This window comes from Coregonus clupeaformis, chromosome 11, assembly GCF_020615455.1.
Source record: "Coregonus clupeaformis isolate EN_2021a chromosome 11, ASM2061545v1, whole genome shotgun sequence".
In the NCBI taxonomy this organism is placed as follows: Eukaryota; Metazoa; Chordata; class Actinopteri; order Salmoniformes; family Salmonidae; genus Coregonus; species Coregonus clupeaformis.
In genome coordinates this window covers 11,248,181-11,536,538 of record NC_059202.1, presented here as the reverse complement: position 1 = coordinate 11,536,538, position 288,358 = coordinate 11,248,181, and the positions used below count along the sequence as shown (strand labels likewise).

Genomic DNA, 288,358 nt, shown 5'->3' with positions numbered 1-288,358 from the left:
GCGTCTGGCTCGCCACCAGGAACCCTCTGCTCCGCCTGCCCTGCCGGAAGCTGAGCCCCCAGTTGGTGGGGCCCTTTAAAGTCAACGAGGTAACATATTGTTTACAGCTCCCCACCAACTACCGAATCTCACCCTCTTTTCATGCTTCCCTCCTCAGGCCGGTGGTTCCTGGTCCCCTGGTTGATGCCGTCCCCCCGACACCTATTCGCCTCCCCTGGACATCGATGGGGACCCTGCCTATGCTGTCAGGTCCCTACTGGACTCCCTACATCGTGAGGGTCGGCTTTAGTACCTTGTGGACTGGGAGGGGTACGGTCCAGAGGAGCGCTGTTGTGTTCCGGTGGCCGCCATCCTGGACCCCAACATCATCTGGGATTTCCATCTCCGCCGCCCAGACTGGCCCGCTCCTCACCCTCGGGGCCGTACTCCTGGCCAGCGTTACGCACACCTGGACCTCATCATCACCTTGATTAATCTCCCTTTATTTAGCCGTCAGTAGCCTCAGTCATCAGGCACTATTGGTTTTGTCTCGTTCAGTACACTTCTCCTGTTTTGTTTATCTGCCTTTTATTAGTCTTAAACTCACCTTCTGCACCTGCTTCCTGACTCCTAGCGCAATAATTACAATTGTCAACTAATGATGTTGGAGTTATAATATATTATTAAAAACAAAAAACTATGTTTTAAGTGAGAAGTAGGCATTTGTAGCCGAAAAAGCAAGGAGATTCACGAGCACCAAAACGCATACTCCACCGATGCTCTACCAAGGTTTTCCAGCACACAGCTTTGACCTACTGCAGTAGCTATGTTGGTCTATTGCAGTTCAAACAATGTGTATGCAGGTTGTTTAGGATTCAAACCTTCTCAACCTTCTTAAAGGAGGTGCTCCCACAATAATGTGATTTGTACCATTTACAAGTTAAAGTATTGGATTTTTCACACACCACACTAATCCCATTTCACTACCTTTTCAAGCTTTTTAAATAATATGAAAGCAAGCTTTGCTTTTATACTTACTAGACCATCATGCTTGATTGAGCGAGCTGTTTTATCTTGTAGTACTGTGGTGCCTGCCTGTATTTCCTTAAACCTGTATATATAATAACTACATTTTTTGTCAGTAGGTGCCCAACATAACAACAGGTGGTGGTGTGTTGGACACAGTCACTCATATATAAAGTTCTATAGAGCCTGTCTCCATTCCTGATTTCCGTAACCGTTATCTTACCCATGTAATATTGACATAAGCTCGGAAACACTATGGTCAATATGGTCCTGTTTTATCAATTGCTGTGCTAATCAATGGGCAGTTCATTACCTCTGTCAAATAAATGTAGCTTAAAGTTGTGTGTATTTGTACAATAACGCTACAATAATGCACATTTACAATAGGCTTATATCAAAAAACATATACAGCCTAATGATATACACTGAGTGTACAAAACATTAAGAACACCTGCTCTTTCCATGACATAGACTGACCAGGTGAATCCAGGTGAAAGATATGATCCCTTATTGATGTCACTTGTTAAATCCACTTCAATCAGTGTAGATGAAGGGGAGGAGAGAGGATAAAGAAGGATTTTTAAGCCTTGAGACAATTGAGATGAATAAGTCAAACACAAAACATTTCACGAAGTCGCCTTTTTCCCCTGTTGCCCTGCACCTGTACAGACACTGAAAAATATACATTGACTGATATGTGGGCATTGAATCGATTTGAGATTGCACAAATGAATCATTGCTTATCTAATAATGAAACAACACCTCTGCTGATGCTGTGTGCATTGACTAAGCACTCTATCATCTCTCCTACAGGTCACTTAGCCTTTGAGGGTCTCTGCATCTATTATTTATGCTATCTAAATAATGCAAGTCTATGGAGCAGGAATGGTAGAATGGAGGGAGAGCAGAACACATGAGAGAGAGCATGCGATGTCTAGAAGATGAATAGAGCTGGGACTGCGCACTGAGTAGCAGAATCTAGGCTAAAGAAACATCCATGTCAACATGGGTACAACTGTTTAACTAAGTGCAGTCATGTCGATCTGGTTCTCTGAAAATAGATGTATCTTTGAATGTGTCATTACTGTTAGTCCTTATTTGTATGATGGGTCATAGCAATTGTCTAACATTATGCAATCTGTTTCGATAAACATTGGTCATGTATTGGTTGACATTGATTAAGACACTGCTGCTTATCTATTTGCATTCTTATTTAATACCTTGCTTTTATCCACTATCAACCACTTGGTCAATTGGTCTCAACAGTAATCAACCTGTTTGATTGCACACTGCTTTTTATTTTCCAAATCCCCCAAAATACTTATGTAGATTGTCATGCAATCCCCTAAAGGTGCTTACAAATTGATTGTGGAATGGTTGTGCCACTTGATTAGTGCATTAGCCCTCAGGTTTACATCATTTACTTTCTCTAAAACAGCTTAAATATTGTTTCTCAAAAGCACCTCATTAATTAAGTCTAATCCTCAAGTGTATGTTATTTACATTGTTCTCCCCTGAGGAGCAGGAGGAGTGGTTTTTACTCTCTGAAGACTCCAACTGCAGCTTGGAATGAGAAAAGTGCAGTAAATGAATAACAGATACCTAGGGACCTGATCAAAGCAGACAAACAGTGTGCTTGGTCTAATAAAGCTAATGAATAGGTGTTATGATCACAGTGTTTGGTCCTCTCGTACCTGCCCTCAACCCTGAGATACTGTAGTGCATGGAATTAAATACAAATGTGTGCTAAAAGACCATTGCTTTAGGACACATCTACACTAACATCTATAATATTCAACTAGTAATTATAATGTATGTTGCAGAACACATACCATTGCTTCATCTTTAACCTTAAAAATTAAGAATGACACTTTGTACTTACACATTGCCCTGTTGAATCTTGAACATACTCTTATGCTTACACTTTTTGAACATTAATATTCTTTGGTATTGTGGTTCTTACTTTCTTTCTACCAATGCACTTTAAGGAGGTTAGAAAGGTTATACTCACTATCACCAAGCTAAGTGGTTGGTTTACCTTCTTTGTGTGAACAGATTTACAGTAAAGAGGGTCTGTTAATTCAACAAGAAAAAAGTTGTTAAAAAACATGTGAGATTATTTTCCACTAACATTTAAGCATACTTGTAATTGTGATTGACATCATAGTTACATATTGATCTTGGATTTTTGCCTTAATGGCTTGAACCTGGAAATGGGTATAATGTATTTTCCAGATAAGTAATGGACACGCTTCTACAACAATAATGTCAATCTAACGACAGCGACAACAACCTGAGTTGTAAACAAAATTAGAGTAAATAAACACTCATATTACTAAGTGACATAAATCTTGGCCATGCTTCCCATATCCCCAGCGTGGGCTTGATTATTCCTGTATTTATCTCATTTCACCCTGCCACCTGTATTGACAGACATGTTTGGGCTGGCCACGCGTCCTTGTGTCCATCTCAACTAATCAACTGAAACCCTGTCGCTCAAAATGTCAATGGATGTAATCCTTTCCAAAGGTGATTAGGGTTATTCATTGATGTTTGGGCCGTTTCCGTAATCTAATACCCTTGGAGTGCTTTTTACAACAAATACACACACACACACACACATACTGTGGAGGAGGGTGTTGGGAGTGTCGACGGGATGGGGTGTTGGGGGGTTGGTATTGAACAAAACCGTCTGGGTTCTCAGATGGGATTGCCTGCCCTCTGAATTGATGACCTCAGCAGCGCTGGCTGGTTTCACTCAGAGTAGAGGTGGAGGGCGTTTAGTTTCACTAGTGACTTTTGTGGAGCTGTGCTTCCTTTTGATCAATTGCAATCTAAGGTAGATGAAAGACAGGGCTACTCTACCTCATAAGTGGACACTCTGATGTACCCTGAGTGTACAAAACACTTTCCATGACATAGACTGACCAGGTGAATCCAGGTGAAAGCTATGGTCCCTTATTGATGTCACCTGTTACATCCACTTCAATCAAAGTAGATGAAGGTGTGTGCCATTCAGAGGGTGAATGGGCAAGACAAAATATTAATGTGCCTTTGAACAGGGAATGGTAGTAGGTGACAGGCGCAATGGTTTGAGTGTGTTAAGAACTGTGTGACAACTAACTTTAAGCGTCAGTTGTCAGAGCAGCTTACCGATCACTGCACCTGTACACAGCCATTCTGAAATTAGCCCACCCAACTACCTCATCCCCATATTGTTATTTATTTTGCTAATTTGCACCCCAGTATCTCTATTTGCACATAATCTTTTGCACATCTATCATTCCAGTGTTAATATGAATTTGTAACTATTTTGCACTATGGCCTATTTATTGCCTTACCTCCATAACTTACTACATTCGCACACACTGTATATATATTTTCTGTTTGTATTTTTTACTTTATGTTTTGTTTACCCCATATGTAACCCTGTGTTGTTGTTTTTATCGCACTGCTTTGCTTTATCTTGGCCAGGTCGCAGTTGTAAATGAGAACTTGTTCTCAACTGGCTTACCTGGTTAAATAAAGGTGAAATTAAAAATAAAAATAAACACTGCTGGGTTTTTTATGTTCAACAGTTTCCCGTGTCTCAAGAATGGTCCACCACCTAAAGGACATCGAGCGAACTTGAAACAACTGTGGGAACCATTGGAATTAACATGGGCCAGCATCCCTGTGGAATGCTTTCGAAACCTTGTAGAGTCAATGCCCCGACGAATTGAGGCTGTTCTGAGGGCAAAATGGGGTGCAACTCAATATTAGGAAGGTGTTCCTAAAGTTTGTACACTCATTTTATCTTTCCATGATATCTTTCCTTTTGTTTCTATGTTACATTTAATGCCTCTTGCTACCTTTATAAACATAGTCAACATAATTTAGCATGGAAAATGGCTAATTTAGTCTTATCACTGGCACTGATTTACTCAGCGCAGAATGAAGCAATCAGAGCCCAGTTTGATACCTGATGTCCTGACATTTAAAACATATAAAACATTTGCAGGCCCTCTGATACCAACTTAATATGCCTGAAATTAGAAAGTGTCTGAAACTTTCCTGGCAACATTGATATTTATGCTCTCAAACAAATTGTTCACCAATCACACACATTTCAATGTATGGGGATAATTTGCTGTAATACACCCTCCTTTGGCCATTAGCTTAGAGTAGAAGACCTGCTCTTAATTATAGAAAATGAAGTCCACCATTAATGTCAGTCACCACAATGTCATTTATGCCACAAAGCCTATTAGCATTTTTGGGAAAATTAGCCTTAACAATTGAACCATTGTAAATTGAATTAAGATATAGCCTCTCTGTCACTAAGCCGATCACCACTTACAGAATACCGTAGCTAATTTACTGCTTAAATGGATATCTGTCGAAACTATAGTTTATATGGTCATCGAAAAGATGCAACCCCCCCCCACTTCTTAACAGCCACATCTAGTCAAATGGTGCATTTTAGTCATGGTAGCAGCTGTCAACACCACGTGCCCAATATGTGAGATTGACATGCAATTGGCTCATCAACTAGTCTTGACAGCACCACTGTATGATTGCCAGTCATGAGCTCGGTGGACAGATTGAGAGTTAAAGTCTTTGATTGTGTGTTGTGTTGTGTGCATGTGTGTGTGTGTAATTTGGGTGTTATTAGAGTAGTACCACGGATTATGGAGCCTTATCATGATAAGCATGTGGCAAATTAGATACACGGAGGAAGGGAAAATAATTACCCCCACATTGACAGACTGGATTTAAAATGTATGTGTAGGAGGGATGTACACTTTTTTTCTATTGCATTTTTCATCACAATGAAAGAGAATGGAGTATCAGGTGGGTAAACTGTGTCTGAGCATGTGTTTGTGAGTGTTTGTGTGTGTGTGTGTGTGTGTGTGCATGTACTGTATGTCAAATCAAATCAAATCAAATGTTATTTGCCTTATGCGCTGAATACAACAGGTGTATTCAGCGTACAACACCTTACAATTAAATGCTTACTTACAAGCCCTTAACCAACAATTCAGTAAAAAATAGATAAGTAAAAAATAAAAACAGCAAATAATTAAAGAGCAGCAGTAAAATAAAATAACAGTAGGGAGGCTATATACAGGGGGTACCAGTACAGAGTCAATGTGCGGGGGCACTGGTTAGTTGAGGTAATTGGGGTAATACGTACATGTGGTTAGAGTTAAAGTGACTATGCATAGATAATAAACAGAGTAGCAGCAGCGTAAAAGAGGGGGTGGGGTGGGGTGGGGGGGACAATGCAAATAGTCTGGGTAGCCATGATTAGCTGTTCAGGAGTCTTATGGCTTCGGGGTAGAATCTGTTAAGAAGCCTTTTGGACCTAGACTTGGCGCTCCGGTACCGCTTGCTGTGCGGTAGCAGAAAAAACAGTCCATGACTAAGGTGGCTAGAGTCTTTGAGAATTTTTAGGGCCTTCCTCTGACACCGCCTGGTATAGAGGTCCTGGATGGCAAGAAGCTTGGCCCCTGTGATGTACTGGGCCGTACGCACTACCCTCTGTAGCGCCTTGCGGTCGGAGGCCGAGCAGTTGCCATACCATGTATAACATTTTGAGGATCTGAGGACCCATGCCAAATATTTTCAGTCTCCTGAGGGGGAATAGGCTTTGTCGTGCCCTCTTCACGACTGTCTTGGTGTATGGACCATGATAGTTTGTTGGTGATGTGGACACCAAGGAACTTGAAGCTCTCAACCTGTTCCACTACAGCCACGTTAATGAGAATGGGGGCGTGCTCAGTCCTCTTTTTTTTGCTGTAGTCCACAATCATCTCCTTTGTCTTGATCACGTTGAGGGAGAGTTTGTTATCCTGGACCAAACGGCCAGGTCTCTGACCTCCTCCTTATAGGCTGTCTCATCGTTGTCAGTGATCAGGCCTACCACTGTTGTGTCGTCGCCAAACTTAATGATGGTGTTGAAGTCGTGCCTGGGCATGCAGTCATGGGTGAACAGGGAGTACAGGAAGGGACCCCCGTGTTGAGGATTAGCGTGGCAGATGTGTTGTTACCTATCCTTACCACCTGGGGGCGGCCCGTCAGGAAGTCCAGGATCCAGTTGCAGAGGGAGGTGTTTAGTCCCAGAGTCCTTAGCTTAGTGATGAGCTTTGAGGGCACTATGGTGTTGAACACTGAGCTGTAGTCAATGAATAGCATTCTGACGTAGGTGTTCCTCTTGTCTAGGTGGGAAAGGGCAGTGTGGAGTGCAATATATATTGGATCATCTGTGTATCTGTTGGGGCGGTATGCAAATTGGAGTGGGTCTAGGGTTTCTGGGATAATTGTGTTGATGTGAGCCATGACCAGCCTTTCAAAGCACTTCATGGCTACAGATGTGAGTGCTACGGGTCGGTAGTCATTTCGGCAGGGTATCTTAGTGTTCTTGGGCACAGGGACAATGGTGGTCGGCTTGAAACATGTTGGTATTACAGACTCAGTCAGGGACATGTTGAAAATTTCAATGAAGACACTTGCCAGTTCGAGTACACGTCCTGGTAATCCGTCTGGCCCTGCGGCCTTGTGAATGTTGACCTGCTTAAAAGTCTTACTCGCTTCGGCTACGGAGAGCGTGATCACATAGTCATCTGGAACAGCTGATGCTCTCATGCATGCTTCAGTGTTGCTTGCCTCGAAGCGAGCATAGAAGTGATTTAGCTCGACTGGTAGGATTGTGTCACTGGGCAGCTCGCGGCTGTGCTTCCCTTTGTATTCTGTAATAGTTTGCAAGCCCTGCCACATCCGACGAGCGTCGGAGCTGGTGTAGTCCGATAAAATTTTAGTCCTGTGTTTACTCTTTGCCTGTTTGATGGTTCGTTGGAGGGCATAGCGGGATTTCTTATAACCGTCTGGGTTAGAGTCCAGCTCCTTGAAAGCGGCAGCTCTACCCTTTAGCTCAGTGTGGATTTTGCGTGCAAGCCATGGCTTCTGGTTGGGGTATGTACGTATGGTAACTGTGGGGATGACATAATCGATGCACTTATTGATGAAGCCAGTGACTGATGTGGTGTACTCCTCAATGCTATCGGAAGAATCAAGGAACATATTCCAGTCTATGCTAGCAAAAAAGTCCTGTAGCTTAGCATCTGCGTCATCTGACCACTTCCTTATTAACCGAGTCACTGGTGCTTCCTGCTTTAGTTTTTGCCTATAAGCAGGAATCAGGAGGATAGAGTTATGTTCAGATTTGCCAAATGGAGGGCAAGGGAGAGCTTTGTACACGTCTCTGTGTGTGTAATAAAGGTGGTCTAGAGTTTTTTTTTTTCCCTCTGGTTGCACATTTAACATGCTGGTAGAAATTAGGTAGAACGGATTTCATTTTCCTGCATTAAAGTCCCCGGCCACTAGGAGCGCTGCCTCTGGATGTGTGTTTTCCTATTTGCTTATGTCCTTATATAGCTCATTGAGTGCAATCTTAGTGCCAGCATCGGTTTGTGGTGGTAAATAGACGGCTACGAAAAATATAGATGAAAACTCTCTTTGTAAATAGTGTGGTCTACAGCTTATCATGAGATGCTCTACATCAGGTGAGTGAAACCTTGAGACTTCCTTAGTATAACATTTTATGCACCAGCTGTTGTTTACAAATATACACAGACCGCCACCCCTTTTCTTACCGGAGTCAGCCGTTCTATCCTGCCGATGTAGCGTATATCGCGCCAGCTGTATGTTATCCATGTCGTCGTTCATTCACGACTCGGTGAAACATAAGATATTACAGTTTTTAATGTCCCGTTGGTAGGATAAACTTGATCTTAGTTCGTCCAATTTATTTTCAAATGATTGAACGTTGGCTAATAGGATTGATGGAAGAGGCAGCTTACTCGCTCGCTGTCGGATCCTTACAAGGCAGCCCGACCTACGTCCACGATATCTCCGTCTCTTTCTCATGTGTATGACAAGGATTTGGGCCTTGTCTGGTGTCTGTAGAATACCATTCATGTCCGACTCGTTGAAGAAGAAATCTTCGTCCAATACGAGGTGAGTAATCGCTGTCCTGATATCCAGAAGCTCTTTTTGGTCATGAGAGACGGTGGCAGAAACATTATGTACAGAATAAATTACAAATAACGTGAAAAAAACTCACATAATAATACAATTGGTTAGAGGGACGTAAAACGGCAGCCTTCTCCTCCGGCACCATCTTGTGTGACTGTAACCAGGTTTCCATCCAACCTATTTATGCGAGTAAATGTCACAACAGGTAGCCTAGAGGTTAAAGCATTGGGCCAGAATCCGAAAGTTTGCTTGTTTGAATCCCCAAGCCGACAAGGTGAAAAATCTGTCTATCTGCCCTTGAGCAAGGCACTTAACCCTAATTGCTCCAGGGTTGCTGTCAATAATGGCTGATCCCTGGCCATGACCCCACTCTCTGAGGGCGTCTCAGGGAGTTGGGATATTTTTTTCATTTCACACTTGTACAGGTTACTTATTTGTACATGCAGTGAAACAAGACAAATATGAGCACCCCTCCTCATGAAAACAGCAAATTTGTCGGTAAACTTTCAAAATTTAGCAAAATGTGTCTGTAAAATGAATTATGCGACAAATGCCGTATTTTGTATATTTACATTTTAGTCATTTAGCAGACGCTCTTATCCAGAGCGACTTACAGTTAGTGAGTGCGTACATGTTTGTTTTTTTCGTACTGGCCCCCCGTGGGAATCGAACCACAACCCTGGCGTTGCAAACGCTATGCTCTACCAACTGAGCTACACGGGTCTGTAATGCAACACTGTATATAACTAAACATTTTTTGTGACAAAACCATCAGTAGAGTTGCAAATGTGATGGAAACGCAAAATTATTTTTATGTGCACTACGTCATCACGCACTGCCTTTTATCCGCAACAAGTCAATTTGTTGGAAACACATCTTTGGTGGGGAAATCTGCATATTGTTTTTATGCGGATTTTAGAATATTCACATTGAAAATCTGTCGCCAACTGGATGGAAACCTAGCTTATGTGTGTGACTGTGGATATGTGCAAGCTTGCTAATGTCTGAGGGAAAGAAGGAGGTACAAGAAGAAGGGGGAGCAGATGCAATCAACCCACTGGGCACACACTGGTTGAATTAACGTTGTTTCCACGTTGAACCAATGTGGAATAGACGTTGAATTGATGTCTGTGCCCAGTGGGAACCCACTCCCACTCAACTTGCTCCAACAGTTTTGTGAAGTGGATGTTCTTTTGCATATGTCTGCATCTGTCACCTAAAAATATTAATAGTGGGGATAATTCAGTCACAGTCCTGCATGGAGAAATGAAGTGTGGTAATTACTCCAAATACAGATAATTTCACATTGATTTCAAGTGACTCCTGAGTGGCGCAGTGGTCTAAGGCACTGCATCGCAGTGCTAACTGTGCCACTAGAGATCCTGGTTCAAATCCAGGCTCTGTCGCAGCCGGCCGTGACCGGGAGACCCATGGGCGGCGCACAATTGGCCCAGCGTCGTCCAGGGTAGGGGATGGAATGGCCGGCAGGGATGTAGCTCAGTTGATAGAGCATGGCGTTTGCAACGCCAGGGTTGTGGGTTCGATTCCCACAGGGGGCCAGTATAAAAAAAAATATTTATTCACTAACTGTAAGTCGCTCTGGATAAGAGCGTCTGCTAAATGACATAAATGTAAGTGATCAGGTGAATGCATTTTCTCACATCGCATGCACATCAGTGCAGACAATGTGGGCCCGCTGTGTGGTAAGGGTAGCCTGCCACAGTGAGGGCATGACAAAAATGGAGAGGAGGCGTTTAAGATGAGAACGGAGGTTTAGGTGTTGAGATCACCGTGATCTTTGCCTCTGATCCAAGGCAACAGAGAATACTCATAAGTGGTGAGCGATTAGTGCTTTTTGATATCAGTTCTGTAAAAAAAAAAAAAAAAGGTTTTCGACTTCTGTCTCTGTCCCACATTAACCTAACATAGCAGATTTAAAAGAAACAAACAGACCGGACAAGTAGGCGCACAATGGATTATGGTCATTGTAGTAATATTACCATGTTTTCTGTGCTATGTAGAATATTGGCCTGTTGGAAACTACAACAGTTCAGGCTTGATCTGATTTATCTCTCGAGAAACTGCTCAATGTGCGCATTGAGCTCACAGAAAGAAGAAACAAATTAAATGGAATTCAAATAATTAAACCGATGTTGGTCAATTAGTTGTTTAAAAAACAAAAAAATAACCGTCATTTCAGTTACCTCTACAGTCGTGGTCAAAGGTTTTGAGAATGACACAAGTATTGGTCTTCACAAAGTTTGCTGCTTCAGTGTTTTTAGATATTTTTGTTAGATGTTACTATGGTATACTGAAGTATAATTACAAGCATTCCATAAGTGTCAAAGGCTTTTATTGACAATTACATTAAGTTTATGCAAAGAGTCAATATTTGACCCTTCTTTTTCAAGACCTCTGCAATCCGCCCTGGCATGTTGTCAATTAACTTCTGGGCCAAATCCTGACTGATGGCAGTCCATTCTTGCATAATCAATGCTTGGAGTTTGTCAGAATTTGTGGGTTTTTGTTTGTCCACCCGCCTCTTGAGGATTGACCACAAGTTCTCAATGGGATTAAGGTCTGGGGAGTTTCCTGGCCATGGACCCAAAATTTGATGTTTTGTTCCCAGAGCCACTTAGTTATCACTTTTGCCTTATGGCAAGGTGCTCCATCATGCTGGAAAAGGCATTGTTCGTCACCAAAACGTTCTTGAATGGTTGGGAGAAGTTGCTCTCGGAGGATGTGTTGGTACCATTCTTTATTCATGGCTGTGTTCTTAGGCAAAATTGTGAGTGAGCCCACTCACTTGGCTGAGAAGCGACCCCACACATGAATGGTCTCAGGTTGCTTTACTGTTGGCATGACACAGGACTGATGGTAGCGCTCACCTTGTCTTCTCCAGACAAGCTTTTTTCCAGATGCCCCAAACAATCGGAAAGGGGATTCATCAGAGAAAATGACAGTCCTCAGCAGTCCAATCCCTGTACCTCTTGCAAAATATCAGTCTGTCCCTGATGTTTTTCCTGGAGAGAAGTGGCTTCCTCGCTGATCTTCTTGACACCAGGCCATCCTCCAAATGTCTTCACCTCACTGTGCGTGCAGATGCACTTACACCTGCCTGCTGCCATTCTTGAGCAAGCTCTGCACTGGTGGTGCCCCGATCCCGCATCTGAATCAACTTTAGGAGACGGTCCTGGCACTTGCTGGACTTTCTTGGGCGCCCTGACGCCTTCTTCACAACAATTGAACCTCTATTCTTGAAGTTCTTGATGATCCGATAAATGGATGATTTAGGTGCAATCTTACTAGCAGCAATATCCTTGCCTGTGAAGCCCTTTTTGTGCAAAGCAATGATGACGGCACGTGTTTCCTTGCAGGTAACCATGGTTAACTGAGGAAGATCAATGATTTCAAGCACCACCCTCCTTTTAAAGCTTCCAGTCTGTTATTCTAACTCAATCAGCATGACAGAGTGATCTCCAGCCTTGTCCTCGTCAACACTCTCACCTGTGTTAACGAGAGAATCACTGACATGTTGTCAGCTGGTTCTTTTGTGGCAGGGCTAAAATGCAGTGGAAATGTTTTTGGGATTAAGTTAATTTTCATGGCAAAGAGGGACTTTGCAATTAATTGCAATTCATCTGTTCACTCTTCATAACATTCTGGAGTATATGCAAATTGCCATCATAAAAACTGAGGCAGCAGACTTTGTGAAAATTAATATTTGTGTCATTCTCAAAACTTTTGACCACGACTGTAGGCTGCTATACATACGCTGAACAAAACAATTTACGGAACATGCAACAATTTAAAAGATTTTACTGAGTTACAGTTCATGTAAGGAAATCAGCCAACTGAATTAAAATCATTAGTCCCTAGTCTATGGATTTCACATGCATCTGTTGGTCACAAATACTGTGCATTCGGAAGGTATTCAGACACCTTGACTTTTACCAAATTTTGTTACGGTACAGCCTTATTCTAAAATGGATTAACATCTACGGGATCGGTGTCCCGTATATGGCACGGTTGAGCTAATGTGTGCTGACTGTTGTAAGTAACAGCAAACTTTACAGGACATAGACATATCTTATATGGGCAGAAAGCTTAAATTATCGTTAATCTAACTGCACTGTCCAATTTACAGTAGCTATTACAGTGAAAAAATACCATGCTATTGTTTGAGGAGAGTGCACAACAACAAAAAAATTATGGCGGCAGCTGGTTTGATACATTCATCTTTGAAGGTAAATATTCAGTAATCTTGCTCTGATTTGTCATCTTGAGGGTCCCAGAGATAAATTGTAGCATAGTTTTGTTTGATAAAATCAATGTTTATATTCAAATGTAGGAACTGGGTTCTACAGTTTGAACCCATGCTGTCTCTGGCTCCACACCCACCCCGCCCGGCCATCTAGATGTGTGAAAGTTAGTGTATAAGCTAATGATCCATCCTGTATGACATTCCTGGGAGTGTGTATACTTACATTTTGTATGACCATATCATTTTTGTATGTTCTCTATAGTTATGTACTTGAAAATGTGTCAATTGACCAATTCGGCACATTTGGGCAGACTTAATACAAAATAGTCCAGTATTGCAATGCTTCACTGGATCAATCTGAAACTTTGCATACACACTGCTTCCATCTAGTGGCCAAAATCTAAATTGCACCTAAACTGCAATATTATATTGTGGCCTTTCTCTTGCTTTTCAAAGATGATGGAACAAAAAAAAGAAAACACATGATTTTTGGTTTATATCATCTTTTACAGATTGAATGTGTTATATTCTCCTACATTAATTTCACATTTCCACAAACTACAAAGTGTTTCATTTCAAATGTTATCAAGAATGTGCATATCCTTGCTTCAGGTCCTGAGCTACAGGCAGTTAGAATTTGGGTATCATTTTAGGCGAAAATTGAAAGAAAGGGTCCGATCCTTAAGAGGTTAAATTGTTCCCCCCACATCAATCTATACACAATACCCCATAATGTTTTTAGAAATGTTTGCAAATTTCTTTAAAAAATACAACTGAAATATCACATTTACATCAGTATTCAGACCCTTTACTCAGTACTTTGTTGAAGCACCTTTGGCAGCGATTACAGCCTCAAATCTTCTTGGGTATGGCGCTACAAGTTTGGCAAACCTGTATTTGGGGAGTTTCTCACATTCTTTTCTGAAGATCCTTTCAAGCGCTGTCAGGTTGTATGGGGAGCATCGCTGCTCAGATATTTTCAGGTCTCTCCAGAGATGTTCGATTGGGTTCATGTCCTGGCTCAGGCTGGGCCACTCCAGGACTTTCAGAGACTTGTCCCGAAGCCACTCCTGCGTTGTCTTGGCTGTGTCCTGTTGGAAGGTGAAACTTCACCCCCAGTCTGAGGTCCCGAGTGCTCTGGGCAGGTTTTCATCAAAGATCTCTCTGTACTTTGCTCCGTTCATCTTTCCCTTGATCCTGACTAGTCTCCCAGTCCCTGCTGCTGAAAAACATCCCCACAGCATGATGCTGCCACCACCACGCTTCACCATAGGGATGGTGCCAGGTTTCCTTCAATGTGACACTTGCATTCAGGCCAAAAAGTTTAGTCTTGGTTTCATCAGACCAGATAATCTTGTTTCTCATGGTCTGAGAGACCTTTAGGTGCCTTTTGGCAATCTCCAAGTGGGCTGTCATGTGCCATTTACTGAGGAGTGGCTTCCGTCTGGCCACTCTACCATAAAGGCCTGATTGGTGGAGTGCTGCAGAGATGGTTGTCCTTCTGAAAGGTTCTCACATCTCCACAGAGGAACTCTGGAGCTCTGTCAGAGTGACCATCGGGTTCTTGGTCACCACCCTGACCAAGGCCCTTCTTCCCCGATTGCTCAGTTTTGCTGGGCGGCCAGCTCTAGGAAGAGTCTTGGTGGTTCCAAACTTCTTCCATTTAAGAATGATGGAGACCACTGTGTTCTTTGGGACCTTCAATGCTGCAGACATATTTTGTTACCCTACCCCAGATCTGTGCCTCGACACAATCCTGTCTCGGAGCTCTACAGACAATTCCTTCGACCTCATGTTTTGGTTTTTGCTCTGACATGCACTGTAAACTCTGAGACCTTGTATAGACAAGTATGTGCCTTTCCAAATCATGTCCAATCAATTGAATTTAACATACACTACCGTTCAAAAGTTTGGGGTCACTTAGAAATGACCTTGTTTTCCATGAAAACATACATGAAATGTGTTTGAAATGTGTTTGAATAATATTTTATTTTAATTGGCCAGTCTGAGATATGGCTTTTTCTTTGCAACTCTGCCTAGAAGGTCAGCATCCCGGAGTCGACTCTTCACTGTTGACGTTGAGACTGGTGTTTTGCAGGTACTATTTAATGAAGCTGCCAGTTGAGGACCTGTGAGGCGTCTGTTTCTCAAACTAGACACTCTAATGTATTTGTCCTCTTGGTCAGTTGTGCACCTGGGCTCCCGCTCCTCTTTCTATTCTGGTTAGAGCCAGTTTGCGCTGTTCTGTGAAGGGAGTAGTACACAGCGTTGTACGAGATTTTCAGTTTCTTGGCAATTTCTCGCATGGAATAGAAACTCCCCAGACCTTCATTTCTCAGAACAAGAATAGACTGACGAGTTTCAGAAGAAAGTTATTTGTTTCTGGCCATTTTGATTCTGTAATCGAATCCACAATTGCTGATGCTCCAGATACTCAACTAGTCTCAAGAAGGCCAGTTTTATTGCTTTCTTAATCAGCACAACCATTTTTAGCTGTGCTAACATAATTGCAAAAGGGTTTTCTAATGATCCATTAGCCTTTTAAAATGATAAACTTGGATTAGCAAACACAACGTGCCATTGGAACACAGGACTGATGATTGCTGATAATGGGCCTCTGTACGCCTATGTAGATATCCCATTTAAAAAAATCTGCTGTTTCCAGCTACAATAGCCATTTACAACATTAACAATGTCTACACTGCATTTCAAATCAAATAAAATCAAATTTTATTGGTCACATGCGCCGAATACAACAGGTGAAGACATTACAGTGAAATGCTTACTTACAGCCCTTAACCAACAGTGCATTTATTTTTTACAAAAAAATTATAAAAATAAAACAACAACAAAAAAAGTGTTGAGAGAAAAAAGAGCAGAAGTAAAATAAAGTGACAGTAGGGAGGCTATATATACAGGGGGGTACCGTTGCAGAGTCAATGTGCGGGGGCACCGGCTAGTTGAGGTAGTTGAGGTAATATGTACATGTGGGTAGAGTTAAAGTGATTATGCATAAATAATTAACAGAGTAGCAGCAGCGTAAAAAGGATGGGGTGGGGGGGCTGTGCAAATAGTCCGGGTAGCCATGATTAGCTGTTCAGGAGTCTTATGGCTTGGGGGTAGAAGCTGTTGAGAAGTCTTTTGGACCTAGACTTGGCACTCCGGTACCGCTTGCCGTGCGGTAGCAGAGAGAACAGTCTATGACTAGGGTGGCTGGAGTCTTTGACAATTTTGAGGGCCTTCCTCTGACACCGCCTGGTATAGAGGTCCTGGATGGCAGGAAGCTTGGCCCCAGTGATGTACTGGGCCGTACGCACTACCCTCTGTAGTGCCTTGCGGTCGGAGGCCAAGCAGTTGCCATACCAGGCGGTGATGCAACCAGTCAGGATGCTCTCGATGGTGCAGCTGTAGAATTTTTTGAGGATCTGAGGACCCATGCCAAATCTTTTCAGTCTCCTGAGGAGACTTTCTGATCAATTTGATGTTATTTTAATGGACAAAAATGTATATATTATTTAGAAAACAAGGACAGTTCTAAGTGACCCCAATCTTTTGAATGGTAGTGTAGGTGGAATCCAATCAAGTTGTAGAAACATCTCAAGGATGATCAATGAAACAGGATGCACCTGAGCTCAATTTTGAGTCTCCTAGCAAAGGATCTGAATACATATGTGAATATGGTTTTTCTGTTTCTTATTTTTAATACATTTCTAAACATTTCTAAAAACCTGTTTTTGCTTTGTCATTATGGGGTATTGTGTGTAGATTGATGCATATATCTGTGCATTCAAATGGCCATCGATAAAAAAGCAATGGTGTTTGTTGTCCGTAGGTTATGCCTGCCCATACCATAACACCACCACCATCATGGGGCACTCTGTTCACAACGTTGATAACAGCAAACCACTCGCCCACACAGACACCATCTGCCTCGTATAGTTGATACCGGGATCCATCCGTGAAGTGCAAACTTCTCCAGCGTGCCAGTGGCCATCAATGGTGAGCATTTGCCCTCTGAAGTCAGTTACGAAACGGAACTGCAGTCAGGTCAAGACCCTGGTGAGGACAACGAGCATGCATATGAGCTTCCCTGATATGGTTTCTGACAGTTTTTGCCAAAATTATTCGGTTGTGCAAACCCACAGTTTCATCAGTTGTCCGGGTGGCTGGTCTGAGACAATTCCGCAGCTGAAGAAGCCAGATGTGGAGGTCCTGGGTTGGTGTGGTTACACGTGGTCTGCGGTTGTGAGGCCGGTTGGACGTAATGACAAATTCTCTAAAATGACATTGGAGGTGGGTTATGGTAGAGAAATGATCTTTCAATTATCTGGCAACAGCTCTGGTGGACATATTAAAATATATGGAATTGTATTAAAAAGGTCACACCAAAGATCATTTTGCTATTTGATTTTGAATTTTAAGACCCATTGAAGTATAAAAAAATAAATAAATACGATGACAAATTGTGTTTGGCCTTACTGCTATTAGCCCACACAAACACATTGAATAACAAATTCAATAAATGGAAGAACAGATACTGAGAGATATATATATATTTTTTTACATGTATTTAACCCCTTATTTTTGGCACTAAACAGTCTCCACATATATTGTACTTCCAATCAGTGTTTTACAACTGGTACCAGGGAACTTTCAGACGAGTCTTCTGAAGCCTGTGGGCGTCCTAGAGCAAAACAACATGTACGTGTTCATGAGAATCTCACCTTTGCACAGAGGGGTCATATTAATGTCTAGCCCAAACAGTTTGGACGGTACAGACAGAAGTTGGCAGATCGGCTGTGATGTCTTCGGATGCATCCCAAGACGCTTGTGGGGGTTGTAGCAAAACGGAGCAAAACGGAGAACACCATCGGGTGTCATAATACAGTGAGGGAGAAAAATAATTGATCCCCTGCTGATTTTGTAAGTTTGCCCACTGACAAAGAAATGATCAGTCTATAATTTTTATGGTAGGTTTATTTGAACAACGATAGACAGAATAACAACAAAAAAATCCAGAAATACGCATGTCAAAAATGTTATAAATTGATTTGCATTTTAATTGGTGAAGGAAAACTGTGATAAATAAAAAAGTATATCAGTTTCATTTAAGAACCAAAGGATTGACAGCCGTCCCATATAGATTGCAAAATAGTTGGGAAGAGATTTTTGACGTACCGATCCCATGGCATAGTGTTTATGAACTGATACGCAAAACGACACCGGATTCAAAAATTGGAATCTTTCAATTTAAATTATTATATAAAATTCTTGCTACCAATAGAATGTTATTTATATGGGGGATACAATCTTCCCAGCTCTGCAGATTTTGCTGCGAAGAGACAGAATCATTAGAACATTTGTTTTGGTACTGTCCATTTGTAGCTTGTTTTTGGACACAGGTCCAGGAATGGCTAAAGGATTGCAATATTTACCTGGAGCTAACCTTGCAGATAGCATTACTGGGTGATCTGAAAAGTCTTGTCAATCGATCAATAATTTAATAATACTTTTAGCAAAAATGTTTATTTTTAATTCACAATCTGTAGAAACAATGAGAATAGAAAGGTTCAGAATTTTTGTAAAACACCACAGTACAGTTGAAATATATATGGTAAATAGAAATCCTATATGGATGGTGTTAAGAGATAGATGGGAGGTATTGAATGGAGCTGAAGGATGGGACTAATAACAACTAACAACAAAATAATAACAAGATAACTAATAATGTAAGCATACTGTGTCCATAATAAGTATGTAGGTTGTATGTTGGGAGCTTTTGGGAAAGAGCACAGTTAGAAAGATATGGCATATAGAAGCAAACCGGATGGATATCATGAAAATGATCGGAGAGGTTGAGAGTAGAAGTAGTTCAGGAGAATTTTTTTTTTTTATATAATTATTGTAAAATTGACTGTGTTCATAAAATGTAGATAGTAAGTATAAGCTGGAAGTAGAGGCCTAAGCATTGTTGTTCACTAGTTTACCCCAAGTAGGGAAAGGGTGGCGGGGTTGGAAAGTAATAAAGGGGAATATACAGTGGGGAGAACAAGTATTTGATACACTGCCGATTTTGCAGGTTTTCCTACTTACAAAGCATGTAGAGGTCTGTAATTTTTATCATAGGTACACTTCAACTGTGAGAGACGGAATCTAAAACAAAAATCCAGAAAATCACATTGTATGATTTTTAAGTAATTCATTTGCATTTTATTGCATGACATAAGTATTTGATACATCAGAAAAGCAGAACTTAATATTTGGTACAGAAACCTTTGTTTGCAATTACAGAGATCATACGTTCCTGAAGGTCTTCACCAGGTTTGCACACACTGCAAATCCTTCAGGTTTCGGGGCTGTCACTGGGCAATACGGACTTTCAGCTCCCTCCAAATATTTTCTATTGGGTTCAGGTCTGGAGACTGGCTAGACCACTCCAGGACCTTGAGATGCTTCTTACACTGCCACTCCTTAGTTGCCCTGGCTGTGTGTTTCGGGTCGTTGTTATGCTGGAAGACCCAGCCACGACCCATCTTCAATGCTCTTACTGAGGGAAGGAGGTTGTTGGCCAAGATCTCGCGATACATGGCCCCATCCATCCTCCCCTCAATACGGTGCAGTCGTCCTGTCCCCTTTGCAGAAAAGCATCCCCAAAGAATGATGTTTCCACCTCCATGCTTCACAGTTGGGATGGTGTTCTTGGGGTTGTACTCATCCTTCTTCTTCCTCCAAACACGGCGAGTGGAGTTTAGACCAAAAAGCTATATTTTTGTCTCATCAGACCACATGACCTTCTCCCATTCCTCCTTTGGATCATCCAGATGGTCATTGGCAAACTTCAGACGGGCCTGGACATGCGCTGGCTTGAGCTGGGGAACCTTGCGTGCGCTGCAGGATTTTAATCCATGACGGCGTAGTGTTTTACTAATGGTTTTCTTTGAGACTGTGGTCCAAGCTCTCTTCAGGTCATTGACCAGGTCCTGCCGTGTAGTTCTGGGCTGACCCCTCACCTTCCTCATGATCATTGATGCCCCACGAGGTGAGATCTTGCATGGAGCACCAGACCGAGGGTGATTGACCGTCATCTTGAACTTCTTCCATTTTCTAATAATTGCGCCAACAGTTGTTGCCTTCTCACCAAGCTGCTTGCCTATTGTCCTGTAGCCCATCCCAGCCTTGTGCAGGTCTACAATTTTATCCCTGATGTCCTTACACAGCTCTCTGGTCTTGGCCATTGTGGAGAGGTTGGAGTCTGTTTGATTGAGTGTGTGGACAGGTGTCTTTTATACAGGTAACGAGTTCAAACAGGTGCAGTTAATACAGGTAGTGAGTGGAGAACAGGAGGGCTTCTTAAAGAAAAACTAACAGGTCTGTGAGAGCCGGAATTCTTACTGGTTGGTAGGTGATCAAATACTTATGTCATGCAATAAAATGCAAATTAATTACTTAAAAATCATACAATGTGATTTTCTGGATTTTCGTTTTAGATTCCGTCTCTCACAGTTGAAGTGTACCTTTGATAAAAATTACAGACCTCTACATGCTTAGTAAGTAGGAAAACCTGCAAAATTGGCAGTGTATCAAATACTTGTTCTCCCCACTGTATATATTTAAAAAAACATGGGGGATTGGAAGTGATGCAGACAATTACATTGATGGAAGTTACAATCTATCTGCAATATTAAGCTAAATTTTTTTTTTTTATATATAATAAAAGTGACTAGTGTTGTATTTCTTAAAGTGGCCAGTGATTTCAATAGGCAGCAGCAGCCTCTAGTGTGCTAGTGATGGCTATTTAACAGCCTGATGGCCTTGCGATAGAAGCTGTTTTTCATTCTCTCAGTCCCAGCTTTGATGCACCTGTACTGACCTCACCTTCTGGATGATAGCGGGGTGAACAGGCAGTGGCTGTGGTGGTTGATGTCCTTGATTATCTTTTTGGCCTTCCTGTGACATCGGGTGCTGTAGGTGTCCTGGAGGGCGGGTAGTTTGCCCCTGGTAATGCGTTCGGCAGACCGCACCACCCTCTGGAGAGCCCTGCGGTTGCGGGCGTTGCAGTTTCAATACCAGGCAGTGATCTGTAAAAGTTTGTGAGGGTTTTAGGTGCCAAGCCAAATTTCTTCAGCGTGGGTGGACCATTTAAGTTTGTTAGTGATGTGTACGCCAAGGAACTTGAAGCTTTCCACATTCTCCACTGCGATCCCGTCGATGTGGATAGGGGGGTGCACCCTCTGCTGTTTCCTGAAGTCCACGATCATCTCTTTTGTTTTGTTGACATTGAGTGAGAGGTTATTTTCCTGGCACCACACTCCCAGAGCCCTCACCTCCTCCCTGTAGGCTGTCTCATCATTGTTGGTAATCAAGCCTGCTAATGTTGTGTCGTCTGCAAACTTGAAGCATGGATTCCGATTGGTCAGACCAGCGTTGAATAGTTCTTAGCACGGGTACTTCCTGTTTCAGTTTCTGCCTATAGGAAGGGAGGAGCAAAATGGAGTTGTTGGTCAGATTTGCCTAAAGGAGGGCGGGGGAGGGCCTTATATCCATCCCGGAAGTTCGAATAGCAAAGGTTGAGGATTTTAGCAGCCTGAGTACAATAGTCGATATGTTGATAGAACTTCGGCAGCCTAGTCCTCAAATTAGATTTTTTTAAATCCCCGGCTACAATAAATGCAGCCTCAGGATATGTGGTTTCCAGATTGCATAAAGTCCAGTGAAGTTCTTTGAGGGCCGTTGTGGTATCGGCTTGAGGGGGGATATACACGGCCATGACTATAACCTAATAAAATTATCTTGGGAGATAATATGGTCGGCATTTGATTGTGAGGTATTCTAGGTTGGGTGAACAAAAGGACTTGAGTTCCTGTATGTTACTACAATTACACCATGAGTCATTAATCATGAAACACACACCTCCGCCCTTCTGCTTCCCGGAGAGATACTTATTTCTGTCTGCACGATGAACTGAGAACCCATCTGGCGGGACCGATTTCAACAGAATATCCCCAGAGAGCCATGTTTCCGTGAAACAAAGTATGTTACAGGCCTTGATGTCTCTCTGGAAACAAATCCTTGCCCTGAGCTCGTCAACCTTGTTTCCAAAAACGAAACATTAGTGAGTAATATACTTGGAAGAGGTGGGTGGTGTGCGCGCCTCCTAAGTCGAACCAGCAGGCCACTCCGAGTGCCTCTCCTCCACCGGCGATGTTTTGGGTCAGCCGCTGGAATCAGTTCAATTGCCCTGGGGAGAGCAAATAAAGGACCTGCTTCGGGTAAGTCGTATTCCTGGTCGTAATGCTGGTGAGTTACCGCCGCTCTGATATCCAATAGTTTTTCCCGGCTGTATGTAATGATACAAAACCCTTTCTGAGCTAATAATGTAAAAAATTATACATAAAAAAACAAAATACCTAAGAGCTAGTCGCGAGGCTACCATCTTCGTCGGCACCAGGTACAGTTATGACTCTACAAATTTGTTGGATGCATTTGCTGTTTGTTTTGGTTGTGTCTTAGATTATTTTGTGCCCAATAGAAATGAATGGTAAATAATGTATTGTGTCATTTTGGAGTCCTTTTTTTGTAAATAAGAATATAATTTGTCCAAATACAAGTGAATTTGTCCCAATACTTTTGGTCCCTTAAAATGGGGTGACTATGAACAAAAAGTGCGGGAATTTCTAAATGGTTCACCCGTGATGTTTGAAAATACCCTCAAATTAAAGCTGACAGTTTGCACTTTAACCTCATAGTTATTGTATCATGTCAAATCCAAAGTGCTGGACTACAGAGCCAAAATAACAACAAATGTGTCACTGTCCCAATGCTTTTGGAGCTCACTGTAGAAGGTAGATTATTTGTTCTGCCAGATATCATCTAACTTTTCAGATACAGTTGTATGTTATTTCAGGCCAGCTGTTATTGCTTCGTACAAGTAGATGCTGTATATATATCTATTCATTGCATATTTACTTAGTCTGCTCAAGACTTTTAGTGATGGCAGCAAACTATGCTATACAAATATCTAATATGTCAGTGATTCTTCTTCGTTTTATTTATCTACTTCATAAATGGATTGAAATGAGTGAGTGCATGCTTTTTACTGAAATGCCATGCCTAGTGAAATTGGGTAAAATTGAATTAAAGTAAATGTAATCTCCTTCAGAAGGGGAATTTTGGATTGATTGGCAGATTGCTCTATGAGGTCAGAGGAAGGACATGGACAATATTAAACAGTGAAAGAGGAAGAACTTTTGTGACACTTACTCCAATGGCAGTAAAATAAAGAGCAGCATACAGCATTTTTTTATTTAACCTTTATTTACAGTGGGGGAAAAAAGTATTTAGTCAGCCACCAATTGTGCAAGTTCTCCCACTTAAAAAGATGAGAGAGACCTGTAATTTTCATCATAGGTACACGTCAACTATGACAAACAAAATGAGAAAAAAAATCCAGAAAATCACATTGTAGGATTTTTAATGAATTTATTTGCAAATTATGGTGGAAAATAAGTATTTGGTCAATAACAAAAGTTTCTCAATACTTTGTTATATACCCTTTGTTGGCAATGACACAGGTCAAACATTTTCTGTAAGTCTTCACAAGGTTTTCACACACTGTTGCTGGTATTTTGGCCCATTCCTCCTTGCAGATCTCCTCTAGAGCAGTGATGTTTTGGGGCTGTCGCTGGGCAACACGGACATTCAACTCCCTCCAAAGATTCTTTATGGGGTTGAGATCTGGAGACTGGCTAGGCCACTCCAGGACCTTGAAATGCTTCTTACGAAGCCACTCCTTCGTTGCCCGGGCGGTGTGTTTGGGATCATTGTCATGCTGAAAGACCCAGCCACGTTTCATCTTCAATGCCCTTGCTGATGGATGGAGGTTTTCACTCAAAATCTCACGATACATGGCCCCATTCATTCTTTCCTTTACACGGATCAGTCGTCCTGGTCCCTTTGCAGAAAAACAGCCCCAAAGCATGATGTTTCCACCCCCATGCTTCACAGTAGGTATGGTGTTCTTTGGATGCAACTCAGCATTCTTTGTCCTCCAAACACGACGAGTTGAGTTTTTACCAAAAAGTTATATTTTGGTTTCATATGACATTCTCCCAATCCTCTTCTGGATCATCCAAATACACTCTAGCAAACTTCAGAAGGGCCTGGACATGTACTGGCTTAAGCAGGGGGACACGTCTGGCACTGCAGGATTTGAGTCCCTGGCGGCGCAGTGTGTTACTGATGGTAGGCTTTGTTACTTTGGTCCCAGCTCTCTGCAGGTCATTCACTAGGTCCCTCCGTGTGGTTCTGGGATTTTTGCTCACCGTTCTTGTGATCATTTTGACCCCACGGGGTGAGATCTTGCGTGGAGCCCCAGATCGAGGGAGATTATCAGTGGTCTTGTTGTCTTCCATTTCCTAATAATTGCTCCCACAGTTGATTTCTTCAAACCAAGCTGCTTACCTATTGCAGATTCAGTCTTCCCAGCCTGGTGCAGGTCTACAATTTTGTTTCTGGTGTACTTTGACAGCTCTTTGGTCTTGGCCATAGTGGAGTTTGGAGTGTGACTGTTTGAGGTTGTGGACAGGTGTCTTTTATACTGATAACAAGTTCAAACAGGTGCCATTAATACAGGTAATGAGTGGAGGACAGAGGAGCCTCTTAAATAAGAAGTTACAGGTCTGTGAGAGCCAGAAATCTTGCTTGTTTGTAGGTGACCAAATACTTATTTTCCACCATAATTAGCAAATAAATTCATAAAAAATCCTACAATGTGATTTTCTGGATTTTTTTTCCTCCATTTGTCTGTCATAGTTGACGTGTACCTATGATGAAAATTACAGGCCTCTCTCATCTTTTTAAGTGGGAGAACATGCACAATTGGTGGCTGACTAAATACTTTTTTTCCCCACTGTAACTAGGCAAGTCAGTTAAGAACAAATTCTTATTTACAATGACGGCCTACACCGGCCAAACCCAGACGACGCTGTGCGCCACCCTATGGGTCTCCCAATCACGGCCGATTGTGATACAGCCTGGAATCTAACCAGGGGGTCTGTAGTAACGCCTCAAGCACTGAGATGCAGTGCCTTAGACCGCTGCGCCACTCGGGAGCCTCCAGAATTGTTTGGGGCAATATTAAACTCAACAGATTGAGTACAGCAAATATTATATTTCACTCTCCTTAGTTCAAATCATATCAACGATCCAATGTGAACCAACATTACTTTAGGATCAGAGTGATATAAGCTAATGATAAAAACGACTAAAATAATACCTATTCATAGATTATTTCACTATTTTGTCAAACATATTGTTTATTCCCATTATATAACAAATTGCAGTAAATACAGATAAACATTTGTATTTATTATGTGGAAATGGATACAGATAAGAGCACCATAAATTGTGTGTGAATAATGGAGGAGCTTTGCCTACTGGGTTGGATACCTCTCTGAGGAGACTCATACTGCTGGTGAATGCTGCTTCTGTACATCCTCTTTCATCTCCGCCACTGTCTCACTGTCTTAAAACAATTACTCTGCTCGCCCCAAGAGGATCAACCAAATGCTGCGAAGTGGAGGGAGAGCAAATATGGATGAAATAGCGCAGGTCGGACACATTTTCAGGCCTTTCCAGCTAAAGCACTGATCTCATCTCTAAGAAGTTCATCTGTTTTGGGCTTAATTGCCATGTATCTTCATGTCCTCGTTTTCCTCATTGGGCCCAGAAGTTGCTTCTGTCTTTATCACTATGCAATGATAAACTCTGACCCCCTTATATTATATTATATTATAATGTATAATATACAAAGGAATCATTTCAAAGGTTTTTAATGTCCTTGAGAATGTAATGACATGCTAATAATAGAGAACCTACTTTTTATTCTCTGCATTCATGCAGGCACAGTTTCCTTTAGATGAAGAATGGGCATATAGTGGAATTGGGCAGTACATCATGGGGGAGATACAGTATGTGTGTAGCTTCTTAGATGCTAGAGAAACATTTACTGGGAATAAAATACACTTGACAGAACCATTATCAATCTCACTGTATAATGACTCTCAACCACTCTTCCTATTATGCCATTGGTGGCTATTGAAGCACACTGAAAATAAACATTTAAGATTAACCCTCCAACACCCAACCACCCACCCCCACACACAGTAGTACCCCTCCAAAACACATGCACACACAAGCTCTGGAGGACTCACCTTCAGTCGGGACAAAGAGAGGGTACTACAAAGTCACCCAGCTTCTATTTTCAATTATAATTACATAACTTTCTTGCTTTTCTCTCCCTCTCTCTCACATTTTTTTTTTCTCTCTACATATTCTCTCTCTCCCGACAAAAATAGATGGTTAAATATGTTCCCCAGTGTAATCTAGCATGGTGACAAGGTGTCACCAATCAGGACAGGTTTAAAACTTTAAAGCGTCATGTACTGTATGCATAGCACATGGGGATGTGTGAAACTTACTGCTCAGCCTGAGTGTGTATTTGTATTTATTATTTATTTATTAGGTCCCGTATTGCTCAGTTGGTAGAGCATGGCGCTTGCAACGCCAGGGTTGTGGGTTCGATTCCCACAGGGGGCCAGTATGAAAATGTACGCACTCACTAACTGTAAGTTGCTCTGGATAAGAGCGTCTGCTAAATGAAAATGAAAATGTAAAAATGTAAAATTATGGATCCCCATTAGCTGCTGCCAAGGCAGCAGCTACTCTTCCTGGGGTCCAGCAAAATTGAGGCAGTTATACATTCTAAAAACTTGACTTGGGGACTGTGAAGAGACCTCTGGTGGCATGTCTTGTGGGGTATGCATGGGTGTCCGAGCTGTGTGCCAGTAGTTCAAACAGACAGCTCGGTGCATTCAACATGTCAATACAAGTAGTGATGAAGTCAATCTCTCCTCCACTTTGAGCCAGGAGAGATTGACATTCATATTATTAATGTTAGCTCTCTGTGTACATCCAAGGGCCAGCAGTGCTGCCCTGTTCTTAGCCAATTGCAATTTTCCTAAGTCCCTCTTTGTGGCACCTGACCACACGATTGAACAGTAGTCCAGGTGCGTCAAAACTAGGGCCTGTAGGACCTGCCTTGTTGATAGTGCTGTTAAGAGTGCAGAGCAGCGCTTTATTATATGAGAATGGAGAACACATTGGGAGGGCTCTTAGACCATTCCTCCATACAGAATAATTCCAGATCCTTGGATGGCACCCCAGATCAGTGCCATTTTCCTCGCAAGGTGAAGTATTAAAAGGTACTGAAAACAGGGGTGCTAATCATTTTGACATCTATCTTTTTTAGATTTTATTTTATTACTTAACATTTGATACAGTCTGTTTTGCTCATCTTTATCAAGGGTGCCAATAATTTTTGACCTGACTGTATGTTACCAGGGTTCAACATGCTGTAAGGCTCGGCAGAATGGTGCCTTGGAGCCATGGAGAATGCATAACTTACTGTGAACTGGCAAACTTGCTCTGAATTTAGATCAATAATTTTGTAAGGATGAAGCAGTTTTTGGGAAAGAGCAATATAAGAGGCATATTTTGGGTTTGCAAAATGAGCACATCTATCAATGTCATCAACTTTCTGCCAGTTTAATTTCACCACAACTTAATATGGATTACTTTGCTAAAATTTATCTTGCTGACATAAACAATTAATCAAAACAGCCATATTGTGTTTGTAGACAGTCAAGCGGCACTGTCTGGAGAAAAAGCATGAATAACATTTCAGTAAGATGGATATACACTGAGTATACAAAACATTAAGAACACCTGCTCTTTCCTTGACGTAGACTGACCAGGTGAATCCAAATGAAAGCTATGATCCCTTATTATTATGATCCCTTATTGATTGATAGTTTGAATACTTTGTTACAGGTTTAGACCTCATAATTAGATATTTTGCTTGCTTGCCAATCTTTCTCCTCATAGTTAGCATGATGTTATCCCTCTCATTTACCAGAAATACATCTACAAGCGAAGCATACTGGGGTATGCAACTCCTGAGTTCTATGCAGCTGGAAATTTATATGACCCAGGTTTGAGAGGAGACCTGTGATTTGCAAACCAATGCTATCAGCACTACAGCATACAATCTACATCAAATGAATTACTATACAGTGTATTGTATGTTATCTTTTTTAAATTCTCAAAATAGGGCTCTCTAGTTAGCGTGTGTACTCAGAGGTCATAGAGAGAACTAGATATTCCCAGCAGCTATCTGCAGACTGGCATTATTAACTTCATTCTTAATGTACACCTGTTTATTTCCTCTATGAGATGGTCTGCTGGACATACAGATGACATGTCAGGATGAGGATTTTTGATTGACAGACAAGATGGGGGGGTGTACTAAGCTAACATTTGGATTTGTTTTAAGATGGTCATAAGATGGATCATTAAGCTATTTGAATTTGAATTTTAGGACCCCTTAGGTATCAAAAATATATTTAAAAAATGATTTGATAAAATATTGAATTTGGCCTTTACTATTATAGCCCATAGAAACGCATTGAATAACACATTCATAAATGGCAAAACATACAGTCCAGAAATATCTCATAAGGAATAAGGTTTTGAAGTGTCTGTCGTATATTTAGGAGATACAAGAAAGCTCAGGAAATAGATATTATTTTATTTTACACATATTTAACCCCTATTTTTGTTGCCACAAAACTACCTTCATACTTCCAATCGTTTGTATGGTTCGTAGAGCAAAACGGAGGACACCATTGTGTTCGTGAGAGGGTCATATTAGTTTGTAGCTCAAACGGTTCGGACACCACAGACAGAAGTGTGCACATCAGCGTTACTGACTTCAGATGAGACACGTGACACTTGTGGGGGTCGTAGAGCAAAACGGGGAACACCATCGTGTTCGTGAGAGTCATAATAGTTTGGACGCTACAGACGTTTTTGTGAGAAGACCAATTTTTGGGATGTCTCATGGTCTGACAAACACTGCTGTAACTCAACCACCTTCCACCGCTGATGCGAACGATCGACATAGGCGGATGCGGTGGATTGAGACACAGCCCATGCAAACTGATATCTCTAGCTTAAACTGACAGATTTTAATGTTTTCTTTTATTATTTTGTTACTTAGATTGATGCACGGGTGCGTCAATAGACTCTTAAGGATTAAATGTCAAGCACTCTACAATGCATGATCTGATTTCTTCTGGGGGATAATCTGTTTTGGATGTGAAAGGGTTTGGCACAACTTGAGACTGACCAGGTACATACCAACTGAGGTAAAGCCTAGGGCACTAGCTCTGGGAGTGAAGACGTCTTCAGGTGTAAGGCAAGGTTATTCATCAGCACGTGAATTTATTTCACTTTGGCACCTCCACTGCAAGCTCACCATTCTCCCAGAAGCTTTAATATGTCAAATCAAATCAAAACCTAATTGTATTTGTCACATGCGCCGAATACCACAGGTGTAGACTTTACCGTGAAATGCTTACTTACAAGCCCTTAACCAACAATGCAGTGCAAGTAATAGACTTAAGAAAATATTTACTAAATTAAATAAAGTAAAAAATTAAATGAAATAAAAAGTAACACAATAAAATAACAATAACGAGGCTATATACAGGGCGTACCGGTACCGAGTCAATGTGCGGAGGTACAGGTTAGGGAAGGTAATTTGTACATGTACACTACCGGTCAAAAGTTTTAGAACACCTACTCATTCAAGGGTTTTTCTTTATTTCTACTATTTTCTACATTGTAGAATAATAGTGAAGACATCAAAACTATGAAATAACACAAATGAAATCATGTAGTAACCAAAAAAGTATTTAACAAATCAAAATATATTTGAGATTTGAGATTCTTCAAATAGCCACCCTTTGCCTTGATGACAGCTTTGCACACTCTTGGCATTCTCTCAACCAGCTTCATGAGGTAGTCACCTGGAATGCATTTCAATTAACAGTTGTTCTTTCTTAAAAGTTAATTTGTGCAATTTCTTTCCTTCTTAATGCGTTTGAGCCAATCAGTTCTGTTGTGAAAGGGTAGGGGGGTAAACAGAAGATAATCCTATTTGGTAAAAGACCAAGTCCATATTATGGCAATAACATCTCAAATAAGCAAAGAGAAACGAAAGTCCATCATTACTTTAAGACATGAAGGTCAGTCAATAAGGACAATTTCAAGAACTTTTAAAGTTTATTCAAGTGCAGTCGCAAAAACCATCATGCGCTGGCACTAAGACCGCACTCAATGAACTGTATATGGCCATAAGCAAACAGGAAAACGCTCATCCAGAGGCGGCACACCTAGTGGCCGGGGACTTTAATGAAGGGAAACTTAAATCCGTTTTACTTAATTTCTACCAGCATCTTAAATGTGCAACCAGAGGGAAAAAACTCTAGACCACCTTTACTCCACACACAGAGACGCGTACAAAGCTCTCCCTCGCCTTCCATTTGGAAAATCGGACGATAATTCTATCCCCCTGATTCCTGCTTACAAGCAAAAACTAAAGCAGGAAGCAAAAGTGACTCGGTCAATAAAAAAGTGATCAGATGAAGCAGATGCTAAGCTACAGGACTGTTTTGCTAGCACAGACTGGATTTTGTTCCGGGATTCTTCCGATGGCATGGATGAGTACACCACATCAGTCACTGGCTTCATCAATAAGTGCATTGATGACGTTGTCCCCACAGTGACTGTACGTACATACCCCAACCAGAAGCCATGGATTACAGGCAACATCCACACTGAGCTAAAGGGTAGAGCTGCCGCTTTCAAGGAGCGGGACTCTAACCCGGAATCTTATAAGAAATCCCGCTATGCCCTCCGACAAACCATCAAACAGGCAAAGCCTCAATACAGGACTAAGATCGAATCGTACTACACTGGCTCCGATGCTCCTCAGATGTCGCAGGGCTTGCAAACAATTACAGACTACAAAAGGGGAGCACAGCCGGGAGCTGCCCAGTGACATGAGCCTAACAGACGAGCTAAATTACTTCTATGCTCGCTTCGAGGCAAATAACACTGAAACATGCATGAGCGCATCAGCTGTTCCGGATAACTGTGTGATCACGCTCTCTGTATCCGATGTGATTAAGACCTTTAAACAGGTCAACATTCACAAGGCTGTAGCTGTAGCCATGAAGTGCTTTGAAAAAATGGTCATGGCTCACATCAACACCATTATCCCAGAAACCCTAGACCCACTCCAGTTTGCATATCGCCCCAACAGATCCACAGATGATGCAATCTCTATTGCGCTCCACACTGCCCTTTCACACCTAGACAAAAGGAACACCTATATGAGAATGCTATTCATTGACTACAGCTCAGCGTTCAACACCATAGTGCTCTCAAAGCACATCACTAAGCTAAGGACCCTGGGAGTAAACACCTCCTGGACTTCCTGACGGGCCGCCCCCAGGTGGAAAGGGTAGGTAACAACACATCCGCCACGCTGATCCTCAACACGGGGGACCCTCAGGTGTGCATGCTCAGTCCCCTCCTTTACTCCCTGTTCACTCATGACTGCATGGCCAGGCATGACTCCAAAACCATCATTAAGTTTGCAGATGACACAACAGTCGTAGGCCTGATCATCGACAACGATGAAACAGCCTATAGGGAGGAGGTCAGAGACCTGGCCGTGTGGTGCCAGGACAACAACCTCTCCCTCAACGTGATCAAGACAAAGGAGATGATTGTGGACTACAGGAAAAAGAAGAGGACTGAGCACGCCCCCATTCTCATCGACGGGGCTGTAGTGGAGCAGGTTGAGAGCTTCAAGTTCCTTGATGTCCACATCACCAACAAACTAACATGGTCCAAGCACACCAATACAGTTATGAAGAGGGAACGACGAAACCTATTCCCCCTAAGGTGACTGAAAATATTTGGCATGGGTCCTCAGATCTTCAAAAGGTTCTACATCTGCACCATCGAGAGCATCTTGACTGGTTGCATCACTGCCTGGTTTGGCAACTGCTCGGCCTCCGACTGCAAGGCACTACAGAGGGTAGTGCATGCGGCCCAGTACATCACTGGGGCCAAGCTTCCTGCCATCCAGGACCTCTATACCAGGCGGTGTCAGAGGAAGGCCCTAAAAATTGTAAAAGACTCCAGCCACCCTACTTATAGACTGTTCTCTCTGCTACCTCATGGCAAGCGGTACCGGAGCGCCAAGTCTAGGTCCAAAAGGCTTCTAAACAGCTTCTACCCCTAAGCTATAAGACACCTGAACATCTAATCAATTGGCTACCCAGACTATTTGCATTGCCCCCCCACCCCTCTTTTCTGCTGCTGCTACTCTCTGTTTATTAGCTATGCATAGTCACTTTAATAACAAAACCTACATGTACATATTACCCCAATTACCTCGACTAACCGGTGCCCCCACACATTGACTTGGTACCGGTACCCCCTGTCTATATCCTCACTATTGTCATTTTTACTGCTGCTCTTTAATTATTTGTTACTTTTATTTCATATTATTTTATATAGTATTTTTTATTTTTTATTTTTTTAACTGCATTGTTGGTTAAGGGCTTGTAAGTAAGCATTTCACTGTAAGGTCTACACCTGTTGCGCAAGTGACAATTACAATTTTATTTTATTTGATGAAACTGGCTCACACGAGGACCGCCACAGGAATGGAAGACCCAGAGTTACCTCTGCTGCAGAGGATAAGTCCATTAGAGTTCAAGTAACAGACACATCTCAACATCAACTGTTCAGAGGAGACTGTGTGAATCAGGCCTTCATGGTCGAATGTCTGCAAAGAAACCACTACTAAAGGACACCAATAAGAAGAAGAGACTTGCTTGGGCCAAGAAACATGAGCAACGGACATTAGACCAGTGGAAATCTGTCCTTTGGTCTGGAGTCCAAATAGGAGATTTTTGGTTCCAACCGCAGTGTCTTTGTGAGACATGGTGTGGGTGAACGGATGATCTCTGCATGTGTATTTCCCAGTGTAAAGCATGGAGGAGGAGGTGTTACTTTGTGGGCATGCTTTGCTGGTGACACTGTCATTTAATTATGGAGAGTGATGGAGTGCTGCATCAGATGACCTGGCCTCCACAATCACCTAACCTCAACCAAATTGAGATGGCTTGGGATGAGTTAGACCGCAGAGTGAAGGAAAAACAGCCAAAAACTGCTCAGCATATGTGGGAACTCATTCAAGACTGTTGGAAAATCATTACAGGTGAAGGTGGTTGAGAGAATGCCAAGAGTGTGCAAAGCTGTCATCAAGGCAAATGGTGGCTATTTGAAGAATCTCAAATCTCAAATAAACTTTGATTTGTTTAACACTTTTTTGGTTACTACATGATTGCATATGTGTTATTTTATCGTTTTGATGTCTTCACTATTATTCTACAATGTAGAAAATTGTAAAAAAGAAAAAAAAAAAAAGCCTTGATGACTAGGTGTGTCCAAACTTTTGACTGGTAGTGTAGGTAGGGGTAATGTGAATATTCATAGATAATAAACAGCGAGTAGCAGCAGTGTAAAATCAAACAGGGGGCGAGGGGGTGTCAATGTAAATAGTCCGGGTGGCCATTTTATTCATTATTCTGCAGTCTTATGGCTTGGGGGTAGAAGCTGTTAAGGAGCCTTTTGGACCTAGACTCTTTGACAATTTCTTGGGCCTTCCTCTCATTCTCTCATTCTCTATTCTATCTCCAAGGTCTCCAGCTGTACACCTAAGGACTCGTACTGTACATTCTGTTAATCCTCAGCATGGTCCACATACACAGCTAACAAATGGCCTATGGAGGAGTAATGTAATAATAAGCCACACAATTGATGGCAAGATTAATTGGAGGACAATATATTACTAGCCTACCAATTACATGCATGTTTATATATATATATATATATATATATATATATATATATATATATATATATATATATATATATATATTTGTAGCTCAGCGCTTCCTCCCCCGAATGTCAAAAAAGAAATGTTGTTGTGGAGAGTACGTCATTAATCTCTCATAACAAATGGGCCTTGTGACCTCCGTTATTTGTAAGTGTTCACCAACGCTTAGTCATTCCTTTCCCTCAGACTTTTTGCTGCTTTTCTCATTAATCTGTCCCTGTCTGGTTGTTTGACTGTGAAAGCAGCACGTCCAAACGCCTGCGATAGAGCTGTGTTTGAAGACTATGGTCATTTCCACAGTTTGGTCACCTGATACTGTCCTCCCTTCCACTGACACACTGTTATGTTCAGCTGATAACTGTTTAAGTTCTCTTTCTCTCTCTAGACAACACCTCATTCTCTCTCTTCCTCTCTCTCTGTCTCTCGCCAACTAATGTCACCCCTCTGGCTCTTACTGACACCTACCCATGAGCCCCCTCTCTTTCCATTTACTGAAACCAGAATCCTCACCCACTGAGCACCGACCAACACCGGACGTCCGTGGACATATAAAAGTAGTTGAAATTTGGTCAGTCAGCCCTGGCCTTGATTTCAACAGCCCAAACATAGATGTCCATGATTGTTTCAGATTTGGTCCAGTCTGGACCGAATCTGAACCAATCATAGACATTCTGTTTCATAGGTTTGGACAGCACAGCACAGTAGAGCACAGTAGAGTACAGTACACTAAAGAAAAGTATTCACCCCCCTTGGCATTTTTCCAATTTTTTTGCCTTACACCTGGAATTAAAATTGATTTTTGGGGCCTTTGTATAATTTGATTTACACAACATGACTACCACTTTGAAGACGCAAAATATTTTTTATTGTGAAACAAAGAAGAAATAAGACAAAAAAACAGAAAACTTGAGCGTGAATAACTATTCACCCCCACAAAGTCAATACTTTGTAGAGCCACCTTCTGCAGCAATTACAGCTGCAAGTTTCTATAAGCTTGGCACATCTAGCCACTGGGTTTTTTGCCCATTCTTCAAGGCAAAACTGCTCCAGCTCCTTCAAGTTGGATGGGTTCCACTGGTGAACAGGAATCTTTAAGTCATACCACAGATTCTCAATTGGATTGAGGTCTGGTCTTTGACTAGGTCATTCCAAGACGTTTAAATCTTTCTCCTTAAACCACTCGAGTGTTGCTTTAGCAGTATGCTTAGGGTCATTGTCCTACTGGAAGGTGAACCTCCGTCCCAGTCTCAAATCTCTTGAAGACTGAAACTGGTTTCCCTCAAGAATTTCCCTGTATTTACCGCCATCCATCATTCCTTCAATTCCGACTAGTTTCCCAGTCCCTGCCGATAAAAAACATCCCCACAGCATGATGCTGCCACCACCATGCTTCACTGTGGGGACGGTGTTCTCGGGGTGATGAGAGGTGTTGGGTTTGCGGAAGACATAGCGTTTTCCTTGATGGCCAAAAAGCTAAATTTTTGTCTCATCTGACCAGAGTTTGGGGAGTCTCCCACATGCCTTTTAGCGAACACCATACGTGTTTGCTTATTTTTTTCTTTAAGCAATGGCTTTTTCAGGCCACTCTTCCGTAAAGCCCAGCTCTGTGGAGTGTACGGCTTAAAGTGGTCTTATGGACAGATACTCCAATCTCTGCTGTGGAGCTTAGCAGCTCCTTCAGGGTTATCTTTGGTCTCTTTGTTGCCTCTCTGATTAATACCCTCCTTGCCTGGTCTGTGAGTTTTGGTGGGCGGACCTCACTTGGCATGTTTGTTGCGGTGCCATATTCTTTCCATTTATATATAATGGACTTAATGATGCTCTGTGGGATGTTCAAAGTTTCTGATATGTTTTTATAACCCAACCCTGATCTGTACTTCTCCTACAACTTTGTCCCTGACCTGTTTGGAGAGCTGCTTGGTCTTCATGGTGCCGCTTGGTTGGTGGTGCCCCTTGCTTAGTGGTGTTGCAGACTCTGAGGCCTTTCAGAACAGGTGTATATATACTGAGATCATGTGACACTGAGATTGCACACAGGTGGACTGTATTTAACTAATTATGTGACTTCTGAAGGTAATTGGTTGCACCAGATCTTATTTAGGGGCTTCATAGCAAAGGGGGTGAATACATATGCATGCACCACTTTTCCGTTATTTATTTTGTATAATTATTTTAAACGTACTTTTTTTCATTTCACTTCACCAATTTGGACTATTTTGTGTATGTCCATTACATGAAATCCAAATAAAAATCCATTTAAATTACAGGTTGTAATGCAACAAAATAGGAAAAACACCAAGGGGGAGGAATACTTTTGCAAGGAACTGAAAACGTTATTAAAGTGACCAATGTTCTATGTCTGTGTTAATAGGTTAGCAGCCTCTAAGGAGCAGGGTTGAGTAACCGGGTGGTAGCCGGCTAGTGACAGTGATTAAGTTCAGAGCAGGGTACTAGGTGGAGGCCGGCTAGTGATGGCTATTTGTGACTCGTTTCAGGAAATAATGCGTATGTCGCGCTTCACTACTTCACAGTAGAGGCTTTTATATATATTTTTTTTATCAAAATGGATAAAAACATGGAACATGTGAACTTTCATGAGCTTTAATAAAAAACTTGTATGCCATCTGTAAATACGAATACAATTGTTAAATTAAGTGCATAGTTTGTTTAGCCACGGAAAAAGACTGGGCTGGACATTCTGAGAGATTAGTTCGGATTGGTCTGCCATGTAGCACGCCTCTGTCTATAACATGAGCTGGTCAGTATGTGTAGGTGATCCTTTCTAACACAGCTTCTTCAGTTTTTTAAAAAGATATCACGTAGTAGAACTGCAAAAGTGTTGCTCTCCACATTCTGGAGGACCAAGTTTTGAAATCAATCGAATGGAATTAGAGGGAGTCGAAAAGAGAACACACAGAAGGCTGTTTTATAAAACACTTGTCTCCGGATTACATATTCAAACTAATGGCAACCATGGCATCCATGACAGAGAGGGAGAAGCATCCATCCATGTATATGGGTAAGATAGTCTAGCTTGCTACATTTTCAGATATTATATGATTTCTAATTTTGTCATAGTCGTTTTCATTTCAAGTTAAAGTGTACTGTTAGCTAGCTAGCTAATTTTAGCTGGCTGGCTCGCTAGCTAACATTACATGTATGATCTGTGTAGTAATATTGTTTGTATCTCAGATCCATTTGCATTGCTAGTTATTGCCTAATGTTAGCTAGCTAGCTAAAATTGAACCTGGTTGGTTAGCTACCTGCAGGATAGTAATGTTATGAGTTGGGATTATGGTTAATTGTTTAGCTAGCTAGCTAGCTATATGTCTAAACAAAAGACTCCACTATGCAAGTAACCATTTCACTACACCTTCTGTATCCTGTATACATTTGATTTTATATAGTATGTGTTTACCAGAGATGGTAATGTGAAGAACATTACCTTCACCAAAGTCAAATTAGGATATAATGTTAGGCCAACGAGACAGTGTCCAAGTTCTAAAATTCCCCAGTAGAATGCCCTGCTTTTATTTCGTCACACTCAGAACCGTAAGCTGTTTTCTGTAATTTGCTCGCCATTAACTTGTCAATAATGATCTTGTTGTGAGTTTATTTTCCTGTAATAATGAAGACAAATGAGCTAAAGTGAAGACGCTGGGAGCTATATGATATGGTCATTATTTGAACTGGCTAGCTAGCTAACAAGCTAGAAACAAACCAAAACATTGTTTAGAAAGTTGCTTTTAGTTGCCTGGTTTGCTAGATTGACATATACTAAATTCATTTTTAAACAGGTGGGTTGGTTGGTGTTAAAATACACTAGTTATGCTATTTTGGACCACCTGGCTGCTGATGTCAAGCAGCCTGTAGTTTGTGTGTTCATACTTTTTCATAACGACAATGACAATTTTGATGTCGGACAACAATAGAATGTTCATGATGTCACTGCGACAACTGTCGATAGACGTAGTATAAACCAGCCTTTAACCTTTAATGTTTTGGTTGTTTAGTATATGGCCTCACATGTAAATCCTTAAAGAGATGGGTGGGGCTAAGGCTTAAGAGGGTGTGAACGATGCTGAATGGATGTAGACAAAGAAGAGCTCTCCAGTAGGTTTACCAAAACATTCAAGGGCCATTTTTTCAAAAGTGAGGTTACAAGTCTATCAACTTTCAAAGCAGAATTACTTTCCCATTGTTCCTCAACTTTAGTGTAAGATATACAAGATATACAGTCTCTACTTTTATCCAATGTAAAAAAACACAATTTAAAATGTTGCTACATAAGACCAAATCGAGCCGGTCGGTCACATTTAACAGTCTGATGGCCTTGAGATGGAAGCTGTTTTTCAGTCTCTTGGTCCCAGCTTTGATGCTCCTGTACTTCTGGACTATAGCGGGGTGAACAGGCCATGGCTCGGGTGGCTGAGGTCCTTGATGATGTTCTTGGTCTTCCTGTGACACCGGGTGCTGTAGATGTCCTGGAGGGATGGCAGTGTGCCCCAGTGATGTGTTGGGCAGGCCGCACCACACTCTTGAGAGCCCTGCAATTGCTGTACCAGGCGGTGATACAGCCCGACAGGATGCTCTCAATGGTGCATCTGTTAAAGATTGTGAGGGTCTTAGGGGCTGTTGCACCGTTTTCACAACGTCTGTGTGGGTGGACCATTTCAGATTGTCAGTGATGTGTAGGCCAAGGAACTTGAAGCTTTTCACCTTCTCCACTGCGGCCCCATCGATGTGTGCGTAGAGCCTGTAGGGTGGACTAGTACGTTGTGGTTAATTGGCTGATTGATTAATTGATAAACATATATGACAAAGAGGATATAGGCACTCTGAAGGGGGAGGGGGTGATTTTGTGATATCATTATTATACGAATCACCAGGATATGAAAGGAAAAGCAGTGAGTGACAGTGTCCAAACCTGTGCATACCAGACATCCATTCTGAAGGGTGCTCTGACGAGGACTAGAAAACCTGTACGGTTTCACTGACATCAGTCATTTATTTTCCTTAAAAAGTAGAAAGTAAGAGGCTGTAAGAGGAACACTACAACAAAGCTACACATAGATAAAACATCACTAAGAGTGGTTCCAAAGAGACAGGGCATACAGGAGGAACATGAGTGGCACACGAGGGCCTAGCATTGATGAGCTGCTAATTTACCCAGGCTGCCTCAGGAGAGGGCTAAGGAGAGGAATGAGGAGTTTAATGGTGTATTAGGGAGAAGCCGGTGGAACTGTAGACCATGGGCCCTGGGCTGTGTGTTTAAATAGACTGACTTAATGAATACTAACCATGGCACATCCTCAACCTTGATCAAAGGTAAAAGTGCTTGGCTTCGTAATGCATTGTTCCTTCAAGAACAGCGGGAGCCTGGGCTTGTTGTTAGTGCAACTTGCACATTGCTCTGAGCAGAAAAGAACATTCGACGTGAAAAATGGTGTCATGATTTGTGGATCCCAAAAATTATTTTGGTAATTGAAATAGTATTAATTTAAAAGAATTAAAGAAAGCATTCTAAAAAGAGCATTAAAGCTAAATCGTACCCATTGGCAGTCAATCATGCTAGAGCTGAAAAAGGATTCAGCACTGCCCACTCTTTCACCCAAACACCTGCTGGAACCAAAGAAGCCAGTCACCCCAACCCGTCCCTAAAACACACACACACACACACAGCCCAGCGAACAGTAGCAGTAAGCCAGCCAAAGAGAAAATCAATACCTGCTGGTCAAGGCACAGGGACACATTGCAGTAAAATTGAGGTGGATGGCTAACGATATGGGACAAGTCACAGAAACCCTCCAAAAAAGTCTGATTGATCCTGGCATATTACCAGTGTGGACTTTATATGGGAGGACCAGGGGGTAGGCTAAATGAAGGATATCAAAACCACTGAAATGTACACAATAGGCCTATGTCTTACTGTAAATGTTATAGATCTAATAGAGCACATGAATAGCACATTGTCACAGGGGCGATTCAACACCAGGTTAGGACGAAAATATTAAAGGTATCTTAGATTGTTCTGGCAATTATCACATAGAAACTTCATTGGGAGGAAAGACATTTGACATGATTTTTACATTTGTATCACAAAAAAATGTAAATGATGAAAGTGGCCATTTTAAGTCCATTCGGAAAGTATTCAGACCCCTTGACTTTTTCCACATTTTGTTTCGTTACAGCCTTACTCTAAAATGTATTAAACTAATTTTTTTCCTCATCAATCTACACACAATACCCCATAATGACAAAGTGAAAAGAGGTTTTTATAATTTTTAGCAAATTTATTAAAAAAATAAATAAAAAAAACGTATTTACATAAGTATTCAGACCCTTCGTAATGAGACTCGAAATTGAGCTCAGGTGCATCCTGTTTCCATTGATCATCCTTGATCAATGGAACAACTTGGAGTCTATATAATGTCCCACAGTTGACAGTGCATGTCAGAGCAAAAACCAAGCCAAGAGGTTGAAGGAATTGTCCGTAGAGCTCTGAGACCGGATCGTGTCGAGGCACAGATGTGGGGAAGGGTACCAAAAAATGGCTGCAGCATTGAAGGTCCCTAAGAACACAGTGGCCTCCATCATTCATTCTTAAATGGAAGAAGTTTGGAACCACCAAGACTCCTCCTAGAGCTGGTCGCTTGGCCAAACTGAGCCACCGGGGGATAAGGGCCTTGGTCAGGGAGGTGACCAAGAACCCGATGGCCACTCTGAAAGAGCTCCAGAGTCCCTGTGTGGAGATGGGAGAACCTTCCAGAAGGACAACCATCTCTGCAGCACTCCACCAATCAGGCCTTTACGGTAGAGTGGCCAGACGGAAGCCACTCCTCAGTAAAAGGCACATGACAGCCTGCTTGGAGTTTTCCAAAAGGCACCTAAAGACTCTCAGACCATGAGAAACAAGATTCTCTGGACTGATGAAACCAAGATTGAACTCTTTCGCCTGAATGCCAAGCATCATGTCTGGAGGAAACCTGGCATCATCCCTACGGTGAAGCATGGTGGCGGCAGGATCATGCTGTGGGGATGTTTTTCAGCGGAAGTTACTGGGAGACTAGTCAGGATCGAGGGAAAGATGAACGGAGCAAAGTACAGAGATCCTTGATGAAAACCTGCTGCAGAGCACTCAGGACCTCAGACTGGGGCGACGGTTCACCTTCCAACAGGACAACGACCCTAAGCACACAGCGAAGACAACGCAGGAGTGGCTTCGGGGCAAGTCTTGAGTGGCCCAGCCAGAGCACCGACGAACCCTATCGAACATCTCTGGAGAGACCGTCGCAGTGCTTGAGGCGTCACTACAGTCCCGGGTACGGTCCCGGGCTGTGTCGCAGCCGGCCTCGACCTGGAGACCCATGAGGTGGCGCACAATTGGCACCGCGTCGTCCAGGTTAGGGGAGGGTTTGGCCGGCCGGGATGTCTTTGTCCCATTGCGCTCTAGCTACTCCTGTGGCGGGACAGGTGCATGCACACTGACACGATCGGCAGTTGTATGGTGTTTCCTCCAACACGTTGGTGCGGCTGGCTTCCTTGTTAAGCAAGCAGTGAGTCAAGAAGCATTGTGGCTTGGCAGGGTTGTGTTTCAGAGGACGCATGGCTCTCGACTTTCGCCTCTCCCGTGTCCGTACGGGAGTTACAGCGATAGGACAAGGCTGTAACTACCAATTGGATATCACGAAAAATATAAAACAATATCATATACAGGTAAAAGTCAGTAAATTAGAATATTTTGAAAAACTTGATTTATTTCAGTAATTGCATTCAAAAGGTGTAACTTGTACATTATATTTATTCATTGCACACAGACTGATGCATTCAAATGTTTATTTCATTTAATTTTGATGATTTGAAGTGGCAACAAATGAAAATCCAAAATTCCGTGTGTCACAAAATTAGAATATTGTGTAAGGGTTACATTTTGAAGACACCTGGTGCCACAAACTAATCAGCTGATTAACTCAAAACACCTGCAAAGGGCTTTAAATGGTCTCTCAGTCCAGTTCTGAAGCCTACACAAACATGGGGAAGACTTCAGATTTGACAGCTGTCCAAAAGGCGACCATCGACACATTGCACAAGGAGGGAAAGACACAAAGGTTATTGCAGAAGAGGCTGGCTGTTCTCAGAGCTCTGTGTCCAAACACATTAATAGAGAGGCAAAGGGAAGGAAAAACTGTGGTCAGAAAAAGTGTACAAGCGATAGGGATCACCGCGCCCTAGTCAAGATTGTGAAAAAAAACCCATTCAAAAATGTGGGGGAGATTCACAAGGAGTGGACAGCTGCTGGAGTCAGGGCTTCAAGATCCACCACCAAGAGACGCTTGAAAGACATGGGTTTCAACTGCCGCATACCTCGTGTCAAGCCACTGTTGACCAAGAAACAGCGCGAAAAGCGTCTCACCTGGGCTAAGGAAAAAAAGAGCTGGACTGCTGCTGAGTGGTCTAAAGTCATGTTTTCTGACGAAAGCAAATTTTGCATTTCCTTTGGAAATCGAGGTCCCAGAGTCTGGAGGAAGACAGGAGAGGCACAGGATCCACGTTGCCTGAAGTCTAGTGTAAAGTTTCCACCATCAGTGATGGTTTGGGGTGCCATGTCATCTGCTGGTGTCGGTCCACTCTGTTTCCTGAGATCCAGGGTCAACGCAGCCGTCTACCAGCAAGTTTTAGAGCACTTCATGCTTCCTGCTGCTGACCTGCTCTATGGAGATGGAGATTTCAGGTTCCAACAGGACTTGGCGCCTGCACACAGCGCAAAATCTACCCGTGCCTGGTTTACGGACCATGGTATTTCTGTTCTAAATTGGCCAGCCAACTCCCCTGACCTTAGCCCCATAGAAAATCTGTGGGGTATTGTGAAAAGGAAGATGCAGAATGCCAGACCCAACAACGCAGAAGAGTTGAAGGCCACTATCAGAGCAACCTGGGCTCTCATAACACCTGAGCAGTGCCAGAAACTCATCGACTCCATGCCACGCCGCATTAATGCAGTAATTGAGGCAAAAGGAGCTCCAACCAAGTATTGAGTATTGTACATGCTCATATTTTTCATTTTCATACTTTTCAGTTGGCCAACATTTCTAAAAAATCCCTTTTTTGTATTAGCCTTAAGTAATATTCTAATTTTGTGACACACGGAATTTTGGATTTTCATTTGTTGCCACTTCAAATCATCAAAATTAAATGAAATAAACATTTGAATGCATCAGTCTGTGTGCAATGAATAAATATAATGTACAAGTTACACCTTTTGAATGCAATTACTGAAATAAATCAAGTTTTTCAAAATATTCTAATTCACTGACTTTTACCTGTATATCAATATCTCAAAAGTATCTTTATTATTTTATGTTGTTTGGAACAATAAACTCTTCAAAACACGTACAAATTCCAGAGTGGGCTCTCTTGTACTTCTGAAGATATGAACCATTTTATAAATAGAAAATTACATGTATAGGTAATTAACCAATCACAGCCTTCCTTTGTGATTGCAGATTCAGAAAATCACCAGCAGAGTTCCATTTGAATCCATTTTCTCATTCACTGCGTTGGTGGTGCTCATAAAATGTATCTTAACTTCAAAATTAGCAGAGAGCCCACTCTGTTTAATAAATGAATGTACAAAAAATATTTCAGAATCTAGACATACTCCATATGTTAGAGCAAATTACAAATTACGAACACCAAGATGTCTCTATCATGTCTATCATATCATTCACAGATTATAGGGTCTTACTGGAGGCATGTCTATGTCTAAAGAGGGCCTAAAATGGTTGCCAGATTGTTCTGGAAAGTCTCACATAGAAACTTCATTGGGAGAAAATATGTTTGACAGCTTTTTACATTTGTATCACAAAATGTATGATTGTTTTGAAAATCATTATGAAAGTGGGCAAAATATTTTTTGCCTATCCTGGCGTGGAATTGCTCTTGTTTGACAGATAGGGCAAATCAAATTCAGTGAGTAAGGCAAATACCCTTTCTCAGGTGTTGGGTGAGAAGGAAATACACTTAATACAGCTGACAATAGATAACTCATCCCACTGGGCACAAACAGGTTGAATCAATCTTTCAATGTATTTTGTCAACATATTGTGACTTGGAATCTACATGGAAAATATATTGGATTAGAAAAAAGTAAATGTAAACTGTTGTTTTGAGGGTGAGATTTCAACCACAGGATTATGTAATCAGTGTAACCAATTCTCAACATAGTGTAACGGTCTTGACTTGAGGTTATTATGGGTGCCAGGTAGGTGAGTCATCTCTGGTCTGTCAAGTCTATACAAAAAGTCAGAAATGGAAAATAAACTTTTCATGAACCCTTAACATTAGAAATAACTTCAAAACAATGGTTTATTTAGCAATAATTGTATTATTCCAGATGAATGATGCCACAAATATAATAGTATCAAAATAATAATATCTGAGGTTCCTCAGTAAAAGTCCCATACCTCAGGCCTAAAAGAGTCCAGCCCGGTAAGTCAGCAGAGTGAACCCAAATGACCTCAGTCAACAATTGTCCGTTCACAAAGTGTACCGTAAATCAGTCTCAATCAGAATCTCAAAAACAATATTACCACACAACAATAAAAGTATTCAGAACTCCCAGTAGTCTTCACCAACAACTGAACACAAACCAACATGGTGTAAATCACAAAGGCAGTTAATCCAATCCGCCAAGAACAGAAAGGCCACAGCGGAGTCCAACAGAGATGGGTAGTCCAACAATAGACATTAGTAGATCTGATTCTTAATGATCTTGCGACACGGCTACAATACACACTTTTAAATACAACAAAACAAAAACGGAGTCAAGGAGCTTCGGAAATGAGGGTTAAACACTTCCTCATTCGCACCACTGTCACCCCTCTTTGCGCAGCTGATCCTGGCTATTTCATAGGGAATTAAAGGGGAAGCGCCCCATCGGGAGGAGAAGCACTGAGACGTTTCAGACAAATTCAGGGCCGTCACAATAGACAAACCATGTATAAAATATGTTGGATTTGTACCTTTGAAACAATGTCAGATCTTCAACGTCATAACCACTATCAGAAAAAAAACAATAGTCTGGGCAGCACCTTCTAATGGAGTGTTGATCTATCCACAGCTGGTCATTTGGTCTTCCATCCAAGGTTTTAACCAAGCCCATCCTTGCTTAGCTTCGATATTTGTCACTGACTACTACCAATGTGCTATCATGAGTTTGATTATTGAGATTTCTCTTAATAACAAAATATATCCACTGTTGAAATCAAAGTAATTCCAAAAGGTAAGTTAAACAGAGAAAATTAATTGTAAGGAAACTAGTCACACCAGTGACTTTGTAGAATCACCTTTGGCAGTGATTACAGCTGTGAGTCTTTCTGGGTAAGTCCCTAAAATATTTCCACACATGGATTGTGCAACATTTGCCCGTTTATTATTTTCGTAATTCTTCAAGCTCTGTCAAATTGGTTGTTGATCATTGCTAGACAACCATTTTCAGGTCTTGACATAGATTTTCAAGTAGATTTAAGTCAAAACTGTAACTCGGCTACTCAGGAACATTCACTCTCTTCTTGGTAAGCAACTCCAGTGTAGATTTGGCCTTGTTTTTTAGGTTATTGTCCTGCTGAAAGGTGAATTCATCTCCCAGTGTCTGGTGGAAAGCAGACTGAATCAGGTTTTCCTCTAGGATTTTGCCTGTGCTTAGCCCCATTCTGTTTCTTTATTATCCTGAAAAACTCCCGAGTCCATAAAGATTACAAGCATACCCATAGCATGATGCAGCCACCACTATGCTTGAAAATATGTAGAGTGGTACTCCTTGAATTGGATTTGCCCCAAACATTTTGTATTCAGGACAAAAAGTTAATTGCTTTCCCATGCTTTAGCAGTATTACTTTAGTGCCTTGTTGCAAACAGGATAAATGTTTTGGAATATTTGTATTCTGTACTGGCTTCCTTTTCACTCTGTCAATAAGGTTGGTATTGGAGTAAATATTATGTTGTTGATCCATCATCAGTTTTCTCCTATCACAGTCATTAAGCTCTTTATCTGTTTTAAAGTCACCATTGGCCTCATGGTGAAATCCCTGAGCGGTTTCCTTCCTCTCCGGGAAGTGAGGATGGATGTCTGTATCTTTGTAGTGACTGGGTGCATTGATAGACCATCCAAAGTGTAATGAATAACTTTGTCATGCTCAAAGGGATATTCAATGTCTGTTTTTTTTCCTTCTACCCATCTACCAATAGGTGCCCTTCTTTGTGAGGCATTGGAAAACCTCCCTGGTCCTTTTGGTGAATCCATGTTTGAAATTCACTGTTCGACTAAGAGACCTTACAGATAATTGTATGTGTGGGGTACAGAGATGAGGTAGTCATTCAAAAATCAACACTCTTAAACACTATTATTGCACACAGAGTTAGTCCATGCAACTTATTGTGTTACTTGTTAAGCACATTTTTACTCCTGAACTTATTTAGGCTTTCCATAACAAAGGTATTTGGTATTTTATTAGGATCCCCATTAGCTGTTGCAAAAGCAGCAGCTACTCTTCCTGGGGTCCACAAAAAAACATAAAAAATGACATAATACAGAACATTAATAGACAAGAACAGCTCAAGGACAGATCTGCATCAATTTTTTTTAAAGGCACACACAGCCTACATATCACTACATACACACAAACTATAAAGGTTTGAATACTTATTGACTGAAGATATTTCAGCTTTTCAGTTGTAATTAATTTGATTTTTTTTAAATCATAATTCCACTGACATTATGGGGTATTATTGTGTGTATTATTTTGTGTAGGCCAGAAAAAAAAAATCATAATATAATCCATTTAAAATTCAGTCTGTAACACAACAAAATGTGGAAAAAGTCAAGGGGTGTGAATACTTTCAGAAGGCACTGTATATAATCAATGATACTATTTAGGGCTATATAGGATTTGCAAAGTCATCAACAGCTTTTGTTTCAATTAAACCCAGGGTTCAACTAAAAATAGACAACACATATACTGTAGGCCTAGGTTTTCAAGCTTTGGATGATTTTAAATGTAATCTTCAAGTGAATCATTAACTGCCGCTGCTAAAGAATGTTCTTGTCTGTCAATTTACAGATGTAGTATCTTAATTTGATCACCCTGTTGCATGAAATGTAAAACTTGTAGTGTATTTGAGGTTTAAAAAGGCTTCTGAAGTTTATAAATTTCACTTAGAAAAATTTCCAGCACGAAAAATGTATCAAGCCCTAAAATGTCTTACATTGATTATATGACACACAATAATTCACATTTCCTGTTGCTGCAGGATTATTTTCCTGCTGTAGCAAATTGGCTCAAATTAAGATCCTAAAACTGTAGTTGTGAATGCATTGGCAGACAACACTGTAACCTTGTGATGCCCAATAAACCTTTTTATTGAATCTAAACGGGAGATTCAGACTCAGGAGAGTTTCCTGGTGAGCATGTAGGCTAAAGTTATTTTGTTAGATTTTTTTTATTGCCTGATCAAAATCCTGTTTGATGAAACAATACTAAACAACAAAACTACCAGAATTAGTTTGGTCCGAGTTGGTAGCCCTATGTGTACTGATATGTTTGGAAATATTGAGCTGCTAATATAGAATGAACAAAAATATAAACGCAACATGTATAGTGTTGGTTCCATGTTTCATGAGCTGAAATAAAAGATCCCAGAAATGTTCCATATGCACAAAAAGCTTATTTCTCTAAACATTTGTGCACACATTTGTTTACATCCCAGTTAGTGAGCATTTCTCCATTGCCAAGATAATCCATCCACATGACATGTGTGGCATATGAAGAAGCTGATTAAACAACATGATCATTACACAGGTGCACCTTGTGCTGGGGATAATAAAAGGCCACTCTAAAATGTGCAACTTTGTCACACAACACAATGCCAGAGATGTCTCAAGTTTTGAGGGAGCAAGCAATTGGAATGCTGACTGCAGGAATGTCCACCAGACCTGTTGCCAGAGAACTGAATGTTAATTTCTCTACCGTAAGCTGCCTCCAATGTCGTTTTAGAGAATTTGGCAGTACGTTCAACCGGCCTCACAACCGCAGACCACGTGTAACTACGCAAGACCAGGACCTCCACATCCGGCTTCTTCACTTGCGGGATCTTCTGAGACTAGCCACCTGGACAGCTGATGAAACTGTGGGTTTGCACAACCAAATAATTTCTGCACAAACTGTCAGAAACCGTCTCCGGAAAGCTCATTTGCGTGCTCATCAACCTCACCAGGGTCTTGACCTGACTGCAGTTCGGCGTCGTAACCGACTTCAGTGGGCAAATGCTCACCTTCGATAGAACCTGGCACACTGGAGAAGTGTGCTCTTCACAGATGAATCCCAGTTTCAACTGTACCAGTTAGATGGCATCGTGTGGGCGAGAGGTTTGCTGATGTCAACGTTGCGAACAGCGTGCCCCTTGATAGCGGAGGGGTTATGGTATGGGCAGGCATAAGCTACGGACAACAAACAAAATTGAATTTTATCGATGGCAATTTGAATGCACAGAGACACCGTAATGAGATCCTGAGGCCCATTGTCCTGCCATTCATCTGCCGCCATCACCTCATGTTTCAGCATGATAATGCACGGTCCCATGTCGGAAGGATCTGTACACCGTTCCTGGAAGCTGAAAATGTCCCAGTTCTTCCATGTCCTGCATACTCACTAGACATGTCACCCATTGAGCATGTTTGTGATGCTCTGGATCGACGTGTACAACAGTGTGTTCCAGTTCCCGCCAATATCCAGCATCTTCGCACAGCCATTGAACAGGAGTGGGACGACATTCCACAGGCCACAATTAACAGCCTGATCAGCTGTATACAAAGAAGATGTTGGGCTGCATGAGGCAAATGGTGGTCAACAGATGCACATCTGTGACCAACAGATGAATATCTATATTCCCAGTCATGTGAAATCCATAAATAAGGGCCTAATTAATTTATTTCAATTGACTGATTTCCTTACATGAACTGTAACTCAGTAAAACCTTTGTAATTGTTGCATGTTGCGTTTATATTTTTGTTCATTGTATTTCAATTGACTGATTTCCTTACATGAACTGTAACTCTGTAAAATCGTTGAAATTGTTGAATGTTGCGTGTATATTTTTCTTCAGTATACAATGCTTATTGCAGGTACTCTGTTGCTATGCATCTCCGAAAAACTGAAAGTAGGTGCGCTAAGCGCCACTAATGCTGTTGCCTCTATTACGCCTACTGTCTCCCTGTATGTCACACAACACATTTACCTCAGATGCTGTATGACAATGTGACTATGTACTACAGTCCTACAGGTTAATGTGAGGTAGACTATAAACGGCATCTTTACTAGAGGCCACGACCTTTAAACGTATATTTCACCCTTGAAACAAACTTTGTCAAACATGTTCTTACCTTCTGAGTGTCCTAACATTGAGCTGTGTCCAAAACATAACATGTATTCCATATATCCATAAAAACCTATGTAGTCTTGATTCCCAGAGGGAATAGAAAAAGTGCACACCAGGGGTGTAATCATTAGTCCAAACTGTAGCAAACATTTGCAAATGGAAGACATTTTACAATGAAAACGAGTTTCTGTTGGACAAATTCAGGGATGTTTTCATTTAGACGAAGACCGTAGCAAAGGTTGTAAAATGTTTTGCAACAGAAACCATTTACTCCAAATGGAAAATGTTTTGCAACAAAATGGACAAATTCAGGTAAGTCCCTCCCAGTTTCATTCCGTTTGCTTCCGTTTGGTTTTGTTTGGTTCTTAGTGAATACAACCCAGGTAATTCCTCACAATTGTTCCAAAAAAACTACTTCAAATTTGCCCCAAAATAATGTTTTTATGATATGTTGAAAAGTGAGCTCCTAAGCTAAATGTATGGTTGGTTCAATGACTGTATATGAATGTACAAAGCCATCGATCACAACACCATTCATTCCTATGTATAGACTCAATAACGCATTGATGCCATATTAAGTCGGTTAAATTGGCAACTCATGGATACATAACATGCACAGTTAGAGCAACTCCAGGAAGTGAAGTTGCAGGCTAGCTCAGTGCTGCCCCTTATCATTGAGTAACTCCAGTTGAAGGCCGACTGGTGTATTGCAGGCTGCCATTAGCAACTAAATTATCATTATAACTTATTCGGTGTGCGATTTTAAAATATTCGGTTCAAGGACATACATCTGGTGTATTAGAAGCAACTATTGTTACCATGATTGTCTTCTAATAGTTTTTTTACATGAAAGTTGAATACAAATATTGCAATTTTCCCATTCCCTATAATGGGTGATCCTGTTTTCTGAAAACAATGCCTGCAGCACCACGGTTGGCATTGAACTACCGTGGCTTCAATGAGAGGGGGCAGTCATTTTCCCCTGGGTTTGCTCTCCTTACTTGAATTCATATATCCATTAACATTTAGCATTGGTAATTTTCTAGGTTGCTAAACCAGGGTTGCGTTCAGTACAACAAAGGATTGCAACGTTGAATTCAATGGAAACAGTACTGTACTGAACAACCAGTTGAAAAACGTGATTATGGTGTCCTAGAGTGAAATTATCGTATGGTGTGCTGCACAAGTTTTATATTTAAGATGGTCACATCCATATTGATGAGACCACACCTTGCCACACCCACCAAATGGGAGCAAATGTACCTCAAAGGCTGTTGAAGAACGGTGCACACCGTTTTGGGGAAACGTGTCATTCAGTACAAAGCGTCACACAACATAGCAAATGTCAAAGCGAACTGAACGCACCCCAGATTGAAATGTATTCTTCTTTGTGTGGCTTACCAGCAAAACAGACGCTTTCTGCCGTATTGTGCCTTTCACAGGTTGTAGTGGGAATTACACATTAAAACAAACTAATATGAAAAATGTATGCACTCACTAACTGTAAGTCGCTCTGGATAAGAGCGTCTGCTAAATGACTAAAATGTAAAATGTATCCAAGTCTCCCACCCATAGGTGCATGCCAATGGCATAAAGCAATCTCGCACTGTACCCAAGAGAGTTTCCGGTGACAAGGTGGCTTCACCCAACTCGGCAGGATCACAGTCAAAACAGGAAGCACATTTTAATATGTTGTTTACAAACCTTGCTAATAATAAATGCAGTGGGAAATGGACAGAGTTCGAATTTAGGACACTCTCAAGGAATGAAAATGTTTGACAGTTTGTTTCAAGGGTGAAATATCATTTTATTCTCGTCATAATTTACATTTATCCATCATTATACTAGACCACTAGGGCCCAGAGTTTTCTTGATCAGGAGATGTGGTATGGAAACTCAGGACCCTATCCCTATCCATCATGAATCCTTTCATTGCCCTCACCTTGGCATACTGTAACTCTCCAAATACTGTACATGTATGTGTTTGTTTGTCAGGCTGACTCCAGCTTGGGAAAGATCACTCTCCAAATGCACAGCAGGCGGATGATGGCTGTCTGTCAGTCCCCTGGGAAAGAGATGGCTTCTTCTGGTGATTCTCCTGCTGATTCTCTGTCCACCTTCAACCCACCGCCCACCCAATGTTGAAGCATATTCAACACAGAATTCCAGTTAAATATGGGTTCTCCTAATTAGAAGCAGGAATGGGTTCTAACTATATGAGTTATTATTTACATTACATTATGCATATCCTCTGGGTTGTTGATTCATTGTTGAATTCTGGTGACTGCTTTGATCAATGTAAGGAACAGTAATTGGGCTTTCAAGTGGTTGTTGTCGATTTAAATAGAATTAATAGGATTATGGGAATACAGTACAATAGAGAGTACCTTGCTGTTTGCAGCTGACTTCTGCCCAGCATGGTCTCAGAGGCGGGTTGGGTTTTTAAGTGCAAGGCTCACTAAGCAGTCCTTCAGCTCAATAATTAGCTGGATATGCTTGGGCAGTAGTGAACTCAGCTCCACCATGGATCAGCACTGTTACTGTATACCAACACTGGAGGAGAGAGGAAAACAAGAAGAGGGAAACAGAGCTTTGGAAGACATGCAGAGCAATCACAGAAATAAAGATCCACAGGTACATACATATGCAGATCTTTGTAAACAGTAGTTCATACTGCAGATTGTACTTAAAGACTGCACTGTTACTTTAAGCTGCTTTGTTATGTCATCATATCCCCACTCATCAATAGCAAAGCAAAATTATGAATATCTGATGACTTCATGCTGTTTTGAGAGCTCAAACATGAGAGTAAAATGGTTGGGTACATTTAAACATTTCTAACAGCACATTAGCCTGCTGTGTTGTAAGACAGTAGCTCACGCAGTGCTTACTGATGCACTGGTTGTCACGCCCTGACTCAAGGGACGTTTATTTGTTGAGTCAGGATGTGTATATTCCGTGTTGTGTTTGTTCATTGTTATAGTATCTATGATGTGTAGATCTATGTTGGCCGGGGTGGTTCCCAATCAGAGGCAGCTGTAGCTCGTTGTCTCTGTTTGGGGGCATACTTAGGCAGCCTTTTGGCACGAGTTAGTTGTGGGATCTTGTTCCGTGTGAGGTATGTTATTTGTCTACCTTGGACGTCCCGTTTCGTTTGTTGTTTTGGTTGTGCATTTATTCGTGAAATAAATATGAATGCATATCACGCTGCGCCTTGGTCCTTCTCGTTCATGAACGATCGTGACACTGGTCTCACATTCAACGATGCCTACAGGATGTAGTCAAGGTATAACATTACAAAATCTTGTCACAGGCCGGTAGGCATTTTTGTCTAAAAAGCATGCATCCAAAGTCATCTAAAGATTTACATTACTTTACACACCAGATAACTTTGAGTCTCTCAGATACCTAGATACGAACTGGGGAAATGCTTATGACAATGGAGCGCATTATTTCATGCATATTACATTTTTCTTGATTCTGAAAACAAACATATTTTGAAGGAGCTCAAAATATGTTTGCACTGAGAGGGCAACTTGGTTATAATAACTGTGGCTTGTATGAACACCCTGTTGTACACCAGTGGCGGTCTGTGCCGTTTAAGATGAGGGAGGATAATATATAATTTTTATGAACATGGCCTTAATTCTATTACAGCATATTGGATGACTGTCATTCATATTCCATTCACCCAGCTCAATGTAACATTGATACAGTTGAAGTCAGAAGTTTACATACACTTAGGTTGGAGACATTAAAACTTGTTTTTCAACCACTCCACAAATGTCTTGTTAACAAACTATAGTTTTGGTAAGTCGGTTAGGACATCTACTTTGTGCATGACACAAGCAATTTTCCAACAATTGTTTACAGACAGATTATTTCACTTAGAATTCACTGTATCACAATTCCAGTGGGTCAGAAGTTTACATACACAAAGTTGACTGTGCCCGTTTGGAAAATTCCAGAAAATGATGTCATGGCTTTAGAAGCTTCTGACAGTGTCACGGTTTCGGCCGAGGCTGCTCCTCCTCCTGGTTCGGGCAGGCTTCGGCGGTCGTCGTCCCCGGAGTACTAGCTGCCACCGATCTATGTTTCATGTTCGTTTGGTTTTGTCTTGATGTTGTACACCTGTGTCTTGTTAGTCCTCGTTAGTGTCCTATTTAGTTCTCGTTGTGTGTGTTTGTCTTTGTGTGTGATTGCTCTTCTGTTTCGTGTTGGAGCTACGTATTTCCCTCCAGTGTTTTGGAGAGGTTTTTCGCACATGTTAGTGCGCTCGTTTGATTGACGCCTGTGTGCGCCGTTATTTCGCCTTCGGGCTTATTGTGCTTATTTTCTACGTGAATATTGCACTAAAGTCTTTGGACTGAGCTTCTGCGTCCTGCGCTTGATTCATGCACCACACCCACCTTCAGCACCCCCTTGACAGAATCACACACCAAAATGGAATCAGCAGGATCTGCAGTTACACCTGAGTCGCTCGAGGAGCATGTTCGCGGCCAAGATGACCAGATACGACAACTGGGGACCGCTCTACAGGACGTCATCAACACCCTGCACCGATGGGAGGCCAGCGGGGTACCCACACCTCCACCTACCCTGCCAATCCCATCGGCCGGTCCACCAGTCCCAGGTCCGGAACCCAGGGGGATTCGGCTCTCGCTCCCGAGGGCGTATGATGGAACAGCTGCCGGGTGTCAGGGGTTCCTCCTGCAGGTGGAGCTCTACCTGGCCACTGTACACCCGGTGCCCTCGGGACACGAGCGTTTCCGCCCTCATCTCCTGTCTCACGGGCAAGGCGTTGGAGTGGGCTAACGCCGAGTGGAGGAAGATGGACGCCAACACCATCTCCTACGCCGAGTTCTCCCGCCGCTTCAAGGCAGTGTTCGACCATCCACCTGAGGGCAAAGCGGCGGGGGAGCGTCTAGTCCACCTGAGACAGGGGAGGAGGAGCGCACAGGCGTTTGCTCTAGAGTTCCGGACTCTAGCGGCGGACGCAGGGTGGAATGAACGGGCCCTCATCGACCATTTTCGATGTAGCCTACGGGAGGACGTTCAACGTGAGTTGGCCTGCAGGGATACCCATCTCACCTTCGACCAGTTGGTCGATATGTCCATCCGTCTGGACACCCTGCTGGCCACCCGTGGACGTCCCGAGGGGGTCCGTCCATTCCGCCCTCCGGCACCTCCGAGCCGAGCCCTATGGAGCTCGGGGGTGCCGCGCTAGAGAAAGGAGGAGGAGGAGCCCGAGGGGGCCTGTCTCCTGCACCAAGTGCGGTCGTGGAGGGCACACTGCGGCCAGGTGCTGGGGAGGGTTCTCCGGGGAGAAGACAACAGGCCACACACTGGGGGGGACTCCCAGGTGAGTAGACGTCCCACTTACCCAGAGCTTTCTGTTGCGCACTTTTGTATACCTGTGTGTTTTCCACAGGTTGCACCTCATTCCCAGCATAAGGCGCTAGTAGATTCAGGCGCAGCTGGGAATTTTGTTGATCGGAAGTTTTGTTTAGATTTAGGGATCCCTCTCCTACCTGTTGACAAACCTTTTCCCGTTCATGCCTTAGATAGCCGCCCGTTGGGGTCGGGGTTGATTAGGGAGATCACAGCACCACTTAGGATGTGTGCGCAGGGGGGTCATGAAGAGACTATACAGCTGTATCTGATCGACTCTCCTGCGTACCCAGTGGTGCTGGGAATTCCCTGGTTAAGCACCCATAACCCTGTTATTTCGTGACAACAGAGGGCTCTCGATGGGTGGTCTGCTCAGTGCGAGGGGCGATGTCTGTCTGGGTGTTTCCGTGGGGGCGACTTCGGTGGAAAGTCCAAACCAAGTGCCCGCACTGCACATTCCGCCTGAATATGGGGATTTAGCTCTCGTTGTTTAGTAAAACTAGGGCGACGCAGTTGCCTCCTCATAGACAGGGGGATTGTGCGATTGATCTCCAGGTAGGAGCAGCGCTCCCACGGAGCCACGTGTATCCTTTGTCTCAAGAGGAGAGAAAAGCTATGGAGACTTACATAGCCGAATCTTTGAGACAGGGATACATTCGGCCCTCCACTTCTCCCGCCTCCTCGAGTTTCTTTTTGTGAAGAAGAAAGATGGAGGGTTGCGCCCGTGCATTGATTACCGTGGTCTCAATCAGATTACTGTGAAATACAGTTATCCACTCCCTCTGATTGCGACCATGACAGAGTCATTGCATGGAGCGCGGTTTTTCACAAAATTGGATCTCAGGAGCGCGTATAACTTGGTGCGCATTAGGGAGGGCGACGAATGGAAGACAGCGTTTAGTACCACGTCAGGTCATTTCGAATATCTCGTCATGCCATATGGGTTGATGAATGCTCCATAGGTCTTCCAATCCTTCGTAGATGACATTTTCCGGGATATGCAGGGACAAGGGGTGGTCGTGTACATTGATGACATTCTGGTGTACTCGTCTACCCGAGCCGAGCATATAACCCTGGTGCGTCGTGTATTGAGGAGGCTGTTGGAGCACAACCTATATGTCAAGGCAGAGAAATGTCTGTTTTTCCAGGAGTTGGTCTCCTTTTTGGGTTATCGGTTGTCCGCGTCAGGGGTGAGAATGGAGGTGGATCGTGTGTCCGCTGTGCGTAATTGGCAAACTCCAACCACTGTAAAAGAGGTGCAGCAGTTATTGGGCTTTGCGAATTACTACCGGAGGTTTATCCGGGGTTTTGGACAGGTGGCAGCTCCCATCACGTCCCTTCTGAAAGGGGGTCCGGTGCACCTGCAGTGGTCAGCTGATGCGGACAGGGCCTTTAGGAGACTGAAGGACCTGTTTACGTCGGCTCCGGTGCTGGCGCATCCGGATCCCGCATTACCCTTTCAGGTTGAGGTAGACGCGTCTGAGGCTGATATAGGGGCCGTTCTCTCTCAACGGTCCGGCACGCCACCTAAACTCCGCCCCTGTGCTTTTTACTCAAAAAAGCTCAGCCCGGCGGAGCGTAACTATGACGTTGGGGACAGGGAGCTGTTAGCTGTAGTTCAAGCCCTTAAGGTGTGGAGGCATTGGCTTGAGGGGGCTCAACACCCTTTCCTCATTTTGACTGACCATCGGAACCTGGAGTACATCCGGGCAGCGAGGAGACTGAATCCTCGCCAGGCTCGATGGAGTATGTTTCTCACCAGGTTCGTATTTAAAATCACGTACATACCTGGGTCCCAGAATGGTAAGGCAGATGCGCTGTCCCGGCGGTATGACACGGAGGAGAGGTCCGTTGAGCCTACTCCCATACTACCGGAGTCTTGCCTTGTGGCACCGGTGGTGTGGGAGGTCGTTGCCGAAATCGAGCGAGCGTTGCGTACCGACCCCAGCCCTCCACAGTGTCCTGAGGGTCGGAAGTACGTTCCGCTCGAGATTCGGGATCGACTCATTTACTGGGCTCACACGTCACCCTCCTCTGGACATCCGGGTATTGGCCGGACAGTGCATTGCCTTAGCACTAAATACTGGTGGCCCACTTTGGCTAGGGATGTGAGGATTTATGTCTCCTCCTGCTCGGTGTGCGCCCAGTGTAAGGCGCCCCGACATCTGCCCAGGGGTAAGTTACAACCCCTGCCCGTTCCACAACGACCATGGTCCCACCTCTCTGTGGATTTTGGGACAGACCTTCCCCTCTCTCAGGGGAATACCACCATCCTGGTCGTTGTGGACCGGTTCTCTAAGGCCTGTCGTCTTCTCCCTATGTCGGGTCTTCCTACTGCCCTACAGACCGCTGAGGCCCTATTTACCCACGTCTTCCGGCATTACGGGGTACCCGAGGATATAGTGTCTGATCGAGGCCCCCAGTTTACCTCCCGTGTTTGGAGAGTGTTCATGGAGCGTTTGGGGGTCTCGGTTAGCCTTACCTCAGGGTACCACCCGGAGAGTAACGGGCAGGTAGAACGTGTCAACCAGGATGTGGGTAGGTTTCTGAGGTCGTATTGCCAGGGCCGGCCGGAGGTGTGGGCACGGTACATTCCCTGGGCCGAGATGGCCCAGAACTCTCTCCGCCACACCTCTACCAACCTAACCCCCTTCCAATGTGTGTTAGGTTACCAGCCGGTTCTGGCACCTTGGCAGCAGAGCCAGATCGAGGCCCCTGCGGTGGATGATTGGATGAGGCGCTCGGAAGAGACGTGGAACGCTGCCCACGTCCACCTGCAGCGGGCCGTCCTTCGTCACAAGGCGAGCGCCGATCTCCACCGCAGTGAGGGGCCGGTGTACGCACCCGGAGATCGAGTCTGGCTCTCTACCAGAAACCTACCCCTCCGCCTGCCCTGCCGGAAGCTGGGTCGGCGGTTTGTGGGGCCCTTTAAAGTCCTGAGAAGATTGAGCGAGGTGTGTTATAGGTTACATCTACCTGTTGAGTATAAGAATATTAACCCCTCGTTCCATGTGTCTCTTCTCAGGCCGGTGGTAGCTGGTCCACTCCAGGACAATGAGATAGGGGAGACTCCTCCGCCCCCACTGGACATCGAGGGGGCTCCGGCGTACACCGTTCGGTCCATCTTGGACTCAAGACGCCGGATGGGGGGTCTCCAGTATCTCGTGGAGTGGGAAAGGTACGGCCCGGAGGAGCGGTGCTGGGTGCCGCGGAGGGACATCCTAGACCCATCTCTCCTGTCGGAGTTCCACCGGGACCATCCCGCGCGCCCTGCTCCGCGTCCTCCTGGTCGTCGCCGGGGTCGGCGCACGGCTGGAGCCGCGCGTCAAGGGGGGGGGTACTGTCACGGTTTCGGCCGAGGCTGCTCCTCCTCCTGGTTCGGGCAGGCTTCGGCGGTCGTCGTCCCCGGAGTACTAGCTGCCACCGATCTATGTTTCATGTTCGTTTGGTTTTGTCTTGATGTTGTACACCTGTGTCTTGTTAGTCCTCGTTAGTGTCCTATTTAGTTCTCGTTGTGTGTGTTTGTCTTTGTGTGTGATTGCTCTTCTGTTTCGTGTTGGAGCTACGTATTTCCCTCCAGTGTTTTGGAGAGGTTTTTCGCACATGTTAGTGCGCCGTTTGATTGACGCCTGTGTGCGCCGTTATTTCGCCTTCGGGCTTATTGTGCTTATTTTCTACGTGAATATTGCCATAAAGTCTTTTGGACTGAGCTTCTGCGTCCTGCGCTTGATTCATGCACCACACCCACCTTCAGCACCCCTTGACAGACAGGCTAATTGACATCATTTCAGTCAATTGGAGGTGTACCTGTGGATGTATTTCAAGGCCTACCTTCAAACTTTTTGCTTGACATCATGGGGAAATCCAAATAAATCAGCCAAGACCTCAGAAAAACAATTGTAGACCTCCACAAGTCTGGTTCATCCTTGGGAGCAATTTCCAAACGCCTGAAGGTACCACGTTCATCTGTACAAACAATAGTACTCAAGTATAAACACCATGGGACCACGCAGCCGTCATACCGCTCAGGAAGGAGACGTGTTCTGTCTCCTAGAGATTAATGTACTTTGGTGCGAAAAGTGCAAATCAATCCAAGAACAACAGCAAAGGACCTTGTGAAGATGCTTGAGGAAACAGGTACAAAAGTATCTATATCCTTAGTAAAACGAGTCCTATATCGACATAACCTGAAAGGCTGCTTAGCAAGGAAGAAGCCCCTGCTCCAAAACCGCCATAAAAAAGCCAGACTACGGTTTGCAACTGCACATGGAGACAAAGATCATACTTTTTGGAGAAATGTCGTCTGGTCTGATGAATCAAAAATAGAACTGTTTGGCCATAATGACCATCGTTATGTTTGGAGGAAAAAGGGTGTGCTTGCAAGCCGAAGAACACCATCCCAACCACGAAGCACGGGGGTGGCAGCATCATGGTTTGGGGGTGCTTTGCTGCAGGAGGGACTGTTGCACTTCACAAAATAGATGGCATTATGAGGAAGGAAAATTATGTGGATATATTGAAGCAACATCTCAAGACATCAGTCAGGAAGTTAAAGCTTGGTCGCAAATGGGTCTTCCAAATGGACAATGACCCCAAGCATACTTCAAAAGTTGTGGCAAAATGGCTTAAGGACAACAACATCAAGGTATTGGAGTGGCCATCACAAAGCCCTGACCTCAATCCTATAGAAAATGTGTGGGCAGAACTGAAAAAGCGTGTGCGAGCAAGGAGGCCTACAAACCTGACTCAGTTACACCAGCTCTGTCAGGAGGAATGGGCCAAAATTCACCCAACTTATTGTGGGAAGCTTGTGGAAGGCTACCCGAAACGTTTGACCCAAGTTAAACAATTTGAAGGCAACGCTACCAAATACTAATTGAGTGTATGTAAACTTCTGATCCACTGGGAATGTGATGAAAAAAATAAAAGCTGAAATAAATCATTCTCTCTACTATTATTCTGACATTTCACATTCTTAAAATAAAGTGGTGATCCTAACTGACCTAGACAGGGAATTTTTACTAGGATTAAATGTCCAGAATTGTGAAAAACTGACTTTAAATGTATTTGGCTAAGGTGTATGTAAACTTCCGACTTCAACTGTAGGTTTAGGCTACTACATGATAATCACATTTTCCCTTAACCATCATGAGGTTGCTAGCCTATACATTGGGGAAAAAAAGTATATAGTCAGCCACCAATTGTGCAAGTTCTCCCACTTAAAAAGATGAGAGAGGCCTGTAATTTTCATCATAGGTACACGTCAACTATGACAGACAAATTGAGAAAAAAAATCCAGAAAATCACATTGTAGGATTTTTAATGAATTTATTTGCAAATTATGGTGGAAAATAAGTATTTGGTCACCTACAAACAAGCAAGATTTCTGGCTCTCACAGACCTGTAACTTCTTCTTTAAGAGGCTCCTCTGTCCTCCACTCGTTACCTGTATTAATGGCACCTGTTTGAACTTGTTATCAGTATAAAAGACACCTGTCCACAACCTCAAACAGTCACACTCCAAACTCCACTGTGGCCAAGACCAAAGAGCTGTCAAAGGACACCAGAAACAAAATTGTAGACCTGCACCAGGCTGGGAAGACTGAGTCTGCAATAGGTAAGCAGCTTGGTTTGAAGAAATCAACTGTGGGAGCAATTATTAGGAAATGGAAGACATACAAGTCCACTGATAATCTCCCTCGATCTGGGGCTCCACGCAAGATCTCACCCCGTGGGGTCAAAATGATCACAAGAACGGTGAGCAAAAATCCCAGAACCACACGGGGGGACCTAGTGAATGACCTGCAGAGAGCTGGGACCAAAGTAACAAAGCCTACCATCAGTAACACACTACGCCGCCAGGGGACTCAAATCCTGCACTGCCAGACGTGTCCCCCTGCTTAAGCCAGTACATGTCCAGGCCCGTCTGAAGTTTGCTAGAGTGCATTTGGATGATCCAGAAGAGGATTGAGAGAATGTCATATGGTCAGATGAAACCAAAATAGAACTTTTTGGTAAAAACTCAACTCGTCGTGTTTGGAGGACAAAGAATGCTGAGTTGCATCCAAAGAACACCATACCTACTGTGAAGCATGGGGGTGGAAACATCATGCTTTGGGGCTGTTTTTCTGCAAAGGGACCAGGACGACTGATCCGTGTAAAGGAAAGAATGAATGGGGCCATGTATCGTGAGATTTTGAGTGAAAACCTCCTTCCATCAGCAAGGGCATTGAAGATGAAACGTGGCTGGTTCTTTCAGCATGACAATGATCCCAAACACACCGCCCGGGCAACGAAGGAGTTGCTTCGTAAGAAGCATTTCAAGGTCCTGGAGTGGCCTAGCCAGTCTCCAGATCTCAACCCCATAGAAAATCTTTGGAGGGAGTTGAAAGTCCGTGTTGCCCAGCGACAGCCCCAAAACATCACTGCTCTAGAGGAGATCTGCATGGAGGAATGGGCCAAAATACCAGCAACAGTGTGTGAAAACTTTGTGAAGACTTACAGAAAACGTTTGACCTGTGTCATTGCCAACAAAGGGTATATAACAAAGTATTGAGAAACTTTTGTTATTGACCAAATACATATTTTCCACCATAATTTGCAAATAAATTCATTAAAAATCCAACAATGTGATTTTCTGGATTTTTTTTTCTCATTTTGTCTGTCATAGTTGACGTGTACAAATGATGAAAATTACAGGCGTCTCTCATCTTTTTAAGTGGGAGAACTTGCACAATTGGTGGCTGACTAAATCCTTTTTTTCCCCACTGTAAATGAAAGTTTACAACATACAGTGGGGAGAACAAGTATTTGATACACTGCCGATTTTGCAGGTTTTCCTACTTACAAAGCATGTAGAGGTCTGTAATTTTTGTCATAGGTACACTTCAACTTTGAGAGACGGAATCTAAAACAAAAATCCAGAAAATCACATTGTATGATTTTTAAGTAATTAATTTGTCTGTTTGATTGAGTGTGTGTACAGGTGTCTATTATACAGGTAACAAGTTCAAACAGGTGCAGTTAATACAGGTAACGAGTGGAGAACAGGAGGGCTTCTTAAAGAAAAACTAAACAGGTCTGTGAGAGACGGAATTCTTACTGGTTGGTAGGTAATCAAATACTTATGTCATGCAATAAAATGCAAATGAATTATTAAAAAATCATACAATGTGATTTTCTGGATTTTTGTTTTAGATTCCGTCTCTCAAAGTTGAAGTGTACCTATGACAAAAATTACAGACCTCTACATGCTTTGTAAGTAGGAAAACCTGCAAAATCGGCAGAGTATCAAATACTTGTTCTCCCCACTGTAGGTGCACAGGTCAAGAGAATTTTGAGTAATCAAGGTGACAGACAGTGATACATTCAATACTGCTTTGCACACTCTTGACTGCATCTAGCTGATCTAGGGTGTAATCATTAGTCCAACAGTTTTAAACGAGAGTTTCTATTGGACAAAGTCAGGTATGTTTATCCCCGTTCCGTTTGCTTCCGTTTAAGAATTTTTTTTCAACAGAATCGGCGCAAACACAGTTCACTTTCATATCACCCACATACAAACAGCTTGTTGTATATAAATCTACACAGAACAAAAAGTATAAACGTAACATGTAACGTGTTGGTCCCATGTTTCATGAGCTGAAATAAAAGGTCACAGAAATGTTCCATACGTACAAGAAGATAATTTCTCTAAGATGTTGTGCACAAATTTGTTTACATCCCTGTTCGTGAGCATTTCTCCTTTGCCAAGATAATCCATCCACATGACAGGTGTGGCATATCAAGAAGCTGATTAAACAGCATGCTCGTTACACAGGTGCACCTTGTGCTGGGGACAATAAAAGGCCACTCTAACATGTGCAGTTTTGTCACAAAACACAATGCCACAGATTTCTCAAGTTTTGAGGGAGCGTGCAATTGGCATGCTGACTGCAGGAATGTCCACCAGAGCAGTTGCCAGATAATTGAATGTAAATTTTTCTACCATAAGCCACCTAAAACGTTGTTTTATAGTATTTGGCAGTATGTCCAACCGGACTCACAACCGCAGACCACGTGTATGGCGTTTTGTGGGCGAGCGGTTTGTTGATGTCAACATTGTGAACAGAGTGCCCCATTGTGGCCGTGGGGTTATGGGCAGGCATAAGCTACACACAACTAACACAGTTGCATTTTATCGATGGCAATTTGAATGCACAAAAATACAGTGACGAGGTCCTGAGGCACAATGTGAGGCCCATTTTTTAAAAGGTGTCTGTGACCAACAGATGCTTATCTGTATTCCCAGTCATGTGAAATCCATAGTTTAGGGCCTAATTCATTTATTTAAATTGACTGATTTCCACATATGAACTGTAACTCAGTAAAATCAATGAAATTGTTGCATGTTGAGTTTATATTTTTGTTCAGTATATACAGTGCATTCGGAAAGTATTCAGACCACTTCCGCTTTTCCATATTTTGTTACGTTACAGCCTTATTCTAAAATGGATTAAATAAATAAAAATCCTCATCAATCTACACATAATACCCCATAATGGCAAAACAAAACAGGTTTTTAGAAATGTTTGCAAATGCATAAGAAATTAAAAAACAGAAATACCTTATTTACATAAGTATTCAGACCACATGTTATGAGACTCGAAATTGAGCTGCTTACATTTATCATCCTTCAGATGTTTCTACAACTTGATTGGAGACTTCCTGTGGTAAATTCAACTGATTGGACATTATATGGAAAGGCACACACCTGTCTACATAAGGTCCCACAGTTGATAGTGCATGTCAGAGGAAATACCAAGCCATGAGGTCGAAGGAATTGTCTGTAGAGCTCTGAGACAGGATTGTATCGAGGCACAGCTCTGGGGAAGGGTACCAAAAAATGTCTGCAGCATTGAAGGTCCCCAAGAACACAGTGGTCTCCAACATTCTTAAATGGAAGAAGTTTGGAACCACCAAGACTCTTCCTAGAGCTGGCCGCTCAGCAAAACTGAGCAATCGCGGAAGAAGGGCCTTGGTCAGGGTGGTGACCAAGAACCCGATGGTCACTCTGACAGAGCTCCAGAGTTCCTCTGTGGAGATGGGAGAACCTTCCAGAAGGACATCCATCTCTGCAGCACTCCACCAATCAGGCCTTTATGGTAGAGTGGGCAGACGGAAGCCACTCCTCAGTAAAAGGCACATGACAGCCCGCTTGGAGTTTGCCAAAAGGCACCTAAAGTCTCTCAGACCATGAGAAACAAGATTCTCTGGTCTGATAAAACCAAGATTGAACTCTTTGGCCTGAATGCCAAGCGTCACATCAGGAAGAAACCTGGCACCATCCCTACGGTGAAGTATGGTTGCGGCAGCATCATGCTGTGGGGATGTTTTTCAGCGGCAAAGACTGGGAGACTAGTCAGGATCGAGGAAAAAATGAACGGAGCAAAGTACAGAGAGATACTTCATGAAAACCTGCTCCAGAGCGCTCAGGACCTCAGACTGGGGAGAAGGTTCACCTTCCAACAGGACAACGACCCTAAGCACACATCCAAGACAATGCAGGTGTGGCTTCGGGACAAGTCTCTGAATGTCCTTGAGTAGCCCAGCCAGAGCCCAGACTTGAACCCAGTCGAACATCTCTGGAGAGACCTGAAAATAGCTGTGCAGAGACGCTCACCATCCAACCTGACAGAGCTTGAGAGGATCTACAGAGAAAAATGGGAGAAACTCCCTAAATACACGTGTGCCATACTTGTAGCGTCATACCCAAGAAGACTTGAGGCTGTAATCGCTGCCAAAGGTGCTTCAACAAAGTACTGAGTAAAGCATCTGAATACCTTTTATTTTGAATACATTTGCAAAAAAATCTAAAAACCTGTTTTTGCTTTGTCATTATAGGGTATTGTGTGTAGATTTATGAGGGTGAAAAAAACAACAATTTAATCCATTTTAGAATAAGGCTGTAACGTAACAAAATATGGAAAATCTCAAGGTGTCTGAATACATTCTGGATGCACTGTAATTCCTTCTCACATCTATCTATTACGCGTTCTCCTCCTCTCACCTTTTCCCTTCGCTTGTGGACTTCAGTGTGCAACACATCAGCTGTCTGTGACCAGCTATCCACTACACACAGCCTACATCGTTGTCACATCGTAGTCAACGTAGCTACTAGAACCAACGCGTTAGTAAACCTGCTCCAATCATGCAGTACATTGTACAGTCAGCAAGCGGTATAGCAGTTACACCAGTGGGCCCCGTTGGCAATAAATTAATAAAACCAAAAGCTTACCTTGACTTGGAAGAGCTCCAGTGTTGGATAGCCATAGCCAGCTAGCTAACATAGCATCCCTCTATGTTTGATCTGGGTGTGTGAGTAGGCTAAACTAGCTAGCTTTATTCGATGGTAGCTAAGTAAGTGAAAGTGAACCAAAATATACTACAAATATATAGCTCTCTCTCTCTTGCTTCTCCTTAATTTTGGAATAAATTAATTTCTTAAAAACTATTGTTTTTCTCTCTCTTTGAGTCAACTACTCACCACATGTTATGCACTGCAGTGCTATCTAGCTGTAGCTTTCAGTACTAGATTAATATTCTGATCCTTTGATTGGGTGGACAACATGTAATTTCATGCTGCAAGAGCTCTGATAGGTTGGAGGACATCCTCCGGAAGTTGTCATAATTATTATGCAAGTCTATGGAAGGGGGTGAGAACCATGAGCCTCCTAGGTTTTCATTTGAAGTCAATGTACCCAGAGGAGGACAGAAGCTAGCTGTCCTCCAGCTACATCATGGTGCTACCCTACAGAGTGCTGCTGAGGCTACTGTAGACCTTCATTGCCAAACAGTGTGTTTTAATCAATTCTTTGTTAAAATGTGAATATATTTAGTTTAGTTTTATCTAAAAAAGTATAACTTTTTTAATGTTTCAGTATTTTTATTTTTAGGAAATTCACTGAGGAGGACGGTCCTCTCCTTCCTCCTCTGAGGAGCCTCCACTGTTGTACACCCTGTTATTACAGAAACAAACACACACACAAAAATCCATCCAAGTTGCAGAACATTTTGAAATACATTGACTTTCATTGCTAATGCTTCTTCTCCTCCCCCGAAGCATCTGAATCCCCAGTTATGTAACGTGCTAAAATTACTCGTCTAGATTATCTGGAATTACAATCAGATTTTGAGATTAATTTAATCCTAATCTCATAAACCTTGGTGTGAAAAAGTCAAGAGCGGTTGGAAATCCAGACCTTCTCTCCTCTCAGGAGGGTAGTGTAAGGACATGTGCTCACTAGCTGCTGATGGTGTGGGGTTTTAGGGGGATGGTAACAATGTTTTCAATGATGGTTGCTAAATAAGAGTTAATTATTAAAGTAACAAGTCTTTCATTTGAGAGGCATTTTGTTAGCACCTTGTATCTTTTTTACCTTGTTACATTTTCCTGTTCCTCATCAGATTGTACAACGATTCAACCATCAAGGACAAGAGCTTGTGGTAATTTGATCATCTTTCCCACTGTAGATAATCAACCATTTACAAGAACATTAGTCATTGTTGTAACCTGCTGGCAATCTCCTTAATTATAGGCTGAGACTGTGATCCTATATGCAATGAATAGTAGGAGGAAAGGCAATTATCCCTCCGTACCCAGCTGTCAGATTCACTTCCTTATAGTGTAACATCAACGGATGACCTTCCTTGCACAGAAAACACTTTTGGGTGGTATGTGTTGTGTTTCGTCACTACTATGAAGAAAAAACTATGGAAAAAAACAACAATACTACTATAGAGAAAAAAACGATGGAAAAAAAACTAAAATGCTAGTATGGAAAAAAGGTTGTAAATAAGAACCAGACCATACAAAAAAAACAACAATACTTTATTTGTAACTTATTTTTGTGTATGAACTCCAAACTCCTGGTTTCTATAATCGATCTTCATATATTTTTTTAAGGTCATGAAAGGATGATTACATGAAAATCAATGTCTTATTATCTTACAGCATGTTTCTATTTTTCACTTTAATAAACAGGTTGTTGGCACATGTAAAAGTTAAATTTAAAACGTTTTTTTGGGGGGTTGTTTTTAAAAAAAATGTATTTTTATAGAAATCTACCACTAGAACAGCATTCCCTCTCAGATAAAATAATGTGGAAATAAAAGCATCTTGTCCCTTCTACCCAAAATATTGAGATACAGTACATAAGGATGAGATGGATTGACTAAATTGCAATAAATGCAACATAAAAGTCTCCAAATGATTTACCAACCAATGGAAAGAGAAAGGATGATTGACAAACTCTCTTACTTCAAATTTTTTTGATCCAGACCCCACCATGATCACCGCAAACACATAGTCAATGACTAACACAACAGAGATGGTTTACGACTGTGCTAAACTCCATGTAAACATATTTCACCATGACTAGATATTGTATTGGCAGGGATGCCACACTGATGAACATGTTTGCTTCATGTTGACTAAAACTGGGTTGAAGAAGCTCATGTGAGATGGAGATTCCTGAATTATTAATTAGGTCATTAAATGCCACATGACATTAAAATAAGTTATTCATTAATCTTTGAGGATTTAGTCTTTCTGTCCAAGTATACTGAAGAAGTGACTTTTAATACTGATTGCCGCACTTGTCTATTCTCCGATTCTGCATCCTTTACTGTCAGGGTTTAAGTGGAAAAGTAACAGGGGTGTCGCTACATATCATTATAATCTGTGACAATCTCCATACCCTACTGTTTAATACTAAACACTGGTCAAGTGCAAGGGGATGAAATGCTACTACATCACTGTAAGAATATTGTTTCATAGTTGAGGTGCATTTCCATTAACTCTATCCATGGACATTCCATTTTCATTTGACTCTGAATAATGTTAAAGCATCTAGCTAGGCAATTGGAACTCTGTTAGCGCATGCCTTTCTGCTTAAGGTCATGGTTTCCATGGTGACTGAATAAGCCCACTACTGTATTTGACATCATATCCTTAATAGTGCTTCCTCCCAGAAAATAACTTGATGACATCTGGATGGGGAACAATGAGAAGAGTGTACCCTCATTCATCTGGAGAATTTCAAATAGAACACAATCATTTATTTCTCAGAAACAAAATGGACCTGAAAAGGAAAAAGGGCTGTTGCATAACCTTTCTTAGATGTTTGACATTATGGAGGGAGTGGAGAACAAAAAGGAAAAGCAGAAGAAAAAAAAAAACAGTTCACATAATTAATGGCCGAGGCAGAGGGATGCAGGTGTGACCTGAACATCTGCTCAGAGCAACATACCTCATCCCTAAAGTCTCTCTCTCTCTGCATAAACCCTAGCACTCTGTACTCTGGGCCTCTGGGCATGGTGTGAATCTGGGCCTGTGTGCCCAATGTGGGAACAGACAACAGACGACATGCAATGTGCTGGGACAGCTGGGTTCGGTGTCCTTAGCCCCCGTTCCCACTCACCAGTCTGTCCTTGCTGCACTGGTTGAAGTCAGGGGTCATAGAGAGTTCATACAGGAGTGTCATCAGTATCCTTGGTGGTGTACCAGGGCTCTTTTTTTGCAATCAAGTAACACAAATTGGTATATCTCTTAACACCTGGGAAAGTGATTAATGTGTCAGGAACCACGTTAATATCATATAGCAATTTTTGGAGATTTGCAATGAGACTGCAGATAAGATGATCTGGGACAGCACCCATATCTGTGATGATATGGTACACCATCATAACAGCTGGTGTGGGATGGGGAAAGGGGGTATGACATTCGGGGAGCTCTCATATGCCTGACTGTATTTGCCAATGCGATTTCCATTACTCACAAAGTTATGATGTATCAGAGCAAGTGGAATAGAGAAGGAATCACAAATGGTATGAATACACAACGTGTAAATGAGACAAACACTGTGTGAAACGTGTGATTTTCTGGCGTAATAAACACGGTGAGACAACTATGATTCGCCTGTTGGCTGTGGTTTAGTTTGGAACACACTTCCCTCGTTTAACGTCCCCAATCTATCGATGGCAGAGCCAAGTGTACATCTGTGTCTAATACATTTCAGTGGCAGATTTAAAGAAATATTGTGTTATTATCAGATTCCTTTGCTGACAGTCCCAGCATTCACCCTCAGATAACGACCAAGCTTTTAATCCATCTAAATTAACAGATGGTCACAAAATATTTAATCAATTAATTTGTTGCAGGAAGAAATCTCTGACGTGATCTAGAAATTATCTAAGTATGTGGGGTAAAAAGAGGTTGCCATCACTTACAGATTTGGGGAAACCAGAACATGTATGGTTAGCATGAGATTCACATAGAGTTTGTAAGCATATTAGTAAACCACCCTCCTTCAAGTGAAGAAAAACTAAACTTCTGATGAAATAAGTTCTGAAAAAAGAATTGCAGAATGCAGTTTTTTCTTGATTTAGCCACAATAGATTTTTTCTTAAATAAATAACTTCTGTTTTGTAAAGACACTTTTTGAAACAGTAGACATACCCTAGTTCCCAATGTCATTGAATGAACATCATCAACCAATGATTCGCTGGTCCTCCACTTCCCATCCATAGTCCTCATAACTAATATCCATTAATGTCCCTTTTTATAATTTCATCAGTTCGTCTCATTATGATTTTTTATTTATTTATTTTTTAGATCTGGGTCTCTTGTACATTGTCTTTCGAACTGGCCCGGATTAACAAAGGTTCGTGCACTGAGCTGTGTATGGAGTTGATGGTGGAGACGTGGTTGTACGCAGACTTATAGGCATTGTAATGGTTGAGGTGCTCATGCTCCAGCGGGGGCAGAGTCATGTGGCCCTCCATGGCCGGCCCGCCCGTCACACAGTCCTCGTCTACGTTGATTATCTCGATGGTGCGCTGTGGCGCATGGTGGTTCTGCTGGTGGTGCTGCTTCCTCATCTTGTAGAAAATGATGAGCATGACGGCGGCCATGAGGGTGATGGCCACGAAGCAGCCGATGATGATCTTGGTGGTCTTCATTACCTCATCCAGGCCGGTCATGGAGCTGTCGTTCAGGTCCGTGACAGGGATGGTAAAGGTCTTCTCTGTGGCCCGGGTGGAGAGGGGCGTCCGGGCCGTTGTGGTGGTGGTGGAGGTGGACGTCACAGTCTCCCAGGAGCCGGCGGAGGTGGTGGGGCCCACCTTCTGCCACACGGTGGAGCGCCCCTCGTCGTGCACGGGCTCGATGGTCTCCACTGTTACTGTGGTAAAGTAGCTGAGGACATTCTCTGTGGACGACACGTTGAGAGTGGCAGATGCTGTGGTATTGCCCGCTGAGTTGCTCACCATGCAGGTGTAGGTGCCCGTGTCCTGCATGGTAACGTTGGTGAAGTTTAGCGTGCCGTCGTTGAGCACAGAAATGCGGATCTTGTACGCACCGTGGGTCATGATGGAGCCATTGGGCGTAATCCAACTGACTGAGGTCAGAGAGCTGGCCCTGCACTTCAGCTCTGCTGCCATGCCCTCTGTCACGTTCAGGTCCACTGGCGGCTCCACAATCACCGGTGCGTAACAGTGGAAATAGTTCTGGTCCAGCTCACCTATGTAGCGTCCCTTGTGGCTGGCTGGGGAACTGCAGCGTGCGCAGCAGCTGGTGTTGGCCGGCACCATCTCTTTGAGCCACCAGCTGAGCCACAGGATGTCACAGTTGCAGTTCCAGGGGTTGTGATGGATGTGGACTCTCTCCAGGTGGTGCAGGGGGGTGAAGAGGTCGTGGGGCAGCAGGGTCAGGTTGTTGTGGGCCAAGTTGAGCTCCACCAGCGACTGCAGGTCGTCAAAGGAGTTCCTCTCAATGGTCTGGATCTGGGCATGCATCATCCACAGCTTCTGCAAGTGGATCAGCCCTTTGAAGGAGCCAGGTCTGATGACCGTCAGCTGGTTCCCTGACATCTCCAGCTCGTCCAGCTTGACCAGCGAGATGAGGTTGGGGATCTCCTTCAGATTGCACATGCCCAGGTTCAGGTAGCGCAAGTTGCCGAGGCCTTCAAAAGCCCCGTCGGAAATATACGAGAGGCGTTTGAGTTCCCCTAAATCCAACCTCCGTAGCGAGGGCACCCTGTTGAACGCATACGAGGGAATGCTCTCGATGGGGTTGTTCCTCAGCCATAGCTCCTTGAGCTTCGAGAGGTACTCGAAGGCCCCATTGGGGATTGTGGTGAGGCGGTTGTCAAACAGCTCCAGGGTGTTGAGACTGGCCAGGCCGTTGAAGGCCCCAATCTCAATGTTTCGGATGTGGTTCTTGCTGAGCTGCAGGATCTCCAGGTGCCGCAGGTGCTTGAAGCTGTCCACCTTGATCACCTGGATGAGGTTCTCCTGCAGGTTCAGGTAGCGTGTGTTGGTGGAGATTCCGTCGGGGACCTCACGGAGACCCCGCCGGGTGCAGATCACCTTGCTGAATTGGTTGCTGCAGGAGCAGACAGAGGGGCAGGTCTGAGCACGCACCAGGCCCGCCACCGCCAGGAGCTGGAGGGCCAGGAGCAGCACGAACAAAGGGTCGGACAGGGCCCGGTTCCACCTAGGACCTCTCATCGTCTGCTGCTGCCGAGAAGAGGTCATCTTGTTCAACATTCATAATTCATTGGCTGGGTCATCCACTCTTTGGGAAGAGGCGGTGTTGGGGCAGGCTGAAACGAGAAAAGAACAGAGAGTGGAAGGATTGTTTAGAAGGGAGGAATGTAAATGCAAGCCCATCATGTATTGCATTATGATATAAACATGACATGTGTACATTGGTTTTTAAGTGATGACATTGCACTGTAGCCTGTTAATGTGTTTTTTGTGCAAGGACACATTGCAAGGATGAACCGTGCATAATCTGTCTGAAAAAAGGCTGCAGAAATCAATAGATAAACACACACACACACACACCCCTCCAACACACTCACTCATTCACACCCACTGTGTGCCACAACATGAATAAGCAATGACCTTGGCAGTGTGTTTTATATCCATTTCTGTTTCTGAGTGTGTCCCCCCTGCACTCTCAATCTCAGTCACATAAAACAAAATCCCAATATTGCCTCCAACTTCTGTGCTGTATCTCTCCAGTGGAGGGGAGGAGTGGAGGCAGGCAGAGTCATGTCTGAGGCTGTGGTGTGACTTATATTTCAGACTGGGGGGACATAAATAACAGGAAGCTTGCCACCCACCAGTCCTTCAATCAAGCCGCCATATCAGGAAAGTTCTGATTACATCTCGTGGTGATGCTCAGAGGTACGTATGTGGCTGGACTGTGAAAAGGCAGAGGCACAAAGATATCAGGGAATGATGATATGTCTGTATCATATGTCATGCTGTTAGGAGATGTGTGCACTGTACTATGCTGTACTACCCTTTGAATAACAATTTTTTGGATCCAGGTAGAACCTATTTGGTTCCAAGTAGAATCCTTTTTGGTTCCATGTAGAACCCTTTCCACTGAGGATAGTACATGGAACCAAAAAGGGTTCTCATATGGGGACAGCCGAAGAACCATTCTGGAACACTTTTTTCTAAGAGTGACAGTTGACTTCAGTGGTGCAGCCTACAGCATGTATGAGGGAGCCACAATAGTGCACTTGAAGAATCAAATCAAATCAAATTGTATTGTATTTGTCACATGCGCCGAATACAACAGGTGCAGACCTTACTCTGAAATGCTTACAAACAAGCCCTTAACCAACAATGCAGTTCAAGAAATAGAGTCAAGAAAATATTTGTATGTAAATAGTCCGTCTGGCCATTTTATTAATTGTTCAACAGTCTTATTGTGACGATCTCGGCTGTCTGAGTCGGGTCCTGTCTGGTGACTAGTGTTCCTGCTCGTATTCTCCAGTTTCCCGAGGGTTCGGGAACGCTCCGGGGAGCGCTCTGGTTTTCCGCACCTGCATCCCATCAGCAATCTGCACACCTGGTCCTGATCATCACCCTTCTTAGGCTCTGGCCCAACATCCAGTTCCTGCCGGATCGTTAGCCATGAACAGTATGTTTGTCAGCGTATCAGTCTCTGAGCCAGTAGTGTTAGTTTTGTTGTTTTGCACCTTTTTGACTTGCTGTGTACTGACCTCCGTTTTGTTCTGTCTGCAGTCTCTCACCCGGAACCTTCACCCAACCTCTGCCTGATGGTCGGCGGCCGCCGAGCCAGTACCGGACCAACCACTGCACCCTCAACAACCCATCCACGCCACCCGCTCTGTTCCCTGGATTATTCAGCTTCACTCGGACTCTATTAATAAACACTCACCTTTGTCTCACGTACCTTGTCCTGGTCTGCTTCTGGGTTCTGGCTTAGTTAACCGTGACAGAACGATCCGGCCAGTAATGAACCCAGCGGACCTGGACTCTGTTCGCCATGCTATTACCCAGCAGGAGAAGATGTTGGGCCATCATAGCACGGTACTACAGGAGATCGCGTTGTCAGTTCGGAACCTTTCTACCGGTCTGACGGAGGTCCAGAACCAACGCAAGTGTCCGGTGGAGGATCCACTACCGGTTTCACCCATCTCGCCTGCCGCTTCTGAAGCTGTGTCCATCCGTGAGCCCAAGGTTCCGGCGCGGATAAGTATGAGGGAGAGCTGGGAAGATGCCGTTCCTTCCTTATGCAGTGTGGACTAGTGTTCGATCTACAGCCCTACTCTTATGCCACAGACAAGGCTAGGATAGCCTTTGTGATTGAGTTGCTGCGTGGTCGAGCGCTGGAGTGGGCTTCAGCCGTTTGGGAACGACAGGATCCCTGCATGGCTTCATACCAGGGGTTCACGGCCGAGATGAGGAAGCTCTTCGACCATTCCGTCCGAGGGAGGGACGCAGCTAGGCGCCTGTTTTCGCTTCGCCAAGGAACTGCAGCGTGGCCGACTTCGTGATCGAGTTCAAGACGTTGGCTGTGGAGAGTGGGTGGAACGAGGAGTCTCTGCAAGCGGCCTTTTACCAGGGTCTGTCGGAGCAGCTCAAGGATGAGTTGATCTCCTATCCGGAGCCTAGTGACCTGGACAGCTTGGTAGCTTTGTCTATTCGGGTGGATAATCGAGTCCGAGAGCGAAGGAGGGAGAAGCAATGGGTTCCGTCCAACCGATCAGCTTCTCAGGTTCCAGTCGGGTCGTCAAACTGCGCGGCTCGCTAAAGTTGGGAGGACTTTTAGCGAGCCAGTTTCGACCTCTCAATACCTCTGTCAGACCCCGTTTCCCGGCTACCCTTATGAACAGGAATCAGAGCTTAGCGATTAACGCGTTTATCGATTCAGGTGCCGATGGAAGCTTTCTAGATGCCGAGTTGGTGGAACAGCTGGGGCTTTCCAAGGAGCAATTGCCGGAAGCCATTGAAGCTACCACTCTGAACGGCAGTAGTCTGGCACGTATCACGATGAGGACTGAACCGGTTAAGATGCGGTTGTCGGGGAATCATTCTGAGATGATTTCATTCTTCATTCTGCCGTCTTCCCATGTTCCTCTGGTCCTTGGATACCCCTGGCTGAAGGAACACAATCCCACGTTCGATTGGGTGACGGGCAAGGTAACGAGTTGGAGCCTTGATTGTCATGCTAACTGTCTCAAGACTGCCTGCCCCCATTCGGTTCCCAGTCAGGTGATTGAGGCTAAACCCCCAGATTTGTCCCTGGTTCCCGAGACATATCACGATTTGGGGGAAGTTTTCAGTAAGCAGAAGGCTCTGTCACTCCCTCCCCACCGACCATATGATTGTGCCATCAACCTGGTCCCTGGAGCTGTCTACCCCAAGGGAAGGTTATACAGTATCTCCCGACCTGAACGTGAGGCGTTGGAGACCTACATCAAGGAGTCCCTAGCTGCTGGTCTCGTTCGTCCCTCGTCATCACCCCTGGGGGGCAGGATTCTTCTTTGTGGGTAAGAAGGATGGCTCTCTTCGACCGTGTATTGATTATCGGGGGTTGAATGACATCACGGTCAAGAACAAGTATCCCCTGCCCTTGATGAGTTCTGCCTTCGACTCCTTACAGGGTGCTACGGTGTTCACCAAGCTAGACCTACGCAATGCGTATCACCTGGTCCGGATCAGAGAGGGGGACGAGTGGTTGACGGGTTTCAATACACCGATGGGTCACTTCGAGTATCAGGTGATGCCGTTTGGACTGACCAATGCTCCAGCGGTATTCCAGAGTATGGTGAACGACGTCCTGAGAGATATGATCGGTCTCTTTGTGTTTGTTTACCTGGATGACATTCTGATCTTCTCGAAGGAACCTTCCGACCACGTCCAGCATGTCCGGCAGGTTCTGCAGCGATTGTTGGAGAATCGCCTGTTTGTGAAGGGCCGAGAAGTGCGAGTTTCACGCCCACACGACATCCTTTCTCGGGTACATCATCTCCAGGGGAGAGATTAGGATGGACCAGGAGAAGGTTAGAGCGGTTCTGGAATGGGCCCAGCCCGGTACGAGATTGCAGCTCCAGAGATTTTTGGGGTTTGCGAATTTCTACCGCAGATTCATCCGGGATTACAGCCGTGTGGCCGCTCCGTTAACTGCCTTGACTTCCAGCATCAGGACCTTCAAGTGGAATCCGGAGGCGGATCGAGCGTTTCTGGATTTGAAGAGGCGATTCACCAACGCACCGATTCTCTCTCAACCGGACACGGCCCGTCAGTTCTCGTTGAAGTGGACGCGTCTGATGTGGGAGTTGGCGCCATCCTGTCGCAGCGATGCTCCACGGACAGTAAACTCCATCCCTGCGCCTACTACTCTCGTCGCCTTTCGCCTGCGGAGAGGAATTACGATGTGGGTAACCGGGAGCTTCTCGCGGTGAAACTTGCCTTGGAGGAGTGGCGCCACTGGTTGGAGGGGGCGGAGCAACCGTTTATTGTCTGGACTGACCACAAGAATCTTGCTTACGTGCAATCGGCTAAACGTCTCAACTCCCGTCAGGCCAGGTGGGCGTTGTTTTTCGGACGATTCAAGTTTGCCCTGACGTTCCGACCTGGATCTAAGAACGGCAAGGCGGACGCCTTGTCCCGGATGTTCTCCAAGACGGAGGAGAGTGGGTCCAAGACCGAGACAATCCTCCCCCGGAACTGCGTCGTGGGAGCAGTTATGTGGAAGATTGAGGAGGAGGTGCTGGCGGCCCTTCGGACTCAGCCCGGTCCCGGTAACGGTCCACCCGGTCGGTTGTTTGTGCCTGAGTCGGTTCGTCCTGCGGTCCTCAAATGGTCCCACGCCAGCAAGATGGCTTGTCACCCTGGCGTGGCTCGGACTATGGCGTTTCTTCGCAGACGTTTTTGGTGGCCTGCCATGGCCGAGGATACTCGGGGTTTTGTTGCTGCCTGTCCAGTGTGTGCGCAGAATAAGAGTACCAATCGGCCCAGCTCTGGACTACTTCACCCCCTTCCTATTCCCCGGCGACCATGGTCGCATCTGGCCCTGGACTTCGTCACGGGGTTGCCCGCTTCTGAGGGGAACACGGTCGTTCTGACTATCGTGGACAGATTCAGCAAGTTCGCCCACTTTGTGCCAATTGCCAAGCTTCCCTCTGCCTCGGAGACGTCCGAGATCCTGGTTAGGGAGGTTTTCAGGGTCCACGGTTTGCCCAGTGATATCGTTTCCGACCGTGGCCCTCAGTTTACCTCTGCTGTCTGGAAGTCCTTCTGTTTGGCCATTGGAGCTACTGTCAGTCTCACATCTGGTTTTCACCCCCAATCCAATGGTCAGGCGGAGAGAGCCAACCAGAAGATGGAATCAACGCTACGCTGTCTGGTCTCTTCCAACCCCACCTCCTGGGTCTCTCAGTTGCCTTGGGTTGAGTATGCCCACAATACTCTTCCTACATCTGCCACTGGGATGTCTCCCTTCCAGTGCCTGTATGGCTACCAACCTCCCCTGTTTCCTTCTCAGGAGAAGGAGCTCTCAGTGCCTTCTGTTCAGGCCCATATTCGGCGTTGCCACCGGACCTGGCATCGGGCCAGAAAGGCACTCCTTAGAGTTTCGGACCGGTATCAGCTCCAGGCGAATCGTCGCCGGATTCCCGCTCCCACCTATACCATCGGAGATAGGGTTTGGTTGGCCACACGGGATCTTCCGTTACGGACTGAGTCTAGGAAGTTGTTACCGAAGTTCATTGGTCCGTTTGTGGTGGAGAAGGTGATCAATCCAGTGGCAGTTCGACTCAAACTACCGAGGACGCTCAGAGTCCATCCCACCTTTCATGTCTCCTGCCTCAAGCCTGTCTTCCTCAGTCCTCTGTTGCCTCCTCCGCCTCCTCCTCCTCCTCCTCGGATGATCGGAGGTGGTCCTGCCTACACGGTGCGTCGCATCATGGATTCCAGACGGCGGGGCCGGGGTTTCCAGTATCTCGTGGACTGGGAGGGGTATGGCCCTGAAGAGAGGAGTTGGATTCCGCGGCGACAGGTCCTAGACGCAGACCTCATCAGTGACTTCTACCGCCTCCATCCTGGCGCTCCGGGAGTCCGCCCGGTGGCGTTCGTCGGAGGGGGGTACTGTGACGATCTCGGCTGTCTGAGTCGGGTCCTGTCTGGTGACTAGTGTTCCTGCTCGTATTCTCCAGTTTCCCGAGGGTTCGGGAACGCTCCGGGAGCGCTCTGGTTTTCCGCACCTGCATCCCATCAGCAATCTGCACACCTGGTCCTGATCATCACCCTTCTTAGGCTCTGGCCCAACATCCAGTTCCTGCCGGATCGTTAGCCATGAACAGTATGTTTGTCAGCGTATCAGTCTCTGAGCCAGTAGTGTTAGTTTTGTTGTTTTGCACCTTTTTGACTTGCTGTGTACTGACCTCCGTTTTGTTCTGTCTGCAGTCTCTCACCCGGAACCTTCACCCAACCTCTGCCTGATGGTCGGCGGCTGCCGAGCCAGTACCGGACCAACCACTGCACCCTCAACAACCCATCCACGCCACCCGCTCTGTTCCCTGGATTATTCAGCTTCACTCGGACTCTATTAATAAACACTCACCTTTGTCTCACGTACCTTGTCCTGGTCTGCTTCTGGGTTCTGGCTTAGTTAACCGTGACACTTATGGCTTGGGGGTAGGAGCTGTTAAGGAGCCTTTTGGACCTAGATTTGGCACTCTGGTACCGCTTGCCATGCGGTAGCAGAGAAAACAGTCTATGACTTGGGTGACTGGAGTCTTTGACAATTATTTGGGCCTTCCTCTGACACCGCCTAGTATATAGGTCCTGGATGGCAGGAAGCTTGGCCTCAGTGATGTACTGGGCCATACGCACTACCCTCTGTAGCGCCTTATAGTCAGATGCCGAGTGGTTGCCATACCAGGCGGTGATGTAACCGGTCAGGATGCTCTCGATGGTGTAGCTGTAGACCTTTTTGAGTATCTGGGGACCCATGCCAAATCTTTTCAGTCTCCTGAGGGGGAAAGGTGTTGTCGTGCCCTCTTCATGACTGTCTTGGTGTGTTTGGACCATGATAGTTTGTTGGTGATGTGGACACCAAGGAACTTGAAACTCTCGACCCGCTCCACTACAGCGCCGTCGATGTTAATGGGGGCCTGTTCGGCCCTCCTTTTCCTGTAGTCCACGATCAGCTCCTTTGTCTTGCTCACATTGAGGGAGAGGTTGTTGTCCTGGCACCACACTGCCAGGTCTCTGACCTCCTCCCTATAGGCTGTCTCATCGTTCTTAGCTACAGCGCATTCTCCACTGTGTGCGTGCAGCCATAGTGCCAGTTCTGTAACAAAATACTTCCCATTTTTGCTGGAAGATGGGCAGGCTATTACTGTAACTACCGATTAATTGCATGATTACCAAGGCCATTAATTATTTAATTACCAAACCCCAATTCTGATCAGCCCAAAGCCTGAGGGTGGACATAGTGGTGTTTCTGTGCAGGAGACCAGGCAAATGTGACAGGGTACACACATAAGTCTCAAAATCACATTCCATTAAAGCTCCTCTAATTTGTTAGAATTAATGCCCAGCAGAAAATAATTGACCATGGGTAGAATTTAGGGCACAGTGTGACTTTATTTTGGCTCGCCTCATCTCTCTCTGAGTGGCGCAGTGGTCTAAGGCACTGCATCGCAGTGCTAACTGTGCCACTAGAGATCCTGGTTCGAATCCAGGCTCTGTCGCAGCCGGCCGCGACCGGGAGACTCATGGGCGGCGTACAATTGGCCCAGCGTCGTCCAGGGTAGGGGAGGGAATGGCCGGCAGGGATGTAGCTCAGTTGATAGAGCATGGCGTTTGCAACGCCAGGGTTGTGGGTTTGTTTCCCACGGGGGGCCAGTATAAAAAAATATGTATTCACTAACTGTAAGTCGCTCTGGATAAGAGCGTCTGCTAAATGACTAAAAATGTAAAAAAATTTAAAAAGTCATTGGTTACCATGGCCTGTGAATTGACAGTGGAGGTGAAAATTGGGGGGATATTTTCAGTTCAGTACAAGTATAATGTTAGGGTGAACAGATAAAGCTTTTTTCCATAAGATACAGTAAGACTCACTGCCTATACACAACACAAGTTAAATTAGTAGCTACTTTTAAAGCCCCCCATAGACAGCTGTCTCCCTTATCTCCTTATGCAATGACATTCTCCACTTATTTCCTCATCCCCACATTCTCCACCAATAGAGCCTTGAAATAAATTCAACAATGAAATCAGAGGTACACAATCCAATTCATGACAAGGGAGAAAATAAGATGAAGTTGATTTACGAAGCAATCCATCTCCTCGCTGACAATGAGAGCAGTGAAATTAGATTTAGAGCAGGGAGGGAATTAAATGGAGAGCAGGGGAAACGGCTAACGCTCGACTCAGATCGGCACCCACATTTGTGAATAAATGTTCTGTGTAGCTGACAATAGGGAGAACATACCAACATAAGCTTTCCGGCAGTGATGAGGGCTATTGAAAACATGCAATTTATGTCATGCAATTAAAAGGGCTCCACAATGTCAACAATGAGGCCATTCCAGAGGGGTATGCTACGAAGCAAGCTAGATCTACTCAGGGTTTTCTAAATCTAACCAGTTTCAGTTGACTTCACATTCCAGCTCATGCTTCATACGTAATACGATTGTGGATATTGCTCGTCCTCCTGCCGTTAACTCTAGCAGGCTTGTAACTGTGCTTGCCCGTCGCACATTGCTAGTCGAATGCCGAACTCTTCATTGAGACAATAATGAAACATAAATCCATGGGCGAGCCAGTGCCACATTTTCATTCCTGCCAAAATCAAAATGAAATAAATGTTATCTTGCAAATTCAGCAAGCTATGGTGTGAAATTGGCTTTTAGAAGTGCCGTCTTTATTTTATTACTCCTCGTTAATGACGTCTTTGGTGTGTTTATCAATGCACAAGCACCTTTTTTCCCACTCCAATTTTCTTAAGTCATACATTGCGTGAAGTTTAAAATGCATTCTGTCGTTACTATACCTAACAAAAATATAAACGCAACATGTAAAGTGTTGGTCCCATGTTTCATGAGCTGAAATAAAAGATCCCAGAAATGCTCCACACACACAAAAAGCTTATTTCTCTCAATTGTTTTGCACAAATTTGTTTACATCCCTGTTAGTGAGCATTTCTCCACTGCCAAGATAATCCATCCACCTGACAGGTGTGGCATATCAAGAAGCTGATTAAACAGCATAATCATTACACAGGTGCAATTTGTGCTGGGGACAATAAAAGGCCACTCTAAAATGTGCAGTTTTGTCACACAACACAATGCCACAGATGTCTCAAGTTTTGAGGGAGCGTGCAATTGGCGGGAGGAATGTCCACCATAGCTGTTGTCAGAGAATGTAATGTTTATTTTTGTACCATAAGCTGCCTCCAACGTCGTTTTAGAGAATTTGGCAGTATTTCCAACCAGCTTCACATCCGCAGACCATGTGTAACCACGCCAGCCCAGGACCTCCACATCCAGCTTCTTCACCAGCGGGAACGCCTGAGACCAGCCACCCGGAGAGCTGATGAAACTGTGGGTTTGCATAACCGAAGAATTTCTGCACAAACTGTCAGAAAACGTCTGTCTCATGGAAGCTCATCTGCATGCTCGTCATCCTCACCAGGGTCTTGACCTGACTAGTGCTGTGGCGGTCACAAAATGTTGTCAGCCGGTGATTGTCAAGCAAAAATGAATTAACATAGCATCTCCTGGCTTCCACACATAGCCCACAGGCCCCTGATGCAGACCATTGGATAAAAAAAAAAGTCTAATAAATCCATGTAATATAGCCTACACCATCACAATAAATCCATTATTTATCTTAGACAGGTCATGATATGAAGAAAATGTAGTCTATTTCAGAAGAATAGAATAGCATACTCTGAGTTGTCCTTATGTTAGGTCCTGATCTGGCTATGACAAATGGCTGTGGGCTACAGTAGTTAATTTAACAGACAAGATTTGCTTACAATTCTGTGGCATTATTTTATGGTATGAAGAATACAATTGAATAATGCTGAATAAAATAGAAAGGATATTTTCTCCAAAGAAATAGGTATTCCTATATGCTTAATTTAGAGTTATTAATGTAACGTTAGTTGTTCTACAAACATTGGGCTATATGTTTTGATTTTTAATACATTGTAAGGCTGCATGATGCGACTCTAATGATGATTTGAAAAAAGTTGCTTGAAAGGCATGAGCTCTGCTTTGTTTTTTTGCGCAGGATGTACACACTACATCAGTCACTCATTCACAATTTGACAAGCATTTGATAATGCCTAGAATTTCATGGCGGCATCCCCTTTGTGTGGCCTTAATGCACCATAAACAAATCCATGCCTTTTGCAGCCAGTGGCCGTTGTGCCCTTCTCCCTGAGTGCTGCGCGCTCCGAATCACCTCTCACTCACATGGCTCTCCATCACGTGATTGGGTCTTTCCCACAGGCTGCAAGTGAAGACAAACACATCGGGGATGCTACTGCGCGTGTCCTTATCCAATTCCGAGGTGCATATTGAAGATATTAGAAGAACTGTCCACATTTACTTTTCATCTGCCAACAAGACGAGTAGGCCTAACGAACAGCAAAAGCTCTAGACTATGTCAATCTACTATCCCCCATAGTACAAAAATCGACCTATTCTATTCTGTGTGAGAAATAAATATTCCAAACATAGTCTGGGACAGTTGTGAGATGCGATAGATCCCAAATTAATACAACCACTAGCATCAAAAACATTTTTTTACACAGAACATTTAGCTTAAAATGTTGATAAACTATTAGGCTATTTCTTGACATTACTGTGCCCTCCACTAATATTGGCACCCTTGGTAAATATGCGCAAAACGGACTGTGAATTTTATTTATTTATTGTTTATCCTCTTGGTCTTTCATTCAAAATATTCACAAAAACCTAACCTTTAATTAAAGTAGAATAACTGGAAGAATTAGTTTTAAAAATCATAAAACAAATATATTTTCTCAAATATATGTGTGCCAAAATTATTGGCACCCCTTCATTCAATACTTTGTGCAACCTCCCTTTGCCAAAATAACAGCTCTGAGTCTTCTCCTATAATGCATAATGGGGTTGGAGAACACATGGCAAGGGATCAGAGACCATTCCTCCATACAGAATCTCTGCGGGTCCTTCAGATTCGGAGGTCCACGCTTGTGGACTCTCCTCTTCAGCTCACCCAACAGGTGTTCTATGAGGTTTAGGTCAGGGGACTGGGATGGCCATAGCAAAACCTTGATTCTGTGGTCGGTGAACCATTTTTGTGTTGATTTTGAGGTGTGCTTTCGATCATTGTCCTGCTGGAAGATCCAACCACAGCCCAGTTTAAGCTTCCTAGCAGAGGTACTCTTTATATCTGCTGGTACTTGGAGTCCATGATACCATGTATCCTAACAAGTTGTCCAGGGCCTTTGGAAGAAAAACAGCCCGACAACATCAAAGATCCACCACCATACTTCACCGTGGGGATGAGGTACTTTTCTGCACGGCTATCTTTCTGTCTACGCCAAACCCACCTCTGGTGTTTGTTTCCAAAAAGCTCTATTTTTGTCTCATCTGACCATAGAACCCGGTCCCATTGAAAGTTCCAGTAACATTTGGCAAACTGTAGGCGCTTGAGTTTGTTGTTTGATGACTGCAAAGGCTTTTTTATGGCAACCCTCCCAAACAACTTGTGGTTATGTAGGTGGCGTCTGATCGTAGTTTTGGAGAATTTCTGACCCCAAGATCCAACTAACGTCTGCAATTCTCCAGCTGTGATCCTTGGAGATGTTTTGGCCACTCGAACCATACTCCTCAATATAGACACATGTCCTCTTCAAGGCCGATTGTTAACATCTCCAGTTACTTGAAACTTCTTAATTATTGCCCTGATAGTGGAAATGGGCATTTTCAACCTTTGAGCTATTTTCTTATAGCCATTTCCTGATTTGTGGAGCTCAACAACCCTTTGTCGCACATCATTAATGTATTTTCGGGTCTTTCGCATAGTGATGGCTAACTATGGGAACTTGGTCTGTGTGTCACCTCATATTTATACCCCAGTGAAACAGGAAGTCATGGCTTACCACTTAAACTCAGGTGAACTTAAAAATGTAAAATATGAATGGGAATATACTTCAGTTAGGTTTTACACATAATAATTTCTAGGGGCACACATTTTTCAGATATTTTTTTTATTTCACAATAATTTTTTTCAATAATTTTACTTCAATTTAAGGTTCGATTTTTATGAATATTTTGAATGAAAGACCAAGAGGATAAACAGCAAATAAAAAAAATTCACAGCCCGTTTTGCTCATATTTACCAAGGGTGCCAATATTAGTGGAGGGCACTGTATAAGCGCAGCAATGCGCACGTGGTAGTAGGCTATAAGCGCAAATGTTCCATTAGCGGAAAACACCATTATCAAAAGTGACCACAAATGCAATTATGCATGTAATGCTTATGCCTATGGGCTAGACTACGAGGTGTGTGACTATGATTAGAAAAAGATGCAAAAAAAAGGCATTGTTTCTTATGCTGGGCATCATTCACAAGTGATAATAAATAATTCACAAGTGATAGGCTAATATTGTCACCCCTCAGACTATTCTTGATTTAATCTTGTCTTTACATATACTATATAATATATGTGTGAAATTTGTTTTGATTAAGAATGGACAATTATCATGCACCTGTATCGAAACAGGAGCAGCGGTAAAAAATATGCACTTAAGTAACGAATGGACGACACTTTTCCCGTGGTTTTTTTCATGCCAGCCAGGTAGGCTATACCCCTGTTGTAAATCCAACCATGTGCTTAATACTATGAAAGTTGAGAAATAAGTATAGTAGGCATAGCCTACAGAAAGCTGATGGGATCCTCCTCTTTTTAGTAGAGGCCATCTCTCTGTTTTCTCGCGCAATTGCATAGCCTATAGAAATTTTGCGCAACATGAGCTAATGGGCTCTCATGAAGTGTTTGATTAGATTTTAGAAGACATTTGCATTGATGTCAGAGTGATTAGAGGGACAGTAGAGTGCTGAGTACCAGGTAGTTAGCAAGTTTGGTAGGCCACTAATGACCAGCAGCAGCATCAGAGCTTGGAGAAACCTAATTACTGTGACTAAATGGTCACGTGGAATTTGACTGCCTTCATGACAGCCCTAGACCTGACTGCAGTTCTGCGTAGTAACCGACTTCAGTGGGAAATGCTTACCTTCGATTGTCATTGGTTCGCTGCTCTTCATGGATGAATCCCATTTTCAACTGTACGGGGCAGATGGCAGACAGTGTCTATGGCGTTGTGTGGGAGAGCTGTTTGCTGATGTCAATGTTATGAACAGATTGCCCCATGGTGGCGGTGGGGTTAAGGTATGGACAGGCATAAGCTATGGACAACACACACAATTTCATTTTATCGATGGTAGTTTGAATGCACAGAGATACCCTGACAAGACCCTGAGGCCCATTGTTGTGGCATTCATCCACCTCCATCACCTCATGTTTCAGCATGATAATGCTTGGCCCCATGTTGCAAGGATTTATCTGTACACAATTCCTGGAAGCTGAAAATGTCCCTGTTCTTCCATGGCCTGCATACTCACCAGACATGTCACCCAATAAGCATGTTTGGGATGCTCTGGATCGACGTGTACGACAGCATGTTCCAGTTCCCGACAATATCCAGCAATTTCGCACAGCCATTGAAGAGGAGTGGGACAACATTCCACAGGCTACAATCAACAACCTGATAAACTCTATGTGAAGGAGATGTGTCGCTCTGCATGATGCAAATGGTGGTCACACCAGATACTGACTGGTTTTCTGATCCACGCCACTATTTTTTCTTCTTCTTATGTTATCAGTGACCAACAGATGCATATCTGTATTCGCAGTCATGTGGAATCCATAGATTAAGGCGTAATTCATTTATTTCAATTGACTAATTTCCTTATATGAACCGTAACTCAGTCAAATATTTTATTTTTGTTCAGTGTAAATGTGTAACATGATATATTTTAACATTACCATATTTTTTAACATAAAAAATCATTTGATTAATGAAATATTTAATCTGTCATCTTCCTCAAATGAAGGGGATGATGCAATCTTTGCAAGAGGGAGGGAATCTGATTTATTTGGTCCTAAACTCGCGTCTCAGTCATTTCATTCAGGGTAAGTGGAGTTAGCCGTGAGTTAGCCTGCCCCGGAGCAGGTTAGTTCTGAATGATTCGTTGCCATAGAAATGTACCTGCCTAAAAGGTGAGCCAATTTCGTATGACAGGTTATCCCGAGTTGAACTCAGAGTTGACCAAAGTTTCCTCGCTAACTCCTCAAACCTGCTTCGTAGGCTAACCCTCAGGTGAATAGAGTTAAGGGCTTAGCACAGGGTAGATGTTGCCCCTCACCACAGATGTAGGATCAGATTCCCCAAACCCAAATCCTAACCTTGACCATTAGAAGGATAAAACTATCTGACTCCTAGAGCTGGACTGCAGAGGCCAATTACCCGGATAAGTACAGTGTCTCTCTGCACTGATATTGGCCTAGCTTCATGCAGTCACGCTCCCTGGGAGTCTCTGGCCACACTGCACAGTGGGTGTGATGGCACATACAGCCTATGTGCCATCAGGCAGCAGGAGAAGAGGCCATCAATGCAGCCATGCCATGGCTATGGCTGTAGGGAACCATGCTAGGCACCATGGCTGACATAGTGCTGGGCTATGGGATTGCTAATGCTGCTGCTCAGTCTCTTTATTTTGGGGATTTACAGTATATGCCCTTTGGAATGGCAAAACCAAATGTAGCCAAAGGCTTCATATGTTTTGACTAAATCACATGCCATCAGACAGCAGGGAAAGAGGCACAGCATGGCTAGAGCATGGCAATGGAGAACCAGTTCAGAGCAATGATTTCATAGTATTTTGAGGTTAGGGATCAAAAACTGTACACAGCATCAGACAGGAATACAAATACCAGGGTAAAAAAGGTAAACCTTTTATATAAGGAGTAACCACTGGAATATACATTTGACTGAAATTCACCACATACTGTAGGTAGGATTATAGCAGACTTCAAAGCACAGGTCAGAAGATTGCACTCCTAGTTGGGGTCATTCAACACTGCATTGAAAATAGAAATGTGACTCAAATAGACTGGGCTAGATTTAGCAGACTCCAAAGCACAGGTCACTTCTAGCTGTGTCCAGACAACACTACAAAAAATAAAAACAGGACCACACATCATCAGCCAGTGGAACAGAACTAGCCACATTCATTTCAATGAGCAAAAACTTGAAAATGGGCACCTGGGAGCTAACAACACCTGCATATTTAATAATAACGCATCACTTCATAAAGCTAGTGTGAGTCTAAAAGACAGCTCATAGGATTAGCCTAGAGTCAAACCATAGCATGTAAATACAGATATTTGAGGAAATTAGCCCACATACAGCTGCGCCAGGAAGGCTGCGTTTGTTCAGCAGGGGATATACGCGATCGGAGAGGACACGCTTTTGATCTATTTTAAGATGAGCCTGATGTTTAACATGCAAGCTGATTATGCAGTATCAAATATCTAGTTCTAACCAAATGTTTAGAAATGTGTTATCTTCTTCATTCTGTTGTTGGAGTACTTCATAGTAATTTGTAATAATTTATAATAATTTGTAACAGTATGTTTTTCAAAGGTTGAAGCAGCAAATGAAAGGCTATAAAGTAAGAATAGTGGTGGTCAAGATTTAAATATTATCTGCTATAATCTGAACCATTTTCCATTTAACTTGTGATATACTCTTTACTTATGGATCGGAGTAACACATAACTACTGTCCATAGGAGCATGCATACTGTAGATGGAGTCTAACGCCGTTTGACAGGAAGTATTAGTCACACAGTGTCTAAAAACATTATATTACAGCCTACAGGACATGGCACAACTACTCACAGCATCCTGGTATGAACCCGCCTCACACCCACTCCCTCTCTCTTTCTCCCTCTCTCTCTCTCTGTCTCTCATTGGGTCTCTTTCCGTGTCTTAGTTTCTCTTTTTTTTTTCTCTCTTTCCATTTCACTCTCTCCCCCTCTCTCTTTCTCCCCCTCTTCTCTCTCCCCATCACTGTGCTTTCTCTTTTGGACATGTTAGGAGGCAAAGTGAGGACCTGTCAACCAAGCACCCGGAGGTAAACAAAAGGAAATAGACTTTGGCAGCAGCAGAAACAAAAGGCCCATCTTTTGCATGATACACCAAATCAATATCCCTCCGGTGGAAGGGGCTCATACTGCGCAAACACAAAAGATAGCTCAGCCCGCCCTTGCTTGTCAGATACCCTCCTTGATGAGCCTGAGAAATAAGGAAACACACACACACGCACGCACATACACACACACACACAGACGCATGAGTGTGCACACACACACACAAGCGCACTAACTCACACACATCCTCTCCAGCCCCCGCAACAGCAGCACATAAAAGAGACAGGGGCGAGAAGCACAAAGTAGAAAGGCTTTTTATTTTTTAGGCCCACAAACGTTCACTTTCTCCCTTCGCTGCAGCCACATTCACAGCTTCCATGGAGCAGGGAGAAAAGGAGAGAAGAAACTGGCAAAAAAAAACGTTGGTGAGGCTTTTTTCACTTGGTCATCGCTTCAGTGCGCAATCATTATGAGTTTTTGTGATGGCTGCCAGTCACATGGTGGGGCTTTGACAGACCTTGGCATGTGATATGGATGGCATGGGAGGATGGGAGAAGGCAGACGTTGGGAACCCAGAAGGGGTTCTGTGAGGGAAGAGGAGGCAGGCCGGGGCTGGTGGATGGTGGAAGGGAATGACATAATGCCAGTCTGTGAGGGAGCTACAGAGAGACACACATTAATGAGATGCTGAACTGAATCAGGTCAGCTCCTGGCAGAGCCTGGTGTTTTAGACAGCACTCCAATTAAGAGGAGGAGAGAACGGGACCAAACTGACATAATCAATCAAATCCTCAATGCAGTATATACGCAGGAGCTGTTTTTCCCATGGTCAAATAAAATCACAGGTATTGCAAGGTATTGCAAATCCTATTGCTAACACCAGGTAACATTGTGTAAACATTGCTGTGGTGGATTTGATTGAATTGCAACCGCAGGCAAACTAGTTGCTCAATGTTTGTTTTCTGGGTGGGATGGCCTCTAAGAAGGATTGCTACTAGTGTGGTAGCTGATGTATATACTAACACCACTCCCATAACCGTGAGCAGAAGTTGAACATGAGCAACAACAAACTGTCACCAATGCAATGGATGGGATTACCATAGATGTTATCGCTGGCATGGGTTTGCTGCTGTTAATCTTAAGCATGGGTATGGAAAGCATCTGACTGGTGGAAAGAGAGGGCACAATTTCCTTTGGGGCAAAGTCTACAGATTAAAAAACAACCCAGGTTATTGCTGTTGAGTAAACCCAGAGCACTTGTTTTCTGCATGACTACAGCAAGCATAGCAACGGTGCTGGAATTGTGCTATTTGTTCAAGCACAGTGAATGATTTGGAGAAACACTACAGTATTACAGCATGGGATGCCCACCCCGCCCATCCCACCCCACCAAAAAAGTAAAATAAATAAAAAAACAATATAAATAGACAATGATAGAAACATAAACAAAACTAAAACAATGGTAATGACAGTAATTAATGGTAATTGCAACATGCTGACACTAAGAATGCTGGAGGGAATGTTGTCCTCTAACAGTAGCACCAACAACACCAGCAGCACCAACAACATCTAGTCTATATCAGCTCCCCCAACCAGCCCTGGCCCCGGGGACCCAAAATAGCACACACCCCCACCCCAGCCTCCAGCACACCCAATTCCAATCAAGGGCTTGATAATGAGTTGGTGTGTTGAGTCGAGTGCGCTAGTGCTAGGGCAAGAACAAAGATGTGCACCCTCCAGGCCCAGGACCGAGATGCACAGGCCCACACGGCAGGCTGCAGAAAACAGTAAGGCAGCATCGGATGACAAGATAGAAAAATAATTACATTATTTGAATCTTTTACAAAAAAAGGTATCATAATTATAGTGGAATCTTATCAGCACAATATGGCCACTAGATCAGACATGACTGCTTACTAAAATATACAAATTACATTATGTAAAAGACAGGCTCTCCACGTATTGTGTGCACGGGGACCAGGTCAAGTAAAACTTGTACCTAATATTTTCCAGAAGCAGAGATGACATCACCTCCTTAACCCACTGCATAAAGTACGGTGATTTTGCCGACTTCCAATAAAAGAGGACAAGACGGCAAGCTAGCAGCGAGGCAAATGCTATCGCAATCGCCTGATGCGTGGTAATATTATGATCTAGGGGAAGTACTCCAAAAAATAGCAGTGAATGAGTTGTGGCTAATAGTTTTGTCACACGTGTTAGAATGCCTCAAAAATGTGTGCCAGAAGTCACTCAAAGATTGGAACGACCCATCCAAAAAAGTAACTGGACTAATTTTTTTTATTAAATCTTTTATTAAATGTTTAAACAGTACAAAACATACAAAAGACAACATACAGATGCACACAAACATCAACGACCTCACACCCACCCAAACCCTCCTGTTCTCACCCCTATCTCCAGTGCCTGCACTACTCTCCACCACATCCTCAAATTGCAGTTCCTGCAGTTCCTCTCCGTCGCCAACGCTCTTACAATATTTAAATAATGAAGCTTATGAATTTTCAAATGATTTAACAATGGAGGAATGGTTGATATCCATTTTTTAAGTTGATATTTTTTAAAGATAATTGACGAGAAGAGTATCGTCCAACCGATCGGGTACAGTGGGGAAAAAAATTATTTAGTCAGCCACCAATTGTGCAAGTTCTCCCACTTAAAAAGATGAGAGAGGCCTGTAATTTTCATCATAGGTACACGTCAACTATGACAGACAAAATGAGGAAAAAAAGTCCAGAAAATCCCATTGTAGGATTTTTTATTAATTTATTTGCAAATTATGGTGGAAAATAAGTATTTGGTCACCTACAAACAAGCAAGATTTCTGGCTCTCACAGACCTGTAACTTCTTCTTTAAGAGGCTCCTCTGTCCTCCACTCGTTACCTGTATTAATGGCACCTGTTTGAACTTGTTATCAGTATAAAAGACACCTGTCCACAACCTCAAACAGTCAAACTCCACACTCCACTATGGCCAAGACCAAAGAGCTGTCAAAGGACACCAAAAACAAAATTGTAGACCTGCACCAGGCTGGGAAGACTGAATCTGCAATAGGTAAGCAGCTTGGTTTGAAGAAATCAACTGTGGGAGCAATTATTAGGAAATGGAAGACACTGATAATCTCCCTCGATCTGGGGCTCCACGCAAGATCTCACCCTGTGGGGTCAAAATGATCACAAGAACGGTGAGCAAAAATCCCAGAACCACACGGGGGGACCTAGTGAATGACCTGCAGAGAGCTGGGACCAAAGTAACAAAGCCTACCATCAGTAACACACTACGCCACCAAGGACTCAAATCCTGCAGTGCCAGACGTGTCCCCCTGCTTAAGCCAGTACATGTCCAGGCCCGTCTGAAGTTTGCTAGAGTGCATTTGGATGATCCAGAAGAGGATTGGGAGAATGTCATATGGTCAGATGAAACCAAAATAGAACTTTTTGGTAAAAACTCAACTCGTCGTGTTTGGAGGACAAAGAATGCTGAGTTGCATCCAAAGAACACCATACCTACTGTGAAGCATGGGGGGTGGAAACATCATGCTTTGGGGCTGTTTTTCTGCAAAGGGACCAGGACGACTGATCCGTGTAAAGGAAAGAATGAATGGGGCCATGTATCGTGAGATTTTGAGTGAAAACCTCCTTCCATCAGCAAGGGCATTGAAGATGAAACGTGGCTGGGTCTTTCAGCATGACAATGATCCCAAACACACCGCCCGGGCAACGAAGGAGTGGCTTCGTAAGAATCATTTCAAGGTCCTGGAGTGGCCTAGCCAGTCTCCAGATCTCAACCCCATAGAAAATCTTTGGAGGGAGTTGAAAGTCTGTGTTGCCCAGCGACAGCCCCAAAACATCACTGCTCTAGAGGAGATCTGCATGGAGGAATGGGCCAAAATACCAGCAACAGTGTGTGAAAACCTTGTGAAGACTTACAGAAAACGTTTCACCTGTGTCATTGCCAACAAAGGGTATATAACAAAGTATTGAGAAACTTTTGTTATTGACCAAATACTTATTTTCCACCATAATTTGCAAATAAAATCATTAAAAATCCTACAATGTGATTTTCTGGATTTTTTTTCTAATTTCGTCTGTCATAGTTGACGTGTACCTATGATGAAAATTACAGGCCTCTCTCATCTTTTTAAGTGGGAGAACTTGCACAATTGGTGACTGACTAAATAATTTTTTTCCCCACTGTATCTCACTGCACCTTGAAATTAAATGTCTTGAAATATGCAGACAGATGGATTAAAAGTACATTTACATTGTAAAACTGCTGACAGACAACTTTCTAACTCTGCCCATAACTTTTGGACTTTATAGCATTCCCAGAAGGCATGTATTATTGAGTCATTATTAGTTTTACAATTAAGTCATGACTCTGTCGTTGTGCTGTAGAATTTGTCTCTTGTATGATCAATTCTACACGTTAGTTTATACTGGATTAAGCATACATTTTCGTTAACTGTAATTACGTTAGTTATGTTCCATCTTATGCCAATATCAGTTCTGTTTCAGTCTTGGTTCCAATCGTTTTTCTTTTTTTTTTTAATAGGTTGTCAGATGGATAGGATCTCTGCAAGGTTTTGTATATCTTACCTATGATTTTAATATCCTTTTCTGACTCATGTGGACCCATTTATCACTGCATTCTGAAAACCTATCCAAGGATTGTTCCAAAGGGTTGTATTTTATGGGAATTATATTGGTTCTTGTAGAATACATTTAATTTTCTTCCATATTGTTATTGTGTTCATAACTTTGGAGTTGATAATGTTCGTAGCTTTATCCATTGAACATAGACAGGTGAAAATATGGGTGAGCATGCACATCTTCAATAATTACACATTGTTCCTCGTTAGTGCATTTAACAATATGTCGCGAGTAAAATCCTTGGGTGGCGAGTTGATAGAATTCCACCCTCAAACTTAGGGAGATGTAAAACTTTCCTTTTTATTCTATGAGTTTTATTTGCACATATAAAGTCTGTTATGGCCGAGTATATATTTTTTAAAATAATGTCTTCGGTGGGGTAATTGGTATTACTGAGAATAAATATAAAAACTTTGCGAGCCATGCCATTCTGAAGAGGTTTATTCTACCTTTAAGATTCATGGGAAAATTGTTCCATTTAAATAGAGCTGCTTTAATATTGTTGAGTAATGGGATGAAGTTATATTTATATATGTGTTGTTTGTTGTCACTTATTAATCATCCTAAGTATTTTATATTTTTTGTGGACTACTTAAAAGGATTGCTGTAGATCATGAGTTATTATTTGTATTTTTCCTACTGCCATTATTTCAGTTCTTTCTATGTTAATTGTATATCCTGAGATTTTAGAACATTCTGAAAATATATTTAGCAAGGAGGGCATTGAGCTTTCAATATTGGTCAGGCATATCAGGAGATCATCGGCAAATACGTTTAGTTTATATTGATGTTTACAAATATTGATACCTGTTACATTTGGGTCCTGACTAATTCTTTCTGCAAGCGGTTCAATCGCCAGTGCAAACAGGAGGGAAGAGAAAGGACATCCCTGTATTTTGCCACTTTCTAAAGCAATTTCATCAGATCATGTATTATTTGTGTATATTTTTGCTTTAGGATATTTATATATACACTAACAGTCAAATGTATGGACAAACCTACTCATTCAAGGGTTTTTCTTTATGTTTACTATTTTTTACATGTAGAATAATAGTGAAGACATCAAAACTATGAAATAACACATATGGAATCATGTAGTAAACAAAAAAGTTTTAATTTTTGTTGTTGTTGAGATTCTTCAAATAGCCACCCTTTGCCTTGATGACAGCTTTGCACTCTCTTGGTATTCTCTCAACCAGCTTCACCTGGAATGCTTTTCCAACAGTCTTGAAGTTCCCACATATGCTGAGCACTTGTTGGCTGCTTTTCCTTCACTCTGCGGTTCGACTCATCCAAAACCATCTCAATTGGGTTGAGGTCGGGGGATTGTGGAGGCCAGGTCATCTGATGCAGCACTCCATCACTCTCCTTCTTGGTAAAATAGCCCTTACACAGCCTGGAGGTGTGTTGGGTCATTGTCCTTTTGAAAAATAAATGATAGTCCCACTAAGCGCAAACCAGATGGGATGGTGTATCGCTGCAGAATGCTGTGGTAGCCATGCTGGATTAGTGTGCCTTGAATTCTAAATAAATCACAGACAGTGTCACCAGCAAAGCACCCCCACACCATAACATATTGGTGTCCTTTGGTAGTGGTTTATTTGCAGCAATTGACCATGAAGGCCTGATTCACACAGTCTCCTCTGAACAGTTGATGTTGAGGTGTCTGTTACTTGAACTCTGTGAAGCATTTACTTGGGCTGCAAATTCTGAGGCTGGTAATTCTAATGAACCTATCATCTGCAGCAGAGGTAAGTCTGGGTCTTCCATTCCTGTGGCAGTCCTCATGAGAGCCAGTTTCATCATAGCACTTGATGGTTTTTGCGACTGCACCTGAAGAAACTTTCAAAGTTCTTGAAATAGTCCTGATTGACTGACATGTTTTAAAGTAATGATGTGCTTTCATTTCTCTTTGCTTATTTGTGCTGTTCTTTTTTTTTTTTTTTTTTTTTTTTTTGGGGGGGGATGGATCAGCTTAATATTGCAGATAGATTGTATCTTCTATCAATGTAATTGTCTGCATCACTTCCAATCCCCCATGTTTATTTTTATTTTTTTATATATATATTCCCCTTTATTACTTTTCAACCCCACCATCCTTTCCCTACTTGGAGTAAATTAGTGAACAACAACGCCCAGGCCTCTACTTCCGGTCTATACTTACTATCTACACCTTATGGACAGAGTTAATTTTACAATAATTCTATATCTATATATATATATATATATATATATATATTTATTTTTTTGCTCCTGAACTTCTTCTACTCTCAACCTCTCCGATCATTTTCATGATGTCCATCCGGTTTGCTTCTAAATGCCATATCTTTCTAACTGTGCTCTTTCCCAAAAGCTCCCAACATACAACCTATATACTTATTATGGACACAGTATGCTTACATTATTAGCTATCTTTGTAATTATTTGTTGTTATTTGTTATTAGTCCCATCCTTCAACTCTATTCAATACCTCCCATCTATCTCTTAACACCATCCATATAGATTTCTATTTGCCATATATATTTCAACCGTACTGTGATGTTTTACAAAAGTTCTGAACCTTTCTATTCTCATTGCTTCTACAGATTGTGAATTAAAAATCAACATTTTTGCTAAAAGTATTATTATATTATTGATTGATTGACTATGACTTTTCAGATCACCCAGTAATGCTATCTGCAAGGTTAGTTCCAGGTAAATATTGCAATCCTTTAGCCATTCCTGGACCTGTGTCCAAAAACAAGCTACAAATGGACAGAACCAAAACAAATGATCTAATGATTCTATCTCTTCACAGCAAAATCTGCAGAGCTGGGAAGATTGTATCCCCCATATAAATAACATTCTATTGTTAGCAAGAATTTTATATAATAATTTAAATTGAAAGATTCTAATTTTTGAATCCGGTGTCGTTTTGCGTGTCAGTTCATAAACACTATGCCATGGGATCGGTACGTCAAAGATCTCTTCCCAACTATTTTGCAATCTATATGGGACGGCTGTCAATCCTTTGGTCCTTAAGTGAAACTGATATACTTTTTTATTTATCACAGTTTTCCTTAACCAATTATGTTCTTTAATGCAAGGCCGACAGACAAGTTCCTTACTTTCTCCCCCTTCAACTTTCCTCTTCCACTTTTCGCGGTAAGGCTGCAATTATTTGGTTGTAATTTTGGGTAGAGCAGACATTTCCATATGTTTTTGTTAGCTGCATGTGCGACATAACTCCACCAGTCCTACCGATGATATCATTTACGAAGATTATACCTTTTTTAAACATTCTGTCAAAAAATAAAGGTTTTTTGTCAATTAGTATATTTGAATTTAACCACAATATTTGTTGCATTATTTGTTCTGTCGTTTCTGGAGGATTAAATTGAAATTGCAACCAACTTTCTATGGCTTGTTTTAGAAATAGTGACATTTGGGAGATTATTTCCTTTTCAAATAACTGAAAGTGAGAGGTTGTAATCTGAATAAAGGGGAAAAAGGCCTTTCTTGAACAGTGGGTGAGACAATCTTACTAATTTGCTTGAGAACCAGTTCGGATTTAAGTATAACTTTTGGATGACTGAAGATTTTAGTGATAGGTCTAATGCTTTAATATTTAATAATTTCTGTCCTCCGAATTCATATTCATTATATAAATATGCTCTTTTAATTTTGTCTGGCTTGCCGTTCCAAATAAAATTGAATATTTTTTTCTTATATAATTTAAAAAACTGTTTGCTAGGCGTAGGCAAGACCATAAGCAAATAGGTAAACTGGGATAATACTAAAGAGTTAATAAGGGTGATTTTTCCACAAATTGACAGGTATTTTCCTTTCCATGGTAGTAAGATCTTATCTGTTTTTGCTAACTTTCTATTAAAATTTATTGAAGTGAGATCATTTATTTCCTTTGGGATATGTATTCCGAGTATATCCACATCACCATCAGACCATTTTATTGGTAAACTACATGGTAATGTAAAAATTGTATTTTTTAGTGATCCAATACGTAATACAGTACATTTGTCATAATTTGGTTTTAATCCAGAGAGGTTAGAAAATGTATCTAGATCCTCTATGAGGCTGTGGAGGGATTCTAGTTGTGGATCTAAAAGAAAACATGAATCATCTGCGTACAATGACACCTTTGTTTTTAAGCCCTGTATTTCTAATCCTCTGATATTATTATTGGATCTGATTTTAATAGCTAACATCTCGATGGCCACAATAAATAGATATGCCGATAGTGGACAACCTTGTTTCACTCCTCTTGACAGTTTGAAACTTTCTGAGAAATAGCCATTATTTACTATTTTACACCTAGGGTTACTATACATGATTTTGACCCATTTTATAAGAGATTCTCCAAAATTGAAATGCTCCAGGCATTTATATATAAATTCCAGTCGAACTTTATCAAATGCTTTTTCGAAGTCTGCTATGAATAGCAGGCCTGGTTTCCCATATTTTCCATAGTGTTCTATTGTTTCCAATACTTGCCTTATATTATCTCCAATGTATCTTCCATGTAAAAAACCTGTCTGATTAGAATGAATAATATCCGACAATACCTTTTTAATTCTATGCGCTATACATTTTGCTAGGATTTTTGCATCACAACACTGAAGTGTAAGGGGCCTCCAATTTTGTAAATGGACTGGATCTTTATATTTTCCACTTGTATCCTGTTTCAGTAATAATGAGATCAGACCTTCTTCTTGAGTGTCAGATAATCTACCATTTACATAGGAGTGGTTAAAACATGCTAATAACGGTCCTCTTAGTATATCAAAAAAGGTTTGGTATACCTCGATTGGTATGCCATCCAACCCTGGAGTTTTCCCGGACTTAAAGTCTTTAATTGCATCCAGAAGTTCCTCCTCTGTAATTTCACCTTCACATGAGTCTTTCTGTGTGGCTGTTAATTTGACATTATCAATAGAAAAAAAATCTCTACAATTAGCTTCAGTTAGAGGAGATGGAGGCGACTGAAAAGAAAACATATGCTTAAAATACTTTGTTTCTTCCTTCAAAATATCATTAGGTGAATTATGGGTGACTCCGTCAATTGTAACCAGTTTCATTAAGTTCTTTTTGGTAGCATTCCTATGTTGAAGATTAAAAAAGAATTGTGTGCATTTTTCCCTATATTCCATCCAGTTTGCTTTATTTTTATAATATATTACACTTGATCTTTCTTGAATAAGTTTTTCCATTTCTTTTTGTTTTTCCTCTAATTTATTCTGAGCATCTATGTTACAGTTTTTATTGCCATCTATCTGTTCTGTTAGACTTTCTATTTCCTTTCTTAGTATAAACTCTTTTGACCTAAATTGCTTTTGTTTTCGAGATGAGTACTGAATTGCATGGCCTCTAAAGGCACATTTAAAGGTGTCCCATACAATAAGGGGATTCGCTGTACCTATGTTTGTCACGATCGCTTAAGGAGGAGGACCAATGCGCAGCGTTGAATGCGTACATATTATTTATTAAACAGATCACCCGATCAAAACAACGAACGAAACGTGAAGTCCTTCGATACACACAAACCAAAAGGAACAAGAAACCACAACACAAAGTGAAAAGACCGATAGTTAAATATGGCTCCCAATCAGAGACAACCAGCTGACACTCGTTGCCTCTGATTGGGAGTCACTCAGGCCCACATAGATATACAAACATAGATTACATACCCTGGCTCAACATAACATAGTCCCCAGAGCCAGGGCGTGACAGTACCCCCCCCCCAAAGGCAAGGACTCCGACCGCGCCAAACAACCACAACAGGGGAGGGACCGGGTGGGCACTCCGCCTCGGCGGCGGATCCGGCTCCGGACATGACCCAGGCACGGGTTGTGCTGGACTGACGAAACGCACCACAGACTTGGTGCGGAGAGCAGGCACGGGCCGTGCCGGACTGACGACGCACACCACTGGCTTGGTGCGGGGAGCTTGGATGGGCCGGACTGGGCTGGCGACGCGCACCACAAACTTGGTGCGGATAGCAGGAACGGGCCGGGCTGTCGACGCACACCGTAGGCTTGGTGCGTGGAGTAGGAACGGGCCGAACCGGGCTGACGACGCGCACCACAGACTTGGTGCGGAGAGCAGGAACGGGCCGGACAGGGCTGACGAAACGCACCACAGACTTGGTGCGGAGAACAGGCACGGGCCGTGCCGGACTGACGACGCACCCCACTGGCTTGGTGTGGGGAGCAGGAGCGGGCCGAGCAGGGCTGTCGAAGCGCACCCCTGACTTGGTGCGGGGAGCAGGAACGAGCCGAGCCGGGCTGACGACGCACACCACTGGCTTGGTGTGGGGAGCAGGAGCGGGCCGAGCCGGGCTGTCGAAGCGCACCCCTGACTTGGTGCGGGGAGCAGGAACGAGCCGAGCCGGGCTGACGACGCACACCACTGGCTTGGTGTGGGGAGCAGGAACGGGCCGGACAGGGCTGACGACGCGCACCACAGGCTCGGTGTGAGAGGCAGGAACAGGCCGAACCGTACTGGGGACACACGCCACTGGCCCTATGCAGGGATCAGGAACGGGCCGGACCGGACTGGTAATACACCCCAGTACCTCTCGCCGTGCCTCCACACTTTCCCTCTCCTCTGTGACCAGTGGCCCCCTTAACCTGGCGGCCTCCTCTGCACACCCGCTGGACCGCCTCCATCGCGGCCTCCGGCTGCCCGTCGTCCACGTCGTGAGCCCCCCCCTAAAAATGTTCTGGGGTTCTCTCCTCCCCGTGGACCAGGCCTCCCTAGTTCTCGCCAGACTCTCACTCCACTGCTTCAAAGTCCAACCTTTCTGCTCTTCGCTTGGCTGGGCCCAGTTGAGACTCCTACTCCACTGATCCCAGGTCCATCCACTCTCCTCTTCACGCTGCTTGGTCCTGTCTTGGTGGTTTCTTCTGTCACGATCGCTTAAGGAGGAGGACCAATGCGCAGCGTTGAATGCGTACATATTATTTATTAAACAGATCACCCGATCAAAACAACGAACGAAACGTGAAGTCCTTCGATACACACAAACCAAAAGGAACAAGAAACCACAACACAAAGTGAAAAGACCGATAGTTAAATATGGCTCCCAATCAGAGACAACCAGCTGACACTCGTTGCCTCTGATTGGGAGTCACTCAGGCCCACATAGATATACAAACATAGATTACATACCCTGGCTCAACATAACATAGTCCCCAGAGCCAGGGCGTGACAATGTTATGTTGGAAAAAGTCGGTTATAAATTCCTTTGTTCTAATTATAAATAAATTATCATCTAATAGGCTTTGATTAAATTTCCAATATCCTCGCCCACGTGGAAATTCAGTCAGAGTAATGTATATGCCTATTATATGATGGTCCGACCGCATTCTGTCCCCTATCAACACTTTTTTTACTTTTGGTGCCAACGAGAATGAGATAAGAAAGAAGTCAAGACGACTAGCTTGATTCAGTCTCCGCCATGTATATCTCACTAGATCAGCATATTTAAGCCTCCATATATCTACTAGTTCTAATGTATCCATGACATTCACAATTTCCTTAAGATCATGTGGGTGATTGTTTGTGGTGTGATTTCCTTTTCGGTCCATTGAGCTATTTAAAACAGTATTATAATCCCCCACCATAATAATATTGTCTTGAGTTGCTTGCAGGCTTGATAATTTATTATATATATTGTCAAAGAATTGTGGATCATCATTATTTGGTCCGTAAAGGTTAATGAGCCATATCTGTTTATGGTCCAATACCATATTTAAAATAATCCATCTACCTTGCGTATCTATTTGGACAATTTGCACATTCGGATCGAAATTACTATTAATTAATATCATCACCCCTTTTGAATTTCTTTGCCCATGGGAGAAGTATATCCCCCCCCATTCTTTTTCCACGCTACTTCATCTCGAATTGTTGAATGAGTTTCCTGTATACAATAGATATTATATTCCTTCTCTTTGAGCCATGTAAATATTGTTCTTCTTTTGTTATTATCAGCTAAGCCATTACAATTATAACTGGCTATACTTATTTCACCATACACCATAATGAGATACAAGTTTCAAGTCTATTTATCATTATATATGTTTGTAAATTTACCAATAAAAAATAGCGTACTGATTGAGTGTCCATATAGCTGTACCGTGATATTTGCATTGCTACGGAGTAACCCTTCAATTGTTCTCCACTAATTCCCCCGCTAAAGCCCCTCCCCATCCCAAGTTGAGCCGTCATCCCAGTGATCAGCATCCCACCCACGTCCCTCCGTATCCCTAAGGCCCCGAGAGGCCAGGACCCATCCATCGAAAACAGCACACAGTGCCACCCACAAAACAGAAGCAGGTTAACCGCCAAAAGCATTTCCAATGCTTTCACCTCTATATATATATATATATCTATATAACTATTTTTTTATTTTTTATTATGCATATCCTATTTTCCATCATTATCAATTAATATGCGTAATAATGTTGGCAGTTCACGCATAGGATTCTAACATATAACCAGGATTGCCATTGTATTACATTTAATTCATTGACAAGCAATTATTATCCTAGCAAATAATTCCCGCGGTCCATCCCATACCCCCCCCCCCCAACATCCCCACCCCCCCCACAACAGATGCCAGACCAGCACACACGCACATACTCACATACTCCAACACACTCAACCCCCCTCCTCCACAATCCACCATAAAATCCGATACTCAACGGCTGTTATATCCCAGAGCCCAACTCGAGAAATAACTTGATCTACGAGTGCACATACAGTTAAAGCTGATTGAGAAAGCATGCAAATTGAGCAGAAATTGATAACAATGTGAGATTTGATTAATCTACTTAATCTATGTCAAGTCCTAGGTGATGGAGATCAGATCCACCCTCTTCACCTGAGACACAAACACTCTGATCCCCTGTTGTAACCATTTTCCCAAGCATCTCCATGCGGTCAGACCTTTGATTATTTTGTGCCACCTGGGCCACAATGATAAACCCCCTCTCTGATTGTCCGAGTGTGACCCCCTCCCCATGGGTTACTGCAGCCAGTGTTGCCAGCACTGCCACTACCTGGGTGGGCGTACCCCACCGGAATCCCCACCGGCTAGGTAAAAGGTCGTCAAGGTTCTCATTAGCAGCTTTGAGAATTTCCTTGTATATTATGCTCTCCCATCAGGGGGCTCTGGCTTTGTAGGACCAACCCTGCCAGGCAGGCTCAGAATCTTGAGGGGGCGGTGCTGCTCAAGTAGGTCTCTGACCGCATTTATTTCTCTGTTTAGGCTGCATATTCACAGCAGGTCCATAAAATAGATGGGAACTTCTCTTTGGTGTATGGGTCGCTCAGGTGGGTGTCCAGATTATAGGGTTAGGGATCTTTCCATCATGATAGGACAATGAATAATTAGATTAGATGTATACTATATTTAAAATTGTATATCCCTCATCTACACAAAATTGAAAGCTCTCTCTCTCACTACCCCTGTTCATAGACCCCCGGTCGGCTCTGGGATATGCAACCATTTCCCCTCTCACTCACTTAACGCCGTACCTTTTCAAACACAAAAATGCACACCACATGGTTGACTGCGGAAGAAATGGGCCGAGCGTGCAAACGCACCCGCATCCACATCTGCTGCAAGGGGGAAATTTGTGCTGTTCTTGCCATAATATCGACTTGGTCTTTTACCAAATAGGGCTATCTTCTGTATACCCCCTATTTTGTTGCCTTCAAATCTGGATTTTAAAGTTGTATCATTTGATTTACACAACATGCCTACCACTTTGAAGATGCAAAATATTTTTTGGGTGAAACAAACAAGAAATAAGACCAAAAACAACAGACAACTTGAGCGTGCATAACTATTCACCCTCCCAAAGTTAATGCTTTGTAGAGCCATCTTTTGCAGCAATTACAGCTGCAAGTCTCTTGGGGTATGTCTCTATAAGCTTGGCACATCTAGCCACTGGGATTTTTGCCCATTCTTCAAGGCAAATCTGCTCCAGCTCCTTCAAGTTGAATGGGTTCCGCTGATGTACAGCAATCTTTAAGTTATACCACAGATTCTCAATTGGATTGAGGTCTGGGCTTTGACTAGGCCATTCCAAGACATTTAAATGTTTCCCCTTAAACCACTCGAGTGTTGCTTTAGCAGTATGCTTAGGGTCATTGTCCTGCTGGAAGGTGAACCGCCTTCACAGTCTCAAATCTCTGAAAGACTGAAACAGGTTTCCCTCAAGAATATCCCTGTATTTAGCTCCATCCATCATTACTTCAATTCTAACCAGTTTCCCAGTCCCTGCCAATAAAAAACATCCCCACAGCATGATGCTGCCACCACCATAATTCGCTGTGGGGATGGTGTTCTCGGGGTAATGAGAGGTATTGGGTTTGCGCCAGACATAGCGTGTTCCTTGATGGCCAGAGTACCTTCTTCCATATGTTTGGGGAGTCTCCCACATGCCTTTTGGCGAACACCAAATGTGTTTGCTTATTTTTTTATGCAAGCAATGACTTTTTTTCTGGCCACTTTTCCATAAAGCCCAGCTCTGTGGAGTGTATGGCTTAAAGTGGTCCTATGGACAGCTATTCCAATCTCCGCTGTGGAGCTTTGCAGCTCCTTCAGGGTTGTCTTTGGTCTCTTTGTTGCCTCTCTGATTAATGCCCTCCATGCCTGGTCTGTGAGTTTTGGTGGGCGGCCCTCTCTTGGCAGGTTTGTTGTGGTGCCATATTCTTTCAATTTTTTTTATAATGATTTTAATGGTGCTCCGTGGGATGTTCAAAGTTTCTGATATTTTTTTATAACCCAACCCTGATCTGTACTTCTCCACAACTTTGTCCCTGACCTGTTTGGAGAGCTCCTTGGTCTTCATGGTGCCTCTTGCTTGGTGGTGCCCCTTGCTTAGTGGTGTTGCAGACTCTGGGGCCTTTCAGAACAGGTGTATATATACTGAGATCATGTGACAGATCATGTGACACTTAGAATGCACACAGGTGGATTTTATTTAACTAATTATGTGACTTCTGAAGGTAATTGGTTGCACCAGATCTTATTCAGGGGCTTCATAGCAAAGGGGGTGAATACATATGTATGCACCACTTTTCCGTTATTTATTTTGTAGATTTTTTTGAAACAAGTTATTTTTTTCATTTCACTTCACCAATTTGGACTATTTTGTGTATGTCCGTTACATGAAATCCAAATAAAAATCCATTTAAATTACAGGTTGTAATGCAACAAAATAGGAAAAACGCCAAGGGGGATGAATACTTTTGCAAGGCACTGTAATTTTGTTTGAATTATTATGTGGATTATAATAAATTAATATATTTGTAGGGGTTGATGCATTTTTCGTTAGTGTAAATCTGACCCGTGATATTGAGTTTGAAATGTAAAAGTTTACAGTACTTAAGCATTGAACACATTGCAAGTTTGCCCTTTTTTGGTCATTAGGCTACACTTTACAATAGGACTCAACTCTGACTGACTGCTTCATCTATAGGTAGTCTAAACTATGTCACAAATTGGGTGAGTTTTCACACCTAGCCAAGCTATTAGACTATCCTTTTGTAAATTAATGGAGGTGTAAATGTTTCAGTCAGTCTCTCTCCTGTTGCACTAGAGTCCTCCATCAGGCAAAAAAAAAATAGTTGCGGGTGGTCCCGGGTTGAGAGAGAACTTGGGTAAATACAATGGCACAATTACACTTCACATGTGGACTGAGGATTTTCGAAAAATAGGATACTTGTGCCTTAGAGCCCATTACATAAACAAAGAGTGGCTGTTATCCACCACGGAGTGGGACAGTGCAGCTCAAAACTGCAGATAATATAAGGCTAGCTATTGTGAAAGAATACTTGTGGATCTTGTTGATTTCCTCTATCGCTTCAACGGGCCTACTGCCCACCTGGCAATTGTGTGGTTCCAAAGGATAAAGTGTCACCTTCAGATGGATGTGTGGTTTCTGTGATGAGATGATTTGAAGGAGTCAGGTGCAGGAGGGTAAATCACAGAATAACAGGATTTATTCCGGAATACAGAGTTACGCAATAAAGCGTCAAAACAGTCCAGTGCGCAAAACAGGGGCACTGAAACCAAGAAGGCACACGGGGAAAATAACCCGGTGATACAAAATACAAGGAGCTCCACCGAGCTTCACTAATCTCACAATATACAATCACACACAAAGACAAGGGGGCAGAGGGAACACTTATACAGGTACTGATGAAGGGATATGAACCAGGTGTGTGTAATAAACAAGACAAAACAAATGGAATGATGAGATGAGGACTGGCAGTGGCTAGAAGGCTGGTGATGAACGCCAAAGCCTGCCCGAACAAGGAGAGGAGGCACCCTCGGAGGAAGTCGTGACAGTTTCAGAGAGAAGCCAGCTGTGAGGCTGCGACCAGGCCCGGTGGATGACATCCTTTTCCTGCACAGCAATTTGAAGAAATCCAGTGATGAATGGACTGTTTTTGAAGTTATTGTTTTAGTATATGTATTAGTTGTATTATATTAGAAGGCTCTTTAAAGCGATTTGAGTTGTCAATGTGCCGCATTGCATTGTGAAAAAAATAAATAAATCTGTTCTTAATTCATGGCAGGTTTCTTTTTAGCCAAATGTTGAATAGACATGCAGACAAATTATTTAATGCAGGAAAATAGGAATAATAGCCTACTGTCTGTAGTCATAAAAACAATTAGGTTAAATACATTGATATTATTTTGTTGGGTAACGGATCGGCTCTCGGAACTCATTAAGAGGCGGCTTCTATCTTCAATATCATCCTTCATTCAGAAGGTTAAACCCATATGTCTTAGGCCTGCAGTAAATTAGATGAGATGACAATTTTCATTAGGTTATAATAATCCATGCCTTCTGGGAATGTTATAAAGTCCAAAAGTTATGGGTGGAGTTCGAAATTTGGCTGTCAGAAGTATTACAATAGAAATGAACTTTTAATCCGTCTTTCTGCATATTTCAAGACATGGCATATAAGGGTGCAGTGAGATGGGTTGGACGATACTTTTCTCTTCAATCATCTTGAAAAAATGTATATTTAAAAACTGAAAATCAACCAATGTCAGCCTTCAAATGCTTTACTATCCAAATATTGAAAGTGCATGTGGGCGATGGAGAGAAACAAAATGGTGCAGTTTGAGGCCATGTGGCAGAGCGTGATGTGGGTGCTGGAGATGGGGCTGTGAGCAGGTGGGTCTGGGCAGGTGTGATGTAGTTGTCCTTTGTATGTGTATGTTTTATATTGTCTAAAAATATAAAATAAAATCTTACAAAAAAAATTAATACGGTAAAATGACAAGCTTGCAACACGCATCTGATTATTCATTATGAATAGGATTTATGTGATTTATTTTGTTTACATTCTTCATTGTAACCACAATGTCACAAATAATTTAACACAAACAACATGAGCAAATTAACTTGGTGAAAACATTTCTTTATTAAAGACTATCAGAAAGAATGTTGATACTTATTTATTTTGATCCAAAGCCATGAATGAGTAAGTCACTCAGCTTTATGCTGACAAATAGTCCTGTGTTACTCAGTTGGTAGAGCATGGCGTTTGCAACGCCAGGGTTGTGGGTTCGATTCCCACGGGGTGCCAGTATGAAAAATGTATGCACTCACTAACTGTAAGTCGCTCTGGATAAGAGCGTCTGCTAAATGACTAAAATGTAAATATAGCTTTATGCTGCGAAATAGCTTACTAAATAGGCCAAGCCTAAACAAATATATTAAATTGCCTAAATAAACTAGCACATTTCATAAATAAATGAAGTAGCTCAGGTCTTGAAAATATGGGCAACCTTTTCCCCTCGCTGGACTCTCTTTCATTCAGTTTCTTCTTCACATCAGCAAAAAAGGACTCTATGCTTCAGAAACTCACTTTACATAGAGGGGCTATCACTCTTTCTCACTGTGGTAAATAAAGCCAGTTTGTTATTTAGAATTATTTCTGTCTATTTTTAGAGGGAGAGAAACCAAAAGCCCACCGTGCCTATTTTTCGAAAATCGTCAGTCCACATGTCAAGTGTAATTGCGGCATTGTATTTACCCAAATTCTCTCTCAACTCCGGGACCACCCGCCAGCTATTTTTTGTTGTTGCCTGATGCAGGACTCTAGTGCCAGAGAAGAGAGCCTCTTGGACTGAAACATTCACACCTCCATTCATTTACAAAAATATAGTCAATTTGTGCCAGAGTTCAGACTACCGATAGATCAGCGTTCTAACCCCTTGTGATAGTCTGGTGCAATGACAAAATGACGCAATTTACCACAATCTGCCACCATCTACCACAAATGGTCGCAGCATAAGCTCGAAACTTTTAATTGAGGAACCACTGTATTGACTCAAGACATTTCAGCTTTTCATTTGTAATTAATTTACAAAAGGTCGCAGGTCTGTGGAGATCTTCAAAATATAAATAACTGTGCAGAATCTCAAACAGCATTGATCACTTGGACTACAGTGCCTTCAGAAAGTATTCACACCAGGCAAGATACAAAATGGATAAGGCCAAATCCCAACATTACGCTGTTAATGACAACTTACATCAGCCTCGTAAACTGTGGAACATTGGCTCAAAAACTCCCCATAAGGCAAAATGCTGTAGTATTGGCCTGGATATTAATGATGTTTTATGCTATGACCAGGCAAAGGATGCAAATTATTTTAACATATGTTTTATCATCTCTGGTTAAGAAGTTACCGACCTGCTCTGGACACTATGACCAGTCTTTAATTAAGAACTTTTACCATAGCAAAGGTATCACCAATTTTTTGTTTCAGCTGTGCATGGTAACAGAGGACAAAGTTTCCAATCTACTATGCTTAATGAGCACAAACAAAGCAACTGGGCTAGATAACCTTTGTGCAAGATTCATAAAGGATAGTGCTTGTGTCATTGCTAAAATTATAATGCATATTGTAAACCTTTCTATTAGTAGTGGTACATTTCCCAATTATCTCAAAACAGCCCGGGTGGTTCTGCTCCACAAGAACAGCAGTAAAACAAATGTAGGAAACTACAGGCTTGTGTCGATCCTCAGCACCTTATCCAAAGTTGTTGAGAGATTCGTTTTTAATCAACTTGAGGGATACCTTCTCGAGCACAAACTTCTTTATGAACTCCAATCTGGCTTTAGAATAGCTCATTCCACTGATACTTACCTTATCCACAATTTTGACCACATCAAGCAGGAAAGTGAGAAGGGGAACTACACAGGTATGGTCATGTTAGACTTGCAGAAAGCTTTTGACACTGTGATATTCTCCTGATGAAACCGAAATGCATGGGTCTAAATGATGTAGCAGTGAATTGGTTTAGGTCTTATCTGACCAACAGAACACAAGTATGTAATGTTGGTGATGTTCTGTCAGAGGCCAAAGAAATATCCTGTGGAGTTCTGCAGGGATACATTTTATGGCCTTTCTTATTTCTTATATACGTTAATGATATGCCAGATACAGTAAAGTGCAAACTCCTGCTTTATGCTGATGACTCAGCCATACTGGTATCAGGGAAGGATACAGTTTACATAGAGGAGACCCTGAATAAGGAATTGCATTTTGTTAGAGATTGGTTGACTGACAATAAATTGTCGCTACATTTGGGAAAAAACGAATCGATTATGTTTGGAACAAAGCGTAGATTGCTTAGGGCTGACAAGATAAAGGTAAACTGTGCAGGCAAGGAGATTGTATCTAAAACAAGTGTAACTTATCTTGGTGTGTCCCTAGATCAATCCCTTTCTGGAGACCTGATTGCTGCTAAAATTATTTCTAAAATGGTGAACAAATATACATGTTCATATCATAACACTAGATATTTTAACATCAAAGTTAAGAAACTGCTTGTCTCAACCTTGATTCAGTGTCATTTTGATTATGCCTGCTCTGCTTGGTATAGTGGGCTATCAAAAAAGCTGAAGAATGCAGGTTATGCAAAATAATGTAGGTTATGCAAAATAATCAGGTATATGCTGAATGTCCCCCCCTGGACCCACATAGGGGTACAGGAGTTCCGGGAGGTGGGCTCGTTGCCTTTGGAGTCCAGAGCAGACCAACTTAAACTTAATCATATGTTTGACATCTTAAATGATCGTGCCCCAGGTTATATGAAAAACCACATTGATATGGTCTATAACCAACACAGTTACAATACCAGAGCTAGTGTTATGTCTTGCAAAATCCCAAGAGTAAACAGTACAGTGAGGAGCACATTTTTCTATACAGACATTTGTCTATTGAATAGCCTCCCCTTGGAGATCAAGCAAAGAAAAAGTAGAAATGGCTTTAAAAAGCAGGCAAAGGTTTTCATTTGGACAAGGTTGTCTAAGTAAGATAAATCACTCCACTGCCCCTTGTGCCCCCTACTGCTGGTCAGGTGTATTTATTTGAATGATAGGTATGATGTGCAATGAATAGATTGTTTTAATGTGAAATTAATATGGTTGATTTTTAAGGTTAAGGAAAGTGCAGTGAATAGTGTCACTTTTTAGGATGTCAATATAAATGAATGTATTTATGGTTGTTTGTAAATTTTGTCTTTTCTTTTAATCATTATATGTGTTATTGTTTTACCATCGAGGACCACTTTGGAAACAAGCGTTTTTATTAATACTTTCAAGTGAAATCCTCTGGGTCCACATTGTACATTTTGTTGTATGTGTCTGTTACCCAAAATAAATTCAAATAAATTCAACCCCTTGACTTTTTCCATATTTTGTTGTGTTGGAGCCTGAATTTACAATGGGTTACATTTAAATATTGTGTCAGAAGCCTACACACAATACCCCATAATGTCAAAGTGGAATTATGTTTTTAGAAATGTTTACAAATTAATAAAAAATGAAAAGCTGAAATGTCTTGAGTCAATAAGTATTCAACCACTTTGTTATGGCAAGCCTAAAAATGTTCAGGAGTGAAAATATGCTTAACAAGTCACATAATAAGTTGCATGAACTCACTCTGTGTGCAATAATAGTGTTTAACATGATTTTTGAAAGACTGCCCCATCTCCGTTCCCCACACATACAATAATCTGTAAGGTCCCTCAGTTGAGCAGTGAATTTCAAACACAGATTCAACCACAAAGACCAGGGAGGTTTTCCAATGCCTAACAAAGAAGGGCACCTATTGGTAAATGGGTAAAGAAAAAGTAGACATTAAATATCCCTTTGAGCAGGGTGAAGTTATAAATTACACTTTGGATTGTGTATGAATACACCCAGTCACTAGAAAGATGTAGGCGTCCTTCCTAACTCAGTTGCCAGAGAGGAAGGAAACCGCTCAGGGATTTCACCATGAGGACAATGGTGACTTTAAAACAGTTACAGAGTTTAATGGCTGTGATAGGAGAAAACTGAGGATGGATCAACAACATTGTAGTTACTCCACAATACTAACCTAAATGACAGAGTGAAAAGAAGGAAGCTTGTACAGAATACAAATATTCCAAAACATGCATCCTGTTTGCAGTAAGGCACTAAAGTAAAATTGCAAAAGAATTGGCAAAGAAATGCACTTCATGTCCAGAATACAAAGCGTTATATTTGGGGCAAATCCAACACAACACATCACTGAGTACCACTCTTCATATTTTTAAGCATGGTGGTGGCTGCATCATGTTATGGGTATGCTTGACTAGGGAGTTTTTAGGATACAAATAAATGCAATAGAGCTAAGCACAGGCAAAATCCTAGAGGAAAACCTGGTTCAGTCTGCTTTCCAACAGACACTGGGAGATTAATTCACCTTTCAGCAGGACAGTAACCTAAAACACAAGGCCAAATATACACTGGAGTTGCTTACCAAGACAACATCGAATGTTCCTGAGTGGCTTGGTTACAGTTTTCACTTAAAATCGGCTTGAAAATATGTGGCAAGACTTGAAAATGACTGTCTAGCAATGATCAACAACCAACTTGACAGAACTTATATTATATAAATATTTAAAAGGAATAAGGTGCAAATATTTCACAATCTAGGTGTGCAAAGCTCTTAGAGACTAACTCAGAAAGACTCACAGCTGTAATGGCTGCCAAATGTGATTCTAACATGTATTGACTCAAGGGTGTGAATACCTAAGTAAATTACCGTGCATTCGGAAAGTATTCAGACCCCTTGACTTTTTCCATGTTTTGTTAAATTACAGCCTTATTCTAAAATTGATTAAATAAATGCAAATCCTCTGCAATCTACACACAATACCCCATAATGACAAAGTGAAAACATGTTTTTAGAAATTGTTGCTAAAAAACCTTATTTACATAAGTATTCAGACCCTTTCCTATGAGACGCGAAATTGAGCTCAAGTGCATCCTGTTTCCACTGATCATCCTTGAGATGTTTCTACAACTTGATTGGAGTCCACCTGTGGTAAATTCAATTGATTGGAAATTACTTGGAAAGGCACACACCTGTCTATATAAGGTCCCACAGTTGACAGTGCATGTCAGAGCGAAAACCAAGCCATGAAGCCGAAGGAATTTTCCGTAGAGCTCCGAGACAGGACTGTGCTGAGGCACAGATCTGGGGAAGGGTACCAAAAAACTTCTGCAGCACTGAAGGTCCCCAAGAACACAGTGGCCTCCATCATTCTGAAATGGAAGAAGTTTGGAACCACCAAGACTCTTCCTAGAGCTGGCCATCCGGCCAAACTGAGCAATCGGGGGAGAAGGACCTTGGTCAGAGAGGTGATCAATAACCTGATGGTCACTCTGACAGAGCTCTAGAGTTCCTCTGTGGAGATAGGAGAACCTTCCAGAAGGACAACCATGTCTGCAGCACTCCACCAATTAGGACTTTATGGTAGAGCGCCAGACGGAAGCCACTCCTCAGTAAAAGGCACATGACAGCCCACTTTGAGTATGCCAAAAGGCACCTAAAGTCTCTCAGACCATGAGAAACAAGATTCTCTGGTCTGATGAAACCAATATTGAACTCTTTGGCCTGAACGCCAAGCGTCATGTCTAGAGGAAACCTTGCACCATCGCTACGGTGAAGCATGGTGATAGAAGCATCATGCTGTGGGGATGTTTTTCAGAGGCAGGGACTGGGAGACTAGTCAGGATTGAGGCAAAGATGAACAGAGCAAAGTACAGAGAGATCCTTGATGAAAACCTGCTCCAGAGCGCTCAGGATCTCAGACTGGGGCAAAGATTCACCTTCCAACAGGACAACAACCCTAAGCACACAGCCAAGACAACGCAGGAGTGGGTTCGTGAACATTCTCTGAATGTCCTTGAGAAGCCCAGCCAGAGCCCGATCGAACATCTCTGGAGAGACCTGAAAATAGCTGTTCAGCAACACTCCCCATCCAACCTGACAGGGCTTGAGAGGATCTGCAGAGAAGAATGGGAGAAACTCCCCAAATACAGGTGTGCCAAGCTTGTAGCGTCATACCCAATAAGACTCAAGGTTGTAATTGCTGCCAAAGGTGCTTCAAGAAAGTACTGAGTAAAGGGTCTGAATAATTATGTAAATGTCATATTTCAGTTTTTGCAAAAATCACACAGTTGATATTTATCGGTATAAATCAATCTCCCTACACATTTCATTTTACAATCAATGTCCAAAGAGTTTCGGTCTAAATCAATATCCCTATACATTGAATTTCACAATCAATGTCCAAAGATCTCTATCACATAGGCAAGGAAGAAAGCCCCAGTTGTGTGTCCTGTGTGCATCCTGTGTGTGTGTGTGTGTGTGTGGATTAGCATGGTACAGTAACAACTACATGCATTTCTGTTTCAGCATATAAACCAGAGTTATTTTTTCATGGTTGTTTTCATCTTGAAGTGTCCGTTAGTGAACTTAATGACTCATGCTGAATGAGCTACAACACACCTTCAGAGGAGTGGAGGAAGACAAAAAGAGATCCAGAGATGCAGTACAGTTAACTGAGCAATCCAGACACCAAGCCTGTGGCCCTGTGGGGATGAAGAAGTGTCATTCCCACGATAGAGTGCCTTTATTAAGTTAATAACAACTAATTGGGCTCCAGGTGCTCTCTCATGCCCTGTGCCCCGTTCAGTATGCACCGGTGCTATTGTTTGTGTTCTGCCAGGTTTACCTTTCAAACGCGCTGGGGGACATTTAAGCAATGACACTGATGTTTGTTATTGCGCTACAGCTGAGCTCCTTTTGGTTCTGCTTTTAGCCAATCAGTAACACACAAGAGGAGCACACAGATACACATATATTGAAACACACACACACACACTCACACGCACACTTCAACTACAAAAAAACTAACAAAAGACAAGGGGGATCAGAAATGATGCAAGTAATGTTAATAATCTGTCTGCTAGTTTCATAGCTGATCAATCAACCCAGACAACCAATCCAAATAACATGCTAATTAGCTTCAATCCATCAGGATCTGGTGTACAAATGAGAATTGTCTGAGGGTGGTGCCAAAAAAGCTAATTTGAGCCTCTGAGAGGATGTGTACTAAGTCTTACTTGTCTCGTTTAATAAAGTGAGCTTAATCAACATGCTGTTTGAGTCAACAACACATCAAGAAGGCTAAAACAACTTCCCACCAAGCACAGTCGTCAGTTCAACGTCTAGTTTTGATTTACATTTTGGTAGTTGTCAACTAATGTGAATTCAATGTGAAACCCCCCAAAAAATACACCTTGTCATTGGATTTAGGTAAAAAGTTGGGTGAAAAAAAGACACAATTACCTTACGTTGATTACTTTTTGCAAATCCAATCAATTATCACATATTATTTTGTTGTTGAAATGACATGGAAACAACGTTGATTAAACCAGTTTTTGCCCAGTGGGTTGGGATGGGAAGCATTCACCCTTCAATGTCGCAATCTGTTATTTATATAATGACTTCCTCCTGCGGTCTGGAGGAAAAGACCACATATTGCAGAAGAAAACATACATCTATTAAACCAACTCGTTATCTTTTTAATCAGCTGACCTGAGCTGTGTCCCAGGGGACTGCAGAGTTGGGGTGAGTCTGGAACACTTGTTAGCTATTATTCATCTGTCTAACACAGCAGCACCATTACAGAGGGGACAACACAGACAATGAAGAAACATGTATTGCTATCAAGTATTGCTATCAAAGAGCTAAGGAGAGTTACTTATCAAGTGGCTAACTATAGACAACATTAACCTGCTTAGTAAACATAAGTAGAATACTGGAACATGATACTAGTTTTTTCTGCTTTAAGAGATGTTACATAATCATACTTCCACAATGAGTAACTAATTAGAGGACATTTGGTGTTACTGTATGCTTTGGTGGGAAGATTTTTGGAACTAAGATATCCATTTCATTGTGATAGGATGCCACTACACTCCTAGAAAAAGGGTTCCAAAAGAGTTATGCAGCTGTCTCCATAGGATAACCCTTTTTGGTTCCAGGTAGAACCCTTTGTGGAAAGGGTTATACATGGAAACCAACAGAGTTCTACCTAGAACCAAAAGGGATTCTTCAAACGGTTCTCCTATGGGGACAGTCAAATAACCCTTTTTGGTTCTAGATAGCACCTTCTTTTCTAAGAGTGTACTTGGCAAAGACCATCCCAAAACCCATCATAGTTTCTAAGCCATACCATTGAACATGCCATGGCAATGAAGGAATATCCCTGTAACTCAAACTCCCCTCCTCATCATATATAGCAGAATCAGGCCCTGAGGATCAGGATGATCAAGCATCAGCCTGTAGCCCTGGTTGTCCTTTTCTCTCGTTTTGCTCTCACCTGCCAACTCATTCGCAGTCCCTCTGGTTTCTCCACATCCTCACGTTTGCTCGTTTTCGGCAGCTGGCTCACCCTGAAAAGAGAAGAGAGGAAAAAATTACTCAATATAAATACTTAAAGAAAATAAAAAAAGAATGGCTGTGTTTACAATGACAAGCTGCTTGGATGACACTCAGTTACGTGGTCTCCTCACTTGGCAACGGCGGCTAGCGGAGGGCATTGGTATCGCAGCGAGGGTGCCAAGGTCTTTGTTGAAGCGGGGTGAGTGTAGTACCGCCAAAGCAAGGGCTTAGCGAATGCAAATGTTCTACCAGATAGGCATGGAATCGCAGCGACTCATATTAGTACATCCCACTCCAGCTATAGACCTTTAAATTAAAAATACATTACCGACACGTAACACTGGCTAGGCCTATATCGAGTATGGCTGCAGACCATGTTGGCAGACTGATCCGGTTTTCATCAAAATCATGCTCTTGTACTTTGGGGTCAAGTAAGGGCTGGGTGTGTCAATGTGTAGCTCATACATGCATAATCTATGAGCAGAATTAGTCTTACTTAGCCACAAAATCATTGGTTTGAAAGCAACAATTTTTCTGGAATCTATGCTGCGCCATTTAACCTACATTTTCCCCCATTTGGGCCAGCCCCCTAGCAATTTGAGTTCTAGTCAATGAGCTTCAGACCCTCGGCATTTGAGTGACAGCTAGCAAGATGCACAAACAGCAGAACGAGAGAAAGAGCAATGATGTGGTGCACATATCTGCAAAAGTATGATGTGGTATGCAATTTTTGGGAACACTTTTGGCTCGTGAGCGCTACTTTCAGAACTACTGGCAAAATAGTATACAAAACTACCGGAGAATCTCTTTAACACTAGAAAAGCCAGGCCTCACCTCCCGAGTGGCGCAGCGGTCTAAGGCACTGCATCATAGTGTTGCGGCGTCACTACAGCCTGGGGTTCGATCGGGTATTAAGAAGCGCGGTTTGGCGGGTCATGTTTCGGAGGACCCATGACTCAACCTTCGTCTTTCCCGAGCCCGTTGAGGAGTTGCAGCGATGAGAAAATATCGTAATCACGAAATTGGGGAGAAAAAGGGGGGTAAAAATTAAATAAATAATAATAAATAAAAAAACAGGCCAGGCCTCGTTTAAGTCATTTTGACTTAAACATTCTAACAGTCTAATAGATACATTTCATTATGCTATAAGAACAATTATATTTTGGTTGGGTTTATAAAGGTCTTGGGTAACATCAGCATATGAGAAAAAATATATAATCTAAGAACACAATAGCATTAAATTAGTTTATGTCACTGTAGGCTATCTGTTGCAGCATTCTCACGTGTGGAGCATGGAACAATGGTTATTCTTGGAAGTGCTTGACTTGGGCAGGAGCTCACCGGAGCTGAGTACCGGCACCTCAAAATGTTCTACTGCTTGAGCTCCTGCACGTCTTATAGAATATAGGCTCAAAAGTATTGTGGAGCTCCTGCTCCTAAATGTAAACAATACCGATACCCAAAATGAGTCCCGGCACCTTTTCAGCCCAAGTCAAGCACTGATTCTTGGAAAAAGTCATCTTCTGAAATAGAGCTCATCTCTAAAATTTTGAGTTACTTGGCAATGGTAAGGGTTTTGGAACCTCACAATCGGATCTTTCTGATACTATACTGAACAAAAATGTAAATGCAACATGTAAAGTGCTGGTCCCATGTTTCATTAGCTGAAATAAAAGATCCCAGAAATGTTCCATATGCACAAAAACATTCTCTAAAAATGTTGTGCACACATTTGTTTACATCCCTGTTAGTGAGCATTTCTCCTTTACCAAGATAATCCATCCATCTGACAGGTGTGACATATCAACAGCATGATCATTACACAGGTGCACCTTGTGCTGGGGACAATAAAAGGCCACTCTAAAATGTGCAGTTTTGTCACATAACACAATGCCACAGATGTCTCAAGTTTTGATGGAGTGTGCAATTTGCATGCTGATGGCAGGAATGTCCACCAGACCTGTTGCCAGAGAATTTAATGTTGATTTCTCTACCATGAGCTGGCTCCAACGTTGTTTTCAAAAATGTGGCAGTACGTCCAACCTGCCTCACAACTGCAGACCCTGTGTAACCCCGCCAGCCCAGGACCTCCACGTCCGGCTTCTTCACCTGCAGGATCGTCTGAGACCAGCCACCTGGGCAGCTGATGAAACTGAATATTTATGTCTGTAATAAAGCACTTTTGTGGGTAAAAATTCCTTCTGATTGGCTGGGCCTGGCTCCCCAGTGAGTGGGCCTGGCTGCCAAGTGGATGGGCCTGGCTCCCAAGTGGATGGGCCTATGCCCTTCCAGGCCCACCCATGGCTGTGCCCCTGCCCAGTCATGTGAAATCCATAGATTATGGTCTAATTTATTTCAATTGACTGATTTCCTTATATGAACTGTAACTCAGTAAAATTGTTGCATGTTGCGTTTATATTTTTGTTCAGTATATATACAGGAATCAAAATGTCTTACCTGCATGTGACTCTGTAGGAGGATTAGAAAAAGTCACTTTTTGGTTTGGCGCTCCGGCGAAAACAATTACACGTCCTCTTAAAACTGCATATGACAGAAATTCTGTTTCTGATATCAAAATTCTTACAACATACGTGTATTAAATATACTTATTTAGTAAAAGTCAAGGACGGAGGGGGGCATGACTTTAAAAATGGCAGAGATATTTGCATTTTTTTATTCATATTGAGTCAAAAATGATTAACTCGGCTCATGTAGTGTTAAACAAGTGGAAAATATAAGAATCTTATCCAACCACCTGACAAAAATAATTAATACACTATATATACAAAAGTATGTGGACACCCCTTCAAATTAGTGGATTCGGCTATTTCAGCCACGCCCGTTCCTGACAGGTGTATAAAATCGAGCACACATACATGCAATCTCCATAGACAAACATTGGCAGTAGAATGGCCTTACTGAAGAGCTCAGTCACTTTCAACGTGGCAACGTCATAGGATGCCACCTTTCCAACAAGTCAGTTCATCAAATTTCTGCCCTGCTAGAGCTGCCCCGGTCAACTGCAAATGCTGTTATTGTGAAGTGGAAACGTCTAGGAGCAACAACGGCACAGCCGCGAAGTGGTAGGCCACACAAACTCACAGAACGGGACCGCCGAGTGCTGAAGCTGAGTGCAAAAAATCGTCTGTCCTCGGTTGCAACACTCACTACCGAGTTCAAACTGCCTCTGGAAGCAACGTCAGCACAAGAACTGCTCATTGGGAGCTTCATGAAATGAGTTTCCATGGCCGAACAGCCGCACACAAGCCTAAGATCACCATGCGCAATGCCAAGCGTTGAGTGGTGTAAAGCTTGCCGCCATTGGACCATGGACCAGTGGAAAGATGAATCACGCTTCACCATCTGGCAGACTGACGGACTAATCTGGGCTTGGCGGATGCCAGGAGAACGCTACCTGCCCCAATGCATAGTGTCAAATGTAAAGTTTGGCGGAGGACGGAAAATGGTCAGGGGCTGTTTTTCATGGTTCAGGCCCCTTAATTCCAGTGAAGGGAAATCTCAACAGTACAGCATACAATGACATTCTAGACTATTCTGTGCTTCCAACTTTGTGGCAACAGATTGGGGAAGGCCCTTTCCTGTTTCAGCATGACAGTGCCCCCGTGCACAAAGTGTGGTCCATACAGAAATGGTTTGTCGAGATCAGTGTAGAATAATTTGACTGTCCTGCACAGAGCCCTAACCTCAACCCCATCGGGATGAATTGGAACGCCGACTGCAAACCAGGCCTAATCGTCCAACATCAGTGCCCGACCTTACTAATAATCTTGTTGCTGAATGGAAGCTAGTCCCCGCAGCAATGTCCCAACATCTAGTGGAAAGCCTTCCCAGAATAGTGGAGGTTGTTAGAGCAGCAAAGGGGGGACCAACTACATATTAATGCCCATGATTTTGGAATGAGATGTTCGACGAGCAGGTGTCCACATACTTTTGGTCATGTAGAATACATTTACATTTTTTTACATTTTACTCATTTAGCAGACACTCTTATCTTGAGCGACTTACAGTTAGTGAGTGCATATATATATATTTTTTTTTTCATACTGGCCCCCCGTGGGAATCAAACCCACAACCCTGGCGTTGCAAGCGCCATGCTCTACCAACTGAGCTACACAGGAATACCCCTCCAAACCCCTTCCTTCTCCCAAAATCTCTCTACATTCCTGGTTCTCCTGCCCCCTCCCTCCTCCTCCTCCTCCTCTCCCTCTCCTCTCTGCTTAGGCAGGTTTCCGTGCTTTTCAGGAACGAAGCTTTACAAAACTGCTTAACTGGGGGAGTGACCGTCCAGCTGGACCAAAAAGCAGGCTTTCTACTCAGTGGGGGGTGGGCTGCTTCACATACCCCAGGGACAGGGGACATTCACAACCAACCACACACAGAGAGAGGAGAGGAAAGAGGATCCGCCCGCTGAATAAATTATAGAGGGGAAAAAAACACAGATAAAGCTCTCTATCTGTCCACCTCTCCATCCATTAGTGCTAAGGGGTGAGTGTAAATAAGGGAGTATTTGATCCTCTGGAATATAAAAGCGGCACCCTTTCCTGACCCCTGTCTTTGTTTTCAGACTGGGGGGTCCGTAGACCCGGGCTGTATCTCAATAGTCTACAGTGGCTTCCTCTCCTAGTCTTCTCACTATCATCTGCACTGTTCTGTTCTGAAAACACAGAACAGATGTCAGCAATATGGTTGACCTCTACCAGGCACTTGCACTCACCTGTCCAGATCCTTCACCACAGAGCAGATGAAGGCAAGGAGACCACTGTAGACTATTGAGATGGAGCCCTGGTCAGGGTTTTCGCTCATTCTTCCTATCTCCTCCATGCTGCACGGCCCAGTGAGCTCTGTTTCACATTACTGTTGCATTATATGCAGGGCCTGCCAGCTAATGGCTGTAAGACCTTGGGTAAACATATCCCAGAGCACAGTGTCTCGTGTGTGTATGTGTGTGAGTGTGTGTTTGTGTGTGTCTTTGTCTGTGTGAGCGTGTGTGTATGAGTGTGTGTTTGAGAGAGAGAGAGAGAATATTTGTGCTAGTGTGTACAACAAAGAACTCAATACATAATACACTCCCTGAGGGCCCAATCCAGTGCATCTCTCCATCTCTCCCTCTCTCTCTGGAGCTAGCTGACGCTACAAAGCTAATACTCAACTAAGAGTGACTAATTATGCACACAAAGAAGATGATGGATATGGGCATTGCCACGCTAATCATCAACATCGCCATCATCATCAACAACTATATCTCTATAACACACACACACACACACACACACACACACCTCCTACTTTGACAAAACACTGCATAATTTTGGGTATTTGGTATTTTATTAGGATCCCCATTAGCTTTTGCGAAAGCCTCAGCTACTCTTCCTGGGTCACACAGAACATGAAACATGACATAATACAGAACATTAATAGACAAACAGGTCAGGGACAGAACTACATACATTTAAAAATGGCACAGATAGCCTACATATCAACACATACACACAACATATCTAAGTAAAATAGGGGAGAGTCGTTGTGCCGTGAGTTGTTGCTTTATAACACTAGTCACTTTAATAATGTTGGCATATCTTGCACTACTCATCTCATATGTATACACTGTATTCTACTCTATTCTATAATACTCTACTGTATCTTAGTCCATGCTGCTCTGTCATTGCTTGTCCATATATGTATATATTCCAAAATTCCATTCCTTACTAGATTTGTGTGTATTGGGTATATGTTGTGAAATTGTTAGATATTACTTGTTAGATATTACTGCACTGTTGGAGCTAGAAGCACAACCATTTCACTACACCCGCAATAACATCTGCTAAACAAGTGTATGTGACCAATTTGATTTGATTTGATTTGATATATAAAAAATCAACCAGGTTTGCTGTTCATTTGATCAATATGAGATGGAAGGGCGTTCCATGAAGTAATGGCTCTATATAATACTGTACGCTTTCTTGAATTTGTTCTGGATTTGGGGACTATGAAAAGACCCCTGGTGGCATTTCTGGTGGGGTAAATGTGTGTGTCAGAGCTGTGTGTAACTAAATGTGTGTGTCAGAGCTGTGTGTAACCTATGCAAACAATTTGGAATTTTCAACACAATGTTTCTATAAAAAGAAGAAGTGATGCAGTCAGTCTCTCCTCAACTCTTATCCAAGAGAGACTGACATGCATAGCATTTATAGTAGCCCTCTGATTACAATGAAGAACAAGACGTGCCACTCTTCTGGGTCAGCTGCAGCTTAACTAGGTCTTTTTTTTAGCAGCACTTGACAACATGGCTGGACAATAATCAAGATAAGACCAAACTAGAGCCTGCAGGACTTGCTTTGTGGAGTGTGGTGTCAAAAAAGCAGAACATCTCTTTATTATGGACATACTGTACCTCTCCCCATTTTTACAACCATTGAATCTATACATTTTGACCATGACAGTTTACAATCTAAGGTAACACCAAGAAATGTAGTCTCCTCAACTTGTTCAACAGCCACACCATTCATTACCATATTCAGCTGAGGTCTAGAGCATAGGGAATGATTTGTACCAAATACAATGGTCTTAGTTTTAGAGATGTTCAGGACCAGTTTATTACTGCCCACCCATTCCGAAATTGACTGCAACTCCTTGTTAAGAGTTTCAGGGACCTCGTTAGCTGTGGTTGCTGACACGTACAGTGCATTCTGAAGTTATTCAGAGCCTTTACTTTTTCCACATTTTGTGGTGTTACAGCCTTATTCTAAAATGGATTAAATAGTTTTTTCCCCCCTTATTAATCTAAACAAAATACCCCATAATGACAAAGCAAAAACATGTTTTTTTTTTTTTGCAAATTGGATGGTGCCAGGTTTCCTCCAGATGTGACGTTTGGCATTCAGGCCAAAGAGTTCAATCTTGGTTTTATCAGACCAAATCATCTTGTTTCTCATGGTCTGAGAGTCTTTAGGTGCCTTTTGGCAAACTCCAAGCGGGCTGTCATGTGCCTTTTACTGAGGAGTGGCTTCCATCTGGCCACTCTACCATAAAGACCTGATTGGTGGAGTGCTGCAGAGATGGTTGTCCTTCTGGAAGGTACTCCCATATCCACAGAGGAACTCAAGAGCTCTGTCAGAGTGACCATTGGGTGCTTGGTCACCTCCCTGACCAAAGCCCTTCTCCCCCGATTGCTCATTTTGGCCTGGCGGCCAGCTCTAGGTAGAGTTTTGGTGGTTCCAAACTTCTTCCATTTAAGAATGATGGAGGCCACTGTGTTCTTGGGGACCTTCAATGCTGCCGAAATGTTTTTCTACCCTTCCCCAGATCTGTGCCTCGACAAAATCCTGTCTCAGAGCTCTATGGGCAATTCCTTCGACCTCATGGCTTGGTTTTTGCTCTGATATGCACAGTCACTTTGGGACCTTATATAGACAGGTGTGTTGCTTTCCAAATCATGTCCAATCAATTGAATTTACCACAGGTGGACTCCAATTCAGTTGTAGAAACATCTCAAGGATGATCAATGGAAACAGGATGCACCTGAGCTCAATTTCGAGTCACATAGCAAAGGGTCTGAATACTTCTGTAAATCAGGTATTTCTGTTTTTTAGGTTTAATACATTTGCTAAAATTTCAAAAAAACTGTTTTCACTTTGTCATTATGGGGTATTGTGTGTAGATTGCTGAGGATATTTATTTATTTAATCAATTTGAGAAAAAGGCTGTAACGTAACAAAATGTGGAAAAAAACAAGGGTTCAGAATACTTTCCGAAGGCACTGTATATGGTTGAATCATCAGCATACATGGACACACAGGCTTTGTTTAATGCCAGTGGCATGTCATTGGTAAAAATAGAAAAAAAGTAGAGGGCCTAGAGAACTGCCCTGCGGTACACCACACCCTACATGTTTGACATTAGAGAATATTCCATTAGATAGATAGCTCTGAATCCACAATATGGCAGAGGTTGAAAAGCCATAAAACATACATTTTCTTAACAACAGGTTACGGTCAATAATATAAAAGGCTGCGCTGAAATCAAACAGTACAGCTCCCACAATCTTCTTATTATCAATTTCTTTCAACCAATCATCAGTAATTTGTGTCAGTGCAGTAAATGTTGAGTGCCCTTCTCTATAAGCATGCTGAAAGTCTGTTGTCAATTTGTTTACAAAGAAATAGCATTGTATTTGGTCAAACACCATTTTTTCCAACAGTTTGCTCAGAGCTGGCAGTAAGCTGATTGGTCTGCTGTTAGAACCAGTAAAGGCCGCTTTACCACTCTTGGGTAGAGGAATAACTGGCTTCCCTCCAGGCCTGAGGACAAACACCTTTCTCTAGACTCAGATTAACGATATGACAGATAGGAGTGGCCATAGAGTCTGCTACAATCCTCAGTAGCCTTCCATCTAAGTTGTAATTTCCAGGAGGTTTGTCATTATTGATTGATACCGATAATTCTTCCACCTGTCCCACACTAACTTTACAAAATTCAAACTAACAATGCTTTTCTTTCATTGTTTGTTTTGTTCTGCATGAATAAGATGGCTCACTGTTCGTTGTTGGCATTTCCTGCTTAAGTTTGCCCACTTATCATTAAATTAATGGTGAAAATCAAACGGTTTTGTGAAGAATAAGCCATCTGATTTGCTGGAAGATGGAGTTCAATTTGTCTTTTTGCCCATAATTTAATTTAAAGTACGCCAACGTTTTTTTCTATCATTGATCTTGGCTTCATAATACAGTTTCTTCTTCTTTTTTAAAAAGTTTAGTCACATAATATCTCAATTTGCAGTAAATCAGATGTGCAGCCAGACTTTTTAGCCACTCCTTTTGCCCCATCTCTTTCAACCATACAGTTTTTCAATTCCTCATGAATCCATGGAGCCTCAACAGTTCTAACAGTCAGTTTCTTAACAGGTGCATGTTTATCAATAATTGGAAGAAGAAATTTCATAAATTCATCAAGTGCAGTGTCTGGATGCTCCTTATTAATCACATCAGACCAACAAATGTTTTACATCATCCACATAAGAGTCACAGCAAAAACTTTTGTATGATCTCTTACACACTATTTTAGGCCCAGCTTTTAGAACATTGGTTCTCCTAGATATAGCCACTATATTGTGATCACTGCATCCAATGGGTATGGATACAGCTTTATAACAGAGTTCTCCAGTATTAGTAAAAATGTGATCAATACATGTGGATGATCTTGTTCCTGTAGTGTTTGTAAACACCCTGGTAGGTTGATTAATTACCTGAACCAGATTACAGGCACTGGTTACAGTGAGAAGCTTCCTCTTGAGCGGACAGCTTGACGAAAACCAGTCAATATTCAGGTCCCCAAGAAAGTAGACCTTTCTGTTTACCTCACATACACTATCTATCATCTCACACACATGATTTAGGTACTGACTGTTAGCACTTGGTGGCCTATAGCAACACCCCAAAATAAAATGCTTTAGATGAGGCAGGTGAACCTGCAGCCACAGTACTTCAATAACACTTGACATGAGATCTTCTCTAAACATTACTGGGATATGGCTCTGAATATATATAGCAACACCTCCCCCATAAGCATTCCTGTCTCTTCTATAGATGTTATATCCTTGTATTGCTACTGCTGTATCATCAAATGAATTATAGAAGTGAGTCTCAGAAATGGCTAATATGTGAATGTTACCTGTTGTTAGCAAGTTATTGATTTCATGAACCTTATTTCTAAGGCTCCATATATTAATATGAGCTATTTTCAGCCCTTTCCTGGGTAGCTTCTCAGAGATAAACATAATATGGAAAATAACAAACAAAGCAAGAGAAAAAAAAAACATACATTTAGCAGTTCATTAATCAGTTGGTGTGTGTAAGTGTGTGTGTGTGTGCTGTGGGGTTAAAGTTACGAACCCATAGGCTTTGCTCTCTCAGGGTGGACAATGAGCCTGTCATATCGTACTTAAGCAATGTCCCCATGCGCTCTGGCAGCTTTCATGGCCGGGATGTCATTTTTTCTTCTGGCACACAGCTTCAGGATAGTCCTCACTGAGGAAGATGTACATTCCCCTCAAGTTCTTGGCTCTTTCCAGAACCGCTACCTTGTCCTTGAACCTCAGGAACTTGACGACTATCGGCCTGGGCCTGTCACCTGGATCGGTGGTTGTTTTTCCAGTCCTGTGGGTACACTCCAACTCAATCTTCCTGTGGTCCATCTTCAGTTTCTCCAAGATCATTTCCCTCACTTTGTCCTCAGACTCTGTCCAGGTCTCATGTGGAGATTCTTCAATTCCGTCTACAATAATGTTGTTCTACCTTGAGTGTCCCTCTAGATAATCTGATTTGTTCTTGTTATCATGGATTTACATACAGAACTAAATGTCCTCTCACAATGACCTACAGATTGTTGTCATCTTGCTGTTTTCCTGTATAAACTCATCGAGCTGACCCTGGGAGAACTGCAAACTGTTCTTTAGGTCCTGGACCTCTCTGGTCAGGTCGTCCATTCTGTTATTAGCTGACTCCACCAGTATTTGGACACAACACTTGAAGCTATTTTCATGTTGTTGTAACAACTGCTTGTAGAACTATTTTTGTTCGTTTAAAAGATCCTTCACCTGTGATAGAGAGACACCGCTGTCTTCAACGGTACTCCCACCGTCTTTGGTCTTTGTCATCGTGGCAATGTAGCCTGCGCTGTTACTCCACACAATTCCAGAAAGGGCAGGTCACAGGGAAGATGGAAACAGCAACAAACAGTAGGCATCTAGACAGCCACAAGCCTGGGACAATCCGCAGTCCCAGCCACAAGGGCTACCCGCGTCGCGTGCTGCGTTCGAGCCCTCAACGAAACCCTGCTAGCTTGGTAGGCATCTAACAGTGGCAGCTAGGCTAGCTCCTACACTAAGCAGCTCATCATAAGACCCTTGGTCGGCAGGATCTCTGGACAGATAGCAGCGGTCCCAGCAACTGATGCCAACCGCGTCGCGGAATCCAAAATCAAATGTAGATCCGGCGTCAATGTGTATCAGAACGCGGAGAGATATCTGTTATATATAATGAGGACAGAGAGAAATACGTATTCAAACATGCATACATTATGTCAGAGAGAGAAGAGTACCAGAGCTGGAGAAGCTGCCTCTGTGGCTGGGTCCTACCAGGGGAGGATGGCGAGACTACAAAACATTGATATGTGTTCACTGTATGAACTATGCATAGTTAATGATAGGAGAAAGGTATAGCACATGCTGTCTATCTCAGCTTAGCCACGTGATGGAGAAAGGTCAGGTTAGTGCCGCAGATGCTCCGAGGAGGAGAAGGAATGGAAAGAACAGCAGCATATATGGACCATATATTGAATAGTTATCATGACAACATCGCTGAACATTGATAAAGAAAATCATAACAGCAAAGTTCTGAAATTGCAATTCACTTCGATTTCTGGTTTTCCATTAAATGTTTTCTAGCTTTCCTTATGGGTGAATGGCACTCCAACTGATTGTGTCAAATGGTGGGTCCTATGTATGGGATAAGTACAGCAATAACTGGTGTTTTTTGGTCTACTGATATCAACCTCTGAATTTACCAACCCTTAAAGTAATTACAGCAGTTCTCTCCTGAACTCATGGACACAAGGTGCCTCTCTCCAGGAGTAGTAGTCCAACAAATCAAGAGATGTCAGCAATCTACGCTCCTGCTACTTCCCTGGCCACCCTATCACTGTCTGACCCACAGGTCACCCTCCATCCCCCTGTGGAAATTACCAGGAAGCCTCGTCAGGCCCAATCAATGGAGCACACAGCTGCTTGTTCAATTAATGCCTTGGGTGGGGGGGGTCGAGGCTGTGGTGGCTCACATGGCCACAAACAGGGGGTCCCAGAGGGGCGGTGAGTGCTGAAATCAGATGGGCCGGGCCTACCATTAGTCATCCCCTAATGGTAAATCCATCTGTGTCTGGACCAGCAGTCTCACCAGGCTAGCACACACAAACTGACCTCGCCACCGGGTAACAAGAGAGAAGGAGGGAGAGAGAGCAAAGAAGGGAAGAGGGGGTGAAAGAGAGACAGAGAAAGAAGGGGGGAAAACTGAAAAATGGAATAGAGAGATATATAGAGAAAGAGAGAGAGAAAGAGAGAATAATATAGGTAGATGGAAATGAGTGAGGTTGGGGTGGAGAAGATAATGAACCCAGCTAGCACGTAACGTTCTGAGAACCATATATTTCTAAGAGCTTGGTGAGAGTGTGATTGTCCTATGGGTATTTTGCATACAACCTTCCCACAACTTTCTGGGAACGGTGCAGGATAGTTGCTTGGCTTTGGAACGTTTTCCAACTGGTTTGATATTGGGAATGTTCTCAGATTGTTCCAAGAACATTAAAAAACAACGTTCTTCTGTGGGAATTTCAGCACTTCAGTATAACGTTTCCTACAGGTTTCCTTATGGTTCTATTTCAAGTTATGTTCTCAAATAGTCCCGAGAACGTTAAAATCTTCCGTAAAAAAACACAACATAACTTTAGTAATGTTCAGAGAACATTTTAAGAAGGTTATATAAAAAAATACATTCCTTTCTCAGAATGTGAAGACAACTTTCCATAAAAACCACAAGAAAACGTTAGAAATGTTAATTTAAAAACATATACATTCCATTCTCAGCATCAACGAAACTCTCTCTATCCTTTATCTTGTTAAGTGTGTTGGCCGTGCCCACAAATTGGCCACACCTGATCTTAATGAGTACTTGTTTCCTTTGAAATGGGGTCTGTTAGACTAAAATGAACAGCTTTTTATGTGTAAAAATCCTTGTATGCTAGCTCCATCCTGATGGTGCGGTCGACTAATTCCATGGATACAGAACAGAAGATTATAGGTTTTAATCTCACTGATGCTGTGTCACAATAAAACATGTATGTATTTGCATGATTAATGCCTAAGGAAATGAATTTCCATGTGTCCTTTCTGTGCTTGGAGTTCAAAAAAGTTTACCCAAAATAAGCTAGCAGTGTTAATAAAAGTCTTACTGAAACATTCAGTGAAAGTTATCAAAAAAACTTCAAATAACCTATCATTTCCATTCTCAGAGCGGTAATAAACCTCCCAGGAAAACTTTCAAGGAACCAGAGTAAAACGTTCTCAGAACCTCCCTGCAACCTAAAAATAAACGTTCCCAGAACAGGCAAAATGTTCACGTTTAAGAAACTTTCATCAGTTTTACCGGTCAGGAAACGTATGGATTCATTCCAACAACCAATGTGAAACCAAAAACATATGTTCCCACAACTTCCAAGGAACCAAATGTGCTAGCTGGGACAAGAATGGGAGAAATATATGGAATGAAGAAGAGAGGCAATAACTTACTGTTTGCAATCCAGCCAATAAAGAATGTCTGCCCGGTGTGAGGACAATATCTGAAGACCAGGCAACAATTGGCAAACCCCAATGGAAAACCAGTCGAGGAAACATTTGAAAGACTTGTATCTGAATACATCTATCTCTATGAAGGCACCATGAGGTTGACTATGAGGTTGGGGAGAAGCAGACATATTTTACCAGCTGACAATGATAGTCATCACAGAGGAGTCATAACTAGGAGCTGACGGTGATCCATAGCATTTTTTAGTTCTGCTTTATTTCTATCTTGACGTGACAGGTAGCTTAGTGGTTAAGAGCGTTGTGCCAGTAACCGAAAGGTCGCTGGTTCTAATCCCTGAGCCGACTAGGTGAAACATCTGTCGATGTGCCCTTGAGCAAGGCACTTAACCCTAATTGCTCCTCTAAGTCGCTCTGGATAAGAGCATCTGCTAAATGACTAAAATGTAATGTAAATGTGACACAAATACAGACAGGGATTCATAAGCAATGCTGGTTTATTTTAATAACTTATAAATATGTCTGGGGAGATGATGGTGATGAGATAAAGCACATTAGGGACTTTAAAGTTGGAATTAAGAGGGAATTCATTTATCTGTAACAAAGAATATGATTTGGTAATTCTCTGTGTTACAGGATCAGTGTCTTAATTAAATTAAAATACAGCAAAATGTCTACTTTAATATAATTTGTAATTAATATGTTTCCCAGCCATGTACATCATTTGTTTGTAGACAATTGGAGTGCTTATAGACTATTTAGTGAAACTGGCAAAGGTTTCTATGTGTATTGTAGTGTGTGTGTGTGTGTGTGGGAGGGGTGTGTGTGTGTGTGTGTGCGTGTCTGTTTGTGTGTGTGCGTGTGTATATGTGTGTCTGTGTGTGATATTTGCAGCTTGATGTGTTTACATATTCCATGTCATCACTGCTACTGACAACCACCAGACACCCTGCCCGTAATACAGACAAATAAAACACCATAATTTTTCACACAGACAGGCTAACCCAGAAGCAATGCTATGGCGCTTTAGCAAGATGTCCTTCTCAGTCATTGAAAATGAACGCCTGCTTATTCTAATGTAATTGACAGGCCTGCTGCATCTGGTCTCTCTCAACAGCTCACCAGACCTCAGAAATGGCAGCCATTCCTATAAAACCAAAAAAACAATGCATGATGAACATTACCTTCCATGTTATATTAGCCATATGCTAACTGTTGCTAACTGCCCTAATGTACGACTACATACATGGAGTCTATTTAATGGTTTAGCCACAACGCTAATACACTGTATTAACAGACTGTGGTTACTTAATACACTGTGTAATGCAGCTCCAGATGGAGGGAGGGATCCTTATCTGCCTGATATATATTTTTTAAACTCTCTGCCGAGTAGAATTAACTCAGGAGAGATATGGGATTAATATGTCTGATTAAGTGGCTGACTGAATTAGCATGGGGAGTCTTAAGAGGGTTTTTAAGGGAGGAAGGGATGGAGGGAGATAGGGTGGGAAAAAGTTCAAATGGACGGTGAGAGAGGGAGGGAGGGAGGGACGGATAAGAAAAAGAAAGATGGCGTTACAGATGGACAGCTTCCCATTGAGAAGATAATATTTTACCTTGTCTTCTAGTTACAGTGGGGCCAGTCTCTTCTCTTTGATGAATTATTTTTGACAAGGAAATGTTTCTCCAATTCATCTGACTGTAAAATTGATTCCTATTCGCCCTTCTGTCTTAGGTTTTTAGTAGTACACATACCAGCTGTCAATTCTTCATGAAGGAGAAGGTAATTGGTTTGGCCCCTTGAAAACTGCAGATTCACTGAATACATTATGATCTATTTTTACTGAGAGAGACACTGGTATTAAACAAGAGAGGGCCTTATGAAGGTGCTTAACTGGAGAGAAGAGACATCAAGGGAGGCACAAAGAGAAATGCCTTCTGAGAGAGAAAAAAGGAGACAATGCCAAAAATTCAAAAGGCTGAGGAAGAAAGTGGGGAAAAAGTAGTTTGTGAAAAAGCAGAAAGCCGAGAAGATGAAAGCCCTAAGTGGCGACTCCCAGGGGAGAGGAGCAAATTACCAATATATGGAATCACCCACCCTTCAGAATGTCTGAGTCTCAAATGAAAGCTTGCCAAAAGCTTCAGAGAATGTCTGCAACACTGGAACATACAGTAGGAGGGTTTGGGGCTTTAAGCATGACACTGAGGCAGTCATCTGAAGACACATTACATGCACATTTCAAATTATTTGTTTAAAAACGTTTTAATGGATAATACCAGCTGAGTTGCATAAAACCCATATAATGTTACTTTTAACTGGTCTCAAATTACACTTTTATGACAGTTGTTTTCTATGGACCTATGAGGGTGGAAAGGGTGTAGGAAAAGTGGAGAGGCGGGAGGGAGGGAGAGGACAAAATAGTAAAAGGGAAGGCAGAAGAGAGAGAGTGATGAGAGAGGAGTAGAGTAAAGGAGAGAAGTGAGAAGGAAGAGAAGTGAGGGCAAAGAGTAAACGGGAAGAATAAGAGATGAGGGGCATAGAGTGTGATGAGAGAGTAGTAGAGTAGAGTGATTGGGTTGTGGTGATTCAGTACTCATCTGTCGCCCACTGAGGCTAGTCTGGGTGAGTCACTGGGCGTGATGTCAGTCTATCTCTCTGAGTCCGGGGGAAGTGATCACAGTGTGTGCACACACACACATACAGGGCCATGATGACTCAGGCTCCAGGTCTGCCATCAAAGTCCTGGGTGATTACAAATTAGAGCAGCACCTCCGATGTTCCCCTCTTTTACTCCTCTAGGGATGGCTGCTGTTGATTCCTCAGCTGCCTCACAGGTTGGCTGCTGCTGTTATTCTACATTTAACATAGTCACATAAAGCCGTTTTTAGAATCAATGACAATGTTTAACCTCTAAAAGTCTAAGCCGTTGGGAGGGGGATTCTACTAAGCTAACATATGGAATTGTTTTAAGATGGCCATTACATTTATCATTTAGCTTTTGGGGCTTTAGATTTTTGAAGTTGGCCTTTACTACTAACTGTTATAGCCCATAGAAACGCATTGAATAAAATATTTATAGATGGCAAAAAAGACAGTCAAAAAATAAATCATAAGGAATAAGCTTTTTAAGTGTCTGACCTATATCTAGGAGATATAAACTCAGGAAATAGTTTAGTTTTTTTGGACACATATTTAACCCCTCCCTTATTTTTCTGGGCACAAAACTACCTCCATACTTCCATTCATTTGTATTGGTTACCTTCAGATGAGTCCTGTGACACTTGTTGGGGTCGTAGAGCAAAACGGAGAATAACATTGTGTTTGTGAGAGTCATATTACAAACAGAAATCGGCACATCAGAGTTGCTGACTTCAGATGAGTCCCGTGGGGCTTGTGGGGGCCAAACCATTCGGATGCTACAGACGTTTTTGTGAGAAGACCGATTTTCGGGATCTCATGGTCTGACAAACACCGCTGTAGCTCGACCACCTTCCACCGCAGATGCATAAGGCCGATATAGGCGGATGCGGTGGATTGAGATGCAGCCCAGAAATCTCTAGGCTAAACTGACAGATTTTGAATGGTCTTTTTAATTTTTTAAAATTATATTACTGAGATTGACGCACGGGTGTCAATAGACTCTCAAGGATTAACTGTGTAATAAAATCAACAGTGAATATCTGCACCATTAAGTGTTTATGCGTTGATAGTGTGCAGGCTGAACTAACTGCATAAAATATTGAATGGATTGGGATGTCACTGAGAGTGTGAACTGACATTCTGTCACCCCTAACAGAGCTGTCTTCTTCTAACTGCCTCCGCTCACAACACAACATATATCACTCTCTCTCCCAACTCATACAAATGACCAACAAAAAGCAATTTCCACCCACTTCCATGTGTCACTAGCACACACACGCACACACACACACACATACACACACACAAACACATATTTAGACACACAAGCACACACACACCAAGCTCCTCAATCTGCATTCTTTGTCTCGGTTGGGAGCAGCCAGTATTTGGGAGACTGAGTGTCTCAGCCCAAGAGATGCCTCTCAGAGCATGTAAGCCATGTGTTTCCACACGCTTACACCCCTCTGCTCCTCCTCAGCCTTATCTTCAAATCCTCACGGATACGTCTCACCACAAAATGTAACATCACGCACAAGTCTTGTCGAGCAGAGAACAAAACACGAGATGGGGGAAACTCTCAGCCAGAGAAAGAGAGCGCGGTGGGGATAGGTGCTGCTGTCGTTGCTGCTTCCTTAAAAGGATTTCAGATATCAGCGCTAAGCAGAGCGTTCATTACAGGTATTGGAGTTAAGAGAGTGCTGACGTGGTACCAGAGGAGCAGAGTGTAATGTACCATCTGTAGGCCAGATTAGACGACTGCCTCGAATCAGCTGGGAGCCAAAATACCACATACACAAATGCACACACACACACGGATAGAGCTCACAGGATCTCACTATAGAAACTGCCAGATCTCTCTATAGAAACTGTGAGGTTTAATGATTACACACACCCCAGCAAACATGAGCCCATTGGCCCAATGTGGGTATTCAGTGCGCAAGGTCGGCACGGGCTAGCCCACAATAAGCCCACACCAGCCCAGCACAGGCTAGCCCACAACAAGCCCAACACAGGCTAGCCAAAACCAATCCCACATCAACCCAATAACGGGCTAGCCTACACCAGCCCAACGCAGGCTAGCCCACACCAAGCCAACATCAGCCCAACATGGGCCAGCCTACGTCAGCCCAATACAGGCTAGCCCCCACCAGCCCAAAATGGGCAAGCCCACACCAATGCCAAATACAGGCTAGCCCAAACCAAGCCCAGCTAGAGGCGGGGCTTATTATAATATTTGTGGGCATGGTGTGCACACAGTTCTTTTTGTGCAACCGTTACTGAGAGTGTCGTTCCGGTTTAAGTGTTCTGTTGTGTGATGCCCAAATTTAAAACAATCTTGTGTACTACCAATGATGAAGTCTTAAAAAAATAGCCTCCTGTAGCTCAGTTGATAGAGCATGGCGCTTGCAATGCCAGGGTTGTGGGTTTGATTCCCACGGGGGGCCAGTATGAAAAATGCATGCACTCACTAAAACTGTAAGTCGCTCTGGATAAGAGCGTCTGCTAAATGACTAAAATTTAAAATGTAAGTGCATGTGACATATGCATCACTGCCTGGTATGGCAACTGCTCGGCCTCCGACCGCAAGGCACTACAGAGGGTAGTGCATACGACCCAGTACATCACTGGGGCAAAGCCTCCTACAATCCAGGATCTCTATACCAGGCGGTGTCAGAGGAAGGCCCTAAAAATTGTCAAAGACTCCAGCCACCCTAGTCATAGACCGTTCTCTCTGCTACCGCACGGCAAGCGGTACAGGAGCGCCAAGTCTGGGTCCAAGAGGCTTCTAAACAGCTTCTACCTCCAAGCCAAAAGACTCCTGAACATTTAATCAAATGGCTACCCAGACTATTTGCATTGCCGCCCCCCCTTTTACGCTGCTGCTACTCTCTGTTTATTATCTATCACTTTAATAACTCTACCTGCATGTACATATTACCTCAATTACCTCGACTAACGGGTGCCCCTGCACATTGACTCGGTACCGGTACCCCGTGTATATAGCCTCGCTATTGTTATTTTTACTGCTGCTCTTTAATTATTTTTTACTTTTATTTCGTATTATTTTATAATATAATAATAATATAATAATATGCCATTTAGCAGACGCTTTTATCCAAAGCGACTTACAGTCATGCGTGCATCAATTTTTTATTTTTATTTTTTTGTGTATGGGGTCACGGGGATCAAACCCACTACCTTGGCGTTACAAGCGCCGTGCTCTACCAGCTGAGCTACATAGGACCATATATTGTATATATATATATTGTATTTGTTTGTGATTATATTTTGGTATTCTTTCTTAAAACTGCATTGTTGGTTAAGGGCTTGTAAGTAAGCATTTCACTGTAAGGTCTTCACCTATTCGGCGCATTTGACAAATAACATTTGATTTGATTTGAAATGTATCAGTTTCTCTTGTAAGAAATACACTACATGACCAAAAATATGACCAAAATACATGACCAAAAATCTCATTCCAAAATCATGGGTATTAATATGGAGTTGGTCCCCCGTATGCTGCTATAACAGCCTCCACTCTTCCAGGAAGGCTTTCCACTAGATGTTGGAACATTGCAGCAGGGACTTGCTTCCATTCAGCCACAAGAGCATTAGTGAGGTCGGGCACTGATGTTGGGCGATTAGGCCCGCAGTCGGCGTTCCAATTCATCCAAAAGTTGTTCGATGGGGTTGAGGTCAGGGCTCTGTGCAGGCAAGTCAAGTTCTTCCACACCGATCTAGACAAACCATTTCCGTATGGACCTCGCATTGTGCACGGGAGCCTTCCCCAAACAGTTGCCACAAAGTTGGAAGCAAAGAATCGGCTAAAATGTAATTGTATGTTGTAGTGTTAAGATTTCCCTTCACTGGAACTAAAGGGCCTAGCCCGAACCATGAAAAACAGCCCCAGATCATTATTCCTCCTACACCAAACTTTACAGTTGGCACTAAGCATTGGGGCAGGTATCGTTCTCCTGGCATTCGCCAAACCCAGATTCGTCCGTCAGACTGCCAGATGGTGAAGCGTGATTCATCACTCCAGATAACGTGTTTCCACTGCTCCAGAGTCCAATGGCGTCAAGCTTTACACCACTCCAGCCAACGCTTGGCATTGCTCATGGTGATCTTAGGCTTGTGTGCGGCTGCTCGGCCATGGAAACCCATTTCATGAAGCTCCCGACGAACAGTCCTTATGCTGATGTTGCTTCCAGAGGCAGTTTGGAACATCGGTAGTGAGTGTTGCAACCGAGGACAGACGATTTTTACGCGCTACACGCTTCAGCATTCGGCGGTCCGTTTCTGTGAGCTTGTGTGGCCTACCACTTCACAGCTGAGCCGTTGTTGCTCCTTTCCACTTCACAATAACAGCATTTACAGTTTACCGGGGCAGCTCTAGCAGGGCAGAAATTTGACGAACTGACTTGTTGGAAAGGTGGCATCCTATGACGGTGCCACGTTTGTATTTGTATTTATTAACAATCCCCATTAGATGCTGCCAAGGCAGCAGCTACTGTTCCAGGGGTCCAGCAACATTAAGGCAGTTATATACAATTTAAAATATTACATGACATTACATTTCATAACATTTTTCACAACACATTAAGTCTGCCCCCTACTCTACTCTCACATATCTACAATACATAATCCATGTGTACGTGTGTGTAGAGTGCGTGTCTTATCATGTGTTTGTGTGTCTGTGCCTGGATGTGTGTGTCTCTTCACAGTCCCCACTGTTCCATAAGGTGTATTTTTATCTTTTTTTTTTTTTTTTAAATCTGATTCTACTGCTTGCATCAGTTACCTGAAGTGGAATAGCCATGGCACTATGTAGTACTGTGCTCCTCCCATAGTCTGTTCCTGACTTGGGGATTGTGATGAGACCTTTGGTGGCATGTCTTGTGGGGTATGCATGACAGACACCTCAGTGCATTCAGCATGTCAACACTTCTTACAAAAACAAGTAGTGATGAAGTCAATCTCTCCTCCACTTTGAGCCATGACAGATGTACATGCATATTATTAATGTTAGCTCTCCGTGTACATTTAAGGGGCAGCCATGCTGCCCTGTTCTGAGCCAATTGCAATTTTCCAAGGTCCCTCTTTGTGGCACCTGACCAGACGACTGAACAGTCGTCCAGGTGCAACAAACCTAGGACGTGCCTTGTTGATAGTGTTGTTAAAAAGGCAGAGCCCGCACTTTATTACATTCTTCTCCCCATCTTAGCTACTGTTGTATCAACATGTTTTGACCTTGACAGTTTACAATCCAGGGTTACTCCAAGCAATTTAGTCACCTCAACTTGCTCAATTTCCACATTATTTATTACAATATTTAGTTGGGGTTTAGTGTTTAGTGAACAATGTCTCCAAAATACAATGCTTTTAGTTTTGAAATATTTAGGACTAACTTAGTACTTGCCACCCATTCTGAAACTAACTGCAGCTCTTTGTTAAGTGTTGCAGTGATTTTACTCGCTGTAGTAGCTGACGTATATAGTGTTTAGTCATCCGCATACATAGAAACACTGGCTTTACTCAAAGCCAGTGGCATGTTATTAGTAAAGATTGAAAAAAGTTTTTACCTGTCACCCCTGAGCGGAGGCAGTTAGAAGAAGGCTTCCATTAAATAATACCCTCTATGTTCCGTTAGACAGGTAACTCTTTATCCACGATATAGCAGGGGGTGTAAAGCCATAACACATACGTTATTTTCCATTAGCAGACTACGATCGATAATGTAAAAAGCTGCACTGAAGTCTAACAAAACAGCTCCCACAATCTTTTTATCATCAATTTCTCTCAGCCAATCATCAGTCATTTGTGTAAGTGCTGTGCTTGTTGAATGTCCTTCCCTATAAGTGTCCTGAAAGTCTGTTGTCAATTTGTTTACAGTAAAATAGAATTGTATCTGGTCAAACCCTATTTTTTCCAAAAGTTTACTAAGGGTAGGTAACAGTCTGATTGGTCTGCTATTTGAGCCAATAAAGAGGGCTTTACTATTCCTGGGTAGCGGAATTTATTTAGCTTCCTTCCAGGCCTGAGGACACATACTTTCTAGTAGGCTTAGATTGAAGATATGGTAAATAGGAGTGGCAATATCGTCCGCTATTATCCTCAGTAATTTTCCACCGAAGTTGTCAGACCCCGGTGGCTTGTCATTGTTGATAGACTACAACAAAAAATTTACCTCTTCCACAATCACTTTGCGGAATTCAAAAATACAATGGCTGTCTTTCATAATTTGATCAGTTATACTTGGATGTGTAGTGTCAGCGTTTGTTGCTGGCATGTCATGCCTAAGTTTGCTAATCTTGCCAATGAAAAAATCATGAATGTAATTGGCAATATCAGTGGGTTTTGTGATGAATGAGCCATCTGATTCAATGAATGATTGAGCTGAGTTTGCCTTTTTGCCCAAAATTTAATTTAAGATGCTCCAAAGCTTGCAGGCACTGGTTGCAGTTTGAAGCTTTTTTTTGAGTGGGCAGCTTGATGAAAGCCAGTCAACATTTAAATCACCCAGAAAATATACCTCTCTGTTGATATCAAATAAATTATCAAGCATTTCACGTTGAAAGTCACTGAGCTCTTCAGTATGGCCATTCTACTGCCAATTATTGTCAATGGAGATTGCATGGCTGTGTGCTCGATTTTAAACACCTGTCAGCAACAGGTGTGGCTAAAATATCAGAATCCACTAATTTGAAGGGGTGTCCACATACTATGTGCATATATTGTATACTGTTTGCATGGTAGTAACAATTTGGTTGTCTTCCTGATACAATGTAGCATGTTCCCTAAATACCTTTAAGACTTGATAACGATGCAATTTATGCATTGAATTACATTTTAATAAATACATACATAAATTCCTATTAAATAGCAACGGTGCATCGGCCCAATGTAGTCAGCCTACATGGAGCCAATATTGTAGCCCGCATTGGGCCCACATTGTGGCAATGTGGGCATGTTTTGCTGGGAAAAGATGGGCTTATTTCAGGCAAAGTGAGTGCTGCCCTCATCAGATGTGGTCTGCCCACACTGGGCAACACTGGGCAAATGCCTTGGGGGCCAACGTGGAGCCAATGAGCAAAGGCGCATTGGCCCAATGTGGGATGCCTATATGGGGCCAATATTTTAGCTCCAATTGGGCACACATCGTACCAAGGCGGGCATGTTGGCTGGGACTGTGCCAACAATATGCTAATTTGATTATCTTACAAATATGTCAGTTAAACAAAGAATGAATGATAAGAAGTACTATCATTGTCACTTGAATATGGACGATAATCATTGTATCACACAAATGATGATGCTACCAATGATGTGGTTGATAACAGCTGTTATGCATCAACAACAATGGCAACATGCAACAACAAAGAACCATAATGTAGTCAGATGATATCAATCAAATTGATTAGCTTCTAAGCTTGAGACGAAATAAGGCGAAGAACAGAGAAGCGAGAGAGAAAGGGAGGGAGATAGATCTACAAAATATGAAGCAAACAAAGCAGAGAGAGCGAGACAGACACAGACAGACGGAGATGGAGATGATGGAGAGCAATGCTAGAGAAAGAGCACTGCAGGGAGACATCGTTGCCTTTTCTCTGATCATCTATTGCATAAGGGACCATGGAGAGAGAGAGAGAGAGAGAGAGAGAAAGAGAGAGAGAGAGGCAGAGAGGGGAGGGGGGTATAGGGGGAGGGCGAGAAGCAGCTGATGATGAGGAGTACAGGCCACACAGCATCAGCCATGCGTCTCTGTCTCGCCCAGAACATCAGCTTTCCGGTGCTTTCTGGAACAATCTCGCTCCAGTCTCTAGCCCATAGCCTCAGTGCCAGCACCAGCTGCCGTCTCCCGCCAGCCCTCCACATCTAGGGAGTGTACGCACCAAAGCATCAGAGAATCGTCAGGGCACTACAGTCAAATACTGTAGCAACGCTGCCTGCCATGCAGTTTCACTGACACCGAAACATAACAAAGAGAGAAAGAGAGTTACAGTGAGGAGAGTAGGATTTGATGTTGTGTACAGTACAGCATTCTGAATAAGTAGGTTGCAGCTTTGACAAAGGGTGGGTTAGAGATGTGAGGAGGTAAGCGAGTAAGCAAGAGAGATAGGTAAAAGAGAGAGGTGACGGGAGCAAGAGAGACGTAGAGAGACAGCGAGTGAGAACATGTGCATGCGAGAGGAAGAGATATAAGGGAGGGATGGAGAAAAGTAAGCGGGATAGAGCTGAAGAAAAACTGGAGGAGCTACAGTACAGCCTGAATACTCTATAGACATGGTTGGTTATCAAGACAGAATAGTTCTGCTAGTTCTGCTCATGTATGCAGGTGGGGACATCTGATGTATGGCAATGGGCCACATCTATTTGCGTAAGAGCGGAAAAATAAAGGTCATATTTCAGTGAAACCGGCTGTGCTTGCACTGGGCTTTCAGTAATGGATGGATATAGGAGGCATACCGGTGTATATTAACAACCGAGACACCTCCGATTGGAAAAGCAGAGGGAATAGAGAAACGTTTATACCCAGCCAAGTTAGTCATCAGTATTCACTGTGTCCTGGTGTGTGAGTGTGTGTATCAGCAGGCTTGGTCAGACAGAATCTAAATGTGTGTCTGAGAGTAGGTATGTGGAAGGATAGAGACGAGAGTCGGGACAGAGTGAGTATGAGAGACATATCGAAAGTGAGCAGCTCTCTCTATTCTCACTCAGTGGAGAAGCAGGGCGTCTGAAGAGGTTATTTATTTTTTCATCTGGAGCTGGAAACTGAAGAGCTGTGTGGAGAGCCCCAGTGGAATTATTGACTAAGGATGTACACTCTTGGGGCTCCATCTCTCTCTCCGCTTTTTTCTCTCTCCTTTAAAAAATATGACTCTCTCTATTGCTCTCTCTCTTCTCTCTTCCTCTCTCGCCCACCATTCTCCATCCATCTCCCACCTTTCTGATCTTCTCCAGTGAGCTGCCACAATCTGCTCGTTTGAGTCTCCCTCCTCCTCCCGGCACCTCTCATTCAAACTCCTTTCAGCTCAGGCTGAACCATGGCAGCCCTGATGTCCTGACTCTATGCGGGAGAGCACAAACTACACACACACACACCTACGTACGCACGCACACACACGTTTATCCCAGCCATGCTCATTAACGCCACCCCATCCCACTCCACAGTCATTAAAAAACCCTTATCCTTCCGTCCCACCCTTGCATTTTCCTTTCATCCATTCCTGTGATGGGACTGGGTCTCCCAGATATGCTCTGGGCCTATTTGTGTCTTTGGGGAGCACAGTGATACACTGCATCTCTGCCTCATACCTGCTAATAATGAGCTGAGGTGTCACTCGTAGAGAGCTACGAATGACCATGCTCTTCCCTGGTCGACCCATCCCTCCCCATTCCCCCTCTCTTTGCAGTAATCTAGGGATGGTTCTAGGAAAATGTGAGGGCCCTCCCCTCCGTCGCTGGAGGTTTGGAGAAGCCACATAATTAAGGTGACACTGTGGCTCTGGTAAAGTTGTCCCATGCAGCCAGCCTTCCTGAAAACTCTCACCTAACTTGAGTGGGGCGCCCTGGGAGTTTACACTCCCTGACTGTTTCCTGTTTACGCATCACTGCCTTTATCACTTTGATCACCCAAACCAGAGCACACAAACACCCCTCCTCCTCCCTTTCCACATGTGTGCTGTGAGGGACACCAGAAGAGAAAGGGAGAAGAACGTCACACATAACCCTATTCAGCTGTGCCATGATTTGTCGTCGAGGGTGAAAAAGAGAGAAATAATGGAGAGAGAAAGAAAAAGATAAATGGATATTGAAAAAGAGAGAGGATGGAGAGAGAGAAGAGATTGAGAAAGAGAGAGGATGGAGAGTCAGAGACAGAGAGAGACAGAGACAGAGACAGAGACAGAGAGTGAGAGAGAGAGAGAGACCACTGTGAAAGAGAGCAGAGCAGAGTAGAGCAGGGTTTGTAAAGACACTCTTCATTATTCCTCAAATAGAAACAAGCCCAGCCTCAGCTAATCTCCCTCACAGAGCCCAGAAAATGGAGCTCCGCTTTCGCTGCCTCTCAAAGCCCTGGACTAACAATGGACAGAAAGGAAGGAAATCACATTTGCACCGCCCACACAACAAAACCCTCTTATTTACCTGTAAGCACACATTGATGCGTACGCACGCACGCACGCACACACGTACAAACACGGACTCACCACTCATTCCTTCCTCCCATTTCCGTTCCTCCATCCTTCCTGCGTCCACCCTCCCTCTCGCACCTAGTTAACTTCCTTGGTGAGGGGGGGAAGAATGCTGAGGATGCAGACTCAGGAGAACCAGCATCAATTAGACTCTAAAGTGCACTTTGTTTTGGTCCTCTCCTGACAAATTAAATTACATAATAAATTAATATAAGCGCAATGGAGAAGAAATTAAGTCTACATTTAAAACAGCCCTCAACATGGGTTAGTGACTACCCTTACCCCAGTGTAATGATGTGTTTTTTTAATGAGCGTGTGATGGCACCATACCACACACAGTCTGCTATAAAATAGCCACACATGCACAAAGACCTTGTTTATGTTTTGACAATATTCAAAACATCTGTCTGTGCGTTCATCAATCATGACATCCCATAGGCTTGTGTCCTGGTTAGGCGTAATGCTAGCTTGTGTTTGGGTATTTCCTAAATCACGCTTGCCTGCAAACACAGTTGACTTCCGTCCACCTCCCATCACCACCACACGCACACACACACACACACACAGACACACACAGACACACACACACACACACACACACACACACACACACACACACACACACACACACACACACACACACACACACACACACACACACACACACACACACTCCAGGATCCAGGGAAGACTTCACAGTCTCAATTCATTCGTAACACTCCTCGTCCCAGCAACAATAGCCTGTCCTAATTATTTATACTGAGAAAGGATGGGTGTGAGAGGAAGGTTAAACCACTAATAACAATGATATTCTAATAATCCTGAAAACAATTGAATATGTGAATGGATGAGGGAATAAATAGCTGGCAGCTAGAGTAGCAGCAGTGGGTCAGCCTTGTCAAGAGCCCTGATTGTTTATTTTTTGTTCTCTCTTTTTTGGACTTGGTTAGCGTGTGCATAATATATTAGAGCAAAGTAGTAAACTACTTTGATGATTCAGCTGGAAACACGAGACGAAATGGGAAACAAATTAAACAAGATAAACTCAGTCGGTAAGAGTGAGGAAGGGGTGATTCTGCGTGTGTGTATGTGCATCCATGTAAATCATCCTTGTCATCATGTGTTTGTATTTGTAGACTGATTCACCCTCCAGAGCTTCACCTCGTGAAAAATGTTAGAAGAGACAGGTGAGAAACAGGGAAGCAATAGTGATCTGCTGAAGTAGTCATTGATTATGTGAACTTCTGGAAGACTAGTCTGACATATCAGGGCCAGAGGTGCTTCATTCACTCTCAGGAGTCTGATACACATGTCATGGACAGGGCTACACTGCAGTAGAACAGGCCTCAGGTACACACACAAACACAGATTTCTGTACTCGCTCACACACACGCGCACACCCCCCCTCCCTCTTGAGCACACCTTTACTACTTGGGGTCATCCTAGCACACATCCAAATCAGGTATACTCAGTAACACATTTATCTAGACCTAAAATACAATTATAGCAAACAGTGGGTGGATCATTGTCTTTCATTAATGTCTGCACTTGGCAGTTTACATAAGCAGGAATTAATAATAAAACAAGTGCAGTTACTCTCTCCCACTGTTCTACTCTGCTCCCGCCTTCGAAGGACAGACAATAATAAGCAGGTCTGTCATACTATTTTCAGAATAAGGGAGAGAAGGGGGGGAAGAGAGAAAGAGAGAGCGAGAGAGAGAGAGCGAGAGAGAGAGAGAGAGAGAGAGAGAGAGAGAGAGAGAGAGAGAGAGAGAGAGGGAAAGCGATTTTATCTTATTGAGATTAAACCTGTATAAATCAAGGTTATAGAGAGTGAAAGAGAGTGAGCAAGAGAGCGAGAGAGAGGGGGGTGGGGGTGAGAGATAATGTCAAATTAACTGAAGACACACATCACTAGGGTCTTGGCCTCCTCTGTGTTTTCAGATGCAGTGTTGTCTCGGGAGTTTGAAGCTTGTGTGTTTAATTTGGCATCCAAAGCTCAGATCAAAAGAACAGAGCACAAGGCTTTGTTTCAGATTTGCTCATGAGAAAGATGTTGTTACAGTTTAAACAGGAACACATAGCCCATTACAGATGATGTCCATACACGCAGCGCAAACAAGCACCTCTCTCTAAACAGTTATGGCTGCATTTTCATATTGAAAGAAGTCCAGCAGGGTTTGATCAGGCTCAGTGTTCGTGTGTGAGTGAGTGTGTGTTTTTGTTTGTGTATGTCTGTGTGTGTCTGCCTAGCCTGAGAGACCCACAAATGGTCAAAAAAACAAGCCCAGATCCAGAGTGAGGAACAGCCAGAGGAGGAGGAGAAAATGCCTGAACCCCTGAGAGCAGCCAGTCTGCCATCAGAACCCTGGGCAGCTGGGTCCCCCCATGGGCACTGTTTAGAGACTCAACCAAAATATTTATAACACACCCAATACATGAAGACCCGAGGAGGGGTAGTCGTACAAAACAGATGCTGTAACTCAAGTGATGAGGTTAGGGTTGGGAAGTGAGAAAACAACCTTCTAAATAGGTGAATAAGGTTTACATGGTAATACTCCCAGCAAACCGGGAACATTCCCATAACATTATCTAATATTCCTATTAAGTTCTAGTTGTGGGTTTTATCTAACATTAGGATGATACCATTTTGTTAGGATGATAACAAAATGTTGTTTTCCCAAAATAATATATAAAAAAATGTCCTTGAAATGTTCTCCTAATGCTCATTCAAATATTGTGCACAACATCTGTAACAACCACTACAGAACAATCCCAAAATGTTCAAATTTTTTCCCCCAAGTAATGTAATAACACAATGTACCAGTCATGTTTTTAGAATGTACTGTAAAAATTAACTGCCATTAAATAAATTGAGTAGTGGCTACTCAAACATCTCCAGTGGTCAGTAGAACTCAAAAAGTCAATAACATTAACAATAACATTTCTTATCACTTAAATGTTTTTGAGCACTGTTAACACATATTAGATTATTGAGTAAATATAACTTTATTAGTGTTCTGCTGTTCTAAAGTTATTAAACTTTTACAAGATGATTATTTAATATTTTTAAAGTCTAACATTTATTAAATCAGTTGTTTTTACTTGATACTATTATGTTTTACGTCTTTACGTAAAATAAAAAAGTAGTAGTAGAAAACACTTCATTTTTCTGAGTTGTGCTGATATAGAATTATGTTTTTGCAAGTTATGAATACTTAATGTGGCTCTGTTTTTAGAGGATTGTGGGTAATTCAAAATGTTTAGACTTCATGATTTTTCACACAATGTTGTATGCATGTTTGAAGTAAGAAAATTTAATTTCTAAAATAATATTAAGCAGTTTGTTGTGCTATGAGGTGTAATTGATCATGACGAGCAAATTGACGCGGCACGGTCAGAATTTTTCATGCTGCGGTTGGGAGCGGGCGGTCAGACAGAGCACTTTGGAATGAAAATATTTTTGTTGTCCCTCAAATTATTTGGAAACAGCCATCTTTCTGCTTTGTATGTGTTAGCCTACCTATCGTATTAAAATCACATCTTTGTCGCATTATTCACACACTCAGAATTTGCTGCTTCAAGTTAAGTAGCCTACCTCTCCTCTCCTAGTTGGGTGTGCGAGATCAAGTGTGCCTAGTATACACAATGTGTTTTAGGTTATCAGCCGGTTCTGGCACCGTGGCATCAGAGCCAGACCGAAGCTCCTGCGGTGGATGACTGGTTTCGGCGCACGGAGGAGACGTGGAATGCTGCTCACTTCCACCTCCAGCGCACTGTGCGTCTCCAGAAGGCAAACGCTGACCGCCACCGCAGTGAGGCCCAGGTCTTGGTACCGGGTGATCGGATCTGGCTCTCGACCCGGAATCTGCCCCTCCGCCTGCCCTGCCGGAAGCTGAGCCTGCGGTTTGTGGGGCCGTTCAAAGTCCTGAGGAGGATAAATATATGTTATTACTCCCTCCAGATTACCGTATTAAGCCCTTGTTTCATGTGTCTCTCCACAGGCCGGTGGTAGCTGGTCCACTCCAGGAGTCTGAGGTGCGGGAGGTTCCTCCGCCCCCTCTAGACATCGAGGGGGCCCCGGCATACTCCATCCGTTCCATCCTGGATTCAAGGCGTCGGGTGGGGGGCCTTCAGTACCTCGTGGAGTGGGAGGGGTACGGTCCGGAGGAGCGGTGCTGGGTTCCGGTGAGGGATATCCTCGATCCCTCCCTATTGCGGGACTTCCACCGTCGCCATCCGGCTCGCCCTGCTCCGCGTCCTCCTGGCCGTCCCCGAGGCCGTTGTCGGCGCACTGCTGGAGCTGCAGAGCAAGGGGGTACTGTCACGACTTCCTCCGAAGCTGCCACCTCTCCTTGTTCGGGCAGGCTTCGGCGTTCGTCGTCACAGTCCTTCTAGCCACTGCCGCTCCTCATCTCATCATGCCATTTGTTTTGTCTTGTTTATTACACACACCTGGTTCATATACCCTCATCAGTACCTGTATAAGTGTTCCCTCTGCCCCCTTGTCTTTGTGTGTGATTGTTTATTTTGGAGGATAGAGAAGCTCGGTATATTTCCCTGTGTGCCTTGTATTTTCCAGTGCGCTTGTTTTGCACACTGGAGTGTTTTGACGCATTACTGTGTAAGTCTGTGTTCCAGAATAAATCCTGTTATTCTGTGATTTACCCTCCTGTGTCTGACTCCTTCGAAATCACCTCATCACAGGCGGAGAAGCACAGGGTAGTTATTTTTTCAAGGAAATGTACTATATAAATATTTTAAGGCTATAGGTTATTACATTGCCTAGAAATAAATATTGATCACCCATATTTGTCTCTGTCTGAAAATCCAGAAAAGTTACCCGTGATACAAAAGAGTATTCGACGTCCATATATGGCTGAGGACGTCGGTAGATGATGTGGAGTGCTGTTACCTTCAGGTAGGTTGCCGTTTTAGACAGGGATGGCGTTAGTGCATAAGAATCTGCTGCTGGTGCCAAAGGTTGCCTGTTCAAAGCCAGAGATAGAAAGTTTTGATTTTTTGTGGGTATGCAGACCCGAGACCAACTGCTGTCCCTCATGATGAGTTCATATTTTTTGTGGCCTCCACCCCCATCAAAGTTGCCCATCCCTGGTCTAGCCTATTGGCTGATATAGCCCAATAATACAGATATAATCTCTGGTAATTTAACCTATTTTTGTGCATTGCTGCGATTATGGCTCGCAAGTGAGCTGCCTAAAATATCATTGCGGGACTACGATTGGGTTCAGGACCAGTTCTTACGGTAGCGGGTGAGAGTCGGGCGGGTGCGGTATGAAAAACTGCAGGTGCAGGCTGGAGCAGGATGAATACATCAGTCCCGTTTAGACTTCTAATGTGCACAACTCTTAATGACAGAGGATAATGTAGCATCCTGTAATGCTTACAGCTCTACATCCAGTTACTGCTAGACGAATGAGCACCGTGCTCAACAATGCCTGCTAAAGTGGGTTAAAATGACGAATCGTTAACAAAAACAGAAACATTCCTGAAACACTATAACAACAAACAAGAAACATTCCTGTGATACTCTTATAAAGTTAATCTGTAAGGTTATGACATGATGATCTAGAATTGTTCTAAAAACAGACTTAAACAATAATGCAAGTCGTTCTGAAAATATTGCTGCAATGTTCTGCTAATAGTCATGTGTAATGTAACATTATTATATGAAGTTGTCAAACTTTTAAATAAATGGCATTTCAATCAGCTTACATAACTATATTTTATAAGGGGATTGTCCAAACATAGCTTTTTTAAAGAATGGTAATAACGTAGATTTGAACCTGTGATCTGGCATATTCAAGCCCTGTAGGCTACTTAGTCTACTGCGCCACCAGGATCCTAAAGTTTGGAATGGATTCCCCTTTGTACTGAAATGCTTGAATTATGATCCAAACTATGGCTTTATTTCTTAGTACATATGCACATATATGTACACCTCACCGCAATCTGCCAGGCAATACTTTTACATGATTTCTGAAATCAAGTTTGTAGGGAAAATAAAAGTAAAAACATCCCAACTTCAAGGTATATAAAGAAGATTAGTTGAGATTTAGTCATCCTCTCTTTTGCAAAGACAAATACCTCAACCTGGAAGTCAGAGTAAATGTCCAAGCAACTGTATATTTGTGGTAGCCCAGTCCCAGTGGTACAGTGGCTACATTTTCAGGGATAACATTCCAAAGGTCCCATGTTCAAACCCCGCTTGCGACTATCAACAAAATACTGTTAAACTAAGTTTGTACAATATATGTCTAATAAATTGTTGTGTGTTTCTATATGGATTGTTGTACAACTAACTTTCTCAACAGTAAACTAGCACATGAAACGAAACCTCCATGAACTGTTCAAAACAGAATTGTTTTATTCTGGGAATATAGGAAGAACATTGAGGAAATGTTTTGCGCACCCCGATACAAACATTTTAAGAATGTCATAACAACTGGACAGATTTTGTGTTTGGGAACCTCTTGTCATATCCCCACAATGTTCCCACAACCTAAATAACTTTTAAAGAACATATAAAAAAAAATATTCTGTGAACGTTCTTGTAACATCAGGCAAATGTTTTTTCAACCTAATAAACATTGTAATCATCAGCACAACTGGACAGTTTTTGTGTTTTGGGAACATATATTTTGTGATTTCCCCACAATGTTCCAGCCAGACTGTTCTCAAACCTAATGAAACATCCTGGGAACCTTTAAAGAACAGATGAAATGTGTTCTGAGAACGTTCTTGCAACATCAGGCGAATGTTTTATACAAACAATGTATAATCATCAGCACAACTGGACAGTTTTTGTGTTATGAGAACATTAGTTGAACCTAACGAATGTTCTGGGAACTTTCACAGAACCAATTTGGGTTTGCTGGGCTGTGACTCCCAAATCCATTTGATCACTGGTACACAAATGATAGGGTTTCAACTGGGGACAAACAAAGCTCAACTGAGGGGACCCGTTCAGCTGGCTAGGTTTCAACTTCAGGCGAGGATCCAGAGAGAGAGAGCGAGACAGAAAGAGAGAGAGACAAAGAGCGTAGCAGAGAAAGAGAGGAGAAAGAGAGGGGAGAGAAAGAGAGCGTGAGAGTAGACAGAGGAGAAAAGGGAGAGGAGAGAAAGCGAGAAGTAGAGATTACAGTGAGAGGGACAAACAGAATCAAGTACCGTATTTTCCGCACTATAAGGCGCACCGGAGTATAAGCCGCAGCAGCTAAATTGAATGATATTGAATGATGTGTACATATATAAGCCGCACTGGACTATAAGCCGCAGGTGTATTAATGTTTAATTACCATATGTAAGGGTTCGTGCACAGAGGGGATTGTCGGGAAAGAGACAAACTGTCTCGCTCTCGTAATGTCTGTCTGTCTTGCTCTCGTTCTGTCTCTCGTTCTGTCTCTCGTACCACTCTCGGTTCCACTTTTACTTTTGCGCGCTACCTGTCTCGCTCTTTTCCGGCCTCCAGCTTTTCCTGCTGGAGCCTGCCGCTTAAAGGTGGGGGGCGCGGACCGCTCATAGAGCCCATAGAGTTAAAGTTGGTGGACTGTAACCTGTAAAATCCATAGATTTAGGAGGTCTTCTAGTGGCCGTTAGCTGTAAAAATCCATAGATTAGCCGCACCGTTATATAAGCCGCAGGGTCGAAAATTTTGAAAAAAGGCGCGGCTTATAGTCTGAAAATTACGGTAGTTTAGTAAAACTAAAGTAAATAGTGAGACGTGTGGGAGAAGAATGTAGCTCTCCATCTTCTCTGATTGTAGCAATGGTTGGATTCTATAAGAAGGGGGGTGTTGGATCTGACGGCACACAGATGTGTGTCATGACAGTATTGTTGGGCTGCCGTCCTCTAGGAATGATTAGCCCAGAAGAGCTTAATATAGACAAGGAAGGAATAAGAGAGAGCAAGAAAAGAGAGAGAGAGAGACAAGAGAGGAGAAAGAGAAAAAGGGGCAGAGAGGAGGGTTTTCAGCTCCACAGAGACTCTTTACCACTTCACGTCAGACCGTGAACGCAGGCATTTAGCAATCTGTCTCCTAATTAATCATGCACTCTAATCAGTCAGAGCTGCTGCATCTGAGTGTGTGTGTGGAGGTGTGTGTGGTCGTGTGAGTGTGTGTGCACTCTTATATATATTTTTTTCCATAAGGGTTCTTTGGCTGTCCCCATAGCTCAGGAGAACCCTTTTTGGTTTCAGGTAGAACTGGAAAGGTTCTACATGAAACCCAAAAGGTTACTACCTGGAAGCAAAAATATTCTTCAAAGGGATAGCACCTATGGGGATAGCAGAAGAACCCTTTTAGTTTCTGGATAGCACCTTTTTTCTCTAAGAGAGTGGGTGGGTGTATGAGGATGAGTCAGTGTAAGTGTGGTGTGTGTTCATGTGTCTGGGTTCACATGTGTATGTGTGTTCATGTGTTTTCACTTGTGTGTGTTCACATGTGTGTACATGTGTAGGCATGGGGTCAACGTGATTTTCAAAATGTGTATTTTTTCCCCCTGCCTGTTTTTCTCACGCTTCCAGGTATACGTTATAGAAACACCTGTTGATGAGAGAAAAAAGTGCTAATCTATTCCAATTCTAAGACCACAACGGGCTGTTTTTGCAGGGCGGCGGCAGACTTCTTTAGCTCTCTCCCATTAGCTGTAGGATGGCAGTGCCGAAATCATCCGAGGCATTGTTGCTCCCTGGAATGGCTGTCTGATTGAAGGCACGCAGGGGAGCGGATTTGGTGTGGCGCGAGTGTGGAAGTGTGGGAGCCGGGGATAAACACTTCTCTAAACCAATTACTGAGCATCGAAAAGAGCACATTGAGATTAGCCAGACAGAAGAATACTGAGTCAGGAGGGGGTAAATAAAGATGGGAGAGAAAGAGACTCACTGTGTTTGTGTGTGACAGATAGGGGGAGATGGTAATAGAGAATGAGAAAGGGAGTTGTGTGTGTGTGAGCGCTAATGCTTGTGTCTACTGTATGTGTGCGCATGTGTGTGAGAGCGAGAGTGAGAGAAAATAAATAGTGTATGTGTGGAAATCAGACACACACACACACACACACACACACAGTGTGCAGACAGAAACAGCGAGATATCTACAGTACATATCCCCCCACAGTCTCTCTGAGAAAGACAAACCCTACTCTCCATTCTCAGTATTTATGTGTTCCTGGCCGTCTCTATAAAACTCTATTACATGCTCAGTGTGTGTCTGAATCCATGCTTGTCCTCATATAACTGTATCCCTGCCTGCCCCCATAGAACTCTACACCATGCTCAGTATGTCTCCGTATCCCTATCTGCCCCTGTAGAACACTGCACCACCCTCAATATGTCTCTGTATCCCTTCCGGTCCCAACAGAACTCTGCACCATCCTTAGTATGTATCTGCCTGCCCCCATAGTACTCTGCAGGAGCCTCATATGGACTCACCCTGAGGTGGCAGGCTACCTGACCCTGTACACCCCTGCTGTTACTAAGAGCCATAGACGTGGGTGCTGAAATGGTAAAAATATGCGAGGGAGTTATTTCTTCCACAAGCCTTTTTCTCGTGACAAATTAATGAAACTGTAAACACACTGGCTAGCTAGCACACTAGGGCCAGTAACACACTGGACAACTAAATCATAAACTAACCTGAAAAACACTTTGGCCTACTTGAGTAGCGAAGTAGCCTACCTAATTTGCTAAATGAAGGACAGCAACACATATTTAGCAGATGTCATTGTAGTGAAATGCTTGTGTTCCTAGCTCCAACAGTGCAGTAATATCTAACAATTCACAACAATACACACAAATATAAAATGGAATTAAGAAATATATAAATATTAGGATGAGCAATGTGTGAGTCCGGAGTATGTACAGTGGGGAAAAAAAGTATTTAGTCAGCCACCAATTGTGCAAGTTCTCCCACTTAAAAAGATGAGAGAGGCCTGTAATTTTCATCATAGGTACACGTCAACTATGACAGACAAATTGAGGAAAAAAATTCCAGAAAATCACATTGTAGGATTTTTAATGAATTTATTTGCAAATTATGGTGGAAAATAAGTATTTGGTCACCTACAAACAAGCAAGATTTCTGGCTCTCACAGACCTGTAACTTCTTCTTTAAGAGGCTCCTCTGTCCTCCACTCGTTACCTGTATTAATGGCACCTGTTTGAACTTGTTATCAGTATAAAAGACACCTGCCCACAAGCTCAAACAGTCACACTCCAAACTCCACTATGGCCAAGACCAAAGAGCTGTCAAAGGACACCAGAAACAAAATTGTAGACCTGCACCAGGCTGGGAAGACTGAATCTGCAATAGGTAAGCAGCTTGGTTTGAAGAAATCAACTGTGGGAGCAATTATTAGGAAATGGAAGGCATACAAGACCACTGATAATCTCCCTCGATCTGGGGCTCCACGAAAGATCTCACCCCGTGGGGTCAAAATGATCACAAGACCGGTGAGCAAAAATCCCAGAACCACACGGGGGGACCTAGTGAATGACCTGCAGAGAGCTGGGACCAAAGTAACAAAGCCTACCATCAGTAACACACTACGCCGCCAGGGACTTAAATCCTGCAGTGCCAGACGTGTCCCCCTGCTTAAGACAGTACATGTCCAGGCCCGTGCTAGAGTGCATTTGGATGATCCAGAAGAGGATTGGGAGAATGTCATATGGTCAGATGAAACCAAAATAGAACTTTTTGGTAAAAACTCAACTCGTCGTGTTTGGAGGACAAAGAATGCTGAGTTGCATCCAAAGAACACCATACCTACTGTGAAGCATGGGGGTGGAAACATCATGCTTTGGGGCTGTTTTTCTGCAAAGGGACCAGGACGACTGATTTGTGTAAAGGAAAGAATGAATGGGGCCATGTGTGGTGAGATTTTGAGTGAAAACCTCCTTCCATCAGCAAGGGCATTGAAGATGAAACGTGGCTGGGTCTTTCAGTATGACAATGATCCCAAACACACCGCCCGGGCAACGAAGGAGTGGCTTCGTAAGAAGCATTTCAAGGTCCTGGAATGGCCTAGCCAGTCTCCAGATCTCAACCCCATAGAAAATCTTTGGAGGGAGTTGAAAGTCCGTGTTGCCCAGCGACAGCCCCAAAACATCACTGCTCTAGAGGAGATCTGCATGGAGGAATGGGCCAAAATACCAGCAACAGTGTGTGAAAACCTTGTGAAGACTTACAGAAAACGTTTGACCTGTGTCATTGCCAACAAAGGGTATATAACAAAGTATTGAGAAACTTTTGTTATTGACCAAATACTTATTTTCCACCATAATTTGCAAATAAATTCATTAAAAATCATACAATGTGATTTTCTGGAATTTTTTTCCTCATTTTGTCTGTCATAGTTGACGTGTACCTATGATGAAAATTACAGGCCTCTCTCATCTTTTTAAGTGGGAGAACTTGCACAATTGGTGGCTGACTAAATACTTTTTTTCCCCACTGTATGTATACAGATGAAGTCGGAAGTTTACATAGACATATGTTGGAGTCATTAAAACTCGTTTTTTTCAACCACTCCACAAATTTCTTGTTAACAAACTATAGTTTTGGTAAGTCAGTTAGGACATCTACTTTGTGCATGACACAAGTAATTTTTCCAACAATTGTTTACAGACAGATTATTTCACTTATAATTCACTGTTTCACAATTCCAATGGGTCAGAAGTTTACATACACTAAGTTGACGGTGCCTTTTAACAGCTTAGAAAATTCCAGAAAATTAAGTCATGGCTTTAGAAGCTTATGATAGGCTAATTGACATCATTTGAGTCAATTGGAGGTGTACCTGTGGATGTATTTCAAGGCCTACCTTCAAACTCAGTGCCTCTTTGCTTGACATTATGTGAAAATCAAAAGAAATCAGCCAAGACCTCAGAAAATAAATTGTAGACCTCCACAAGTCTGGTTCATCCTTGTGAGCAATTTCCAAATGCCAGAAGGTACCACGTTCATCTGTACAAACAATAGTACGCAATAATAAACACCATGCAGCCGTCATACCGCTCAGGAAGGAGACGCATTCTGTCTCCTAGAGATGAACGTACTTTGGTGCGAAAAGTGCAAATCAATCCCAGAACAACAGCAAAGGACCTTGTGAAGATGCTGGAGGAAACAGGTACAAAAGTATCTATATCCACAGTAAAACGAGTCCTATATCGACATAACCTGAAAGGCCGCTCAGCAAGGAAGAAGCCACTGCTCAAACACTGCCATATTGTCACGTTCGTTCATCGACGGGTCAGACCAAGGCGCAGCGTGATATGCGTACATGTTTATTTTAACTTAATAAACAACACGACAAAACAACAAACTAAACGAAACTGGCTCCGGAGTGGAGCCGCTGACCGGATCTGGACTGGACCCCGGTGGAGCGGACTGCTCTGGCTCCGGAGTGGAGCAGCTGACCGGAGCTGGATCAGGCACCGTTGGAGCGGACTACTCTGGCTCCGGAGTGGAGCCGCTGACCGGAGCTGGACTGGACCCCGGTGAAGCGGATTGCTCTGGCTCCGGAGTGGAGCAGCTGACCGGAGCTGAACTGGGCACCGGTGGAACGGACTGCTCTGGCTCCGGAGTGGAGTAGCTGACTGGTGCCGGAACAGGCACCGGTGGAACAGGCACGGGCAGTGCCGGACTGGACACACGCACCACTGGCTTGGTGCGGGGAGCAGGAACGGGCCGGACCGGGCTGGCGACGCGCACCACTGGCTTGGTGCGGGGAGTAGGAACGGGCCGTACCGGACTGGCAAAGCGCACCACTGGCCTGGTGCGGGGAGCAGGAACAGGCCGGGCCGGGCTGGCGACGCGCACCACTGGCTTGGTGCGAGGGGCAGGAACGGGTCGGGCCGTACTGGGAACACGCACCACTGGCTTAGTGCGGGAAGCAGGAACGGGCCGGACCGGACTGGCGACACGCACCACTTCCTTGGTGCGAGGAGCGGGACTGGGTTCCCTTATTAACCCCCGCTCCTTCTGCTGCCTAACCAGCTCCTCTCGCCGTGCCTCTACACTTTCCTTCTCCCTTATAGCCTCCTGTAGCGCCTCCCTCTGACCGAAAAACTCCTGCTCCCTCTGAACCAATAGCCCCCGTAACATGGTGGCCTCCTCTCCTAACCTGCAGATCCGCCCTGTCGCGGCCTCCTGCTGCCTCGTCGTCCACAATGTGTGCCCCCCCCAAAATGTTATTGGGGTTGCCTCTCGGGTCTCCGTCGTCGGTACTGTTGGCGCCGTTTCTCCTCTCCTACATGGGCATCCTCCTTCATCGCCTTCCAGTAACGGACGGCCTCCTCCTCCGTAATTCTCCCCCAACCGAGGAGGACATCTACTAATGTAACCTCCTGTTGAATTCCCAGCGTTTGCTCCTGAACACGCTGCTTGGTCCTCGTTTGGTGGGATCTTCTGTCAAGTTCGTTCATCGACGGGTCAGACCAAGGCGCAGCGTGATATGCGTACATGTTTATTTTAACTTAATAAACAACACGACAAAACAACAAACTAAACGAAACGTGAAGTCCAAGGTAGACAAACAATATACCTCACACGGAACAAGATCCCACAACCCACTAGTGCCAATAGGCTACCTAAGTATTGTCCCCAATCAGAGACAACGAGCTACAGCTGCCTCTGATTGGGAACCACACCGGCCAACCTAGATTTACACGATCTAGATCTAAACATAGAAAATGCAACATAGAACAAACCACACAGAAAATACACACCCTGACTCAACAAATACGAGTCCCCAGCGTCAGGGCGTGACACATATAAAAGCCAGACTACGGTTTGCAACTGCACATGGGGACAAAGATCGTACTTTTTGGATAAATATCCTCTGGTCTGATGAAACAAAAATATAACTGTTTGGCCATAATGACCATTGTTATGTTTGGAGGAAAAAGGTGATAGCTTGCAAGCAGAAGAACACCATCCACACCGTGAGGCTCGGGGGTGGCAGCATCATACTGTGGGGGTGCTTTGCTGCAGGAGGGACAGGTGCACTTCACAAAATAGATGGCATCACGAGGAAGGAAAATTATGTAGATATATTGAAGCAACATCTCAAGACATCAGTCAGGAAGTTAAAGCTTGGTCGCAAATGGGTCTTCCAAATGGACAATGATCACAAGCATACTTCCAAAGTTGTGGCAAAATGGCTTACGGACAACAAAGTCAAGGTATTGGAGTGGCCATCACAAAGCCCTGACCTCAATCCTATTGAAAATTTGTGGGCAGAACTGAAAAAGCGTGTGAGCGCAAGGAGGCCTACAAACCTGACTCAGTTACACCAGCTCTGTCAGGAGGAATGGGCCAAAATTCACCCAACTTATTGTGGGAAGCTTGTGGAAGGCTACCCGAAACGTTTGACCCAAGTTAAACAATTTAAAGGCAATGCTACCAAATACTAATTGAGTGTATGTAAACTTCTGACCCACTGGGAATGTGATGAAATAAATAAAAGCTGAAATAAAATCACTCTCTCTACTATTATTCTGACATTTCACATTCTTAAAATAAAGTAGTGATCCTAACTGACCTAAGACAGGGAATTTTTATTAGGATTAAATGTCAGGTATTGTGAAAAACTGAGTTTAAATTTATTTGGCTAAGGTGTATGTAAACTTCCGACTTCAACTGTGTGTTATATATATATATATATATATATATATATATATATATATATATATATATATATATATACAGTGAGGGAAAAGTATTTGATCCCCTGCTGATTTTGTAAGTTTGCCCACTGACAAAGACATGATCTGTCTATAATTTTAATGGTAGGTTTATTTGAACAGTGAGAGAAAGAATAACAACAAAAAAATCCAGAAAAAAGCATGTTTAAAAAAAATATATAAATTGATTTGCATTTTAATGAGAGAAATAAGTATTTGATCCCTCTGCAAAACATTACTTAGTACTTGGTGGCAAATTCCTTGTTGGCAATCACAGAGGTCAGACGTGTCTTGTAGTTGGCCACCAGGTGTGCACACATCTCAGGAGGGATTTTGTCCCACTCCTCTTTGCAGATCTTCTCAAAGTCATTAAGGTTTCGAGCCTGACGTTTGGCAACTCAAACCTTCAGCTCCCTCCACAGATTTTCTATGGGATTAAGGTCTGGAGACTGGCTAGGCCACTCCAGGACCTTAATGTGCTTCTTCTTGAGCCACTCCTTTGTTGCCTTGGCCGTGTGTTTTGGGTCATTGTCATGCTGGAAAACCCATCCACGACCCATTTTCAATGCCCTGGCTGAGGGAAGGAGGTTCTCACCCAAGATTTGACGGTACATGGCCCCGTCCATCGTCCCTTTGATGCGGTGAAGTTGTCCTGTCCCCTTAGCAGAAAAACACCCCCAAAGCATAATGTTTCCACCTCCATATTTGACGGTGGGGATGGTGTTCTTGGGATCTTAGGCAGCATTTCTCCTCCTCCAAACACAGCGAGTTGAGTTGATGCCAAAGAGCTCGATTTTGGTCTCATCTGACCACAACACTTTCACCCAGTTCTCCTCTGAATCATTCAGATGTTCTTTGGCAAACTTCAGACGGCCCTGTATATGTGCTTTCTTGAGCAGGAGGACCTTGCGGGCGCTGCAGGATTCCAGTCCTTCACGGCATAATGTGTTACCAATTATTTTCTTGGTGACTATGGTCCCAGCTGCCTTGAGATCATTGACAAGATCCTCCCGTGTAGTTCTGGGCTGATTCTTCACCGTTCTCATGATCATTGCAACTCCACGAGGTGAGATCTTGCATGGAGCCCCAGGCCGAGGGAGATTGACAGTTATTTTGTGTTTCTTCCATTTGCGAATAATCACAACAACTGTTGTCACCTTCTCACCAAGCTGCTTGGCGATGGTCTTGTAGCCCATTCCAGCCTTGTGTAGGTTTACAATCTTGTCCCTGACATCCTTTGAGAGCTCTTTGGTCTTGGCCATGGTGGAGAGTTTGGAATCTGATTGATTGATTGCTTCTGTGGACAGGTGACTTTTATACAGGTAACAAACTGAGATTAGGAGCACTCCCTTTAAGAGTGTGCTCCTAATCTCAGCTCGTTACCTGTATAAAAGACACCTGGTAGCCAGAAATCTTTCTGATTGAGAGGGGGTCAAATACTTATTTCCCTCATAAAAATGCAAATCAATTTATAACATTTCTGACATGCGTTTTTTCTGGATTTTTTTGTTGTATTCTGTCTCTCACTGTTCAAATAAACCTACCATTAAAATTATAGACTGATCATTTCTTTGTCAGTGGGCAAACGTACAAAATCAGCAGGGGATCAAATACTTTTTTCCCTCACTGTGTATATATCTTATATATATATATATATATATATATATATATATATATATATATATATATATATATATATATATATTTATGATGGGATGTATAGACATTATGGACAGTATGTGGATAGAATATTTAGTATTTCTGTAGAATACGCAGGATAGAATAGTATTTATACAGCAATAGTTGAATAGGATGGCATTGACTAGAATACAGTATATACATATGAAATTAGTAAAACAGTATGTAAACATTATTAAAGTGACCAGTGTTCCATTATTAAAGTGACCAATGATTCCATGTCTATGTACATATGGCAGCATCCTCTAAGGTGCAGGGTTGAGTAACTAGGTGGAGGCCGGCTAGTGATGGCTATTTAACAGTCTGATGACCTTGAGATAGAAGCTGTTTTTCAGTCTTTCGGTCCCAGCTTTGATACAACTGTACTGACCTTGCCTTTCAGATGGTAGCGAGGTGAACAGGCTGTGACTTGGGTGGTTGATGTACTTGATGATCTTTTTGGCTATCCTGTGACATCGAATGCTGTATGTGTCCTGGAGTGCAGGCAGTGTGCCCCCGGTGATGCGTTGGGCAGACCACACCACCTTCTGGAGAGCCTTGCGGTTGTGGGCGGTGCAGTTGCCATACAAGGCGGTGATACATCCTGACAAGATACTCCCAATGGTGCATCTTTAAAAGTTTGTGAGGGTCTTAGGGACCAAGCCACATTTCTTCAGCCTCCTGAGGTTGAAGAGGCGCTATTGCACCTTCGTCACCATAATGTCTGTGTGCGTGGACCATTTCAGATTGTCAGTGATGTGTACGCCGAGGAAATTGAAGTTTACACCTTCTCCACTGCAGGCCGTCGATGTGAATAGGGGCATGCTCCCTCTGCTGTCTCCTGAAGTCCACGATCAGCTCCTTCCTTTTGTTGACGTTGAGGGAGAAGTTATTTTCCTGGCACAACTCCGCCAGGGCCCTCACCTCCTCCCTGTAGGCTGTCTTGTCATTGTTGGTAATCAGGCCTACTATTGTTGTATAATCTGCTAACTTGATGATTGAGTTGGAGGTGTGCGTGGCCTCACAATCATGGGTGAACAGGGAGTACAGGAAGGGGCTGAGCACACACCCTTGTGGGGCCCCTGTGTTGAGGATGATTATAGTGGAGGTGTTATTTCCTACCTTCACCACCTGGGGGCAGCCCATCAGGAAGTCCAGGACCCAGTTGCACAGGGCGGGGTTCAGACCCAGGGCCCCGAGCTTAATGATCAGCTTGGAGGGTACTATGGTGTTGAAGGCTGAACTGTACTCAATGAACAGCATTCTTACATAGGTATTCCTCTTGTCCAGATTGGATAGGGCAATTTGCAGTGCGAGGGCGAATGCATTGTCTGTGGATCTATTTGGGCAGTATGTAAATGTAAGTGGGTCTAGGGTGTCAGGTAAGGTGGGGCGGCAAGTAGCGTAGTGGTTAAGAGCGTTGTGCCAGTAACCGAAAGGTTGCTGGTTCTAATCCCCGAGCCGACTAGGTGAAAAATCTGTCGATGTGCCCTTGAGCAAGGCAGTTAACCCTTATTGCTCCTGTAAGTCGCTCTGGATAAGAGTGTCTGCTAATGACTAAAATGTAAATATGATCCTTAACTAGCCTCTCAAAGCACTTCATGATGATAGAAGTGAGTGCTACAGGGTGATAGTCATTTAGTTCAGTAGTACAGGAACAATGGTGGACATCTTGAAACAAGTGGGGACAGCAGACTGGGATAGGGAGAGATTGAATATATCCGTAAACCCTCCAGCCAGCTGGTATGCGCATGCGCCGTGACCGAGGGTTAACACACTTAAATGTCTTACTCACGTCGGCCATGGAGAACAAGAGCCCACAGTCCTCGGGAGTGGCCCGCGTCAGCGGCACTGTGTTATCTTCAAAGCAGGCAAAGAAGGTGTTTAGCTTGTCCAGGAGAAAGACGTCGGTGTCCGCGACGTGGCTGGTTTTCCCTTTGTAATCCATGATTGTCTGGAGTCCCTGCCACATACGTCTTGTGTCTGACCCATTGAATTGCGACTCCACTTTGTTTCTATACTGAGGTTTTGCCTGTTTGATTGCCTTACGGAGGGCATAACTGCACTGTTTGTATTCAACCATATTCCCAGTCACCTTGCCATGGTTAAATGCGGTGGTTCACGCTTTCAGTTTTGCGCAAATGCTGCCATCTATCCACAGTTTTTGGTTTGGGTAGGTTTTAATAGTCACAGTGGGAACAACATCCCCTATACACTTCCTGATGAATTCAATCACCATGCCAGTGTTTATGTCAATGTTATTCTCAGAGGCAACCCGGAACATATCCCAGACCGCGAGATCAAAACAATATTGAAGCACAGATTCCGATTGGTCAGACCACTGTTGAATAGACCATAGCACGGGTACTTCTTGTTTGATTTTCTGCCTATAGGAAGGGAGGAACAGAATGGAGTCGTGATCTGATTTGCCGAAGAGAGGGCGGGGGAGGGCCTTGTAGCCATCCCGGAAGGGAGAGTAACAATAGTCGAGAGTTTTTGAAGCATGAGTATTACAGGCAATGTGTTGATAGAACTTCATTAGCATTTTCCTCAGATTTGCTTTGTTAAAGTCCCCAGCTACAATAAATGCGGCCTCAGGATATGTGGTTTCCATTTTGCACAAAGTCCAGTGTAGTTCCTTGAGGGGGAATATACATGGCTGTGACTATAACCGAAGAGAATTATCAGGAGGTAATACGGTCGGCATTTGATTGTGAGGTATTCTAGGTAGTGTGAACAAAAAAGACTTGAGTTCTTGTACGTTATCACAATCACAGCATGAATAGTTAACCTTTTAAGGATCTGACCCTTTTTTTCAATTTTCGGCTAAAATGACATACCCAAATCTAACTGCTTGTAGCTCAGGACCTGAAGCAAGGATATGCATATTCTTGATACCATTTGAACGGAAACACTTTGAAGTTTGTGGAAATGTGAAATTAATGTAGGAGAATATAACACATTACATCTGGTAAAAGATAATACAAACCAAAAAACATGCGTTTTCTATTTAAAAAAATGTTCCATCAACTTTGAAATGCAAGAGAAATGCCAAAATATAAAATTGCAGTTTAGGCTCAATTTAGATTATGGCCACTAGATGGCAGCAGTGTGTTTGCAAAATGTCAGATTGATCCAGTGAAGCATTGCAATACTGGACTATTTTGTATCAAGTCTGCCCAAATGTGCCGAATTGGTCAATTGATAACTAACTATAGAGAACATACAAAAAATATATGGTAATACAAAATGTAAGTTTACACACTCCCAGGAATGTCATACATGATGGATCATTAGCTTATACACTAACATTCACACATCTAGATGGCCAGACGGGGTGGGCGAGGAGCCAGAAACAGCAGGGGTTCAAACTGTAGAACCCAGTTCCTACATTTGAATATAAAATTGATTTTATCAAACAAAACTATGCTACATTTTATCTCTGGGAACCTTTTGATGACAAATCAGAGCAAGATTACTGAATGTAAGTACATTATTTACCTTCAGAGATGAATGTATCAAACCAGTTGCAGTGATACGTTTTTTGTTGTTGTGCACTCTCCTCAAACAATAGCATGGTAGTCTTTCACTGTAATAGCTACTGTAGTTTGGACAGTGCAGTTAGATTAACAAGAATGTAAGCTTTCTGCCGATATAAGACATGTCTATGTCCTGGAAAGTTTGCTGTTACTTACAACAGTCATTTTAATCACATTAGCGCTCGTTAGATCAACTGTCCCGTATATGGGACACCGATCCCATAGAGGTTAATCATGAAACATACACCTCCGCCTTTCTTCTTCCGGAGAGTTCTTTATTGCTGTCTGTGCGATGTACTGAGAACCCAGCTGGCTGTATGTCTGGAGAGAGTCATGATTTTGTGAAACAGAGTATGTTACAGTCCCTGATGTCTCTCTGGAAGGAGATCCTCGCCCTGAGCTCATCTACTTTATTGTCCAGGGACTGAACATTAGCGAATAATATACTTGGATGCAGTGGATGGTGTGCACGCCTCCTCAGTCGGACTAGAAGTCCACTCCAAATACCTTGTAGCAGCCTCTTGTTCGTACCTTGGGGGGTACGAACAAAGGATCCAATTCGGGAAAGTCATATTTCTGCTCGGAATGCTGGTGAGTTACCACCACTCTGATATCCAAAAGTTATTTCCGGCTGTATGTAATAACACAAAAACCGTTCTGGGCTAATAATGTAACAAAAATTTTTTTTTTACTGCAGAGTTGCTTAGGAGCTAGAAGCAGAGCTGCCACGTCTGTCGGCACCATCATTTGAGCCGTGACTCACACTAGCGAAACAGGTGAGTCTTTCTCATCAATATCACTGTTCACCGTTTACTCCCTTTTAACAGGATGTAATTTGCTTAATATTGCTAGTTGAGACATATAGTTTACAGCATTAGAAAGCTAAGATTCTTCATTTTTTAGCCTTTACATACCTGCATTTGATGGGGATGCTATTTACCTTAATCAAAACAATGGTTTTGTTGCATATTTTAGTCTGGAGCCTGCCTAGGTTTAGAGGGAGTTGTAACCTCTTCTAAATGGCACACTAGCATTTTGCAAAAAAGCCTAACATAGACAAGATGCATATTATTCAGAAACTGCAGCTTTCAAAGCAGAGCCTGTGGTCTAGCTGGCATAGCACATAGCTCTTTGATAGCAGCACCCTATGGAAGCCTGCCAGGGCCCTGTGGAACGCAGAAAATAAAACATGGCAAATGACATTGGTCCTCAGCTTTACTTAAAAGAGCACTTACCACAGAGTAGGTACTTTAGTACATGCCGACACACACACACATACAACCACACACACACACACACATACACACACAGTCAAAAACACAGCCACACACACACACGTATTTTACTATCCTTGTGGGAACTAAACAATTGATTAGGGAAAATCCTATTTTATACAATTTGCCTTGTTTTACTATCCTTGTGAGGACTTCTGGTCCCCAGAAGGATAGAACACCACACACACACACACACACACACACACACACACACACACACACACACAAACACAAACACACCAAACAGACTATCCCCGGGTGTGTGTTTGTGTTGTATGGGTGGGTGGCTATTTGTATTTATTAGGGATCCCCATGCAGTAAATATATGAGCTTTAGACACCGCAAACAGCAGCCTCCTGCAATCCTACATTCTGCCCACTCAATTTGAAAAAGCCAGTGCATCATTACTTAATGTACTTGGGTAATACGGTAAATCATTTGGAAATTATCCTCATCTGATGAAGTTGAATGGCAGCCAAAGGGATGGATATTTAGTATTTATTAGGATCCCCGTCGGCTGCTGTCAAGGCTGCAGCTACTCTTCCTGCGGTCCAAAGAGGAATAAAGCAATACATCATAATAAAACAATTGTCTACATCATAAATAAAACAATACATCATACAACACATTGTGCATTATACACATTTAAATTATTCTATTATTACGAATGTATAATATCAAATGTACAATATTACAATAATACAATATTGAAATATTACAATGTGTGGGTGTGTGTAGAATGTGTTAGTGTATGTGTGTGTGTGTGTGTATCTATGTGTGTGTCTTCACAGTCTGTGTTGTTCCGTGAGGTGTTGTTTTATCTGTTTTTTTCAATCAGATTTTAGTGCTAGCTTGAGTTACCTGAGGTTGAAGAAATGTCCATGTAGTTATGGCTCAGAAAGCCTTCAGAAAGTACATTTTGTTGTGTTACAGACTGAATAAAACATTTACTAAATACTCCATAATGACGAAGTGAAAACACATGTATTACATTTATAGAAAATGAATTACAGAAATATCTAATTTACATAAGTATTCACACCCTTGAGTCAAAACTTTCTAGAAGCACCTTGGGCAGCGATTACAGCTGTGTCTTTCTGGGTAAGTCTCTAAGAGCTTTCCACACTTGGATTGCACAATATTTGCACATTATTATTAAAAAAATTCATCAAGCTCTGTCAAGTTGGTTGTCGATCATTGCTATACAGTAATTTTCAGATCTTGCCATATATTTTCAAGCAGATGTAGTTAAGTCCAAACTGTAACTAGGCCACTCAGGAACATTTAATGTCGTCTTGGTAAGCAACTCCAGTGTATATTTGGCCTTGTGTTTTAGGTTATTGTCCTGCTGAAAGGTGAATTTGTCTCCCAGTGTCTGTTGGAAAGCAGACTGAACCAGGTTTTCCTTTAGGATTTTGCCTGTGCTTAGCTCTATTCCATTTATTTGTATCCCAAAAACTCCCTAGTCCTTGCCAATTACAAGCATACCCATAACATGATGCGGCCACCACCATGCATGAAAATATGAGGAGTGGTACTCATTGATGTGTTGTGTTGGATTTTCCACAAACATAATGCTTTGTATTGAGGACATAAAGTTAATTTCTTTGCCAATTTTTTTTATAGTTTTACTTTAGTGCCTTATTGCAAACAGGATGCATGTTTTGGAATATTTTATTCTGTACAGGCTTCATTCTATTCACTCTGTCATTTAGGTTAATATTGTGGAGTAACTACAATGTTGTAGATCCATCCTCAGTTTTCTTCTATCACAGCCATTAAACTCTGTAACTGTTTTAAAGTCACCATTGGCCTCATGGTGAAATACCTGATCGGTTTGCTTGCTCTCCAACAACTGAGTTAGGAAGGATGCCTGTAATGACTGGGTGTATTGATAAACCATCCAAAGTGCAATTAATAACTTCACCATGCTCAAAGGGATATTCAATGTCTGATTTCTTTTTTACCCATCTACCCTTCTTTGCGAGGCATTGGAAAACCTCCCTGGTCTTTGTGGTTAAATCTGTGTTTGAAATTCACTGATCGACTGAGGGACCTTACAGATAATTGTATGTGTTGGGTACAGAGATGAGGTAGTCATTCCAAAATCATGTTAAACACTATTTGTTGTATAGCACACTGTATTACTTATACAACTAATATAAGGACAGGACATGAGACGGGAGTAGAAATTAACGTGGGCATTGTTTTAATGCGTTTCACAGGAAGAACATTCAAAGTATTTCAACGTAGGTAAGCAAGAGGGGGTTACAGGTGCCCTAAAGGGACAAAACTAGAATATCAATACACAACACTATTATTGCACACCGAGTAAGTCCATGCAACTTATTATGTGACTTGTTAAGCACTTAGGCTTGCCATAACAAAGGGGCTGAATACTTATTTTCTCAAGACATTTCAGCTTTTCATGTTTTATTAAATTTGTAAACATTTCTAAAAACATAACTCCACTTTGACATTATGGGGTATTGTGTGTAGGCCAGTGACACAAAATCTCAATTTAAACTATTTAAAATTCAGGCTGTAACACAACAAAATGTGAAAAAAGTCAAGGGGGAGTGAATACTTTCTGAAGGCACTATAGTACTGTGTGTTTCCTAGCCTCTGTTCTGGACTTGGTGACAGTGAAGAGACCCATTGTCTTGTGGGGTATGTATATGTGTCTGAGCTGTGTGTTAGCTGCTTGAACAGACAGTTTGGTCCTTTCAACACGTCAATACCTCTCACAAAGACCAGTAGTGATGCAGTCAATCTCTCCTCTACTTTGTGCCAGGTGTGATTGAGATGCATATTCTTGATATTAGCCCTCTGTGTACATTTGAGCTCTGTTCTGGGCCGACTGTAATTTGCCTATGTCCTTCTTTGCAGCACTTGACCATATAACTAACTGGGCAGTAATCCAGGTGTGATAAAACTATGGCCCGTAGGACTTGTTTAGTTTATTGTGATGTCAAAAAAAGCAGAGCAGCACTTTATCACAGACAGACCTCTCCCCATCAATATGTTTTGAACATGTCAGTTTACAATCTAGGGTACCAGGACTGTGGGAGCCAAAGGGAGAGGTATATACTTGAGTGTGTCTGTATTTAGTAATTTTGTATTCTCTTATATTATATATTTATATTTTGTAAAATGTATGAAATTGTAAAATGCAGGGCTCCCTTGAGAAAGAGATCTTGGTCTCAACGGGACTTCCTGTGGAAGTAAAAGTAAATAATAATAATAATAATAATAATAAAAAATGGGGCTGCAGTGGCCAGCCCTCCCTGTCAAGTCAGCATAGGTTAGTAGGTAGCTGGGTAATTCCACAGTTTTTCGTGTAAAGATGTGTTCCTGGATTGGAACCTCTGCTGTCACTTTAACAGTAGATGAGGGAGAACACAGCTTTGGGGAGAAAACAACTCCCTCTTCAAAGCTATAGCCATCCACCCAGTCATCCATTAAAGTCCATTTGCATTTTTGACACTTATGGACAGGCTTTCCACGCTTTCGGCATAATTGATATGACTTTTACGACTCATTTACAGATTGATAGCTGTCATTCCTAACTGGGTATGAGTGCCTCATCAACACGTCTAAGTCAGTGCGCTGGATCAGACACTACGGCTAACACTCCACAGAGAAACTCTCATTCTTCATTAAATTCTAATTTGTCTTTGGGTAGGCAGCGGCACTCAAACCTTTTTCCCCACACTTTTTTATGCGTCATTTCGCTCTGTACAAGGAAACACAATTTTGCATTAAGGTTCATCTCCTGCATCTGAGGAGTGAAATCAAACAGACAAGGAGATGAGCTTATCCCAATTAGACAACCGTGCCTGGGAGACCTGAGGGAAGAGAGCTGAGGGGAGTGCATGGGGCGACAGTGGAGTCGGCAGCTCATGGTCCATTTAGCAGTCAAAATATCAAGGTGAATCAAGGGAAGTAGTCTTATTAGAGATAATAATAATGCTTGAACCAAATCAGCGCAGATCCCTGTGTGACGGAGGAGGCTAGGCATAAACCCTGTGTCTCTGACAGTGTGATATGATACTATTATTTTCCTTGAACACATCTTTTGAGCTGTCATTCAACAAATCCTACCCTCTATGACCACCTCATTGGAATGGGCCTCAGCTCCTCATAAAGGACAGGGGCTTCTCTGAGCCCATATTGTTGAGACTAAAACTCCCCTTTCTTAACGTGTTTACACTGCTACCCCTAAGGGACACCTCACATTGATATGACCCTTTTAACCAGGGACTCTCTTTTCAATTCAAAAGCAAAGAAAAATAAATAGCACAGCAGATTTGTGCCTCAGAGCGTAGTGCAGAGAAGGCAATGTGATAGCCAGGCTGTGATTGTGCCCTGCTGGAATAAAAGGAAACACCTCAAGATGAAACTAATGGATGTAGAAGGACTCAGAGTATTTTTCATGCTCCCATCAGTGTTATGCTAATGCCCACCACACCGGTAGGGATGGAGGTAGGAGAGAGGGGGAAAGGGGATAGCAAAGCACGCCAGCAACTGAGGGCGTTCCACCTATTCTATCAGAGGCTTAGAATCCTTTTAACCTGGCAGCAACACTCTGCAAACACACACCTTCCATCAGGGAGGGGCTACCCTGTCTGATACTGCAGCCTAAAAACAACTCCAGTTGGATTTACATTTGAAACGGATGGCTGAACATGCAACCTGGTGTCTGGGTTGTTCTGTCCCTTTCTTTTTTTTTTTTTTTTTTACATCCCTTTGTTCAGACATTGTGAGACAAAGAGATACATGTTTTTCTACAATGCATGTCCACAGGGATAAAACAAACAACCCCCCCAAAAAACCTACACAAATCTTTTAATTTTAGTAGAGGTGGCATAAAAAACATGATGTAGAGAATACAAGCTTTGTAACTGCTTTTCAGGAAGGCAAAAACAAATCAAAGCATTGAACAGTGCATAGCCTCCCTAGTCTAACACACACACAACCACACAGAGACACAGAGAAACACACGTGCACACACACGCACACATACCTCTGCAGTCCCATAGCAAAGGCAAACCTCCCAGCTCATGAATATGCCGATGTGATGCATCTAGGCCATTAATATGACACAGGCATGACATGGGAGGCCAATTAGTAGTCGACAGAGTACCTGCTCTGTTCCCCTGTTACTAAACATCATCAATGCATTATTCCATACAGCCCGGTATGCGGTATGGATCAAACCACACAGATTTTCCCTTTTCGATACATTCCTGAGGGCCTATACCTGGCAAGAATATTAAACATGCATTCTTGTAGACTCTCTAATCAATATCAACCATAGATTATAGTGAGTGTATAGTGGTAGCAATCGGGGATGTGCTTAAAAACAGTGAAGTCAAACATATCTAACTAGCTATCTTTACTTCATGTAACTGTTGTATGTTTTTATAGATATGAATATACAGTTGAAGTCTAAAGTTTACATACACCTTAGCCAAATACATTTAAACTCTGTTTTTCACAATTCCTGACAGTTAATCCTAGTAAAAATTCCCTGTCTTAGGTCAGTTAGGATCACAACTTTATTTTAAGAATGTGAAATGTCAGAATAATAGTAGAGAGAATGATTTATCTCAGTTTTTATTTATTTCATCACATTCCCAGTGGGTCAGAAGTTTACATACACTCAATTAGTATTTGGTAGCATTTCCTTTAACTTGTTTAACTTGGGTCAAACATTTCGGATAGCCTTCCACAAGCTTCCCACAATAAGTTGGGTGAATTTTGGCTCATTCCTCCTGACAGAGCTGGTGTAACTGAGTCAGGTTTGTAGGCCTCCTTGCTCGCACACACTTTTTCAGTTCTGCCCACAAATGTTCTATAGGATTGAGGTCAGGGCTTTGTGATGGCCACTCCAATACCTTGACTTTGTTGTCTTTAAGCCATTTTGCCACAACTTTTGAAGTATGCTTGGGGTCATTGTCCATTTGGAAGACCCATTTGCGACCAAGCTTTAACTTCCTGACTGATGTCTTGAGATGTTGCTTCAATATATCCACATAATTTTCCTTCCTCATGATGCCAACTATTTTGTGAACTGCACCAGTTCCTCCTGCAGCAAAGCACCCCCACAGCATGATGCTGCCACCCCGTGCTTCACGTTGGGATGGTGTTCTTCGGCTTGCAAGCACCCCCTTTTTCCTCCAAACATAACGATGGTCATTATGACCAAACAGTTATATTTTTGTTTCATCAGACCAGAGGACATTTCTCCCAGAAGTACGATCTTTGTCCCCATGTGCAGTTGCAAACTGTAGTCTGGCTTTTTTATGGTGGTTTTGGAGCAGTGGCTTCTTCCTTGCCGAGCGGCCTTTCAGGTTATGTCGATATAGGACTCGTTTTACTGTGGATATAGATACTTTTGTACCTGTTTCCTCCAGCATCTTCACAAGTTCCTTTGCTGTTGTTCTGGGATTGATTTGCACTTTTCGCACCAAAGTACGTTCGTCTCTAGGAGAAAGAACGCATCTCCTTCTTGAGCGGTATGATGGCTGCGTGGTCCCATGGTGTTTATAATTGCATACTATTGTTTGTACAGATGAACGTGGTACCTTAAGGCGTTTGGAAATTGCTCCCAAGGATGAAACAGACTTGTGGCGGTCTACAATCTTTTTATCTGAGGTCTTGGCTGATTTCTTTTGATTTTCCCATGATGTTAAGCAAAGAGGCACTGACTTTGAAGGTAGGCCTTGAAATACATCCACAGGTACACCTCCAATTGACTGAAATTATGTCAATTCGCCTATCAGAAGCTTCTAAAGCCATGACATCATTTTCTGGAATGTTCTAAGCTGTTTAAAGCCACAGTCAACTTAGTGTATGTAAACTTCTGACCCACTGGAATTGTGATACAGTGAATTATAAGTGAAATAATCTGTCTGTAAACAAAAGTAGATGTCCTAACCAACTTGCCAAAACTATAGTTTGTTAACAAGAGATTTGTGGAGTGGTTGAAAAACAAGTTTTAATGACTCCAACCTAAGTGTATGTAAACTTCCGACTTCAACTGTACATGTGTGCATGAATAAAGTATTAGGCTTTATTACTGCATTACCAGAGGATGAAGTAGTAAATGTGGCCAGGCCTTGGCAATTGTGTGACAGTGTTGGTCTGTTCAGACGGGCCTGTTGCAGCCAAACGTTGTGCCCCACATGGCGATGAGTCTGGCACAGGCTGCAGGAGGCATGCCATGGGGTAACACACACCACACGCAGGTTACGCTCCAATGCCATCCTATCATCTGCTACCTCTCTTGAACCACCTCAAACAGACACAAGCATACGCATACGCAAACACACACGCACAAGCACACAAACAGTGAGATTGAGAGAGAGAGGGAGCCACAATACCCTCCTTTCACTTGCTGCCACTCCAAGTAACCAATCACACCATTCTTCCTAAATCCTGTTGGGATGGTAGAACTGGGCATGTGTGACTGTGGAGGAGAGGAGAGGTGAGAGGACAGGGTAATATACAGTATAAGGGACAGGATATTCACACATAAGTGCACTCCGTCTGTGTACAATAAAAATCCAGCGCTCTATTTCAGGTAAGCGCAAAGGAGGCACAAGTCTCATACGCACGTTAGCTTGCAATTTCGGCGCACTGGGATTTTCGAACCCTAACACCAGGTTCGGCAATTTACCTGTCTAACATCAGCTCTCTTGCGCTGAGGTGGGAGGTGTGGGAAAATCTGAGGTGTGTCCTTAAAAACAAGCGCAAAACTGACAGTTGGGGCAGGATATTGAACAAACTAGGCTATAACAGACTAACATTCTAATTGGAGTTCATGACAATGCAATACATAAAATACCGTAAATACACAACTTGAAGCAACCGCATATTTAGCCATGGAGCACGTTCTGATTGGCCAGTGAGGGGCCAAGACTCGGCACACCCATAACTTGTTTATTAATCAAAACCCAGCCATTTTGCGCCACCATCAGCTAATGTGCCCATAATTCCGGTTGTGAAAATAGCAAAAATATTTTTTACACACCACCCGAACCTATTATGCCACCACCAGTGCTAAGATTTACCATTCCGTTAGGTTTGTTAAAATGTAGCCCTAATCTCTAATTACAAATACATTGGATTATGTTAAATGTGAATTTGTAATTCTGGTGAGGCACATGGAAGATTATCTAATACTCAGTTAGAACCATATTAGATGGCTTTGTAATGAAACCAATAGCAAGATTTCTCAAGGTGCTGTTTTCACTTTATACCTTGTCATTCCTTCTCTGTCCTCCATGTTGTCTGGGAGTGAGTTGGCAGTCTCTATCACAGGGCCGTGACCTTACCAGGCAGACACACTAGTCCCTCAGTAGTCGCCAGAGACATGCAGGATTACATCAAGTTCAAGTCTATTCCTGTCAGATCTAAACTCACCTCATTGGGCAAATCCAGTCCACACACAGATGGTTGAATGACTGACAGAAACAGGGAGAGAGACAGACAGAGAGAGAGAGAGAGAGAGAGAGAGAGAGAGAGAGAGAGAGAGAGAGAGAGAGAGAGAGAGAGAGAGAGAGAGAGAGAGAGAGAGAGAGAGAGAGCGAGAAAGAGGGAGATCTGCCCCACATGTACCAGTTCAGAACGCACATTAGGATAAAAAGGGTAGATTGATAGAGATTAAGAAAATGATAGATGGAAAAAGTGAGGTAGAGAAGACCCAGACACAGAGAGAAGGGGAGAAACAAGGACTGCAGAAGGTCACAGTGATACATGTGTGCGTACAGTCTCCACCATTCCACTCTTTTCATCTCTCATCGGTCGTCCAAGGAGAGTGCCTGGGCACTCTGCAGCCCTGAAAAGTGCTAGAGTTGAGAGCTGGACATTAGCACATTGTGTACTGTGCTGTACTCTTATACAGTGAGGGAAAAAAGTATTTGATCCCCTGCTGATTTTGAACGTTTGCCCACTGACAAAGAAATGTTAATTATATAATTTTAATGGTAGGTTTACTTGAACAGTGAGAGACAGAATACAACAAAAAAATACAGAAAAACGCATGTCAAAAATGTTATAAATTGATTTGCATTTTAATGAGGGAAATAAGTATTTGACCCCCTCTCAATCAGAAAGATTTCTGGCTCCCAGGTGTCTTTTATACAGGTAACGAGCTGAGATTAGGAGCACACTCTTAAAGGGAGTGCTCCTAATCTCAACTTGTTACCTGTATAAAAGACACCTGTCCACAGAAGCAATCAATCAATCAGATTCCAAACTCTCCACCATGGCCAAGACCAAAGAGCTCTCCAAGGATGTCAGTGACAAGATTGTAGACCTACACAAGGCTGGAATGGGCTACAAGACCATCACCAAGCAGCTTGGTGAGAAGGTGACAACAGTTGGTGCGATTATTCGAAAATGGAAGAAACACAAAATAACTGTCAATCTCCCTCGGCCTGGGGCTCCATGCAAGATCTCACCTCGTGGAGTTGCAATGATCATGAGAACGGTGAAGAATCAGCCCAGAACTACACGGGAGGATCTTGTCAATGATCTCAAGGCAGCTGGGACCATAGTCACCAAGAAAACAATTGGTAACACACTATGCAGTGAAGGACTGAAAACCTGCAGCGCCCGCAAGGTCCCCCTGCTCAAGAAAGCACATATACAGGGCCTTCTGAAGTTTGCCAATGAACATCTGAATGATTCAGAGGATAACTGGGTGAAAGTGTTGTGGTCAAATGAGACCAAAATGGAGCTCTTTGGCATCAACTCAACTCACCGTGTTTGGAGGAGGAGGAATGCTGCCTATGACCCCAAGAACACCATCCCCACCGTCAAACACGGTGAGTTGAGTTGGAAACATTATGCTTTGGGGGTGTTTTTCTGCTAAGCAGACAGGACAACTTCACTGCATCAAAGGGACGATGGACTGGGCCATATACGGTCAAATTTTTCCTCTGCCAGGACATTGAAAATGGGTTGTGGATGGGTATTCCAGCATGACAATGACCCAAAACACACGGCCAAGGCAACAAATGAGTGGCTCAAAAATAAGCACATTAAGGTCCTGGAGTGGCCTAGCCAGTCTCCAGACCTTAATCCCATAGAAAATCTGTGGAGGGAGCTGAAGGTTTGAGTTGCCAAACGTCAGCCTCGAAACCTTAATGACTTGGAAAATATCTGAAAAGAGGAGTGGGACAAAATCCCTCCTGAGATGTGTGCAAACCTGGTGGCCAACTACAAGAAACGTCTGACCACTGTGATTGCCAACAAGGGTTTTTCCACCAAGTACTAAGTCATGTTTTGCAGAGGGGTCAAATACTTATTTCCCTCATTAAAATGCAAATCAATTTATAACATTTCTGACATGCGTCTTTCTGGGTTTTTTTGTTGTTATTCTGTCTCTCACTGTTCAAATAAACCTACCATTAAAATTATAGACTGATCATTTCTTTGTCAGTGGGCAAACGTACAAAATCAGCAGGGGATCAAATACTTTTTTCCCTCACTGTATTAAGTAACTGACAGGCAGGCCAGGGCCCAGATTCACAAAACCTTCTTAAGAAGAAATGTATTCTTAACTGCCGTTTTTTCCTTAATTATTGACTTAAGAAGAAAGTTAAGCTATTCCTCAAAAAGGTTCTTGGAAATGTTCTTGCACTATTTCTTATGTTTCTCCTTAAGCAAAAAGTTAAGAAGAAATTAGATTCTTGAAAATAAAGTTATTGGAAATCTTCTTAATTCCAAGATAGCTAAACCCTTGTCTTAAACTCAGGGCAGGGAGAGAAAAAGCTCATGAAAGCAATTGAACATGTTTAATTCACTCACAAGCTTAATCTGAAAGTTTCAGTATTGATTATTTTAAACCCAAGAACATATTTTAGAACAGTAAACTCAGTAAGAAATATGCTAACATGATTGCCATTGCTAGCTAGATAGCTTTGTAAGAAGATATTTGAGAAGTTCGTAAGAAAATCATAAAATCTTAAGATATTGTTGAGGAATTGCACTATCTTATGAACTTCTTATTTTTTTTCTTAAGGTGCTTCTTAAGTTTTTGCGTAACAAGTGTTTTGTGAATCCGGGCCCAGGTTCTTCCTGCTGAGCAGAGTGGAGCGGTGCTAGCTGTGTGCTAGCTGCCCTAGTGTCTGAGTCCTGCCAGGCTGATTGGGTCTGGGAGTTAAAGAGAGGCTCAGGGAGACAGACGGAGCAGCTCTCCCCAGCTGTCCAGATCCCAGACGCTCATCCTACACCCCTGGGTCTACAGAAGGCCCCGGTCTGGGGGGAGATCAACATACACCCATCCAGGGAGCGAGGGAGGGAAATGGCAGCCATTACATGACTCGCCTTAGTGTTTTTAACCATTGATGATTGCTTTAATTAGACATGTTAGCACTGGGCTGAAATTAAAAAAAGCATGTCCGTGGGTCGCCAGGACAAGGATTGAAGAACACTGCCTCATTGAGATTGTAGGGAAACTCATCAATATTGATCATGAGACACTGCAGTGCAGGTAAGACATACCTAGGTAAACACAGGACAAAACAAACATGCCACCATAATAGTCTAACCTATAACCTCAAAGATGACCATATGAGACACTGATCCCAGCTGTGTTTGCATTATCACATCACATGACAGCAGGACATGAGCGTAAAAATGCTCAAAATGGAGTCCAAGTACATGATCATATCACAGAAAACATGATCATTTCCAATATCAATCCTGATTACATGATATACTATGAATATGGGGTGATTATATTAAGCTCTGTAATCACGTTGGTGAGTTTTCTGCAGCCCCTGATGAATGTAAATGTTTGGTAATAGACTTGTGGGAGTTTGAGTCATCAGCAAAGCAGGCTTCTGTCTCTCCCTTCTTTCTCTCTCTCTCCTCTACTCTCTGCATTGCTCTGTCATCTGCAAAGTAATAGATGTAATAGCAACAGAGGTTTGTCCATGATTATGCTACAGCTTCACACCACAAGCAACTGTTCTTGGCTCTAAGGAATGACACACTCATTAATATAAAATGTAAGTTAATATGCCTATGACTTTAACTTATGAACCGTGGAACGGAGCATTTTGATTTGACCTTAGATTCTATAATGAGGCACCTTGACTTTTCCAGAAGGTAGACTGAACAGGAAAGGTGCATTGTGCATACCAATCACCGGCTGACCAACAGTAAAAGAGCTTCCAGATACAGTAGATCTTAAACAATTCAAACACCTGGTTGTCAGTTATATTTTCGGTGCTTGACTCAAGCACCGTTGCCCTATTTTCTTAGCCAACGGTGATGAATAATGATGTCGCCAGACAACCCATGAAAGAAGAAATTCTCTGAGGTTAATGCATATACACAGGTGCTATACAGTGAGGGGAAAAAAGTATTTGATCCCCTGCTGATTTTGTACGTTTGCCCACTGACAAAGAAATGATCAGTCTATAATTTTAATGGTAGGTTTATTTGAACAGTGAGAGACAGAATAACAACAAAAAAATCCAGAAATACGCATGTCAAAAATTTTATAAATTGATTTGCATTTTAAATGAGGGAAATAAGTATTTGACCCCTCTGCAAAACATGACTTAGTACTTGGTGGCAAAACCCTTTTTGGCAATCACAGAGGTTAGATGTTTCTTGTAGTTAGCCACCAGGTTTGCACACATCTCAGGAGGGATTTTGTCCCACTCCTCTTTGCAGATCTTCTCCAAGTCATTAAGGTTTCGAGCCTGACGTTTGGCAACTCGAACCTTCAGCTCCCTCCACAGATTTTCTATGGGATTAAGGTCTGGAGACTGGCTAGGCCACTCCAGGACCTTAATGTGCTTCTTCTTGAGCCACTCCTTTGTTGCCTTGGCCGTGTGTTTTGGGTCATTGTCATGCTGGAATACCCATCCACGACCCATGTTCAATTCCCCTGGCTGAGGGAAGGAGGTTCTCATCCAAGATTTGACGGTACATGGCCATCATCCCTTTGATGCGGTGAAGTTGTCCTGTCCCCTTAGCAGAAAAACACCCCCTAAGCATAATGTTTCCACCTCCATGTTTGACGGTGGGGATGGTGTTCTAGAGGTCATAGGCAGCATTCCTCCTCCTCCAAACACGGCGAGTTGAGTTGATGCCAAAGAGCTCGATTTTGGTCTCATCTGACCACAACACTTTCACCCAGTTCTCCTCTGAATCATTCAGATGTTCATTGGCAAACTTCAGACGGGCCTGTATATGTGCTTTCTTGAGCAGGGGGACTTTGCGGGCGCTGCAGGATTTCAGTCCTTCACGGCGTAGTGTGTTACCAATTGTTTTCTTGGTGACTATGGTCCCAGCTGCCTTGAGATCATTGACAAGATCCTCCCGTGTATTTCTGGGCTGATTCCTCACCGTTCTCATGATCATTGCAACTCCACGAGGTGAGATCTTGCATGGAGCCCCAGGCCGAGTGAGATTGACAGTTCTTTTGTGTTTCTTCCATTTTCGAATAATCACACCAACTGTTGTCACCTTCTCACCAAGCTGCTTGGCGATGGTCTTGTAGCCCATTCCAGCCTTGTGTAGGTCTACAATCTTGTCTCTGACATCCTTGGAGAGCTCTTTGGTCTTGGCCATGGTGGAGAGTTTGGAATCTGATTGATTGATTGCTTCTGTGGACAGGTGCCTTTTATACAGGTAACAAACTGAGATTAGGAGCACTCCCATTAAGAGTGTGCTCCTAATCTCAGCTCGTTACCTGTATAAAAGACACCTGGGAGCCAGAAATCTTTCTGATCGAGAGGGGGTCAAATACTTATTTCCCTCATTAAAATGCAAATCAATTTCTAACATTTTTGACATGCGTTTTTCTGGATTTTTTTGTTGTTATTCTGTCTCTCACTGTTCAAATAAACCTACCATTAAAATTATAGACTGATCTTTTCTTTGTCAGTAGGCAAACATACAAAATCAGCAGGGGATCAAATACATTTTTCCCTCACTGTATTATGCCTGTCCTCATACTGAGTGTTGGGTTCAACCATTACTATTCTCCCTCCAGACTGGGACACAGTATGCCTTTGAAAGGGACGGCAGAGGAGAGGACTGCAGAACCCATAGAAAGAAGCACAATCTCTCCCCAGTAACAGGTCAGGTCACCCTGCCATACCACCACCAGGGCCCACTTCACACACACTCCTTCCATCTCAATCTTTTATTAATCTGTAAAAACACCACTTGTCGAGTGTGTGAGATAGAGTATGTGTGTGTGTGTACGTACGTGTGCAGTGTCGTGTGTGTGTGTGTGTGCATGTGCGACTGAGTGTGTGCATGCATGCAAAAGTGTGTGAGTGTGTGTGTTTTAGAGGTCTTCACGGGTCTACCCGAACCCGATTACCCAGGGCCCGACCCGACTTGACCCTCGGATCTGGGTCGGATCTGATTGTTACTGGTCTTGGTTATGTGTAATTAGAACTGATTTGCCGGTAATGACCCGTACAGACCCAAACGCAACTGCTGCAGTACCGTAGAGAGAGAGAGAGAGGCGCATGTAGCTTGTTGTTTTTGTCGCCCAATCAAAAGTCATCAAAGCGGCACTAGCCTCTGGCTCTGTGAGTGTTGTGGCAATCAACTTAGCAGATCAATGGAAGACGGAATTTAAATGACGGAATTAAAAGTTAATGAGAAGGAGTTGTTGTTGTTATTATGTAGGACGGGGGAAAGCTCAGCCTATGTAGCTTTGATTAGCCAACCCAGCTAGCAAGCTACACCAAAAGTATGTGGACACCTGCTTGCGATCATCTCATTCCAAAATCATGGGCATTAATATGGAGTTGGTCCCCCCTTTGCTGCTATAACAGCCTCCACTCTTCTGGGAAGGCTTTCCACTAGATGTTGGAACATTGCTGTGGGGACTTGCTTCATTCAGCCACAAGAGCATTCGTGAGGTCAGGGCACTGATGTTGGGCGATTAGGCCTGGCTCGCAGTCGGCGTTCCAATTCATCCCAAAATTGTTTGATGGTTGAGGTCAGGGCTCTGTGCAGGCCAGTCAAGTTCTTCCACACCGATCTAGACAAACAATTTCTGTATGGATCACGCTTTGTGCACGGGTGCATTGTCATGCTGAAATAGGAAAGGGCCTTCCCATTTACATTTACGTCATTTAGCAGACGCTCTTATCCAGAGCGTCTTACAAATTGGTGCATTCAACTTATGATAGCCAGTGGCATTTTCTTAATGGGGGGTGGGGGAGGGGGGGTAGAAGGATTACTTTTATACTATTCCAGGTATTCCTTAATGAGGTAGGGTTTCAAGTGTCTCCGGAAGGTGGTCAGTGACTCCACTGTCCTGGCGTCGTGGGGGAGCTTGTTCCACCATTGGGGTGCAAGAGCAGCGAATAGCTTTGACTGGGCTGAGCGGGAACTGTGCTTCCGTAGAGGTAGAGGGACTAGCAGGCCAGAGGTGGATGAACGTAGTGCCCTGGTTTGGGTGTAGGGTCTGATCAGAGCCTGAAGGTAAGGAGGTGCCGTTCCCCTGACAGCTCCGTAGGCAAGCACCATGGTCTTGTAGTAGATGTGAGCCTCAACTGGAAGTCAATGGAGTGTGCGGAGGAGCGGGGTGACATGAGAGAACTTGGGAAGGTTGAACACCAGACGGGCTGCAGCGTTCTGGATAAGTTGTAGGGGTTTAATGGCACAGGCAGGGAGCCCAGCCAACAGCGAGTTGCAGTAATCCAGACGGGAGATGACAAGTGCCTGGATTAGGACCTGTGCCGCTTTCTGTGTAAGGTAGGGTCGTACTCTGCGAATGTTGTAGAGCATGAACCTGCAGGATCAGGTCACCGCTTTGATGTTAGCGGAGAACGACAGGGTGTTGTCCAGGGTCATGCCAAGGTTCTTTGCACTCTGGGAGGAGGACACAATGGAGTTGTCAACCGTGATGGCGAGATCATGGAGCGGGCAGTCCTTCCCCGGGAGGAAGAGCAGCTCCGTCTTGCCAAGGTTCAGCTTGAGGTGGTGATCCGACATCCACACTGATATGTCTGCCAGACATGCAGAGATGCGATTCACCACCATCAAGGGGGAAAGGAGAAAATTAATTGTGTGTCGTCTGCGTAGCAATGATAGGAGAAACCATGTGAGGATATGACAGAGCCAAGTGACTTGGTGTATAGAGAGAATAGGAGAGGGCCTAGAACTGAGCCCAGGGGGACACCAGTGGTGAGAGCACGTGGTGCGGAGACAGATTCTCGCCACGCCACCTGGTAGGAGCGACCTGTCAGGTAGGACGCAATCCAAGAGTGAGCAGCGCCGGAGATGCCCAACTCAGAGAGGGTGGAGAGGAGGATCTGATGGTTCACAGTATCAAAGGCAGCAGATAGGTCTACAAGGATAAGAGCAGAGGAGAGAGAGTTAGCTTTAGCAGTGCAGAGAGCCTCCGTGACACAGAGAAGAGCAGTCTCAGTTGAATGACCAGTCTTGAAACCTGACTGGTTTGGATCAAGAAGGTCATTCTGAGAGAGATAGCAGGAGAGTTGGCTAGAGACGGCACGCTCAAGAGTTTTGGAGAGAAAAGAAAGAAGGGATACTGGTCTGTAGTTGTTGACATTGGAGGGATCGAGTGTAGGTTTTTTGAGGAGGGGTGCAACTCTCGCTCCCCAAACTGTTGCCACACAGTTTGAAGCACAGAATCGTCTAGAATGTCACTGTAGGCTGTAGCGTTAAGATTTCCCTTCACTGGAACTAAGGAGCCTAACCTGAACCATGAAAAACAGCCCCAGACCATTATTCCTCCTCCACCAAACTTTACAGTTGGCACTATGCATTCGGGCAGGTAGCGTTCTCCTGGTATCCGCCAAACCCAGATTAGTCCGTTAGACTGCCAGATGGTGACGCATGATTCATCACTCCAGATAACGCTTTTCCACTGCTCCAGAGTCCAATGGCTGCGAGCTTTACATCACTCAGACGTTTCCACTTCACAATAACAGCACTTACAGTTGACCGGGGCAGCTATTGCAGGGCAGAAATGTGTCGAACTGACTGAGCTCTTCAGTATGGGCCATTCTACTAACAATGTTTTATCTATGGAGATTGCATGAGAGTGTTGTCAATTTTATACACCTGTCAGCAACTGTGTGGCTGAAATAGCCGAATCCACTAATTTAAAGGCATGTCCACATTCTTTTGGCCATGTATTGTAGCTTTAACCTTTTACTTCAGTGGGTTAAATCAGGGTCACCTAGAGAGTTTGTTGGTAGTCTTAAACAAATCTACTTTGATACAAAAGTATACACCTCACACACATGGTTATAAAAAAAAACATAGAACAGCGCCGGAGAAGATGGCTGCCGTTTTACAGCCCTCTAACCAATTGTACTATTATGTGTGTTTTTCCGCGTTATTTGTAATTTATTTTGTACATAATGTTTATGCCATCGTCTCTTATAACCAAAAAGAGCTTCTGGATATCAGGACAGCGATTACTCACCTCGCATTGGACGAAGACTTTTTCTTCAACGAGTCGGACGCGAAGGATATTCTACAGACACCCGGCAAGGCCCAGATCCCCGTCATTCGCCTGAGGAAGAGACGGAGATATCGTGGGACGTAGGTCGGGGTGCCTTGTAAGGATCCGACGGCGAGCGAGTAAACTGCCTCTCCCATCAATACTATTAGCCAACGTTCAATCTTTTGAGAATAAAATTGACGATTTAAGATTACGGTTATCCTACCAACGGGACATTAAAAACTGTAATATCTTATGTTTCACGGAGTCGTGGCTGAACGACAACAATGATACCATTCAGCTAGCAGGCTACACGCTACATCGGCAGGACAGAACGGCTGGCTCCGGTAAGACAAAGGGTGGCGGTCTCTGTATATTTGTAAACAACAGCTGGTGTACAAAATCAAATACTAAGGAAGTCTCGAGGTTTTGCTCGCCTGAGGTAGAGTATCTTATGATAAGCTGTAGACCACACTATTTACCAAGAGAGTTTTCAGCTATATTTTTCATAGCTGTCTATTTACCACCACAAACCAATGCTGGCATTAAGATTGCACTGAATGAGTTGTACAAGGCCATTAATCAACAGGAAAACGCTCATCCAGATGCAGCGCTCCTAGTGGCCGGGGACTTTAATGCAGGGAAACTTAAATCCGTTCTACCTAATTTCTACCAGCATGTCAAATGTGCAACCAGAGGGAAAAAAACTCTAGACCACCTTTACTCCACACACAGAGACGCATACAAAGCTCTCCCTCGCCCTCCATTTGGCAAATCTGACCATAACTCTATCCTCCTGATTCCTGCTTATAAGCAAAAACTGAAGCAGGAAGCACCAGTGATTCGGTTAATAAAAAAGTGGTCAGATGACGCAGATGCCAAGCTACAGGACTGTTTTGCTAGCACAGACTGGAACATGTTCCGGGATTCTTCAGACAGCATTGAGGAGTACACCACATCAGTCACTGGCTTCATCAATAAGTGCATCGATGATGTCGTCCCCACAGTGACCGTACGTACATACCCCAACCAGAAGCCATGGATTACAGGCAACATCCGCACTGAGCTAAAGGGTAGAGCTGCCGCTTTCAAGGAACGGGACTCTAACCCGGAAGCTTATAAGAAATCCCGCTATGACCTCCGACGAACCATCAAACAGGCAAAGAGTCAATACAGGTCTAAGATTGAATCATACTACACTGGCTCTGACGCTCGTCGGATGTGGCAGGGCTTGAAAACTATTACAGACTACAAAGGGAAGCACAGCCGCGAGCTGCCCAGTGACACAAGCCTACCAGACGAGCTAAACCACTTCTATGCTCGCTTCGAGGCAAGCAACACTGAAGCATGCATGAGAGCACCAGCTGTTCCGGACGACTATGTGATCACGCTCTCCGTAGCCGATGTGAGTAAGACTTTTAAGCAAGTCAACATTCACAAGGCCGCTGGGCCAGACGGATTACCAGGGCGTGTACTCCGAGCATGTGCTGACCAACTGGCAAGTGTCTTCACTGACATTTTCAACATGTCCCTGACCGAGTCTGTAATACCAACATGTTTCAAGCAGACCACCATAGTCCCCGTGCCCAAGAACTCTAAGATAACCTGCCTAAATGACTACCGACCCGTGGCACTGACGTCTGTAGCCATGAAGTGCTTTGAAAGACTGGTCATGGCTCACATCAACAGCATAATCCCAGAAACCCTAGACCCACTCCAATTTGCATACCGCCCCAACAGATCCACAGATGATGCAATCTCTATCGCACTCCACACTGCCCTTTCCCACCTGGACAAGAGGAACACCTACGTGAGAATGCTATTCATTGACTACAGCTCAGCATTCAACACCATAGTGCCCTCTAAGCTCATCACTAAGCTAAGGATCCTGGGACTAAACACCTCCCTCTGCAACTGGATCCTGGACTTCCTGACGGGCCGCCCCCCAGGTGGTAAGGGTAGGTAACAACACATCTGCCACACTGATCCTCAACACGGGGGCCCCTCAGGGGTGCGTGCTCAGTCCCCTCCTGTACTCTCTGTTCACCCATGACTGCATGGCCAGGCACGACTCCAACACCATCATTAAGTTTGCCGACGACACAACAGTGGTAGGCCTGATCACCGACAACGATGAGACAGCCTATAGGGAGGAGGTCAGAGATCTGGCCGTGTGGTGCCAGGACAACAACCTCTCCCTCAATGTGACCAAGACAAAGGAGATGATTGTGGACTACAGGAAAAAAAAGAGGACTGAGCACGCCCCCATTCTCATCGACGGGGCTGTAGTGGAACAGGTTGAGAGCTTCAAGTTCCTTGGTGTCCACATCACCAACGAACTATCATGGTCCAAGCACACCAAGACAGTCGCGAAGAGGGCACGACAAAGCCTATTCCCCCTCAGGAGACTAAAAGATTTGGCATGGGTCCTCAGATCCTCAAAAAATTCTACAGCTGCACCATCGAGAGCATCCTGACTGGTTGCATCACCGCCTGGTATGGCAACTGCTTGGCCTCTGACCGCAAGGCACTACAGAGGGTAGTGCGTACGGCCCAGTACATCACTGGGGCAAAGCTCCCTGCCATCCAAGACCTCTATACCAGGCGGTGTCAGAGGAAGGCCCTCAAAATTGTCAAAGACTCCAGCCACCCTAGTCATAGACTGTTCTCTCTGCTACCGCACGGCAAGCGGTACCGGAGTGCCAAGTCTAGGTCCAAAAGACTTCTCAACAGCTTCTACCCACAAGCCATAAGACTCCTGAACAGCTAATCATGGCTACCCGGACTATTTGCACTGCCCCCCACCCCATCCTTTTTACGCTGCTGCTACTCTGTTAAGTATTTATGCATAGTCACTTTAACTCTACCCACATGTACATATTACCTCAACTACCTCAACTAGCCGGTGCCCCCGCACATTGACTCTGCACCGTTACCCCCCTGTATATATAGCCTCCCTACTGTCACTTTATTTTACTTCTGCTCTTTGTTTTTCTCAACACTTTTTTTTTTTTTTTTTTTGTTGTTGTTTTATTCTTACTTTTTTGTTTAAAATAAACGCACTGTTGGTTAAGGGCTGTAAGTAAGCATTTCACTGTAATGTCTGCACTTGTTGTATTCGGCGCATGTGACCAATAAAATTTGATTTGATTTGATTTGATTTGATTTGATTTGATATAAACTTAGAAAGAAGAAAACACCTGTACCATGTCAGATATAGAGTTGAAATGTATTCAATTTTGAGTTTGCATCCCAATATTACACTTTATATACATCACAGAAGACTGAAATATAACAAAACCGTTTGACATAGAAACACTGGATTTTCGGCGGGTTTCTAATATAATGTTAATTCATTATGAAAAATATTAAAAACATTCCACCCATGAGACCACTATGTCATTTGACTGCAGGAAAGGGCTATCTAGCTTCTCTTCTTGGTTTGATGCAGTCAAAACAGGTACTATGTAATCAGGTTAGATGATAAATAACCTACAGTAGCTTTGGCAGCTATAAGTTAATAACTAGTGCGAGTCGGCTTGGTTGCTGCTGTCTCTCTCTTCTTCCTCCTTGCGCCTCACACAGTCACAAACACACATCACGGCCCCTCCCCAGCCTTCTGCTAGCTCCGTTGCTCTCTCCCTCAGTGTGTGCATTAACAGCTTCAGTTTATTACGTAGCTACAAATATATATTTTCTGCTGCTTCCCTCACTCGGATCGGATCAGACTGGGTTTGGACCCGCCCGGGTCAATACCACTGGTCTATACGGGGCCGTGTCTGGTTGTCCTCAGGTCCATTTGAACCGGGTCTCCATATTTAAAACATTAATTTATTTGGGTAATGTTCAGGGAGGAAAACCCCGGGTCCATTTCGGAACGGGTCAAACTTTTTGGACCTGAGAATATCTCTAGTGTGTGTGGGTGTTTGTGCGAGTGCATGCATATGTGCATGCTATGACATTGTCTTTTCCAGAGCACATAGGCCCAGTCTCCCTGACTGATTTAGTCATTGTTTAGCTTGAAAGGCTCTGCACAGGCTCTTTGTGTGAGGAAATTGCATTAATGAACTCAGATAAGAACAATCAACTCCAGTAGCCTTTTTCTGCATTTTCAAATATCCCATTAAATGCATATTCCTCTTTCTCCCATCATTAACATTTCCCTCTCTCTGTTTTTTCTTCCTAATCTGTCTGTTTCTTTTTTGGAACTATAGTCTCACCTTCATTAGAAGGCTTGAGAGTGGGAGGGAGGAGGTGAAAGACAGCATGTTACCCTCTCTTAGGCCATTTAACCTTTCATTTAGCAGTAAGGAATTAATGTGGCGAACTGGGCCACTATCACTTTCAGCAGCCGCTGCCACGCTGCCCTGAAGGGAATAGGATTGGCTTCTCTGGACACCTCCGATTCCGTCACTCTCTCAATTCTGCACCTTGTAGTATTCATGTATGGTGTAACGGGGGAAGGAAAAAGGAGGGCAAAGTCATTAAGTTGAAAAGGCCCTCTCGTTCTACCTCGGCAAGACTGGCAAGGTGGGTGACGTAAGGCCAGTGGTGACTAACATGGCAGCTTGAATCCAGGTCACTGCTTTTAGTTGAGTTTTGGGGAGGGAGAGAGGACAGGAAAAGGAGAATGGACATCGTTGAGTCACAACACAACAACAATATTTCAGCTTGTTTTTGTTTAAAGTCATTAAACACAGCTGGCTTGTGCTAAACTACCTGACCGCAACTGCAACCCACTCAAAAATATACACACACAATAGCTGCGGTCACCCAAACCTTACTTGCCCCAAACTCCCTTCCCTCCTCTAGTACAATTTGCCGTAGAGGAAAGGACAGTAATAGGAGCAGTGCACACCAGCCTCCAGTGTGACAGAGTGGAGCTTTTATGATGTCTCTCAGATTATTCCCTGACATTGATGGGAAGAGCGGGAGCACCCATTGATTAATCCATCGACTGGAGGAATGTAGTGCTGCCTTCTTTTGGATGTGCTGTCCTTTCCCCGTATGGCACATTCAGAGACAAGCTAGAGACAATGACTAATGATGAGCGAGCCCACTACAGCCACTGAGTGTGTCTGTGTGTTGATCATGAGTGTGTGTGTTAGAGGCCTTCACGGGTCCAAAAGGTTGGACACGTTCCGAAATGGACCTAGGGCTTTCCCATCCGGACCCGATATGCATCAATTCATTTGTAAAATATAGAGACCCGTTCCGAACAGAACCGAGGACAACTAGACCCGTTCCGTATAGACCTGGTCGGATCCAGACCCGATCCGAGTGAGGGAAGCAGCAGAAAAGCGACTTTATTAACTGGAGCCGATAAAGCACGAGGGAGAGGAGGTACAGAGAGGTGATGCTCTAGCAGGGGCCGTGCTGTGTGTGTAGGCAACTGTGAGTGTGAGCGAGTGACATGGGAACAGGGAGGAGGGAGAGAGAGACGAGAGACAGCAACCAGCAAGCCGAATCGCACTATAGTAGACTAAAAGCTGCCATAGCTAGGTTATTTATCATCCAATATGATTGCGTAGTACCTTTCTTCAGTGCATCACACTGGGAGGAGCTAGTTAAGCTAGCTAGCTAGCGGCTAGCAATGTCTAATTGAGGCTGCATGCAATTTCTCGTCCTACACAGTTACAAACAACAACTCCATTCAGAATATAAAGAAGCAGCCTACCTGTAGGCGCTTGGTCGTTGTAAACCATTCTTCTCCTTTAATTTTTAATTCCATAATTTAAATTGGATCTTCCATTGATTAGATATACTCTCGTGAAAACCAAAGAGCAGCAGCATAAATTATACAATTTATTTCTCTCTCTCTACTGCAATAGTCACATTCAAATCTGTATGGGTCCTTCCAGACAAGTCAGTTAAAATTACACATACCCGAGACCCTTGACAAACATATCAGATCCGACCCAGACCTGTGACATTATTTAGAATTCTGCATCCGGACACGCTCGGGTCCCGGATCGGGTCTCGGGTTTTCGGATACAGGTGGATCTGTGAAGACCTCTAGTGTGTGTGTTGATGGCTGCATCTGTGGGCTGTGTGTGTGTCCAGAGCGCCTGGGTGTGTGTGTGTGTGCACACTAGCGCGTGCTGCATGAGTACGTGCCTGCATGACCGCTTGTATTTTTGTGCGTGTGTGCAGGATGTCTGTACGTGTCTGTCGAGTTTGTATATTTGCGTTAGTCCAGAGCTGGCTGAAGTCTTCAGTCTCGACATGATTCAAATAGTAACTCTGATCATTAACAGGAATTTAGATCAATGTCAGCAGTGCCTGAAACAAACTCTTTGAAGTCTGCATTGATTACAATAACTACTAAAAACATGAATTAAAGAAAATTGTTTTTCCTAATTACTCTAGTAGAAGGCTATTGCACAGGGTTGCTAATGGTGTTCAGAACTACAATTATCATCCATGCCGCTGACTTAGCATAGAAGTACCCTGCCCTAACAATGAGTGTACAGTAGATCATAACTAAGTCATTGTAGTGCTGCATAATTAGCTTGAGGTGACAAAGCAATAATAAACACTAAGACAACAGTTTTTCACAAAATGGTCCACTCTAAGCTAAGACATTCTACAGCCAAAGAATGACTCAACATTTCATCCCCAGATAATATACAATAATAATATATATGCCATTTAGCAGACACTTTTATCCGAAACGACTTACAGTAGTGCGTGCATACATTTGATGTATGCGTTGTCCCGGGAATCAAACCCACCACCCTGGTGTTACAAGTGCCATGCTGTACCAACTGAGCTACAAAGGACCACTATGAAAATAAACAAACCAATACGCAGAGAAATTGGTCAAAAAGAATGTGCAAGGACAGATCACAATTCCAACATCCCATATATGCTGTCTGTATGTTTGTTTGACTGTCTGCTTCTTTCAGGGGTAAAAAAACATATTTCTAAGGTCAATTTGTTCTGAGGTGACTCAACTGCTGCCTATCTCAGCATCTAGAAGTGGGAAGTCATCGTGGGACTGCCCTCATGTAACAAAGCACCAAACATCTGAGGTGATACATCCAGTTTGAGTTTATACTCACAGCACTGCAGGCTCTGCATTGACCTGAAAACTAATCTGCCCCCCCCTCCTTCCGGCCTGTATGCATTCTTCTGATCTAGTGCTGTAGAACATATGTTTGTTTACTCTGTATTCTGTTCTCATTTTAACAAAACATTTTCCACATCTGAAGTAACGTAAGATAATCAGAACCTTAACACCTCAAATAGAGGATATGGATCCTAAATAATACAATAGATCCCAAATAAGCCAACACATGGATGAAAACATCAAATACAAAGCCAAGACATACTACGTAACAGGGCATTATTCTTCCTCAGGTTTCCGCTGTCACAGTCTCTACATAGCCTTATCGACAGCCCTCCCTCCTCTCCTCTACCTCAGCCATGGCGTCTCTATCTGCTGGTCTAGCAGCCAGGGACTTGCTGTACGGCTCTGTAAAACAGCTAGACAAAAGAGTCCGAGTAGATAACACAGATCTGCCTGACTGTTTAATTTCCCTGACACGCCCAATCCAATCCTGAGAGAACATTTCTACCCAGAGAAGATGGAACATTTATGGGCGGTTCCATTATTGATAGAAGTCCCCAGCAGTCAGAGAAATGAATTCTAATGTGTCCTAATCCGATTTACCAAATGAACATTTATTATATGGCACAAAATGACGGCCTTAATCTAAACTGAGTCACTGTCAGAAAAAATAAACAACATTACAAAGGAGGTTGTGGGAAAAAGACGTGGGCATATGTTCTGTCACTTCACGAGTGTCAGTAATGCTGTAGGTGGGTGTAGTGGTGGAATCAAGCGCAGGACACCGAAGTATAGTCCAAAAGACTTTAGTGAAATTTCCAACAAGGAAAAATAGAACAAACTTGCCCGAAGGCGAAACTACGCACGTAGGCGACAAAACAAAAGGCGCACTACACAGGTGCGTAAAACGCTCCAACACAGTGGAGTAAAGCTCAACCGAGCGAATAAATAATTCCTCCAAGCAAACACACGACAGAAATAAATCAATCACACACAACACTAGACAAACACAACGAGAAACTTATAGGACACTAATTACACTAAACGATAACAGGTGTCACAACAAACAGACAAAAGCAAACGAACATAGAAACATGCAACGGTGGCAGCTAGTATTCCGGAGACAACGAACGCCGAAGCCTGCCCGAACAAGGAAGAGAGGCAGCCTCGGCCGAAACCGTGACAGTACCCCCCCCCTTGACGCGCGGCTCCAGACGTGCGCCGACTCCGGCCTCGGGGACGACCAGGAGGACGCGGAGCAGGGTGCGTCGGGTGCCCACGATGGAATTCCGTCAGGAGAGACGGGTCCAAAATGTCTCTCCTCGGCACCCAGCACCGTTCCTCCGGACCGTACCCTCCCACTCCACTAGATATTGGAGACCCCCATCCGACGTCTCGAATCCAAGATGGACCTCACGGAGTACGCCGGTGACCCCTCGATGTCCAATGGGGGCGGAGGAGTCTCCCTGATCTCACTTTCTTGGAGTGGGCCAGCTACCACCGGCCTGAGAAGAGACACATGGAACGAGGGGTTAATACTTTTATATTCAACAGGTAGTTGTAATTTGTAACACACCTCGTTCAACCTTCTCAGGACTTTAAATGGCCCTACAAAACCGCCGACCCAGTTTCCGACAGGGCAGGCGGAGGGGCAGGTTTCTGGTAGAGAGCCAGACTCGATCACCAGGTGCGTACACCGGTCCCTCACTGCGGTGGAGATCGGCGCTCGCCTTATGACGACGGAGGGCCCGCTGCAGGTGGACGTGTGCAGCGTTCCATGTCTCCTCCGAGCGCCGCGCCCACTCATCCACCGCAGGAGCCTCGATCTGGCTCTGCTGCCAAGGTGCCAGAACCGGCTGGTAACCTAACACACATTGAAAAGGGGTTAGGTTAGTGGAGGAATGGCGTAGGGAATTCTGGGCCATCTCGGCCCTTGGAACGTACCTTGCCCACTCCTCCGGCCGGTCCTGGCAGTATGTTCTAAGAAACCTACCCACATCCTGGTTCACGCGTTCCACCTGCCCATTACTCTCTGGGTGGTAACCCGAGGTGAGGCTCACCGAGACCCCCAACCGCTCCATAAAGGCTCTCCAGACCCTGGAGGTAAATTGGGGACCTCAATCAGACACAATATCCTCGGGTACCCCGTAGTGCCGGAACACATGGGTGAATAGTGCTTCGGCAGTTTGCAGGGCAGTAGGAAGGCCCGGCATGGGGAGCAAACGACAGGCCTTAGAAAACCGGTCCACAACGACCAGTATAGTGGTATTCCCCTGTGAAGGAGGAAGGTCAGTAAGGAAATCCACCGAGAGGTGAGACCATGGTCGTTGTGGAACGGGCAGGGGTAGTAACTTACCCCTAGGCAGATGTCTAGGCGCCTTACACTGGGCGCACACCGAGCAGGAGGAAACATAAACCCTCACATCCCTTGCCAACGTGGGCCACCAGTACTTGGCACTAAGACAGTGCACTGTCCGGCCGATACCAGGGTGTCCAGAGGAGGGTGACGTGTGAGCCCAATAGATCAATCGATCCTGAACCTCGAGCGGAACGTACTTCCGACCCTCCGGGCATTGCGGTGGACTAGGGTCGGTGCGTAACGCCCGCTCGAGCTCAGCATCGACCTCCCACACTACCGGTGCCACCTGACACGACTCTGGCAGTATGGGAGTGGGCTCCACGGACCTCTCCTCCGTGTCATACCGCCGAGACAGCGCATCTGCCTTACCGTTCTGTGACCCAGGGATGTACGTGATCTTAAAAGTAAACCGGGTCAAAAACATATTCCATCTTGCCTGGCGAGGGTTCAGCCTCCTCGCTGCCCGGATGTACTCCAGGTTACGGTGGTCCGTCAAAATGAGGAAAGGGTGTTGAGCCCCCTCAAGCCAGTGCCTCCACACCTTTAGGGCCTGTACCACGGCTAACAGCTCCCTCTCCCCTACATCATAGTTTCGCTCCGCCGGACTGAGCTTCTTGGAATAAAAAGCACAGGGGCGGAGTTTAGGTGGCGCGCCTGACCGTTGTGAAAGCACGGCTCCTATACCGGCCTCTGACGCGTCCACCTCTACCTGAAATGGCAAAGAGGGATCCGGATGCGCCAGCACCGGGGCCGAGGTAAACAGGTCCTTCAGCCTCCCAAACGCCCTGTCCGCCTCGGCAGACCACTGCAGACGCACCGGACCCCCCTTCAAAAGAGACGTGATGGGAGCTGCCACCTGTCCAAAACCCCGGATAAACCTCCGGTAGTAATTCGCAAACCCCCAAAAACTGCTGCACCTCCTTCACAGTGGTTGGTGTTTGCCAATTACGCACGGCTGACACCCGGTCTACCTCCATCTTCACCCCTGACGCAGACAACTGATACCCCAAAAAAGGAGACCGACTCCTGGAAAAACAGACACTTCTCTGCCTTAACATACAGGTCGTGCTCCACCAGCCTCCGCAACACTCTGCGCACCAGGGCCACATGCTCGACTCGGGTAGGCGAGTACACGAGAATGTCATCTATGTACATAACCACCCCCTGCCCCTGCATGTCCCTGAAGATCTCATCCACGAATGATTGGAAAACTGACGGAGCGTTCATCAACCCGTATGACAAGATACTCGTAATGGCCCGAGGTGGTACTAAAGGCTGTCTTCCATTCATCGCCCTCCCTGATGCGCACCAAGTTGTACGCGCTCCTGAGATCTAATTTAGTGAAGAAACGCGCCCCATGCATTGACTCAGTCATGGTCGCAATCAGCGGGAGTGGATAACTGTACTTCACCGTGATCTGATTGAGACCACGGTAATCGATGCACGGGCGTAACCCACCATCCTTTTTCTTCACAAAAAAGAAACTCGAGGACGCAGGGGAAGTGGAAGGCCGTATGTATCCTTGTCTCAGAGATTCGTCTATGTAAGTCTCCATAGCTTTCTTCTCCTCCTGAGACAGAGGATACACATGGCTCCGTGGGAGGTCTATCGCACAATCTCCCTGCCTATGGGGCGGCAACTGCGTCGCCCTCGACTTACTAAACGCAATAGCCAAATCCCCATACTCAGGGGGAACGTGCAATGCGGGCACCTGGTTTGGACTCTCCACCGAGGTAGCCCCTACGGAAACGCCCAAACATCGACCCACACACTGGGCAGACCACTCCATCAGAGCCCTCTCCTGCCACGAAATAGATGGGTTATGGGTACTCAACCAGGGCATGCCCAGCACCACCGGATACGCAGGCAAGTCGATCAGAAATAGCTGAATCATCTCCTGATGACCCCCCTGCGCACACATCCTAAGTGGCGCCGTGACCTCCCTGATCAAGCCCGCACCCAACGGACGGCTATCTAGGGCATGAACGGGGAAAGGGACATCAACAAGGAGAAGGGGAATCCCTAAGGCTAAACAAAACTTCTTATCAACAAAATTCCCAGCCGCGCCTGAATCTACCAGCGCCTTATGCTGGGAATGAGGTGCTACCTGTGGAAAACGCACAGGTATACAGAAATGTGCAACAGAGAGCTCTGGGTGAGTGGGGCGCCTACTCACCTGGAAGGACTCCCAGTGCGGGACCTGTCGTCCTCTCCCCTAGGAGGCCATCCCCAGCACCTAGCCGCGGTGTGTCCTCCCCGACCACAGTTGGTGCAGGAGATGGACCCCCTCGTAAGCCGACCCCTCCTCTCTCTAGCGCCAGCGCCCCCGAGCTCCATGGGGCACGGCTCGGAGGCGCTGGAGGGTGAAATGGACGGACCCCCCTCGGAACGTCCGCGGGTAGCTAGCAGGATATCCAGCCTGATGGACATGTTGACCAACTGGTCGAACGAGAGGCTGGTGTCCCTACAGGCCAGCTCCCTACGGACGTCCTCTCGTAGACTACATCTGTAGTGATCGATGAGAGCCCGCTCATTCCACCCTGCATCCGCCGCCAGAGTCACGGAATTCCTAAGGCGAACTCCTGGGCACTCCTCTTCCCCTGCCGGAGGAAGACCAGACGCTCCCCCGCCGCTTTCCCATCCGGGGATGGTCAAACACCGCCCTGAAGCGGCGGGAGAACTTCGTCGTAGGTGATGGTGTTCGCGTCGATCCTCCTCCACTCTGCGTTGGCCCATTCCAACGCCTTCCCGGAAAGGCAGGAGATCAGGGCGGACACGCTCTCATGTCCCGAGGGCGCCGGGTGCACAGTGGCCAGGTAAAGCTCCACCTGGAGAAGGAATCCCTGACACCCGGTCGCGGTCCCATCGTAGGCCCTCGGGAGCGAGAGTCGAACTCCTCTGGGTTCCGGAGCGGGAATGGGCTGACTTGCCGATGGTGCTGGCAGAGAGGATGGCGGTGGAGGAGTCCCCCAGCCTCGGATGGTGGTGATCACCTCCTGCAGTGCGGACCCCATCTGCAGGATCTGGTCACTCTGTTCACGGACCCTGTCCTCCAGTGTCGCCTGGGCTGCTGCGGCTCCTGCTGATTCCATTCTTGATGGTGTGTGATTTTGTCAGTAATGCTGTAGGTGGGTGTAGTGGTGGAATCAAGCGCAGGACACCGAAGTATAGTCCAAAAGACTTTAGTGAAATTTCCAACAAGGAAAAATAGAACAAACTTGCCCGAAGGCGAAACTACGCACGTAGGCGACAAAACAAAAGGCGCACTACACAGGTGCGTAAAACGCTCCAACACAGTGGAGTAAAGCTCAACCGAGCTAATAAGTAATTCCTCCAATCAAACACACGACAGAAATAAATCAATCACACACAACACTAGACAAACACAACGATAAACTTATAGGACACTAATTACACTAAACGATAACAGGTGTCACAACAAACAGACAAAAGCAAACGAACATAGAAACATGCAACGGTGGCAGCTAGTATTCCGGAGACAACGAACGCCGAAGCCTGCCCGAACAAGGAAGAGAGGCAGCCTCGGCCGAAACCGTGACAACGAGGGGCTGACACCTCGTCGCAATGCTACCTTTTTCTGGTTGACAAGTTCATACATTTTCTGACAGGGCTACTTGGCACGATTTTCAATGGATATCTGAGAGAGCAACGAGGGGACAAATTGGACAATATTATCAAATGAAGTCTGGCTTTATGCTAGCAGCAGAAAGACGTTTCCCTTGGTCCAGTACCAACATTGCACCTGCTCTGAGACTACTTCTCCACACTGCTAAGACACATTGGGGACTGCTGTTGTCACCAGTACATAATAAAATAAATAAACACATAGGTGCACACGCCTAGAGGAGATTATGGAAGTTGTCATTGTATCATTGACGTTTAACAGAGCATGGACCTATAACTATGACGAAGGCACTACATTCTGAAATGTTGACCATCTTACTGTAATAGTATATCTCACTGGTCATCCCCAAATCCAAAACCCCCTTTGGTCGCCATTCCTTCCAGTTCTCTGCTGCAAATGACTGGAACGAACTGCAAACATCTCTGAAGCTGGAGACACTTATCTCCCTCACTATCTTTAAGCATCAGTTGTCAGAGCAGCTTACCGATCACTGCACCTGTACACAGCCCATCTGTAATTAGCTCACCCAACTACCTCATCCCCATATTGTTATTTACATTGTTATTTATTTTGCTCATTTGCACCCCAGTATCTCTGTTTGCACATCATTTTCTGCACATCTATCACTCCAGTGTTAATACTAAATTGTCATTATTTTGCACTATGGCCTATTTATTCCCTTACCCCCATAACTTACTACATTTGCACACACTGTATATAGATTTTCTATTGTGTTATTGACTGTACGTTTTGTTTATTCCATATGTAACTCTGTGTTGTTGTTGTTTTTTCCACACTGCTTTGCTTTATCTTGGCCAGGTCGCAGTTGTAAATGAGAACTTGTTCTCAACTGGCTTACCTGGATAAATAAAGGTGAAATAAAAAAAATAGTAACAAACAGGAATCCAAGTGTACAATATGACTGCTATTTTATATAAAAAGTACTTCAAAGTAGCTATTTAACAAATAAAATCACTGTAATGCCTTGGCACATCAGCGTTACCGACTTTAGATGAGTCCCGTGACACTTGTGGGGGTCGTAGAGCAAAACGGAGAACACTTTCAATAGAGTGGTCATGATAGTTTGTAGGCCAAACTGTTAGATGTTGTTTTCATGAGAAGACCAATTTTCGGGATGTCAAATTGTCTGACAAACACCGCTGTAGCTCGGCCACCTTCCACCGCAGATGTGGAAGGCCAACATAGACAGATGTGGTGGATTGAGTGAGAGAGAGCGAGAGAGAGAGAGAGAGAGAGAGAGAGAGAGAGAGAGAGAGAGAGAGAGAGAGAGAGAGAGAGAGAGAGAGAGAGAGAGAGAGAGAGAGAGAGAGAGAGAAAGAAAACGAGAGGGGTGTTGTCATTAAATGAGTAAACACAAGGCCTGCCAGCCGAGGGCTAGAGAATGCCATGTTCCTTATTTGATATTGTTCCAATTCCCTTTTTGCCAAGTTTAGAATTCAGAACTAATAGAAAATAGAAGTGGAAGACTATTGCGAGCACTGCTCCAGATCACTTGATATTCACCACAAGGGGGAGAGAGAGGGGGGAAAGGCAGGGTGGCATGTCCAATAGGCAATTTAATTCAAAGTAAATGTAATTAAAATTGGCTAAATTATATAATTACTCCTGTCTATACAGAAGAAGAAAAAAAAATCATTCAAAATAGGCTAGTAGATTTGGCCCCAGATGATCAGTAGCCTTAAAAAAAAAATAAGCTGTGGATTGTTTTAAATGTCAAGTGCATAGCCTACAGATGGAAGGGCCACAACTTGGGCAATGCGCGAAGCAAATATCAAATAGATGATTGTTGAGTTGCGACTGTCAGTAAAAATCAGCTAAAATAGGCCCAGGCATAACACAATATTTAAAAAAAAAATACAATCACAGGAAAACATAGTTAGGAAAGCAAAGGGCTATTGCTGTAAAGAGAAGACAATGAAAATACTAATCTGTTTTTTAGTTATCAAAATGATCAACTTGAGCGAATAGTAGCATATCTTACTGGAATGAGTTGCGAGCGTCATCCATGTCTCGGGTGAGTGTGCACATTCACTATTAATCATTGGGTCAGTCAGTGCCAATTTACATTTCCTCCTCCAGGTTAGAAAGACGTCATATTGTACAATTTGTGTCTCCCCTTTCCATAGGCCTAGATTAGATGGTTGCATACAAGCAGTATCACTGCAGCCTAAGTTAATTTAACTAATGTCTGTTTGCTAAAAAGCCTGCAAAAAACCCTGTTGTGAACAGCGCGCACATTTCTTTGTAGACTACCTTGATCCAGCTCCGGTGGGTGGAAAGCTCCTCTCGCTGTGCCGCGCCCAGCACTGTGTTGCTTAGTGGGCTAGTATGCCTACATGTTTGACATTAGCAGGAAAAGGCCTGCGAGCAGAGGGTGTGAGAATGCCATGTTATTAATGTGATATTGTTCCCAATCCCTGTTCTCCAAGTTTAGAATGGTAAACTAATAAAAAATTGTCATACAGTATATACAGTATCTTAAAATAATGTGTTTTTTCTCTCCTCTACCCCCCATTTCATTGTGGGAAATCAGAGTTTGGAAAGCAAATGGCTGCTGTAAAGAGAAGACAATGAAGAGACTCTAATCTGTCTTTTGGTTATCAACATTCTTAACTTGAGTGAACAGTAGCCTATCTTATTGGCACCAGCAGAGAGCATCATCCATATCCCTAGTGAGTGTGCTGTGCACATATTCACTCTTTATCATTGGGTCAGTGCCACTTGAAACTTTGTTTTTGGACAATAATTTCCTCCTCCAGGTTATATTGTACAATTTGTGTCTCCCCTTTTCATAGGCCTTGATTAGATGGTTGCAGACAAGTTCATTTTTATTGATCTGTTTGTTAGTGTCAGCAGTAGCCTATAGGCCTATACTACCTTGTAATTGTTGTCATATTAACACTAGAACCGCCAAGACAGTCAGCTGGTAGAGCACGGCGCTTGTAACGCCAAGGTAGTGGGTTCGATCCCCGGGACCACCCATATACAAAAATGTATGCACGCATGACTGTAAGTCGCTTTGGATAAAAGCGTCTGCTAAATGGCATATGATATTATATTATTATTATTTTCAATGTAGTAATTTCAATAACTTCATTTCAATAAAAACCTTGAACACACCTGTCCCTGACTTTTCCTAAATATGTGTATTTTACACTCTAGCAGTACTGTCAGACAAATATCTTTTTTTTTTCTTTTTTTTTTCGTTCTGAGCATTTCATCCTCAAAGTGCCATGACAGTCAAAATGACCGTATGCACATTTAACAGCAGACTAGCAGGGCTCGAGGAGTACCAATAGCCGCCAGCCTAATAAATCCATTTAACTAGAAAAGGCCTGGCCTCATTGGACCCCCCTTAGTGCTAATGTCATTTGGTTGTGTTTATGAAGGTCTTAGGTAACATTAGAATACCAAATGTCAATACTTGAAAGAACATAATACCATTTTCATTTGTTTATGTTACTGTAGGCTATATGTAAAACCAATAAAAACAGAATTTCAATATTATTCATGGAGTGCCTTTGTTACAACTGAATTGTGCATTGAAACATAGTAAACGCTTATTTTTATAACTACAAAACAAATGAAAATACCTAAACCGCAAGGCATGTGGTCAATGAAGAAAATATCAGAAAATATCAGTAGCCTAAATATCAGTGTAAGCACCAAGCATGCTTGTGAATAGTGAAAATCAGCACAAAAGCAATAATGGCATTATAATGAATATAAGTGTCAATATGACAACGGTAAAAAATAGTATATTATTGCAGTTATTGAACACATAAGTGGCCTCGCTCGTGCTTAAAGTATGGTGTGCATCTTCACACAATAATTGGATTTCATTATACTGTTATTTCTTGTCCTAAGAGTCACCACAAATCTTTGTCACTTTCACTTGATTTCAACACTTCCCACAAACAAGTCACTTGCAGCTGAAACAGGTGTCCGGGTTCTGTTCAGATTGCATATGCCCACCTTACAGCTTCTCCTCCCCGGGAGCTGTGCGCAATTTGGCTCACGCAATGGCTCAAGTGGAATCTTTGCTGCTGCCTTGGCCTTCATTTGTCTCTCACTTAGCCCGTGTGCCAGACTCATGATGAAGTCTCTTCTGCTCAAGGGTGTTGTTCATGCACTCCATGAACAACACATGTGCGTTGATAGCAGCCAAGTCAAGCATGTTGTAGAACACAGCAACAGGCCAGCGATGAGTTCCTCCACACACCTACTCATTCAAGGGTTTTTATTTATTTATTTTTTTAAAAATTCATTGTAGAATAATAGTGAAGACATCAAAACTATAAAATAACACATATGGAATCATGTAGTAACCAGAAAAGTGTTAACCTCTTAAGGATCAGACAATTTTTTTCAATTTTCGCCTAAAATGACATACCCAAATCTAAATTCCTGTAGCTCAGGACCTGATGCAAGGATATGGAGATTCTTGAAACCATTTGAAAGGAAACACTTTGAAGTTTGTGGAAATGTGAAATTAATGTAGGAGAATATAACACATTAGATCTGGTAAAATATAATACAAAACAAAAAAAGTGCGTATTTTTATTTATTTTATCATCTTTGAAATGCAAGAGAAAGGCCACAATATAATATGGCAGTTTAGGCGCAATATAGATTTTGGCCACTAGATGGAAGCAGTGTATGTGCAAAGTTTCAGATTGATCCAGTGAAGCGTTGCAATACTAGACAATTTGGTATCAAATATGCCCAAATATGCCGAATTGGTCAATTGATACATTTTCTATAGAGAACATACAAAAATGATACGGTAATACAAAATGTAAGTTTACACACTCCCAGGAATGTCATACATGATGGATCATTAACTTATACACTAACTTTCACACATCTAGATGGCCGGTGTTCAAACTGTAGAACCCAGTTCCTACATTTGAATATAACAATGTATTTAATCAAACAAAACTATGCTACATTTTATCTCTGGGACCCTTAGGATGACAAATCAGAGCAAGATTACTGAATGCAAGTACATTATTTACCTTCAGAGGTGAATGTACCAAACCAGTTGCAGTGCTATGTTTTTTGTTGTTGTGCACTCTCCTCAAACAATAGCATGGCATGTTTTCACTGTAATAGCTACTGTAAATTGGACAGTGCAGATAGATTAACAAGAATTTGAGCTTTCTGCCCATATAAGACATGTCTACAGTGGGGAAAAAAAGTATTTAGTCAGCCACCAATTGTGCAAGTTCTCCCACTTAAAAAGATGAGAGAGGCCTGTAATTTTCATCATAGGTACACCTCAACTATGACAGACAAATTGAGGAAAAAAAAATCAGAAAATCACATTGTAGGATTTGTAATGAATTTATTTGCAAATTATGGTGGAAAATAAGTATTTGGTCACCTACAAACAAGCAAGATTTCTGGCTCTCACAGACCTGTAACTTCTTCTTTAAGAGGCTCCTCTGTCCTCCACTCGTTACCTGTATTAATGGCACCTGTTTGAACTTGTTATCAGTATAAAATACACCTGTCCACAACCTCAAACAGTCACACTCCAAACTCCACTATGGCCAAGACCAAAGAGCTGTCAAAGGACACCAGAAACAAAATTGTAGACCTGCACCAGGCTGGGAAGACTGAATCTGCAATAGGTAAGCAGCTTGGTTTGAAGAAATCAATTGTGGGAGCCATTATTAGGAAATGGAAGACATACAAGACCACTGACAATCTCCCTCGATCTGGGGCTCCACGCAAGATCTCACCCCATGGGGTCAAAATGATCACAAGAACGGTGAGCAAAAATCCCAGAACCACACGGGGAGACCTAGTGAATGACCTGCAGAGAGCTGGGACCAAAGTAACAAAGCCTACCATCAGTAACACACTACGCCGCCAGGGACTCAAATCCTGCTGTGCCAGACATGTCCCCCTGCTTAAGCCAGTACATGTCCAGGCCCGTCTGAAGTTTGCTAGAGTGCATTTGGATGATCCAGAAGAGGATTAGGAGAATATCATATGGTCAGATGAAACCAAAATAGAACTTTTTGGTAAAAACTCAACTTGTCGTGTTTGGAGGACAAAGAATGCTGAGTTGCATCCAAAGAACACCATACCTACTGTGAAGCATGGGGGTGGAAACATCATGCTTTGGGGCTGTTTTTCTGCAAAGGGACCAGGACGACTGATCCGTGTAAAGGAAAGAATGAATGGGGCCATGTATCGTGAGATTTTGAGTGAAAACCTCCTTCCATCAGCAAGGGCATTGAAGATGAAACGTGGCTGGGTCTTTCAGCATGACAATGATCCCAAACACACCGTCCGGGCAACGAAGGAGTAGCTTCGTAAGAAGCATTTCAAGGTCCTGGAGTGGCCTAGCCAGTCTCCAGATCTCAACCCCATAGAAAATCTTTGGAGGGAGTTGAAAGTCCGTGTTGCCCAGCGACAGCCCCAAAACATCACTGCTCTAGATGAGATCTGCATGGAGGAATGGGCCAAAATATCAGCAACAGTGTGTGAAAACCTTGTGAAGACTTACAGAAAACGTTTGAATTGTGTCATTGCCAACAAAGGGTATATAACAAAGTATTGAGAAACTTTTGTTATTGACCAAATACTTATTTTCACCATAATTTGCAAATAAATTCATAAAAAATCCTACAATGTGATTTTCTGTCATAGTTGACGTGTACCTATGATGAAAATTACTGGCCTCTCTCATCTTTTTTAAGTGGGAGAACTTGCACAATTGGTGGCTGACTAAATATTTTTTTCCCCCACTGTACATCCTGGAAAGTTTGCTATTACTTACAACAGTCATGCTAATCACATTAGCGCACGTTAGCTCAACCGTCATGTTTACCAGACACCAATCCTGTAAAGGTTAAACAAATCAAAATATATTTTATATTTGAGATTCTTCAAATAGCCACCCTTTGCCTTGAAGACAGCTTTGCACAATCTTGCCATTCTCTCAACCAGCTTCATGAGGTAGTCACCTAGAATGCTTTTCCAACAGTCTTGAAGGAGTTCCCACATATGCTGAGCACTTGTTGGCTGCTTTTCCTTCACTCTGCCGTCCGACTCATCCCAAACCATCTCAATTGGGTTGAGGTCGGGGGATTGTGGAGGCTAGGTCATCTGATGCAGCACTCCATCACACTCCTTCTTGGTAAAATAGCCCTTACACAGCCTGGAGGTGTGTTGGTTCATTGTCCTGTTGAAAAACAAATGATAGTCCCACTAAGCCCAAACCAGATGGGATGGCGTATCACTGCAGAATGCTGTGGTAGCCATGCTGGTTAAGTGTGCCTTGAATTCTAAATAAATCACAGACAGTGTCACCAGCAAAGCACCCCCATACCATAACACCTCCTCCTCTATGCTTTACGGTGGGAACTACACATGCAGAGATAATCTGTTCACCCACACTGCGTCTCACGAAGACACGTCGGTTTGAACCAAAAATCTCAAATTTGGACTCCAGACCAAAGGACAAATCTCCACCGGTCTAATGTCCATTGCTCATGTTTCTTGGCCAAAGCAGGTCTCTTCTTATTATTATTGGTGTCCTTTAGTAGTGGTTTCTTTGCAGCAATTCGACCATGAAGGCCTAATTCACACAGTCCCCTCTGAACAGTTGATGTTGAGGTGTGTCTGTTACTTGAACTCTGTGAAGCATTTATTTGGGCTGCAATTTCTGAGGCTGGTAACTCTAATGAACTTATCCTCTGCAGCATAAGTAACTCAGGGTCTTCCATTCCTGTGGAGGTCCTCATGAGAGCCAGTTTCATCATAGTGCTTGATTGTTTTTGCGACTGCACTTGAAGAAACTTTCAAAGTTCTTGAAATGTTCCGTATTGACTGACCTTCATGTCTTAAAGTAATGATGGACTGCCATTTCTCTTTGCTTATTTGAGCTGTTCTTGCCATAATATCGACTTGGTACTTTACCAAGTATACCCCCCCTACCTTGTCACAAAATAACTGACTGGCTAAAATGCATTAAGAAGGAAATAAATTCCACAAATTAACTTTTAAGAAGGCACACCTGTTAATTGAAATGCATTCCAGGTGACTACCTCATGAAGCTTGTTGAGATAATGCCAAGAGTGTGCAAAGCTGTCATCAAGGCAAATGGTGGCTATTTGAAGAATCTCAAATATAAAATATATTTTGATTTGTTTAACACTTTTTTGGTTACTACATGATTCCATATGTGTCATTTCCTAGTTTTGATGTCTTCACTATTATTCTACAATGTAAAAAACTGTAAAAATAAAGAAAAACCCTTGAATGAGTAGGTGTGTCCAAACTTTGGACTGGTACTAATATATATATATACACATATACACACACAGTGCTATGAAAAAGTATTTGCCCCCTTTCTAATTGTCTCTACTTTTGCGTATGTGTGATACTGAATGTTATCAGATCTTCAACCAAAACCTAATATTAGATAAAGGGAACATAAGTGAACAAATAACACAACAATTACATATTTATTTCATAAACAAAGTTATGCAACACCCAATTCCCCTGTGTGAAAAAGTAATTGCCCCCTTACACTCAATAACTGGTTGTGCCACCTTTAGCTGCAATGGGATGGGACCCATCTCGTCCAAAGCGTTGACTTAAGTTTGCCAAAAAGCACCTGGATGATCATCAAGACTCTTGGAAGAACGTTCTATGGACAGATGATTCAAAAGTATAACTTTTTGGACGACATGGTTCCATTAATGCCTGGTGAAAACCAAACTCTGCATTCAGTCAAGCATGGTGGTGGTGGTGTGATGGTTTGGGGATGCTTTGCTGCCTCAGGACCTGGACGACTTGCCTTAATAGAAGGAACCATGAATTCTGCTCTGTATCAGAGAATTCTACAGGAGAATGTCAGACCATTCGTCTGTGAGCTGAAGCTGAAGCACAGCTGGGTAATGCAGCAAGACAATGATCCAAAACACACAATCAAATCTACATGAAAAGTGCTAAAATGCAACAAATTGGACGTTTTGGAATGGCCTAGTCAAAGTCCAGACCTAATCCCAATTGAGATATTGTGGTAGGACTTGCAACGAGCAGTTCATGCTTGAAAACCCACACGTCACTGAGTTAAAGCAGTTCTGCATGGAAGAGTGGGCCAAAATTCCTCCACAGCGACGTGAGACACTGATCAACAACTACAGGAAGCATTTGGTTGGAGTCATTGCAGCTAAAGGTGGCACAACCAGTTATTGAGTGTAAGGGGGCAATTACTTTTTCACACAGGGGAATTGGGTGTTGCATAACTTTGTTTATGAAATAAATATGTAATTGTTGTGTTATTTGTTCACTTATGTTCCCTTTGTCTAATATTAGGTTTTGGTTGAAGATCTGATAGCATTCAGTATCACAAATATGCGAAAGTAGAGAAAATTAGAAAGGGGGCAAATACTTTTTCATAGCACTGTATATATATATATATATATCCAGAGTTTTTTTTTTTTTTAATATCTCCTAGATTTAAGACAAACACTTCAAAAACATATTTCTTATTATTACTTTTTTGACCATCCTTTTTTCCATTTATGAATGTGTTAATCAATGTGTTGCTATGGGCTTTAGTAGTAAAGGCCCCAAAAAATAATATATCAAAAAATATATATATATATGTTTGGTTTTTAAACCTAAATGGGTCCTAAAAAGCTAACCATATACAAACAATTCCATATGTCAGTTTAGCACAACCCCCCCCCCTAGACACAACCCCCCCTCCCCTAGAATTTAAGGATTTAACCTGTCTCCTCCCCTTCATCTAAACTGATTGAAGTGGATTTAACAAGTGACATCAATAAGGGATCATAGCTTTCACCTGGATTCAACTGGTCACAGTCTATGTCATGGAAAGAGCAGGTGTTTTTAATGTTTTGTACACAGTGTATACCACACATTATGCTTCTTTCTTTCTAGCCAGCAGACTGCATAGCGGCCTCAAGGACAGGCGAAGCTTGTCATTTCACCATGGACAGCTCCCTCAATGCCAGCGCTGAGCGAACGCGGCCAGCAACCGCGAGCCAACTAGGCCTACTCGAGCATACATTAGAGTGCAGCGCTTCAGCATTAAAACAGACATTACACCTCCATGGTTAGGTGGAAATTAAAGTGCATATGCTGCAGCCCTATAGTGTTCTTACAACATCATTCTCAAAGAGATGGCGGTGCTCATATGTTGGGATTTTCTCCAGGGCGCATGCAATGAGCATTAGCAATACAACTGTTTAAAGTCCATTGGACTGCAATGTGCTCTGAAATGTGCTCTGCAAATAGCTTTGGTGGGTTTCCTACTTAAATATTCTAATCGGCATAAAATATTAAACATTCTGAATGTTATTAGGCCTTAGGTATAGATGCTGAAGTGCAACGGTCCGAATACAGCATGGGACGCTGCAACAGACTGCATCACCACTACTCAACACGACCAAGTCAACCAGCCTCTTCACACATTATGATCAGTAGCCTATCAGCATCGTATCAGCATCAGGCTTATGATCAAATAAAATAAATACAAATAATCAATGCATGGATTGAACAGATATTGCAGTCTTTATCTTCTAGGTTAGTCGAATAAAGGCTGAATCGACAAGCTGTTATACGCGCCCTCCACACACGCACGCGCGCGCACACACACACGCCGAATCGAATGGTCCATTCATCACATCACACAAAAATGTGCTTTTTTGTCAGATGACGTCAGATGAAGCTTTCAGGCTATGCCTTCATTGAAGTGCTATTGGTTGCTATAGTAGTAAGATAATAAGGCAAAGTGGGATAGAGCAGCAAAGGAACACTTATTTTAATTAGTCTATGAGGTTACCAATAGGCTTCAGCTAGAACCGTAACACACTGTGGGCAAGGCGTCGGTGTCGTTTAGAAATCAATTCAATTAAACAAATAAAGATAACTTACTTGTCACCAAAGATGCTGATGTTGGCAGGAGATCTGATTCAAACAAGGACAGTTCCCTCTTCAGCTCCTTGCCCTCGAAAACTGCATCGAAAATAGGCTACATCCGCAATTCTCAAGCAATTTGCCAGACTCCGTGGTGATACTTTCACACAGTTTATCCGGTCCCCACATTGTAAACGATGTACCATTTAATCCATCAATTATTATGCACAATGAAGATAGAGTCAATTTATCCATCCCCCATTCATATTTTTCAAGACGCAAATTTACGAAGGCACCCACAAGTGCCACCGTTGAAACGAATGGTTAAATGGAGAGCGATACCCGCTGTGCGGTTAACAAGGCTAAATGCTATGTGTCACTATCTGGTGCCATTTCGTTTATCAGTGAGGAATTTAGGAGAAATCCGAACTCTTCCCAGATCCAGCCTTCACGTTTTCATTTTCAATAAAACAAACAACCAACCTCTTCAGAGCCAGACTACTATAGACACCGTCTCACGCAGCCGTGGACCCGCAGATTGATAACATCCTGAAACTTCGTCATAATCTATGGCTGAACATCATCCACATACTGAGCAAACATGAAGTGTTTGATGGTTGTCATTCCGGTGTCACACTTTTAGCTGGAACTTTTTTCTCCCTCTTCCCCTTGCTACTCTGCAACCCCCCAGGAATCTGATCAGATTTAAACTCACAACCCAGTGCGGATTTCAATTTTCTTATTGATCTTTGCCTCCGTATTGATTGTCGTTGGATTAGGTCTCGGAGATGCTAGCATATGAATTCGTCAGGTGGATGGGGCGAAGAATGATAAAGTCGTCAGGCTTATCTTTGTCTTCTGATAGATTCCTCCATCGATTTTCATAGGCTACTGTATGTTTGATGTAGGAACTACGGCGCGTCAGGGGGGAAATCAAGCAGGTCTCCTTATAGAAGCAGCCTATAAAGACCACATAGGTCCGTTAAAGCCTTGTTCACCACGAAAACATCCTTCCTTGATCTGTGACTGTTCAATCAAATGCTACATTTAGGAGGATGTTTCACAGCATTCGCTATAGTATTCTTATAGTTCCAAAGGTTTCGTGTCCCGACTTCTCATCGCATCTCGAGAGCCGTTTGTTCGAGAATCTACACCTGTCACTTTTCCCCCACAGCAATCATAGACTCCCCTCTCTCTGCGCTCTTGCGCTATACGATCTCAGACTCCCCAGCACGGCCAATTCACTGACATCTCACAAGAGTGAACGAATATCCACCTGGTGATGATCCTCGTCGCGCGCTCTTCACAAACTCAAATTGCGCGTTTAAGATGATGGGCAATACTGACCACAAATCACCAGGCTAAGAATAAGTTTACATCCACCAAACTCCAACTTAAAATACGCAATGCATTTGTGCACTCTCATATAAATCATATGCATGCTCAAATTCGGAGGTAGACACTAAACAGTGGGCAGTGATGGGAAGTATTTTTTCCTATGTTGCAGTGTGATGACAGCCTCACACCCACACCGGACTGGCTTCCTCCCTCATTCAGAACAAGACCATCAGTATTCCGCCAGTCAGTGCTGCTGGATTGATGCCGCTATCAGAGGCGCGGATGCTGCCTTTAATGCCAGAAATACTCCCTCTAGACTGGCTCAACATATCTCCTTTGACGCGCATTCATGTGTGGCGTCCCCCTATATTTTCCCCACGCACCTCACTTTTGATGGGTGAAATACAATTATCAAATTTCCTGCCATCATCTACCCATTGATTGGTCAATTGCATTATCATTTGATGTCATGAGGAGCGATGCGTCTGGGGATAATATGGGTGCGTGTAAGCGCGTTTGTGCTCCCGTGCGTGTAAGATTTAGGGATGTGTATGTGTGTTAAAGAGAGAGAGAGCGGGCGAGGGAGATGGGACACGACTGCCACCTACCGACTCCCCGTTCCCCCTCTATGACACCATCAGAGCCACGGGCTACTGGAGCAGCCGGGCAGACCACAGGTCCATTTTTGGAAGCAAGAATGTCGCCATCTGAATGTCCTGCATGGTTATAGCCATATTATTACATATTATGCACACAAACACGACTCAAGATCGAACCTATTTTAGCCAACATAATTCAGCAAAGTGGAGTTATCACAAGTGTCTGTCCAGCTGTCAACATCTCATCACATCTCCCTCAACAGTGAAAGTGTTGCATCATTCATCAGTCTTCATAACTGTCAACGTGCCTGTTTGCAAGTTGTTGGCCATTCATCTCTCAAAGTGCACTGCTGCCATCCTGCTTTCCTCACCTATGATTGAGCCATTTTAATTGTTTGACATTAAATGGTCTCTCTCTCCCCCCTTCCCTCCCTCCCTCCCTCTGGCCTGTATGCATTCTTCTGATCCAGAGGATGTGCTGTAGAACATATGTTTGTTTACTCTGTATTCGGTTCTCATTCTGTTCTCACTTTTCCAATAATCTCTCCCTTGCCCCCGCACAGCAGATTCATGCTGCTCACATGTATTTTTGTACTCACTTTCATTGAGCACTCTGCAATAATAACAGCCATGTTATGACAGCCATGCCTAATGGTTCAGATTTAAGGCTTTAATTTGACCACTCTCCTGTGATTTTCTGGTGACCACTTCTAAAAGGGGTCTTGTCTTATTTCTGTGAACTATGTGTCCTTGTACTCTGAAAGGGCAAGACCCGTGCCCTTGTGATCATCATTAGAATCAAATCAAATTAAAATCAAATAGTTTTTGTAACATACTTCGTAACAACAGGTGTAGACTACCAGTGAAATGCTTACTTACAGGCCTTTCCCAATGATGCAGAGAGAGAAAAGAGAAAAAATATATATATATTATTACACAAGGAATAAATACACAATGAGTAACAATAACTTGGCTATATACACGGGGTACCAGTACTGAGTCGATGTGCAGGGGTATGAGGTAGACATGTATATATAGGTAGGGATAAAGTGGGGGGGTAGAAGCTGTTCAAGGTCCTGTTGGTTCCAGACTTGGTGCATCGGTACCACTTACCGTGCGGTAGCAGAGTGAACAGTCTATGAGTTGGGTGGCTGGAGTCTTTGCCAATTTTAGGGCCTTCCTCTGACACCGCCTGGTATAGAAGTCCTGGATGGCAGGGAGCTCGGCCCCATTGACGTACAGGGCCGTACACACTACCCTCTGTAGCGCCTTGCAGTCGGATGCCAAGAAGTTGCCATACCAAGCAGAGAGGCAACCAGTCAAGATGCTCTCAATGGTGCAGTTGTAGAACTTTTTGAGGATCTGAGGGACCATGCCGAATCAATTCAGTCTCCTGAGGGGAAGAGGTGTTGTCGTTCCTTCTTCAAGACTGTGCTAGTATGTATTAGGATACTTTGTTGTGTTGATGTGTGTTAGGATGTGTTGGTGTATGTTAGGATATTAGGATACTCAGAATTAGTGTCAAGTGTCTACAAAGGTAACATTATAGTTTCAGGTTAGGTGAAATACACGAGGACAAGATTAACCTTAAGTAGGCTGACTGTTATGTTATCGCATCTTCGTATATGTATTATTGATCATACTGTACCATGCTAAGAGAAGGATAAGACAGATACAGGCAGTACAGTAAACCCATAAATGACATATAGACTAATTGAATTACACTAAACATCTGTGTTGGCTGGAAATGTTTATTTTTACCACTGCCGCACATTCTATATTGTCCCCTTGGATAGTCAACTCAGAAAATACGTTGTTATGACAAGGGAGAAGAGGATCGCAGTAAGACAGTATTCAGAAAGTGCTAAAGGCGCATAGCTTTCTTCCTCTCCCTGGGACTATTGGGTTGTCAGGCCTTAAATAAAACATGTGCTGGGATGCAATTAGATAATGTAATAATCATGGTGGGGATATCACATAGGATTCAGTCAACGATCAAAAGCAATATGCTACACATTGCTCAGCTTTATCTGCTCTGCTCAACATCCTCTTTTGGTGGAAGAAAATTTTACAAAATATGGGGGATGATATTGAGTTGCCATTAAGAGAGATCAAAGTATACAAACTTCCAGCTGTGTGTTTATTGTTACTTGATGCCAGACAGTATAAGATAGCATTATTAAATTAGATATACAGTGAGGGAAAAAAGTATTTAGTCAGCCACCAATTGTGCAAGTTCTCCCACTTAAAAAGATGAGAGAGGCCTGTAATTTTCATCATAGGTACACGTCAACTATGACAGACAAATTGAGATTTTTTTTATCCAGAAAATCACATTGTAGGATTTTTAATGAATTTATTTGCAAATTATGGTGGAAAATAAGTATTTGGTCACCTACAAAAAAGCAAGATTTCTGGCTCTCACAGACCTGTAACTTCTTCTTTAAGAGGCTCCTCTGTCCTCCACTCGTTACCTGTTTTAAATGGCACCTGTTTGAACTTGTTATCAGTATAAAAGACACCTGTCCACAACCTCAAACAGTCACACTCCAAACTCCACTATGGCCAAGACCAAAGAGCTGTCAAAGGACACCAGAAACAAAATTGTAGACCTGCACCAGGCTGGGAAGACTGAATCTGCAATAGGTAAGCAGCTTGGTTTGAAGAAATCAACTGTGGGAGCAATTATTAGGAAATGGAAGACATACAAGACCACTGATAACCTCCCTCGATCTGGGGCTCCACGCAAGATCTCACCCCGTGGGGTCAAAATGATCACAAGAACGGTGAGCAAAAATCCCAGAACCACACGGGGGGACCTAGTGAATGACCTGCAGAGAGCTGGGACCAAAGTAACAAAGCCTACCATCAGTAACACACTACGCCGCCAGGGACTCAAATCCTGCAGTGCCAGACATGTCCCCCTGCTTAAGCCAGTACATGTCCAGGCCCGTCTGAAGTTTGCTAGAGTGCATTTGGATGATCCAGAAGAGGATTGGGAGAATGTCATATGGTCAGATGAAACCAAAATAGAACTTTTTGGTAAAAACTAAACTCGTCGTGTTTGGAGGACAAAGAATGCTGAGTTGCATCCAAAGAACACCATACCTACTGTGAAGCATGGGGGTGGAAACATCATGCTTTGGGGCTGTTTTTCTGCAAAGGGACCAGGACGACTGACCCGTGTAAAGGAAAGAATGAATGGGGCCATGTATCGTGAGATTTTGAGTGAAAACCTCCTTCCATCAGCAAGGGCATTGAAGATGAAACGTGGCTGGGTCTTTCAGCATGACAATGATCCCAAACACACCGCCCGGGCAACGAAGGAGTGGCTTCGTAAGAAGCATTTCAAGGTCCTGGAGTGGCCTAGCCAGTCTCCAGATCTCAACCCCATAGAAAATCTTTGGAGGGAGTTGAAAGTCCGTGTTGCCCAGCGACAGCCCCAAAACATCACTGCTCTAGAGGAGATCTGCATGGAGGAATGGGCCAAAATACCAGCAACAGTGTGTGAAAACCTTGTGAAGACTTACAGAAAACGTTTGACCTGTGTCATTGCCAACAAAGGGTATATAACAAAGTATTGAGAAACTTTTGTTATTGACCAAATACTTATTTTCCACCATAATTTGCAAATAAATTCATTAAAAATCCTACAATGTGATATTCTGGATATTTTTTTCTCATTTTGTCTGTCATAGTTGACGTGTACCTATGATGAAAATTACAGGTCTCTCTCATCTTTTTAAGTGGGAGAACTTGCACAATTGGTGGCTGACTAAATACTTTTTCCCCCCACTGTATACTGAAGGATAAATAATCATAAAATAATTTTTCATTCCATGTCTCTGTAGGTCTAGCTGACTCTCTTCACTTGAACATTGCTCAAATTACTGTTGTCGATGATGTCATGTCTGTTTTGACAAACCTGGTTTCATAGTCAGGTGGGACCTTAATCTAAGATTAACCTGCACAGTAATACGAGGCAAGCTACAGCAAACAGGAAAATGCTTGGTACAGAAGCACATACTGGACATGGCTCTAACAGAGTATGTGCATCTCTTGATTTGCCCCACTTCCACATCTCCCTCCAAAACAACACCCTTGAATGGCTCTAAAAATTGCTGCTGGATTCAACGTTCTTTGCTTTTATTATTTATGGTGTTGTTTTTGGAGGATATTCAGTAGCGCCACTTCTCTAGTCCTCCTGGGACTTGGAGACAAATAGAATAACGTGGGAAATGAAGAGGCAGCTGTTGAGAGGCGAGAGCCTGAATTTGTGTCTCTCTGAGAGTGCCACTCGTCAATGGCTTCAAATCTGCTCCAGCAGGCCTGGTGGCAGCTGGGATTACAGTGGTGAAGGGCGTACATCTCTCGCTCATCTCCTCTCTCTGTTTCTCTCGCTCTGTTCTCTCTCTGATCTCTAATACTTTGTTTCTCTTTGTTTTCACTGCCTTGTCTAACAGTAAATCTAACAGTAAATGTTCAGCCACAGTTGTTGAGAAAGGTAGTAATTGACAGCTCATCTTGTCTGCTACAGTAATGCTTTTAGTTCCTCCAACCTAATATTAGCTAGCACCACAACAAGGACTCTGGTGATACATATTGTATGCACTGTACATCCCCAGAGCGGGGAAAAACACGTTGCCATACAATATAGTGGAAAACTCAATGAGTAAAATCCCAACAAACACCTCAGCGTCATCTATGCGATTCATAGCGGTTCAGCAAATTTCACAGCCTTCCTAATTAGGCGCATCAATGTGTTTGCCATCCTGTTTAATCTCCACTTTGATCCACACTTATCTCTCACTGTACTCGTTATCCAAGGATTATTTTGGCCCAAAGGGCTTGTGATCGAAGAGCAGCAGCACACTCCTAATTCTTAACTCACTGCCAGCAGCCACCCATCGCTGCCTTGATTCCTCTATTCCACCCCTTCATCTGGCCACATTTAAATAATTCAAAGCCGGTCCCACCCTAATAGCATCCTCCACCTTGCTTCAATTTCACTTTATGATAGGTAAAGGAGGGCTTAATGACTGGCAGGGTTATTGGATTTTAGCTGCAGCACAGAACAGTAAGGAGAAAGGAGAAGGGCAGTATAATGTACATGGATGGATGACAGGATGTATGATGATCATGATAACCATAATCACTATCATCACATGCATCCTTATTATTCATCTTCAGCAGCAGCAGTAGCTGCAGGCCCACAGGCGGAAGCACTACCATTAGTAACAAACAGGAGAATACACATAAAAAACACAGCAACCTCATCTTAGTACAATCACTATGTTGCCCATATAATGTATGACTGACAACTCCTGATGATATGCAATTACTTGGTACTATCTTGAATGCATGCATGGAGCATGTAGAAGTCTCCATCAAGAAGAAGGAATTCATTATAATTGGAGTTAAAGAACGGCACTGAACTGAAACAGAGTTTGCACTTATACAATGTGCATGTATTAGGGGACTGGAGTCAACTCCATTTTGAGGGAAGATTACATTTTATACTTCCAATGAGGGAATGTACATATCTGTACCCTTTTCTGCACTGCGCCAGTGACATTATGCCATGACTAACAGAGAGGCTCTGAAGTGGAGTAGGTAGTGGGGGCATACCGTGTAGTCTACTCTGTCAGGTGGTTCAAGATATGGGCATATCCTAAAATGCCAAAAAAATAGTAATTTGGCCTTGGATGGGTATTTTGTGGGTCCACTTTAAAAAGAATGACTCACCCCATTCTTTTGATTTCCTCAAATGACAAAATATGGAACAAATAAACATATCTTGTCTTAACAAACTGACCAACACAGCAACAGTTACTCTCATTAAATCTAAACAATACAGTCTCTTATAAAACAAATGTTACCTCAATAATTGTGAATTTGGGATTTGGGATGAGAAGGGGAGGAATAGTTGTTTTGAAATTATAGTGGTACACATTATGGTTTGTCCTCATGGAACCCTGGCTCTAACACTGCCTTTTGCAAAGCTCTCAGGGATATTGCTCTTCCGTCCTATTTGCCAGAATTTCGTCAGCCAGAAAAACCTCAATGGCACCAGGCATGCAATTCTCAAAGGATATATCTCTCTGTAATGTGCTCAGATGTTGTGAGTCAAACACAGCCAGCTGTTTCTTCTGCAGGTGAACAAAAACCCGGAGAAGGAGGTTATGCATGAGAAACCACCAGCAATTCTCTGCCATGTCTCCTCAGGCTGTAATGGGCACTCATATTCATTCACCCATTCTATTGTGTGTAGTGTTTTGGTATGTCTGCTACACAAAATGATGCACAAATACTGAATAGAAATGTGTAGACTGGGATTGGTTTTCAATTACAATTGAATTAAAATATGTAGAGAGCGTATTTGCAGTAATTCAGATAACAGTGAGTTATATTAATAGAATAGGAATTCAATTTTAAATGTACTGAATGGTGAGTTAAAATTAGGGTCATGCTCCCTGAGGGCCATGCTATAAGGGAAAAAGGGTGAAATCACTCAGACATTATATTGAGTAAGTAGACCCTTAAAAAAAACATGTCAACTTAGTAGTTTCACATGTGAAATCAATACATTTTCACATATGAAACAGCTGTTTTCATATGTTGAACTTAAATGTGAAACCATAATATCTATTTACATGTATTACATTTAGAGTTCACATGTTAACACCACCTTTTCATATGTGAGGAGAATAACATGTTTTCACATCACATGTGAATTGCAGTTTCACATGTGAAAATTTGATATGCGTTCACATGTGAAAATTGGATATGCAGTTTTACATGTGAAAAACATTCACATGTGAAAATCTCACTTTCACATGTGTACATGTGAAATCGCATTTCCACATGAAAAAATCCACGTGAAAATCACATTTGCCACTTCACATGTACCAAAAAACTCACTTTCACATGTGGAATTGAAGAATTAAATAATGTTATCCTCCTCACATGTGAAACGATCGTGTAGCAATGTTTCCACCGGTGGAATTAGGGTGACGACATCTTAAAAGCCCAAACACAGGACAAGGGAATGATTTTGCGAGACATTCATGGACAGAATAACATTTTTGGGAGCAGGTTAATGGATCGTGTTGAAATGGCGACATTGTTCTGCTGTATGAAGGTCAATGCCTGTTACAGGGGCATTGTGCCATTAATATCAAGGAAACTTCTGAAGTCGAGAACAAAATTCTTAGTATAGCATACAAAAATAATGATATTGAAAGCAAAACATAAACTCAAAAGGTATTGATAGCAAAACTAAATATTGCAAGAAAATAATGTAGAAATGAAAAAATATATATGCAATTTTAAATATGAATTTATTTATTTAACCAGGTAAGCCAGTTGAGAACAAGTTCTCATTTACAACTGCGACCTGGCCAAGATAAAGCAAAGCAGTGCGATAAAAACAACAACACAGAGTTACATATGGGGTAAAAAAACATAAAGTCAAAAAATACAACAGAAAATATATATACAGTGTGTGCAAATGTAGCAAGTTATGGAGGTAAGGCAATAAATAGGCTATAGTACAAAATAATTACAATTAGTATTAACACTGGAATGATAGATGTGCAAGAGATTATGTGCAAATAGAGATACTGGGGTGCAAAAGAGCAAAATAAATAACAATATAGGGATGAGGTAGTTGGGTGGGCTAATTTCAGATGGGCTGTGTACAGGTGCAGTGATCGGTAAGGTGCTCTGACAACTGATGCTTAAAGTTAGTGAGGGAGATAAGAGTCTCCAGCTTCAGAGATTTTTGCAATTCGTTCCAGTCATTGGCAGCAGAGAACTGGAAGGAATGGCGGCCAAAGGAGGTGTTGGCTTTGGGGATGACCAGTGAGATATACCTGCTGGAGCGCAGACTACGGGTGGGTGCTGCTATGGTGACCAATGAGCTAAGATAAGGCGGGGATTTGCCTAGCAGTGATTTATAGATGGCCTGGAGCCAGTGGGTTTGACGACGAACATTTAGTGAGGACCAGCCAACAAGAGCGTACAGGTCACAGTGATGGGTAGTGTATGGAGCTTTGGAGACAAAACGGATGGCACTGTGATACACTACATCCAGTTTGCTGAGTAGAGTGTTGGAGGCTATTTTGTAAATGACATCGCTGAAGTCAAGGATCGGTAGGATAGTCCGTTTTACGAGGGCATGTTTGGCAGCATGAGTGAAGGAGGCTTTGTTGCGAAATAGGAAGCCAATTCTAGATTTAACTTTGGATTGGAGATTCATAATGTGAGTCTGGAAGGAGCGTTTACAGTCTAACCAGACACCTAGGTATTTGTAGTTGTCCACATACTCTAGGTCAGACCCGTCGAGAGTAGTGATTCTAGTCGGGTGGGCGGGTGCCAGCAGCGTTCGATTGAAGAGCATGCATTTAGTTTTACTAGTGTTTCAGAGCAGTTGGAGGCTACTGAAGGAGTGTTGTATGGCATTGAAGCTCGTTTGGAGGTTTGTTAACACAGTGTCCAATGAAGGGTCAGATGTATACAAAATGGTGTCGTCTGCGTAGAGGTGGATCTGAGAGTCACCAGCAGCAAGAGCGATATCATTGATATACACAGAGAAAAGAGTCAGCCCAAGAATTGAACCCTGTGGCACCCCCATAGAGACTGCCATAGGTCCAGACAACGTCCTCCGATTTGACACATTGAACTCTATCTGAGAAGTAGTTGGTGAACCAGGCGAGGCAGTCATTTGAGAAACCAAGGCTATTTAGTCTGCCAATAAGAATGCGGTGGTTGACAGAGTCGAAAGCCTTGGCCAGGTCGATGAAGACGGCTGCACAGTACTGTCTATTATCGATCGCGGTTATAATATCGTTTAGGACTTTGAGCGTGGCTGAAGTGCACCCATGACCAGCTCGGAAACCGGATTGCATAGCGGAGAAGGTACGGTGGGATTCGAAATGGTCGGTGATCTGTTTGTTAACTTGGCTTTCAAATACTTTCGAAAGGCAGGGCAGGATGGATATAGGTCTGTAACAGTTTGGATCTAGAGTGTCACCCCCTTTGAAGAGGGGGATGAACGCGGCAGCTTTCCAATCTCTGGGGATCTCAGACGTTACGAAAGAGAGGTTGAACAGGTTAGTAATAGGGGTTGAGACAATTTCAGCGGCTAGTTTTAGAAAGAAAGGGTCCAGATTGTCTAGCCCAGCTGATTTGTAGGGGTCCAGATTTTGCAGCTCTTTCAGAACATCAGCTGTCTGAATTTGTGTGAAGGAGAAGCGGGGGGGGGCATGGGCAAGTTGCAGCGGAGGGTGCAGAGGTGGTGGCCGGGGTAGTGGTAGCCAGGTGGAAAGCATGGCCAGCCGTAGCAAAATGCTTGTTGAAATTCTCAATTATTGTAGATTTATCGGTGGTGATAGTGTTTCCTAGCCTCAGTGCAGTGCGCAGCTGAGAGGAAGTGCTCTTATTCTCCATGGACTTTACAGTGTCCCAAAACTTTTTGGAGTTAGTACTACAGGATGCATATTTCTGTTTGAAAAAGTTAGCCTTTGCTTTCCTGACTGCTTGTGTATATTGGTTCCTAACTTCCCTGAAAAGTTGCATAACGCGGGGGCTATTTGATGCTAATGCAGTACGCCACAGGATGTTTTTGTGCTGGTCAAGGGTAGTCAAGTCTGAGGAGAACCAGGGGCTATATCTGTTCTTAGTTCTGTATTTTTTGAATGGGGCATGTTTATTTAAGATCGAGAGGAAATTACTTTTAAAAGAACAACCAGGCATCCTCTTCTGACGGAATGAGATCTATATCCATCCAGGATACCTTGGCCAGGTCAATTAGGAAGGCTTGCTCGCTAAAGTGTTTTAGGGAGCGTTTGACAGTGATGAGGGGTGGTTGTTTGACCGCGGACCCGTTACGGACGCAGGCAATAAGGCAGTGATCGCTGAGATCCTGGTTGAAGACAGCGGAGGTGTATTTAGAGGGTAAGTTAGTCAGGATGATATCTATGAGGGTACCCATGTTTACGGATTTAGGGTTGTACCTGGTAGGTTCGTTGATCATTTGTGTGAGATTGAGGGCATCTAGTTTGGATTGTAGGATGGCCGGGGTGTTAAGCATATCCCAATTTAGGTCACCAAGCAGTACGAACTCTGAGGATAAGTGGGGGGCAATCAATTCACATATGGTGTCCAGGGCACAGCTGTGGGCTGAGGGGGGTCTGTAGCAAGCGGCAACAGTGAGAGACTTATTTCTGGAAAGGTGGATTTTTAGAAGTAGAAGCTCAAACTGTTTGGGCACAGACCTGGATAGTATGATAGAGCTCTGCAGGCTATATCTAGAGTAGATTGCAACTCCACCCCCTTTGGCAGTTCTATCTAGACGGAAAATGTTATAGTTGGGGATGGACATTTCAGCATTTTTGGTGGCCTTCCTAAGCCAGGATTCAGATACTGCTAGAACATCAGGGTTGGCGGAGTGTGCTAACGCAGTGAATAACTCAAACTTAGGAAGGAGACTTCTGATATTAACATGCAAGAAACCAAGGCTTTTACGGTTACAGAAGTCAACAAATGATAGCGCCTGGGGAGTAGGAGTGATACTGAGGGCTGCAGGGCCTGGGTTAGCCTCTACATCACCAGAGGAACAGAGGAGGACTAGAATAAGGATACGGCTAAAGGCTTTAAGAACTGGTCTTCTAGTGCATTGGGTACATAGAATAAAGGGGGCAGATTTCCGGGCATTGTAGAAAAGATTCAGGGCATTATGTACAGACAAGGATATGGAAGGATATGAGTAAAGTGGAGGTAACCTTAAGGGTTGGGTAACAATGAAAGAGATAGCATCACTGAAGTCACCGATTGAGTCGGTCTCCGTGTGTATGGGGGGTGGGACAAAGGAGCTTTCTAAGGCAGGTTTAGCTGGGCTGGGGGATCTACAGTGAAATAGTACAATTAGAAATAAGTGAAACAGCAATAAGCAAACCAAATTTACATGGGAGAGAGGCATAAAGCAATCACAGGCGTAATTTGAGAGAGCTAAGACAACAGCTGGTAATGGCGACACAGTTTGGGCTGAGGCTAAACATAAACAGGATGCGGTACCGTAAAAAGGAACAGTCCAGCAGGCATCAGCTGTATAGCTGAGTTATCATAAGGTCCGGTGAACAGCAATAGGATAGTTCGGAGGTAGTTCGGGGGCTGCTAAAGCACTAGCGAGCAAGAGGCCACGGCTAGTGTGTGCTAGCGGGCCGGGCCTAGCAGATGGAATCTTCGTGGTCGACGTCGTAACGGGAAGCCTGTTGTAACCACATCAGACGATTTCGTAGGCAGACCAGTCGTGTAGGATCGGCGGGGCTCCATGTCAACACTAGGTGGTCCCGTCTGGTTGACAGAGAGGTAGATAGCCGGGAGATGGGCCTAGCTCAGGATGATTAGCCAAACCACAACGTCCATTTTGTTGCAGCTAGCTGGTAGCGATGAATCCGGAGTTAAAGGTCCAGTGATTCAGTGATTCCGGCAGAAAAACTGATATGTTTTGGGTCGATAATGCGCTGTGCAGACAGTGCAGACTGGCTGAATAATAGTCCAGTCTAGAGCTGGCTGGTAGGTGGTGCAGGCCACGGACAAGGGTGAAAAACCACTAACGGTAGCTAATAGCAAGTAGCTAGTTGGCTACTCCCGTCCGGTAGACCAAGAGGTAGATAGCCGGGATATGGGCCTGGCTCTAGGCTAGCTCGAGGCTAACTGGTGCTTGCATTGGGGGCAGTGGTGATTAGCCAAACAGCAACATCCATTCGGTTGCGGCTAGCTAGTTGCGATCCGGTGATTAATGTCCAGTGATTAAATTATTCAGGCAGAAAAATCCAATGTTCTGGGTGAAATACCGCTAACTGTGGCTAATAGCAAGTAGCTAGTTAGCTGGCTAGCTAGTTTCAACTGGAGATTCTAGATTAAAAGGTAAGTCAATAATAGAATCCGTTCCACATTGAGTGAGGCGGGTTGCAGGAAAGTATATTTTGTAGAAGGGTGAAAAGTCTGATAGGGAAATATGGGTATTTACAGGGTATTTACAGACACACGACAAAAACAGGACTGCACTACTACGCCATCTTGGATTAACCGTTAAGATAACGCAATTAAGTAAAACGCCTCCCTCTTTCCTACAATAACCTGGCCTTTGCTTTCACTGCCTTTTTTTGCAGTTGCAAGTTTTGTCACATTCATTCCAGCAACATACCACCCTGCATCCCACTGCTGGTCCCTGGACGGGAGACCAGATGTAGCTGGAAGTGGTGAAATTCAAATGTAATTATTTTTTCACGAGGTGAAAACACATGAAACTTCACACGTGTCTGAAAACCTCGTCTTTTTTTCACGTTTTTTATCAAGTGATTTGTTCATGTTTTTTCGTGATAGGGGATACGCTAAAGCTCTATACCAGCACATAAACTGAAGCTCTAGATCTTGACTTAACATCAGGGTACGGTTCTTTAAGCATGGAGTACAACCTTGTAATCCCCTATCACAGTGGACTTTCAATGGCCTAAACCCAGATCTGGGCCTGTTTTCTCCCTCGGCTGCATCTCTGACTGTGGTAAAACCAAGCAGCGCTCCAAACAATGGCGTACCTATTCAGTCGTGAGGAGTGGAGGAGCAGATTTGTGGCCGGATGGCGATACCCTCTCTAATCCTCTGTGTAGCAGTGTCTGTTCAGACGTGTTGGCAGTGGAGTGAGCAGCCTTCCATCCTCATTGACCCTGCCATGGAACACAGAGAGAAACTACTAAAGATACATGGTTCTGAGAAGAACACAGCCTTGCAAATGAACAGACCTTACAGAAGAGATAATGGTTTGGAAGAGTACATGTTTGATTCTGCATCTGGTAGGAACATTGGCATTGTCTCATGAGGACGTGTGTCGTCGTTGAAGCTGTAAGCTCATGGGAGACAGAGTGCTATGCCATTTAATGAGGTATTGAGAGGTGTGTGTTAGTGTTTGTGCGATGGTTACACTTACACTGTGCGATACAGTTAGTACAATATTTACACCTTGAGATAGTAGCGAAGTCAGGAGTTACTGCAGTATGACACTCTGTAGGATCATCCTTTACAATACCTGTTTCCATTAAAATGTAATTTTCTACTGCTGGCATCATAAGAACCACAAGGATAATCAAGAGTTGGCTTGAAGTGACAAGAATATAAATATCTCTCCAGATTCAATGTACAAACAACACTAGGTCATATGTGGGTTAAATGAGAAGAGTGGGGTTCAGAACATGATCGAGATCCCATTTGAAAAGTTCTGGCAAACCACTTAGAGACATCACACAAGTGATGATTACTTTCATCCTGTCCAGAGAAAGGTAGTTTGATAGTCTAGTTAAGGAGTCAATGACTGGCAACTGATGACATTCATAACTATATATTCCCCAGGGCCACAGTTGATGAGCAAGGTAACATGTCTTACAGTGATTAGCCTAGAGGTGAAGAATAGAGTGGGTGCCAAATGTGACTTGACATAACCATTAAACACAGTGGAATGGCCAGGAAAGCAATTTAACTCTAACCTGACTACAGCAATTATGTTAACTGGAAACATATGCATTTTCGCCATTCAAATCAAATTTGACTAATCGAAATGATGTAATTTCACAGTTTTTACCTGCTAATGAGCGATCAGGCCATGCAACAATGGTATTCTTTGGAATTGGACAGCTAGCTATAAGCTGTGAAGTTAGCACCTCTTGATTGCTGAATGTTGAATCGTTTTAGGATGAGTGTGCTTGAAATCATAGACTTAATGTAATAGAAGGGAACATTGTTAGGATCCAGCAGAACATTAATTGATTGTCCTAAAGATTGATTCCTCAGGCCCCCTGCTGAACACATGGTTAGTGAACATCCTATTGAATGACAGGATGTTATTGCATATGTCACAACAATGCTCTTGGCCACCTCCATGGGAGTGCTGTGGTTGTGAGTGTGTAACGGTTATCATTGTCCTTCCTAGATCCTCAGGCCCGCCAGTTGAAATCATCTTTGTTGAGTCCACCTGCCCTTGACCTTGTCCTTCCTCCACACTGGAGAGACACAGTATTCTCAGTATCGCCTGGCAACTCAAAGTCAACTGGACACTCACAACACAGTGCACGGCACTGGTTGTTTATAAAAGAGATTGACATATAGAATATATATTTCCCTTTCGTTTATCTTCCTTTCACTGATATTACATTTCATAACTCATAATAGTCAATGAACTGCACATTCGTATGCACTATTCAAAAGCTCTGTCATTGCCAATATATTATTGTGAAAATACTGTATCAAAGACACATCCTCCAAAACCTCCCTGTAGTCAAAATCATTAGTCAAATAAAAAACACATTACAGCTGTGAAGTTTGCATATGTGGGAGATATTATTGAAGTCTAGGATGAGGGCTCTAGCTCTCCCTGAAATGTCATGGACATTGTCCAGTGCTAGCATGAAATGCAGAGATAGCTTTTAGGCATTTCTCTTTTGGCATTAGTTTAAGAGCTGCATCACTAGCTAAATTGCCAGAGAAAAAGCTGCTGGCAGAAAGACACTTGATCTCTGGCCACTCACAGTATAAATAAAAACTCTATATTAGAACCCTGCATTTCTGCTTGGGAGAGGCATAGAGTAGGTCGGGTAAACACAACCTTGTGCCAGAAAAATATTTAGCAAAAGTGTGGAGTGGGAACACATGCAAAGTGGAAAGTGCAGAGTGGAAACTTTGTGCTATTTTAGCAGTTCTGTAACAACAGTCACACCGAAATGCAACTACTTTTCTACAGTAGCTATTTAATGTATTTGTCCTCACTGAGAATGTCCTTGTGATATCCTTGTTCAAAATCCCATCATTCCACAACTCAGGTAATCCCTGTACGTTTTCATCATCAGTGTGATAGTAAACAAGTCCATAAATTTAAGCTGAAGCTACTGAATTTCTGTACCAACAGTCAAACAATATGAGAATGTAGATAATTCCTTCCAGTGCCTCTCATTATAGTAGGGATGCCTCATCACTGAAGTTCTAGTTGTGCATGTAGCATATTGTTGGTTTGTAGGGTACAGTATTTTCTGTGCTTACATACAGTGCATTCGGAAAGTATTCAGACCACTTGACTTTTTCCACATTTTGTTACATTACAGCCTTATTCTAAAATGGATTACATTGTTTTTTCCCCTCATTAATCTACATAGAATACCCCATAATGACAAAACAAAACCAGGTTTTTAGAAATGTGTGCACATTTATTACAAATAAAAAACTTAAATACAACATTAACATAAGTACTCAGACCCTTTACTCAGTAAAAAAAAATAAAAAAATGGTCATTTAGCAGACGCTCTTATCCAGAGTGACTTACAGGAGCAATTAGGGTTAAGTGCCTTGCTCAAGGGCACAGACAGTTTTTTCACCTAGTCGGCTCAGGGATTAGAACCAGCGACCTTTCGGTTACTGGCACAACGCTCTTAACCACTAAGCTACCTGCCGCCCAGTACTTTGTTGAAGCGCCATTGGCAGCGATTACAGCCTCGAGTCTTCTTGGGTATGACGCTACAAGCTTGCCACACCTGTATTTGGAGAGTTTCTCCCATTCTTCTCTGCAGATCCTCTCAAGCTCTGTCAGGTTGGATTAGGAAAGTTGCTGCACAGCTATTTTCAGGTCTCTCCAGAGATGTTCGATCGGGTTCAAGTCCGGGCTCTGGCTGGGCCACTCAAGGACATTCAGAGAACTGTCCTGAAGCCACTCCTGCGTTGTCTTGGCTGTGTGCTTTGGGTCATTGTCCTGTTGGAAGGTGAACCTTCGCCCCAGTCTGAGGTCCTGAGCGCTCTGGAGCAGGTTTTAATCAATGATCTCTCTGTACTTGCTCCATTCATCTTTCTCTTGATCCTGACTAGTCTGCCATTCACTGCCGCTGAAAAACACCCCCACAGAATGATGCTGCCAACACCATGCTTCACCGTAGGGATTGTGCCAGGTTTCCTCCAGACGTGAAGCTTGGCATTCAGCCCAATGAGTTCAATCTTAGTTTCATCAGACCAGAGAATCTCGTTTCTCATGGTCTGAGAGACTTTAGGTGCCTTTTGGCAAACTCCAAGCATTTCTAAAAACCTGTTTTCACTTTGTCATGAAGGGGTTTTGTGTGTAGATTGATGAGGAAATTGTTTTAATTAATCCATTTTAGAATAAGGCTGTGACGTAACAAAATGTGAATAAGGTCAAGGGGTCTGAATACTTTCCGGAGGTAAAGTCGGTAGACCTTAATACATTTTTTCAGAACCATGTCCATGCTCAATTGACATTTTTGCACAATCATTTAGAAAGGATCATTAGCTACAGTAAAGAGTTCATGCATACTTTCCCCTCCTTTTAACCTCTTCGGGATCGGTGTCCCGTATACGGGACGGTTGAGCTAATGTGCGCCAATGTGATTAGCATGACTGTTATAAGTAACAGCAAACTTTCCAGGACATAGACATGTCTTATATGGGCAGAAAGCTTACATTATTGTTAATCTAACTGCAATGTCCAATGTAGCTATTACAGTGAAAAAATAGCATGCTATTGTTTGAGGAGAGTGCACAACAACAAAAAATGTATCACGTTAACTGGTTTGTTACATTCACCTCTGAAGGTAAATAATGTACTTACATTCAGTAATCTTGCTCTGATTTGTCATCCTAAGGGTCCCAGAGATAAAATGTAGCATAGTTTTGCTTGATAAAATACATTTTTATATTCAAATGTAGGAACTGGGTTCTACAGTTTGAACCCCTGCTGTCTCTGGCTCCACACCCATCCCGCCCGGCCATCTAGATGTGTGAAAGTTAGTGTGTAAGCTAATGATCCTGGGGCGGCAGGTACCTTAGTGGTTAAGAGCGTTGTGCCAGTAACCGAAAATGTCGCTTGTTCTAATCCCCGAGCCGACCAGGTGAAAAATCTGTCGATGTGCCATCAATCTGAAACTGTGCACTTACACTGCTGACATCTAGTGGCCAATATCTAAATTGCGCCTAAACTGCAATATTATATTGTAGCCTTTCTCTTGCATTTCAAAGATGATAAAAAATAATTAAAAATGAAAACGTATGTTTTTTGGTTTTGTATTACCTTTTACCAGATCTAATGTGTTATATTCTCCTACATTAATTTTACATTTCCACAAACTTCAAAGTGTTTCTTTTCAAATAGTATCAGGAATTTGCATATCCTTGCTTCAGGTCCTGAGCATCAGGCAGTTAGATTTGGGTGTCATTTTAGGCGAAAATTGAAAAAAAGGGTCTGATCCTTAGGAGGTTTAAGAGTCTGTTGCTACCTTTCAATTGCATTAGTTTATCCGGGCAGATAACTCATGGACATGGCTTTACTTTTTTTTTTGTACGTTTCAAACCACACAGAATGTGACCGTTGGTCCTTTTTTATAATTCACTAATTACAAACCTGCAACTTCTTTTGTCAAATCCATTGTTTTGATTTATGCTTTGAGGTAAATGTCTAATGCTGCGTTCATAACAAGTGGGAAACCCCAGAAAATGGTACTTGTAAACTGGGGTTTAAGGAGTTGTGTGCGTTCATGTGCATTGAAGTCGTTGAGAATGCTGATTGGCTAATGGCAAACAAGCTGCGTCAACCATAAAGTAAAATTACAGCTATCATGCTCGCAAACAAATTATACTGTTCAAAAACCATATTAATAGATCATTTTTCATGAATAATGTTTTGTTGTTGCTTTGTTCCTCTGCTTAGAAGTTGCTTACGCATGCCAGATCTTACAACGGCTGGATAGGTATTTTACGTATCAGCTAACCACATAATATGCTTCAGAAATCTAGTTTCTGACCTCACAGTCGATGACATGGCACGCAACCATTGGTTGATGCATGCAATGTTTGAGAAGGGGAACCCAACCTTTAACTGCCGAAAATGCTGTTATTGAGTATGTGACGTCAGAGTTCAGCATGTGGGAGAAGTCGGAGCACAGAGATGATAGACAAGATTCCCACTAGTAATTACCAGCTGGAGGGGCATTAAAAGGGATTTTTCCCAGTGGTGTGCTGGTATTTACAAATTTATGAGATGTTGTGAACGCAGTAAAATGATATCGTGTCTCACGGCCAAGGGAGGTGATAGGTAGGCACAATTGCAGGTCCCCTCCTCTCCCGAAGGACTGAAACCAACTGACTTGAATACTCAGGAAGCCAGCACCGGCACTAGTGTGGAATGTACCTTCCCGATAAATAAATAGTTAGTGTCATGTACAGGGGAGAATGACTGCCCACTCTCATTGAAGCTCTGAAGTTCAAGGCCAACCGGGATACTGCAGGCTGTTGTATCCAGAAAGCAGAATCCTCCATTATAGTAAATGGGAAAATGGCAATCTTCGTGGTCAATATTGGTGTAAATACAAATCTGAAGACGATTTTTTTATCGCACACAGAAGCGGTTATAAGGATGAGAGGGGGCAATCATTTTCTCCTGGTTGCAGCCTGCAATGCCACTTCCTGGAGTAGCTAAAACTGTGCATGTTATGTCTTGAGAATCCCATTTTAACAGGTTGTCACTAGTTACCATAGCCACAAAGTGGATATATAGTCAAAAGTAATAAAAACAAAAATTAGCTTTTTGGTCTTAATTTAGGGTCAAGGTTAGGCATAAGGTTAGCAGTGTGGTTAAGGTTAGGGTGAAGATATGGGATAGGTTTAAAATCAGATTTTAAGAAGATAAATTGCAGAAATAGGCGGGGTTTAGACATAATTATGACTTTGTGGCTGTGGTATCTAGTGACGAGCATTGTGTCAAGCTAAAACCGTATTCCTGATCTTCAAATGATAGCAAAATGTGTAGAATTGCAGGAAATGTGCTTTAAAACTGCAACATTGTCTCTCAGCCTGATGGCAAAATGTTAACATGAGATGAGCATAAAACAGCACATCTTTCTCTCTGACCCATGGCAAAAAGGTGTAGAATGTCAGGAAATTAGCTTTCAAACCACAACATTTTTCTTAGCCTCATGAAAATATTTGTTGAATACCACTATAAAACTGCAAATGTTTTTCAACACAAGATGTGTTTAAATGCAGGAAGTTAGCTGTTTCCCCCCCAAAAAGAAATTGGTCGGGCCCCCAAATGCAGTAGTCCGGCCCTGGTTATGTGAGTCAGATAGTCTGTCACTTTGAATATTTAGCAAAATGGTTCAGTGAGGGTCAACACACAAAGAGCATAGGTGACCATGATAGTATGAGTCCTTTCTGTTGTGGGTCAGTGGTCCACTGTAGTTCTGTATAACCCTGCTCACTGAGCTATGTTTACGACCCAACCTTTATAAATGCTATAATGTTTATGCAGCGCTTAACCCCCCCCGCCATAAGTGGTAAAATAAAGCCTCTGACTTTTGAATAATTGTATGGTTTCTGTAGAAATATACATTTTAGTCATTTAGCAGACGCTCTTATCCAGTGCGACTTACAAGAGCAATTAGGGTTAAGTACCTTGCTCAAGGGTACATCAACCGATTTTTCATTTAGTCAGCGCCGGGATTCAAACCAGCAATCTTTCAGTTACTGGCCCAACACTCTTAACCGCTCGGCTACCTGACACCCTACACTGAGTATACCAAACATTAGGAATACCTTCCTAATATTGAGTTGCACCCATAGGTGCTGCAGCACCCCCTGAAAAAGCTGAATGCAAAATAAATATTATTACAAATAATATTTTTTGGGGAAATATATATATTCTTTAATCAAGTAGTGCACTGGTCCTTCAGTAGTCCTGTAGCGGACCAATATAGCCGTCTGTAGCGCGGGCTAAATAATAATTTGTCAAAATAATTGCAGCACCTCCAAACATGGGTTGCTGGTCCATGTTAACTCCAATGCTTCGCACAGTTGTGTGAAGTTTGCTGGATGTCCTTTGGATGATTGACCATTCTTGATACACACGGGAAACTGTTGAGCATGAAAAAACCCAGCAGTGTTGCAGTTCTTGACACAAACCGGTGTGCCTGGCACTTACTACCAAACCCTGTTCAAGGGCACTTAAATCTATTGTCTTGCCCATTCACCCCCTGAATGGCACACATACACAATCCATGTCTAAATTGTCTCAAGACTTAAAAATCCTTCTTTAACCTGTCTCCTCCCCTTCATCTACACTGGTGGAAGTGAATTTAACAAGTGACATCAATAAGGGATCATAGCTTTCACCTGGATTCACCTGATCAGTCTCTGTCATGGAAAGTGCAGGTGTTCTTAATGTTTTGTATACTCAGTGTAGATTTTTAGTTGTTGGTGGTTAATGAGTCCATGATTACTAGTGCAGAAAATTAATACGCAACATAGCTATATAAACAAATAACTGTGGAATATTCTGTACGAGTAATAAAAAGCTTTGTGTGTGGCAGCGTGTGTGTGAGACATGAAAGCGGTCACAGAGAACTAATCATGTTACTCCACCCCAAGCTCTAACAGTGACGTCAAATGCACTTCACAACCAAGTTAAAGAAAATAGGGAGGGATAAGATGTGTTAGTGTTTAGATAGAAAAATGATGTGTGAGAGAGGGAGCAAGAGAAAGAGCGACAAACAGAGAAGGAGGGATGTACAGAAGTCAGCGAGCAGCAGCCATGCTCCCAGGTCTCATGATAATCCTATGTTTTGGGTGATAGCCAGGCAATGACATACAATGGCATGCAATACCACACTGCAGGCCAATTTCTGCACCCCAGCCCCACTGCCTCTTACTGGGATTGCTTAGAAAGACCCTGCATCCACGGCACAGGGCACTAACCCAGCAAACTGTCATAATCTTTGCTCCAAAAACTCTGCCTTCCATTAAAGCCTTCCTTTCCCTCTCATAACTAATCCCTCCCAGTCTCACTCCTGGCTGGAGAGGAACATGCAGAGGATAGAAGATCCCCCTGAAGGACTCACTAGCCCCACACTAATCTACACTGAACAAAAATATAAACGCAACATGTAAAGTGCTGGTCCCATGTTTCTGAGTTGAAATAAAACATCCCAATGTTCCACACGCACAAAAACATGGGTGCGGAGGAGTATTTCTGTCTGTAATAAAGCCATTTTGTGTGGAAAAACTCATTCTGATTGGCTCCCCAGTGGGTCGGCCTGGCTCCCAAGTGGGTGGACCTATGCCCTCCCAGGCCCACCCATGGCTGCGCCCCTGCCCAGTCATGTGAAATCCATAGATTAGGGCCTAATACATTTATTTCAATTGACTGATTTCGTTATATGAACTGTAACTTAGCAAAATCTTTGAAATTGTTGCATGTTGCGTTTATATTTTTGTTCAGTATATATGGTCCCTACAGCAAACCAGAATATAAATTCCAACATATCCCTCTCTACCCCATGGCAGGTTGGCACACACACACAATGTCTTGCCTGTATCATATGATACACTCACCACTTCTCTCTCCCTCTCTTTGCCTCTCCATTTCACCTTCTCCCTACCTTTCTCTCCCTCCTAAACAGACAAAGTAACTGTGCACACACACGCGCACGCGCACACACACACACACACACACACACACCCCTTCATTAGTGTTGACAGCACAGACGGGTCTCTTCCCAATCTCATGCCCCATGTTGTTAGATGAGAAAGGTCACAAATTGTAGACTAGTGGGCAAATCACAAGTGAGAAAAATAGTTTTAATGGCTGATACACTGTACAGATGAATTGGTGAGAGTTGGTCTGTACTGTCAGTGTTGGTATATTTTCTGCTTAACTGTGATACTAATATCAGCATTTTCATCCACCTCCATCAATCACTTTTTCTGAAATCCATTTCCCTCTTTTGTGGCATATAGGCTGATTCTCTTCTTCCTCCAGTATGTGCACTTGGACATTGAAACAGCCCTCTGTGAAGTCCACCATTCCCCAGATGTACAGAGATCATAGGACAAGGCCACCCTTTCAGCTGAAACCGGCCTTTTGACTGTGTGTCACAACAAGTCAGTCATGATGTCTTTTTCTTTGTCTCCAGTTGCAGATTGATGGAAATGAATGATGAAAAAATAGCCTCTGGCTACAAGCTCCAATAACCCCGGCCTGAGAATTAGGACCAGCCAGCGGAGCTGAGATACGGACAAGAATAAAAATGTACATCAACATCTTAACCTGTTACCATCAACTGCCATGACAGGTATGAATTTAAAATGAACTCACGTTAATTCTTGACGTCAATGCAGCCTACATGTGAAAAACAAAGGAGGACTGAGTTTGATGCTCTCTCTCACAACATCAACTACTGTCCTGTTTTTTCTCCATGGTTAATAACATTTATTGTTGGATGATGGCCATAGAGAAACATGCATCTCTGAAAAGCTATAAAACTGTGATATGTGCCATTATCTAGACACTTGCAGGTAAGAGCACAAACAGCCACACTGAAGTCATCATAGACATGAACAGAACATTTTTATATATCTCTATAGACGTCATAAACACATTATTAAAGGCACTCAGATGTTCCTAGTAATTCAGCACAGTAAGTGGAAGTGAAATTCAGAGGTTACAAAACAGTGTACTGCATGCCCTCTGACACAGACTCACCCCATGCAGCCTCAGCCAGTGGGTGTAGAGAGTGGGGTGACAAACTGTGTTGCTATTCCTCTGTGAGCTTCTCTCCTCCCTGAGTTTGTCATGGTGCATCGCCCAGCGCTCAGCTCTGAGGCCTGGCGTCATGTGACAGAGAGCACACTGCTCCCTCCGAACACAACAACACACTGACTACCGTGCTACTGCTCTGATTTCAACAGTACACTCTGACTACCCTGCCACTGCTACTGCAGCCTCAGCCTCCCAGATCACTGCATTATCTGCTGGCTTTAAATAATTGATATGTGTGGTTGACAGGTCGCAGTAACACCCCCCAATGTGCAGGCAACTTCTGTAGGGCAACCGGAAGTTCAACTTTGTCACACACGTCAAATTAAAGGAGGTGGGAGATTAGTGAAGGAAATAAAGTATGCGTCACTTTTGTAAATATATGAAAGTTCAGTAGTTACAGTACTCCAAATAGCTTAGTTATCACCATTTCATTGTGACCAATTCAGTACCTGAACAAAAGAAAACACAACTTCAAAATAGTTTTACATGGTGATCCTCCCAGATCAGGACAAGCAGGTTGAAATATCAAAACGAACTCTGAACAAACTATATTAACTTGGGGACAGGTCGAAAAGCATTAAACATTTATGGTAATTTAGCTAGCTAGCTTGCTGTTGCTGGCTCTTTTGTCCTGGGATATAAACATTGGGTTGTTATTTTACCTGACATGCACAAGGTCCTCTACTCCAACCATTAATCCACAGATAAAACGGTAAACAAAATTCAGGCTTCCTGCAGGCTTCTTCTTCTTCTTTGGACTTTATTTGTCGGTTGGCAACCAACTTTAAGATGCATTACCACCAACAACTGGACTGGAGTGTGGACCTCAGTTCATCTTTCAATCACCCATGTGGGTACATGCTTCTAAAAAAGCAGGACTTCCAGCGCGTCAAGCATCACAAATATTTACCGCCTGGCCACGCAGACGCTTGCTGACTCGCATGAGCAGTGTGGGTTCAATGATTGAATAACATGTATGTGTACATTTATTTTGCAACGCTCACGCACGTGAGGGGTCTGGTCTGGTCAGCATGTTAATTTGTATTTGTGTACAGGAAGAAGAGTTAAAGGCCCAGTGCAGTCAAAAACGTGATTTTCCTGTGTTTTACATATATTTCTACACTATGAGGTTGGAATAATACTGTGAAAAGAGCTGTGTGTAAGAGCTGTTTGAAAAGACTGCCTGAAATTTCAGCCTGTTTTGGTGAGATTGGGTTTTGGCCATGCGGTAGAGCCCTGCACGGGCATTAATTTTAAGCCCTACCCATGCCCGCGACACTCAGGCCCTACCCTACCCAGGCCCGATGTCTTCTGCCAAATTTAGGGCCCGGCCCTGCCCGAAACCCAAAATCTGAAATAACTTCCTCTGTTTGTAAATCCATTAGCTGCTCCACTCTGTCAGTCACTCGCTCCTGTGCTCTGCTCATGGCAGCTTTGGGTCTGAGTATCCATAGCAATGGCCCAGCTTGGGCTGCTCTGCTCAATGACGATACATTAGAGAGCAGTTAGCTGTTAGCTACTCATCACTCTAAACTCCGACAAAACTGAAGGAACTTTATTATTTTCTGTGAAATAATCTCTCCTGTCTTATATTTGACGAGGTTGAAGCATTTCTGACACACAATGTCGACCCGTCATTCAGGGCAGGTGGGACAGAGCCTGTTTTGTATATTATTTTGGCATTAATACGTGTCACATATCAGTTTGCAAACAATGGAGGGAAAATATATCATTGAGTTAATAAAGCTGCGTAAGGCAGCTCCAAAATGCAGGTGCTGTAACGATCCCGGCAGTCTGAGTCGGGTCCTGTCTGTGGACTAGTTTTTCTGCTCGTGATCTCCAGTTTCCCGAGGGTTCTGGAACGCTCCGGGGAGCTCTCTTGATTTCCGCACCTGCATCCCATCAGCAATCTGCACACCTGGTCCTGATCATCACCCTTCTTAGGCTCTGGCCTAACATCCATTCCCTGCCGGATCGTTAGCCATGAACAGTAGGTTTACCAGAGTATCAGTCTTAGAGCTTCTAGCGTTAGTTTTGTTGTTTTGCACCTTGTTGGTTTGTTGTTTACTTACCTCCGTTTTGTTCCATCTGCAGTCACTCGTCCGGAACCTTCATCCAACCTCTGCCTGGTGGTCGGCGGCTGCCGAGCCATGGTTGGATCAACCACTGCACCCCCAACAACTAATCAACGCCGCCCGCTCTGTTCCCTGGATTATTCAGCATCACTCTTGAATTTGTAAATAAACACTCACCTTCGTGTCAACTTACCTTGTCCTGGTCTGCTTCTGGGTTCTGGCTTTGTAACTCGTGACAGGTGCTTCAGGCTAGCTCTATCTGTGGTGGTGTGGCAGCCAGCGGAAAATACAGAGAGTAGGGGTTGGTAATGTTCTCTAATTGCGCCATGATTGGCTCAGTGTTTTGTCACTCATGGGAAAACCGCAAAATCTACAGTGGGGCTCTTGGGTGCTGCCATAGATTTACATTAGAAGTGCCATCCAAGAAGGCTCAATGTCATTGGCCACAGATAAAATGATGTCAAATCCTGTTATATCTACCGTAGCTTTGATTGGACTAATCATGTCAATATCATACTTTCAAAATCTTAGCTAGCAAGCTAGACAAGCAGTTATCATTATGAATTAAGTCACAATCTACTGGCAAATCATTTTCAATCCTTGTCATATGAAGATCAATTATAGATAAAATGTATCAGTGCTTATCGGTCATTGTATTTAAACATTACACAACAAGTTGGAAATCGCAAATGCAATATTGAGTGGTTTGGAAGGAATCAGTGGCTAAATGCAAGCGTTGCAAAGCAATCACTAGCTTGCTATTCAGTGGAGAGGGTGTTTGGTCCAAGTCTGTGTTCAAGGGTCTCTTTTCCAAGCTTAAAACATTCACATGCAACACCATGGGACAGAAAAGGTTGAATACATTGGCCATGCTGTCAATCCAGCATGACTTCTGCCGCGTTCAAAATAACTGGAAACTCGGAACTAGGAAATCTCAGACTGCAGTGAGTTCAAGACAACTGGGAACTCAGAAAAAAATTAGCTCTTGAAAGCACCATAAAACCATAGAATGCCAGACTTTGATGACAAAATTTGCTGACAAAATTTGCCCACAAGAAGGACCGCCGCGCCACCTTCCTGTTCAAGTGATCACAGAACAACAAGGTGAGTCCAAAAATGTCTTGTATGCTGCTGCATAAATGATGTAATATGCCAGGGAGATATGTATACTGTAGCTAAGAAAGTGATACTAAGTGTATGTTGTGATATTACTGTACTGCACAGCAGAGCACGAGCAAATGGCTCAGCTTCAAAATGTAAGTGATCAATTTAGTGATAGAGTTATAGATCTGTCATTCTCATTGAAAGCAAGTCTAAGAAACAGTATATCGGATCTATGTGCGTTATTTCTTTGCTTCCATTCTTAAGTTTTGATTAAGTGTGTTTTACTTTTGGTTTTATACAACAGCTTCAAACAACTGAAAATACAATATTTGTGTCAGTGTTTGCTGTAGGTGGGTGTGGTGTTGGAATCAGGCGCAGGACGCAGAAAATAAGTCCAAAAGACTTTAGTGAAGGCACAAACTAATACACGAGACAAAAGCCCTGAGGCGAGAAACTCCGCACGCAGGCGTAAAACAAAAGGGTGCACTAAACATGTGCGAGTATACTCTCCTTAACAGAGGAGAAAAGCTACAACGAGCAAACGGTATACTGTAGAGCAAATACACGACAGCGAAACAATCACACACAACACCTGACAAACACAACGAGAACTTATAGGACACTAATGACACTAAACGACAACAGGTGTACAATTCCAGACAAGACCAAACAAACATAGAAACATACAACGGTGGCAGCTAGTATTCCGGAGACGACGAACGCCGAAGCCTGCCCGAGCAAGGAAGAGAGGCAGCCTCAGCCGAAACCGTGACAGTACCCCCCCCTTGACGCGTGGCTCCAGACGTGCGCCGACTCCGGCCTCGGGGACGACCAGGAGGACGCGGAGCAGGGCGCGTCGGGTGACTACGATGGAATTCCGTCAGGAGAGACGGGTCCAAAATGTCTCTCCTCGGCACCCAGCACCGTTCCTCCGGGCCGTACCCCTCCCACTCCACCAGATATTGGAGACCCCCCATCCGACGTCTCGAATCCAAGATGGACCGCACAGAGTACGCCGGTACCCCCTCGATGTCCAATGTGGGCGGAGGAGTCTCCCTGATCTCATTTTCTTGGAGTGGGCCAGCTACCACCGGCCTGAGAAGAGACACATGGAATGAGGGGTTAATACTTTTATACTCAACAGGTAGTTGTAATCTGTAACACACCTCGTTCAATCTTCTCAGGACTTTAAACGGCCCCACAAACCGCCGACCCAGTTTCCGACAGGGCAGGCGGAGGGGCAGGTTTCTGGTAGAGAGCCAGACTCGATCACCAGGTGCGTACACCCGGTCCCTCACTGCGGTGGAGATCGGCGCTCGCCTTTTGACGACGGAGGGCCCGCTGCAGGTGGACGTGTGCAGCGTTCCACGTCTCCTCCGAGCGCCGCACCCACTCATCCACCGCAGGAGCCTCGATCTGGCTCTGCTGCCAAGGTGCCAGAACCGGCTGGTAACCTAACACACATTGGAAAGGGGTTAGGTTAGTGGAGGAATGGCGTAGGGAATTCTGGGCCATTTCTGCCCAGGGAACGTACCGTGCCCACTCCTCCGGCCGGTCCTGGCAGTATGATCTAAGAAACCTACCCACATCCTGGTTCACACGTTCCACCTGCCCATTACTCTCCGGATGGTAACCCGAGGTGAGGCTCACCGAGACCCCCAACCGCTCCATAAAGGCTCTCCAGACTCTGGAGGTAAATTGGGGACCTCGATCAGACACAATATCCTCGGGTATCCCGTAGTGCCGGAAAACATGGGTGAATAGCGCTTCGGCGGTCTGTAGGGCAGTAGGAAGGCCCGGCATAGGAAGCAAACGACAGGCCTTAGAGAACCGGTCCACAACGACCAGTATAGTAGTATTCCCCTGTGAGGGAGGAAGGTCAGTGATGAAATCCACCGAGAGGTGAGACCATGGTCGTTGTGGAACGGGCAGGGGTAGTAACTTACCCCTAGGCAGATGTCTAGGCGCCTTACACTGGGCGCACATCGAGCAGGAGGAGACATAAACCCTCACATCCCTCGCCAACGTGGGCCACCAGTACTTAGTACTAAGGCAGTGCACTGTCCGGCCGATACCAGGATGTCCAGAGGAGGGTGACGTGTGAGCCCAATAGATCAATCGATCCCGAACCTCGAGCGGAACGTACTTCCGACCCTCCGGGCATTGAGGTGGACTAGGGTCGGTGCGCAACGCCCGCTCGAGTTCAGCATCGACCTCCCACACTACCGGTGCCACCAGACAAGACTCCGGCAGTATGGGAGTGGGCTCCACGGACCTCTCCTCCGTGTCATACCGCCGAGACAGTGCATCTGCCTTACCGTTCTGTGACCCAGGGATGTACGTGATCTTAAATACGAACCGGGTCAAAAACATATTCCACCGCGCCTGGCGAGGGTTCAGTCTCCTAGCTGCCCGGATGTACTCCAGGTTACGGTGGTCCGTCAAAATGAGGAAAGGGTGTTGAGCCCCTCAAGCCAGTGCCTCCACACCTTTAGGGCCTGTACCACGGCTAACAGCTCCCTGTCCCCTACGTCATAATTTCGCTCCGCCGGACTGAGCTTCTTGGAATAAAAAGCACAGGGGCGGAGTTTAGGTGGCGTGCCGAACCGTTGCGAAAGCACGGCTCCTATACCGGCCTCTGACGCGTCCACCTCTACCTGAAATGGTAAAGAGGGATCCGGATGCGCCAGCACCGGAGCCGAGGTAAACAGGTCCTTCAGCCTCCCCAAACGCCCTGTCCGCCTCGGCTGACCACTGCAAACGCACCGGACCCCCCTTCAAAAGAGACGTTATGGGAGCTGCCACCTGTCCAAAACCCCGGATAAACCTCCGGTAGTAATTCGCAAACCCCAAAAACTGCTGCACCTCCTTCACAGTGGTTGGCGTTTGCCAATTACGCACGGCTGACACCCGGTCTACCTCCATCTTCACCCCTGACGCAGACAACTGATAACCCAAAAAGGAGACCGACTCCTGGAAAAACAGACACTTCTCTGCCTTGACATACAGGTCGTGCTCCAACAGCCTCCGCAACACTCGGCGCACCAGAGCCACATGCTCGACTCGGGTAGACGAGTACACGAGAATGTCATCTATGTACACGACCACCCCCTGCCCCTGCATGTCCCTGAATATCTCATCCACGAATGATTGGAAAACTGAAGGAGCGTTCATCAACCCGTATGGCATGACAAGATACTCGTAATGGCCCGAGGTGGTACTAAAGGCTGTCTTCCATTCATCGCCCCCCCTAATGCGCACCAAGTTGTACGCACTCCTGAGATCCAATTTAGTGAAGAAACGCGCCCGTGCAATGACTCCGTCATGGTCGCAATCAGCGGGAGTGGATAACTGTACTTCACCGTGATCTGATTGAGACTACGGTAATCAATGCACGGGCGTAACCCACCATCCTTTTTCTTCACAAAAAAGAAACTCGAGGACGCAGGGGAAGTGGAGGGCCGTATGTATCCTTGTCTCAGAGATTCGTCTATGTAAGTCTCCATAGCTCTCTTCTCCTCCTGAGACAGAGGATACACATGGCTCCGTGGGAGCGCAGCTCCTGCCTGGAGGTCTATCGCACAATCTCCCTGCCTATGGGGGAGGCAACTGCGTCGCCCTCGACTTACTGAACACAATAGCCAAATCCCCATACTCAGGGGAACGTGCAATGCGGGCACCTGGTTTGGACTCTCCACCGAGGTAGCCCCTACGGAAACGCCTAAACATCGACCCACACACTGATCAGACCACTCCATCAGAGCCCTCTCCTGCCACGAAATAGACGGGTTATGGGTACTCAACCAGGGCATGCCCAGCACCACCGGATACGCAGGCGAGTCGATCAGAAATAGCTGGATCATCTCCTGATGACCCCCCTGCGCACACATCCTAAGTGGCGCCGTGACCTCCCTGATCAAGCCCGATCCCAACGGACGGCTATCTAGGGCATGAACGGGGAAGGGGACGTCAACAGGAAGAAGGGGAATCCCTAAATCTAAACAAAATTTCCTATCAACAAAATTCCCAGCCGCGCCTGAATCTACCAGCGCCTTATGCTGGGAATGAGGTGCTACCTGTGGAAAACGCACAGGTATACAGAAGTGCGCAACAGAGAGCTCTGGGTGAGTGGGGCGCCTACTCACCTGGAAGGACTCCCCAGTGCGGGGCCTGTCGTCTTCTCCCCTAGGAGGCCATCCCCAGCACCTAGCCGCGGTGTGTCCTCCCCGACCACAGTTGGTGCAGGAGATGGACCCCCTCGTACTCCGACCCCTCCTCTCTCTAGCGCCAGCGCCCCCAAGCTCCATGGGGCTCGGCTCGGAGGCGCTGGAGGGTGAAATGGACGGACCTCCCTCGGGACGTCCGCGGGTAGCCAGCAGGGTGTCCAGCCTGATGGACATGTCGACTAACTGGTCGAAAGAGAGGCTGGTATCCCGACAGGCCAGCTCCCGACGGACATCCTCACGTAGACTACAGCGGTAGTGATCGATGAGGGCCCGCTCATTCCACCCTGCATCCGCCGCTAGAGTACGGAATTCCAACGCGAACTCCTGGGCACTCCTCTTCCCCTGCCGGAGGCAGAACAGACACTCCCCCGCCGCTTTCCCCTCCGGTGGATGGTCAAACACCGCCCTGAAGCGGCGGGAGAACTCAGCGTATGTGATGGTGGTAGCGTCTATCCTCCTCCACTCGGCGTTGGCCCATTCTAACGCCTTGCCGGAAAGGCAGGAGATAAGGGCGGACACGCTCTCGTGTCCCGAGGGCGCCGGGTGCACGGTGGCCAGGTAAAGCTCCACCTGGAGAAGGAAGCCCTGACACCTGGCAGCGGTCCCATCGTAGGCCCTCGGGAGCGAGAGTCGAATTCCTCTGGGTTCCGGAGCGGGAATGGGCTGACTTGCTGATGGTGATGGCAGGGAAGGTGGCGTTGGGGGTGTCCCTCGGGTCTCCCAGCGTTGGAGTGTGTTGATCACATCCTGCAGGGCGGTCCCGATCCGCAGGATCTGGTCATTCTGCTCCCGGACCCGATCCTCCAACGTCTCCTGTGCTGCTGCGGCTCCTGCTGATTCCATTCAGAATGGTGTGTGATTCTGTCAGTGTTTGCTGTAGGTGGGTGTGGTGTTGGAATCAGGCGCAGGACGCAGAAAATAAGTCCAAAAGACTTTAGTGAAGGCACAAACTAATACACGAGACAAAAGCCCTGAGGCGAGAAACTCTGCACGCAGGCGTAAAACAAAAGGGTGCACTAAACATGTGCGAGTATACTCTCCTTAACAGAGGAGAAAAGCTACACCGAGCAAACGGTATACTGTAGAGCAAATACACGACAGCGAAACAATCACACACAACACCTGACAAACACAACGAGAACTTATAGGACACTAATGACACTAAACGACAACAGGTGTACAATTCCAGACAAGACCAAACGAACATAGAAACATACAACGGTGGCAGCTAGTATTCCGGAGACGACGAACGCCGAAGCCTGCCCGAGCAAGGAAGAGAGGCAGCCTCGGCCGAAACCGTGACAATTTGTGTTTATTGAAAATATATTTCACAGCTGTTTAGATAGTATAATGATTCTCTTCACTATACGTCACTTGTTTTGTCATGTAAACTGAAATGAGGTGAACTACTCGAATTTTAGCAACCAGGAAATGGCGGAGAGATTTCTGCATATTGCACCTTTAATAGACCAAAAGAAACAGAGTTCCAAACCTCAGCTAATTTTCAGTTTTCTTCCTCCCCAACCAGACAGTCCTAGCAAAATTATTACTTGAGGGGGGTGGTATTGTATTTAAAACAATCACAGTAAGGTACTTCATTGTTACCCAGATTTGATATTGAGATAAAAACAGCTGCATTGGAACGGCTGCAGGGAAGTGAAACAGTAGGCCCACTCTGGAATATAATCCCCTATGAAACCCCCAGGACAAACGAGTCAGGCATGCCCATTAGAGTTCACAATCCTGCCAGCTTTGCTGTTTAAATCCTGTTCAATGCCCTTCCCGAGCTGTCATATTCCACCATGCTAATTACCTCAACAAACACAGGGCCTCCCAGCCACACAGGTTAGCCATTGTACTTGTTTATAGAGTTGGCCTAACCACATCCAACATTTTCACTAGGGCTTTATGGGCTCAACAAAGGCAGAATATTAACTTTGAGAGAGGATGAATGACTCAGATTTACACAAAAGGATTAGGGGACACACCGAGTGCCTTTCGACAGATTATTAAAATAATGATGATGATTCTCTTTTTTTATCACTCAGCTGCCACAACTTGGCCCTAGATGTAGGGACTGTTTTGCAGTGTAATGCAGCACCCACAGTCATTCTCTCTTTTCTTTTTTTCTTTTTTTTTAACAAAGGTTTTACTTGCTTTGCCGTTTATAAAAAAAATTGTTGGGGGTTTACAGGTACAATATTCATGTCAATTTACACAATTAGTTTATACAACATGTACCCGTAAGCTGAGTAAGTACATACAGAGAAATTATCATATTGATCACACAGGATTTAGTAATAATAAAATTAGTATATAAAGAAAAGAGAAACAAAAGAAGTGGGCCTACACCCCCAACTCCCCATCCCATTCCCCCCAGCCCAACATGTCTCAATCCAACCCCCTGCATGGGAGAGAGTGGGGTGATTGCCATCTAAGAGCCAGCATAGTTTTTTTTTGCCGGCAGTGCCTCCTGCCAGTAGTAATCGTCTCTGATTGATTGGGAGATGGAACACATTGAATATTTACATTCATACTTCAAAATGATTTATTTTTTTACTTTGTCCCTGAAGCATTTAACTGCATGGCACTCCCACATCATTTGAAGGAATGTGCCTACCTGATTTAGGGGACACAGTGAGCAGTTCGGAGTTGAGGCCAATTTCACAGTAAGACTTTTCCTTGGTGTTAAAAACATTCTGTAAAAACACTTTAAATGTATAAGTTAATGTAGAAGGATTACTGTTATACTATTCCAGGTATTCCTTAAAGAGGTAGGGTTTCAAGTGTCTCCGGAAGGTGGTCAGTGACTCCGCTGTCCTGGCGTCGTGGGGGAACTTGTTCCACCATTAGGGTGCCAAACCAAAATAGCCGCCGAAATTGTCGCAACCCCTATTACTAGCCTGTTCAACCTCTCTTTCGTAACGTCTGAGATCCCCAGAGATTGGAAAGCTGCCGCGGTCATCCCCCTCTTCAAAGGGGGTGACAATCTAGATCCAAACTGTTACAGACCTATATCCATCCTGCCCTGCCTTTCGACATTTTTTGAAAGCCAAGTTAACAAACAGATCACCGACCATTTCGAATCCCAGCGTACCTTCTCCGCTATGCAATGCGGTTTCCGAGCTGGTCATGGGTGCACCTCAGCCACGCTCAAGGTCCTAAACGATATTATAACCGCGATCGATAATAGACAGTACTGTGCAGCCGTCTTCATCGACCTGGCCAAGGCTTTCGACTCTGTCAACCACCGCATTCTTATTGGCAGACTAAATAGCCTTGGTTTCTCAAATGACTGCCTCGCCTGGTTCACCAACTACTTCTCAGATATGCCATAGAGTTCAATGTGTCAAATCGGAGGGCCTGTTGTCTGGACCTATGGCAGTCTCTATGGGGTGCCACAGGGTTCAATTCTTGGGCCAACTCTTTTCTCTGTGTATATCAATGATGTCGCTCTTGCTGCTGGTGACTCTCAGATCCACCTCTACGCAGACGACACCATTTTGTATACATCTGGCCTTCATTGGACACTGTGTTAACAAACCTCCAAACAAGCTTCAATGCCATACAACACTCCTTCCGTAGCCTCCAACTGCTCTTAAACACTAGTAAAACTAAATGCATGCTCTTCAATCGAACGCTGCTGGCACCCGCCCACCCGACTAGAATCATTACTCTCGACGGGTCTGACCTAGAGTATGTGGACAACTACAAATACCTAGGTGTCTGGTTAGACTGTAAACTCTCCTTCCAGACTCACATTAAGCATCGCCAATCCAAAGTTAAATCTAGAATCGGCTTCCTATTTCGCAACAAAGCCTCCTTCACTCATGCTGCCAAACATGCCCTCGTAAAACTGACTATCCTACCGATCCTTGACTTTGGCGATGTCATTTACAAAATAGCCTCCAACACTCTACTCAGCAAATTGGATGTAGTCTATCACAGTGCCATCCGTTTTGTCACCAAAGCCCCATATACTACCCACCACTGTGACCTGTACGCTCTTGTTGGCTGGTCCTCACTACATATTCGCCATCTATACATCACTGCTAGGCAAATCTCCGCCTTATCTTAGCTCATTGGTCACCATAGCAACACCCACCCATAGTATGCGCTCCAGCAGGTATATCTCACTGGTCATCCCCAAAGCCAACACCTCCTTTGGCCGCCATTCCTTCCTGTTCTCTGCTGCTAATGACTGGAACGAACTGCAAAAATCTCTGAAGCTGGAGACTCTTATCTCCCTCACTAACTTTAAGCATCAGTTGTCAGAGCACCTTACCGATCACTGCACCTGTACACAGCCCTTCTGAAATTAGCCCACTCAACTACCTCATCCCCATATTGTTATTTATTTTGCTCATTTGCACCCTAGTATCTCTATTTGCACATCATCTCTTGCACATCTAGCATTCCAGTGTTAATACTAATTGTAATTATTTTGCACTATGGCCTATCTATTGCCTTACCTCCATAATTTGCTACATTTGCACACACTGTATATATATTTTCTGTGGTATTTTTGACTTTATGTTTTGTTTTACCTCTGTGTTGTTGTTTTTATCGCACTGCTTTGCTTTATCTTGGCCAAGTTGCAGTTGTAAATGAGAACTTGTTCTCAACTGGCTTACCTGGTTAAATAAAGGTTAAAGAAAAATTAAGAAAAATAAAATATAAATAACTTTGACTGGGCTGAGCGGGAACTGTGCTTCCGTAGAGATCAGTCCTTTAGGGAGCCCAGATAATTTACTTATAAATCATTGGATCGTTTGGTAGTTGGGTTTCCCAAGGGACTCCATAGGCCAGCATAGCTGACCTAAATTGTAAATATAGAAAAAAGGAGTTGCCAAAAATAAGCAGCATATTTTGGTCTTAAGGTATTTAAAAAATACATAATAATAATAAAGTAAAACAAAATAAGTAACCAATTCAGACATTTACAATTTTGATGACGAGTACGGGTGGATGAATGAAGAAAAAAGAACGAACCTGAAAACAAAAAGAAAATATGACAGATATGCAAGCCTAATGCCTAACAGTGAAAACTAGGATAGCTGTAGGATCCATATATTATTCATTGTTCATTAATTGGCATGGTATCCTCACTGTGTAAATGTCCTGGACCATAGGCAATATAATTATATCAAGTTCGATGCTCAGCAATAATAGTAATATTGTTCTTGTACTCAAACATGAGGGGTGTCCTCATTGTCTTTTGCTGACGACAGCGTCATAGCCATAGGCTTGGCTGCATGATTGTGCATGGATAGCATACCTGAATAATGAGCCAGTCATAGGGTTCCATTTATCGGCTTGTCCCCTTGTGTGTTGGGTTTGATGTGCTTCTCGAAGAACACTTGAGCTTCCATCGCAGTGGAAAATGTTTGTGTTGTGTGCTGGAAAGTCAAGATGAGTTTTGCAGTGTGTTTGAAGCTGTATCTCAGGTTTAGATAGAGTAGCTGAGATCTCACTTCGTTGTAGTTCTCCCTCAATTTGAGCAATTCGGCACTCAGGTCTGGGTAGATGCTCATCCTCTTCCCTGCATAGCTCAGACCCCTGGATTCAGCTGCAAGTCGAACAATTCGCCACTTGACTTCAAAGCCGTGGATCCGTACAATCATACAGCGAGAGCCGTTGCGGAGTTGACCCGTGCTGTGCGCAATGTTAATTAATGGCATGGGACCCAGCTTCTCCTGCCCGAGCAGTTCATAGAAAAGATTGCCCTTGAAGGAACTTGGGTTGCCCGCTTCCACATCAGTTTCAAGTCCTGTGACCCGCACATTGAATTAACAGGAATTGTTTTCTAATGATTCCGTTTTCTCTTTTTGGAGTTTGATTATCCCTTACAATTTAGCTTGCGCTGGTCATAGAGTCGCAGGTCTGTCATATTGGATGTCTACATAGCTATTTAGAATTGTTTTAAGAAGGTCATACCAAGGATCATTTTGCTATTTGATTTAGAATTTTAAGACCCCTTGAAGTAAACAAAAATAGCCTTACTGCTATTAGCCAATACAAACACATTGAGCAACAGATTCACTACATGGAACAACAGATAGTCCCCCCAAAAAACAAAAGGAAGTTTGTGCTAAAGTGTCTGTCCTATATCTGAGTGAAATAAGAAAGATCAGGAAACATTTGTTATTTTTTTTGTACATGTATTTAACCCCCTAAACTGTCTCAATATACAGTGGGTAAAAAAAGTATTTAGTCAGCCACCAATTGTGCAAGTTCTCCCACTTAAAAAGATGAGAGAGGCCTGTAATGTTCATCATAGGTACACATCAACTATGACAGACAAAATGAGAAAAAATTATCCAGAAAATCACATTGTAGGATTTTTAATGAATTTATTTGCAAATTATGGTGGAAAATAAGTATTTGGTCAACTACAAACAAGCAGGATTTCTGGCTCTCACAGACCTGTAACTTCTTCTTTAAGAGGCTCCTCTGTCCTCCACTCGTTACCTGTATTAATGGCACCTGTTTGAACTTGTTATCAGTATAAAATACACCTGTCCACAACCTCAAACAGTCACACTCCAAACTCCACTATGGCCAAGACCAAAGAGCTGTCAAAGGACACCAGAAACAAAATTGTAGACCTGCACCAGGCTGGGAAGACTGAATCTGCAATAGGTAAGCAGCTTGGTTTGAAGAAATCAACTGTGGGAGCAATTATTAGGAAATGGAAGACATACAAGACCACTGATAATCTCCCTCGATCTGGGGCTCCACGCAAGATCTCACCCCGTGGGGTCAAAATGATCACAAGAACGGTGAGCAAAAATCCCAGAACCACACGGGGGGACCTAGTGAATGACCTGCAGAGAGCTGGAACCAAAGTAACAAAGCCTACCATCAGTAACACACTACGCCGCCAGGGACTCAAATCCTGCAGTGCCAGACGTGTCCCCCTGCTTAAGCCAGTACATGTCCAGGCCCGTCTCAAGTTTGCTAGAGTGCATTTGGATGATCCAGAAGAGTATTGGGAGAATGTCATATTGTCAGAAAATATAACTTTTTGGTAAAACCTCAACTCGTCGTGTTTGGAGGACAAAGAATGCTGAGTTGCATCCAAAGAACACCATACCTACTGTGAAGCATGGGGGTGGAAACATCATGCTTTGGGGCTGTTTTTCTGCAAAGGGACCAGGACGACTGATCCGTGTAAAGGAAATAATGAATGGGGCCATGTATCATGAGATTTTGAATGAAAACCTCCTTCCATCAGCAAGGGCATTGAAGATGAAACGTGGCTGGGTCTTTCAGCATGACAATGATCCCAAACACACTGCCCGGGCAATGAAGGAGTGGCTTCGTAAGAAGCATGTCAAGGTCCTGGAGTGGCCTAGCCAGTCTCCAGATCTCAACCCCATAGAAAATCTTTGGAGGGAGTTGAAAGTCCGTGTAGCCCAGCGACAGACCCAAAACATCACTGCTCTAGAGGAGATCTGCATGGAGGAATGGGCCAAAATACCAGCAACAGTGTGTGAAAACCTTGTGAAGACTTACAGAAAACGTTTGACCTGTGTCATTGCCAACAAAGGGTATATAACAAAGTATTGAGAAACTTTTGTTATTGACCAAATACTTATTTTCCACCATAATTTGCAAATAAATTCATAAAAAATCCTACAATGTGATTTTCTGGATTTTTTTTCCTCATTTTGTCTGTCATAGTTGACGTGTACCTATGATGAAAATTACAGGCCTCTCTCATCTTTTTAAGTGGGAGAACTTGCACAATTGGTGGCTGACTAAATACTTTTTTCCCCCACTGTATACTTCCATTCATTTTTCAGCTGGTACCGAGGGACCTTCAGACGAGTCTTGTGAGGCCTGTGGGCGTCCTAGAGCAAAACTGACATATACGTCTTCATGAGAGTCTCACCTTTCCACAGATTGGTCATATTAGTGTGTGGGTCATATTAGTGTGTAGCCCAAACTGATCAGACGCTACAGACAGAAGTTGACAGATTGGCTGTACTTACTTCAGACGAGTCCCAATATGCTTGTGGGGGTCGTGTTCATGAGAGTCTCATCTTTCCATAGAGGGGTCATAATAATTTTGTAGGCCAAACCGTTCGAACGCTACAGACGATTTTGTGAGAAGACTGATTTTCAGGATGTCTCATGGTCTGACAAACACTGCTCTAACTCTGTCGCCTTTCACCACAAATGCGGAAGTGAAACATAGGCAGATGCGGTAGATTGAGACGCATCCAATGCAAAAAAAACCCAGATATCTCAAGCTTAAACTGACAGATTTTTATGTGGATGTTTTTATTATGCTAATTATATTTCCGCAGGGACACGGACATCAACTTTAGGGGGTTGTAATAAGATGTTTAGTATTGACAAGTTTTAGGAAATAAGTCAGTTAATTCATAGTAATTTGCAAAAGAAAGCCACGAAAAGGCCAAGCATTTCAATGCATGCCACCGGAGTAATTGTCTGTGCATGATGTGCTATCTGATGGAATTTGGCTATTGTCTCTTGTCTTTTCTGAAATAACCCTCGTAGCCATGAATCATACCTTATATTGGAATGTGTAGGAAATAAACAAAGACAACTAGAACATTTCCTGAAGTAAATGTGTGTGCTTGCTAGTTTTGAAGTATTTATGATTGTGAAATACATTAGTAGTGGTAGTAGTGGTAGTGATGGCAATAATCATTGTAGTAGTAGTAATGGTAGTAATAGGGTTTTCATAGGCTATGGGTTAGTTATAGTGACCTATTTTGGGGTGGTTTGTAGGTGTGGAGTTATTATTGTGGTTTATAGTGGGCTAGTATAGTAAGCTAGAGTGAGTATTATAGCATCATAAGCCATAGAATGTGTTTTTCAAGCTCTCATAATGATTTAGTTTGAACATTCTGAATGTTTTGTGCAGTTATTTCAGTTTAGAATGTTGAAGCCTGCATTCCACCATTGAAATTAATGAGGATACAACAGCATTATAGTTTATGAAGTATGAATGGTAGAAAAAAACTGTTAAAACCATCTAAGTTGAGTCAGTCTGTACATGTCAACGTTGATTTTATGTTTGTAGCTTTAACGGTTCAAGAGCAGTGGCAAATCCAAAAAAATCCCTTTGTAACCAATGGAGCGTTTATGCACATTTTAAATGGATTTAATTCAAAAGGTATATATGGTGTCAAAAATATGTGTACGAGCAACGTATTCCAGACCAGTCTGCCTGCTTTGAAGTTTGAATGGCATTTCTAGCTTTAACGGTTGAAAACTACAGTACTTAAGCTGGACATTTTTACCATTCAAGTCTATAGCCACGGAAATACATTGGGATTAATGCAAATGTATCTGTAGTGTGAAAGTATAAGTAGTATCAAAATGTTTTATTCATTCAACGGTACCATTGCCAGGCTGCACGTATAAAAGTTGTTTTGGTGTTGGTAGCTTTTAAGGTTTTGGCACTACAGGTGGCGGAGCAAAGCAAATAAGAAGTATGAATAATTTCATAGTTGTTCAGCAAGCACATCTAATGAGAAAGTCACACAACACTGTATATAATGTTTTCTAAAAGTATTCACACCCCTTGACTTTTTCCACATTATGATGTATTACAAAGTGTGATTAAAACTGATTTAATTGTCATTTTTCTGTCAACGATCTACACAAAATACCCTGTAATGAAGAAAAAAAAACTAATATAACGCGATTAGATAAGTATTCGACCCCCTGAGTCAATACATGTTAGAATTACCTTTCACAGTGATTTCACCTGTAGTGCCCCAAAAAAATAATAAAAATAAATAAATAAAAAATTATTATAAAAAATAAAATAAAAAAATAACATATTGTAAAGTGGTTATCCCACTGGCTATAAGGTGAATGCACCAATTTGTAAGTCGCTCTGGATAAGAGCGTCTGCTAAATGACGTAAATGTAAATGTAAATGATTACAGCTGTGAGTGTTTCTGGGTAAGTCTCTAAGAACTTTGCACACCTGGATTGTAGAATATTTGCGCCTTGTTCTTAAAAAATGTGTCAAGCTCTGTCAAGTTGGTTGTTGATCATTGCTAGAAAGCCATTTGACAGTCTTGCCATAGATTTTCAAGCCGATTTCAGTCAAAAATGTAAGTAGGACACTCAGGAACATTACATTCCAGTGTACAGTATGTTTGGCCTTATGTTTTGAGTTATTATCCTGCTGAAAGGTGAACTTGTCTCCCAGTGTCTGTTGGAAAGCAGACTGAACCAGGTTTTCCTCTAGGAATTTGCCTGTGCTTAGCTCTAATCCGTTTATTTTTATCCTAAAAACTCCCTAGTCCTTGCTGATGATGCATCCACCACCATTCTTGAAAATATAAAGCACAAAACTCAGTGATATGTTTTGTTGGATTTTCCCCAAACATAACAAGTTCATTTCTTTCCCATATTTTTTGCAGTATTACTTTAGAGCCTTTTTGCCAACAGGATGCATGTTTTGGAATATGTTTTATTCTGTACAGGCTTCTTTCTTTTCACTTTGTAATTTATGTTAGTATTGTGGACTAACTACAATGTTGTTGATCCATCCTCAGTTATCTCCTATCACAGCCATTAAACTCTGTAAGTGTAACTAAAATCACCATTGGCCTCATGGTGAAATCCCTGAGAGATTTCCTTTCTCTCTGCCAACTGATTTAGGAAGGGCCCCTGTATCTTTGTCGTAACTGGATGTATTGATACACCATCCAAAGTGTAAAATTAATAACTGCACCATGCTCAAAGGGATGTTCAATGTTTGCTTTTTTTGACCCATCTACCAATAGGTGCCCTTCTTTGTGAACCATAGGAAAACCTCCCTGTTCTTTATGGCTGAATCTGTGTTTGAAATTTGAATCTATGCTGCTCGATTTAGGGACCTAACAGATAATTGCATGTGTGGGGTACAGAGATGGGGTAGTCATTTAAAAATCATGTTAAACACTATTATTGCACAAAGAGTGCAAGTTATTATGTGTCTTGTTAAGCACATTTTTTACTCCTAAACGTATTTATTTGCCATAACAAAAGGGTTGAATACTTATTGACTCAAGACATTTCAGCTTTGCATTTTTTTTCCATTTGGGTTTTTCTACATTTCTAAAAACATAATTCCACTTTGACATTATGGGGTATTGTGTGTAGATCAGTGACCCACAATCTCAATTTAATACATTTTAAATTCAGGCTGTAACAACAAAATATGTAAAACGTCAAGGGGTGTGAATACTTTCTGTAGGCACCATAGATACTCAGCAAAGATACATTAGTACTTTTATAAAAACATCAACATAAACATTCAAATGAATCACAGTGTAAAGAATGAGCTTTCCATTGGTGGGAAGTTGATTGCTGATGGTGATTTTAACCACATTCAGTCGTTCTATTTCTGCCTCTTTTCCCAGTTATACAGTTGGAGGAAAAAATGTGACCAGAGTTGCGTGAAAGAGCTGCAGTGGGGCGCACTGAAAATCTCCTAGGCTGATAGTGGAGGGTGAGTCAGAGCAAGGACTGCAATACACACACTTACGCACACAGACAAGCGTGCACACATACACACAAACACACTAACAAATGTCACCACAAAAGACAAACACTTGCTGCAGACTGTAGGCCCATAGCCCTTCCATCCATACAGTTGGTATGATGTGACCATTCAGGGGTTGAATAGTAATAGTTTCACAAATTGTCCACTTACTCTGTACCTCAAGCCTTGTGGCCTTGCCCCAGCCTCACCCAGCATTTAATGTGACCATCAGGCCGTGCACATCTGCATAAGTTCCACATTAACAAAAAATAAGCTTTCAATCACTGAATTATTTGCCTGACTCATAAAACATTCAACATGAATATCATGTATGAATGAAATGCTGGAAATCTGGTTTATTAGGATGAAACAATCCTTGAAATATAATGAATAATTTATGTTATGTATATACAGTGAGGGAAAAAAGTATTTGATCCCCTGTTGATTTTGTACGTTTGCCCACTGACAAAGAAATGATCAGTCTATAATTTTAATGGTAGGTTTATTTGAACAGTGAGAGACAGAATAACAACAACAAAATCCAGAAAAAACGCATGTCAAAAATGTTATAAATTGATTTGCATTTTAATGAGGGAAATAAGTATTTGACCCCCTCTCAATCAGAAAGATTTCTGGCTCCCAGGTGTCTTTTATACAGGTAACGAGCTGAGATTAGGAGCACACTCTTAAAGGGAGTGCTCCTAATCTCAGTTTGTTACCTGTATAAAAGACACCTGTCCACAGAAGCAATCAATCAATCAGATTCCAAACTCTCCACCATGGCCAAGACCAAAGAGCTCTCCAAGGTTGACAGGGACAAGATTGTAGACCTACACAAGGCTGGAATGGGCTACAAGACCATCGCCAAGCTGCTTGGTGAGAAGGTGACAACAGTTGGTGCGATTATTCGCAAATGGAAGAAACACAAAAGAACTGTCAATCTCCCTCGGCCTGGGGCTCCATGCAAGATCTCACCTCGTGGAGTTGCAATGATCATGAGAACGTGAGGAATTACAGGGAGGATCTTGTCAATGATCTCAAGGCAGCTGGGACCATAGTCACCAAGAAAACAATTGGTAACATACTACGCCGTGAACGACTGAAATCCTGCAGCGCCTGCAAGGTCCCCCTGCTTAAGAAAGCACATATACAGGGCCGTCTGAAGTATTGCCAATGAACATCTGAATGATTCAGAGGAGAACTGGGTGAAAGTGTTGTGGTCAGATGAGTCCAAAATCAAGCTCTTTGCCATCAACTCAACTCGCCGTGTTTGGAGGAGGAGGAATGCTGCATATAACCTCAAGAACACCATTTCCACCGTCAAACATGGATGTGGAAAAATTATGCTTTGGGGGTGTTTTTCTGCTAAGGGGACAGGACAACTTCACCGCATCAAAGGGACGTTGGACGGGCCATGTACTGTCAAATCTTGGGTGAGAACCTCCTTCCCTCAGCCAGGGCATTGAAAATGGGTCGTGGATTGGTATTCCAGCATGACAATGACCCAAAACACACGGCCAAGACAACAAAGGAGTGGCTCAAAAAGAAGCACATTAAGGTCCTGGAGTTGCCTAGCCAGTCTCCAGACCTTAATCCCATAGAAAATCTGTGGAGGGAGCTGAAAGTTCGAGTTGCCAAACGTCAGCCTCAAAACCTTAATGACTTGGAGAAGATCTGCAAAGAGGAGTGGAACAAAATCCCTCCTGAGATGTGTGCAAACCTGGTGGCCAACTACAAGAAACGTCTGACCTCTGTGATTGCCAACAAGGGTTTTGCCACCAAGTACTAAGTCATGTTTTGCAGAGGGGTCAAATACTTATTTCTCTCATTAAAATGCAAATCAATTAATAAAATGTTTGACATGTGTTTTTCTGGATTTTGTTGTTGTTATTCTGTCTCTCACTGTTCAAATAAACCTACCATTAAAATGAAAGACTGATCATGTCTTTGTCCATGGGCAAATGTACAAAATCAGCAGGGGATCAAATACTTTTTTCCCTCACTGTATATACACAACCAATCAAAAGTTTGGACACACCTACTCATTCAAGGGTTCATTATTTTTTATTATTTTTTACATTGTAGAATAATAGTGAAGACATCAAAACTATGAAATAACACATATGGAATCATGTAGTAACCAAAAAAGTATTCAACAAATCAAAATATATTTTATATATGGGATTCTTCAAATACCACCCTTTGACTTGATGACAGCTTTGCACACTCTTGGCATTGTCTCAACCAGCTTCATGAGGTAGTTACCTTGAATGCATTTTAATTAACCAATTAAGACCAATTCCATATTATGGCAAGAACAGCTCAAATAAGCAAAGAGAAACAACAGTCCATCATTACTTTAAGACATGAAGGTCAGTCAATACAGAACATTTTAATATCTTTGAAAGTTTCTTTAAGTGCAATCACAAAAACCATCAAGCGCTATGATGAAACTGGCTCTCATGAGGACTGCCACAGGAATGGAAGCCCAGAGTTACCTCTGATGCAGAGGATAAGTTCATTAGAGTTACCAGCCTTAGAAATTGCAGCCCAAATAAATGTTTCACAGAGTTCAAGTAACAGACACATCTCAATATCAACTTTTCAGAGGAGACTGTGTGAATCAGGCCTTCATGGTCAAATTGATGCAAAGAAACCACTACTAAAGGACACCAATAATAAGAACAGACTTGCTTGGGCCAAGAAACACGAGCAATGGACATTAGACCGGTGGAAATTTGTCCTTAGGTCTGGAGTCCAAATTTGAGATTTTTGGTTCCAACCGCTGTGGCTTTGTGAGACGCGGTGTGGGTGAACGGATGATCTCTTCATGTGTATTTCCCACCGTAACTATCATTTGTTTTTCAACAGGACAATGAACCAACACACCTCCAGGACGGCAGAGTGAAGGAAAAGCAGCCAACAAGTGCTCAGTATATGTGGGAATTCCTTCAAGACTGTTGTAAAAGCATTCCAGGTGAATTTGGTTGAGAGAATGCCAAGAGTGTGCAAAGCTGTCAGCAAGGCAAAGGGTGGCTATTTGAATAATCTCAAATATTACATATATTTTGATTAGTTTAACACTTTTTTGGTTACTACATGACTCCATATGTGTTATTTCATAGTTTTGATGTCTTCACTATTATTCTACAATGTAAAAAATAGTAATAATTAAAGAAAAACCCTTGAATGAGAAGGTGTGTCCAAACTTTTGACTGGTACCGCATATATATATAAATATATACAGTGGGGGAAAAAAGTGTAGTCAGCCACCAATTGTGCAAGTTCTCCCACTTAAAAAAGATGAGAGAGGCCTGTGATTTTCATCATAGGTACACGTCAACTATGATAGACAAATTGAGAAAAAAAAAACGAAAATCACATTGTAGGATTTGTAATTTATTTATTTGCAAATTATGGTGGAAAATAAGTATTTGGTCACCTACAAACAAGCAAGATTTCTGGCTCTCACAGACCTGTAACTTCTTCTTTAAGAGGCTCCTCTGTCCTCCACTCGTTACCTGTATTAATGGCACCTGTTTGAATTTGTTATCAGTATAAAAGACACCTGTCCACAACCTCAAACAGTCACACTCCAAACTCCACTATGGCCAAGACCAAAGAGCTGTCAAAGGACACCAGATACAAAATTGTAGACCTGCACCAGGCTGGGAAGACTGAATCTGCAATAGGTAAGCAGCTTGGTTTGAAGAAATCAACTGTGGGAGCAATTATTAGGAAATGGAAGACATACAAGACCACTGATAATCTCCCTCGATCTGGGGCTCCACGCAAGATCTCACCACGTGGGGTCAAAATGATTACAAGAACGGTGAGCAAAAATCCCAGAACCACACGGGGGGACCTAGTGAATGACCTGCAGAGAGCTGGGACCAAAGTAACAAAGCCTACCATCAGTAACACACTACGCCGCCAGGGACTCAAATCCTGCAGTGCCAGACGTGTCCCCCTGCTTAAGCCAGTACATGTCCAGGCCCGTCTGAAGTTTGCTAGAGTGCATTTGGATGATCCAGAAGAGGATTGGGAGAATGTCATATGGTCAGATGAAACCAAAATATAACTTTTTGGTAAAAACTCAACTCGTCGTGTTTGGAGGACAAAGAATGCTGAGTTGCATCCAAAGAACACCATACCTACTGTGAAGCATGGGGGTGGAAACATCATGCTTTGTGGCTGTTTTTCTGCAAAGGGACCAGGACGACTGATCTGTGTAAAGGAAAGAATGAATGGGGCCATGTATCGTGAGATTTTGAGTGAAAACCTCCTTCCATCAGCAAGGGCATTGAATATGAAACGTGGCTGGGTCTTTCAGCATGACAATGATCCCAAACACACTGCCCGGGCAACGAAGGAGTGGCTTCGTAAGAAGCATTTCAAGGCCCTGGAGTGGCCTAGCCAGTCTCCAGATCTCAACCCCATAGAAAATCTTTGGAGGGAGTTGAAAGTCCGTGTTGCCCAGCGACAGCCCCAAAACATCACTGCTCTAGAGGAGATCTGCATGGAGGAATGGGCCAAAATACCAGCAACAGTGTGTGAAAACCTTGTGAAGACTTACAGAAAACGTTTGACCTGTGTCATTGCCAACAAAGGGTATATAACAAAGTATTGAGAAACTTTTGTTATTGACCAAATACTTATTTTCCACCATAATTTGCAAATAAATTCATTAAAAATCCTACAATGTGATTTTCTGGATTTTTTTTTCTCATTTTGTCTGTCATAGTTGACGTATACCTATGATGAAAATTTCAGGCCTCTCTCATCTTTTTAAGTGGGAGAACTTGCACAATTGGTGGCTGACTAAATACTTTTTTCCCCACTGTATAAAGTAGTATATCGAACTCAGAGAAACCTATAGAATGATTATCACTTTTCAAATATATGTATTTGTGGTTCATATCAGATGAACGTGGGGGTGTTGGGGTTCAGAAGGAAGTGAATGTTTCAGAAAAGTTATTTTTTACAGACATGCTCATTCCCTTTGTGTCACATCGGAAAGTCAGTGTAACTGTTGAAGTATGTTTAATTCCCCTTCCATTCTAGGAGAGCCTGTTGACAGTGCTCTTCATTACTGCATTAAAGCTTCAAACCTTCCCAGAGATGGGTAGGATGATAGAGAGATGCATGGGATATGATATAATATGAGACCATGGCAGTTCTTCTCTTTATTTTGCAGCCCTAATACTACCCCCCCTCTCTCTCTCTCTCTCTCTCTCTCTCTCTCTCTCTCTCTCTCTCTCTCTCTCTCTCTCTCTCTCTCTCTCTCTCTCTCTCTCTCTCTGTCTCTTTTTCTGTGAAGTTCTTTTTGACCTCTGTGTCTCTTAGATGAATAGGATATCCTCACTGCATAACAGGATAAATTATTTGGTAATTTGTCAACGAGACCTTCAGTGGAACTTCTCCCTTATTTCTTATCTACTGTGTACACAGTGTCTCAAGAATATATGGTTGTGCTTTATCATCATTTGTAGTCTCCGCTTTTCTTATGAAGATATCTTGACACAAAGCCTCTATTAATATGTACTTGCATACGTCTATCAAGTTTCTACTTCAAATCAAATACAAGATGTGTACAGTCACAAGAGTAACACTTCATTGTATGGGGTCCTTATTACAGTGTAATTACATACGTAGCTAGATACACTGTAACAAGTATTGTAATTCATTGTAATAATTCCTAGTTACCCTGTGCTAACAACATGTATCCGGTGGTAATTGCAGTCTGTAATTACAGAGGTGTAACAACGAATGCTTGTTACCATGCTTGTTACAAATGTTCAAGTTTCCGATAACATCCTAACGCATCATTTTTCAGTCTGCAAAAACCATGTAATAAGTGTTAGCCAATTGTGGTATATTCAATTGATTGGACATTATTTGGAAAGGCACACACCTATCTATATAAGGTCCCACAGTTGACAGTGCATGTCAGAGCAAAAACTAAGCCATGAGGTCGAAGGAATTGTCCGTAGAGTTCAGAGACAGGATTGTGTCGAGGCACAGATCTGGGGAAGGGTACCAAAACATTTCTGCAGCATTGAAGGTCTCCAAGAACAGTGGCCTCCATCATTCTTAAATGCAAATTTGGAACCACCAAGACTCTTCCTAGAGCTGTCTGCCCGGCCAAACGGAGCAATCGGGGGAGAAGGCCCATTGTCAGGGAGTTGACAAGTCTCTAAATGAATTGTTTGCTAAAATATTAATTGCTTGACAAAAATGTAATACAATGGCAATCCGGGTTATAGGTAACAATCCTACGCATGAACTGCCGACATTATTACACATATTAATTGATAATGATGGAAATGAAGATATGCAAGATATTTGAATAGATATATATTTTTAAAAAGCTATATATATATATATATATTGAGGTGAGAGCATTGGAAATGCTTTTGGCGGTTGACCTGCTTCTGTTTGAGGGTGGCACTGTGTGCTGTTCTCGATGGATGGGTCCTGGCCTCTCGAGGGCCTAGGGATCCGGGTGGGCGGGGGTGGTATGCCGATCATTGGGATGGGGAGGGGCTTTATTGGGCGGAATAGTGGAGAACAATTGTAGGGTTACTTACAGTGAGGGAAAAAAGTATTTGATCCCCTGCTGATTTTGTACGTTTGCCCACTGACTAAGAAATGATCAGTCTATAATTTTAATGGTAGGTTTATTTGAACAGTGAGAGACAGAATAACAACAACAAAATCCAGAAAAACACATGTCAAAAATGTTATAAATTGATTTGCATTTTAATGAGGGAAATAACTATTTGACCCCTCTGCAAAACATGACTTAGTACTTGGTGGCAAAACCCTTGTTGGCAATCACAGAGGTCAGACGTTTCTTGTAGTTGGCCACCAGGTTTGCACACATCTCAGGAGGGATTTTGTCCCACTCCTCTTTGCAGATCTTCTCCAAGTCATTAAGGTTTCGAGGCTGACGTTTGGCAACTCGAACCTTCAGCTCCCTCCACAGATTTTCCATGGGATTAAGGTCTGGAGACTGGCTAGGCCACTCCAGGACCTTAATGTGCTTCTTCTTGAGCCACTCCTTTGTTGCCTTGGCCGTGTGTTTTGGGTCATTGTCATGCTGGAATACCCATCCACGAACCATTTTCAATGCCCTGGCTGAGGGAAGGAGGTTCTCACCCAAGATTTGACGGTACATGGCCCCGTCCATCGTCCCTTTGATGCGGTGAAGTTGTCCTGTCCAGTTAGCAGAAAAAACCCCCCAAAGAATAATGTTTCCACCTCCATGTTTGACGGTGGGGATGGTGTTTTTGGGTCATAGGCAGCATTCCTCCTCCTCCAAACACGGCGAGTTGAGTTGATGCCAAAGAGCTCAATTTTGGTCTCATCTGACCACAACACTTTCACCCAGTTCTCCTCTGAATCATTCAGATGTTCATTGGCAAACTTCAGACGGGCATGTATATGTGCTTTCTTGAGCAGCAGGGGGACCTTGTGGGTTCTGCAGGATTTCAGTCCTTCACGGCGTAGTGTGTTACCAAATGTTTTCTTGGTGACTATGGTCCCAGCTGCCTTGAGATCATTGACAAGATCCTCCCGTGTAGTACTGGGCTGGTTCCTCACCGTTCTCATGATCATTGCAACTCCACGAGGTGAGATCTTGCATGGAGCACCTGGCCGAGGGAGATTGACAGTTATTTTGTGTTTCTTCCATTTGCGAATAATCACACCAACTGTTGTCACCTTCTCATCAAGCTGCTTGGCGATGGTCTTGTAGCCCATTCCAGCCTTGTGTAGGTCTACAATCTTGTCCCTGACATCCTTGGAGAGCTCTTTGGTCTTGGCCATGGTGGAGCGTTTTGAATCTGATTGATTGTCACGAGTGTCAGTGTAATGCGGTGGATCGACGTCAGGCGCAGGACACAGAACTCTATGAAACGTACTTTACTGAATAAGTAAAGAAACCAATACACAATACCTCCACACAGGGAGGAACAAACCCGCTCACCAACGACACACGAAACAAAAAACAAACATGAACAAAACACAATGGGAGCCACCGGGTTAAATAGAGAAGTAGTAATCACATAATGGGAAACAGGTGTGTAACAATCAGACAACAGGTAGAACATAGAAACATAGAACATAGATCGGCAGCAGCTATTATTCCAGTGACGACGAACGCCGAAGCCTGCCCGAGCAAGGAGGAGGGGCAGCCTCGGTAGAATCCGTGACAGTTTTGGGCCATCTCTGCCCAGGGGAGGAAAACCGACCACTCCCCCGTTGGTCCTGGCAATACGACCACAGAAACCTACCCACCTCCTGGTTGACTCTCTCCACCTGCCCGTTACTTTCAGGGTGAAACCCTGAGGTCAGGCTGACCGAGACTCCCAGACGTTCCATGAACGCCCTCCAGACTCTCGAGGTCAACTGTGAACCCCGATCAGACACTATATCCTCAGGTACCCCATAGTTCTGGAAGACGTGTGTAAATAGGGCCTCAGCAGTCTGTAGGGCCGTAGGGAGACTGGGCAGAGGAATGAGGCAGCAGGACTTAGAAAACCGATCCACAACCGATAGGTGGGACCACGGTCATTGTGGAACGGGTAGGGGTTGCAATTTCCCTCTGTGCAGGTGTCTAGGAGCCTTACACTGGGCGCACACCAAGCAGGAGGAAACATAAACCCTCACGTCCTTAGCTAAAGTGGGCCCCCAGTACTTCCCACTAAGACAATGCATTGTCCGACCGATACCAGGATGACCAGAGGAGGGTGACGTGTGAGCCCAATAGATCGAACGATCGCGGACCTCCAGCGGGACATACACACGACCCTCTGGACACTGGGGAGGAGTGGGTTCGTTACGCAACGCCCGCTCGATGTCCGCGTCCACCTCCCACACCACCTTAGCTGCCTTAGTGTTCTGGGAACCTGGCCTGTACAAAAGGGTGAACACAAAACGGGCGAGAAACATGGACCACCTTGCCTGGCGAGGGTTTATTCTCCTCGCCGCCCGGATGTACTCCAGATTGCGGTGCTCAGTCAAAATGAGAAAAGGGTGTTTAGCCCCCTCAAGCCAATGTCTCCATGCTTTCAGGGCTTGGACCACAGTCAACAGCTCCCGGTCCCCCACATCATAGTTGCGCTCCGCCGAGCTGAGCTTCTTCAAAAATAACGCACAGGGGCGGAGCTTGGGTGATGTGCCCGAGCGCTGGGAAAGTACAGCACCTATCCCAGCCTCCGACGCGTCCACCTCAACCATGAAAGCCAAGGAGGGATCCGGATGAGCCGTAATGGGAGCCGCTACCTGACCAAAGCCCCAGATAAACCTCCGGTAGTAATTGGCAAGCACCAAAAATCGCTGCACCTCCTTCACCGTGGTTGGAGTCGCCCAATTACGCACGGCCGAATGCGGTCACTCTCCATCCTCACCCCAGACGTGGACATGGAGTACCCTAGGAAGGAGATGGACTCCTGGAAGAACAGGCATTTCTCCGCCTTGGCATACAGGTCATGCTTCAACAGTCGTCCAAGCATTTTACTCACCAGGGACACATGCTCGGCCCGTGTAGCGGAGTATATGAGAATGTCATCAATATACACCTCTACACCCTGTCCGTGCAGATCCCTGAAAATCTCATCGACAAAGGATTGGAAGACTGATGGAACATTCATCAACCCGTATGGCATGACGAGGTACTCATAGTGTCCTGAGGTAGTACTGAATGCCGTCTTCCACTCATCTCCCTCCTGGATACGCACCAGGTTGTACGCGCTCCTGAGATCCAATTTCGTGAAGAAGCGCGCCCCGTGCAATGACTCCGTCATACAAGCTATCAGAGGTAATGGATAGCTGTACTTGACGGTGATCTGATTAAGACCACGGTAATCAATGCACGGGTGTAACCCACCATCCTTCTTCTTCACGAAAAAGAAACTAGAGGAAACAGAAGTGGAAGGCCGAATGTATCACTGTCTCAGAGATTCGGAGACATATGTTTCCATAGCCGCCTTCTCCTCCTGTGACAGAGGGTACACGTGACTCCGGGGAAGTGCAGCGCCTACCTGGAGATTTATCGCACAATCCCCCGGACGATGGCGTGGTCATTTAGTCGCCCTCTTTTTACTGAAGGCGAGAGCCAAATCGGCATACTCAGAAGGAAGGTGCATTGTGGAGACCTGGTTTGGACTCTCCACCGTAGTAGCCCCTAAGGAAACCCCTACACACCTCCCTGAGCACTGACTGGACCATCCCTTGAGAGCCCTCTGTTGCCAAGAAATAGTGGGATCATGAGTGGTTAACCAGGGAAGTCCCAACACCACAGGATACGCAGGAGAATCAATCAGATAGAGACAAATCCTCTCCTCATGACCCCACTGCGTCCTCATTGAGAGTGGTGTGGTAACCTCCCTGATTAGGCCTGACCCTAACGGGCGACTATCTAATGCATGTACAGGGAAGGGCACATCAACACGAACAGTGGGAATCCCTAAACTAAGTGAATACTGATGATCAATAAAATACCCAGCTGCACCTGAATCTACTAGCACCTTATGCTGGGAATGAGGAGAAAACTCTGGGAAAACAACCTCTATACACAGCTGACCAACAGGGAGCTCTGGGTGAGTCGGGTATTTACTCACCTGAGATGGTCGACCAGTGCTCTGCCTACTGCCTCGACTCCCTAGGGACCCTTCCCAGCACCGACCCGCAGTGACCCCCCGCAGTGTGTGGCCAGAGTTGGTGCAGGGGACGGCCCCTCTCTTGGTCTTCCTAAGCGCAGCACCTCCGAGCTCCATGGGGGTAGGGTCGGAGGTGCTGGGAGATGGAATGAACGGGCCCTGATCAGAACGTCCGCGGGTCTCCAACAGGTTATCCAGCCTGATGGACATCTCCACCAATTGGTCCAGGTTGAGGTTGGTATCCCTGCAGGCCAGTTCCCGCCGAACGTCCTCCCTTAGGCTGCAACAATAGTGTTCAATCAGGGCCCTCTCATTCCATCCTGCGCTGGCTGCCAGAGTCCTGAACTCCAGCGCAAAATCCTGGGCGCTCCTCCGCTCCTGTCTTAGGTGGAAAAGATGCTCGCCCGCCGCTCTCCCCTCCGGTGGATGATCGAATAACGCCCGGAAGCGGCGGGTGAAATCCTCGTAGTGTCAATCCTTGTAGCGTCAATTCCTCCCCACTCGGTGTTGGCCCACTCAAGCTCCTTCCCCGCCAGACAGGAGATGAGGGCGGACACGCTCTCGTATCCCGAGGGCGCCGGGTGAATGGTTGCCAGGTAGAGCTCTACCTGGAGAAGGAAACCCTGACACCCAGCTGGAGTACCATCATATGCCCTCGGGAGCAAGAGCCGAATCCCACTGGACCCAGGTGGCGAAGGGGTGGACAGTGGTATGGGTGGTTGAGTGGTTGGAGGAGGTGTAGAAAAGCCACCTCTCTCCCATCGGTCCATAGCATTCACCACACTCTTCATAGCGGTGCCGAGAGCCTGGACCATGCTCTCCTGTCGTTGAACGCGTTCCTCCATCGATCCGGATTGACTGGCTGTACCTGCTGACTCCATCTTTGGTGCGTGTTTCTGTCACAAGTGTCAGTGTAATGCGGTGGATCGAAGTCAGGCGCAGGACACAGAACTCTATGAAACGTACTTTACTGAATAAGTAAAGAAACCAATACAAAATACCTCCACACAGGGAGGAACAAACCCGCTCACCAACGACACACGAAACGAAAAACAAACACGCACAAAACACAATGGGAGCCACCGGGTTAAATAGGGAAGGAGTAATCACATAATGGGAAACAGGTGTGTAACAATCAGACAACAGGTAGAACATAGAAACATAGAACATAGATCCGCAGCAGCTAGTATTCCGGTGACGACGAACGCCGAAGCCTGCCCGAGCAAGGAGGAGGGGCAGCCTCGGCAGAATCCGTGACGTTGATTGATTGCTTCTGTGGACAGGTGTCTTTTATACTGGTAACAAGCTGAGATTATGAGCACTCCCTTTAAGAGTGTGTTCCTAATCTCAGCTTGTTACCTGTGTAAAAGACACCTGGGAGCCAGAAATCTTTCTGATTGAGAGGGGGTAAAATACTTATTTCCCTCATTAAAATGCAAATCAATTTATAACATTTTTGACATGCATTTTTCTGGATTTTATTGTTGTTATTCTGTCTCTCACTGTTCAAATAAACCTACCATTAAAATTATAGACTGATCATGTCTTTGTCAGTGGGCAAACGTACAAAATCAGCAGATGATGATGCTCAAGATGACGGTCAATCACCCTCGGTCTGGGGCTCCATGTAAGATCTCACCTTGTGGGGCATCAATGATCATGAGGAAGGTGAGGGATCAGCCCAGAACTACACGGCAGGACCTGGTCAATGACCTGAAGAGAGCTGGGACCACAGTCTCAAAGAAAACCATTAGTAACACACTACGCCGTCATGGATTAAAATCCTGCAGCGCACGCAAGGTCCCCCTGCTCAAGCCAGCGCATGTCCAGGCCCATCTGAAGTTTGCCAATGACCATCTGGATGATCCAGAGGAGGAATGGGAGGTCATGTGGTCTGATGAGACAAAAATAGAGCTTTTTGGTCTAAACTCCACTCGCCGTGTTTGGGGGAAGAAGAAGGATGAGTACAACCCCAAGAACACCATCCCAACCGTGAAGCATGGAGGTGGAAACAGCCTCCTTCCCTCAGTAAGAGCATTGAAGATGGGTCGTGGCTGGGTCTTCCAGCATGACAACGACCCGACACACACAGCCAGGGCAACTAAGAAGTGGCTCCGTAAGAAGCATCTCAAGGTCCTGGAGTGGCCTAGCCAGTCTCCAGACCTGAACCCAATAGAAAATCTTTGGAGGGAGCTGAAAGTCCGTATTGCCCAGCGACAGCCCCGAAACCTGAAGGATCTGGAGAATGTCTGTATGGAGGAGTGGGCCAAAATCCCTGCTGCAGTGTGTGCAAACCTGGTCAAGACCTACAGGAAACGTATGATCTCTGTAATTGCAAACAAAGGTTTCTGTACCAAATATTAAGTTCTGCTTTTCTGATGTATCAAATACTAATGTCATGCAATAAAATGCAAATTAATTACTTAAAAATCATACAATGTGATTTTCTGGATTTTTGTTTTAGATTCCGTCTCTCACAGTTGAAGTGTACCTATGATAAAAATTACAGATCTCTACATGCTTTGTAAGTAGGTCAACCTGCAAAATCGGCAGTGTATCAAATACTTGTTCTACCCACTGTATGTATGTACAATGGGGAAAAAAGGATTTAGTCAGCCACCAATTGTGCAAGTTCTCCCACTTAAAAAGATGAGAGAGGCCTGTAATTTTCATCATAGGTACACGTCAACTATGACAGACAAAATGAAAAAGAAAAAATCCAGAAAATCACATTATAGGATTTTTAATGAATTTATTTGCAAATTATGGTGGAAAATAAGTATTTGGTCAATAACAAAAGTTTCTCAATACTTTGTTATATACCCTTTGTTGGCAATGACACATGTCAAACGTTTTCTGTAAGTCTTCACAAGGTTTTCATACACTGTTGCTGGTATTTTGGCCCATTCCTCCATGCAGATCTCCTCTAGAACAGTGATGTTTTAGGGCTGTCGCTGGGCAACACGGACTTTCAACTCCCTCCAAAGATTTTCTATGGGGTTGAGATCTGGAGACTGGCTAGGCCACTCCAGGACCTTGAAATGCTTCTGACGAAGCCACTCCTTTGTTGCCCGGGCGGTGTGTTTGGGATCATTGTCATGCTGAAAGACCCAGCCATGTTTCATCTTCAATGCCCTTGCTGATGGAAGGAGGTTTTCACTCAAAATCTCACCATACAAGGCCCCATTCATTCTTTCCTTTACACGGATCAGTCGTCCTGATCCCTTTGCAGAAAAACTGCCCCAAAGCATGATGTTTCCACCCCCATGCTTCACAGTAGGTATGGTTTTCTTTGGATGCAACTCAGCATTCGTTGTCCTCCAAACACGACGAGTTGAGTTTTTACCAAAAAGCTCTATTTTGGTTTCATCTGACCATATGACATTCTCCCAATCCTCTTCTGGATCATCCAAATGCACTCTAGCAAACTTCAGACGGGCCTGGACATGTACTGGCTTAAGCAGGGGGACACGTCTGGCACTGCAGGATTTGAGTCCCTGGCGGCGTAGTGTGTTACTGATGGTAGGCTTTGTTACTTTGGTCCCAGCTCTCTGCAGGTCATTCACTAGGTCCCCCCGTGTGGTTCTGGGATTTTTGCTCACCGTTCTTGTGATCATTTTGACCCCACGGGGTGAGATCTTGCGTGGAGCCCCAGATCGAAGGAGATTATCAGTGGTCTTGTATGTCTTCCATTTCCTAATAATTGCTCCCACAGTTGATTTCTTCAAACCAAGCTGCTTACCTATTGCAGATTCAGTCTTCCCAGCCTGGTGCAGGTCTACAATTTTGTTTCTGGTGTCCTTTGACAGCTCTTTGGTCTTGGCCATAGTGGAGTTTGGAGTGTGACTGTTTGAGGTTGTGGACAGGTGTCTTTTATACTGATAACAAGTTCAAACAGGTGCCATTAATACAGGTAACGAGTGGAGGACAGGGGAGCCTCTTAAAGAAGAAGTTACAGGTCTGTGAGAGCCAGAAATATTGCTTGTTTGTAGGTGACCAAATACTTATTTTCCACCATAATTTGCAAATAAATTCATAAAAAATCCTACAATGTGATTTTCAGGATTTTTTTTTCTCAATTTGTCTATCATAGTTGACGTGTACCTATGATGAAAATTACAGGCCTCTCTCATCTTTTTAAGTGGGAGAACTTGCACAATTGGTGGCTGACTAAATACTTTTTTTCCCCACTGTATGTATATATATGCGAGAAAAAAAAAAACATATTGGGGGTTGGAAGTGATGCAGACAATTACATTGATGGAAGTTACAATCTATCTGCAATATTAAAGCTGATCTACCCCCTAAAAAAAGTATCTGAATGTCGTTGAGTGGCCCAGCCAGAGCCTGGACTTGAACCCGATCGAACATCTCTGGAGAGGCCTGAAAATAGCTGTGCAGCGACGCTCCCCATCCAACCTGACAGAGCTTGAGAGTATCTGCAGAGAAGAGTGTGAGAAACTCCCCAAATACAGGTGTGCCAAATGTGTAGCGTCATACCCAAGAAGACGTGAGGCTGTAATCACTGCCAAAGGTGTTTAAAAAAAGTACTGAGTAAAGGGTCTGAATACTTATGTAAATGTGATATTTCACCTTTTTACACTTTTTTTATTAGCAAATATTTTAAAAAAAATAGTTTTTGCTTTGTCATTATGGTGTATTGTGTGTAGATTGATGAGGGAAAACAACGATTTATCAATTTTAGAATAAAGCTGTAACGTAACAAAATGTGGAAAAAGTCAAGGGGTCTGAATACTTTCCGAATGCACTGTATATATTTATTTATTGTTAAATCATTTAATAGTGAATTTGACCTGGAAAGCAACAGTAGCTAAGGTGGACAGGGCTTGACAAGGGGTGAATTACATTATTAATGTGTTAAAAATGTTTGGGGCATGGATCAGAAAACTAGTCAGTATCTGGTCTGTCCACCATTTGCCTCATGCAGCGCAACACATCTAGTTCGCATAGAGTTGACCAGGATGTTGATTGTGGCCTGTGAAATGTTGTCCCACTCCTCTTCAATGGCTGTGCAAAGTTGCTGAATATTGTCGGGAACTGGAACACGCTGTCGTACACGTCGATCCAGAGCATCCCAAACATGCTCAATGGGTGACATGTCTAGTGAGTATGCAGGCCATGGAAGAACTGGGACACTTTCAGCTTCCGGGAATTGTGTACAGATCCTTGTGTCATGGGGCCTTGCATTATCATTCTGAAACATGAAGTGATGGCAGCTGATGCATGGCACGACAATGAGCCTCAGGATCTTGTTTACACAGTATCTCTGTGCATTCAAATTGCCATCGATAAAATGCAATTGTGTTTGTTGTCCGTAGCTTATGCCTGCCCATACCATAACCCCATCGCCACCATGGGGCACTCTGTTCACAATGTTAACATCAGTAAACCGCTCGCCCACATGACTCCATACACGTGGTGTGCTGTTGTGAGGCCGTTGGACGTACTGCCAAATTCTCTAAAAAGACGCTGCAGTCAGCATACCAATTGCATGCTCCCTCAACTTGAGACAAATGTGGCATTATGTTGTGTTACAAAACTGCACATTTTAGAGTGGCTTTTTATTGTCCCCAGCACAAGGTGCACCTGTGTAATGATCATGCTTTTTATACAGCTTCTTGATATGCCACATCTGTTTGGTGGATGGATTATCTTGGCAAAAGAGAAATGCTCACTAACAGGGATATAAACAAATTTGTGCACAACATTTGAAAAAAATAAGCTTTTTGTGCGTATGGAATATTTCTGGGATATTTTATTTCAGCTCATGAAACATGGGACCAACACTTTACATGTTGCGTTCTTGCAGCCCTCTAATGATGTGTCCATTATGAGAGCCAGCCCACTTAAGAGCTGTTTGACTGAGGGTATGCAACGACCCATCTCAATCCCTCTCTCCTTTTCCTTTTATTTTCCTTTCCATCCATCCATCCATCCATCCATCCATCCATCCATCCATCCATCCATCCATCCATCCATCCATCCATCCATCCATCCATCCATCCATCCATCCATCCATCCATCCATCCATCCATCCATCTACAGTGGGGAGAACAAGTATTTGATACACTGCCGATTTTGCAGGTTTTCCTACTTACAAAGCATGTAGAGGTCTGTCATTTTTTATCATAGGTACACTTCAACTGTGAGAGACAGAATCTAAAACAAAAATCCAGAAAATCACATTGTATGATTTTTAAGTAATTAATTTGCATTTTATTGCATGACATAAGTATTTGATACATCAGAAAAGCAGAACTTAATATTTGGTACAGAAAACTTTGTTTGCAATTACAGAGATCATACGTTTCCTGTAGGTCTTGACCAGGTTTGCACACACTGCAGCAGGGATTTTGGCCCACTCCTCCATACAGACCTTCTCCAGATCCTTCAGGTTTCGGGGCTGTCGCTGGGCAATACAGACTTTCAGCTCCCTCCAAAGATGTTCTATTTGGTTCAGGTCTGGAGACTGGCTAGGCCACTCCAGGACCTTGAGATGCTTCTTACGGAGCCACTCCTTAGTTGCCCTGGCTGTGTGTTTCGGGTTGTTGTCATGCTGGAAGACCCAGCCACGACCCATCTTCAATGCTCATACAAGATCTCACGATACATGGCCCCATCCATCCTCCCCTCAATATGGTGCAGTCGTCCTGTCCCCTTTGCAGAAAAGCATCCCCAAATAATTATGTTTCCACCTCCATGCTTCACGGTTGGGATGGTGTTCTTGGGGTTGTACTCATCCTTCTTCTTCCTCCAAACACGGCGAGTGGAGTTTAGACCAAAAAGCTCTATTTTTGTCTCATCAGACCACACGACCTTCTCCCATTCCTCCTCTGGATCATCCAGATGGTCATTGGCACACTTCAGACGGGCCTGGACATGCGCTGGCTTGAGCAGAGGGACCTTGCGTGCGCTGCAGGATTTTAATCCAGGACGGCGTAGTGTGTTACTAATAGTTTTCTTTGAGACTGTGGTCCCAGCTGTGGTCCTGGCGTGTAGTTCTGGGCTGATCCCTCACCTTCCTCATGATCATTGATGCCCCACGAGCTGAGATCTTGCATGGAGCCCCACACCGAGGGTGATTGACTGTCATCTTGAACTTCTTCCATTTTCTAATAATTGCACCAACAGTTGTTGCCTTCTCACCAAGCTGCTTGCCTATTGTCCTGTAGCCCATCCCAGCCTTGTGCAGGTCTACAATTTTATCCCTGATGTCCTTACACAGCTCTCTGGTCTTGGCCATTGTGGAGAGGTTGGAGTCTGTTTGATTGAGTGTGTGGACAGGTGTCTTTTATACAGGTAACGAGTTCAAACAGGTGCAGTTAATACAGGTAATGAGTGGAGAACAGGAGGGCTTCTTAAAGAAAAACTTTCTTTCTTTCTTTCTTTCTTTCTTTCTTTCTTTCTTTCTTTCTTTCTTTCTTTCTTTCTTTCTTTCTTTCTTTCTTTCTTTCTTTCTTTCTTTCTTTCTTTCTTTCTTTCTTTCTTTCTTTCTTTCTTTCTTTCTTTCTTTCTCTCCATCCCTCTCTCACTCTGCAGGTCTGTCAGAGCTGACAAAGAAGCTTGGTGATACGGTTAGGGCCATTCTGCTGACACATCACATTCTGATATCATATGCTCATACAGTTTAGCGGAACATTAAAAAGATGCGTAGGCAAAGTTGATTTCACTAAACAAACACAAAGCAATGTTTATTATATTACAGGCATCTGATGTCCCTGAAAAAGGATGGCTCTACAGAATAGGTAGTTCTGGTATAAATCCGCCTTGTGTATGATGATCAGATTCATCTGACAGGTTCAAAGGGAGGAAATAAATCTCTCTTTGCCCAAGCACAACGAGAAGAAAGCCAGACTCGCATTTATAACACTTTCATCTTCCATTACAATAATGCCCTTTAGAGTAAATTAGCTTCATGTTTCAAATGTGACAAGCAGGTTTCCAGCTGATGCATGGATTATTCTCTCTTTCATTATTCCCTTCATTCTTATTCTCAGCGGCCACTGTCCCTGAATCCTGCTCGACGACAAAGGGCCCTCAAACATAAAACACCAAACATAAGAAACAAAAATGGCTTCTCTGGGGTCCTACGAGCTGATTGGTTCCTAGTGTGTGTTCTTACTCTCCTCATTTAGGATGTGATTCTTGGGAGAGTCACATTGCCCATTGTTCCCTTTAGAGTTCTGAGTATTCAGATTGACTTCTAAGCAGCCCAAAGATTTTCAATGAGTACGGTTACATGCACACAATAATGTTATTATTGTGGATAGTCAGATTAATATAATAGTTTGATTAAAACGTTTACTTGCTTTGCAAGAAGAACAATTTCCCTAATAATCCTGTTTACATGGACACATCTGAAATCAGGCTACCTCATGGCACTCTGATAAATGCAAATCGCCAATCAAAATAAATGTTCTACCACAGCGACCATGTTATTTTTGGGAAGCATATTTGATTCTCAATTCGGACATATCAAGTTTGTATGTGAAAACTACTTCTAAGACGTATTCATTCAGTTGTTCCGAACTCACTTCACTCAAGCTAAAGAGGGATGCTCGCTGAGCTGATGAAATACACCGCTGGAACGCTGATTAAGGTGTTTACATGTCCTAATAATTCGAAACATTGCTCTGAAAACCAGGTGTTTTAATTGCCGTATGCTTACTTCGATTTTGACCTTACACAGACTAAGATAAGCAGAGTAGGGTGTTTACATGACTATTGCATCATCTGCCTACTGTCATAATCAGTTTAATAACAAATTATTACTATGCATGTAAACATACTCAATGTGGAATGAATCAGAAAGCACTTGTTTGATTGACCAAACATAACAATGGTCATTATGGCCAAACAGTTATATTTTTGTTTCATCAGACCAGAGGACATTTCTCAAAAAAGTACGATATTTGTCCCAATGTGCAGTTGAAAACCATAGTGTGGCTTTTTTATGGCGGTTTTGGAGCAGTGGCTTCTTTCTTGCTGAGCGACCTTTCAGGTTATGTCGATATAGGACTCATTTTACTGTGGATATAGATACTTTTGTACCTGTTTCCTCCAGCATCTTCACAAGGTAATTCCTGAGCGGTAAGACGGCTGCGTGGTCCCATGGTGTTTATACTTTCGTACTATTGTTTGTACAGATGAACGTGGTACCTTAAGGCATTGGGAAATTGCTCCCAAGGATGAACCAGACTTGTGGAGGTCTACAATTTGTTTTCTGAGGTCTTGGCTGATTTATTTTGATTTTCCCATGATGTCAAGCAAAGAGGCACTGAGTTCGAAGGTAGGCCTTGAAATACACCCACAGGTACACCTCCAATTGACTCAAATGATGTCAATTAGCCTATCAGAAGCGTCTAAAGCTTTTTCTGGAGTTTTCCAAGCTGTTTATAGGCACAGTCAACTTAGTGTATGTAAACTTATGACCCACTGGAATTGTGATACAGTGAAATATAAGTGAAATAATCTGTCTGTAAACAATTGTTGGCAATTCTGTCATGCAGAAAGTAGATGTCCTAACCGATTTGCCAAAACTATAGTTTGTTAACAAGAAATGTGTGGATTGGTTGGAAAACAAGTTTTATTGACTCCAACCTAAGTGTATGTAAACTTCCGACTTCAACTGTAGTCTACCCTCCCTAATTTTCATTAGCAGCCCAATGACAATACAGAGAGGTGAGCTCTACACTGAGTATACCAAACATTAGGAACACCTTCACCTCTTCACAGTTCACCCTATCCGTCGCTCTCTCTCTCTCTGAGCTGTGGGAGTTGGTCTGAGAGATCTCATTAATGGAGCCATAATAAAGGAAGTGTTTAGAGAGAACCACAGCCAGCCCTCACACAGCAGTTAGTACTATAATGCTCGCTGCAGTCTCTCTCTCCACACTGCCCAGAGTGAGAGAGAGAAGAGCGAGAGAGAGAGATTGTTATTATTACTGTATCATACTGGTAATAAGGATGGCTCCCTTTGAACATACACGCATGCACTCACACACACATGCACTTACTCTCGCGTGCACACTCACACACATTTATCTTTGCTCTTTAATCAGGTCCAGCCATAATGACACACAGAGTTAACCACTGGGAATGTTACCTCCTTAACAAACATTACAGTATTTATGAACATAACCATTTCAACAGCTCTAGCCATTTGGTAAGAGCATGTTAGAAAAATACAGTACATATAGGTTTTATCATAGGCTGAGTGGACATGAGTGAGGGCCTGGTCTTCTAAAGGAAATATATTAAATGATGCATCCTATGGCCACAATCACTATAGATCACACCACCTTCTGAGCTGTATTTCTTCTTCATGGAATATTTATTCTTTGAATGTTTGGATCAATTCTTGAGAAGTCATGGATTGACCTAAAGTCAATGGAAAAATGAAAATGAAATCTGTTTTGATTCATCTGGGCCCAACAGGTAATAAATTGCAATAAATTGCACTCCAATTCCCTTTTCAAAGCCTCCCAGAACATCTAGATTAAGTAAATTTGTCGATGGATTGATGGGTTGATGGACAGCAGAGAGCGAGATTGAGCAGATAGACAAATAAAACTACTGCTTGGTAATTTTTATTCAAGCAAGTCTAAGCACTTATTTGTGTAAATATCTGTTGTTGTAGTTTTCCACATTTTGCTGTGTTACAGCCTGAATTTAAAATTGATTAAATACACACGATACCCCATGATGTCAAAGTGGAATTATGTTTTTCAAAATGTTTACAAATTAATTAAAAATTAAAAGCTGAAATGTCTTCAGTCAATAAGTATTCAACCTCTTTATTATGACAAGCCTAAATACGTTTAGAAGTAAAATGTTTCTTAAGAAGTCACATAATACGTTTTTAATAATAAGAATTTCAAACACAGATTCAACCAAAAAGACCAGAGAGTTTTTCCAATGTCTCGCAAAGAAGGACAACTATTGGTAGATGGGTAACAATAAAAAAAGCAGACCTTGAATTTCCCTTTGAGCATGGTGAAGTTATTAATTACACTTTGGATGGTGTATCAATACACCCAGTCACGACAAAGATACAGGCGTCTGAGAGGAAGGAACCACTCTGGGATTTCACCATGAGGCCAATGGTGACTTTAAAACAGTTATAGAGTTTAATGGCTGTGATAGGAGAAAACTGAGGATGGATCAACAACATTGTAGTAACTCCACAATGTTAACCTAATTGACAGAGTGAAAAGAAGGAAGCCTGTACATATTTTTTTTTTCTCCAAAACATGCATCCTGTTTGCAACAAAGCACTAAAGTAAGGCTGCAAAGAATGTGGCAAAGCAATTCACTTTTTGTCCTGAATACAAAGTGTTATCTAATTCCAATAACACATTACTGAGTACCACTCTCCAAATTTTCAAGCATAGTGGTGGCTGCATCATGTTATGGGTATGCTTGTAATCGTTAAGGACTGGGGATGTTTTCAGGATAAAAAAATTAATGGAATAGAACTAAGCACAGGCAAAATCCTAAAGGAAAACCTGGTTCAGTCTGCTTTCCACCAGACACTGGGAAGTGAATTCACCTTTCAGCAGGACAATAACCTAAAACACAATGCCAAATCTACACTGGAGTTGCTTACCAAGAAGACAGTGAATTTTCCTGAGTGGCCGAGTTACATTTTTTACTTAAATCTGTATGAAAATCTATGGCAAGACCTGAAAATGGTTGTCTAGAAATGATCAACAACCAATTTGGCAGAGCTTGAAGAATTTTGAAAATAATAATTTGCAAATGTTGCTCAATCCAGGTGTGGAAAGCTCTGAGAGACTTACCCAGAAGACTCATAGCTGTAATCACTGCCAAAGGTGATTCTAACATGTATTGACTCAGGTTGTTGAATACTTCTCTAATCAAGATATATTCGTTACATATTTCATAAATGTTCTTCCATGTTGACATTACAGAGTATTTTGTGTAGAAAAAGAAAAGAAAAAGAGTATTAAATACATTTTAATTACACCTAGAAAAAGTCAAGGGGTGTGAATAGTTTGTGAAGGCACTGTATATATATATAGGTCTGTAATGTCTATGTTAATTTTTTAAATGTATGTTAATTGTAAAGTCATTATTTCTGTAATGTATTTTTTGTTATGTGTCGGACCCCAGGAAGGCTAGCTGTCACCATAGGCATCTGCTAATGGGGATCCTAATAATAATAATTTAAAAAACACTCCTTCTCTACCCGGATCTTGGTGGAAGGAATTTGACCTTGCCTGAAATATATTTTTGCCAGGGGAGGACACCAATATTGTGGGAGGGAGTGTTGGTACTGGACAGGATGTGCTGTGCTGTGAGGGCCGAGGAACCCCTGCCTGCCCCAGGATGCAGCCTGACAGTGGGAGATTGCGGCTCGTAAAGCAACAACACACATGATTCATGGGATGCATACTGTTGGTATAATTTCTCAGATAGCAGCGGGAGAGATAGTCATACCAGATTAATTATTTACTGAGACAGTCTGTGGACGGCTGCAGCAGTGTGTACACACACACACACACAAACACAGGCACGCACACAGGCACATACACAAACACACAGACCGTGTTTATCTGGGTCCTGCACGGAGCCCCTCTCCTGTTCAGTAGGACTCAGCACTATACATTCTAGCACAGGACTGAACTTGACGATGCACTATTAATGAAGTAAAGTTCTAACTTTCTGCTTACTGTAGCACATATTCATTATCTCTGATGCAATAAGGTCAGCTCCAACTACTCTACACTGAGTGTACAAAAAATTAGGAACACTTTCCTAATTTAGAGTTGCACCCCCTCAGAAACGCCTAAATTCATCGGGGCATGGACTCTACAAGGTGTCGAAAGCATTCTACAGGGATTCGGGCCAATGTTGACTCCAATGCTTTCCACAGTTGTGTCAAGTTGGCTGGATGCCCTTTGTGTGGTGGACCATTCTTGATACACACGAGAAACTTTTGAGCGAGACAACCCAGCACCGTTGCAGTTCTTGCCCATTCACCGTCTGAATGGCACACATATACAATCCATGTCTCAACTGTCTCAAGGCTTAAAAATCCTTCTTTAACCTGTCTCCTCCCCTTCATCTACACTGATTGAAGTGGATTTAACAAGTGACATCAATAAGGGATCATATTTTTCACCTGGATTCACCTGGTCAGTCTATGTCATGGAAAGAGTAGGTGTTCCTATTGTTTTGTACACTCAGTGTATGTGTCTTGTATAGACAGGCTGGCTGATAACGTCACGAAAATGACGCACGCGCATCGATGTGGCCGGAAGCCGTGCATTGTTATGATTCTGAACGGTCAGATAGCTTGCAACAATGAAAAGAAGCTGCAATGTGGGGAATCATAGGTGGATTGTTTCAGCTAGTTGTATCTTGTTATTGATACCAAGGCTTGTTTTGAGGTGTTTTGACTCATGGCTGTTTAGCCCCATAGTTGCACGTGCATAGTTTTTTTTTAGAACCCATCTATTGGTCGAAAGGAGCTGGACAGAAAGAAGAGCCCACTATATCAAGCAAACATTGAGCTGAAATTACTTTTTTCTCTACCGTGTACACAGTAGGTCATCATGCTTGATAAGGCATAGCAAAACCAGAAAGAGGACTGCTCATAATGTTGACAGTATCATTTTCAATTGCACATAACTGCCAAGATTCAGATTTGTGACATATCACAAGATATTAAGTATAGAAGTGATTTATGTGAGGACTATTTAAAACCAGGCCAAATGCTTAACTACAACGAGAGCTTTAGCCAACGGTTAAATCTGTTTTTCCACTGATCCAAAATCCTTTACCTGAACTATTTGGAATGAGTGCCTAAACTTAGTGTTTTAACCATAACCTTAACTATTCTGAAAGAGTGCCTAAACTTTGTTTTTTAACCCTAACCTTAACCATTCGGAAAGAGTGCCTAAACTTAGTGTTTTAACCCTAACCTTAACTATTCGGAAAGAGTGCCTAAACTTAGTGTTTTAACCCTAACCTTAACCATTCGGAAAGAGTGCCTAAACTTAGTGTTTTAACCCTAACCTTAACCATTCGGAAAGAGTGCCTAAACTTAAGCATTCACTTTTGAGAAATGGAACAATACAGAGCAGCAGGAGCAACAAAAACTCTCTGAAATTTGACCTTGGAGTAACTTCCAAATTTGAAGTTTGGAGAACGTGGATGAACGTCTAATTCTGCAGTGAGACCGTGAGAGCTTGTTGCTGGCACAGCCTGGCTGTGAGTACTCAAACCACTTTCAGCCTTAATCACTCTGCCTTGATGACTCCAGGCATATGTGCCATTTATAGTCTATCCACCCGATGTCTCATCAATATAGTATAGCCTCTAACAATCATGAAGCCATCTAGAGAGAAATGCCTATGTCTTACAGTCATCTGTGAGGAATCTTATTGCGTGCTTATTGGCATGATACATTTCTATCTTCTCCAATGTGATAACTGTTGTGCTGTTAGCTTCTTTATACAAAATGGCTGCTGTGGCCTCATCACCCTGGTGGATGTTGCACATTGGCAGTGGATGAGGTGAGTTTTCCAACCACCCCCCTTACAATGTAAAAAAGTTTTGAGAATGGGTCATATCAAATCTATGTTCCTTATTAATGGTGTTTTGCTGGTTATAGTCTCCCAGTATTCCTCCTGAAGCTGGTGTCCTGTTCTCGTCCTGTGTCACCACGGTAATCAATGTAAAACATCCTCCTGGTGTTCTCAGTTTGTCCTACCAGAGCTGAGCTCTCACCTGTCACTTGTCGTTAAGCAGTGGAGGATGCTCATGGATTGTGACAGAGCATGATTTGATTGGAATAACACTGGTGAACACTGAGCACCCCCACACTGTTTTCCTGGAAGGACACGGGCCCACAGCCTTGTTACTCAGATTCCATATGGCTCGCAATTAGAGAGGGTGAAATTGAAACAAAATTTCCCTGGGTTTTGTATTACTAGGAGCGAATTGTCACTGTGATGCTAATTCCTTGCTTCTTAGAGATGACACACGTGCTGTGGGGATCCAAGCCGTTTTAAGAAAGTTGGGGGAATCCAATACATGTTCAATACATCAAAAACAAGCAAAAATTACCCCAGCCATTATCACATTGGATGCTGTAGCTTCATTCACATCAGCCGATCTACAAATACATAGCTTATTAGCCGCTACACATTAACTCACATTAACTCAGCACCGGGATTAAAAACAGGAATTTAACACATACTGAGGGATCTGTTATTAGAACATTTATTTTATTAACAAAAGCTAAACAAATAAGTTTGCTTTACATAACTTTTTTTGGGTTGTTGCAGTTTTAACAGCAAATTTCCTGCAATTCTACACATTTTGCCATGATGTGTGGAGAATGTTTTGCAGTTTTTAAAGCAAATGTCCTGCAATGCTACACATTTTGCCATGACTTATATGCCATGTTAATATGATATCTGAGTGAGAGTGACTAACAAATTCAATGGGGGCCACTTGGAGGTCAGGGCCCCTGGGCACATGCTCTGCGTGCCCAGTCGGTAATTTGGCCAGTATTAGTACACATTTTGTCACGACTTCCGCCGAGGCTGCCTCCCCTCCTTGTTCGGGCAGGTTTCGGCATTCGTCGTCACTGGCTTACTAGCTACTGCCGATCCCATTCTCATCACTCCACTTGTCATGTCTTGTCTTGTCAATCACACACACCTGGTGCTCATTCCCCTAATTAGTATGTGTATAAGTGTTCCCTCTGTTCCCCTTGTCTTTGTGAGTGATTGTTTATTGTGAGAGCGAGTAGCTCGGTTGAGCTACTCTTCTATTTGTACTTGCCAAGGTCGATTATTTTCTCTTAGTTTCGTTTTCATGCTGGGAGCGTTTGATTTATGTAAACGGAATAAACTCTGGACTTCGGTGTTTTACCTCCTGCGCCTGACTCCTTCATTCACACCTCGTCACACATTTAGATAGCTAGACAAACTACACTAATTTATAAAAATAAAAAAATGACATTGGCTGATTGAATGACTTTCAGTGAGTTACATATCACAAGAGGAAAACTGCTGCACAACCAAGTTTCGAAATTGCACCTTGTGTATTCTACTATTCTAACTCTCATAAGTAAAAACATTTTTTTACTCCCGAGTGGCGCAGTGGTCTAAGGCACTGCATCGCAGTGCTAGCTGTGCCACTAGAGATCCTGGTTCGAGTCCAGGCTCTGTCGCAGCCGGCCGCGACCCGGAGACCCATGGGCGGTGCACAATTGGTCCAGCGTCGTCCAAGGTAGGGGAGGGTTTGGCTGGCAGCGATGTGGGTTCGTTTCCCACGGGGGGCCAGTATGAATAAAAATAAAAAAAACATGTATGCATTCACTAACTGTAAGTCGCTCTGGATAAGAGCGTCTGCTAAATGACTGAAATGTAAATGTAAATTGAGACCCCGACTGAGTTCCAAATTATTGTATTTATTTTAATTTTATTTATTTATTTTTAAATGGTGTCCTCATATCTAGCTACAGTCCTGGCTCTAGTACATAGTGTACTGTAGAGCGTAGCCAGCATATATCAATAGACAGCATGTCAGAGTCTAGTCGACGTTGGTTTAACGTAATTTCATTGAAATAACATGGAAACAACGTTGATTCAACCAGTGTGTGGTGCAACCAGTGTGTGTGTGTGTGTGTGTGTGTGTGTGGGGGGGTTTCATATGTTCTATATTTATTTGATTCACACAGCGAGCACTGAGGAACAGATGGTATCTGGGAGTGACACACACTCATTAGGCGGTCCAGAATATGCACTTCTGAGGAAAGAGAATGCTAAAAGAAAGAGGGGGGCAAACATCCCCCGAGTTTTGGCAGCACTAGATGCTCTGACCTTCTGTCCAGTCTGCTGGCTGGCCGACGGGCAGGAATGAAAGGATGCAGCGGAGGAGAGGAACTGTCAGAATGAAAGGATGCAGCAGAGAGCAGAAAGTGACAGGGAGCAGGAGCAGGAGCAGGGAGCTGTGATGTGATCTGAGCCAGGCCTAATCAGTAATCACTGTTAGCTGCGTCCACCTTTTACACTGCTTTGGCTAGAGATAACAAATCAATAGACAGGAATATTGTTCATACAAATACAAAAGTTGAGCTGCTAGTAGAGAGGATGTACACTGTGTGTGTGTGTGTGTGTGTGTGTGTGTGTCACCTTCCAACAACCATTTCAACACAGCCCAATGAAGGGAATATATACAGTGCTACTGTACAAAACACCATCTGTAAAACTGAAAGACTCATGGACTATCTGAAGACCTTTGTATCTCACAACACAATAACATTCTGAATCTCTTTTTTTAACACAAACCAGAGGCTGTTTCTTTCTCTCTTTCCTTCTGTTTCTTATTTTCTGTGATGCCATAATCTCTTGAGAAGAAACCTTTGCTGATCAGAAGTGACCCTGAACATACTTCTCAAAGCAAATGGGACAAAATGAACTGAGAAAGGCCAAGATGAAAGTATGAATCACACAGTGAGAAAAAAAATGCAGTGAATAGTTCTAAAGCCGACTCTCACTGACGTTGCTGCTACATAACTGTTCAACGGCTGTCACCATTTCATTAGCCAAGGGCTGAGTTATACTTCTCACATAAAATGACCCTCATTTTTTACTTACACACTTTTTCATGCACACACTGAAGTATCTCCTCACCAACAAACATAACATAAAAGAGTTCAACTCAATTAATCAAGCAATTAATTGAAACCTTGATAAAACCAACTAATGGTATAAAAAGAAGGCAGATTCAGTTTGTCTCTCCTTTTATCTTATCATGGTTCATCAGCAGCACGGTGATGCTGATGCCAGCCAGGTGTGATGTTTCTTTCTGTAGATGAGGATGTGTTGGCCTGCCTCTCCCTAAAACCCTGGCAACTGAACGCTATGCCAGGTAACTGGACTGATACGTGCCAAGCAGGCAGAGGTGTTGTCAGAACCAGTCAGGGTCGGTGATGACCAATGTCAAAACATAGAATAACGTGTCTCCTTTGAGAGTTTCCATTCTGAGTTCAAGGTGTAAGTAAATGTACTGCAGCACAGGCTCCAATAGCCCTGGTTTGACTGTTTTGAATGCTTCTTGCGATTACCATTCCCAGTCATTGAATCTGTTCTGTTCTGCTCTGCTCGCCTTTCCCTTTTCACCTCATCTCTTGTCCCATCATCCCTCTTTCCCTTACTGGCACCCCCTCTTTCCTTCTCTCTTTCATTTGTGGCTCCAACAGATGGGAGTCATTACCCTGGTCGCCCCTGCCAATTGTGTTTGATTGATCACTTGGCCAGTCCTCACTCCCTTAGCTCTGGCCCTCAAAAGAGAGGAAGAGAAAGACCCCAGGGGGAGCAGCCCTCACCTCACCCATACCACCCAGCCCCGGCCCCAGCCCTCTATGCTGCCTGCCACTGCCCCACTTAGGGACTCCACAGTGACTGAGGATAAAGGGGAAGAGCGTGGATGCGGAAGAAGGCAAAATAATGGAATTAAAATGGCCCGGCATGGACATCCTTTCTATCCAAGTGGATATTGTGAGTAAATGAGAGATGAACAAAGGGATCTGGGGTCCCCAGAAAATACTTTTTGATATTGATACTGACAATATTCAGTCTACAGAGCAACTCTTCTTCGGACTAACATTATAGAGCTACGTAGACTAAAGTAAGTGCCCTACTTACACAAAGATAGATGCATAGTGAGACCTCGAGAAAGAGCGATAGAGAGCTCAAATGCTTCCACAGCTCCCGGTCATCTGCTTCGGTGAACCAGGTCCCCATTATCCCCTCTCCGCTCCTTGCCTGTCCCTGACCCTACTCCAGCCCTCCTGCTTCTGCTCTGGGCAGGCTGAGTGATGTGGCTCCATGCCTCGGGGCCTGCCGAAGGGGATGTAGCCTTGCACAGCCCACTGTCTGGCTTATCTACTGCCTCACAGGGCAGCGTCCGCCCTCGGCCCTAGCCACAATTCCCAGGTCTCCCCAGGCACAGGCAGCTACCGAACACCTGGCTCTCACCGCAGGTGACGAGACAGCCCCAGGACTGTCTCTACCCCCAGCCACCGAGCCATGCGGGCTACAGGATGAGCTGCTTTGATATAATTCTGCAGCAGCAGCCAGCCAACACTCACTGCACTGTAAATAATCACAACGGATGCTTCAAAACAGGTGCAGATTTAACCTAAATGGTCTGGTTTGGTTTGTTTTCTGTAAAAGTACAGCATAGACACAAATGGCAGTGCCTTCAATAAATGCAGGCTGCAACCGATGTAAATTGCAGTAAGTCATTGATTAATGTGTGTGCACAAAATCCATTAATTTACTTGATACACCACTGGACAAAATTGGAGGCCTGCTGTGCCCTGTGTAGACATCCCTGTGACATGTTCCACACCGGCGCATTGTTAATTGAAAAAATCATATGTAGCTTTAATTCTGCCCATGATCCGTGGTAGTTGATTACCATTTATGAGCCACCAGTATGGAACAATGAAAACAAATGGAACCAGGTAGCACAGATAATGAAAATCTTTCCAGATATATATTTCATAGTAGTAGTAGAGATGGTATATCATTAACAGCCATATTCGCTTTGGAATGGGTACTGTCTGTGCAAATACACAAATGTATTTGGTGCATCAGAGAGATGTAGCGTAAAAGCTTTCTTTCATTTTCACCATACTATCTTTGCATGCTTTACTCACTAAGATATGGAGATCAGAAAGCTACGAAGAGAACTGCAATTATTGCAAATATAATTGCTATGAAATGATCGCATTCAAATGGGAAACCGAGGCTACATACTGGATGTATTATACAAATTGATCATGCAGTTAGAAGTGTATGTATTAAATCCACCTCCTGCTGAGTCTCTTTGCATTGTCAGTTCTTAATGATATTTAGGATAACATGTTTGTGCAAATGCTTCACAACTGTATTTGTGTGTGTGTGTGCACGTGTGTGTAAGAGAGAGAGAGAGAGAAAACAACAAAGCTAAAGAAAAATATGAAATAAGCACTTGCACAACACTTCCCTCTCCTATGCCTGAGCACTTCAGCAGCACTTGCACATACATATGCTATGGTCGGATTGTACTGTCAGCTTCGGGACCGCAAATCACTGCTGGTAATGCAGCAATTAATGATGGCTGGGGGAAAACCCTGGTCTGAAACACGTTGGTTGGCAGCCTGCTCTACCCTCCGCATTTCCCCTGCTCCCCGTACTGCTCTGGACCTCCCAGGCTCCATGTGAAAGTCTCACCCATCACCCACCCCTCTCCTCCCCAGGAGGCAGAGCACAATGTAGGGGCAATCATCTCAGCATCCACTGGATCTGGAACCTGGGAGACCAGCAGGAGGTCCACAGAGAGGCCTATTATCTCAATAGTATGTCTTAACTAAGGGAGGGTAATATGTTCCTGGACAGAATCCCTTTGGAAAGAGCCTGTCTTTATATCCAAGGAACAAATGCAGGCTTTTAGATTGATCAAGGTTAATCAATGATCAGATTAATTATGTAATTTTGCCCTCATTACATTGCATTCTCAAAGACCTCATGTACTGTACATCTTTGTATACTTTTTGTCCATGATGTTCATTTCCCTACCTCCCCTGACGAGTGGAGTTAAAATATTCAGAGAAAGCTTCATTTTATTGGAAAGGTTTTATCCTCGTGTGATTCGCTGAAATGGCTCTGTCTCTCCCGGTGATGAGTCAATCTTTGTGTCCCGTGACAGCATGTGTCTGACAACGTCAAGGGGAAGGGAGGTACAGTGAGGGAAAAAAGTATTTGATCCCCTGCTGATTTTGTACGTTTGCCCACTGACAAAGAAATGATCAGTCTATAATTTTAATGGTAGGTTTATTTGAACAGTGAGAGACAGAATAACAACAAAAAAATCCAGAAAAACGCATGTCAAAAATGTTATAAATTGTTCTGCATTTTAATGAGGGAAATAAGTATTTGACCCCTCTGCAAAACATGACTTAGTACTTACATTTAGTAGACACTCTTATCCAGAGCGACTTACAGTTAGTGAGTGCATACATTTTTCATACTGGCCCCCCGTGGGAATCGAACCCACAACCCTGTCGTTGCAAGCGCCATGCTCTACCAATTGAGCTACAGGAGGCCCCGCTTACTTGGTGGCAAAACCTTTGTTGGCAATCACAGGTCAGAAGTTTCTTGTAGTTGGCCACCAGGTTTGCACACATCTCAGGAGGGATTTTGTCCCACTCCTCTTTGCAGATATTCTCCAAGTCATTAAGGTTTTGAGGCTGACGTTTGGCAACTCGAACCTTCAGCTCCCTCCACAGATTTTCCATGGGATTAAGGTCTGGAGACTGGCTAGGCCACTCCAGGACCTTAATGTGCTTCTTCTTGAGCCACTCCTTTGTTGCCTTGGCCGTGTGTTTTGGGTCATTGTCATGCTGGAATACCCATCCACGATCCATTTTCAATGCCCTGGCTGAGGGAAGGAGGTTCTCACCCAAGATTTGACGGTACATGGCCCCGTCCATCGTCCCTTTGATGCGGTGAAGTTGTCCTGTCTCCTTAGCAGAAAAAACCCCCCAAAGCATAATGTTTCCACCTCCATGTTTGACAGTGGAGATGGTGTTCTTGGGGTCATAGGCAGCATTCCTCCTCCTCCAAACACGGCGAGTTGAGTTGATGCCAAAGAGCTCAATTTTGGTCTCATCTGACCACAACACTTTCACCCAGTTCTCCTCTGAATCAAGAAGATGTTCATTGGCAAACTTCAGACAGGCATGTATATGTGCTTTCTTGAGCAGGGGGACCTTGCGGGCGCTGCAGGAGTGTTCTCCTAATCTAAGCTCGTTACCTGTATAAAACACACCTGGGAGCCAGATATCTTTTTGATTGAGAGGGGGTCAAATACTTATTTCCCTCATTAAAATGCAAATCAATTTATAACATTTTTGACATGCGTTTTTCTGGATTTTGTTGTTGTTATTCTGTCTCTCACTGTACAAATAAACCTACCATTAAAATTGTAGACTGATCCTTTCTTTGTCAGTGGGCAAACGTACAAAATCAGCAGGGGATCAAATACTTTTTTCCCTCACTGTACATTAATTATAAAGTTGCATGTATAATCTATGCTCCAGAGTCAGCCAGTTTGCAACCCATAGCCGCAGGAAGTAGGGGTGCTGAGGGTGCTGCAGCACCCCCTGGTAAATCAGAAAAAAACATATGTTTTTTATGTTTTGGTCTAGGATGCCCACAAGCCTCACAAGACTTGCCTGAAGGCAGCCCGGTCCCAGTTAAAAGAAAATGAATGGAATTATATATGGAAGTACTTTAGGGGAGGGGGGTTGGGGGGGAGGTTATACTGAGCTAACGAATGGCATTGTTTTAAGATGGTCATACCAAGGATTATTTAGCTATTTGATTTATAATTTTAGGACCCAAAAAATATTTTACAAAAATATTTCATGAAACATTGAATTTGGCCTTACTGCTATTAGCCCATAGAAACACATTGAATAACTGATTCATACATAGAAAAACATATAGTCAAGTTTGTTTTAAAGTGTCTGTCCTATATCAGAGAGATATAAGAAAGATCAGGAAACTATATATCTATATATATAAAAAAAAAAAATTAAAACATATATTTGCTTCAAAACTGGTCCTTACATTATCTGTCCAGATATAATAATAATATAATATGCCATTTTGCAGACGCTTTTATCCAAAGCGACTTACAGTCATGTGTGCATACATTTTTACGTATGGATGGTCCCGGGGATCGAACCCACTACTCTGGCGTTAAAAGAGCCATGCTCTACCAATTGAGCTGCAGAGGACCACAACAGATCATTTGCTTGGGTTGGTAAATTGATAATAAAAAAAAACAGGCGTGACATTTTTGAACTTACCTAAAGTCTCTGTGGCTGTATTTTTCTGTTTGTGAAGGTGATATCCCTTTATGTCATCTATCACTCTAGCTACATATTTGAATCCCACTTACAGTATGTACAGATTAAGAAAATGCTTGCATGGATACCATGTTCTTCTAAATAATCAGATTTAAATACACATATACAGTACATGTACAATTAGCCCCTGACTATATACTATATGGTTCTTGGTCTTCCAGTAAAAGGGAAAGGATAGCAAATAAGTTTTCCAATTCATAAGCAAGCCTTTGGCGGCGGTAGCATACAGGGCATACAGGTAACTGCCAAGATAAAGGAAATACTTGAGTAAAATGAGGGCTACAAAGTACAGTGGGGGAAAAAAGTATTTAGTCAGCCACCAATTGTGCAAGTTCTCCTACTTAAAAAGATGAGAGAGGCCTGTAATTTTCATCATAGGTACACGTCAACTATGACAGACAAAATGAGAAAAAAAAATCCAGAAAATCACATTGTAGGATTTTTAATGAATTTATTTGCAGATTATGGTGGAAAATAAGTATTTGGTCAATAACAAAAGTTTCTCAATACTTTGTTATATACCCTTTGTTGGCAATGACACAGGTCAAACGTTTTCTGTAAGTCTTTACAAGGTTTTCACACACTGTTGCTGGTATTTTGGCCCATTCCTCCATGCAGATCTCCTCTAGAGCAGTGATGTTTTGGGGCTGTCGCTGGGCAACACGGACTTTCAACTCCCTCCAAAGATTTTCTATGGGGTTGAGATCTGGAGAATGGCTAGGCCACTCCAGGACCTTGAAATGCTTCTTACGAAGCCACTCCTTCGTTGCCCGGGCGGTGTGTTTGGGATCATTGTCATGCTGAAAGACCCAGCCACGTTTCATCTTCAATGCCCTTGCTGATGGAAGGAGGTTTTCACTCAAAATCTCACGATACATGGCCCCATTCATTCTTTCCTTTACACGGATCAGTCGTCCTGGTCCCTTTGCAGAAAAACAGCCCCAAAGCATGATGTTTCCACCCCCATGCTTCACAGTAGGTATGGTGTTCTTTGTCCTCCAAACACGACGAGTTGAGTTTTTACCAAAAAGTTATATTTTGGTTTCATCTGACCATATGACATTCTCCCAATCCTCTTCTGGATCATCCAAATGCACTCTAGCAAACTTCAGACGGGCCTGGACATGTACTGGCTTAAGCAGGGGGACACGTCTGGCACTGCAGGATTTGAGTCCCTGGCGGCGTAGTGTGTTACTGATGGTAGGCTTTGTTACTTTGGTCCCAGCTCTCTGCAGGTCATTCACTAGGTCCCCCCGTGTGGTTCTGGGATTTTTGCTCACCGTTCTTGTGATCATTTTGACCCCACGGGGTGAGATCTTGCGTGGAGCCCCAGATCGAGGGAGATTATCAGTGGTCTTGTATGTCTTCCATTTCCTAATAATTGCTCCCACAGTTGATTTCTTCAAACCAAGCTGCTTACCTATTGCAGATTCAGTCTTCCCAGCCTGGTGCAGGTCTACAATTTTGTTTCTGGTGTCCTTTGACAGCTCTTTGGTCTTGGCCATAGTGGAGTTTGGAGTGTGACTGTTTGAGGTTGTGGACAGGTGTCTTTTATACTGATAACAAGTTCAAACAGGTGCCATTAATACAGGTAACGAGTGGAGGACAGAGGAGCCTCTTAAAGAAGAAGTTACAGGTCTGTGAGAGCCAGAAATCTTGCTTGTTTGTAGGTGACCAAATACTTATTTTCCACCATAATTTGCAAATAAATTCATAAAAAATCCTACAATGTGATTTTCTGGAATTTTTTCTCTCTATTTGTCTGTCATAGATGACGTGTACCTATGATGAAAATTACAGGCCTCTCTCATCTTTTTAAGTGGGAGAACTTGCACAATTGGTGGCTGACTAAATACTTTTTTTCCCCACTGTATATTAAAAGCAGGTGCTTCCACACAGGTGTGGTTCCTGAACAAATTAAGCATTTAACATCCCATCATGCTTACGGTCATGTACACTGCTCAAAAAAATAAAGGGAACACTTAAACAACACAATGTAACTCCAAGTCAATCACACTTCTGTGAAATCAAACTGTCCACTTAGGAAGCAATACTGATTGACAATACATTTCACATGCTGTTGTGCAAATGGAATAGACAACAGGTGGAAATTATAGGCAATTAGCAAGACACCCCCAATAAAGGACTGGTTTTGCAGTTGGTGACCACAGACCACTTTTTAGTTCCTATGCTTCCTGGCTGATGTTTTGGTCACTTTTGAATGCTGGCGGTGCTTTCACTCTAGTGGTAGCATGAGACGGAGTCTACAACCCACACAAGTGGCTCAGGTAGTGCAGCTCATCCAGGATGGCACATCAATGCGAGCTGTGGGAAGAAGGTTTACTGTGTCTGTCAGCGTAGTGTCCAGAGCATGGAGGCGCTACCAGGAGACAGGCCAGTACATCAGGAGACGTGGAGGAGGCCGTGAGGGAGGGCAACAACCCAGCAGCAGGACTGCTACCTCCGCCTTTGTGCAAGGAGGAGCAGGAGGAGCACTGCCAGAGCCATGCAAAATGACCTCCAGCAGGCCACAAATGTGCATGTGTCTGCTCAAACGGTCAGAAACAGACTCCATGAGGGTGGTATGAGGGCCCGACGTCCACAGGTGGGGGTTTTGCTTACAGCCCAACACCGTGCAGGACGTTTGGCATTTGCCCGAGAACACCAAGATTGGCAAATTCGCCACTGGCGCCCTGTGCTCTTCACAGATGAAAGCAGGTTCACACTGAGCATGTGACAGACGTGACAGAGTCTGGAGATGCCGTGGAGAACGTTCTGCAGCCTGCAACATCCTCCAGCATGACCGGTTTGGCGGTGGGTCAGTCATGGTGTGGGGTGGCATTTCTTTTGGGGGCCGCACAGCCCTCCATGTGCTCGCCAGAGGTAGCCTGACTGCCATTAGGTACCGAGATGAGACCCTCATACCCCTTGTGAGACCATATGCTGGTGCGGTTGGCCCTGGGTTCCTCCTAATGCAAGACAATGCTAGACCTCATGTGACTGGAGTGTGTCAGCAGTTCCTGCAAGAGGAAGGCATTGATGCTATGGACTGGCCCGCCCGCTCCACAGACCTGAATCCAATTGAGTACATCTGGGACATCATGTCTCGCTCCATCCACCAACGCCACGTTGCACCACAGACTGTCCAGGAGTTGGCGGATGCTTTAGTCCAGGTCTGGGAGGAGATCCCTCAGGAGACCATCCGCCACCTCATCAGTAGCATGCCCAGGCGTTGTAGGGAGGTCATACAGGCACGTGGAGGCCACACACACTACTGAGCCTCATTTTGACTTGTTTTAAGGACATTACATCAAAGTTGGATCAGCCTGTAGTGTGGTTTTCCACTTTAATTTTGAGGGTGACTCCAAATCCCGACCTCCATGGGTTGATACATTTGATTTCCATTGATAATATTTGTGTGATTTTGTTGTCAGCACATTCAACTATGTAAAGAAAAAAGTATTTAATAAGATTATTTCATTCATTCAGATCTAGGATGTGTTATTTTAGTGTTCCCTTTATTATTTTGAGCAGTGTATAAAATGCCCAGTTGCCCATTATTTTGGCTACTATGGTTAGAAAAAGAGATCTCAGTGACTTTGAAAGAGGTGTCTCAAAGGAGCATAGGTGGTTTAAAGGGTGTGTGTGTGTGTGTCTCGGTCACCAGAGCTCAACCCAATTGAACATGTATGGGAGATTCTGGAGCGACGCCTGAGACAGCGTTTTCCACCACCATCAACACAAAACAAATGTTTGAATTTCTCCTGCAGTAATACAGATGTCTGCCTACAAGAACTGAATTTAACTTTTGACTGTCTGACTGCAGGCAGAGGCAGATGGACGCTTGGGGACCTGGGATGATCTGCCCCAGCTGCCTGTGTGCCTCTCAGCCCTGAACCTCTGCCAACCCTGCCTCTACCCACCAATCCTTAGAAGTGTATATTACCATCCAGATAACCAGACAGGAGCCCAGATAGAGAGGATCACCACTGCACTGCCATCCATCTACCTCTGCTCGCTAGCTAATAAGATAAGCGCCCACTATCCTCACCCACAATGTTCTCTGCTATTAGAGACGTTGGCTGCGGTACCTGCTTGACACTGTAAAAAAGTAAAATGCCTTCAACAGCCTAATCCAAAGAGTAGAGCCTGGCACCCCTGATTCTATACAGGTAATAACTTATTTGGGGGGAATGGAAAACAGCATTTGCTGACCACAACCTGCTTAGGTGTGATATATTTATTTCACTGTCAAGTCAACGCTGGCTCTCCCTGATATTTTCACAGCAGCACTATTTGGAGCGTGAAAAGTCATGTGGAGCAGGAATGCAAAAAAGCAGCTCCATTTCAACGTTTGTACAGATGTAATCGAATGGTGTCGGAGGCCTATATACATTTTGGGCTGCACTTTCTTCATGCGATAATACGTGGCATGAGAATATGGATACTGGATAGTGAGTTGAGGTGTTTAGATTCAACAGAATGATAGTATTCGTGTATATATTCCTGCTATGGCCAATTTCTGCCTCTATGGACAAGTGAGGAAAGGGAGGGAGGTGCTACTATAGGCCTGTCTGGGTTCCATTACTCTGTGATATTACACATCCAGCAACAGTAATGACATGCATTGGCGGCTGTTTGAAACGTGAGATGGTACACACCAGTGGAGAGCCTTTGAATCCCAGCAGGGCCAAAGGCTTAAAGCTGACTTGTGTGGTAACCCCTCTGATTTGGACAGAACACCAGGGTTGACTGTTAAACATGTTTGAATAGGAAATGGCAGACATTTGGGTAGAAACATTTTCAATTTCTCAATTAGATTAGATGCTTAGGACTTTACTCCATCCTTCTTCTCTAAGTAGTGGCATGCATGCATGGATAGAAAGGCGGTAAAGAAAAATATATAAAGTGTGTGTTCTATCACCCATAGTGGCCTTACGTTTGATCTAGTTTTTACTCAAGCTGAACCTCGGCAAGACGGAGCTGCTCTTCCTCCCGGGGAAGGACTACCCGTTCCATGATCTCGCCATCACGGTTGACAACTCTGTTGTGTCCTCCTCCCAGAGTGCAAAGAGCCTTGGCGTGACCCTGGACAACACCCTGTCATTCTCCGCTAACATCAAGACTGTGACCCGATCCTGTAGGTTCACGCTCTACAACATTCGCAGAGTACGACCCTGCCTTACACAGGAAGCGGCACAGGTCCTAATCCAGGCACTTGTCATCTCCCGTCTGGATTACTGCAACTCGCTGTTGGCTGGGCTCCCTGCCTGTGCCATTAAACCCCAACAACTCATCCAGAACGCTGCAGCCCGTCTGGTGTTCAACCTTCCCAAGTTCTCTCACGTCACCCCGGCTCCTCCGCACACTCCACTGGCTTCCAGTTGAAGCTCGCATCTGCTACAAGACCATGGTGCTTGCCTACGGAGCTCTGAGGGGAACGGCACCTCCGTACCTTCAGGCTCTGATCAGTCCCTACACCCAAACGAGAGCATTGCGTTCATCCACCTATGGCCTGCAGGCCCCCCTACCTCTGCGGAAGCACAGTTCCCGCTCAGCCCAGTCAAAACTGTTCACTGCTCTGGCACCCCAATGGTGGAACAAGCTCCCTCACGACGCCAGGACAGCGGAGTCACTCACCACCTTCCGGAGAAACTTGAAACAACCACCTCTTTAAGGAATACCTGGGATAGAATAAAGTAATCCTTCTACCCCCCCCTTACCCCACCCCAAAGAGAAAAAAATATATATATATATATATATATATATATATATATATATATTGTAAAGTGGTTGTCCCACTGGCTATCATAAGGTAAATACACCAATTTGTAAGTCGCTCTGGATAAGAGCGTCTGCTAAATGACGAAACTGTAAATGTAAATGTAAGAACGAATACACTTTAAAACAACATTTTATAAAGGAACACAAGTGTGTGTGCACAACCACTTGGGTTTCCTTAAGTTGTTTTAAAGGGAGAACTGCTAATTTGGCAGTAATGGCAGACAGCCCAGCCATTGTTTTGTAATGGACACCTGGGGAGAGGACTATGGCTCTGAACCTGGTCCAGGAATAATGTATACAGTAGTGTTTCCTGGATAATTACTTCCTGTGTGAGAGCTGTGGAGGCCTGGCCTGCGTGTGGCATCCTCTTCAGTCCCCACTGTGCAATTCTCCATTAACATAATTAGGCAGCATGAGTAATGGCCACTCCAAAGACTCATGATTTTAGTGCTATTGATTAACTCTTTAATTATGTTCCATGTCCTGCTCTTTGTTTGAAGGGGTGACAAAGACCAGGACATGGAACATACTGCCCGAACATACAGTACCTACTACTGTACATACCATTTTATTTTCTAAGTTATATACTGTACTGTCTATGCACACCACATACAGTATTATATTCACTCTAAAATATCTCATTTGTATTGTTATTTCTTGATTTCTTGTTTTGATTTTTGTATTACTTATGTAGTTGTATTGTATTTGCGAGACATTCTACTTAATTGTTGGAGCTAGTAACAAAAACATTTCGCTGCACCTGCTATAACACCTGCAAATCTGTGTATGCGACCAATAAACTTTGATTTGATTTGAGGTAGTGGCAGGGCTGGCACGTTTGGAGTCCCACTGGGTGTTACTTTGAGTCGGACTGCAATTACCAGGTGACATACCGACTACATGGAGATATCAATTTTGAGAAGAGTGGGAAGTGTTGCTATATGTATATATTATATATCTGTTGTTCCCACATTATCCACTTCATTTAATAACTCCCTCTAATATTTATGTCCCACTTCAGAATGCAGCTGCAGTGAATCACAACCACAAAACCTCCTCATACATGATCAAAACATTCTTGAGCAGGTGCATTATAAGGGATCGGGGTTTGGCTGGGTCTAGACAGAGTCTGACACTCCCCCGATCTACAGAGAGGGGGAGTCATCAGACTCGATCTGTTTCACCTGAGTTCTGAGCACACCTGTCAGTAATTAGAGTTAGGATATAAGGTGTGCTCAGAAGTTCAGTCGGTGCGAGGTATTGTTCCATTGTGACTTGCTAAGCGTTTTGTTCAGAGAGAGAGAGAGTTTGTTATTTTGATTACCAGTGTATCAGACCTGTGCTTCGTTGTTTGACTCCCCGAATTGCTTAATCCTCTGCTTGTTTCTCCCAGTGATTACCGTACTCTGATCCTGTGCCCGTGCCCTCGACTACGACTACGCCCGCTCCCTTGGTACCTCTGCCTGTCTCTGCCTTGCCCGGTTTTGACCACAGCTCGCCCGACCACGATTAAGCAATTCCCTTGTCTGTACTTTAATAAAACATCGCAATTCTGCGATTGGATCTTACCACTCTGTCCGAGTATTCATTACAGAATACCTCGCCACAACCATGGATCCAGCGGAATTACAGAGGCGATGGGAGATACAGGAGAAACGGATGGATGAACTCCTGCAGCTACTCAACGCTGGTGCGGCTGAAGGCACCACCCCGAGCACGGTCAGTCCTCGTCATGCACCTCCGATTTCTCTACCGACAAAGTACGACGGGGAACCTGGCAAATGTCAGGGGTTTCTACTCCAGACGTCCCTGTATACGTCCTATAATCCAATAATAATAATGTTTCCCGATGACCGTAGCAGGGTGGATTTCATGATTTCCCTGCTAACGGGAAGAGCACTGGATTGGGCTACTGCGCTGTGGGCAGCTGAGGTCCCCGAGTTGAATGCGGAAGTTCAGTTTAAGAAACTGTTCCGAGAGGTGTTCGACCACCCAGTATCTGGGCGTAGTGTGGGAGACCAACTATGCGAACTTCAGCAGGGCCGTCGCACAGTAGCCGACTACGCATTAGAGTTCCGTACAATAGCAGCCGGTAGCGGTTGGAGCGAGACTGCTTTGCTCACCGTTTTCCGAAGAGGGCTGCGCAAAGAAGTGCAGACTGAGTTGGCTTGTCGGGGAGATATCACTGCGCTGCATGAGTTTATCAACATAGCCATCTCTATTGATAATTTGTTAGTGCAACACAAGGTATCCGCAGTCCGGGAACCCTCGGTCACTGGTCCTAAGCAATCGACAGAGCGGAGGAGAGAATCTGAGGAGGAACCCATGCAACTGGGACGGTCACCCTTACAAAGCTCGGTGAGACAACAACGTCGGCAAGACGGACTATGCCTGTACTGTGGTCAGTCGGGTCATTTCATTCGTCAATGTCCGGTACGACCAAACCGTACCCCAGAATATCGCCTCGGAACTGCCAAACCGGTGAGTGAGACT

At 43.4% G+C, this 288,358-nt stretch overlaps 1 protein-coding gene and 1 long non-coding RNA gene across 2 annotated transcripts; both read right to left on the bottom strand.

The window, feature by feature from the left end:
• Positions 1–65,977: 65,977 nt before the first annotated feature.
• Positions 65,978–204,661, bottom strand: LOC121576403 (leucine-rich repeat-containing protein 4C). Its single transcript, XM_041889508.2, has 3 exons — positions 202,947–204,661; positions 113,992–114,064; positions 65,978–71,632 (listed from the first exon to the last, which is right to left on the bottom strand). The coding sequence occupies exon 3, from the start codon at positions 71,574–71,576 to the stop codon at positions 69,639–69,641; it is 1,938 nt and encodes a 645-aa protein (XP_041745442.1). The 5' UTR covers positions 71,577–71,632; positions 113,992–114,064; positions 202,947–204,661; the 3' UTR covers positions 65,978–69,638.
• Positions 204,662–226,582: 21,921 nt separating this feature from the next.
• On the bottom strand, positions 226,583–227,579 carry LOC121577217. The gene is made up of 3 exons (XR_006002583.1): positions 227,448–227,579; positions 227,061–227,084; positions 226,583–226,969 (listed from the first exon to the last, which is right to left on the bottom strand). It is a non-coding gene; the product is annotated as an uncharacterized LOC121577217 (long non-coding RNA).
• Between the last annotated feature and the right edge of the window lie 60,779 nt (positions 227,580–288,358).

Excerpts from the sequence above, each read along its gene's own strand:
- LOC121576403 (XM_041889508.2), bottom strand. The coding sequence starts at position 71,576 with ATGTTGAACAAGATGACCTCTTCTCGGCAGCAGCAGACGATGAGAGGT.